The sequence below is a fragment of the Mya arenaria genome, chromosome 4 (genome assembly GCF_026914265.1).
Source record: "Mya arenaria isolate MELC-2E11 chromosome 4, ASM2691426v1".
NCBI lineage: Eukaryota > Metazoa > Mollusca > Bivalvia > Myida > Myidae > Mya > Mya arenaria.
In genome coordinates, this window is record NC_069125.1 from 51,928,761 (window position 1) to 52,144,933 (window position 216,173).

The 216,173-nt window shown below is 34.7% G+C and overlaps 13 protein-coding genes and 1 non-coding gene across 39 annotated transcripts; 5 read left to right on the forward strand and 9 right to left on the reverse strand.

Moving 5' to 3' along the window:
• Positions 1-21,162: 21,162 nt before the first annotated feature.
• Positions 21,163-21,837, reverse strand: LOC128230898 (uncharacterized). The gene has a single exon (XM_052943325.1). The coding sequence runs from the start codon at positions 21,835-21,837 to the stop codon at positions 21,163-21,165; it is 675 nt and encodes a 224-aa protein (XP_052799285.1).
• A 2,738-nt stretch (positions 21,838-24,575) lies between these two features.
• LOC128231956 (tRNA (cytosine(38)-C(5))-methyltransferase-like) lies at positions 24,576-39,501 on the reverse strand. Of its 2 annotated transcripts, none has more exons than XM_052945245.1 (9): positions 39,404-39,501; positions 35,707-35,816; positions 34,400-34,548; positions 29,742-29,853; positions 28,438-28,575; positions 27,667-28,154; positions 27,321-27,378; positions 25,698-25,854; positions 24,576-24,736 (listed from the first exon to the last, which is right to left on the reverse strand). In XM_052945245.1, exons 1-9 carry the CDS (start codon positions 39,477-39,479, stop codon positions 24,621-24,623), a joined length of 1,404 nt encoding a protein of 467 aa, XP_052801205.1. In that variant the 5' UTR covers positions 39,480-39,501; the 3' UTR covers positions 24,576-24,620. The 2 variants fall into 2 exon arrangements, with proteins under 2 accessions (XP_052801205.1, XP_052801204.1); XM_052945244.1 differs by having other exon boundaries at positions 27,667-28,160.
• A 71-nt stretch (positions 39,502-39,572) lies between these two features.
• Positions 39,573-39,644, forward strand: Trnae-cuc (transfer RNA glutamic acid (anticodon CUC)). Its single transcript has one exon. It is a non-coding gene; the product is annotated as a tRNA-Glu (tRNA).
• A 758-nt stretch (positions 39,645-40,402) lies between these two features.
• Positions 40,403-51,326, reverse strand: LOC128232144 (glucoside xylosyltransferase 2-like). The gene is made up of 9 exons (XM_052945538.1): positions 51,023-51,326; positions 50,254-50,373; positions 49,779-49,863; positions 49,458-49,620; positions 49,018-49,158; positions 48,513-48,705; positions 47,948-48,097; positions 47,395-47,567; positions 40,403-47,017 (listed from the first exon to the last, which is right to left on the reverse strand). The coding sequence occupies exons 2-9, from the start codon at positions 50,366-50,368 to the stop codon at positions 46,865-46,867; spliced, it is 1,173 nt and encodes a 390-aa protein (XP_052801498.1). The 5' UTR covers positions 50,369-50,373; positions 51,023-51,326; the 3' UTR covers positions 40,403-46,864.
• A 4,787-nt stretch (positions 51,327-56,113) lies between these two features.
• LOC128232266 (cytosolic non-specific dipeptidase-like) lies at positions 56,114-68,592 on the forward strand. 2 transcript variants are annotated; one of them, XM_052945735.1, is made up of 13 exons: positions 56,114-56,214; positions 61,178-61,301; positions 61,486-61,656; positions 62,793-62,948; positions 63,860-63,940; positions 64,221-64,294; positions 64,713-64,787; positions 65,085-65,229; positions 65,456-65,555; positions 65,922-66,093; positions 66,463-66,548; positions 67,534-67,700; positions 68,104-68,592. In XM_052945735.1, the coding sequence occupies exons 1-13, from the start codon at positions 56,198-56,200 to the stop codon at positions 68,146-68,148; spliced, it is 1,413 nt and encodes a 470-aa protein (XP_052801695.1). In that variant the 5' UTR covers positions 56,114-56,197; the 3' UTR covers positions 68,149-68,592. The 2 variants fall into 2 exon arrangements, with proteins under 2 accessions (XP_052801695.1, XP_052801693.1); XM_052945733.1 differs by lacking the exon at positions 66,463-66,548 and adding an exon at positions 66,882-66,970.
• Positions 68,593-68,798: 206 nt separating this feature from the next.
• Positions 68,799-82,870, reverse strand: LOC128231506 (sorting and assembly machinery component 50 homolog). Its single transcript, XM_052944429.1, has 14 exons — positions 82,727-82,870; positions 79,926-79,967; positions 79,591-79,692; positions 77,522-77,609; positions 75,377-75,483; positions 74,950-75,083; positions 74,143-74,230; positions 73,739-73,867; positions 73,286-73,357; positions 71,760-71,843; positions 71,082-71,223; positions 70,148-70,303; positions 69,668-69,809; positions 68,799-69,269 (listed from the first exon to the last, which is right to left on the reverse strand). Exons 1-14 carry the CDS (start codon positions 82,748-82,750, stop codon positions 69,224-69,226), a joined length of 1,356 nt encoding a protein of 451 aa, XP_052800389.1. The 5' UTR covers positions 82,751-82,870; the 3' UTR covers positions 68,799-69,223.
• On the forward strand, positions 82,830-84,123 carry LOC128231507 (anaphase-promoting complex subunit CDC26-like). Of its 2 annotated transcripts, none has more exons than XM_052944431.1 (2): positions 82,830-82,846; positions 83,882-84,123. In XM_052944431.1, exon 2 carries the CDS (start codon positions 83,899-83,901, stop codon positions 84,121-84,123), a length of 225 nt encoding a protein of 74 aa, XP_052800391.1. In that variant the 5' UTR covers positions 82,830-82,846; positions 83,882-83,898. The 2 variants fall into 2 exon arrangements, with proteins under 2 accessions (XP_052800391.1, XP_052800390.1); XM_052944430.1 differs by having other exon boundaries at positions 82,831-83,067.
• Positions 84,124-84,180: 57 nt separating this feature from the next.
• On the forward strand, positions 84,181-90,504 carry LOC128231504 (putative GTP-binding protein 6). The gene is made up of 11 exons (XM_052944427.1): positions 84,181-84,589; positions 84,955-85,050; positions 85,538-85,650; positions 85,952-86,136; positions 86,626-86,715; positions 86,911-86,974; positions 87,763-87,883; positions 88,202-88,410; positions 89,003-89,148; positions 89,539-89,688; positions 89,931-90,504. Exons 1-11 carry the CDS (start codon positions 84,181-84,183, stop codon positions 90,061-90,063), a joined length of 1,716 nt encoding a protein of 571 aa, XP_052800387.1. The 3' UTR covers positions 90,064-90,504.
• Positions 90,505-90,519: 15 nt separating this feature from the next.
• On the reverse strand, positions 90,520-94,635 carry LOC128231505 (uncharacterized). Its single transcript, XM_052944428.1, has 6 exons — positions 93,664-94,635; positions 92,845-92,947; positions 92,350-92,525; positions 91,863-92,018; positions 91,064-91,186; positions 90,520-90,658 (listed from the first exon to the last, which is right to left on the reverse strand). Exons 1-6 carry the CDS (start codon positions 94,353-94,355, stop codon positions 90,544-90,546), a joined length of 1,365 nt encoding a protein of 454 aa, XP_052800388.1. The 5' UTR covers positions 94,356-94,635; the 3' UTR covers positions 90,520-90,543.
• Positions 94,636-96,180: 1,545 nt separating this feature from the next.
• LOC128230271 (uncharacterized) lies at positions 96,181-100,457 on the reverse strand. The gene is made up of 6 exons (XM_052942395.1): positions 100,239-100,457; positions 99,687-99,875; positions 99,233-99,409; positions 98,219-98,439; positions 97,635-97,852; positions 96,181-97,338 (listed from the first exon to the last, which is right to left on the reverse strand). Exons 1-6 carry the CDS (start codon positions 100,350-100,352, stop codon positions 97,250-97,252), a joined length of 1,008 nt encoding a protein of 335 aa, XP_052798355.1. The 5' UTR covers positions 100,353-100,457; the 3' UTR covers positions 96,181-97,249.
• Positions 100,458-100,588: 131 nt separating this feature from the next.
• Positions 100,589-109,590, forward strand: LOC128232660 (3-ketoacyl-CoA thiolase, mitochondrial-like). The gene is made up of 11 exons (XM_052946350.1): positions 100,589-100,755; positions 102,160-102,335; positions 102,812-102,940; positions 103,549-103,665; positions 105,802-105,949; positions 106,226-106,285; positions 107,408-107,523; positions 107,849-107,951; positions 108,329-108,426; positions 108,808-108,962; positions 109,227-109,590. Exons 1-11 carry the CDS (start codon positions 100,740-100,742, stop codon positions 109,306-109,308), a joined length of 1,200 nt encoding a protein of 399 aa, XP_052802310.1. The 5' UTR covers positions 100,589-100,739; the 3' UTR covers positions 109,309-109,590.
• Positions 109,591-111,000: 1,410 nt separating this feature from the next.
• LOC128232658 (uncharacterized) lies at positions 111,001-116,520 on the reverse strand. The gene is made up of 9 exons (XM_052946349.1): positions 116,200-116,520; positions 115,002-115,144; positions 114,328-114,568; positions 113,921-114,029; positions 113,596-113,650; positions 112,807-112,957; positions 112,623-112,672; positions 112,134-112,314; positions 111,001-111,925 (listed from the first exon to the last, which is right to left on the reverse strand). Exons 1-9 carry the CDS (start codon positions 116,513-116,515, stop codon positions 111,423-111,425), a joined length of 1,749 nt encoding a protein of 582 aa, XP_052802309.1. The 5' UTR covers positions 116,516-116,520; the 3' UTR covers positions 111,001-111,422.
• Positions 116,521-118,964: 2,444 nt separating this feature from the next.
• Positions 118,965-120,185, reverse strand: LOC128230899 (acetylcholine receptor subunit alpha-type acr-16-like). The gene has a single exon (XM_052943326.1). It carries the CDS (start codon positions 120,183-120,185, stop codon positions 118,965-118,967), a length of 1,221 nt encoding a protein of 406 aa, XP_052799286.1.
• Positions 120,186-121,109: 924 nt separating this feature from the next.
• Positions 121,110-204,706, reverse strand: LOC128229851 (cytosolic carboxypeptidase 2-like). 23 transcript variants are annotated; one of them, XM_052941719.1, is made up of 40 exons: positions 204,657-204,706; positions 193,317-194,211; positions 188,656-188,710; positions 171,769-171,885; positions 162,142-162,212; positions 159,994-160,061; positions 159,647-159,729; positions 158,142-158,224; positions 156,705-156,841; positions 155,823-155,955; positions 155,263-155,381; positions 153,070-153,328; positions 152,570-152,680; positions 151,998-152,167; positions 151,553-151,712; positions 150,673-150,774; positions 150,197-150,322; positions 148,764-148,894; positions 148,197-148,263; positions 147,788-147,820; positions 146,664-146,768; positions 145,950-146,015; positions 145,706-145,723; positions 144,576-144,629; positions 143,166-143,306; positions 141,907-142,032; positions 137,620-137,689; positions 137,211-137,234; positions 136,202-136,345; positions 133,908-133,979; positions 131,145-131,314; positions 130,825-130,864; positions 130,477-130,617; positions 129,123-129,170; positions 128,295-128,369; positions 126,861-127,068; positions 126,536-126,641; positions 125,597-126,169; positions 124,834-124,882; positions 121,110-122,754 (listed from the first exon to the last, which is right to left on the reverse strand). In XM_052941719.1, the coding sequence occupies exons 2-40, from the start codon at positions 193,356-193,358 to the stop codon at positions 122,612-122,614; spliced, it is 4,440 nt and encodes a 1,479-aa protein (XP_052797679.1). In that variant the 5' UTR covers positions 193,359-194,211; positions 204,657-204,706; the 3' UTR covers positions 121,110-122,611. The 23 variants fall into 23 exon arrangements, with proteins under 23 accessions (XP_052797679.1, XP_052797672.1, XP_052797667.1 ...); XM_052941712.1 differs by lacking the exons at positions 136,202-136,345; positions 171,769-171,885; positions 188,656-188,710; positions 193,317-194,211; positions 204,657-204,706 and adding exons at positions 135,091-135,210; positions 166,195-167,201 and having other exon boundaries at positions 141,976-142,032; XM_052941707.1 differs by lacking the exons at positions 136,202-136,345; positions 171,769-171,885; positions 188,656-188,710; positions 193,317-194,211; positions 204,657-204,706 and adding exons at positions 135,091-135,210; positions 166,195-167,201.
• Between the last annotated feature and the right edge of the window lie 11,467 nt (positions 204,707-216,173).

A 216,173-nucleotide genomic window follows, 5' to 3' on the forward strand; every position in this document is an offset into this window, starting at 1 on the left:
TGCTGATTGACGTAATTGTTTTTGTCAGGAAATGTGGTAATGACTGCAGTAAATTTGTCAGAAAATTGGTAAATTCGCCTCTTTATGATTCTGAGTTGGAAGCATAAAGCTCATGGGTATTTTTGTCGCGTTAGAAAATATTATATTGCGTGCATACGACCCTCTGAAGGATTTGTTATCCTAAGGACAAGGGAATTTGCAACGGTTTCCAGCTTTTTAGAATGTCATTTAATGAAAATAGTTTTGATCTCTGCATTAAATCTATCCACGATTTATAGTAACCGAAGTGCAAAAAGTGTTGTATTTCACATTGTGTATGTTTTTTATTGGTAAATATGTTTTTTTAATAATTTAATTTTTAGTTTACAAATAATTGGACTGCTTTAATTGAGCTTATATCTAAGAGTTTGTCTCTACTTCTTTTGGTTATCTAGTAGGGATGCAAACGAATGGCAAAACTGATATTCGAATATTCGTTAATTTTTTCGATCAAATGTGCGAATATTCGATTACCTAAATACATATTTTAGACGATATAGTAAAGTATTCTATTCTTATCATTTACTAAAGTAATAACGGGGGCATTTTAACCCTACTTTATCGTAGCCAGTACGCGCGGCGGACTCTGACTTTCCATAAATGAGCCGGCTCGGAAAGTCCCAGTTTTTAAAAAAGAAAAAAAAAGATTATGAACGAACAAAATAAATCCAATGATTTCAACTTCGCTGCCTTCATATTTGTAAACAATGTGAATTTAGATGGATTGCTAGTCAAATGGCGTTATGCGCCAATGGAAGGTCTTTCCGTTGGACGAGTAGCCTCGTTCTGGGATTGACCTCTATATGCGATTTGAGCAAATTGCTCAGAAGACAACGCATTTGTGAGAAGGACGATTCCTTAAATCCTAGCCTAGTTTAAGCCTTCTATAAGTGACCACTCCCTTAAAAAAGAAAACTGTGTATTTGTACACATCTGCTAATTGATCTTAATCTAATTGCCTAATTGTCTTATCAGATCTCTGATCTGAGCATCCTGCTGTGCAGTTCGGGATGTTTTATTATAGAAATGGACCCTAAATGACCCTGAGCCAATAAACGAATACACAGGAAATTGGTCCCTACTGTGACACCAGTGCAATTAGCAGGAGATGCATAGCAGGGGATTATCTTGCCACACATTCCTTAAACTAGGCCTTTAAATGTACCGACAAATATTGAAGTTTTTAATGTCGCTTGTCTAATAGCCAAATATTGTAAAATTAGAACGGACTTTTTATAGTACCTGACAATATGTCCCTAAATGACATATGATGCGTGTTTAGAGTATTGTCATCACATTTACACCTCTGGTATTATGGGACAATTGCTGTAGAAATAAGACAAACAAACTTATACAAAACAACAGTTGTGGACAATATTATTATTATTCTATTTATTCACCAACACAAATCGAATATTCGAATACCAATTTTGACATTCGAATACCAAACGTTTGATCGAATATTCAAATATCCGTTTGCATCCTTACTTTCTAGTATTACATGTCAGTACTTTTTCAATGGTGAGTTTGTGCCCTTATTACCATTTAAAATTTAGATGTAAACTTCCTCATGAATATATAAAATGATAACCTAGCACTTGCTCTTATCAAAATGGTTTCTTTCTCAAGAGTACATTATCAATGGTGAGATATGCATGCATTACGAGCATGTTTGTGTACATTCTTTCCGTCAAAGATAAGTATAGACTTTTGTTATTAAGATTGGCTATTCTGATAAAAGACATGATGCCATAGTTTTCGGTTTTGGCTTTTTTGTGAAAATATTTGTTCCATTCTGACTTTAAAATATGTGAGTTTATATGTTAATTCACTTCTTTGATACGCTCATGACAAAAACAAATATAGCATTTAGTCACAGCACAATCAATGTAATGTTATTTGAAATTGCCTGATAAAGGACATGACGCGGAGGATTCGTGCTCGTGTCATTCGTCTAGATGAATTAATTTCTTTGTGGTTCTGTTTGATATTTGATTTTGATTTAGAGAATGGCTTTCAATATCAGCCCCTCGCGATTATTTACCGACAGGGACAGGGCAAAACATTTAAGTAATACATTCAAAAGACAATGAGAGCACATTTGTTTTTAAATTTTGAGCATTAAATGTCGAAGTATATTTTAAATCAATATTATTTGCTATCATAGTCGCATCCAAATTAAAGTTTTGTATATATTCTAAAATATGTACAATTGTTGAAAAATGATATTGCCATTGTATATGTTTTGATTGGTGTGTCATGTAGTACCCTTAGGGTTAAATGAATTCCGAAACCGATTTTAGTCTTAAAAGTAGAAATGTCCACCAAACTGTGCATGTGAATGAATTTTCTCAGATACAATGAAAACTACAAGGGCAAGGCCAATAACAAAACACTTAACGATTACCATGTTTAAGGACACAAGGTGGAATACCTATAGACATCAAACTAGAGACACAGAACATACAAACAACTCACACATACAACATACACAACAGCACGGATATACATCATATCCATTGAAACACATTTGTAATCAAATAGTTTAGAACAGTCAGTGAAACAGGAGCTCAGTGCGTGTTTGATCCAGTTTATAATTACTCAATCTCACACTCGCCCCATTATTTATTCATAATTGCAAACTTAAGCCTTATCGAATTTAATGGTCTTTATCCCCTGTAAAACTGCAGTATATAGGTGACATTATTTCAAAGACAAAAAGTTGACAGTTAAGGTCATAGTGCCTGAATTTTATACTCACAAAACAGTCTTTCTCATCGAAGAATTAAATAATTGCGTAGAAAATAAATGGTAGATTTGCGAATAGCACATGATGATTGCCATTCGGTGAGCAATTGAGTGTCTGATTATTCGATTCCCGAACAATTTACACGTCTGTTGATTTAAGTAGAAACAGATATGCCATAAGTGATAATTGCCTTTAGTAACAAGAAGCATGGTTGAATTATTTATGTTGTCATTTGTAACTCCTACTTAACACTCATTACTTACATGTTGAATGTCAATATGTTCTGCTAAATTCAACTATACTGCCCTACAACTATATTGCCCACCTTTTAGCCACTACCACGCAGCCTTAAATGATTTTATTGCTTGGAGCAATGTAACTGTTTATTGACATGTGCGTCATAAAGCACTTGATTGTTTTAATTGTGAATTCCCTTTATGCAAATGTAATTTGTACGTTTTGACTATTACACCTACCAGTTTCAAAACTTTCGAAAATTCGGGCGGATACAAATACGCAATTGAAATGGGGGGTTAAAATGAAGAATTGTAATTGATTCGTGATGGTTGTTTTCAGCCAATTCTTCAGCCGATATGCAGTGTTCTCAATGCCAATGCGTTAACTGTTTCCATCATGTTTTATAACAATTCCCAAACATAAATTATTACTTTTTTATTGAAGAACTTCTGTTTGAATATTGTAGCTTATTTTTGTTTAAGTTTATACATTCGCACACACATATGGTTAAAATAGTACTCGAGTAACTTACAAAAGTTTTTATAAAACATAATTCAATTCAGATGGTATGTTCATTTTCATAAAATACCGAATAAATCCGGATATTTCATTAAGTTCAAATTGAATAGTTTTACATTTCGATACTCACTGGGTCGTTACCCTAGCCAAAAATTTACATTTCTTAAAAATATTTCACCTGGATTTACTAATAACTACTGTCACAAACCTCTGTCATTTACATAACATGTTCATAATAATTTATTTCAGGGAAATGTTTGTTATTTAAGAAAGGGGTTGGAGGCGTATTTTTAATTTGAGTATCTAACATAACAACCCCTTGGCATTATTGACACTGGCAGATTCTCGGTTTTTCCCTAATTATGTTAATTGGACATGCATAGAGTAAAACGTGCGAAGTGAGAAGTAATTTTAGCTTTATTTCTGCAAAAGTAGCGGATACCCCCTTGCAATAACGGGTCTTCGTATAATGATATTGCAAGGAATAATGGCGGTATTGAAGCGTTTAAGCCATTAAGTATAACAGTCATAAGCGTTGAGTGTGGTAATGATGCTGTATTATTTTTAGTAAACATTAATATGATCGGAACAAGCCATACTTGAAAAACTATTTATGTTTAAGAATAGAATGTTAAGGAGATTTGTTACTTCATGGAAAATGAATGTTATTCTTAACATTTTTTTTAATATTTTTAAATTACAATATCCTTAACGTAACGCCGTTTCCTCTTGTTTAAATATTATGGCAAATTTCAAAAGCAATCAGAAAGCAACATTTTGAATTTTGAGATTTTAAAGTTTGAATACAACTATGCAAATGATAATGATATTCGCTATAAACGACAAAGTTATGAATGAATCAAAGCAGTCCATACAAGACGACATTGAAACAACAAGAAATATCGTCTTCTCTCCTTTTCCACTACATACACGATTTAAAACAATGTTCTCAGTTAAGACAAGATTCAAACATGTCCGTGATGTTGGGGCCTGCCACACATCTAAAACCCGTCCGCCAACATGAACGTACATACTGAATCGGTTTTGCGTCAAAGAAATGTATTATGTAATGCAACAAAACATTTATTTTCCTTACTTACGCTTAAAGAGTGAAGAAGCAGACGGGTTATATATTATATATGCGTCAAATCGTTCTGATATTTGTTTTGCTGTCCATATTTAGACAGTAAACACAATGTTTTACATAACAGCTTGAGAGTCTATGATTAATTGTCTTGGGACAGCCAGTATCAATATTTACTGTGATTGAATGGTTTCGAAATATTCCTATCCACGTTAATAAAGACAGCTTTTTTATCGCCGGTTTTTCCTTTTTTCATGCTTACTTTCTTTTCACAATTATTTGATTGATTCAATTTTATGGGGTTTAGGGGCATACAATGCAATCCGACGCCATGGATTTTGTTTCTGAAAATTTAAACTCTTTCAATCCACATGCGTAAATACGAGGAATATCCACCATATCCCCCCGATCTTGCGCCATTGGATTTCGCATATATTCCAAAGTTGAAGACATTTTTGGGAGGAACACGATTCAATGATAGAACTGAGATCAGCCATGCAATACAAACATTCAATCGCACATTAGACCGTGATTGGTTCATAAACGTATATGATAACTGGGTAAGACGCCACCATAAGTGTATCGCACATCAGTGCGAATTCTTTGAGAAGGCATAATATGTGACATTATTATGACGTCTACCGACACAATTATGACGTCGGCTTGAGCCGGTTATGTGTACATGGTATGATTAAATATTTTGTAGATTTTTTATTTATTGTTACTTTGTAGTGTTATTTCGTGTGTATTTGCACAAGATGACGAATAAAACGTCAGAGAACTTTGTCAACCATTGGTTTATTAGATTATTTCAAATACGGAATGTCTACGATTTAATGGGGTTTAATCAACTGCCATATTGCACTAATGTCTCTGGATTTTTGGCCGTTGATTGTCAAATATGAACCGAAATGACGCTGACTGCTCTCTCACTTGAGCATCCGTTATCTTATCTTTACCATGTTTAAGGGTATTATATCTCGAACAAGCTCGACCAACAGCCGGATCACATTGTTTTCTCTTAAGATATGATTTTTTTTAAAAATTAGGAAATTATTAAATTTTTACCAAATGTTAATACAATATTTGTATGCATCATATCTCAACTGAGTTCTGTAAACATACTAATCGTTATTCATGTGGTACAGCTTCAATTTCACATCTGTATTTGACAACATTCAAATTTCCGTATGCTATATTTACCAAACTTAATATATATTAAACAATCCAGCTTTTTATACATAGAGAGGATCTCAAATGAGTGTTTATTTTGTATCGAATTTATTAAACGGGTTCATTTAAAAGCGATGAAAACGGGACTCTGCTATATTAACCACTAACTAATAGTATCGGGTGAACTATGAAATGTGCACATAAAGGCTATGTTGCATGAACATGAAATGTAGTGTAGAATATCAAAAAAATGTATTGCACATTTATGTGGTTGATCCAGTGATTGAGTCAAACTCTACTGCTTGCTGTCAACGACACACTTATAAATGTAGCTATATGCCATGAATGTTTTATTCTATCGAATACCGCGTACCATTTTCATATTCCGTTTTCTGTCAGGTGAATTTATGGACACTGACCCGGTCAATCTGTAACGTAAATGTCATTGACACTTATGAAATATTATCTGGAATAATTTTATTCATCAGCACATAAAATTTAACAAACAAAATCGTTAAATTGAGAAAGCCCCCTGATAACGGATGCAGTTCTCTTTTTTGTTGACTAAATTTCGATGTGTTCTTGGTTGGAGAAGAAAATGAAAAGAAAAGAATTTATCCAAGCAACTATAAATACATAAACGTACCCGTGATCAAATTCGTGCAAATAATATATGGAATTGAATGTATGAACCGAATCATTGACGTTTATCCATGACAAGCAATCAGACGTATCCTATTTTTTAATAGAACATATTTTGTCGAAAAGGTCATGCGCTCTAAAGGCGATTAAATCAAGCTTTTGTGTGTGTTTTTTCATTAATGTTTTTATTTTTCTGGGAAACGTCTGAAAATTGTTCACATTTATAAAATCAAAATCAAAAGTTATACGTAACATGTTAACCATAGCGTTAAATAACGTCAAATTTAATTTAAATAAGCGGTATATTCGCAAATAAAATACACTAGCAAGCAATACGAACATTTATTATATGCCTATCAAATTCCTTTGCCATATCCAACGATGAAAATACAACACGCCGTATTGAAAAATCCGTATCATGATACTGTCGTTTTCTGATTCCGTATCATGCGAGTACCGTGACTGTGTAATCTCGGAACTAAAAATAGCGTGACAAACAAAACTGGTAAAACCTGTCAACTTTTAAATACATTAAATTATCTAACTTAACTCACGCTCCATAAGCATGTAAATATTCAGGAACATGGTTCTCATGTTCTTCAAAGAACCATGAGGATAAGCACGAAGCAGTGAACACTTCCAATCTATCTAGACAGCTACTTCAGTGAACTAGTTGTTTGCCATTTCAAAGTTCATAAATTGTTGCATTCATGATCCATGTTTATTATCATAAAATATAAGCAGCTCGCCAGTACAAAGAAGAAGGCGAATTCGCGTCATCGATAGAAATAGCGATTGACTCACGAACTTCCCTCAATTCTGCATATTATGATCGTCAAAAAATCCCACGAATGTTTACTCATTCGGAGTTCCTCAGCCATTTTTTTCAAAAACAACCTCGGATGTATGCAGGTACATCAGTTGAAGTAGTTCGTAAAATTTTGAATCATATCATAATTTAAATGTAGTGTTTTAGAGTTGTATTTATTGATCTATGTTTAAATTGATTGCCATTGAATTGTATTATTGCAAACATAATTAAGAATCCCAAGACAAATGTCACAAAGTTTAACTGCTAAATAAAATTACTACGCGATCTACTTGCAGCGGACTTAAACGTACCACTTTTTGAGTATGTAAACCGCCCATTGGTTTACATATTGGTTTATTGGGAAAACATATTCAGTAGACATAAGCCCATGAGTTCAGTATACAAATACAATGGTTAGTACATTCACATGGTTGGCGATGAGTCGTATGTACATGTAGTAAGATACAGCGAAAGAAGAGTAACTTGCAATACAATAAATGAATATTTCAGGCAAAACTCAATGTTTAAGTTTTAGGAAGGCACACACACACACACACACACACACACACACACACACATATATATATATATATATATATATATATATATGTTTATATATATATATATATATATATATATATATATATATATATATATATATATATATATATATATATATATATATATATATATATTACTAATTGTAAAAAAGTAAATTTCTTGCAGCAAATGCTTTATGACAAAATATTGCTATTTTTTTCAAAACAACACAACTTTCTGATTGTAATAAATCTTTGAACTTTATAACATTAGCGTTGGTACGGTAATATCTGTTTATTAGTGTTTGTCTTAGTTCTATGAAACATTCACATTCGAAAATAAAGTGAAATTCATCTTCTAAAGAGTTGCAAAATAAACAGACTCTTTCATTAACTGGAATAGGTGTAGGTTTGTTCCATCGACCTGTTTCTATACAAACACTATGTGACGAGACACGTAATTTAGTTAGTGAGATTCTATACTTTTCATTGCTAACAATATCTAAATATGGTTGAAATTTGAAATCAGCAAACAGTCTATACGTTAATGTATAGACTTTCTATATCTGCATACTATTCTTGCTCATATTTATCACTTATTCTTTGTTCAACATGATATAAAAACAAATTTACATTTCCTACGGTCTGGAATAACCAAGCATCGTTAAGTCCTAATCGTTGTTATATGTTTCTAACATGCTTTGCCCAAGATGGCTTATTTGGATATATATCTAGGTCATTTAACATCATATTATATACAAGTTTAGCATACTTAATATCTGATGTACATATAATCTTAGTCTAGTATCTAATAACATTGTACATAGTTCTATTTTTACATGGCATCTTGCCCAATTCACCATAAACAAAGACATTTTGCGTCTGCAATTTGACTCCAAGTAATTGCTTATAAAATCTAAGGTATAATCTCTCTGAGACTGGTGCATTTGATTTTCCCCAGATTTCACTACCATAACATATCACTGGGTCGATAAGTTTATCAAATAAATCTAATCTGTGACTTACAGAAATGTATGGGAAATTAACAAGATATGATTTCATCGTGTAAATTGCTTTCATGGCTTGACCGGCTATACTTTCAAAGGCCGTATTAAAAGATCCACCTGTGGTGAACACAATTCCCAAATAATTAAATTTATAAACAATTTCAATTTCTTCAGTGTTATAAGTAAACATAATGTTACCTAATCTCCGCCCTCCTTTTTTAAATATCATGATTTTAGTTTTACTGACATTTACTTTTAGCTTCCATCTATTACAATATTTTTCAAGTATGGATAGACCAGTTTGTTGTCCCTTTTCCGTTACAGAAAAAATACATATATCATCTGCATATAAAATGAGATATAGTTTTAACATACCAATATCAATGCCATCATGGCCTTTCATGGTTAAAGTTTTTTCTAAGTCATTTAGATACATAGCAAATAAAAATGGGGAAAGGCTTTCCCTTTGCCTTACACCTAAGTTGCAACTAAATTCATCACTAACCTTATTATTGCTTTTAACTCTTGATCTAACATTTATATACATATTTCTAACAATAACATAATTTTTTCCTCTCAATCCTAGTTTGATAAGCTTGTGAAAAAGTGTTTGTCTTTCAATATAGTCAAAGGCTTTTGTAAAAATACATCCGAGGTTGGCCGAGGAGCTCCGAATGATGTTTACTTTGTTAAAAATGGCCGCGTTACATCTACAGGAAATGACGACAAGTGTATACACGTTGAATAAGTACCGATTTTTTGTTGTCGTTTTTTGTGCTATGACATTTAATAATTGTTTTTGTAATAGCAATTTGTTAATTTTGCTAAAACATAAAATATTTTGATCTTTTTTTTGCTCAATAAAGTGAATTCTGTAACTTCTGACTTCGTTTCGCTGTAGTAGCCTCCCTTGACTTCCTAACACAAAACTACGTAACACATTCGAATTCATACGCGCATTTGACAGATGGCGGTAAATTTAAATCAAATATAAACCGAAAAATAGATAGGAATAATTAAATATGCAGGTATATAATATCTCGTTCGTTAAGTAAACATGTATCTGTCTCGACCTGCGGTCTCGACGGATACGTGTTTACACACCGAACTCGACGTGATACAGGTCACCAGAAAAGCGTCCTATCATAATATCCCCTATATATCAACAGTCGAAGAAGAATGTTGACAATGAAAATTAAACTGTTGCCAGGTAGCATATCGTGCCAACCGCGGTATTGACAAAGTATCAGGAACACCTGAAATAAATAAAAGCCGTAAAACATGAATAAATCTTGAAATATTAAAAACTTGAAAGTATATGAAATTAAATGGCAATGTATTAAAAAATTTAACCATTGTTTTTTTTTTCATCTCTTGGCGTCAATAGCATATGGTAAAATTCGGTTGAAATGCAAAATTACGAAGGCTAGTAGAGTTTCTAAAATTGAGTGAGTTTGAGATACACGTAGGGTTGATGAATAGATGCGTAATCGCCTTCTTTGAGTTCATAAACAAAACAGAGCATTTATTGACGAAAACTATTTAAAGTTTCTCGACATGATAAATATACTAGATATTTAAAAATATAAACTCATATGAACACATCAAAGTATTAAACATTCCATGTCACGTGTGAGAAATATGATGCAATTAAGTAAAATGGATTCAATACTGAGAAATTTGTATTTTTGTCATATAAAGAATGATTTAAAATAATTATCTTTACTTGCAATATTGAATATATTGATAAACATCTTCTCTTGCCTTATAATGGCTGCATTATGGCTTGTGTGTGTAATCGCCTGCGATGAATCAAAATGGCAATGCGGTAAATTACTGACTTCTTTCGTGTGTTTCGTATCGTTTAAATTTCCATGTGTTTTTATCATTAAAATTTCCAGGTATTCGGGTGAATATATAGCGATCCTCAAAACCCTCCCTTGATACAGGTACATAATCACTGCGTCTGAGCCAGTAGGAATAGATGAAAAGACAGTGAATAAGTTGTAGATTCTTGTTATACATCTTGCTTACATTTCTTTATAAAAACATGTTATACATCGATTGTTTAACTATTCACGGACATTCTAGACACTTTATCCATGCCGTCAGTTTTCTTTGTATGCTAAGGTCGACTTTTATTGAATCAATCAGCTTTTCTTTCCCAAATATATCGCGACTCAAAACTCATGGCGATGCGGACGAAATGCTTTTACGGGTCTAAGACAGAAAACTAATACAATACCAGTTAATAAAATGATGTCTTTATTAGCCTTTCAGACGGCTATTTCGATAACCATTCAATCACTGCTAAGACTGATAATGACAGGTCTATGACAACTAATCATAGTCTACCAAGTCTAAAGGCAAATGAGACAAATAAACATCAAAACAACCCAACGCATAAATAATCTAAACATCTATAATTGCCTTTTCCTACAGCAAATTATGAATTATTTATAAATACAACCACATAAGCATGTCTGTACATATGGTAGACACCCCCGTTGTTAGTTTTATAAGCCTTTTATATTATAAGAAATACTTTTTTCTAATATGTCTAAAACTCCCATGGCGTGTTCAAATCTAGTTATAAATAATGATGAAAGTCTCAAACTGACAATGCCAGAGAAATTCATCGGTCTTTTATCGCGGTCCGCTGGGAGGCACACTGTATTAGCTATTTCTCAAGGTGTAATGTATCAAAGTTGAAGATTGCGGACGACGTTCATGTCCTTATCCGTAAAATCACGCTCTCTCTTTCTCAACTAAAACTATCGCTCCCTTGAATGAAATAATCGCTTCGTTGAGAGAAACCTTCGCTCCCTTGACGAATTATTTTGATTAGGTGTCTTTCAGTTCAAGAAAGACTTTCATATAACAGCTAATCCAGTAATGGAAACGCATTCATTATAATGAGCGAAATTGATACAAAGCTTCCTTCTCAATTCAATCGTGATTATAACCATAAATATTTTGATGATGTATACATTCCTTTCAATGGGTTATAGTAAATCCGTATCGCGCGTTTGAATCTCATGAGCACATCTAAAACTATTTGTCATTTTTGTCAATTTAGATTTATTTTTGCTTGTATTTAGTATAATAAGACACATGCATAAACCTACCTTTGAATTAATGGTTTTAAGCAAAATACATATGGCTCAATATATTGTTGGATAAACAAGCATGCAACACCTCTAAACCGGATTTTTGGTTAAAGTCCAATTATGTTTTAGTAGTGCAAACTTATTTGTTTGAATGTATATCCAAATGACTTCTCTTAACCTTTTTGACAGTTTTGTAACGTAACCAAAAGATACTTTTTAGTATAAACTAAATTTAGCGCACCCAACGTCATTACTATCATTATTTTAGTCTACGATTTTGGAAGAAAAACAGTTATATTATTACATAGTATATAGTTGGTTTTAGCGGGGTGCGAACCGAATTAGGTAAAGTCAAGAAATAATACCTCTAGATAGTCAACACCTGATAGACAACCAGGACTTTCTTAAAGGCATGAGATATTTATTACATGTTAACCATACATTGATAACATCGCATAATAATGTCAAACAACCAAATACGCCACAACAAAGCTGTTTACGCTTATTTGAAAAGAGTAGTCTTCAATAACATTATTTGAGCGGCATTTGCTGAAGGGCTCCAGCTTTTGGTGTATAAGTTTTAACCTTCATAATGATTTGCCACACTTTATTTCCTCATACACTAGAAAAATGCATTTTACAAAATCAAGTACCAATCTGCAATTTTTCACTTAACAACATTGATAATTTTTCACTTGAAAATACTTGCATCACATTTATTTAAGAAACAAAGCTTAATTTCTGTATACGAAATTTCATTTGAAAATGTTCAGTATTTCTCTAGTTATTTCTCCAGTCTATTCCGGCAACTGCTCAGGTACTGTTTGCAAAGCGCTATGCTCCGCCCACTTATCTACCTCATTAGCATATAGTGTGTCAGTGATCCAGTTTGAAATTTCGTTTGAATCTCGTTGCTATTACCCAAACATTTCAGCATTATATGAAACTCTATCATAGTTATATACTCACAGTTTTATTTATAATTATTTAATTCTAAGTGGCACTGAGACTTTAAATCTTCGGAAAACATATTGTTAAAAAATAGATACAAAAAAGTATCCCACTTTCCTCCGAAAACATGTTTCATCAAATCGCTGTTTTTTGACGAATACTTCATTAAGGTATTATATGTTACCAGCATTTCGTAAGTTTGAAATTGCAATCAAATGCGATACGTGTTCAACATAAATGTACTGTATGGGAAAAGCGATGTTTGCTTCCGCCCACACCTGTTTTAAAATGAGAAACCATTCTATTTGCTAACAACTATATAGTAATTTCAGAGAAAAGACAATGTGATTTCGTTCTAATTTTGACAAATCAACGGCCATAACTCCAGAGGGATAGTGTGATCCGACTGTTGATGAGAAATTATCATGTTAGGGAGAAAGACAGGATCCATACATGTATCCTACGCTACAAAGGCGACTAAACATTATAAAGCAAAACAAAAAATACAACAATCTGGTGCATTGAAAATATATAACCCTTCTGCTACTCCATGTTTTCAGCATCAGTCAAGAAAATAAAGGATTGTGTGTTGCATTTCATGATATATTTCGTTGAGGGAAAAAATAGGGCTGTATGAACATCATGTTGGCCGACGGGTTTCGAAGTGTTTCTTGCTCAAACATAACGAAAATGTTTGTCTCAACTGAGAACATTATTTAAATGATGCATATAGTGGAAGAAGAAATTAGATAAATTTTTGGTTGTTTCAATGCCTTCTTTATTTTTGTATGTATCTATATTTTCTTGCAAACAGTATCGCATTATCCAAATAAAGTCATGAACCATGCGTACAAAAATGAGTCAAATTAATTATGTTCAACTTATTACTCAAGTACCATTTCTGCTCTATAATTAACTTTCAAAAGAACATTTAGAATTGATGTAAATTAACATATTACATAAGAGAATGTTGTTTTAAAAATAGTAAATAAATTATTATTTTGAAACATTTCATGCTGTTTTTTTGGAACATGAAGTTGAAATTGTGATTGACTTTTTCGACGTACAGGGGCATGGACACGATAAAAGCCTAGGTATATGAGTTTGCTCATTTCTATCCGTTTGTTCAAGAGTCACGTTGTACATACAAAAGAACGTACCGAATATCAAAATGAATAATTACTTTGGAACTGACGTTAAGAACAAACTCAGAACTATACGAGTTTCACATGCACACATACTATTTCCGTTTCATTTGGCTTACAGTTCACATATTTTCAATTCAGAGTATAATCCTTGTTCGTATATGTTATAATATTTAATCAGTTAAATGCTTATCGCTACCAGCCAAGCTGGCTGTGCCTTTGTTGTCCGACTGTTTCTACGACTATCTGAAGGTGCGTTCATAATATTTATTTTTTGAAATACTTAAGGTGATATAAACTATGAAATTTTGATAAATGGTTTAACTTGCATGGAGTGAGAAGATATATTAGAATTGTAAAATAGGTTATTGTCTTTTATTGACTGCCTAAGTAAACTAACATACTTTTGATATAAATTAAAAGTGAAAAAAAAAGATTTTAGGAGAGTGTATATGTTGCGAACCATTTCTTTTAATAGTATTGTAAAAACAAGAGCTGTCACAGTATGTGACGAATGCCCCCGAATGTGACATTGACCTATGAACAAGGTCAGTACATGAACAGTTGATCTTGCCTTTACGTGTCAAATACATATGGCAAGTTATTTTAAATTGCCTCTAAACATAAAAAATACCACCCATATTTGACAACCTACACTCTTATATCCTTATATTCAGCATTCCATTGTGAATAAACACTAAGTGTATCTTTCACCTTAGAGGTAGGGACATGGGTCTTGCACACGACATGTCGTCTTGGTATGTCGAACACATGTGGCAAGTTATTTTAAAATCTGTCCAAACAAGAAAAAGTTACAGCCCGGACACGACAACCTATACTCTATGTCCTTATATGCAGCATTCCATTGTGAATAAACACCTAAGTGTGACCTTGAACTAAGAGGTAGGGAAACGGGTCTTGCACGCGACACGTCGTGTTGGTATGTCAAACACATGTGGCAAGTCATTTAAAAAAAAAAAATTGTCCATACAAAGGAAAGTTATAGCCCGGACGGACGGACGGACGGACGGTGCAAGCCGAAATCGAAAAGCGTTCTCATAGTGTTATCAGAATATCAATTCCCATCTAAATTCAATATCACACAAGTTTATACTTTTCTTTGAGGTTAAGAATGTGCAGAAATGATCGTGAACGAACATCATTCACATCCTGCTGATCGCCTCCATTTTTATAGCAACCACCGGACAGTCGTCGGTGCCTTTATAAAGAGGAGGTGTATTATTGTTTGTTAAATATTTACCTTCAGGTGCTATTTTTGCATGTGAACAAATTATGATCCAATTGCTTTGACATATCTTTGTCCAACACAATGAATTACACGTACTCGTAATGCATGAATACCTCACCATTTGATAATAATTATTCAGGAAGATTCAATTTTTAATTTTCAAATATTTATGTGCAAGTCCACATATTAAACTCGAATGGTAATAAGGGAACAAACCCAGAATTTAAAATGTTCTGACATGTTATACTAGTTAAATGACATAAACAAAACAAAACAAAGTAGAGACAAAAAATAGTTACATAGAAATAGCACATTCAACGCAATGCTATTATTCTAAAAGTTTACAAAAGAAAACATATTTGCCAATCATTCGGAACACCTTAGCCATTTTCCATTGAAAACAACCTCGGATGTATGCCGATACATCAGTAGAAGTATACTGATTTATTGTTGTGTTTTAACGTGTAGTTTGTATGGATAAATTTAAATTGATTGCCAGTTAATTAAGTGTATATTAGCATAAATAATAAAAAGTAAAGTCATTAAGTTTAATTGCTTAACTGAAATAACTACGCGATCCTATTCCATCGTAGTTGAATATAAAGATTTCTGACATTGTAGACCGTGCATTTACATTCGAGGTTGTTTTCGATGTAAAATGGCCAAGGTGTTCCGAATTATTTGCCAATACAAATCAGTTCGACAACCATAATTTTACTACGTTTTCTACAATTCGTGTGGATATTTCATGAAGAGATTAAAACTATTTTCAATAAATGACGTTCTAAAAATCTAGAAACCTTTGCAATCCTTATGTCCTAAGGGCAATCCATCAGATGGTCGTATTTACGCATAATCATTATTTTATATTTTTTCTAATGCGATCAATTTACCCATGGGCTTTATGTTTCCAGAAAAGGAACTAAAAGCAGAGTATTTACCATTTTTTTAACAAATTTACTGCTAGCATTACCACATTGCCTGACAAATACAATTATTTCAATTAGCAAAATTATGTTTATTCACTTATGTTACATCAATTACTGTCTAGGCAGATTTAAATATACCAAAAATATAGCTATTTGGGAAAGAAAATGATGCTAACGTTCTAGCATTGCAATGATTTAAAATGATTTATAATGATTGCTAAACTCCGCTCAATTAACGCTTCTTGGGTGTTTATTTTATTTCAATCAGGAAACACAATCATGGTAAAAAACTGAAATAGGATGTACAGAACACTGTCTGTTCAGTATCGATCTACAGACCGCTTAATTGCTGCTAAAACTTTATTAAGGCATGGTGGTTGGGTACAAACATTTTTTAAATGCCTCTTATACCAAATATTGTGGTGCTCCGTAGGTTTTATCTTCCTTTTTGTTGTTTTAATTTATTGTCCTGATGAGGCTATTTCATTTATTTTGATAGATTCCTTTCTTTTAAGTTTATTAAAACAATAACTCACACAAAATTTCTCATTGTGTAATTAACATAAATGGAAAAATGTTGGCATTGTTTTCATGGCAATAACATTAGTATCTATGAACTCTGTATTGTCTATGCGTGAGAGTTGAACTTAGATATTGTTGTATTCACGATCCTACGTGATAGAGACGAAATACGTGCGTATTTTAATATACATGAGATGGGCTCAATTTACCGCTATTGTTTGGCAAATGATATATCGTGATGAATACAATTGTGGCAGATGTCAATGACCAGCAACATATTGTCGATTGACTGGGGTTAAGTTGTACATGAACGTTTATTGGCGATGGAGAAAAAAAAACGCACGCGTTTTGCAAATAATAGTCCTTAATAACAAGCGGACAAATTGGCGCTTGTCGATCTACTGTCCCAACTTCGTAACCGACTGTCCTTCATCTTTAAGTAACCATAGCTAGATGCTATACTTCAAACCACTGTTTCAAACACTGAATTCCTTGCAAACCTTTCTTCTTTGATATCAACACAAAACTGTTACGTAAAAGAAAAGTTTGACTTTAGGCTAAACAGTTTGATCATGATGAAAGCTTTCTATCAGATTTAGGGTCGCATTCCATTGTTTAGTTCAATTTTCTTTTTTATGCTTTAAAAAGGTTCAATTATAGAAGTATACTTTTAATATGCGTTATGGTTAAGTATACAGTCGAAAATATGAAATTTGAAAATTATAAATTTAATGCATTCCATCTAGGAGTTTGTGTATCGTATCAATCTTGTTGCAATATTTCTTCATTTTTTCTCTGAGAGTTAAAAATTGTACATAGGCATTGAATGCTGGGATGTAATAGAAGTGTCCTTGAATTTTCGATTACAACAATTGGTGATACAACATTGCGTTACAAAATGAAATTTGCATGTCTTGAACAATTGTAACGTCTACGTTCACAATTATAATTGAATATTAAGTTACGGCTGAACAATATCGATCTGAATAATAAAGGGACAATAGACTGTTTCAGAATAGAACGTGTTTTCTGTAGATGAGGAACACACTTTTGACGTTGTGACTGTTAAGTTGTAAAACTGCAATTATGAACTATGAAGCATGGACCGAACGTATTGGTAACTTATGGCCGATTTCATGCGCTTGCTGTGTATGTTATAATCTAAGGTGCATTAATGAATCGCAACAGTAATCACATTTACTAAAGTACTGGCAACAAAACACGATGTTATCCACATAGGCATAATGTGCCATGTTACATTTCAACTATATAAGAATGATTTGTTGAACGTATTAATAATATTGGTGATGTCGTCTTATTAGTTTTGGATTCTAAGAATTACGTTATCTGCCTGGCATAATATACGAGTACAGCTTACAGCTTGGACAAAGAGAGTTTTCTGAGTTCTGCAGAAATTACAATCATTTCACGAAGCATTAACTATCACCATTGAATCGTTGTTTAGAGGTCTTGCTCTTTCAAACTGGATAAATGTATTTAAGAGAACTGCGTTATCCAACGAACTTTCTCAGCGTATTTTACTCAGTCGTCTAAATGTCTGTTTTAATGACAACATGACGACGTCTAAACACACTATGACAATAACTTCGACACAAGAATATCTATCAACAATGTCCAATTAAAAAATAAAAAAAGTAGTTTTGCATGTACAATACCTTACAGGCAATAGCGAAGAAGATTGTAGAAAATGTACACATCTACATAATTGCCTAGCATCCGTCGTTTTGACAAAGTATCATGAACGCATGCATTTTCAAGAAAGGAAAAATGCAAGGCAACAAAACTAGATCCACGAGGTGCGAATCACCATCAATTTATTAAAGTATTGAATACTCAAGTATTCGGTTCATCTGTGTATGAAACCAATTGTTCAGTGCTCCAGTTTTGAGGTCTAAATGACTTCAATATTTATACATTCAACATTTACAAACTCTGGAATAATCCTTCTACAATGCTGATATGTACCCATTCAAGCATCGTAAAAAACGGCTACCATATATGAACAGAGATTGCGTCAATGACGGCATACATCAGACTCGCTTTACCGCAATACACTGACTTTTATCCAATCAGAATCATGGCTTTCGTAAGGCAAGTGTGTTCCGAAAATGTGAAGTTCATCCAAATACGAACGCAAGTGAAAGTATTTTGTTCATTGAAAGAATCGTACAAGAGTGTAAAATGTAGGATTTTAGTCAATATGACAAAGGTTTAAACACCCAGACAACGTATCCATGCCGGTAGTTTGCTTTGTATGCCAAACGAGACTTGCATTTAAACAGTCAGATATTTATTTATTTTCAAAACACTTCGTGACCATGGCACAACACCTGTCCGTGCAAAGGTAATATTTTCACGAGACGCAAAACTTATACATAACTGGTTTGTATAAGCGCTTCAGATGGCTATAATTTCGATAACCATCCAATCACAGTTGAGACCTTAGACAACTTAACATGCCCTTTCTCAAGCATGATTGTCAAACTAAAGTTTTACGTTGGATGAGAAAGAGAAATAAACATCAGAACAATCTAACGCTTAAATAATGTATTTTGTTCTTATGGCAAAGCTCGGGCATTCATAAATACATCATATAAGCATTTTTGTAATTAAGAAAGAGACTCCCGTTGTTAGATCAATGTGCTTATTATAGATCTAGTTATTTCTGCTATGACAAAAACGTCAATGACGTGTGCAAAGCTAGTTATAAAACATGATCAAAGTCTCAGGGCCAGAGAAGTTAATCAGTTCTTCACCGATGCCCGCTGGGAAGCACAATGTCTTATTTATTTCTCGAGGTATGAAGTTGATGATTGCGGACATCGTTCATGTTCTCGTCATCACGCACGATTCACCACTATGCTAACGCTAACAGTATCATAAATGCATTCGAAAAAAATGGCCTTAATGTTTTAGTGTACATGAACCTTAATCTACGTTATTCAATGTTGATGACGCAAGCATATCGAAAAGGCGTTATTCGTAAATCTCACACAGTAATGGATTGTGATGAACTGACGTGAGACATAGTATTTACAAGCTTCAAAGCTTCTTTCTCATTTATGTCGTGATTATTTTGCTGAGTTTTCTTTTTAATTGTATGACAAAAGCTGAAAGTAAAAAAAAATATTGTAAATAAACACGATTGAAAATATAATTGTTATTTGGTATCAAATATTATTAGAAATGGAAATAATAAATTGTTTTCACGAATATAAAGTTATTTAAAAGATGCACTTTTACTCCCAAATAAGATTTACCACAATTGATACACTTGTTTTAATATAGCCAAAAAGATTAATAAATGTCGAAAACAATGGTTCCTATGAATGATAATGAGTTCAAATTGAAAGAAATTTGCAGAAAACATGATATTTCTACCTTATAAGATGATTGTAAATCACAGTAAATCTTGTAGCATTCACCAATCATTTAATATTTTTGGGCTTTCACCTATTTAATACACCGTTACAATCTTGTTATCAGTAATAAATATTTTCCATATATGCCTTATTTTGTAAGAAGTTAAAGGTTGATCTCACAAAATTTATGTTTATTAAACATGTGTATGTATGTGTATGTATTCATTTTTAATAAGAGTGCCACTTTAGAGTTATTATTTCCTGTATTCAGAATATTCATGTACTTATCAAGCAAAAGTGCTAGTTTCGAAAAATACGATAAACAAGGTTTAAAACTGATATTTTTATAATGGTTGTATCATTTCACACAAACCCTCACGAAACCTGCTTTTACGTATATGTATATTTTCTCAAATAAGTATAATTCAATACCCAGTGTCTCTGCATCAGACCAGTCCTTGTAACAGCTCATTTAAATACAATTGTATGTTATATCACAACATTATACACGTGCAAATAATGCGCCTGGTGTGTGGCTCGAATCATTGACAGCCTGACGAGGGGCTCGAACCATTGACCGCCTGGAGTGGGGCTCGAACCATTGACCGCCTGGAGTGGGGCTCGAACCATTGACCGCCTGACGAGGGGCTCGAACCATTGACCGCCTGGAGTGGGGCTCGAACCATTGACCGCCTGGAATGGGGCTCCAAGCATTGACAGCTTGGTGTGGGCTCGAACCATTAAAAGCTTGGTGTGGGGCTGGAACCATTGACAGCTTAGTGTGTAGCTCGAACCATTGGCCGCCTTGTGTGTGGCTCGAACCATTGACCGCCTAGTGTGTGGCTCGAACCATTGACCGCCTGGAGTGGGGTTCGAACCATTGACCGCCTGGTGTGGGGCTCGAACTATTGACTGCCTGAAGTGGGGCTCGAACCATTGACAGCTTAGTGTGTGGCTCGAACCATTGATCGCCTTGTGTGTGGCTCGAACCATTGACTGCCTTGTGTGTGGCTCGAACCATTGACCGCCTTGTGTGTGGCTCGAATCATTGACCGCCTGGTGTGGGGCTCGAATCATTGACCGCCTGGAGTGGGGCTCCAACCATTAACAGCTTGGTGGGTTGATCGAACCATCGATCGCCTGGTGTGTAGCTCGAAACATTGACCGCCTGGAGTGGGGCTTAAACCATTGACCGCTTGGTGTGGGGATCGAACCATTGACCGCCTGGTGTGTGGCTCGAACCATTGACCGCCTGGAGAGGGGCTCGAACCATTGACCGCCTGGTGTGTGGCTCGAACCATTGACCGCCTGGAGTGAGGCTTAAACCATTGACCGCCTTGTGTGTGGCTCGAACCATTGACCGCCTGGAGTGGGGCTCGAACCATTGACCGCCTGGTGTGTGGCTCGAACCATTGACCGCCTGGAGTGGGGCTCGAACCATTGACAGCTTGGTGTGGGGCTCGAACCATTGACAGCTTGGTGTGTTGCTCGTACCATTGACCGCCTGGAGTGGGGCTCAAACCATTGACAGCTTGGTGTGGGCTCGAACCATTGACCGCCTGGTGTGTTGCTCGTACCATTGACCGCCTGGAGTGGGGCTCAAACCATTGACAGCTTGGTGTGGGGCTCGAACCATTGACCGCCTGGTGTGTTGCTCGTACCATTGACCGCCTGGAGTGGGGCTCAAACCATTGACAGCTTGGTGTGGGGCTCGAACCATTGACCGCCTGGTGTGTTGCTCGTACCATTGACCGCCTGGAGTGGGGCTCAAACCATTGACAGCTTGGTGTGGAGATCGAATCATTGACCGCCGGTTTATAAGGTATGTGCTTTAAGATATAAACAGACTTGCCAACTTGTTAATCGTATCGCACGTTAACATTTTCAGTATTAATCTGAATAATGACCCACATACATTAAGTCATATGTTTTTGTTTTAATCAATAATTGAAAGATATAAGTATAAGTTATTTATCCCTAGGAAAATAACTTGATTGACAGAAATGCCCATTTGCCTCAAAAATATTTACGGGATTCGAACTCGTATTACGAGTCTACGCATTAATGATAAACTTCACAAAGATAAATTGAAATGACAGAAGATGTACAAATCATTTAAGTCGAGCTATAACTATTAGTTTTCCTTTACTTGCGCAGGTGTTCTGTACCTCATTCTGTACAAGAACAATTCTTGGGGACTTGAATGTGATACAGATCGACAGGTAGAAGTTTGCTTTCGGTTTTGCTTTTTATAATATTCTGCATTTGCAGCCTATTTAAACAAAATGTGTATGTTTCAATAAAATCGTGAAAAAAAATAATTATACAAGATTGGTGTTGAATACATATATTTCTATTATTTGTTTTAATGTAGTTTTTTATGTGCTTGTTTTTCATAAGAATTGGATTGTACGTCGACTAAACATCGAATGAAATAATAAATATACAAGTAATTACTTGTTCCCATTTCTTCACCCATAAACGTAATTCTTCCCTGCACGTATACCATTTACCCTTCAGATCACAGGCTAGTCACAGGCTTTTGCACTTGCCAATGTGAACAAATTCATGTATGACGTCATATCCATTCAGACATTTACTTATGTTAGTGTTTGTATCTTTGTTGAATATTATATTTGAAATGTTGTATTTGTTCGTGTTTCAATTAATATATGCGACACATGTACAGTCAGTTCCAAACATTTTCACTTGTCGGTTTATTGAAATAAATGTAAGATGTGATAATTTACATCATTCAAAAAACACAGTTTTGGAGTATATTTATTGCTCTCTCCATTGAGGGAATTTCAAAACCCACGACCATCGAAGTAACAAGAAAGTGACGGTTTGACGCCAGTATATTATACCAAACGTGTCTTGTTTCATGTTAGCTCTTCTCTTCATGTTAGGGAAGGAAATAAACCTACATCTATACCTTTTGTTCTGAGGCCGTATTCAATAAGCATCTTAGTGTATATCTTTAACTTAGTGAGAAGTTCGTACTTTTTGACAACGATTATTTTAAAAACCGGCTACTTTTCATCAGATTTATTCATATGCATAAATTGTTGAGACCATTTCCTTGCTTATTTTCATATTTTTGGTGTACAAACATTGTTCGTTTTCTTAAAATTCAAATTAGAAAAATGGCAATTTTTCACTTAGTTGAAAATTATTACTTAGATGCTTATTGAATACGGACCCTGACCATACAATTAGTCATGAAATGCGTTGTAACGTAACATGCACTGATCAATTAACGTTTTCGCTATAAATGTAAGGCTTCTTACAATGAACATGTCATAAAATGTGTCATTTGCCGAAGTAACTCAAGAAAAGTTCGTCATCACATTGTTGTTGTTCAGGCTCATAGTAATGCAGCCCACGGGAATTATCATTTTACGTATTGACTGACATTCTCAAGACACGAATCATTTCTGACGTGCGCAAAAATCCTAGCAAAACAATTAGACGTCTGTCTTTGACAAATAAATAAATCTCTGGGAAAAAATATCACGAAAATTACTATTGAACGGTTTATTTTTTTTGTTTATAAAACTGGTTGCCCACGATTTTCACGTGACGCAATTCATCGCTGACCGTATATATGTATTCATTTATAAAAAATTCAACCACAGTAGAATATGTACTAGTAGATCAAGCCACCGAAACCACTTATCGCGCATATTTCCGAGAGGGTTTAATCAGTTGCTAAATTATTGATTTCTATTGTAGTTTGATGTTTTGTATCGATGCAATATGCTGTTATAATTCTATGCCAGTGTGCGTTTTATACGACTTCATTGTTAGAGTTAGCCAACGAGCTATCTTGATGCGAGCTAGTTCTGTTTGCTGTGTATGTATTTGTGTACGTGGAGTTTATATGATTGTGTCTCCAGTTAATAATCGTTTGAAACTTACGTTGGGCTTCTAAACAGGGCTTAATTTTTATACTGGGCCTTTCCCTGTAATTGCCATTATATGTTTCATTCATACACTCTACTATTTATTAAATTCCGACAAATTAATTCTATGATATAACTGTTCATTGCATTTTTTTTTTTTTTATAATTGAATTCGGTTGTTGCGATACAAAATCGCCGCTATACCCATAATGGTCGGTATTATTGGTTTGCTGTTTTAATACCATTTGACGCCGACCGCAATGATAAACTATTTTGTATGATTTAAATAAACTTGGTAGAGAACATAAAGATACTGAGTATCATCATGGAACATGTTCTAGTTAACTGTATCTAGGCAACCGCAGTTCTGCAGTGAATGAACTTCATTCAAAGGGTTTAAAAAGAACACTCATGAATCATTCCTTACAGGTTTTGTCCTGTTAGGTTGGACCATCGCAAAAGTCATCTTCAGTATTATCCGAATCATGATCGTTTTCACGAATTATCTTTATCAAATGTATACGGATCAGTTGATAAAATAACAAGAGGCGTATAATAACGTCTTCAAGGGGTAGAACTGAAATTCAGACAGATATATTTATTTTTATTTTCACTTTGCAAAAAAGTTAAGAAACGTTATCTCCAACGGTCAACAGGCGAAGCAGAACGGAGACGATGTGAACATTCAAGCTGTTTCCAAGCAACATATACAACTGCCGTGTTGACAAACTATCCGGAAAACCTGAAAAGAAATCAAATATATATTTACTCTTTCGAATTGACATATGTAAATGTGCTATAAGAAGTTCATTTAATCTTAGCCAATGAAATAACATCGTTTATAATTTTCTATTTTTAGTAACAAAACCCCTGTATGAGATCATATATAATCTTCTTATAGTTTGTAAACATGCGATTTCATTAGAAGAGTCTCATTCCCAACCTCATAAATATCGTGAACACGCGATTTCGCAGGTAAATTTCCAGACGGTATCAATGTAGTGAAAATATAAAGAAAACGGGTTGCCGACGATGGCGCTACCAGGCCGGTATGAAAATATAACGTTTGAAAGTTCCGACACTCTATCAATTCCGTCAGTATACATTGCATGTTAACCAAAACCCATAACTCATCAGAGCATCAAAAAAATACTTGCTTAAGAAAAGTCACCCCTTTTTCGTTTTAGAGTGTTATTTCAATAAATAACCGTTGGTGCCACCACTGACAGGCCTAAAACATTTAATCAAAGTTTAACTCAAGTATGTACGTGGAAACATGTCTTTACGTCAAATGTGGAAGCCAAAACAAATGACTCTTTAATACAGCACAAGGCAAGAAAATGATTGGTTGTTGCGTTTCGGGAAACATTGAGTTGACGGAAAGCGATACATTATGTACGTTCATATTGGCTGACGGTTCTATCGCTGAAATTTGAAAAACGGTATTCCAGTCGGGTATAAAAAATAAGAATAATGGCAACTTTGAGCACTGATTACAAGTAAAGCAACACTAAGAAATAGTAGATGTCCACGTATAAATCACCTTAGTATTTCTTTCAATTATGCTCAGCACAGTGCTTTTTTCACCTTTCTATAAAGGTTGTAGAGACCCACACTGTTAGTTCTATATATATTAGATTAGACTAAAGGTCTGCAAATGTCATTTATTATCAAAGGACCAGTTAAATTAATCATTATCTCACCGAGGTCCGCTGGGAAGCACAGGATATTAGCTATTTCTCGAGGTGTGAAGTATCTAAGGTGAAGACAGCGGACGACTTCAATGTCCTCATCCGTCCAATCATGTTTCTTCTCGGCTAAAACTATTGCTCCCTTGAGAACAGAAGCTCTTTCGATGCTCTGAAATTTAAAGATTAAGTGGCTTTAACTTCGAGTATGTCTTAACTAGTAAAAGCAACGCACCCATTATAATAAAAAATGACTTAGAAATCCTTGACAGAAGCTTAATCCCGAATGCATGGCATTAGAAGCCCTGCTTCACTTAGAATTTAAATAAAATCTTGTCTTGTACGTTTACTTTCACCTCGCCCAACAAAACATATAACCAAAACTAACAGTGTTTTGATATAAATTTATCTATAAAATAAAAACATTTTTTAGGATTCTTAAGTATGTTGCAACCTAAATATACTCCAAGGCAATACTATATTAAAGGCTGTGTGGACGTGTGTAAAAAGGTGGGCAATCAAGCTGAACACTCGTTAAGTAGGAGTAGCCCGTTCTACATGTAGCTAAATGGCATTAATACTGATGATATAACTGTTAGTTCTAAAGCATCAGATATGTTAATTTTACGAAAATAATATCAGTCACTCAATTTATCAATTAGTGTTACATTGTATTTGCAAATCTACCATTTAGTTTACATGCAAGTATTCCGTCTTCGAGGAGGAAGAGTATTATGTGGGTATAAAATGCAAGACCTCAGACCTCAACTGTCAACTATTTGTCTTAGATCTAATGCAACCTATCAAATGCATGTGTATGGAAACAAAAGGCCCAAAAGGGCCTATGCTCTACAGGCTGGGTTTGTGTGGTCAACATCACTGTTTTCGAAAAGAACCAACCTCTTGTGGATATCTGTATACTGTACAAGTTTCGTCGAGATACAATCAAAACTGAAGACTGTATCATGTTCGCAAGCATTTTTTACACAATAGCATTTATTTTATACTATCAAGGCCCATAATCTTATCATTTCAAGGCCCATAATCTAGACATGCATGACAGATCTAGCTGGTTTTCGAAAGGAACCGAGCTCTAATGGATATGTAGATACTGTACAAGTTTCATTGAGATACAATCAAAACTGAAGGCTGTATCGTGTCAACAAGGAATTGTTTACAGAAGCACTGATTTTTTATACTATCAAGGCCCATAATATAGGCATGCATGGGCGGATCTGGCTGTTTTTCGAAAGGAACCAAGCTCTAATGGATATGTAGATACTGTACAAGTTTCATCGAGATACAATCAAAACTGAAGGCTGTATCGTGTTAACAAGGAATTGTTTACAGACACACTGATTTTTTATACTATCAAGGCCCATAATCTAGGCATGCATGGGCGGATCTGGCTGTTTTTCGAAAGGAACCAAGCTCTAATGGATATGTAGATACTGTACAGGTTTCATCGAGATACAATCAAAACTGAAGGCTGTATCGAGTTAACAAGGAATTGTTTACAGACGCACGGATGCACGGACGCACATACTATGTACACATTACCATCGCATAAGCTCTTCTGGCCTTTGGCCAGTAGAGCTAAAAATGACCTAGAATAATCATATGTGCGAAATACCTTACCTTGACATGCTGGGTTGTCAGAACCACAGATCCTGCTCCCTCAACATAGTGGCCATACCTATTACGAAATGGTATTTTTATATCTTTACTAGGAAAGATTCAAACACGTTTTCATCTTTTCAATATTTTACTTGATACTGTTTTGTTGTAAATAGATGAAAGACAGAAAATGGTTAAAAAAATTCTGGAGGAGATAGATACCCTTCAAGACAGAAAGTATCAACAAAATACATCTGAAAAAATGTTTGACAATGAAATCGTTATATTCAGAGAGATTTCATAATTGAGATGTCTGAACTAATGCAAACAAATATTAAGCTGAGAAATACCACATAATTTCTTCTACCTTTTTGTAAAACAGTTTGTCTTCTTGGAACAAGGATTCACCAAATCCATGATAACAAATCTTTTCAAGTCTTTGTCGGGTACTTTATATTTTTCAAATTCTTCATCTGACATATTATCTTCTTTTAGAAAGCAGTGCAGTGGCAAGCATGGTTTGTGTGACAGTGGATCATTTTCGTTACTCTGTCTCATGTTTCTGCCATAGTTTTCTAAACAAATACAAGTCAAACCATTGCCGCTTTGTGTATCACAATTTAAGACAACTTCAGAAGTAAGTTCAACAGAATCACTACAACTCTTATTGTCCAATTTTATACGTTTGCAAGAACTTTCTCCGGATTCAGAAGTTTTGTTTTGTGAATCTATTCTTTCTTGTTTAAGAATTGCTCCACAGCAACAAGACTGAGTCAACGCTTCTGATGGCTCATCTAGGGCTTTTTGTCTGAATGTCATCCAATCGACGCAAACTTGGGGAAGAGATGTTTGAATCTGAATCTGAAATGTTTAACAACTAGTATTCTTGTTGCTCTTGTCATAATATGTCGTTCCTGAATTGTTTGCTAGTTTTCAAGTGCTTTATAAACAATATGAATGGGTATACAAATATCAACCAGCGAATATTTCTCATTGCATGTTTTCAGCAATAAGGTTCTGTCAAAGAATAGTTCTATTCTCTCAGACAGATATTGAATTATAGTGATTGGGCAAATAGAGACAGTTTTACCACCATGCATTAAAATCTATTTTTTTATTTCTAGTCTATACAACTTACGTTTGGAGAATCTCCGCAATTGTCCAGTGATGTTAGACAATTGTCAAAATGGAACGAAAGGGGTTGTTTCTTTGCAATCAGGAAATATCTCAGTCTGGAATTGGGAATACCAAACTGGAGGGGAGTCAGCAAATATTCCTACAAATGTGTTGAAAAAAACACTTTTACATTGAATTTCTACATTGAAAGGTTTCATTGAAAATGACAAGAGTTTGTGCTAAAAATAACGCTCATTAACAGGAATTGTGCTAGCAATAATGCTCATTTACAGGGGTTGTGCTAACAATAACGCTCATTAAGAGGGGTTGTGCTAACAATAATGCTCATTAAGAAGGGTTCTGCTAACAATAACACTAATTAACAGGAGCTGTGCTAACAATAACTATCTGTGCTAACAATAACTATCATTAACCGGGTTTGTGCTCACAATATCGCTCAGTTAACAGGGGTTGTGCTAACAATACTGCTCATTAAAAGGGGGTTGTGCTAGCAATAATGCTCTTTAACAGGGTCTGTGCTAACAATAACGCTTATTAACAGGGGTTGTGCTAACAATAATGCTCATTAACAGGGTTTGTGCTAACAATACCAGTCATTAACAGGGGTTGTGTTCGCAATAATGCTCATTAACAGGGTCTGTGCTAACAATAATGCTCATTAACAGAGTTTATGCTACCAATACCGCTCATTAACAGGGTTTGTGCTAACAATACGGCTCCTTAACAGAGTTTGTGCTACCGCTCAATAACAGGGGTTATGCTAACAATAACACTCATTTACAGGGTCTGTGCTACCAATAACGCTCATAAACAGGGTCTGTGCTACCAATAACGTTCATAAACAGGGTCTGTGCTACCAATAATGCTCATAAACAGGGTCTGTGCTACCAATAACGCTGATAAACAGGGTCTGTGCTACCAATAACGCTCATAAACAGGGTCTGTGCAATCCATAACGCTCATTAACAGGGGTTGTGCTAACAATCATGCTCATTAACAGGGATGGTGCTAGCAATAAGGATCATTAACAGGGTCTGTGCTAACAATAATACCCATTAACAGAGTTTGTGATAACAATATCGCTCATTTACACTTTTTGTGCTAACAATACCGTTCTTTAACAGGTTTTGTGCTAACAATACCGCTCATCAACAGGTGTTCGTGTGAACAATACTGCTCATTAACAAACTGCATTTATCAATTTGATACTACAGTGAAATATAAACATGTTATTTGTCTAAACACAAACACAGAAGCATATTGTCAATAAAAGCATTTCAGTCAAAACCGAAAGCACCTCCATACCCTGACATTGTAGCCACATCTGTTGAGAGTGTCCAACAATCGTTGTCGTGACTCAGATGCATCAAAGCCCTTCACATTCTCCACCAGTATGTAGGATGGCTTGTCTTCTATTCTGTGTGTGTGTAAGAATGATGTACTTATTTATTAAAACTGCAAGTTTCCTTGATAAATATAACTTCATTATTAATGTGTATTAGTTATACTTAAACCTTATGAATCATAACATTGGTAAAGCATTTTCTTCTAAAGTAATAAGGTAAAGGATTTAATTTAATTGAAAGTTAATTTAATTAAGAGTTTTACATATAGACATTGGCAAAAACTTTTTTGTACAGTTCAACGTATTTCGGAATAGAACAGGGATGTTTGTCAAACATTATGCAGCCCTCTGAGCACCATCTTGTCAGGATTATATAGACAATTGAATGAAATATGCATGGACCGAAATGACAGCTGATTTGTCATTGACATTGGATGCCTTTAAGGCAGTTTTAAGATTATGACCATTCAAAAAGTGAGTATAGTAGGTACAGTTTTTAATCATGTTCAGATGAAGATTGATATTTGCGGATAAACATGTATCCTCTTAGCAGCAGGGAATAAGTAAATATGGCGTAATTTTGATGACCAATATGAATTGTGACCTTGACCTTTGACCCCTTAAATCAAAAGGGGTCATCTACAGCCCAGGCCCAACCTCAAAGTCAAGTTTGAGGGCCATGGGTGCAGGAATTGATCAGTTTTAACTCGGACAACCTTTTCGCATTCAAGGTCACTGTGACCTTGACCATTGTACCGATGATTCCTTAAATCAATAGGGGTCATCTACTTGTCAGGCCCAGCCTCCATGTAATGTTTGATAAACACAGGTCCAGGCATTGTTGAGTTATCACTCAGAAATGCTTTGTCAACCTTTATGCGTTAAAGGTCACTGTGACCTTGACCTTTGACCCAATGACCCCTAAAATTAATAAGAGTCATCTACTGGTCAGACCCAACCTTCATGTCAAGTTTGATGACCAAAGATCCAGGAAAAGTTTGAGTTAAAGGTCACTGAGACTTTGATCTTTGACCAGATGACCCTTAAAATCAATAGCAGCAGGGAATAAGTAAATATGACGTAATTTTGATGACCAATATGAGTTGTGACCTTGACCTTTGACCGGACGACCCCTAAAATCATAAGGAGTCATCTACTGGTCAGGCCCAACCTCAGAGTCAAGTTTGAGGGCCATGGGTGCAGGCATTGTCGAGTTATCACTCAGACAACCTTAGCATTGAAGGTCATTGGGACAAAAATCGATAGGGGTCATTTAACTGGTCAGGTCAAGCCTCAATATCAAGTTTGATGACCATAGGTCCAAGCATTGTTGAGTTTTCACTCGGACAAGCTTTGACAACCTTTTCCTGTTGATGGTCACTGTGACCTTGACCTTTGACCCAATGAACCCAAAAATCAATAAGGGTCATCTACTGGTCAGGCCAAACCTTTGTGTCAAGTTTGATGACAATAGGCCCAGGAATTGTCGAGTTATTACTTGAACAAGCTCTGGTCTAATGACGGACTGACTGACGACCAACGAACCTATCCACCGACCGACGGACCGATACAAAGCAATATACCCCCTTTTCTTCGAAGGGGGCATAATTAAGATGATAAGGTACAAAGCATTTTATTTACCATTAATATAAAGTTCAACACATCTGTGTCTGCTTGCGCAAAAAACATCGAACTTGCTCTCATTATCCACAAAAAAAACACCTTTAGGGCAGGTCATTATCTGATGTACAATAGGAATGTTTTGCCCTGTTCCTGTCTATGAATTGCGAGGACCTGATATTGAAAGCTATTCACTGACTCACAACCAAATATCTACCTAACCCACAAAGGAATTAATTCATCCAGACGAATTTCACAAGCCAGAAACCTCAAAGTCATGTCCTTATTCAGACAATTTTGAATCTCTTGATATAAAAATGAATGTTATTCTTACAACACAACATGATTGTTTTTGTCATAAAAGTATCAATAAAGTGAATTAACATACAAATCTCATATTATAAAGCAAGGATAGAATCGGTAATTTCTCAACAAAAAAAGCCAAAATAAAGTACTTTGTCATCATGCAATATCAATGTTGTTTATTCATATAACGTGTTAAGTAAAGCTTGAAAATTAAAATAGCTGAACTCTTAAGATCATCCAATGTCTTGTTTGGTAACGTCATTTTTGAACAGCTGGGCAAATAAAGTATCTCACTTTGCTTCAATTTGTGATAGTTTATTGCATGCAAAGAAATATTACTATGGAAATATCCATACACAGTTTTACATCAAACATGCAAGAATGGGTTTTACAAACAAATTTGCGGGTCTCCTCAAAATTATCACATAAGGCCAAATAAAAAAATAGGTCTGTTTCAGGTTACCCGACCGACCCTATTTTTTCCCCGCCGACCCTAACCTATGTTTCCCTGAAAAGAATGTGATTTGGGTACGAAAAGCATTTGTTACGAAATGTATGTACGTAAAGTTGACAATATTAGAGTTGGATTTCTGAATGTATTTACCGTAATTCACCTTAGAGTTCGGACACCTTAAAATAATTAATTTTTCGTTCTCCGAATTCATAAAAAATAACCATTTTTACATTTTATCTACATGTATGGTAAACCTGCCTTTTTTCTTCATGTCTGCATTTTACCACTTATTAATTTATCCGTAGTTATCAATGGTTATTACGCCTATAAGTGTAACTCCTTCATCAAGTTAATTAAAATCCCATCCAACACCATTTTATACATGCATTGAAATGAATAAACACCTTTTATCGGCTTCAGATCAAACACTCACATTGTGTTACGTCACATAACTCTCAGTTATACCCACGAGGATCTCATGGAGAGCATGGATATTGCTATGCAGGATTAATGTTTCTGAGTGGTGTTTTCGATTGTAACTTAAGTATTGCATTTCTAACTTTAATTCATCACATTAAATAGTTACCTGTATCATTGAATGTGTTGATTTGTATTGTTCTATTGATGTTACAATGAGTATTACTGTACGATAATTGCTTCATAAAGTCTATATTAAAAGTGTGGTACAAGTTCCAAAGTTTATTGGCGGATCGTTTTACAAACATGTCATGTCTGTGTTTTCTTAATCTCTTGATTGCCCTTGTTGTTTCTTTAATCCTCCATTAAATATATCACACATCCTTTTCAACAGGCAATAAATCGTTTAGGATGGGTAGTAACTAACTAACTTATCACAGTGATGTATACGGTTAGGTAATCTAGCCAGGCATTGTAACGATAACGATCAATAATATTTGTCTGTGAGACTTAGCAACTGTAAAAGTTACAATCGATGTCCTTTGGGTGTCCGAAAATTAGGTACCTAAAATAAATTATTTTTGAAAATAATAATGGATGTCCGAATTTTTAGCTTGTCCGGACTCTAAGGTGAATTACGGATAGTTTGTGCTTGTGTGGCAAGTATATCTTAATTCTTGAACTATATTTTCTTGTCAGATACAAATGTGTCAGATACTGACTTTTGGATTGATATGTCAGACTTAAGTGTGCAATTTTGGCAATAAAATCTGCATGTTACTTGTTCTTCAAATCTGAACCCCCAGGTCCTCTTGACAGCATTGAGGTTTCCTTGGCTTATATGGTAAATTTGCTGTCCCACTCGTCATGTAATTATGTTACAGGGAGGTTAGCATTCTACAGAGGCTGATTGAAAGCAAAAGGGTGCATAAAGAAAATTAAAACCGTTCCTGGAAAGTCTTAAATAAAAGCAGAGTGTTGTACCATAACTTAGTTGAAATCCAACCATCATTGTCAAAGTATTTAACCAGACAAATAAAGAATGTTTCCTTTGAAGCATGGAACATGTTTAAAAACTACTGATAAACTTGAAAATTGATGACTTTTATTTTTGGTACTTTCTGAGTCAACAGTTACTGAAATCAATATATCAAAAAAAAAATAAAAAAAAAATAAAAAAAATATTCCGACCTACCTACCCTATTTTTTTTTGGCAGCGTTACCTGAAACGCACCTATTTTTTTATTTGGCCTTAACAAGAAACATGCAATGCAATGAAATAAGGTTTTCCATTATTGACAGAAGAACTTCAGCCTTTGTTGTGAGATTCAGTTTCAACCTTTCATCTATGTTTAGTGACAGTGACCTTGGCCCAAGGGGTACAAAAAGCAATCCCATAAAAAGGTCTCCATAAACTCTACATCCATTGTATCAAGTTTGGTCACAAAAAGGTATGTGACCTTTACCTTGGCCCTAGGGGCCCCAAAGTCAATACCTTGAAAGGTCACAATATGTCAACCCTAACTTAAATTATTCAGTATCAACTGTTTTTCTATTTTTAGCTACAGTGACCTTGACCCTTGGTGCCCAAAATGCAATCCCGCTGAAAGGTATCCATAAGCTCTTCCTAAAGACGCCACCTGCCCTAAAACAACAACGTATGTCATTCCAGAGAGAAGGATTATTGGTCCCAGGTCATTCTAATAACCAGGATTCACTTTGGAAAAACCTAGTTAAAAATAAAAACTTAAAAGTACACATTAGAATTATACAATAATATCACATTTGTAGATCTGAATTCCAAATAACAAAAGTTCATACTTTTCTATGAGGTGAAGAATGTGTAGGAATGATCGAGTACGAACATCGTTCACATCCTGCTGTTTGCCTACACGGGTGAATGGCTGGCAAGGCGGGCTCATTAGCACCATGTCCACTTTCATAGCTGACCACTGGGCAGACGTCAGTGCCTGTATAAAGAGTAGGGAGAATCTCTGTGCTATACATGTACATGTATTTCAATCTCAAAATGTCATGTTTGCTGGTGTAAAAATTATATTACAATTCTATTGGTAACTCTTTGTCCAAAACGACACAACATCAATTATGCATGCATACCTCATTGTTTGATAATAAATGTAGGAGAAAAGCACATTCCATAAGCAAGTGCTTCTTCATTTTTCAATGTATTTATGTAAAATTAAAATTAGGGCACAAACTCAGCTTTTAAAAAAATACGAAAATCTAGTTATATGACATCAACGCAAAAGAAGTGGAGACAAACACTAAGACATGAGCACACTCAAATCAATGCAGTTATCTGTCTTATTGTATAAAAAAATTGATTTGCCAATAAAAACATACACAGTGTGTACTACAATCATTATTTCACTATGGTTACTGCAAATCATGTACATGTATGTATTTTACGCAGAGATCAAAGGTATTTTCAATAAATGGGTGCATACAACTTTCTGATGGCTTAGTTGTCCTTATTGAACCGAGTTGCAGCAATTTCCAGGTTTCAACTCAGTGCCCTTAGGACAACTAAACACTCAGCACACAAGTTAAAATAAATGGATTATATATTATTTCCTTAATATGATAATAAATATAAACTCATGAGCTAAGAACTATTACTAAAATAAAAAAAGAGACAAATTTATCAATATTACAGTTATTACAACATTCCATGACAAAATGAATTATGTCAATTAACAAGATGTAATTTACATGTACTTTTTTTGATTCAGTCATTGTTGGAGCAGACTTAAACATACCAAACTTATAGATACTTGAGCACTGAAATGGTTTTGTTGAATAATTGTCACTATAGGAGGTTTTGAGCTATAAACAATAACAGCATGGCTTCATTTTTGCCCAACTAATTTCAAGTAACATAAGAGTTATGACAATGGTTTATTAACTGTTCATTAATATAACTAATAAGTTATATTTTTAATATTGAAAAAGAAAATTCAAATTTATGAAGCAATTACTTATCAATCGCTCATCAAATAGATTGCATAAAAATGGGGAAAAGGGATACAATTCAACACTGAATTCATAAAAAATCATGTTTATGCAATAAAGCTTATAACATGATAATTTCAATGATATACACTCACCTCAATAGAGCTACTGTTTATTTTTGTGTCGGGAAAATTGTGTTTATAAACTTCGTTCGCATTCGTGTTGACATCCATTGCCTGAATGACATGGAAATTCAGACCACTAGCTGAAAATGTACAAACAATAAAGAAGCAATGTAATAAGATTATATGCATCAAATAATCATTAATGAATCTTATATAACAGAGGAGAGAGACCAAACACACATGGGCCCAAACATAAGATTACTTTTAAATTTTTAAATCAATGTTAAAAATAATTATCACTGCCGATTGTATGGTGGATAAAACCCATACCACAACAGCTACTTTAAACATTAAACTTTGTTTCACACTTTGAACATTTCTATGAACATAAAACATTTTCAACTGTGCGTTTGAAATTATGTGTTCCTAGAATCTAACAACAGCTGTAATAGAAATGTTGAAAATGTGCCAGCTTTGGGTCTAGTCATTGTGCTTACATGCAAAACCGTAACTACAATTTTTAAGTCCAATAATTCCAACTGCCCCTGACATTGCCAATAAAAGGGACATGATCACAACAATCAGATGTTCTAATGGCAGCTGCTTGTTATCAGTCCAAACAACATGGTAGAACAAAAGAGACACATTAGGCTGACAACTTATTCACAAATGTATTGAAATGTGTCTTATATGCTGGCTGCAGATCAAACGGTACTCTTTGTGATGTCAGGGCACAAGCGGTATAGAGATTAAAGGCGTGTTGCAATGTATTGTTTTTAAAGCAGTGAAAGCGAATACCATATGATCCCAATTCACTCTACTTATGCACCAGTCAATTGTAACCACGGCCCCACCAGGTCTGGGGAATAGCGGGGACTTTTACTTTCGGTCCAGCCAAGCCTGGGTAAGATCCCCGTCCTGTGGGGACAAACTGCTGGTAAAATCCCCGCCAAAGGCCCCCTCACCCCAGGGACTCTAAGAAAGCCCCATTGCCAGCCATTTTGGGCGCAAAGACAAAACCACCCCATTTACCCAGCACTACAGGGCCACCAGAAAGGTAAAAACACGGCCCATTTCCCCAGCTTTTCCCAGTATCCCCCGGTTACGTGGTTCCAATTGACTGGTGCATTAGGCTGGTTAACAAACTGTGTTTACCACATTTGCATCTAGGGTGGTCAGGAAATGCCATGCAATCAGAAAAATAATAACCAACACTTGCTGTGTTTTAATTCAGTACAAATATGAATGAACCTTTGGGTGTATGAAAATAAATTTTAAAAATAAATGTATGTGTTCAAATAATTTGTGTCCAAACTTTAAGGCCTGGTCCGATTTAGGTTTCAAACTTTTATGAAGCCTTGATCCATACAGTGTGCATTGGTTTCATTTAAACCAACCAATTAAATCATATCTTTAAATTACAGTACACTCCACGCGGAACTACCACTTTCCTCGGTGACTCGGAGGCGTTTTTAATTTATCGCGGATTTCCGCCGAGTACGCAACCTTTTTCCTCGCTAAATTTCGCCGAGTTGCACCGAGTTAATCGTTTTCTATGGAGGGTTTTATTGCCGGTATCGCCGGTGATCGTATCGATTTATTGACCTAATCGCGGAACTCGGCGTTTTGTGCATATAGCTACTACAGTACATTGCTCTGTTATTAAATAATTATTTTTTTCAAAGTACCGTCAGTTTCTTTTTAAAAACAATTATTGTAAATTTCCATATCAATTTTCATCAGCATCGTCAAACAAATGTTGTTTTTCACATTATGTAATTAAAAGATATACCATAGCGTGTATTTGTGTTTGTTATTGTCATCTTTCTCTTACTATATTAAGGTGTTGAGAACTTAATTAGATTGGAGTATTATGAAGGTGTTGAGAACTTTGTAAGTGTGAATATTTTTCGGTCATTCTTTCTTAATTTGCATTTTACCACTTATTAATTTATCCGTAGTTATCAATGGTTCTAAACTTATTCATTACGCATATAAGTGTAAATCCTTCATCAAGTTAATTAAAATCCCATTAAACACCATTGTATACATGCATTGAAATGAATAACACATTCTATCGGCTTCAGATCAAACAGTCTCACTGTGTGACGTCACATAACTCACAGTTTTACCCACGAGGATCTCATGGAGAGCATGTATATTGTTATGCAGGATTAATGTGTCTGAGTGGTGTTTTCGAATGTAACTTAAGTATTGCATTTCCAACTTTATTTCATCACATTAATTAGTTACCTATAAATCATTGAATGTGTTGACTTTTATTGATGATTCAATAAGTATAACTGTACATAATTGCTTCTTACAGTCTACAAGTGTGGTACAGTTAAAGTTTATTGGCAGATCGTTTTACAAAAATGTCATGTCTTTGTTTTCTTAATCCCATGATTACCCTTGCTGTTTATTTAATTCTCCAATAAATATTTCACACTTCCTCTTTCTACATGCAATACATCGTTTAGGATGGTTATTTACTAATTAACTTGTCAACAGTTGCGTATACGGTTAGGTAGATAATCTTAGTCTGTTAAACTTGGTAAGTGTGAAAGTTATGATTGATGTCCTTTGGATGTCCGAAAATTAGGTACGCGAAATAAATTATTTTTATAAATAATTACTGGTGTAGCAAAAAATCTCAAATAAATTAAACAAAATTAGATATAGTGGGAGATTCTTATCGGCTTTCCTCCGAGTTTCGCGGTGTTTTTACCTCCGAGTAACGCGGCGATTGTAATTATATGGTCCACTGATCAGCCTCGGTGGGTGAACGAGTAAAAACGCCGAGGAAAGAGGATTATGATCAATTGGATGTCGTGTCCGCGATGACCAAAATCCGCCAAGGAAAACGGCAAGTGGTAGTTCCGCGTGGAGTGTACTGTACATTCTCAATAACTGCATGATGATGTTGACAATAGACTCTTTGAAGTGGTGAAACTTTCTGTTCAAAGCCACCACTTTGAAATAATTGGTCAGCATGAGTCTGTACTCAGTCTTTATGATAGGAGTATGTGGGGGGATTCAAAGATTGAATTTGACAGCAAAACAAGACCATAGGCAACAACAATGCCATTATGCACTAGTCAATTATAACCACGGCCCTGCCAGATCCGGGGGGTATTCCGGGGATAGCAGGGAAAATTTGCCATGTTTTAACCTTTTAGGTGGCCCCGCAGTGCCAGGTGAATGCAGTGGTTTTGTCTTTGCACCCAAAATAGCGGGGAATGGTCAGTAATTAACTAGGGTCACTGGGGTGCGGGGGCATTTTATCAGCAATTCTTCCCCGCAGGGCAGAGATTTTACCCGCGCTTGGCTGGACCAAAAGTCAAAGTCCCCGCTATTCCTCTGACCTTGGGAGGCCGTGGTTACAATTGACTAGTGCATTATCTGATATACCACCATCATAACTGCTAAAACTGGTAAAAGTGGCATTTTTCAACAAAACATGTGAACCCTGAAATTTAGGTTCCCTTTCCCAATACCAGAACAAACAATTTAAAGTAATGGACTGCTGCATGTGCACGATAAATACTCTTAGCCACGTTCTGTGTGTCAGATTATTGTTTTTGCATTAGTATCCGAAAAGACCTACCCGAAAATTATGCACCTTCAAATAATACAAAACAACAGATAATCGGTAAAATACTAAGGCATCATAAAAGAACCGATTTCATGGATAATGTATATGACATAATTGCATTGTGTCTATTACCTTTCAGGGCATAATGCATCCCACCAATTCCACTGTACAATTCTAAGACTCGTATGTCTTCCATGGGCGCAGCCATGTTTGTGGTTGAAGCAGGTGCTTTCAACGGTGGTTTGTCATTGGCTACAGTAGTGAAAGGTTATACCTGTAAACGGATCTTGAATTTATGAGTTCCCAAGTGGTCTAGTGGTTAGGATTCCGCGCTCTCACCGCGGCGGCCGGGGTTCGATTCCCCGCTTGGGAAGACTTTTTATTATTTTTTTTATCCTAGGTATAGCGCAATATACTCGAAATATAAACCTGAATGTATTATTTCATTTCCTCACGCGTTCATACATTAGCGGTAATAGCAAAAAAAAAAACATGCTCGAATTCAAGTAGAGTGACAAGTTAGTTGAACAGAAATTTTTGTTAGATCATATAAATTTGCAGGTCTTTGGCTAGGCTTGAATGTTTAATTTCCCTATCAATGTTTGTGTTTTTTATGCAGAGCATTTCTTGGTACATTTGTGTTGGGGGTTGTCTGAAGTTCAGTTCTAGCAAGGGTTGACAGCTAGCATTATGCAGGTTACCATGGTAACCAAGACCAAAGCCAAGAAGGATGCTGTTTTCCAGTTACAGTGGGACAAAAAGGCAACTACACCCACCACCTTTAATGCCAATAAACCAAACAGTATTGGTGTTAGAGATAAGACTGTTCCTGGCTCCACATTATTCAAGTCACTTGCATTATGTATGGCCATAAAATAAATGGTGTTACCAACTTTTCGAATTAATTCACCAACCTTGTTAAGTTTTTTAGTGTCAGCAACAATTTGGCTATCTCAAGCAAGCTTGAAATATCTTAAAATAACTGAACGTAATCTGCTGCAAGAGTGGTCCGTCCATATGTTCAATGGAAGCCATAACCAAAATAAAATTGTTTTGTTCTTGGATGAAGGTCCAATTTCGAGGGAATATTGGGAGAAGATTTGACGATACGATATCCATAATTAAAGCCAGTCCAATTGTGCTTTATTTATTGTTATTTAATGATTTTAAAGCATTTCCAATAACAATGGTAAAACCACCATTGTAGCAAATGATGGCATTATCCCATAAAGATCAATACAGTTGTAAAGCTTTAATTATTCACAAACAGGTACAAAATTAAAAATATCTCAAAAAGTGATAAAATTCACACAACAAAAATATTATAATACAAAACGCTAAAAAAAAACAAGCATTATTTGCAGACGATGCTACATTTTTCAATAATGGAAATGATAGGTCATATAAAAAACTTTTTCATTCTATTCAAGATGTTGGAATAATGTCTGGATTAAAAATAATTTACTCAAAAACAATAGACGTAGTTTAAATGGAAAAAAAAAATAGTAAAGGAAGCCATTTTATCTCGACCTCTTCATCTGCAAAAGCACTTGGAATCATCTTATGTCAAATAATAGTGATTCTTTTTCGACAAATAGTATTATACCAAAAGTACAGGAATTAACAATTTTTTAAACAATGGCAACCTTGCTTGGAAAAGTTTATGTAGTCAAAATATTGCCCTTCCTAAACTAATTTTTCCTTTCAATGTGTTGTCAAATGCTCATGATCAACTGATAAAAGAATTCACAAAATCTAATTTTGCCTTTTATAAGGGATAATAAACCTGACAATATCAAAAGAGATTAGTTATACCTCTCCCAGTGAAAATGGATGACTAGGTCTTCCGAATTGAAGAATATATATATAAAAGCTATTAAAACAAGCTGGATTAATTGATGATAGAAATCATGGAAAATGGAAAATATTTTTCAATAATATACTTAACAAGAAGGCTGGAAATATTATATTTCAATGTAAACTGTATGAAAAGGATATCAAACTTTTTTGTGCTCAAAACAGCTTTTTTCGAAACATCCCTACATCTTGGAACATGTTTAAAAAGAAACAAGCCCACACACACATAAGAAAAGTCATACTCTGGAACAACTCCAAATCAAAATGAAACCAGAGATTGCTTTTTTGAAAAAGCGCTTGTCTCCCCCATAGGGTGGTCATAGGTGAGAAATAATCAATGATGGACATAAAATTTGTACTTTTGGACTGGAGACGAACAAACATAGGGGTCATCTACTGGTCATGACCAACCTGCATACAAAGTATGAAGTTCTTGGGTCCAAGTATGAAGTTCCTGGGACTCCAAGCTTTCATTAGTTATTGAGCAGAAAGAAGTGTGACGTACAGACTGGTGACCAACAAATTGTTTTTTACCTGAAGGTCACTTTGACCTTGACCTACTGACCTCAAAATCAATAAGGGTCATCTAATAATCAAGACCAACTAGCAAACCAAGTATAAAGTTCCTGGGCCAAAGTGTTGTTAAGTAAATCAGCGGAAACCATTATTTTACCTCAAGGTCACATTAACCTTTGACCTACTGACCTGAAAATCAATAGGGGTCATCTACTAGTCATGATTAACTGGCATACCAGGTATGAAATTCCTGGGTGCAAGCGTTCTTTAGTTATTGAGGGGAAACCTTTTTTACTTCACAGCATTGCGACCTTGATCTTTGACCTACTGATCCAAAAATCAATAGGGGCCATGAACTAGTCATGACCAACTGGCATACCAAGTATTAAGTTCCTGGGTGCAAGCTTTCTTTAGTTATACAGCAGAAACCTTTTTTACCTCACAGCATTGCAACCTTGATCTTTGACCTACTGATCTCAAAATCAATAGGGGCCATCAACTAGTCATGACCATTTGGCAAACCAAGTATGAAGTTCCTTGGTGCAAGCGTTCTTTAGTTATTGAGCGGAAACCGTTTCTTCACCTCAAGGTCATGGTGACCCTGACCTTTGACCTACTGATCTCAAAATAAATAGGGGTCATCTACTAGTTATGAACAACTAGCATACCAAGTATGAAGTTCCTGGACCCAAAGAATCTTTAATTATTGAGCGGAAACCGTTTCTTCACCTCAAGGTCATGGTGACCTTGACCTTTGACCTACTGATCTCAAAATCAATAGGGGTCATCTACTGGTCATGAACAACTAGCATACCAAGTATGAAGTTCCTGGGTCTAAGCGTCCTATAGTTATTGAGCGGAAACACAGTGTGACGTAAATACCGACAGACTGACTGACTGACGGACAGGGCAAAAACAATATGTCAGACATAATTATGAAACAGTATATTATAAACAATGAATGGCACGAAAAAGGAATACTTTATCTCGAACATATCTTCGACTTTAGAAATAAGAAATTCATTCAATCACTTGCAATTCCTATATGAAATCACAAATGGTGACTATTTGAAGTATCTACAACTTATCAATAATATACCACAATACATGAAAAATGAACTAAAAATATCAGATATTACAATTCTGGCTGAATGTAACTCGATGTTAGAAAAAAAAGATTACACATTTTTTGTATAACAAACATATTTAAATTAATACTTTTAAAATAAAATATGGAAAAACTCTATAAATGAAACACTCAATTAGAATTAAATATATTAGGGATGCAAACGAATATTCGAATATTCGAATATTCGATCAAACGTTTGGTATTCGAATGTCAAAATCGGTATTCGAATATTCGATGTTTTTTTTTGTTGAATAATAATAATAATAAATATTTTGCCTACAACTATGTTGTTGTATTTAAGATTCCTTTGTCTTGTTCAAACAACGATTGGCCCATAATGCCAGAGGTGTGAATGTGATGACAATACACTAAACACGCGGCATGTATCATTTAGGGACATATCGTCGGGTACTATAAATAGTCCCCGTGTTTTTACAATAACTAGCTTAATGTAAAAACACGGGGAGTGACAGAAAACGCTTCTACCAATTAAGAAAATCTAAAATAGACTAGTTCCCAAGTTGGTTTAGTTTTTACGTAGTTTATATATTATAGGTCAATCCCAGAACGAGGCTGCTCGTCCTACGGAGACTCTCCATTGGCACATAACGCCATTTGACCAAAAATCCATCTAGGTTCACGTTGTTTACAAATATGAAGGCAGAGGAATATTAATAAAAAGTTTTTGTTAATTTTTCTCTGTTGATAAAGTATGACTTTTTGTCTTTCTGAAATGAAGAATTTCAGAGGCTCATTTGGTGTTATTCAGGGTCCGCCACGCGTAGTTATTACGACAAGGAAAAGCTAAAATGCCCCGACTATTACTTTAGAGAATATTATAAAAGTTTACTACAACTTTTAAAAGATGTATTTTGGTAATCGAATATTCGAATATTCGTTCGAAAGAATTACCGAATATTCGAATATCAATTTTGCCATTCGTTTGCATCCCTAAAATATATACATTGCCTTATATAGCAACAATCAACACATGTATACGAGCCTTTCAGTTACGAGCCTAATCAACAGAGTTTAACCCACAAATAAATATCTATTTAAATGCAAATTATCCAATTCTAGTTGATGCAACATGTATTCCAGTTATGAGGAAACAATAAACCACATGTTCTGGGAGTGATTTGTCATACAAGACCTGTAGAATAACTTGAAGCACTTTCTCCACTCAAAAAGTATTGAAATTGAATTAAATTTAAAAAAAAATTATAAGGAGTAAATGTTGTTGTATTAATTTTACAGTGATACTCCTAAAATACTGCATTTTCTGTTCAAAATACAGAGAAATAATTCCTAATTAATTCTGCAATTTTTAAAAAATACCTATATTAACAAATCAATATTGAAAGTGAAATAGCTATTATGAAAAATAAACTTAATGTACATTTACAAATGAGGGCTTTTCTATCATAACTATCAGATATTTAATACAATTTGAGAAAGCCAGTGTGTCTCTATAAATAATCTTTTTTTGCCAATATATTTGATATATATTACAGTTGTTCTCCATGTTTAGCTATATGAATTGTTTTGCATACGTTTGAATAAAAATAATAATAACATTATGTTATCTGCATAATACATTAAACAAGACATGATAAAACAGACCTTGAACAGGCATGCCATTCAACATTACTAATGGTATAAAAAACATTGCATGTCAAGGTGTAAGTTAAGAATGTTTACCTATTGCGTCTGAAGCCCTTTAAAGACCCACTCTCTGTTTTTGCTCAATGTATTTGATTACTTGTTGCATTAGGTCTCTTGAATGCTTTTTATTAGCCTGATATACTGTTTTCTAATTTTCATTTTTTATAATTATATTTATAAAATTAACTTCATGTTTAACTTCACACCTTGATGTGTCTTTCTATACTTTCAGTTTATTTATTTGATTACTTCTAAGCTACAGCTATACACTAGTGTACATTACAGAACCAGGGTAACTCGAGCCAGGGTTACATTCTGTCTGTGCTCTATGCTTCAAACAACCTAAAATGACTACAAAATTATCGAAGCACTAGCTGAATGTGCCTTGCCAGAGTGTGTGTATAAATAAGCTTAAACACTCACCCACAGCTAGTGGACCTTTAACAATGCTGGTAATTCAAGCATAGTGGATAAAAATTACCATGGAACTAAGACCCAACAACAAACAATATTATAACAAGAGGCCCAAAAGGGCCTATGCTCTACTGGCATGGCTCTTGTGGTCATTTTCAATCCAGAGCATGTACGTTTGAGTAAAAGGCAACAAATATATAGTTCACTTTTAGTGTTTGGGTTAGCTGAAAACGCTGCACATTCAACATCTGAGGACAGGAAGTGTTGTAAGCAGATTAGTTGCATGAACTATTTTGATATGTGCCAAGTAAAGGTAATCTGAGAGTAAAAAATATTTGCTTTCAAAACTGTACTCGTCATCAAAATTTCATTTCTGTAGCTTTAAAAATAAAGTCGGTCAAAGGTCAAAGTCAAGGACATCCGAGGACAACATTAATGCTTGTTTGCAAAACTGTTCACATGGTCAAAATTTCATTACTGTAGCCTTAAAAATTAATAAGTAAGTCAAAAGGGGTGGGGCCAACTTTTGCCCAAGGGGCATTATTTCAAATGTTTTCAATTGCATCATATGATGTTCACGGTTTGAAACAAGAAGATTTTGAAAATATTTCTTAAATAAGTCTCTATGAAAATTGTGACACCCAGGGCAGAGCCAGTTTTGACCCAATGGCATAATTTGAACAACCATGGTTGTGGACCACTAAATAAAGCCTTGTTCAAAATAGCAAGGATTTGCATAGTGGTTTCAGACAAAAAGGTTTTTAACATTTCCCAATTTAAGGGGTGGGGGGGTCCGTCCCTTACAAAGAAAAGAGAACTCTTCCCTGGGCCTCCGCCAATGTCGCCGAGGTCGTTTGCATTTGCCGCACTGGTCCCTTTCGGGACAATCTCCGTGGGGGGGCAGTAATGACCCCAGTGGCATAATTTGAACAAACCTTCACAAGCAATTGTGAATTTACATGTAAACTTGGCTAAAAATAGACTTCGCTCATGAAGACTTGGCTAAAAAAAGACTAAGCTTAAAATAGCATTTTTTATACTTTCAAGACCCATAATCCAGGCATGCATGGGCAGATCTGGCTGGTTTTCGAAAGGAACCGAGCTCTTATGGATATCTAAATACTGTACAAGTTTCATCGAGATACAATCAAAACTGAAGACTGTATCGTGTTCACAAGCTAGTGTTTACAAAATAGCATTTTTTTATACTATCAAGGGCCATAATCTAGGCATGCATGGGCGGATCTGGTTTTTGAAAGGAACCGAGCTCTAATGGATATCCAGATACTGTACAAGTTTCATCGAGATACAATCAAAAATGAAGACTGTATCATGTTCACAACCAATTGTTTACAGACGCACGGACGCATGAACGCACGGATGCACATACTACGTATACATTACCATCGCATAAGCTCTTCTGGCCTTTGGCCAGTAGAGCTAAAAATAAAAAAATAAAAATTTAACAATCCAAGTATTCAATTTCAATGAACAGACTGTTTTCATTTAGAGCATTTGTTACGCGTAAAAAAGCAAAATATCTATGAATTTTAAAAATCATAATATTAATGACTGCTTCTTGATATATGCAATACCTAATTAATATTTGTTGATAATAAAACATGATCAATAAAGAATTGTTTTTAGGATTTTCATCATCATCTTCAAAAAAATATAATAAAATATTAATAACTGATAAACATCTCTTAAAAAGTTGTTGTGCATACATGTAAAATAAATTAGTGGACATGTAACACAAATTATGCAAAAATGGAGCAATGCATTAAATGCAAATTTGTTTTCTTGCTAACATGATTGTCATCAGATATTTTATCAAAATGTATGAAATGTAAATGAAATGTTCACAACATAGTGATATTTGATGATACCAGCAGTAGTAAGTATGATATTTCTATAGATGTGGCGAATGTTTGAGAATCATAATATTGTAAAATATCACAGTGAAAATTTGGCTTGGAAATGTTGTTAGGTAATTGATTTTATCCACATTATCATGTCTTTTCTTGTTCCCTGGAGTCAAGATAATTCTCTATGCTGCGTGTGAAAAGGTTTGGCACTTTACCACAGCTTGACTGGGGAGCCGACTGAAGATTTCGCTTTAATGACTCTAACAACTCGTAGCGTAAACTTCCTCCTAAATAGTGCTGAAAAAAGGAAGAATAAAACTTATCATGATCAAATTACCAATTCCCTGAAAAGTCTTCATTTGGCAAAACTACAAAACCTAATGTACATATTCATAGTAAATCAAATTACCAATTCCCTAATGGGTCTTTATTTACCAAAACTTGACATTATGACTAGCAACTTTTAGCACTTTTTACTAGTTGGTAATGCTGGGTTTATCACATTGATGCATTTAAATTTTAACAACCCTTCACCAGTCAAACAGATTCAAAAGATGTTGTTATGTAATGTAAGTGAACCGTTGAAGACATTGCTTCTCTGACAAAATGTCTTATAAAGTAAGAATTTGATGAAGTTTTATTTGATGATGAGTTCAATTATATTATAGCCATACCTCTTTGAATGTTTTATACACAGCTTTAAAGGCTGGTTGTTTGTCTTCAAACCAGACCCTCCTGCACCCATGCAATATCACTGCTCCCAGCTTCTCCGCTGGCTTGCACACACTCATGTACATACAGTGGTCGGGCCGGTAGTTCAGTTCACAGGAAAACACATACAGCTGATCTGCAATACCAAATACAGTTTATAAATAAATTTGATACAGTTTATGTTCTTATGGATTTGATACAGTTTATTATTTATTTATTTTGTTCTTTTTGCTTTCTGACTGCACTCATTTAATGTTAGCAGTTAAAATTATGAATTCCTTAACAGGAAGGTATTTATTAAAGTTTATAACTTTATAAACCAAAATCTATAACTTTATAACCCAAAAACTAAAATAAAGCAATTGAAAAATACATTATCCAGAATAAGCAACCAAGTGGGTTTAATTACTAGTATATCAGGCCAAAACATTGTCTTAATTAATATTGTGCTTCAATCTGGTCAACTAACTGACCTAACTGACCAGTATGACAGGAAAATAAAATGACTTCAAATACCTGGATGGTAGTGGAAGTATATGTTGATGAGGTCCTGATCTCCCCAGGTGATCTTGAGGCGGTACTCCTTGTAGTAGTTCTGTACAGACTGGAGCCAAGTGGAGGCACGCAGCCGGGTAAGGTTCATCAGCATCACTCCACTGTTTACTCCTTTTGGCAAACCAAGACATTTACTGTTACATAGTGATAATGAAGTTTCACATGAATCTAGTAATGATACAGTTTTGTAGAGCATTACTTAACAACATTGAAGCAAGGGAGGAGGCATGCAGCTCGAAAAAGTTCATCAGCATCACTCAACTGTTCTTGCCTGTAGGAGATGGTACAACAGTTTGTTATGAATGTAATATGCAAGCATTAATATTATGCCAGACCTCATGAACTTTTTTCTATCACATTTGAATGATAATTAAAATAATTGAATCAACCTCTTTTCCGTCCATGTAATTACAATAACGTTTGTGTGTTGAGTGAAGACACCTGTAAACCTTGAAGGGTTTGATTGTGTTGTAAGCTGTTGTAAATATGTCTTTGTGCATATCCTGCAAGAAGTTCTCACACCTACCCACTTCCCCATAGAAGGGGTGCCTAGCAAATCTGTTGTACCAGCCGATGGCTTTGTCCTCATGTTCGATGGAGACTGCAGCCAGTTGGGTGGAGTTGAAACGTGAGAACAGGCTCCAGATCTGCTCCAGAGGGGAGAGAAACAGGATGTCCGTGTCCACGTACAACACTGAGTCAATGTCACGTAGCATGTCCTAAACAATACAGGGAGATAGGTTAAGTTAAAAGGAAAGCAGAGCAAAGAAATAATGTGAATGCACTTTAAAACAGCATGAATTTTAGTTGTGCATTAAAACTTTTCTTATGTGAGCAGTCAAACAACTTAATATACAACCTAGAAATACCAGAATTAACTCTTCAATGTGCTTTAATTAACATTATGTTAATAATAATCAGATATTCTTCATTGAAATAAACATAATATTTTTTAAAAGATAGTTCAGAAGAATTTTAAAAAACAAATCTTATCAAAATATGACCATATTTGAATATCTAAATTCACTGACAGGAATGAAGAGCCTTTGGCATGCACATGGTTTGAACAGTTTGCGCCAGTCCTCTGCCTTGACACCCTCTTGCTCCGGAAATGTTATGTTGTACAGTTGATAGTCAATCTTCTGACGGTATTTCTCTGGCCAGAAAGCGAGCTAAAATACATCACTTTTAATCAATGTTCTATTATATTCTGATTTGGTAATTTCATGCACATACCTTATGGTAATGTAAAATTGATATTTAAAGAGTCTGAGAGGGTCTGTTATTGTATGTAAAACAACATTGGGTGTAAAATCTCCCTAATTGAATTGTATTATTGAAAAGAAACACAGGTATGAAGTCGTCTCAAAAACATGCCATTCATTCTATTTGAATTTTTTAAAGAAAATTAATTATAAATTTATCTCAAAACATCTCACATAATTTCCTTTTACAGTCAATTTCTACAGACCTGTTCCTGAAAGTGTTTACGCAGGTGTGGCTCTGTAAAAATGTGGAACATGAGGGGTGTAACAGTGAACAGCACAGTTGACTTGAACATGACAAGGGTTTCCTCCGCTCTGTCACCACACACCACGACTGCTATGTGGATATGTCCTGCCCAGTCTGAGGCTCTGTACAAAGATATAGACAAACATTAGAATCATGGCTGTAAACAGCATAGATGAATGAAATTAAATTCTTCATTGACTGATAACTAAAATAAAATGTATATTTGAAAAACAAACTGATTGCTAAACACAATATAACATGCATTAACAACAACACATACTTATCAATTTCAGGTTTGTTTTCAGCCCGTTCATGGGTTTGGACATCCTTGGACTCCTGTGGCAGATGTGGGTTGCTTTCTTCTTCTACAAAGCAGTGAGCAACATTTTAAAGAACAATAAAACTTTCATTATCACAGTACATATTTTATCAGTATTACTAGTATATATAATAGCTGCTTATTTTTATAATGCTGTATATTTCACAGTTTCTAACTGAGCACAAAGTATTGTGTTTATCAATCACAAATAGTACTTAACACGGATCATATCTGTGACTATACCGTAATTTCCACTTATTACAGATTGTTATAAGTGGCAACTAAAATAAAAAAAATTACACAGATAATTATGAAATATCATTCAGTGTCTCAATTAAACCCACTGCATGAGGTCAACATTACAGTTCAGTATTAGAGGACTTCTGACCCTACAACCAAAATAAGAAATTCTTTTAAACGTCTAAATAAACCATACCAGTGTTCGAGGATTCAGGCTGGTCTATGGCATAGTACATGTAAACTGCCACAAGGACAATAACAGTCAGTCCCAGCTTGAACAACATCCTCCAGGACCGTACAACACAGCGCATCAATACTGAGACAGGATAGAAAAACATTCATGTTTACATGTCAATTGTATGTTTTTTGAAGTATTTTCAAAACTCTTCACTTAAAATTGGAGATACACAGAAAACAAGTATACATGTTTACCACCATTTTTTTTACTACATCTAAGGCCATTTCTCTCCCCTTATGTCTTCATCGAATGAAACTTAAATGTAGTTTTTGAAGGTACATAAAAAAATGTTGCAAATGCTGAACCAAGAACACAATTATCCACTTTATAGATGCACTTTCAAAAACAAACTTCCTTAAATTATTAGTTGAACAATCTAATGCACCTGAGTCAATTATAACCACGGCCCCCCCAGGTCCGGGGATTAGCGGGTACTTTGACTTTCGGTCCAGCCAACCCCGTTTAAATCCCCCGCGAAATGTCCCCACACCCCAGGGACCCTAGTTAAGGCCCATTCCCCGCTATATTTAAAGCGCAGACAAAACCACAGCAATCACCCGGCACTGCGAGGCCACCTGAAAGGTAAAAACACGGCCCATTCCCCCGGCTATATATCCCCGGTATACCCCCGGACATGGGGGGGGGGGGCGTGGTTACAATTGACTGGTGCATAATAATCTAATCCATAAGCAAGTGATAAACTAAGCAATACATAACACAATCTTACATGTCAAGGGAGTTGCGATTGGGGTACAGGGGGGCGACCCGGTACAGGGACAGCAGCGGCAGCCAAAATAATACTCAGGAACCAGCCACTGTGAATTTTAGTTGCAGCTCACCATCCCTACATGCACATGATAGTCTAAGAAGTTTGTAACCAGTGGCCTTTCATTATTGTCATAAAAACATGCATTAATGTTCATGAAATAGTTTGCCTTGAAAAACTGGTGCAAATCGGCTTATGTCAACAAAACATCGCTAAAACCCGATATCCGGTACCCGGTATCGCCCGGTACCCGGTATCCCTTCCCGACACCAGCTTGTCGATACCGGGATAGCATTCGGAACTCCTCGGCCATTTTTCTTCGAAAACAACCTCGGATGTAAATCAACGGTTCACAATGTCAGAAATATTTACATTTTACTACGCTGCAAGTAAATCGCATAGTAATTTCAATTTAATAGCTGTTAAACTTAATGATCTTACTCTTGGGAATCATAATATTTGTGCAATAATACTCTTTAATGACAATCAATTTAGACGTTAAAAACACTGCAGTGTATTAATACAATAATTTACAATTTTACGAACTGCTTTTAATTATGTACCGGCATACATCCGAGGTTCTTTTCGATGGAAATGACCGAGGAATTCCGAATGCCACGTTAGCATTCGGAACTCCTCGGCCATTTTTTTCAAAAACAACCTCGGATGTATGCCGGTACATCAGTTGAAGTAGTTCGTAAAATTTTGAATTATATCATTAATTAATTGTAGTGTTTTAGAGTTGTATTTATTGATCTAAGTTTAAATTGATTGCCATTGAATTGTATTATTGCAAACATAATTAAGAATCCCAAGAGTTAAGTCACAAAGTTTAACTGCTAAATAAAATTACTACGCGATCTACTTGCGGCGGACTTAAACGTACCACTTTTTGAGTATGTAAACCGTCCAAATACATCCGAGGTTGTTTTCGATAAAATGGCCGAGGAGCTCCGAATGGCCACGTTAGGTGTAGTCTCGATCATCTAGACGCCTGCATTTGATCCGGGTCAATACCGTTCAATACGATCAGAGCGGCTGAATGATTGAGACTACGTTAGGTGATACCGAAATATTAACAGATGATAAATCCCGGTATCACACAACCCGGTATTTAATGCTTATTGCCTATGGTTATCGGATAAAGATTGCTTGTTTTGTAGGCATATTTATATGAATTATTGTTCTGTAGTAGACCTCTACCTGGTTTGTTTAATTGTTCGAGTTATAAAGTTAGAATTGTTTTTGCGAAGTGCAAATTAATACAAACAACCAGTTTTAAGTGTTTTATATTTCATTTATCTTGTTATTACAGATAACATGCAGTAATTACACGAAATATAAATAGCAAAAATAAGAAACAATAACATATTATTGATATAATACTTTTTACAGCAGTACAGTGTGCATTTTCAATCAATATTATAATTTCAGCATACATGATATATAAGGTCACAAATAAATAATGACAAATATAATCGTGTAAAATATTGTAAATTTTGACTCTGCAAGACATGTAACCAGCCTGTTTTAGAACTACACACTTATTTTGTCTGTAACCTGCACACGTGTGTGTGTTTCGCGTACTTATATAAAGTTACCTTCAATTTTATGAGTTATGATAGAATTTGTAATGCTTCGCCGGGGGTTATTTGGCAAGCTGACTGACTTTAATAATGTGCTACAAAATATTAATCTACACAGTGCCGATAGTATTGAAAATAGTGTCCATGATTTTATATGTTTAATAACGGGGCGATACTATTTCCCGGTCCCGGTCTCATCCGGTCCCGGTCTCCTCCGGTCTCTGTTTTCAAAATGTTATTGTAACTATCGAGCGTTATCGAGGTGTGCATGACAGCGGAGGGTAATAGGATTACAAAAGATTACAGTTGATTAAAACATTAGATATTTGATGATAATTATTTCACCATTTATTTCATATTTTATATCCATAAACCAAATAATAAATTAAGGCAAAGATAAAAAACATTATATATATGCTCATGTACTAAAATTAATGTAATGAATAACAAACACATTGTGTGTTTTTTTCCTTATTTAATTCAGTTATAAGTATACTTTTGATAATAGTAATACAAATAGAAATGCATGAATACATGTAAATCAAATTTGTAAGTTAACTCAGTACTTCAGGAATTCTAACATTTTTGTTTTGTTTAACTATTGATTTTGTTACAGGAGATGCACTGCCACGACCAGTTCCTGCAATGGCTGCATGTTCTGTTTTGGCAAATAACTATCGACGAATTCTGGCATTTCACATAAATAGAATGTTTTTATTTTGAAAGTCTTAGGGATCGCGACTTTTCATTTCCTTTATGAAACGGATTTTTTTTTTATATTTTCTAGACAGCTGACTAAATGTTCCCTCATTTCACTTACAACGAGTTTGACATTAGTATTACACAGCCATTCTTAAAACAAAATTCTACAGCATTCGCAGAGACACAACAGGCATGTCCATTTGGTTGTTTTAAACAGGCGCGTAGGAAGGAAATTGACATTGGGGCCTCGGAAGGGGTGTGCTGAGGAGGGGTGTCCCCTCCCGTCGAGATTTTATTTCAGTTTTAAGCATTGAAGGACTCGATTTCCAGTGAGTTCAGGTTTTATTTTCGTGTTTTTATCTAAACCTTTTTTCGGTTAAAATAACATTGTTAGCAAAAGCGACATGTTAATTATTGTGCAATCATGAATTATTATAAACATCAGTTGGCAGTATTTATTTACCTTTAAATATTCATATTTGCACAGTCTCACAATGTATGTTAGATAACTAATTAGCACAGTTTACCTCTTCATAGTGAAGCCCCGAGTGACTTTGGAACCATTGCGAGTTGAATGCCCCGTATTCAGTTTTCTTAGTGCCAAAAGATCTCTTTTGAAAACTTTTAGGCAGATTTGGAACGTCCAATTTAAAGTCAAACTATGTGACGAGTTTGAAATAATACATATTGCCGGCTATGTAATGACAATTCTATTTTAACGATCATGACGACTTTAAATAAAGATGCTTGTATCTTGTAAGTTATATTTCATTTGTAAAGTAGCGTTCCGAATATTTCAGTAGTTTATTTATTATTATTATACTTGTTATATTTTGTCAAAGAACTCTTCATAACAGGTTTATGACAATACACAATAATGTCATACCATGATAGGTGTAAATGCATTATACAACGCGTGTCAGAGATTAGCGCATGTCCCTCGTTAAGGAAATGATACACGGATTAGCCAGTTTTATTAAACACGCACGGCTTCTGTTCGGTTCATACCTTAAAAACATGGTTGTTTATTATAAAGGCATTTTTTTAGAATAAATGATTGCTATGCAAAGGCTCTAATAAAGTTAAGAAATAATACGATAATAACATATAACCAAATCAAAAAATAATCAGCGTCAGATTTCTTAAACAGTTAGAGATTTATTGTTATTTACTTCAAGTTGACAAATAAAATATATTCTGCTAAAGTTGTGTAATAATGACGAACGTATTTGAATTTATTCAATTTGAACGAATAGCACAAAAATTATGAACGAAAAATGGAAACGTAATGTTTTTCTTACTTAAGAATGGCGCAACTTCAAATAAACACTCTTCATCTAGTAGCTTTAATGTCTTAGCACACGCATACTTACTATAATCGGATGTTATAACATTGGAACTATAAGCTCCAGAAAATGAGCTTGTGTACTTTTTCTCTATTCATTGATTTACTTGTTTACATGCTATGAACAATGTATAATGTCTTACGCATTAACATATCGTATCGTACCGACATGAGTCGGATATGCAAACATGGAAACCTTTTCAATTGTCATCATTAATTTTTACACTATTGCTTCAAAGAGAACCGTTCACACTCATAGCTGGACTGCTTAAACAATATATTGTTTGTTTGTTTTTAAACAGAAGAGGAAGAACAACTGATAAACCAACTTGACAAAACATAATTTAAAAGGTGCAATTCTAAGTTACTTCATAGTCTAGCCGTCCTCAATCCTTTATTTAAAAAAACAACATGAGCATTAATTTTTATTGCCATCGCATCTTTCTCTACACCTTTAACAAATTGCATAAATAGTTTAGTCCTATAACAAATTGCATAAATAAAGACATAATGTTTATATATTTTATTCTATTTTGTTACATATAAAAGCAAATAAGATTGTCAAATTAGTTTAACAAACATCGGCAACACAATCCGTTGCCTGGGGCCATAAGTTATGAACCGGAAATTATGAGACCGGATTTTACCAGGAGAGACCGGGAAATAGTATCGCCCTTGATAACGGTGCGGGGTGATACAGGAAGCCAGTGGATTTTGAAATCCACTCAAAACGTGAAATCCACTCGGAACTCAGTTATTTTAATTAATTTTTTTTTGTATACATATTGGAAAGTGCCTTATGAAGGGTTTATATTTCAAATTGTATTGAAATTGGTCAAAAAATAAAGAAGTTAGAGCAATTTTTCATTTTTTTTCCAAAAATAGATCGGAAATCGAGGTGAAATCCAGATTCCGATAAGTGAAATCCACTCATAACTCATTAATTTTATTAAATAATTTTCTGTTTTTGTATACTTATTAGAAAGTGCCTCACAAAGGGTTTATATTTCAAATTTTATTGAAATTGGTAAAAAAATGATTTCCGAAAAATTGCTCTAACTTCTTCATTTATTGATATATTTCAATAAAATTTGAAATATAAACCCTTTATTAGGCACTTTCCAAAATGTATACAAAAAATAAAAATTACTAATTAATATTTCTCGAAAACTGGATTTCATCTCGATTTCCGATCTATTTTCGAAAAATTGCTCTCACTTCTTCATTTCTTGATATATTTCAATAAAATTTGAAATATAAACCCTTTATGAGGCACTTTCTAATTAGTATACAAAAACAGAAAAATATTTATTAAAATTAATGAGTTTAACTGATGAGTACCACTTAATCGTTATCATCAAGGCGCATTATACTATAATGCGCCTTGATGATAACGATTAAGTGGTACATCACGTGAGAGGTGGATCACGTGAGAGGTGTATCACGTGAGAACGCGAGAGGTGTATCACGTGAGAGGTGTAAACACGAAGACGAAGACGAAACATGGAAGGCTTGTTCAAGTAAGATTTTCTTCAGAATTTCAGACTGACACAGTGTGTCCTTAAAGGCAAAGTAGAACAAATAGCACTTATTTTTTTAATAAATAAAAACCAATAAAAATTAACATAAAATCGAAAATCTTTAACATAACTGTCATTTAATTTTATACTATAACTTTCGGATATGTAACATGCCGGATAATGTTAGGCTCATATGTTATGGGAAGAGGCCAGAGCAAACTGCAACTTCTACCTGTGAAGCAATTTATTGAAGAAATCAGCCTTGAAATTTGTTATCAAGTGATGTTAAATGTGGTGTACAGATGATACATACGGCCCAGACTGGGGAAGCTGATATGGCCACGATCAGTGGCACTATCTGCACTGTGTAGTCTCTCAATCTGGGTGGTAACACCAATAAATCTGATAATTTAATCTTGAATGTATTGTCTACCAATCTGCCCAATATCGTCTAGGCCGTAAATGCACCGAGCCATATAAATTATACAATATACTGTAGCTAAAAAAACTTCACCGCAAGTTTTATTTGTTCTGACCAGCCTGTATGCTGAAGAGAAGCCTATTTTAAAAGTCTGCAAGAAGTTGGTACTTTTATGTAATGTTGTAGTTTTGATTATTCAAAATACTTGCAAATATTTATTGGGGATTATAAGTGGTAATTAAAATTATACTGTAAAGGGATATCCCACTGAAATTGTGTGTTTTTTCTATAGCTAATGAAAACACTGTATACAAGTTTTTTATTGTTAGATGAACAAATTCCATGATCATCATTGCAAACATGTCACAGAGGAAATTTCTGTAGTATAAACTGCATATGTCCTGAATGAGGACGGTTGTTTGGGGTATTCCGGATTTAATTAGTTCTGGATCAAGGCAATTGAAAAAATTCAAATATGAAAATTGTGATAAAAATTGTTTTAAACACTTCTTTGGTATTGAAATCTTTAAAGAATTCAAATATTTATTAACAAATTTTGACTTTCACAACCTATTTTTTAACGAAAGACAGTCTCACATGCGCATGCGCTCTTCAAAAAGTTGTGGAATATTTGAGCTTTTCTTTAAAGACAGCGAAGTTTTACCAGTAAGTATTGTTTTAATGCACAATAACTATTAATCATAATGTTCATTAATATGTCCTCTATGACCCAAAGAAAGCTAAAATTATATCGGTCGCCTGTGTTAATTGCCACATCTTATATGAAATTGATTGTTCATGTAGTTATAATGTAGTCACCTGCTATCAAATTGAGACTCCATGGGGGAATTAACAAACAGCTTTTTAATATGTGTGGTATTTTTGTATAGCAAGTTAAATATTTAAGCCTGTTATCATTTTAATATGTTGCATGATTATTTTGTCATTTCCAGGATAGATTTGTGAATTTTTGTTTATTTTTGATGGAAATTATCAGCTTAAAAATATTTTTATATTAAAATTATATATCTAAATATACATGTTACTTGAATTGTTAATTTCAGAAATAAGGAAACTAAAACAAGAAAGCCAAGCTGTTAAGAACACTTAATCAATTAAAAAGAAGTATAAAAGAGGAACCCCCAGAAAAGCCCTTTGATGTGGAAGATAAAATATTGCTATTGAAAAAGGAAATTAATATACATGTAAAACTTGAAAACAAATAGACAAATCCTGTTCTATGATATTAAATTTCAATGTCCTATTTAAAACATAAGACTAAGTGAATATATTTGAATATTGATCAATTAAATACTTTCTGTTTCAGGTAAGAACCAGCGAGCCAGTTCTGGGTCCTTCAGGCATAACTGATGGTAGTTTGTTCGAACTGTGTTATAAGGGATACCATAGCTACCATATCAAGCCACCAATTACAGATCCTACAACTAAACTTAGTGTTGACTACAAACACACATTGTATACAAAAATGCATGTCTTGTATGGCTGCCAGACCTTGAGACATTTATTACATGTAATTAAAAGTGTTTATTCCATGTTATTAAAGTATTCATGAAATGGTTATAGACCAACGTAGACAATTAAAATTATCGGGTATGGCAGGCCTCCAGATTGGCCATGTACCTAGAATATAAGCACTTTTACATATTAAGTGTCCTAGATGAACTTTGTCCCAAGCTTTCCTCTCTGGCCAGCACCTGATGGGAAAGGAAGGGGTGCCGCTGTCTGATGCTCATATTTCATCACATGTCCATCCTGTTCATTTGAATTGTCTATCTCCCTGTTACTCTCATCTTTGGAAAAAATGCAAGAAAGTTTAGCTATGAAAGTGTCATATGTTTAGGGAAAAAGGGTAATATCATGTTGCTTGATTTTATGATACAGTAAAACTTGGCTACGTTTTATATGGTATGTAATGTTTAAAGTGTGATTATTTGTTATTTGAATCATTTATAATTGTGATCTCAATGCATGTTTACATGTAAATTTAACTGTTGTGTTTGTTTGTTATTGAAATAAATGCTATCATGTATGTTTAGAATACAATCTTGTTAAATCATTGTCCAAAATGCATAGGATTATTAATTAACTGGAACAAATGTGTGCCTCAACTTGTATATTCAATGTGAAGTACATCATAGACTTCAAATTTAGTGTCTTGTAACTCTTTTACAAAGCTTGTTTATATATTGCTCAGAGAACACTAGTAATTTGATCCAAAACTGATCTAGGTGATCCGGAAATAACTGAATGTGTAAGTTAATTCAAGGGTGGAAATATCAATAACAGCCTCAACATTTTGTTACAACCTAGGAATAATTTGTCTTTTAGTTAATAGAAAAAATATTTTCAGAGAAATGATTTTGAACAAATTATACATAAAAATGGTACCCCAAACAATTGTAATAAAATAAATTTTGACAGAACAAGCCATAGGGCTTCAAATGTAAAGTCAAGCTAAGTATTTAAAGAATGTACAAACAAATAGGCCACTGAATTAGTGAATAGTAAAATGTGGCTACTATTAATTTCAATAAATAAGGTCGAAATTCAAAACCATTTTGTTTGTAGCTCACCTATGAATCAAGTGCTCTAAGGTGAGCTTTTCAGAATGGGGACTTTCCGTCATCAACATTTTCCTTCAAACAATTTCTCCTCCTAAACCACTAGGCCAATTGCATCCAAGCTTTACAGGAATGTTTCTTGGATGATCCTCTTGCAGATTCCTTAAAATATTATTTTTATATAATTAAGTTTCATGACATTGTACAACTCGGAAAAAAATGAAAATCTATTCAGAATCTGCTGGCGCAATTTTTCGATAATTAAATGAGAAGTTCCTAAGATCATTTGAGATGTTTTTTTATCAAATTTCTTCAAGCAATGTTGTTTCATTAAAAACTTTGCAGATGGGAGGCAGAGCTAGTTTTCACTAAATGATTATATTTTATGGAAATATTCAAAATAATTTCGCAGAAAAGTTTCTTAGGTAGCCCTTCATCAAATTTCTTCAAGCCATGGTGGTTCTTTTAAAACTCTACCAACAGGGGTCAGGGCTAGTTTTCACTATATGACTATATTTTGCATGATGCTGTTTTAGTAAGGAAGACAACTCCAGTTGAAAGAGTCAGTTGGTTTATCAGGCAAAATCTTCCTTCGAAAATCTTCCTTGAAACTGCATCAGCCAGACCTTTAATATTTGGAATGTAGTGTTATGTGGTGGTTCTTCATCTGAATTGTTCAAATAATGCCCTTGGGGTCAAAGCAGGTCTACCCCAGGGGGGTCTCAGGTTTTTTTATGTACTTTTATAGTAAAATCTTTGAAAATCTTCTCTGAAACTGCAAGGTGTAGACCCTATATATTTGGTATGTACCTTTACCAAGCAACTTCCTTAGCAAGCAATGATTTTTTTTGCAATCAATGACTTCCTTATCAACCACTTACTTACTAAGCACCCAATGATTTCCTAAGCAACCAAAGACTTCTCAGCAACCACTGGGAATTTGCTAATTTTAGACATAAAACTCACTCATTGAAATCATTGTTACAAATATGCATGACAAAATAAAGTCTACCATGCTGTATTTGTGAACATAATATATACTGCACGTGTTCATGTATCTCTACATTTCCGTCCAATTTTGTGTGAATTTTTAGCTCGATTATTCGAAGAATAGGTGGAATAGGGCAAGTTGGGATTTTCACTTATAAGTCCAATACCCTTCATTCAATTGACTTAATACTTCACACAGTTGTTCAGGGCCATCACATGATGAGGTTAGATAACTCCATATTATTCTTTACACAGATTATGGCCCATGATTGACTATGGAACTTAGGTTAAAGTTTTAGGGCAGGTTGGAATATTTATTAATAACTTCTATACCCTTTGTTCAAATGACTTAATACTTCACACAGTTGTTCAGGACCGTTACCCAATGAGGTTACCTAACTCTGTGTCCTTAATACAAGTTATGGCCCCTGATTGACTTAGGTTAAAGTTTTAGGCAAGTAAAAGTTTGGGATTTTAATAAAAAAACTTCTATACCGTTCATTCAATGCACTTAATAAAATTCAAAATTATTTACAACCGTCTTACTACAAGATACATAACTCCATTTTACCCTAAATACAAATTATGGCCCTTGATTTTTTTGATTTTTTGATTTTTTTTATTTCTTTGGAAAGACATATTTGTATATTCTTAACCACATTTTCATAATGGGAAATCAAGTTATTTGAATGACTTGCGTCATTGTTCGGGCCGGCTGGTGGGAGGGCAGCATCAAAGTCATCCTATGTATCAAATAATTTTAGTTAGGTTTGACATAAAGAGACCAAACTTGGTAATATTACATTGTTATTGTATTTACTTCTAAGTCAAAGCGGCGTAGTCGAGCACGCTGTCTTACGACGGCTCTTGTAATGCTTCCATTTAAAAAATAAGTAAACTTGTTACAGTGTCAGATATTTTCTGACATATTGCTCTTCACAATTTATTGTTTTACTGGTATATCTTACAGGCACATTGATCAGAATGAATCAAAGTATATACAGCGGCTGTCTGATGTGGTGGCAATCAAAAGTGTGTCCGCCTGGCCACAGACTCGCCCTGACGTGAGAGAGATGGTGGAATGGACTAAAACTGTAAGTCAGATGAGCCTTTTCTTCTGAACATGCCATATTCAGAGAATTTATCGTTCATATAATAATATCAATAATTACATATATAAGTGGAGAAATGAATATTTGGTTGCTTTAAATTCTTCGAGCAAATGCTTTAATGCATCATGCGAACCTCACCATTATTCGTTGTACTGTGCTTTGCTAGACAATGGAGAAGCTGGGCGCCACATGTGAGCTGGAGGAGATTGGGAACCAGACCCTACCTGACGGGAGTGAGCTGCCTCTTCCTCCTATCCTCCTGGGTTCCCTAGGCAACGATCCCAACAAGAAAACCCTCCTGGTATATGGACATCTAGATGTGCAGCCTGCCGAAAAGGTAGGGATTTGGGGATGATGTAAAAACACTTGCATTTAGTATTTTTTATGGAATGAAATACTTCTAATGATTGAATCCTAATCATTATAATTTCATTATTATGATACATTTCATCATTAACTAAAATGCATTAGAAAAGTAATTTTTGTGTCCCTGCAGGCAATATAGTAATCAGACCGTCTGTCCATTCCCTCAGTTTCCGATCAAAAACTGAAGAATGCTATGGCCCAGAGAACTTAAACTTGGTTGGCAGGTTGGTTATGACAAGCAAATGAATTCTGTTGATTTTGAAGTCGCTTGATCATGAACAGTCATGGTTGTGGTGACTTTGAGCTAAATAACCGTTTCCGATCAATAACTGAAGGTACTATGGTCAAGGGACCTCAATCTTAGTAGGCCAGTAGGTAATGACAAGCAGATGAACCCGATTGTTTTGAGGTCAGTGGGTCAAAGGTCAACGTCGAGGTGACCTCGAACTTAAAGTCAGTTTCTAATCAATAATTTAAGAACTCTGAAGCCCAGAGACCTCAAACTTCGTAGGCTTATTGGTATTGACCAACAGATGAACCCTATTGAATTTGAGGTCAGTGAGTTAAAGGTCAAGGTTGTGATGACTTTGAGTTAAAAATCTGTTTCCAATCAATTACTGAAGAGGGCATAGGAGACTTGAGACCTCAAACATGGTACACAGGTAAGACATGACCAGCAGATAAACTCTATTGATTCTCAGGTCAGTGGGTGAATGATGTTGTCGTGTTGACCTCAAGCCGAAAATCATTACCTGATCAATAACTGAGGAATAGGCCCAGAGATGTGTTGATATTCACTCCATTTCATAGTGACTTTCCATGTACACTCTTTGCTCTTTTAAAAGTAACAGATCAATATTTCCAAACTTCATGGGAAGTTAGGGTAGGTCATAGTAAAATATGTTAATAAGTCAAGTCTTTCTGTCTTCACAGGCCCAAATACTAATAGTTACCTGTCCAACGGGGCATTTGAAATGTTCCTGTAACAGATGTTGTTTTATTAGAAAAGCAAAATGCCATTGATATCATTTGGTGCTTATATAGATACATATGCATGTAGAACTAAAATATGTCTATGAAAAGCCTAGTAATTATGTCCTCTATCAGGAGGATGGTTGGGACACAGAGCCGTTTGTTCTCACAGAGAAGGATGGGAAACTGTATGGTCGCGGGTCGACAGATGACAAGGGGCCAGTATTGGGCTGGATCAACTGTATCGAAGCCATGCAGGAGCTTGGCATGCAGGTGCCCATCAACCTCAAGGTAACTGATTCAATATCCAGGGAGATTGAATGAAACACACATTTATTTCTTGATAGTGTGTATGTAACAAAAGCTTATAGCTGCTAGAATTTGAGTCTGTTTCCAGAGGTAGAAGTCAGTACTGCTGTCCAGACTCATCCTCGGCACCCCAGCGTATCTCGTAAAAATCTCGTACTCATAAATAATGAATAAGGTGAAATCCAGCCGCTTGATTGGTTGCATGAGACAAACCTCATGCATAAATGGCCGAGAAGTTCTGGATGTAATCTCGGTTCGAAATAATCCAATGAAATCACGGCTTACAAATTGTTTTAGGCAGGATATTGTTAAATATGCCGATAGCTCTTTACAAAGGAGATTCTTCCCTTTTTGTTATCGGCTACTTCATTGGTCGGAAAATGCTTATGAATATTCTCGTTTTACGAAGTTTCCCTGGCAAATTTGCGCAGGGTATCATATAGGTTATGATACGCTGGGGTGCTGAGGATGTCCAGATTGAGAGGCCATGAAAATGTTCCCCTGGTGTGTATCAAGATCACATCCTCCTGGATGAGAGGCAGACACCTAAACCACTCTAACCCTCTGTACAGTTGTCCATTTGAAAGTTGAGATCAACTCAATTGTAACATCAGCTGCAGAATTTATATTTTTTCAAATGATTTCAGATGCTATGATATTTCTTCTGTGAAAACCTACGTACATGTACATGTTTATTTACTTCCTGCTTATAAATGATACCAATAAGACCATGTTGCATCTTTATTGTTCATGTAATTGATATGATGCTAATGTATATTCATATAACGATAACTGTTTCATTATACTTTTTTGTGTATAAGCTTTATTCTAGATGATATTATCACTTTAAACAAAAAATGAGGTAACATACTAATGATATTTTTGTTTTCCAGTTTATCTTTGAGGGCATGGAGGAGTCCGGATCAGAGGGCCTGGATGAGCTGGTGTTTGCGAAGAAAGACACTTTCCTCAAGGTTTGTAGTCGGCTGGGAGTCATGTCTTCCTACTTTGATTGCATAATTATAATGAATTTACAAGTGGATTAACAGACAGTGCGTGTTATGTGCAAGCAAGCTGCATGTTGTTCGAGAGTCTTAAAGAACAACTGAGCTGTGTATTGTAAAGGGGTACTTTAATATGCAATTTTTACATATATAACCATTGTTACAGTAATTGTTTAATTACCATGTTATGGCAATCTATTTATTAAGGTTGTCGTTAATTTCAGTGATATGCTGGTTCTGTTTATTTCAGGATGTTGACTATGTTTGCATTTCTGACAACTATTGGCTGGGGAAAAAGAAACCGTGTATTACTTATGGACTCCGGTATATTGGAAGTTTGAGTTAGACTGTAAAATATGTGAAGGCAAACCTTTAGTTGCATTATGTATTTATGGTACAACTTATACATCAAAATCAACTGTATGTCTTGTTATGCATTAATTGCCATGAGCCATTTTAGTTTACCTTTTAAATTGAGCTTTTTTAAGAGCTTTATTTCATGTTATATATGTGCCAATCTAAGCTAAGTATTTAAACTGCTTTTTTTTCACATGAAACTGTTTAAATAACATCAGAAAAGAGATCATTTTTGATTACTTATCAATTCTGTGAACATTACCGTAATTGTTTAGAATTGCAGTTGATCTCTTTGAAAACATTCATTTATCTAATTAAATGCTTATGCTTGGTGTTCTATTTTTTGTAATGAATATTGTTATACCAATGATATTCGGCATTTCAGGGGTATCTGTTACTTCTTTTGTGAGGTTCAGTGTGCAGGAAAGGACCTCCACAGTGGAATATATGGCGGCACTGTGTAAGTCACAAATGCAACTAGGCCTTTATATTCACTGTGCTGATCATACATGTATATCTTAAAAAAGCCAATGATAATTGTAGGGCACCGGTATAATTTTTTAATACCTTTTTGTCATTATCCGATTCTAATAATAAAAAGCACATGTGTTCTTGACAGTTACCCATCATTTTCATTCTGCAGTTGCTTTGTGGAGACTAAAACTATTCATTTAATGCATCAAATATTAGGAAAAGAATGCTTGAAAAGCTAATGAAATAGCTTTATTTTTTTCTCAACTCTGTGTTTAATGTTTAGTCATGAAGCAATGGGTGACCTGATGCACATCATGAGCTCCCTGGTCGATGTTAACGGCAAGATCCTTGTGCCGGGAATGAGCGATGATGTTGCTCCAGTAACGGAAGAGGAAAACAAGTCATATGGGCCAATTGACTTTGACATGGTATGCTGCTTGTATGATTATTTTTGCGAATAATGTCAAGACAAAATAATGCTCATCTTATAATGTTGTTATAATATCAAGTATCATGTAGATATTAATCTGTGACTGATGTGTTACACCTGGTAAGTTCTCCGAAGATCAACATTTGGCCTCCCTCTGTCACATGGCATGTGGTGTATGGTATTTTAATCCTCAATCCTTGAGCCATATATGTATATCTCTACAGACAGAGTACCGTACAGACATTGGCGTGGACAAGCTGGTTCATGACAGGAAAGAACATGTGTTGATGGCCCGGTGGAGATATCCCTCACTCTCACTACATGGTATCATAATAATAAAATAAAAATATATTATTTCTTCATACTTCAATCATAATTACTTTTTTAATTTTTTGGCTCATATGTTTTTCTGAGAGGAAAAATGTTGAGAAATTGTGAAAGTCTGTGTCATTGTTATTGAGTGTTAGCTCTGCGCCACTCTTAATCATGATCACCTTGTTGATTAAATTCACATTTCATTATTTTCAAAAATATTATCTGTTTAATATTATAAACTTTTATTCCTTTGCTGTTTTGAGTTCACACTGCTTTCTCAATATGTTTTATTAAGTGTCCTAAAAATGCCCGAAATCTGCATGCTACATAATCATTACAATTGATTAGTAAAGCCCATTACCCTATGACTCCCAGGTATTGAGGGAGCGTTTAGTGGAGCAGGAGCTAAAACTGTGATACCGCGGAAGGTGATTGGAAAGTTTTCAATTCGGCTGGTGCCTGACATGACGCCAGACAGGGTGGAACAATTGGTACGCACGTACGTGGAACAACTGCACAAGGAGCGCGGCAGTCCTAACATCATGAGGTATGGTCAGGTATCATTATTGGTAGCACTATGCTGGGTTTGTTGCTTTCATTATAGCCATTGTGTAGACAAATTTATATGAGTAAAGTACCGTATATTACACTTTAAGTGAAGTTTATTTTAATAAAACTATGGAAACTACAGACAAAGCCTAGTTTTATTCTAACATACAATAAAGGCATAGACATAAAAATTATATGCAATTGGTATTATAAAAAGTAATACTAAAACCAAAGATGTGTCTCATAATTCTTTTGTCAACATGTTTTGCCTTTTTATAATATATATCTTGTATATTTCATGTTGTTTGAAACTGATTATTCTTAGTAATAAAGCCTAAAGCTTGATGTAGATGCATATTTAATCAAGGTTAACTATGGGCCATGGAGGCAAGCCATGGGTGAGTGATTTCAACCACCCAAACTATGTGGCGGGCAGGACAGCAATAAAAAAAGGTATCATCATATATTAAACTGGATGATTCTTTGTAGGCTTAGTAGCAATGTAAGAGAACAATGTCCAGTTTAGCTTTCCTAGGTCCAGAGTATGTACTATGTAGCCTTAGTGCATCAAAATTAATTGGACGAACAGAGGTAGAGAAAAAATATGCAACAGTGAACTTAATTTTACATGGAAGTTTCAGGTTTACTACAAATTTAGCTTAAGAAGGCATTGTTATGTATTGACTTAATAAAAGCCATTCTGGACACTGTATGCTCTTATGTGATATGTCAGCTGACAAAATGTGTTACATATGTGTGTGTGTGTGTGTGTGTGCTTGACTGTAGGGTGTTGCTGGAGGGGGGTGGAGGAAAACCCTGGGTCAGTGATGTCAACCACCCTAACTATGTCGCAGGCAGAAACGCTATTAAATCAGGTGCATAATCCGCTTTATTGGTTATATCTTAACATACAGCTTTAATTGGCAATCTGTTGAATATACATGTAATTTCAAATGAAAGATTGCAAAAATTTGTCCTAACACTTCTGATTTCAGTTGAAATAAAGAACAATAATACAAACTGCCATTACTTTATTTGTACTGTATCATCTATTTCACACATGAGTAATAAGCAAGCAGTTTCGAGTCAACTGATGTCAATATTAAATGGGGTCACCTGGCATAAAAAAACACATTATTTCCAATGATTGATGGAATGAGAAGTTTATTTGTATGTTAAGCCAAGAGTCAACAAAGCTTCAAGTAGGAGGGGAAGAGACACCCCTATCACCATAGGCAGCATATTTATATACAGATGACTTTCCATAACTTTTTGTTCAAATATCGTTTTTAATTAAATAAAATAAAATATTGACATTACACTGATTACATTATGAAGTTGAAATATCATTTGCTCAGAATATATTTTAAAACATTCAAGTCTGCAGTCACCACTTTTTCTTGCATATCAACCTGCACATGACAATGTCCTATTTCAGTATTTGGTGTTGAGCCCGACCTGACACGTGAGGGAGGCAGTATTCCGGTCACACTAACATTCCAGGAGGCCACAGGCAAGAACGTCATGCTCCTGCCAATGGGTGCGTCTGATGATGGCGCCCATTCACAGAATGAAAAGATCGACAAATACAACTACATCAATGGGGTAAAACCTTTCTTTACCATACCGTATCCTTTAGATTATAACATGTTCTTGTCTTTCGCCCAAAGGAAAATGTTTTAATTATAGTATTGTGTTCACTGCATAGGTTGTACAAGTAGCGAAAATAATGTAAACTTGGTGAAAATTGTCATTTTTCTTTCAAGAAAACTTGCAATGTTTGTACATCAAAACTATAAAAATAAGCAAGAAAATAATGAATGCATATTGGATTAATCTAATGAAAAGTCATTCAAAAATAGTTTTGTATTTTTCACTTCGGTGCCCCAGAACATTCACAAGGAAAACAATTTCAGTTCAGATGTATTTCATTGAACAGACCCAGTACTGATGCTGATGGTCCTTTAATGTCTGTGCCTACTTAACATATTCCTGATCCACATTTCAGATCAAACTGCTGGGGGCTTATATGGATGAGCTTGGGAAGATCTAGTGACCAGAGTGGTCTCATACAGGACACAGGACATGGACTCATACAGGACACAGCCGAAAGATATGACAGTGTAGGCTACATGATAATCAGAGTCCGAAATATTCATCAGAAGTGCTTTTTTCTTTGTGCCATTTTAAGAAACATTTCAATTTTTGAAGAATACAGTTGACTAACATTTTGTTGAAGAATTCTCCTTTTAACTATCCAGTATTTACATTGTGAGACATTGATTTCCAATCAGATTGGACCAATGTAACTCTGACAGTAGAAATTTTAATTTCCTACTCATTTTTAGCTCAGTAAACATATTCATTTACAAATATAGTATTCAAACCTTAAACTAATAGCATGTACTTGCCACAATGTACATGTTTTCATGTATGTAATAAATGGTTGACATTGTCTTCTTGTATTTATAAGCACATAAAGAAATATTTTTGCATACTTTAGTGTTGTTTTCCTTTCAATGATACAGCTTTCATAGGATTATGATTTTTTCGAGCTCTGACAAGCAGAGAAACATATCATTACGGATATCGTTCTCCAGTAAACATTATACAGGTTGGACTAGGATCATGGTCTGTCCAACTGACTGCTACCTCTCTTTATTTTCCAAGTACATACAGACTGACTATAGGCAAGTATTTCAATATTTTAATGAATTTATTTCTCTGCATCATTTATACAATTAATTATACATACAACAACCATTAAGGACTTTCAACAATTCTGTTTCCTTAATCCTGTATTCTATTTGTATTGAAATCTTCAACAACATCTCATGACAACCATGCAGAATACATGCAAATAATTCATAAAATGTTTAAAGATGTTTTTTCCTGACTATTTCTTCTTTATGAAGTGTAGTTTCAAAAGTCCATTTTAAACAAAGTTCAAAGATCTCAGTACATCACATGCATAATCATGATTAACTCTCAAAATTTAATTAAAAGTCTATTCATAGTTTTATTGCGTCATAAAAGCACCATCTTAACACTTAAACAGTGAAGTGAGTGAATTTGAAATCTGTTCATGATTTAAGGAGTCATTGGCTAAAACACGTCTAGTGATTTTATCACAGGAATCGGATTCCTATTCCCAGCTGTACACCCTTATTGGCACTGAAATTAGAACACACATAAGTTAGAACAGGTGTTCTTAAGTTCAGGAGTAATCCTGAAACCAGGATTGAGAGCTTGTAACTTTAGGCAACAGTTGTAAAGAAGTACCCAGTACCTTGAAATAGATATGGAAGACTTTTGGAAGAATTTTGTTAGGAGTTGAAGCCCTGTTACCTTGCTTTGGGCATGAATCTATCATACTTTAACAGACTCCTTTATATATTTCAGGTTATAATTCAGTCCAAAAAAGCTCTGTAAATGTATGTATCAAACTAATTGATAGATTTGCCCACGTCTAATCCTTACCACAGTCAGTCCACCTTGAAAATAAAAAGCATTGTATTTACACTATTCTTTAAATCCTAACTGATTATCACTTAAAAAAGGATAAGCTGTACCTGTCTCCTTTCTGTTGCCAGGCTGGTATCACATAGTTGAGTTCTACTCGTGCAATCCCACCCAGCCTCAACACAATACCAAAACCATAAGACATTCGTAGGGTATTTTTAAATGAGTCCAGGTTACCTCTGTTCAGTTGATCTGAAAATTGAAGAAGTAAGGAAAATTATCACACCATTAACATAGTGCAAAACTGTAAGACACTAACAACAAGTTTTATTCTGGACAAAAATGTTCTGTACCACATTTAAAATCTTATCCTTAAAATGTTTGCAATTACCGGTATTGGATAAGGAACATCTTGATGCCTCTCATGACAAAGAAGACATACACTGTTATTTTTAGTGGAAGTAAAACAAGAAAGTTAATCCTTATAATTTTATTAAGCTGTTTTTTCCAAAATGCTAGAATATCAATATTTCAATAAATCCAAGCTGTTTAAACAAAACTAATTTAAGACAGTTAACACCTTTAATTACCTATGGAGAGATTCTGTACATTTCCACATGTGCCAGTATTTACAAAGAAGTGTGAACGGAAGATATTCCCGAATCCTCCCTTGCCAGGTCTAAAGGGCAGGGGTGTGTAAAGGTGAAGGCCACTCATACAGTAGACATCACCTCCAAGGGCATTACCTGGAAACAAGATGATAACACAATTGTTCTTACTAAATGAATAGAACTGCATGTATTGGGGACTAGAATTGGATCTACAATTATGTTTATAGTAAAGGTCACTTTGACCTATTTACCCCAAATGTAATAGGGCTCATCTACTGACCATTACCAATGTGCAAACCAAGTTTGAAGATTCAGAATAAAGTATTTCAAAAGTAATTGAGCAGATACAAGTGTGACCAATGACATGGACAAGGTAACCCTTATGTGTCTTCAATGCTTTTGCAGGCGGCCTCAAAAATGTGTCAATCATGGAGCCAACTCTACTATTCAATTAAACTATAAACTCGATGTTCATTAACAAAAATGTTGTAGAGGAAATGACTAAGCTAGTTAAGTTTGCTATTTTCTCAGTGAAAAAAGGGGCATAACTCAACAATTTCAAAAGTCAAAGTTACGGGCCTTTTTTAACCATATCTGTATTATTTCAGGCAACATGTGTTCTTAATTTTATGTGAATATCTTGAAAAGATTTGAAAGCTTTTTAAGATGTGGCCATTTTTTTAGCATGACAAAGCTGCTTACGTCAAAGGCGATGACACCATTGCTATCCCAATACTTTGTGTATTTTATCTGATAAACAGACAAGCTGCAAACCCAACAAACAAAGGTGTAAATGAAATATAGTAAATTTTAATATGAATGCAGTCCTATTTTCATTCAGCAAAAATGCTGGCCAATTCTGAACAATTCATATCAACCAAATGCCTTGCGAGAACAAGAGTTGGAAGCTCACCATCACTGTGTGGTCCAACGCCATTTTTGTTAAATCCTCGTAATGTGAGTGGTCCACCCAGAAAGAATCTGTCATTTATCAGTATCTTCCCATTCTCCTCCAGGGAGCGAACGACCCCACCTGCCACCGTCAGCTGTAACACCTGTGTAAACAAACATCTAAAATGAAGTTATTGTATAGGATATATACATATTATTCAGCCTACATGTACAATTGCTGACAACTTTATACAGGACTTCACCTAATACTGCATGAATTTGCATGTGTTCTAAAATATGATGACATGCAAAAGCCATGTTACAAGAAAGTTAAAAGTAAAGTAAACATGAATAATAATGGTGTGCTCACATATTTAGATATAAACAAGTACAGCTGAAACAGTTGTCTCAAATCTTGTTAGAAATACACCAGCTCATATAAGTGTATCCGTTAAACATTCAGAGCAGTAACGATTTGAAAGTTAACAATTATGACGTTATCAACCTTGTTAACCTTAAAAAGTTCTATAAATCAATTGGTCCAATGTGTTTGCCTGTATATCATGACTTTAATGATATTACCACTATTACAGGTAAATTACAATATATTGGCCAATACATACACAAAGAGTGAAGTTTTTGAAAAGATGGCTTTATAGTTTCATTTATAGTAGAGTTATTACAAGCCTAAACAACTTACAGTGCTTAAAGGGAGTGCAGCGTTTCCTTGTATTTCAACATCATGTTTAAAGAATTTGTTGTTTCCTGCAAGCCCTGCATATTCCTGTTATAATATAATATAGTTTCATTCATTATGACTTGAAAAATATACAGTAGAAACTAGAGATTGCTTTTTTGAAAAAGCGCATGTCTCCCCCATTGTGTGGTCGTAGGTGAGAAATAATCAATGATGGACATGAAATTTGTACTTCCTCCCTACCAAGTTTGGTGAACCTAGGTCAAACCATTCTCAAGATATTGAGCGGAAATGTTTTTTACATTGGGGGTCGCCGCGACCTTGACCTTTGACCTAGTGACCCCAAAAACAATAGGGATCCTCTACACCTCACGACCAACCTCCCTACCAAGTTTGGTGAACCTAGGTCAAACCGTTCTCAAGATTTTGAGCAGAAATGTTTTTTATATTCGGGGTCGCCGCGACCTTGACCTTTGACCTAGTGACCCCAAAAACAATAGGGATCCTCTACACCTCACGACCAACCTCCCTACCAAGTTTGGTGAACCTAGGTCAAACCGTTCTCAAGATTTTGAGCAGAAATGTTTTTTATATTGGGGGTCGCCGCGACCTTGACCTTTGACCTAGTGACCCCAAAAACAATAGGGATCCTCTACACCTCACGACCAACCTCCCTACCAAGTTTGGTGATCCTAGGTCATGCGGTTTTCCAGTTATCGATCGGAAACGAACAAAGCATTCTCCTGATATTGCACGGAAATATTTTTTTACATTAGAGGTCACAGCGACGTTGACCTTTGACCTTGTGACCCCCCAAAATATAGGAGTTTTCTAAACATCATGATCAACCTCCCTACCAAGTTTGGTGAACCTAGGTCAAACCATTCTCAAGATATTGAGCGGAAATGTTTTTTACATTGGGGGTCGCCGCGACCTTGACCTTTGACCTAGTGACCCCAAAAACAATAGGGATCTTCTACACCTCATGACCAACCTCCCTACCAAGTTTGGTGAACCTAGGTCAAACCGTTCTCAAGATTTTGAGCAGAAATGTTTTTTATATTGGGGGTCGCCGCGACCTTGACCTTTGACCTAGTGACCCCAAAAACAATAGGGATCCTCTACACCTCACGACCAACCTCCCTACCAAGTTTGGTGATCCTAGGTCATGCGGTTTTCCAGTTATCGATCGGAAACGAAGTGTGACGTACGGACGGACTGACGGACTACCGGACTGATGGACAGGGCAAAAACAATATGTCTCCCCCAGAGAGGGGGAGACATAATAAACTTATGTCTACCATTTATTATACATGTACAATGCCTTTATTCAATATCTTATCGCAAAATATTTGCAATACTACCAGTGTTATGTTTCTTAAAATATTAAGTTTAACAGCATGTTTGCTATCTAAATAAAATCATAATGATAAACTAAAAAATCTGTACATGAAAAACATTCACAGGGAACCATTGTTTATCCAAAACACCAAACAAGGACAGAGATTTAATAGCTACAAACATGGCACCTGTATGATCTTCAGCAGGGTGCCTCGAGTTGGAAGGACTGTGTCATCGCGGTTATCTCGCTCAAATGTGTGCTGGAAATATGCATAGTCATGGTCATGAATTTTATAACCCTAGAGGATTTTTAACTGATATAATGTGAAAATATTGTCTTGGAATCCTGGTAAATTGTTAGTTCAAATATTGTCCAATACAGCCCATAAAATGTTTTTGTTTCTTATTTCAGGGTCAAGGTCGACTATACCCAGCTAAGGCTACAAACAACTATTCCAGTAAGCCATAGGCAGATGTTGGGCTCTGATTCATGTATCATGTATTCAAGTTTATGTAGAAGTTGGTGCACATACACAGAAATAACCCAGCAGTGCTAAAGCAAATTAAACCACACTTAAATACAATGCTATATTTGAATATTCCCCAATTGCATATTGATTGTATATCATGTTAGTACATACAATGATGCTTGACTTGAGGGAGTGTCCAGCCTGTTCCCGTACAGCAAAGGCTGATGTGTTTGAAAGGCACCGGAGGTCACGCCAGACGCCATCCCATCGCACGTTGTGCATGCCCAGCAAAGATGCAAACTGGAAGGGAAAGGTCATGTTGTATGTGCATTACCAAATCAAAACCTTAAAAAAAGCTAACTACACGTTTTCATTTTGGATGCTTGTTTGAAACCTGCAATGACAATGAAACAAAACTAAACATGCTTCCAAGTAATGATTATACCTGTCAGATCTTATTACTTTAGGAATCGGACAAAAAAAATTAAACAGGCCTGTATTAAATCTAGAAGTTCTTCACCATATGCCTGTTCTTAACTAAATTGGCATTGAGTAAAATGAAAACAATTATTTACTGAGAGGTCGAGACTAAGGCCACGGTCATTTTCACGGTAGCCGCTCCACGGATATTCTCCCTGCTCCTGGAACACTCGTGCTCCCATCCTGAATACAGATAGACAACAGTTACCAAAAATCTGTATAATATAAACAATAGGGCCGTGGAATGATCACAAATGCTTCTCTGGGTTTTCATGATATACATAGTCTTAGTTGAATTTCAACATCAATTAATGCATAGTTGAATTTCAACATCAATTAATGCATAACAAGTTCAGGAGCAAAACATACACATTATTGAAGCGTATCTGGACATAAAAAATATGCATTTCGTTTTCTTGAAGTAAATGTTTTTTTGAGAACAGGAATTATTGCCTGCTATGGGTGGAAAATATCTATTTTTAAGGAGGGCGGACAGGCTAAAAAATAACGCGCAGGAGCGAATACCAATGCTTATCTGTTTCGTTTTCAGGTAACTTGTTGCACTGTGGATGGGGTAGGTTTATCATGCAGGACGTAAGAATTCATAAAACATGAGAAAGTTCAACTATTCTTTATATGAATGTACAAACACACAGCCAATGAAACATGAACACTGCAAGCAGTTACTAACACTCATCAATTTCTCTCAGGCAATACAGAAAAGTTAAGCCAGTGTTACTTTAAAGTAATTGATTAAGTTATGGCCAACATTGAAGTTTTTGCACAATGCCAACATCCACAATGATGACACCAAGGCTATAAAGTTACCTCAAATAAAAAAACAACAACAACAAAAAAGAATAGGAGACAATGTATTGAATAAAAGTGTTTGAGGGACTTACATAACATCAGGATCACCGCTAACTGGCTTCATGAACTGAACACCAAAACCTCTTGAATGTTCTGTTCCATAAACGTAAGAGAACTTTATCTTTTCTGCACGTCCAAACACATTTGGGGAGTAAACATCAAAAACCTAAAATGTGAACATTAATTTACACTTGGTTTCAACAGTGACTGTGTGAATTGAAGAAACTTGGGATTTTCTTACATACTTCTTCATCTAAGCTTAATTGTTAAGTACGTTTAAACCTTGCTACATTTTAAAAATTCCATTTTAACCATTACAATCACAAATTATTTCTTCATTAATGTACAGCATGACACACTAATCAAACTTGAGCTAGAGAAAACCAAAATGGTACAAAAGTTCATTCCAAAGTGCACCAACATACAAGATTAACATTTTATAAAGTCAAGCCTACATACAACATTCATGTCATTCTGGCCGATCTGTGTGGACACCCCGCCTTTCAGGTTCTTCCTCTCCCGTGTTGTAAAGCGGACCTCATAACCGTCGGGACGGGCATTTTCTCCTGTAAGTTCACATGCATGACTTCATTCAGTTTTTATCATAGGGCCTTCATAATGACACAGATAAATTGAACAACATAAGGCTAACTCTTCTAATGTCTAAAGGCGTACAACAGGAACTTCAGTTCTGTGTTTAGTCTTACAATACAGTGAAGAAAACGATCATAATAACTATTTTACTAATGTTTAATGAAGAACAGTCACAGGAATGTGACAAATGCCCCCATAAGGCCTCGTTCAAACAATAGCCATTAGTTTTAAGGCCTATATGGACAGAAAACTTTTAGTATACAACATAATTATTTTCATGACAACCTTCCCATGAAGTTGGAAATAATGATTGCTAACATGATTAAAGAACGAGTATGAACACAATAACGCTAACTCACTGCAAGAAGGAGTGGATGTCAACTTGTGTCTCTTGTACTTTTAATGAGACTGCTTGGCATTATTGAATATGTACATATGTGAAAACTTTTTATAATGTTAGAAAAAAAATCCTGGTATCCATTATGCTAAAACTAGGCCCAGGTGTTCATCAGTTATTGATTTTAATCTTTGACCCACTAACCTCATAATTGTAATTGTAATCACCCGATAATTGATCTATTGGCCTATTGTTGTGCTTAACGAGTCAGGGTGGGTTCTTGTATACAAATTCACAGAACCAAAAAGCAAATTGTCTCCCTTAATCCTAGACATGAATTTACATGTACATGTAAACTTGGCTAAAAATAGAATTCACTCATGCAGACCTGGCTAAGAATAAGTCTCTATCAGAATTATATGCATCTCCAAAAAGAAAAAAGCTCATCGACTGGAAAATCTTCTTGATCGTCTGGAAAATATTGTGTGTCATAAATTGCAAATGTTTTAAATGTGATGAAAAAATAAATATCTTGTAACGCATGTTCTCAAAAGCGCGGGAAAACAGGTGCCCATATAGTTGTTTATTTCCTGTTTTGATGAAACCGAAAGTAGACTGCATATCCTCCTGGTTAGCACTTCATTTAAAGCCTGGGAAAATGCAGAAAAAAAAAACCATGTCGAGTAAAAAATACATCTTGGCAGTCAAAATAGGTACATTTTCCCGACGTTAAAAACGCCTAAAATAGCCCCAGATATGCTCTAGAATGCACCACAGACGTTCCCCATTTAAAAAAAAATGGGGGGGGGGGGGCATGCCCCCGACCCCCTTGTGTGCGCTGACATTACGACGAGTGTCCTGGAATCTACCCAAGAAATTATCACATGTATGGTTAATCTGCTGGTCATGAACAACCTGGCTACAAAGTTTGAGGTTCCTGGGCTCTAGCGTTCTTCCAATATAGATCAGAAACTGATTTCAGCTCAAGGTCACCATGACCTTTATCATTCACAGACAGACATAAAAATCACTAGGATTCATCTACTGGTCATAAACAATCTGCATACCAAGTTTGAGGTCACAAGTCATTGTGTGTATGTACAGATGGACAGATGGACAGACAGACGGTCTGATTACTATATGCCGCCCTTCAAGGGAATAACACTTACCAGGGTATCTGGGATTTGTTTGTCAACCAATGGACATAACTCTACAATAATACACTTGCAAGCAGACGATATGGGTCTTGCTACACATGCTTCTAATGTGTTCTGTCACTCAGATCAAATGTATACTAAATTTCAGAGCTATGGGACTTGCTACACATTTGTATATTGTCACTGGTACCATTTGTACTGAAGTTTCATGTGAATATACTTGAAATTTTTTAGTTATGACCAAAGTTTAAGTCATAGCAAGCAGATACCGACACAACAGCAATGAGATAACATGCCAAGCTTAAAATGTAATTGAAAGTCTTACTACAGAGAAAATGTATTGTTGCTCCTTTTCATTGCCAAGGGTGTGGACTTATTATGATAACCATTATCATTTCTCATCATGAAGCATTGATATTTTCTTTCATCAATACCTGTATCTGCATTTGTATTGTCTTATTTAAAGCAAAGCAATATTGAAATTAAAACAATTATGAACCATAAATAGAGTGTTACCTTTGTAAGTGTCAATGCTAAGTATGATTCGATCAAAGATGCCAAGCTGGTTAAGTTTTTCTCTGACTGCCACAGCATCTCTCACCATCTACAACATACTGGGGTATTAACAGAGCAGCTACTGAGTGTAACGCTTCCATTGAACATTTATACAACAAACAGTATCAGATTATACTTTAACAAGAGGCACATCAGTGCCTGTGCTCCACTGGCCAAAAGGTTCAAGCAAAGACCACCTAACGAACATTTTCGTCAAGTTTGATAGAAATACAATCATCAATTTTTGAGGAGAAGTTATTTAAAAAAAAAATTACTTTAATAGCTCTGGCTGCCATGTTGTGCAGTGGACCGAAATGATTTGGGCAATTTGAGTAAAGGAGCACCAAACAAACATTTCTGTCAAGTTTTATCGAAAAAAGGTCATCGGTTTCGACGACAAGTCGTATAAAGTTTTTTTTATTTTTTAGCTCTGGCAGCCATGGTGTGCAGTGGACTGGAACCATTTAACAAATTTTGGTTAATGACTACCCAAGTAACATTTCTGTCAAGTTTCATTGCAATACGATCATCGGTTTCTGAGGAGAAGTCGTTTAAAGGTTTTTCTATTTTTACCTCTGGGGGCCATCTTGTGCAGTGGACCGAAACCATTGAAGCAAATTTGATAAAGGACCATCCAAGGAACATTTCTATTAAGTTTCATCAAAATCTGATCATCGGTTTCTGAGAAGATGTTCTTTAAAGGTTTTTCTATTTTTTTGCCCTGGCAGCCATGTTGTGCAGCGGACCGGAACCATTTGAGCAATTTTGGTTAAGGACCACCCAAGGAACAATTCTGTCAAGTTTCATCAAAATCTGCCTATCCGTTTCAGAGGAGATGTCGTTTAAAGATTTTGCTATTTTTAGCTGTGGCGGCCATATTGTGCAATGGACCAGAACCATTTGAGCAATTTTAATAAAGGACCACCCAAGGAACATTACTGTCAAGTTTTATCAAAATCTGCCGAACCGTTTCAGAGGAGATGTCGTTTAAAGATTTTGCTATTTTTAGCTCTGGCGGCCATATTGTGCAATGGACCGGAACCATTTGAGCAATTTTGGTAAAGGACCACCAAAGGAACATTCCTGTGAAGTTTTGTCAAAATCCGCTTATCAGTTTCAGAGGAGATGTCGTTTAAAGTAAAAGTTTACGCACGCACGCACGCACGCACTCACGACGGACAATCTGTGACGACATAAGCTCCATGGCCTTCGGCCAGTGGAGCTAATAACAGATTGATCTCATACTTGTCTTCACAAATCCTTAAAGCATGCAATCATGATTTTGCTTCATTTTTAGAAAATGGTTGGAAAGAAAATTTCATAACAATAGCACTCGACATAAGTGTAAACTTAATTATAGCACAGTACATGTGTCACTATAAAGCCACCACCCCCTATCATACTCAGTCACTAAAACAAAGCTTCCATCCAGATTTTAAAACAGAAAGTCTGAACGAAAACTCTGAAAGTTTTTCACTCAAATGTAGAATTTCAGTCCTCCGAAATTTCACATCAGTGATCAACATAGATGTCAGGCCAACACTTAAGAAAGTACTCTTTTTTTATTTACTGAACAACTATGCTGCACCAGACTCAGTTTTAAGCACAGCAAATGTAAATCAATTACATGTTCTTGAAATTATATGAAACACATGTTTAAAGATAAGGAGAAAATATGGCAATGAAAGTGTACGGTTACATCTAAGGTTTTCAGGAATGAAGATTCAACACACTATGGGACTATATACATTGTATATTTATACTTCTAAAATTGCATGTTTGCTTTGATGCTATCAGCGGAATAATAATATTAGGAGGCGGCGCCAATATAGCTAGGTGTGCTGGACAGGTTGACATTTACATAACAATAAACATTACAGAAAGTAACAGACTGACTACTGATGTTTCTAAATTCTATACCCTGAGGTTTAAAAGATTTTAACTCACAAGTACTCAAGTTTTAGCAAATCAAAAGAGAATAATATGATTCCAAACTTCCCTTAAATTAAATGCATGCCCCTGTAACCTACCTCATAAAATCCATTAGATTCCAGTAGCGGCTTGATATGTTTCACCGCAAGGTCGTCTTTTGTCTTACTAAGTCCCTCTAAAACCACTTTCTGCACCCGAGCCTAAAACATTAAGACATGATTTTGTCTGTATCTAGTTAAAGGTCCTAGGATGCAATAATCTTGTTTAGTTCAGAATAAAGTATAGGAGTACATAATTCTGTATGACTGAGAATTTACACTTTAAAGTTGAATGTACAACCTTAACAGAATTTAAGAGTGCAATTGGAATTTAACAAAATATAATTATTTCTTTCATTCATCATTATAATCAAACAAGAAAACAGGCTACTTACTGGTACTGCAGCTACAGGATGCTGTGCATTTTCATCAGGCCCCTGCAAGATAACAGTACTATCCACAGTATGTGTCACAAACTTACACAGGTCAGAGGGTATGTGAGTTATCCAGGCAAGTTTGCTCAGTTGGCTAAGCACCTGATTTGCCAGCCGGGGGTACCAGGTTTTACCTCCTGATTGACGGCATATTTATCTGAGCCTGTGACATTTGGTGTCCAATGTTGTACATTTTCTAGGGCTTCCATGAGCCATCCTAGGTAATTACAAATCAATTTTCTTAAGTTGTGTTACCAATTATAATTTATTTGGAAAATATGATTAAATAAATATTTTGAGCATTTGAATGTCCAGTCTGTATTTTAAAATATACAATACTGTGATCCAAGCTACTATGATATATTTTCAAGTTTTGCTCAAAAGTAGCATTTAATCTAAAGTATTATGAAATACAAATTGTATGCTGTGTGGCTTAACCTAAATAAACATGAATCAATCATTGTGAATTGTATCACCCGAAAAATGAATAACATCATGTTAATCTACAAAGAGTCATCCTGTCAATTGCCATGAATTGCGAGGAGAAGGGCAGACATACATGTTCAAAAATAACAGCGTATGCTAGTCAATCCACATAATGCTGGCCTATGCAAATACAAGTAAGTTGTTACCACTGGTTTTACCCTGTTTTTGCTTCACCAGCATAAACTGGTTGGCACCCTTTCGCAATGAGTTTCACAATGTTTCCGTGAAGGAATACAAAATCAGTGCACTTCATGCAAAAAGGATCTTTACATGATAAGCCAGGAGCATAGCTAGGGCCAATTTCGGATTACGCAGATCAATTTATGGACAGCATCTTAACCCCTTCACCCTTGACCCCCCATCGTTTTTTTGTTTTTTTGGTACCTCTGTAAGCTTTAACTTAGTATACTGTGTATGAGCATGTAACGATATCCGACATATAATTATTACAAATGAAATTTTCAGAACCTAAAAAAATTAGAGCTGTCACAGAGACAGTGCGCTTGACTATTCAGTCGCTTTAAGTATTAGACATGTAATGTTTTGGTGCATGGATTACTGTAAAATTAGATTACGTGCAAATGTTTGTGTTTGATCATTGAGTTTTGTATATAGTCTTGATGCAATATATCAAGTAGTTGCTGTGATATAAACCTAATGTGTGCTAACAAGCAAAACCTTAACCAGAATTTCAAAGTTGAATAATAAAGGGCAATAATTTGTATTTATCAATTATGCAAGATAAATATTTTACTATGTTGCTAAGTTACTAATTGGATACGATAGTTGGGAACACATGTCAGGCGAGTAGGAGCTGGGGCCGCATGGGCAGCGGCTGCGGCCGTGGCCCCAATATTCTGGTTAGGAACAATAATGGGGCCACGAATATTTGATACCGATTTTCTTAAAATTTGTATTTTAAATAAAACTACGCGCATTTAGATTAATACCAGTCTGACACGATATTGAATATACAGGTCACATGTCATGATTACACCATGTAGCTAATTGGCGTGTGAATGGCGTGAAAATAGTTGGAGGATTATTAAAGACAGGTAAGTGGAAGAAAACGAGGCAATAAGACAAAAATTATTTGAATTGTTTTTGATGTTTCAAAAACTCTAGTTGATTGTAATAATTGTATTTACTGGTCAAACCAAAATCAGAATTGCCATTAAATAGCCAGCAATATGTAATATTTTTAACTCTTCACATTAAAGTGACATTTAAATGGACGTTCCAAATCAGCCTAACAAATTTAAATTTACAAAGAGATCTTTTACCACTCAAAAAGCTGAACACAGAGCATTCAACTCACAATGGTTTTAAAATCACTTGTGGCTTCACTATAAATAGGTTACAGGCCAATTGGCTAATTAACATACAATGCGAGGCTGCACGAGTATGATTAATTAACAGTAGATAAATACAGGTGGATTTATAATTACAATGCCAAAACATTATGCAACGCTTATGTTTTATATCTATCATCTATTTTAACCGAAAAAGATTTAGAATAAAACATGAAAACAAAACCTGAACTCACTGGAAATCGAGTCGTTCAAATTGCTTAAACTTTTTTTTTTAAATCTCGTCGACGGGACAACCCTCCAACACCCACCCCTTTCACCCGGCCCCAGTGTCAATTTGCTTCCTACACGCCTGATGTATTTGCTGGGACAAATCTGACAGGTTGTGTACATGTTAAAAATGGTATTCAAGACCCAGAATATATTTATTTGAAAATAACGACTCTAATGACAAGTAGAATCCAGTTTAGATCACTGTTGGGTATATATATTGAACAATTTTGTAATCATATTCAACACCGATGCATAATATAACTATATTTTCTTTCACCCAGTGTTAAATAGAGTTGTAGTGTTACAGGGATACATAAGAAATGTCAAAATAATAATCACTCATTAGGGATTGGAAGAATCCCGTATAACACGTCTATTATTTTAGACTATCATTATTGTAGCTTAGGCCTAAGGGAAAGACTGTATGCCAAACAGTGGTTTGAGCCCCGTAATTTTCAACCCAGTCGACACCAAAACCGTGTTCTATAAATCTAGATTGAATGGCAAGTTTTTGGAAGTACCTTAGACGACTGACACTACAGGGAGGTTAAATACTTTTTCTTGACGTCCGAAGATTTTGTCCGAACTATTCCACACTTCCAAGGTTACAACAAGTCATGGCTATTAGCAAATCGTACGTAACAACATATAGAAACTGTATTATCGAAGCTATGTTATTTTATGATTCATTACCTCCGCGTTGACGGCCCCAAACATTGTTTTAGGAGAGGAAAATATGATGTTGACTGCTGCCAGCCGGTGTGGAAAAAATTACATTGACACCGGATAAGGGAAACAACTTTTGTGGTGATGGTGGGTCATTTTAAAAAATCGTTTTTTTTTTAATTGGGATGTTTTTACAACAGAAACACGCTAAATAAACATACATAGCCCGTTGTATATCAAATCTATATAAACACTATCAGTCTAGTAGTGGATCCGTGTTCTTATGGTTAGATCTAAAGTTCTGTTTATACATGTAGTTTCAATCCTGGAATGGCTTCTAGTTCTGCATTCTGTATATGGAAACACAGGTACTTGACACAAACTTTTGTATATGTACTATATGGAAAGGTACGTTCGAGAGACTTTCAGCGAAGTGCAATGGGATAGAGAGAGATGGAGATAAGTCCAAGTGTAGGAACGCGGTTCTGAATCTGTCAGTTGTAGAAGCATATATATATATATACTATGCACAGGTGTCTGATGCGTTGTTTTGACCCCCTCTCTACTAGCCCCCTCTACAACCCACCATTTTCTTTCCAAATCTCTCAAAAATATCCAGATATTGTTTAAACATCATAATATGACATTACATCCAACTTCAGACAATTTCCCATCTGTGACAATGTATATTCTATGTCCCGTAGCCTGTGATGTGTTAGGGATGAGCTGTATCATCTGCTATTCGCCTTAACTATACAGACGTATCAACATTCAAAACACCACCAGTCTGAGAGTACCTAGTTCTTGTCACGAAGTAGTGCACAGAAATTAATATCTCAGACTCTCAATACAGAGGATCTTCATAACCTTTGATTGAAGTTTGGACTCGTTATAATTTTTTGTCTTTGTCTCTTTCTAAATTAGGGAAATAGCCATATCATTGAAATGGTCCTGTCCAGGGTTTTATTTTACATGTAAGTGATCCAGGCCGGAAGCATGTTAGCAACAGCAACACATAATATAATAAGTTTTACAGGTGATCAAGTCCGGAAACATGTTTCTATTTTTTATGCAGATACTTTATACAAACAACATTTTGTGAATAAACATACCAGTCATAGATGCTTTTATTAGATAGCTTCAGAAATAATTGTATGTATGTATATTTTCTGTTTCTTACAGAGACATTCTGCCAAATCATGTTGAGACGTAACCCAACCCGCATTGAGCTGAAGCTGACAGACATTGAAACTGAGTACGAAGTTGTGAAGAAGGAGCAGGAATCAGAGCGAAGCAAAAACCTTGGTGTTGCACCAAACCTCACTCCTCTCATCCTAAAGACTAAATCAGAACTCATTAACGAGAGAATTGGATATGACCCTAAACCTAAACCTCAGACATCTCATAGACCTATTGTGAATTGATAATTGGTTTTGTTCTTAAAATTGTAATTTGAACTTTTTGTGTGTGAAAGTCTTGAAATGAAAACCCTTACATGTGTATGGAGTATAGTTTTTAAGGGCTTTCCAATAAGACAAACCTCTGTGTGTTACAAGTTTCGTTTTAAAAAGTTGGTTTTAAACGAAAGAAAATTTTCATTGTTAAGTTCTGAGAGATACAACTCTGAGGACTCTGGCAACTGTTCTGCCTCATATCTAAAAAGTGTGAATTGCATCCAGTGTTTGTACAGTAGACAGAAACATTCACATAATACAACACTTGCACGAGTCTGTAATGATGTCATAGTTGAGAAAAGACGTGGATTATTGAGTAGTAAACAAAGTTTTCACAAGTCGTCAGAGAGTACTAGAAGGACTTATTGCTGTGATATTTATGTTGGTGATGAAGATGAAATTAATGGAATAGATGAAAACAACATAGCAGATGAAGGTAAATAAAAACTGTCTTGAGCTTGGGTAGTAAGCGCCAACAGAGGCACATTTCGAAATGGACATTAGTTGTGGTTTCTTGCTCAAGATTGAGTGTTTTTATGTCACTTTATATCAGAAGCTATAATACAAAATCAATTTGAAATAAGATAAAACAGAAATATAACCTCCTGTCTCCAGTTAGACTAAGACAACATATATGTTGTCAATGCCAACAAACGGTCTATTCTTATCAAAAAAGGTTATTTGCGACAATTTGAAGAAAAATCCCAACTTAACTACAAAATATCCCTAAAACCTGCGTATTATAATGCTTTCTTTCTGTTTGAATGTTCTTGAATCTTAAAAGCACTATTTTCTTTGCAGTGAACGTTGTGCTGAAAGATGAGACGTACGACCGCTGTATGAAGCAGTTTTGTGGCATCGGAGACATTGGCCACAAAGTGTTTGTACTAAATGTTGGTACGTTCAAAACCTTTCATCCTAAATTATTTAAATTGTTTAAATAAAAAGCAGTTTATAAATTGTGATTATCTTGAAAAAAAAACGTTTTAAAGGCAAGGCACTTTTTATCCTGGCTGAATTTTTTTAGTGGTATGATATCAAATTGGCAGAGTTTGTCCATCTGATTGCAGTCTTTACTATGTCATACTGAAATAATTAAACTTGATTCAGTGATGTTTTTTCTCTATATAACTTCATGAAGGGAATATAAATAAATTGTTATACTCAATATTGTGAGCCATTGCCACCATTTCAAAAAAATAATTAACTGCAAATGAACACATACTGTCAGTTGTTCATAACTTCTTACTGCTGAGTAATAAAAAGCAATTTTTAAAATACATATCGTTTACAATATAGATTTCAAACGATCCGAGTCAGATCATATCTCAGTATGACTGTGCACTTTCCTCATATTTCAAGTTATCTATTACTACATTGACAGCTAAGAAGGGAGGGGCACGGTATTGGGACTCAGATTTATCTCATGATGAGAGACAGCTGGCAGAGAACATTGCGCTGGTCGAGTCCATACCTGGATGGTCGGTTGTGGACAAGGTATGGGCGACGATGGGTGACAATTGCCTGGTAGACTCAAAATATCTGATTTACATAGAAGTTTAGAGGTATTGTTACACAAACATGTACATGTATTTAACAAGTTCTGTTGACGGTAATTCTTAGACAAACTATAACTGCCAAAGTATTTCACATGATACCCTATGGTAAAGAAATTCAGGACTACCTCAACAAAGTTGTAACTTTTAAGGAAAATAAAAAATTAAAAACTTTGCTATAAATATTTGACTTTTTTTCCAACATCATGACATTTAATTAATGTAATGTTCTTTCTGTTCAGGTGACAGTGAAGACCAACAGGCAGTTGACTGATCAAGACTTCCTGTTGCATCGTGAGTTCTATGGAGTTTTATCAAAGTTGAGAAGCAACCCCAGTGTAAGCGCTCTCTTCATCACCGTGAACGAACTCTCTGCTAAGCAGACAATAGAACTCCAGGGAAGACTAAACATGCCAATATTTAACAGGTAAATTGGTAATGAAATACTGTCATTTTGTCCTCTCCTTACATGTCCCTCTTTTAATCCTATTTTTTTTTACATTGACTCAATTAGTCTGGAAAAAACTTCTTATCCACAAACACAAATCAAAATGGTTGGCTTCTTAAGTACCACTGTCTTCATTACTTAGATAATCTCAGAGCAATAGAGGTCAATTAGTTCCCAACTGTTTATGTTTGTCATAAAAACAGTTCAAATAATAAGTACTGTTAGAGATAGTTGGTCTTGTGTTATCAGCCTGCCCCTCAAGCAATAGTTTGAAAGTCTAAGTCCCACTAGAGTCTCTTTGCTTCTGTACAAAGGAAATCACTTGATACATATTAGTTTATAGCTGTCTTTTCAATTGAGTTTTGATGAATTAGTACATTTTAAATGCAAAATATGAACATTTGTTGGGTGAAAATATCAGACAACATGATGTTCATGGCCCAGGATATGTATTTTATATTGTTTCAGACCATTTATAATCATCCAGGCCTGTAAGAGCCATGCCCTGACCAAGGAGGCAAGAGTCTGTGTGGCCCTGGCAGAACTCCCTCATATGCAGTACGTTTGGAGTCGATTGTTATTTAAAACAATTTAATAGTGTAATATATTTTTAGCTTAACTTAATACGCACACATATATTTGAACAAATTTGTGATGTGTTACAGTGTTTAATGAATAACTTGAGTCTGTAATAAGAAATATAAGTTATGAATGCCTGTATTATTACAACAAAATTATTATTACAACTTACAGATTCCAGTTTTCCATACAACAGGGACGTTTAGTCAACTACACAGCTGAGCAGTCGTTGTTAAGGGTAAGAAGAAATTATAAAACATGTATTACAATACAATATAATTATTTGCTTGAGAAAGAAAACATATATGCAATTATACTCTAAGTAAATTTATAATGCATAAGATATTATATTTGCCACATATCTTCAATTTGCTGTGTCTTCAACATTTTTGGAGTGGGGCTGGGGCCTGTCTGATTGGTAAAAAGGAACATTTTGACTGATATTATGAATTCCAAAAATGCTGTACAAAAGGAATGTGATTTGGCTTGTTTCTTTAAAAACACACCAGTTCTTCACCTTTATAATTTTGGAATACCAAAAATTGTTATTATAAGCTTTCTGTCAATGACTTAAGTTATCCACACCCATTTGGCTGTTTGTGGTGCGCCAAATGATCCAGAATGTCAATTTTAAAATACGCTTAGATAACTATTGACTACTTAAAATTATCAATATTATTAAAAATATAACAAGGTCTACTTAAAATTATCATGAAACCGTTTGGCTTATGAAATTGAGGATTGATTATAATGGCTTCTTTGATTATTACTTATACAATGTTTGATAATGTCATTTGCCTGATTTTTAATCCCTGGTCCACTTACTCTCGTGCAAGACCCGTGGTTAAATAACTTCTAGAAGCACATATTCAAGACCACTCCTCATTGTTACCAGTAAGGGTTTCTACCAAGAAAACAGAAGCAACATGATTTTTAAAGGGATCAACTCACTACATAAAACAAGTTAGCATGGAAAGAATTAATTCTTCTGTCTGCATTATACATTTGTAGTATTTGTGCTTGCAGCAAAGAGAGAGGAAGTTGAAGGCTATCCTGGCAGGTCTGAAGAGACAAAGAGAGAAAATGCGGTCCCAGAAGCAGAGACACAAGATCCCAACTGTTGCTGTCATAGGATACACTAACTCCGGTTGTTTGTTGAATTGATATCACTTCTGAATAGAAACGTAACCACTGTTTTAGGAAGTATAACTGTGCTATGATTCTCCTATTAAAATTTATGTTGCTTTATCCTAAGATGTCGAACAGAACCATTTAGAGATTCCGGTAGAACAGCAATACATAGAAATTTATAACTATTGAATTGATCAAAGGAACAGCATTCAACATTTTATTGTATAAATGCAGTCATACCTTTAGTGTGTAGAAATCTAACACTGAGCCATGGCCCTTTATCTTAAAAGGCAATTTTTACTTTTCATGGCAAAAACTTGAGATACTCTTGCAGGAAAGACAAGCCTGATTAAGGCATTGACGGGTGATACCACTCTGATGCCCGAGAACCGGCTGTTTGCAACCCTGGATGTGACGGTACACGCTGGCCAGCTCCCTAACCACCTCCTCGTGCTGTACACAGACACCATGGGCTTCATCTCTAACCTCCCGTATAGGCTCAGGCAGTCATTCTCTGCCACCCTGGAACACACATCCGATGCAGTAAGTTGACTTATCATTATTTCATGCAGGTTTGAAGATGCAGCAGGCCATGTAAATGCGATTATAGACAATGATGTTAATACGTTTATAAATATTAGAATATTACTTCATATTCGGTAGTTTGATATTAAATGATCCTTTGGTCAAAATGCCAATTAAAGAATAAACTGAAGGGGAAATGTAAAGGCATATATACAAGCTGATATATAGCTTAAATTAGCTGCTGTGTCTGCTTACAATTTCAATATTGATCTCATTATTCAGCACTTTTTTATTATCCCAGTTCAAGTTTTGTATTTCACAGGCTGCTGTGGTAGTTGTGTGTTACCCGATTGTGCAGGCCAAAGACAAGAGATACTTAACCAGTTGGCCATAGTCCTATCCCCCCGCAGTGGTCGAAATTAGCACAAGCCCGCAAGCCCTGCACTGGTTAAATGTTTTTTGGGCTTGCTCAAATTCTGAATTTTATATAGCAGGGCTTGTTCAAAAATTTGATGCCAAGCAATAGTATAATAATTTGAGCTTGTTGATCCAAAAGTCTAATTTCGATGACTGCCCCCGGCATTCTAACGCCTTGTTCTATATCTCACAGGCAGCTGTGGTACATGTGTGTGATGCGTGTAACCCAGATTGTGAGGGACAGAGACAGGAAGTACTACACCAGCTGGCCACAATACTTTCCCCTGAGCACTTTAAAAACATCATACAGGTCTACAACAAGGCTGACATGCTCCACAGGTGAGGGGTATGATGTTGCTCTGAAGGGCAGACTTAAGAAATCCATCATGTCTTCAATTGAACAACTTAAATAATTCATTGATGTTCAACACTTAAAAAAAGATAAGATTTAGTTTCCAGAAATAATAAAACATAAACATCGTTGTTTCTTAGAAAGAAAAAAATGTTTTTTATAGTTTGGTTATTGATGGCTTATGTTTATGACAATTTTCGAAAAACATGACGCATTAACATACAAGTGTACCAGTCCTACACCTTCCTCCAAAACATATCTTCAAGTTATGCCCCAAAATCAATGCCAAAATTCAGACTAGCATAGTATTAATCCTTCACAGATCTGGTAAATTGTCTTTAATACTGTAATGAAGCTTAATGATTTCTTTTAATAAGGCTTGACCGTGATCCAGACACTAAGTATGTGTCGGCAATGACGGGGGAGGGCCTGCAAGATCTACAACAGCAGATACAGGCACAGGTCATCTCCACTGCTGGCATACTCACCAAGAAAATCAGGCTACCTCTGAATGGGCCTCACCTTGCGTAAGGAAATTTTCATTATTTGCTTGATTTTTCTTTAATTTAAATATGTTCTGTCCATTTTCCCCCTAAATTGAGAACAGGTATTTACAAAATACAAATATAAAAGATATGTTTTTGACACATTGCGACCAATCTTGTTGATCGATCATTTACAGATTGTATATTTGACAGACTGGTAACACTCTTTACAGTCTCGCAAACGTTTAAATATGCCTAACAAGCAAAATCTGTCTTTATCCAAGGTGGTTGAAGAAAGAGGCGACTTTGGTATCTACAGAGTTAGACACAAGCCCTGAGAATCTGCTAGTACATGTCCACATCAGCCAGGCAAACTACAGCAGGTTCCTCGCCCAGTTTGGACCTCGCAGGCAATGAGTCTAGTGATGGTTTTCACCAGAAAGACATTCATCTACATTCATGTAGTTAAACTTAGTTCCATCCTCGCAGTCAACAAGCTTAGTGCTTTACACCAACAGACATAGTTTATAACATACTCGTCTGAGGATGGTGTTGTAACAATGACAATACATTACTTCCAGTTGATATAACCTGATGGAACAAAGTGAAAGAGATAAAGTTTTTAAATGTTAGTGGGGGGTTTCCCATATTGACATCAAGTTACAAGTGAGGCAATTAAACATGAGTTTTGTATTCATTTTCAAAATATTTCATAAGTGAAGATTTTAGTTTAAAAATGAAGTAATAAAGTCATTTAAATACATTGTATAGAAAAGAAACATTGTTTACCGGGTATTAAATAGAAAATTACAAGATATGTAATTGTGTATTTATTGAAGTATAAATGTTATAATTATACATGTACAGAAGTAGCTTTTGGATTTACAAAACTAAGTGTCACAGATTGAAGTCTGCATGCCTAAGTGTAAGGAGCCAGTGTGTGAGGTAGCGCTCCACCTCCTCCCTGTTGTCAGCTACACAATCATGTCCTGCATCTATCAAGCCAACATATCTGTAAGAAGCAATAAGGACTTGATAAGATTGACAATTTTTTGTTCATAAACAGTGATAAAAAACACATGAGATACATGTTGCTTAAAGGCAATACAAAACAATCATCACTTCACAATAAAAAGACAGGGATACTTCTTCGACATCTGCATTAACAGGCTTAGTAGTAATCTATTATTTTTGGGGATATTTTGTGGTTATTTTAAAAGTTCACTTCATTGAGATGCCTTGGACAAATCCTACTGGTAGGTTTCAAGGCCAAAGTCAAAACATACATGTAAACATTCGCTACATTGCAATTTAGTACTTCAGTTGATAAGAACAAGGAAATGGAGGTTATAAATCTATATTCATGTTTTTTTAAAAGGGCTGACCAAACAACAAGGAGACAAATCACTGAACTCACTTGTTGACTATGTCCCTGGCCTGCTGTATTGGAAGGCTCCCTGCCCTGATGGCCATCAGCTCCCGTCTCTCCTGGCTATCGTCCCGCCTGTATACCTGCAGGGTGTGGCCTGCAACTAGCTCACTGTAAAATAAAGGTGGAAAAATAAATATGTACTTCATACAATGGTGATATTCTAATAGATTGATCTATAATTAGTCTACTTCGCTAAAATGTAATAATTAAACCCCCACCATGGAGTGGTGTGGGCTATATAGGAATCACCTTGTCTGTCCTGGGACATTGGGACAAGTCTACCTTTCTACACTTCTCCATATGTTTTTTAAGTATTTACTTCAAACTTCATACACATATTGACAGTGTTTAGGAGAAGTGCCGTGCTAAATAAACATTTCTTTGTGTATGGTATTTTTAGAGTAATTGCCCTTTGATTATGTTTATCCTAAAAAATGTTTACTCCTCTCAACCCTTGTCCCTTGTCAGTCTTGAGCATATCTTGCAAAGTATTGACTTGAAACTTCATATACAGAAAGATTTCATTGAAGAGAAGTGTTGTGCAAATGAATAATACTTCTGGCTGCAGTATTTTTTAATTTATATTGGCCTTTGTTAATTTGCATACTTATTTTTGTCTGGAGCGTTTAAAACCAGGTTTATTCTTCATTCAAATGTATAGATAATAAAACATTGATAACTTAGAATTAAATAGTGAAAAATGTTATGGAAAGAGTTATTATAGATGTACTGGTTTGAGGTATTGCATTCTGTGTAATGAAGCAATGAAAATAATATTTGTTACCGAGCGTTCTGTAGGAGCCTGACAATAATGTAGAGCAGTTTACACATTTTTGGTGACAAGGGGCAGTTGTCTTTTTCATGTTCAGCACACCATGACAGTAGGAGTTTAGTCCCCTTACTGCCATGGGCATCCCGCAGATATTTATCAAGGCAGGCTCTGAATGAAGGATAGAAGCAAGTATTTAATTTTATGATCGGAATCACTACAATAGCAATGCTTGATAAGTGTACATAAATCAAATTATTTGATAGAAATTTGATAAACACAAAAGATGCTTTCATTTGACTTAGCAAATGCACAGCTAAAACACTTATTTTGACCATCTATGCTTCAGTTTGTGATCAAGTATTAGTAATATTACTGTTGAGCAATGAAATCAAATCTGGCCTAAAAAAGGAGATAACTCCATTACAAAGAAACTTACAAGTAATTGAACTGTACAAAGTCATATTGTATTAATACAGTAGTAAAACCCTCATATATTTACTTGTTAAGGAAGAGTTGTTTTCCATCTGCAAGCTGCCTCCACACAGGCAATGCTCGTATGAGAAAATGGTTGTCCAGGAATAGAGTCTCAACACATCTTGCATCCCCAGCCAGCAGCAGTTCACAATAGCGATGAACCTCATGTATTGTGTAGTCACATAGCTGTCCCTCACTGTTCTGCAGATAGAGTGATATAATATAATATCAAGACATATTTGCAGAAATATTTCGCATTCATTATTAGTAAAATGCAAGATTAATAATACACTGTAAGTAGTAAAGTTTTAAGCATGATATATTATACGTACACTGGCATTAGAAAGGAGAGTACTGGTAGCTATTTAGGACATATCATTTTTTGCTCAAGTTATGGGTGGTAAATGTTACTTAAAAGTGTTTTACATGTATTGTTAATTATGTTATGTTATAATGAATAGTACATTAATTTTATGAATTACATAAACTTTGGACATTTTTATGCCGATGTGTAGTTTACCTTGATTGTCTGTTTTGGTGGATGGAAACCAAGCATGTCAGAGGTTTTAGCTTGGTAAACTATAAACATGTCTGTGTCACTGTTTGCTGTCTGTAAATTGTACCTGTAATTAAGAAATTATCAAAGAAATTGTGATGCACCATGACTTTACAAAATTGTATACGAACAAGATGGTTAAAATAGGGCCCTAATTGCAAGATGATATTTGTTCTGATGAAAAGCATCCAGTCGGCACCATTATAGAGAACCTGCTCAGGCTGCTGACATCATGCATATATGGCCAACCCATACCCTATTGTACACAATGAGAGGTGCAAACATTAATAGTCACGTGATAGTCAAAAGGTCATGTGATGCATTGTCAGGCAGAAAATATGGCGATTTGTATTCTACGTTGAATTGTTGCTATGTGCCTTCAATCTTAGTAGATAAGGAATAAACTTAAGTTTGAATTCAAGTGACAACAGTCTTGGACAATTTTCTCCACTATTACTAAAATTCTTCCGTACTTTTTGTCTTGAACTTGCAACATTTTCTACCCTCTCTGGTTCTTATTTGGTTCTCAAATCGGCATGGGCTTTTAAAAGGACATTTACAGTACACTCAATTTACTGTTTTAATAGCAATTACTATCCAGAGTTATTGAACTTTTTTTTCAAAGAATTTACCGCTTTTATTATAATACATTAATTACTTTTTGAAGTTAATGAAACTTAATTTTTCAAACAACTATCTTTATGAATGGTAATGATTGTTATATGATTTATTTATGAACTGGATGTAATTATTAAATTATTTTTTAAATGCATCCTAAAATACCTTTGGCTGCCAAATGGGCAAGCAAGGATAACTCTGCCAAGTTCAACTTCCACCTTCGAAACAATCCTGTTCCATGTTTCTACAATTGACTCAGTTGTGTCCTCGTAAAATGGCTGAGGTGCTTGCTCCATTTTCTTATTTTCCTTCTTTGACTGTTTTTCAACAAGCTCTTCTCTGAAGTCTGATATAAGATGGCAAATCTTTTCTCCAGTTTGAGTATCTAATTCCTGCCAGTTTCGACATTTGTTTACAGACATAGTATGTTCACCATCACTACATATTAAGGCCTCAGTTAATTTTGATGTGAGACACTGCTCTCCAAAGTCTGTGAAATTGACATGCCACTTAACACTGAAGTAATGCCATGGGCTATTTCCACTTTCAGGACCGCTTTTAGTGGCATCCTTTTCGGATAAATCTGTACTAAATGTGCCATCTTTCTGTGGTGCTGGCGTGCTCGTCATTTCGGCAAATCCATGCCAACCATGATTGTTAATGACACTGTATATTATGTACACTTTGCTGCTTGAAAAAGCTTCTGCTAAAATGTCCACAGGGTGTGGTGGATTCTGCCTGTTTTTACATGCCCATTGCTGGTCGGTTATACACTTGATAAGGGCAGCAACATTATTCACTTTTGCCACAAAATATTTGGCTTTGTTTTCTTGGAATTCAGTTTTTATTTTATCCATATCTATGATGTTACTTTAATATTTGAGAATAAAACACTGACACAGTGTCTTGTAACTGTTACATCTCATAAATGACAAACATCTATCCTTAACTGCTTAAGTTAGTCACCTTATTTTCATACTTTGTATATGTATCCTTCAAGAAAATCACTTGTGCTTGCAGATCTTTTGTGTATGTAACATACACATCCAAAACAGCTGTTTCTTACTTACTAAGGAATGGAATGTGTTTTGCAACTGTGTTTACAGATGAGATTGAAATTGTTGTGAAATATTTGTAATGTACTTTCTTTTGAAGAGTATTATTCATAAGTAGCAGTGAACAGTCAATATACTGAATAGCAATGTTTCTCCAAACACAGTTGTCTCCCATATACTGCCAGTCTAATTGGATATCTGTCACTAAGCAAACGGATCCCTTAAAATCGCCCAAGTTTATTTTTTATTTCAATCTGGGACCAATAACAATACTACTGTACCGGTAGTCTAAAATACTACTCGCCCTTGTTTCAGTTAAAGTTTTCAAGAAAAGTTGGCATTTTCACTTATAACACCAATACCCTTCATTCAATTTACTTAATACTTCACATAGTTATTCAGGGCTATTACACAATTAGTTACATAGCTCAGTAGCATACTTCATACAAATATGGCCATTGATTGACATAGGAACTAAAGTTTAGGGCAAAAAGTGTCCGGTTAAAGGTTTGGGGCAAACTGGCATTTTCACTTATACCCTAACTTCAATAACATTCATTCAATTCATTTCATACTCCACATTTGGCACATTGTTTTTCTGGTTTAAGTTCTTATTGGGGTTTTCACTTATAAGGTGCGGGTATTCAATTGACTTCATACTTACACAATTGTTTACAGCCATCACACAACTTAAGGTTACATAAATATAAATTTTGCCCTTGACTGACTTACGAAATTTGTTTCAAGTGTTCTCAATCATTCATAATATTTAGTTTTGTATCTCATAAAATTACAATGCATCGCAATTACTGGGACAAATAACCTATTTCCAGGTACCAGTAATAGTCGCATGCACTGTCTGACAAATATCTGGATGTTGTTTATTCAAATAATATAATACTTCACACTGATAAATGTCTTTACAGACACATCTTACATCATTAATGCATTTATTTCTAAATCAAAGCGGAATATAGTCTAGTGTGTTCTGTCCTACGACAGCTCTTGTTGAAAGATGATGATAGATGCAAATATGAGGTCTGTCTAATAAGTTAGGTAGATCAGTGTAATGGACTATTTGACGATTAATTATGGCACATGATTAATTTACTTTTTAAATACTTCAGTATTTAGATATCAAAATAATGGTTGCATTATGACATTACCAATACATGTACATGACACATGGAGCTTGGTGAAAAAATTATTTTCCATTGACCTTTCATATCTGAGTGACCTTTACCTGAAATTTCCATGGCTAGAACATGCACTATTAACAACATCTAAATATCTAAAATGATTTAAGGTTTAAAGATATTTGAACTTCAAAGAGCATTTTAACAAAAAAGGATATTTTGACCACTAAGTTTGACACTGACCTTGAGCATCCGGTGACAGCTGAAACATGCGCTGAGAAAGGCCTAATCAAAGAATTAGAAAATATGTCTTTCATCCTTATTGGGCTGTTTTCGAAACAAAATTCCATTTCCAAATGACTTTCTTATTTGTTTATTTTTCACTTTTTGAATGAGATCATTTGTATCTCTATTAAATCTGCTTGAATACTATTTCTATACTCCTGACTTATATTTAACTGTCTACAAACTACATTGAACACCATGATAAGGAAAGTTATCACAGACAGATTTATTTCAAATTGCATGAAATACAATATTATAATAACAAGTGAAGTAAAAACTCCATACATGGTTTTTCTAAAACTGTAAAACATGAAGTAACAAATTCTACTGACACAGAACGAAGAAGATTGAATGAAGAAGATTAAAATCATAAACAAATGTTCACTTTGTGCTTAAAATATTACCAATGTCATTGCACAAACATGTTAATGATCAAGCCATGCCAAACAGTTGTTACGGTAGGTTGATCGTTATAAGGCAGGTATATCTAGGTTTTCAACTTTCAAAATAAAAACATTTCCCAAATCAAACTTAAACATGCAAAAAAAATGTTGTTTTCTGTTGCAATTTGTTTTTAACTGCCAGGTTACAGTAGGTTTTGAAATAGGAACCTGGAACTTCATAATATTAGAGTCATTTTGGTATGCCCTGGTCCCTTATTGTCAGATAGAGGCTTCATTATGGAGTAATAATATACATAAAAAAATTAACATGTATATTTATACTATATTTATAAAAATGAACTGTAAAACTTGATAGTTCTGTCTTGACATGATCTTAGATGGCAAATTATATCAGTCATAAAAATACATACTGTAAATATACAAAAGTTTACATTTATACAAAAGTTTACATTTAGTTTACTACTATTTCAATAAATTACAGTGAAATGTAAATGGTTTAAATCCAAATTAACATCATTATCCATTTGTATTAAAGTCTTAACAAACAACACTGCTATACAATGTTCATACCATGTGTAAAATACTGGTAGTCAAAATATGCAACAACAGAATCTTGCTTTTCGCCTTGAGAGCTTGAAGGTTACCAGTTACACACAACTGAGCTTGAAATGAGCATAATACCATAATGAATACTTAGTATACCGAATAATACTTCAAAGAAAATACCGGTACTTTAGTTTGTAGATAACACTGGTACTGGTATACATTATTCACTACAAAATTTAATATGTCCTTTTCTTTCAACACATTTATTTTGAAGACAGTTATCTTTAAGAACATTGCCTTTTAACAAGTTACGAGTCCACAATAATCAAACCATGATTGGTTTTTCACTTCCTATGTGCTGGTATTCAGTGTTGTACATTTTTGGGGCGGTCAGTGCAGACTTTGTGCCAGGGCCTGAAAAACAGTAAAAATGCTATTATACATCATCTGAAAAATTGTTTAAAAATGATATACTAAGTAGTTAAAAAGTTAAATTATTAGCAAAACCCACACTGTCAGACCAACTTTAGGTGGTTTGGTAATCTAAATAGTTGCACAACTACGGTCACATTCATGACATGAAACAAGACTGAATAATTACCATGTGTGTTTACATTCATCTTTGCATTAATTAAAATAGTAGAATCATACCTAACATGTAAAAGGTATGCATTTTATTTAGATACATGTCCTTGCACTTATCAGCATACCTGGTAGAGTAAATGGGGTGTCAACAGGGCAGTACATGGCCTCCTTCATCTTTACATCAGACGGTCTGGTGAAATTGTCCTGAACCTCAGACTTGAGACCACCATGGGGCACGGGAACCATGGCTTTGGGAGCGCGGGGCACCTTGGTGGCTGTTGGGAATACCATTGTGTCCCTCATTGGCAGACGTTCTCTTGGTACAGACGTCTTTGGCAATGGACTTAAATTATTGACCAATAGATCTTGAAACATTATAATTTGAATTCAAGGATACTGCTCTGTACATGGAATTAACAAAGATTAACCTGTCCTGCTTAAATTCAAATATTGATATTTATTGCCAATTGATTGATATAAAAATTGATATCTAAGTTATAATAAAGAATTATGTGTTTAAAAAAGCAGAACATTATGTACATAAAAATGTATTCTTGACAACCAAAAATAAAATAAAACAGTTAAACTAATCCATATATTGATGTCTATAAATAAATTATTGCATTGAACTGTACTATTATTGCACAAAAAACATTTAAAAAAAATCCTTACATATTGCAAAGAAAAGGTAATTAAGTAGTGCCCATACTTGTCTTTCAAGCCATGCCCCCAGGCTTTAGGGTAATCCTCACACTGCCAGTAAGTAGCTGCATCTTTCTTTGGGTACTTTTTTAGCTCAGCAGGTTTGAAGGATCTGTGGTCTTTCTGTGTGGTTGAAAGATAGGGGTCAAGCAGTGTGAGAACTCCTTGATCCCGCACATAGAATGGCTTTCCCTGAAGCTTTGGGTTCTGTGTGCTTCCCTGCCCATACTGCAATGCAGAATATAGCTTCTTATATTTATAGGTAAAATAAAATCTGAACAAAAGACAGTTTACAAAGATACACATTTAATTGGCAATATACAAAATCATATATGTAACTTAAATTTAAATCTGAATATAGAGTTGGCATATAAAAATGCTATGACAAGGGATTATTTGATGTTAAAGTATTGTCGGGTACTCTGCAGTACGAATGATTCATAAATTATCGCTTATATATATATATATATATATATAAATTATAAAAACGTATGTTACAGGACAAAATTAATTAAGTTTTCTATCTTATACATTTTGAACCTTTAATTATACCAGTAATATTGTATTCCAGACTTGCCAAAAGTTAATGTTTCTTTCATAGAAGAAAAAAAAAACATGTGTATATTGTCTTTGTTGAAAAATTAATGATTTATCAAAACGACCTCTCAGATTATTCCCCACAATAGATTATGGTTGTGTCCCCTCTTTCAATCAAAATCTATAGTCACTTCATTTTTCAAATGTCTTGCTATTCAATAGTATATATATATATATATATATATATATATATATATATATATATATATATATATATATATATATTAAAGTCTTTCAACATGCGTCTTTTATATTCACCAGTCGTAATACAATCATGCGCACTGGTATAATTGGTTAACATAAAGAAACAGTTCAAGGAACAGGTTTTAAACTGAAAAAAGGTCTGAAGCTTTCTATTTTATATGAAAAAATAGGTTGTATATTTTTCACTGATAAAGACAAACAAGTACATAATATAGTATACCTTGCTTGGTCCTTCAACATGATGATCATGTAAATTGTAAGTCTGAGGCAGTCCTAGCCCTGCTGTGTCATCAAAGTGGTATTTCTGGCGAACACCAGGCAGGCTGTTGAACTCTTCCCGTGTCTCTGATGTCTGGTTTCCCATGGTCAGGGGTCGCCTCCAGCCACCATTGGACAGCTGAAAGAAAAATCCAATACAAGCACCATTTATTATCACTGACTAAGAAAATTATCACCAAACATTCATCGTGTTTTATAAATTGTGCACAATATGTCATCTAATCTCTGCTACACAAATTATAGTAAAAATGCTTTTTCTACCTTATTTTTTTAATTAACTTATAAGTTTAATATTAACTCATCTCTGACAATATTAATATTTGTAATTATTATATAGGAATTAAAAAAAAAATATTGTTCTAGAAACAAAAATATGCACAGAAATACTCAAGCACCTTCTCTGCCAAATCCTTAACATAGTCGACCTTCCAATGGCCTGGTGCTTTCTTATGGACTGGATTGGCATATAAAAGTCCTGGGTATTTTCGGTCGTGAGCCTTGCCCGTAGTTGTTTCAAAATGTTTGTCTCTTGTGATCTGGTCTTGATGTGCGAGAGGTGGTGGCAGTGGTTCACCAATGCATTGCTTTAAGAAAGATGAGAAATGAAAAACAAACAACAAACACTGTCAAACTGCTCAAAAAAGCCCCTCGTTCAGCCGAGCTTTTCATATCAACAACATTTAAATGTTCATCATTGATTTACAAATGTATATACAATATGTATACAGTTTTAAAATTAGCTATTTCATATTAACACATTATAAATATATATGCATGTGAATTAAATTACTTCGGTAATAACCACTAACTTTACTTACTAATGATATATTTCTTGAAAAAAATAAGTATTGATAGCTGGAAAAAGACAGTAGCTATGATTCGGTTTAATTGTATTTTCATCATCGTCATGAATTCAAGTGTTTATTGAAAAAGAAAACAGCGTTTACGTGAAAGTGTGTGCTCGGAAAGTAATATCCTGGTCGATATTGATGTCCAACTCCTGTGGAAGTCTGATTCCAATCCTGCCGAGGCTGGTACTTCGTCTCTTTGAAGTCGGTCATTTTAACTTTTTTTTTATTTATGTTAAAGCTTTTTTTATTGTTTTAATCCTTCAAAACCTCATACTTGGCAATAATGACTCGGTATCCATGTAAACAATGCCGAGGTTTATGGGTAATGCGTCTTGGTTTTAGAGACGCTTGTCGAGTTTTGTACTTACAGTTGTTCGTACATTTATAATTATATTGTACCATTTGTTCGTACAATTTTTTTTTTAAATTTATTTCGTCGACAAAACAGTATTTTTTATTATGAAAGAAAGTACAAACAAATAAAAAGGATCACCATATTTGTTTTCACCTAAAACCAATGAACTTTTATTTCCGGATTTCATACTAAACTTTGCGTTGTGTGCCGATAGCGACGATTTCATTCGCTCTAGGTTGAAAATGGCGTTAGCAAGAAGTAAGATTCTTTTCGTTTTTTATTTGTAAAAATATCGACTTAGAAGATATAGATATTATTGACAATAATTGTTTTGTATATAAATAATTATTTTTTAAACATTGCATAATACACGAGCCTTCCTTTGTTTCTCTGCAACCATGAGCCGCCCTTATTTGAGAGGTCAAAAAATATAACGCTGTTATTTTCATCATTAAATACACCGGTACCTTTTACTGTTCACTCAAACTTTACAAATTAAAATTGATTTGTCCCAGAACTAAGAAGTGAAAGTGACTCTTAGAAATTTCACTAGTGGGTTCCTCAAAAAATCATTTATTTTTAATATAGGAAGAAAAAAGTGCAACATATCTGACTAGATTTTGTTAAATATTTGTGATGGGTGTACCATTAAACCTGCCTGCTGATACATAAAACCAGATAAATATTGTTAGGGAGGAAGTCAAAAAGTTACGCCACTACTTGACCATAATAGCTCTGTTCAAAGAGTTTTTGACAAGCATTTCCCACTACCAGTTAGCATAATATGTAACGGAGCACTGGATATATATTAGCTTAAGAACTTCAGCGAACACGTGATATATTACCTTTTTGGACGTGTTTAATGTGTTGTAAACATCAAAAAAATAAATATCAACATTAAAGTTATGGAAGCCAGAACTAGATATATATTTGTAACTTTTTATGTGGCGTTTATATTTTATTCCAAATCCATTTTTAGCCCTAAATAACTAAAATCACAATTAACTCAATTTTAATTGCCACTTAATAAACAGAAAACTATCCAAAGTTAAGTTATGGAATACAATTGAAAATAATTTAAGAACAGTGAACTAAAGTGAATTGATAATTTGCCATTTGAGTTCTCAGTGGAATGTTGTCCCCCATGAATGGGTGATAAATACACTTGAAATGTTAAAGAACTAAAGGTCTTTTTATAAAAAAGACTTGGGTATAAGAACCTTGTGTTTAATTTTCAGCCAAATATGGAGCTGAAAAAATGCCTCACATCTAATGCCAAAGGATACTTATACTTTTTCAGAATGTTAAAAGAAAAGTCCCCATTTCACTTTTTAAGAAAAACAATTGAACTGAAAAAATGAAATTAGAAGAATATTAAGAGTTATGTGAAATAATTAATGATTTGTTCGAGCAACAAACCTAGAAGTGAAGTTACCACAATATTTTGATTCTCTCTCTACAAATTTAATTTAATTATAGCAGTCTAGTTTATTTCTTGGAAGAATGGAAGCTCCCATTTTTTTTTGAAAATGATACATTTTCCCAATCCAGAAAGGTCAGACCCCTTTCCTAAATTGGTAAGAGAAACAGAGAGAGCTAAAGTTGGTATTAATGTGATTGTCCAAGTCACCTTTTTTATAAATGCATTTACGCCAATTTCAGATGTCTCGAAGGTTTTCATTGTGTCGGCCAAAAGGACAGCTTTTGGAACCTTTGGCGGGAAACTGAAAGATGTCAGTGCCAACAGGCTCCAAGAAGTGGCTGCCAAGGCTGCTCTTGATGCTAGCAAAGTCAACCCAGAACTTGTGGGCTCACTTGTATTTGGAAATGTTCTGCAGGTTTTAATAATTTCTTCACTTTCTTTGCTAGATATTGATTATTGAATTAGCTGAACATTTAAAAAAAAATCAAGAGTTCTGATATCAAGGATTAATCCTAAAATAAGTATTGAGAGTTTTTAACTCCAGGCTTGGGTAATGAATGGGTTTTTTCTCTGACATTTGCAAGAAAAACAGTATAAAGTACCTTGAAATGAGTATAAATAACTTTGGAAACAATTTCAAAAAGAGTCTAAGCCCTTTACCTTGCTTTAGGCATGAATCAATCGGGATTGACAATTATCACCTGAAACATGGAATTATTTAATTAGACATTAATTGTTATTTATGTGTCATGCACTCAGGCTCACACTATAAATATGAAACTGGCAAAATAATTCTTTGTCGAAGACATGACCAACTTATATATGTTCTGTTAGTTTTTGCATATCTGTAGGTATATCATGGTTGTATGTTCATTCTTTAACCTTTTCTAGACATGCACAGATGCCATATACTTTGCACGTCATGTTGGCTTGAAATGCGGAGTGCCAGTTGGTGTTCCTGCTCTCGCTGTGAACAGACTGTGTGGCTCAGGGTTCCAGGCAGTAATCAATGCATCTCAGGTATGCACAGAAAAGGATTTCAAAAACTTACATTTTCTTTTTATTTGCACTTGTTACTGAACAAACTCTTAATATCATTTTAAAGTGATAAACATAGTTTTAAAATCAGCTATACACTCACGTTCATGTGATGAAGAACCATTTCTGAATGATAACCAGTACTGATAATTAATAAAGCGTTGGGGAGGTAACAAATCTAGTTCCCTCTAATACATTGCTCACAACTGGTCACCACTACCACCACAACCACTAATTTCATGAATGTAAATATTTAAAATGATACATGTAGTTATATGTTATTTCAGCTTCAATAGTTTGTGCACAAGCTCCAATATAAATAAAAAGTGTATATCATGTCATCAGCTATTAAAGGAGAAATCATGCAAGAGTTGAGATGAAAAATGCATGTGACGTCTGGTTTAAGTTGATAATGTTTTACAGTCACATATTTTTGATATTTGAAATTCTACTATTAGTATAAATCTTAGTTATAGATGGAAATACTTGAAAGAAATACTTTCTGATGGCCTTTTCTTTTGTTCATATCAATATATTCTATGTATTTCTGACTTTTCACATTATCATTTATATCTGTGTGTGATAAATAGGAGATGGAGCTTGGAGAGAGCCAAATAGCCCTGGTTGGAGGCACAGAGAGCATGAGTCAGGCCCCATACGCTGTCCGCAACATCCGCTTTGGCACACGCCTTGGTATGGATCTTCAGGTAAATAGTTGTGGAGGGTAGAATGGAGGAGGGAATGGTGGGTACTAGTGTTTAAAAATCCGACTCAATTTGCCATCGATAATCGAATCGAATCGGACCAAGCATTTTGATTTACTATTGGACAATAATTGAAAGTTCATGATATAAGTAAGGAATACATTCTGTATACATAGTATCATCACGATCATTTAAATGGTTAAACCTGGAATCATTATGTGTGATGCTATAGTCATGCTTTTTGCAACAGTAAGTAAATTTCCAAAACCTTTTTCTATCTTTAATAACTTTTAATAACTAAAAGAACAAAACACGTACTTAATATTTGCACATCAGTTGCAAAATGATGCACACCGCATCAAGTAAGTTTATCTTTAATAGCATTTTATCCATGTAAAAGCATATTAAATATTTGTGAACCAGCTTAGCATTCAATAACCTGTTATATTCAACATTTTATTAGAATCTCTTAGGTAATTTCACAAAAAAAGTAAATTAGTAAATTACAAACGATACCATAAAAGGTATCAAAAATAGAATGCATCGAGCCGGGATCCCCGGTATTTGCAGGTAAGACCGGACCCACTATACCATAGAGACAGGTAATTATACCCCCCAAAACAAAGTTTGGGGGGGGGGTATACTGGAATCGGGTTGGGTTGTCCGTCTGTCCGTCTGTCTGTCTGTCTGTCTGTCCGTCTGTCCGTCCGGTTTTTTTTTGTCCGGGATTCATCTTTGTCGTTATTGAACAAATCTTTTTCAAACTTTCAGATATTAATGGCCATGATGTAAACTTGCGCCTCTGTGAAATTGGTACGGGTCACATGACCCTGACCAGAGTTATCTCCCCTTGATGTGTTAAAGTAGGCAAAATAAGCCCTGTCCGGGATTCATCTTTGTTATTATTCAACAAATCTTTATCAAACTTTCAGAAATTAATGGCCATGTTGTAAACTTTCGCCTCTGTGAATTTGGTACAGGTCACATGACCCTGACCAGAGTTATCTCCCCTTGATGTGTTAAAGTAGGCAAAATAAGCCCTGTCCGGGATTCATCTTTGTTATTATTCAACAAATCTTTATCAAACTTTCAGAAATTAATGGCCATGTTGTAAACTTTCGCCTCTGTGAATTTGGTACAGGTCACATGACCCTGACTGGAGTTATCTCCCCTTGATGTGTTAAAGTAGGCAAAATAAGCCCTGTCCGGGATTCATCTTTGTTATTATTCAACAAATCTTTATCAAACTTTCAGAAATTAATGGCCATGTTGTAAACTTTCTCCTCTGTGAATTTGGTACAGGTCACATGACCCTGACTGGAGTTATCTCCCCTTGATGTGTTAAAGTAGGCAAAATAAGCCCTGTCCGGGATTCATCTTTGTTATTATTCAACAAATCTTTATCAAACTTTCAGAAATTAATGGCCATGTTGTAAACTTTCTCCTCTGTGAATTTGGTACAGGTCACATGACCCTGACTGGAGTTATCTCCCCTTGTAGGCAAAATTAGCTTTGTCCGGCCTAACTCCAGGGCAAACAACCTAGACATGGAGGGGTGGGGGGTATTCGTTAGCCTATGGCTTACAGTTCTAGTTGAAGAAGGTTTTATGAAATGTATAAACAATTAAAGACAATTTTTAATTTTTTGAAAGTTTGTAAGTTTTTACATTCACCGCCTTTGTGTAAGAGAGTGACCTCCTTTGTTAAAATGAACTCGACGAGAATTTACCAGAAAAAAAAATGACATTTTCTCGACTTTTACTACAATTAAAAAAATACGTAGTTACTGGAAGTAACATTGATTTTTGACAACCACTATCGATTGTCTCCATCATAGCATTGTCAGTAACAATTTATCGATTGTACTCGATAATCGTTTCATCACTAGTGGGTACATGTCTTATGGCTGAATTTAGCTCTTACTTGATTATGAGTCTTTTTTTGTATATTGGATATTTTGAAAACTCATGTATCCCTGACTTAAAACTAGATGAACATGAACTTCAAAATGCTGTTAAATATATACTTCACTTCTTTGCTTACTTGTGTAAGCTATTTTAAACACTTGCCAAAAGTAGATTACGTGATAATCACAAACATAGGTAAATGTTATGTTTATGTTTATGTTTCTATGGGCAGCTTGAAGACCTTCTGTGGGCAGGCTTGACAGACTCCTACACCAAGATGCCAATGGCCATCACTGCGGAGAACCTTGCAGAGCAGTACAACATTTCTCGGGAGGATTGCGATGTATTTGCCCTGTCTTCACAGCAACGATGGGGGACAGGTGAGCTTTATTTTCACAGGTTTGATCTATAAAAGACAATAAAATAATGATTCCCCTAGCAGATTGTCTATTTGCAACTTAATTAATTCTTTTGTACGCAATAACATTTATATATGCTAGTATTTCAGCTCAATTTTGTTTTGAACCTTTAATACCAGTAGTTTTTCTTAAAACCACCAAAATCTGACAGAATTCATTTGCTGAAATTTTATTTATGTTGATATTATTATAGTATTTTAATTCTGTTAAAAACTATTGGTTTGTTTACTCTTATAGCAAATGCAGCTGGTGTTTTCAAAGCTGAAATTGCACCTATTGAGCTCAAAGGAAAGAAAGGTATATCTGGAAAATTATTGTGTATAAGCAGTATATTTGAACAACATTGTCTAGCATTTTCAGTAGCTATCCATTTTGTTCTAAAATCATTATTTGTTATTATTATTATTATTATCCCCCCCCCCCCACCCCCTCCAAGAAGAGGGGTATATTGCTTTGCACATGTTGGTCGGTCGTTCTGTCGGTAGACCAAAGCTTGTCCGAGTGATAACTGTAATTCCTGGACGTATGGTCATCAAACATGACATGAAGGTTTGGCCTGATCAGTAGATCACCCCTATTGATTATAGGGGTCATCGGGTGAAAGTTCAAGGTCACAGCGACCTTTAATGGTAAAAGGATATTAAAGCTTGTCTGCTTGAGAACTCAACAATGCATAGACCTATGGTCATCAAACTTGACAAGGAGGCTGGGCCTGACCTGTAGATGACCCCTATTGATTTTAGGGGTCATCGGGTCAATGGTCAAGGTCACAATGACCTTGAAAGCAGAAAGCTTGTCTGTATGATAACTTGACAATGCCTGCACCCATGGCCCTCAAACTTGAAATTAGGTTTTGGGTAAACAGTTGAGGACTCCTATGGATTTTGAGGTCATAGAGTCAAAGGTCATGGTCATAACTCATATTCATCATTAAAATTTTGTCATATTTACTTATCCCCTGCTGCTAAAAGGATACATTTGTATCTGCAAATATCAGTCATCATCTGAACATGATTAAAAACTGTACCTACTATACTCACACCTTGAATGGTCATAATCTTAAAACTGCCTCAAAGGCATCCAATGTCAATGACAAATCAGCTGTCATTTCAGTCCATGCATATTTGATTCAATTGTCAAAATAATCCTGACAACATGGCTCTCAGGGGGCATAATGTTTGACAAACATCTCTTGTTATTATTATTATTAGTAGTAGTAGTAGTAGTAGTAGTAGTATATTTGAATGATATTGTCTAGTATTAGTAAGTTAGGTGCTTATAAAAGGTTCAATTTGCACATTGCCTGCTCATCAAAATATTGACTGAATACATGGCTCAGGTCTCTTGTAGCTATTTTACCGAATTGACAGACAGACAAATTGTAGTTTTTGACATTGACATATTTGTTTTATTTTATAGGTCCAGAGTCGTTTGAAGTAGATGAACACCCTCGACCACAGACTACCATGGAGGGACTGAAAAAACTGCCCGCAATCTTCAAGAAGGGAGGAGTTGTCAATGCTGGAAATGCTTCTGTATGCTGTATTCAATTAGCTCATCATTTTATCTACAGGTGTTGTTTTCAATGATATTGTCATAGTCTTGGTGTTGTCCATGTTGAAGGCAGTGACAGAGTCATTCTTACTCTAAAACCTTCAGCCATTACCATGGATTTGGAATCACCATTGTTAAAATGTTTGTCCAGTTATGCCCTCTGTTGAACTGAGAAAATCTTATTACGAAAAAGGGTTTCTTTTTTGACATGTAGAAATAATGAGAGTAAAAAAATCGTTTAACATTTTAAATGCTTAAACCTTGGAAATAATCCCTTCCATGATAAACTTGCATTTCCATATTCAGGGTGTGTGTGATGGAGCTGCAGCTCTGGTTCTAGCCACAGAGGCAGCAGTGAAACAGCACAACCTCGCGCCTCTTGCTCGCCTTGTCTCCTATGGCATTGCAGGTACACAAATTTTGATGATGGATCAACATAATTGGCAGATATTACAAGGGAATTTGTGAAAAGAATGCTGTTGGTACATGTATAAATAAAACCTCAGCTATGAAGAATTAAAAACTCCAAGTCAACAAATTCAAAAGAAAAACAAAAATTGTTTTAATCTGTACCACCCTAATCAACAATGATAACAATATGTGATATTGATATGTTGATATTCACAAATGCATTGTATTATTCATGGGGTAAATGCCAGCATGTACTAAGCGATATAAAAATATAGATGGTTTTGGTACCCTCTGACATTAAGCCCACAAAAATTATACAACAGAAATTTCATTATTGTCCTTGATTTTAAAATAGTTGATTGCATGTGTCCACAGGTTGTGACCCTAAGATCATGGGTATTGGGCCAGTACCGGCCAGCAAGGCCGCACTGAAGGCTGCAGGCAAGGACCTCAAGGATATGGACATCTGTGAGGTAAGCAAGGCACTCATGTTACAAGCCTGTGCTTAATTCACTTTTGTTGTTAACTTTGTGGTATATGAAAAACATTCAAGGCCAAGATATAACAGTTTGTTGTCTGACTCGCTGATTACCTTTTTGAATTATGCCCCTTAATTAATGATGGAAGTCAATTAACTGCACGAGGTGATCTTGTTTTTGTCAAGTATAGCAATAAAAGTGATGTGTTACTTTCTGTGACAAAACCTTGTTTACATAATGTATTTCAGTCATTCAGCTTCTGACCAACCAGTTTGAACGGGTCTTGTAAAATTAATCTACTACATTTTCAACAAACAGAAAAGAAGTATTCAAATAGGTAAAAATTTGAATGGCAATAATTATTGTCTGTTGCAGGTGAATGAGGCATTTGCAGCACAATATCTGTCAGTAGAGAAAGAGCTAGGCCTGGACAGGGCCATTACCAACATGAATGGTGGGGCCATCGCTCTGGGTCACCCTCTGGCAGCATCAGGAGCCAGAATCACCGGACACCTCGCACATGAACTTCAGTAGGTTCAGATTTATTTACTATCTGGGTGGAGTAGGTTTTGTACAAAAAGAAATAGTTATTCTCCATTGATTACTGGAAGTTTTTTAAAACAAGGTCTCAATTCATGATTTATAACTTCTTTCCAAAATCTTGTTAAATATATTGTAAAAATTGCTATAGCTTCCCATCCAATCTTTAAAATTTTGCTTTTCTTGGCCAAGTTTTTTGGCACCTGAATAATGTTTGATGATTGTTGAAATAATGACCTTGCATTTTGTTTCAGTCGTCAGAACAAAAAGTTTGCCTTGGGATCAGCATGCATAGGAGGGGGACAGGGTATCACAGTTATTCTAGAGAAGTGTTGAGACTATTTTCTGAGACTATTGTAACAGTGCCATGACATTCATTTTGGTGCAGATGTTTCATTGTGGTGTAATATTATGGCTAAATGGACTGTGATATAGTTGTACTTGTTTTGTATATAACGGTACATGTTTGTTCGGGGTCTTTGCTCAACAAAATACCTCTTCTTAATTAAGGTAGAAAAGAATAATGTGGCCAGATAATCTAACCAAATGTTGTGTTCAAAAGTATTGGTCCATCATTGAACAATATAGTTTTATAGTAATAAACTCATTAACACACTTCTTATAGTCCATTGTTGATTAATGAGATATGGTTGCAAAGCTGGTTCATATATTGTTACTAACGGTACATATTAAGCTTTTGAAAGGTGTACATTTGTGGAGCTGGAATGAAGGAATGAAGTAAGACTTAATGCATGGTGATGCACAAGTGGATTAAAATGAGGAACATGAACCATGTAGAGTAAATGAATACTGGTTATTCGAAGCAGAGGGGTAAATTGCTTTGCACATGTCGGTCGGTCTGTTGGTAGACCAAAGCTTGTCTGAGTTATAACTCTACAATTCCTGGACATATGGTCATCATATTGATTTCAGGGGTCATCAGGTGAAAGTCACAGTGATCTTGAATGCTAAAAGGTTGTCCGAGTGATTACTCGACAAACCCTGCACCCATGGCCCTCAAACTTGACTTGGAGGTTTGGCCTGACCATTAGATGACCCCTATTGATTTTAGCCAAGGGTCATTGGGTCAAAGGTCAAGATAACAGTGACCTTTAATGGTAAAAGCTTGCTTGATTGAAAACTTAACAATGCCTAGACCTATGGTCATCAAACTTGACATGGAGGCTGGGCCTGACCAGTTGATGACCCCTATTTATTTAAGGGGTCAAAGTCACAGTGACCTTGAATGCTTAAAGGTTGTCAGAGTGATAACTCTACAATGCCTGCACCCATGGCCCTCAAACTTTACTTGGAATTGGGCATGACCAGTAGATGACTGCTTTTGATTTTAGGGGTCATCAGATGAAAGGTCAAGGTCACAGTGACCTTGAACACAATCTCAACAATTCCTGGACCTCAATCTTGACATGAAGGTTGGGGCTGACCAGTAGATGATTTAGGGGCCATCAGACCAAAGGTGTTAATGTTTGACAAACATGTCTTGTTTAGTTAGGTCATCATTCATGATTAATAATTGTAATAAATGTCAATTTGTTTTTTATGAAATACAAGATAAACCTGTGGTAACCTAAGGGAGCTGGTCTGCAGTTACAATTTGTCAACTTTCATACTTAAGAAATTCTAATCCGATCTTGACCAAAACTGGTTATATGTGTTATATATTTCTAATAAGATGGAGAAACAGCCAGAGTTGAGAGCCTCGAATTAACTAAAAAAATCCATATTGACTTAAAATTCGCTTTTAGCAAACTTGTATTGCATGTGATAACCAAACTTGTTTACAATCTGTTACCATGTAATATTTTGGAGGACATTAATAACAAACTCAATCACTCAACTCTCCCAAGTTATGACACATGAATTTCTGTTTTAACATCTTTTCAAAATTTAACAACAATTTTCCAGTCTCAAAGAGTTTAATAACCAGACAAATACTCCGAAGTCATGGCCCATAAATTGTCTATCCTTTGGAAAAATGCCATATTCATCACTGTGTATTTACTTAAAACCTCATAAGTTTGATAACCAACCATTTAATTGGTCTGGCTCTTAAATTGCCTTTGTTGTTTTTCCTTATCATGGTATGATTCTCTGCCAAGCTGCATTCTTCTTCATTATGATAAAAATGTGTTTTATAGATTCCAGAAATAAATTCATGCGACACTTTGAAACATGAGCAACATAAAAGTTAAGTTTAATATTTATTTTTCATGATTAATAAATACATGCAAGTAGCCAATATGTACAAACAAAAATTCAAGTCAGAAAATTACACTTGTGTAAGATCATGCATTTATTTCAGTTTCTGCAATTCGTTTAAACGCTTATTGTCTTAAGTAATTTACAAAACTTGGTTTGGCGTCCATAATTTAATATTACTTCGTTCCTTCTGATGTTAACCCCATCACTGGTAACTCACAACCACCTTTTTACCACAAGATTTTGGTTGTGTTTTCATCACTCTCAGAATATTCAGCAAGTACCTGAAACTCACTGCATTTACCATCACCACTGTCAGTGGCAAAATGCATGCAGTCCACTGACTGGTCCAAGTCAGACCCTGCTGGTAATTCTGAAAGCACGGTCTCCTCATGTTCAGATGAAGTTGCAACAACCTGTTGTTTGTCTATCTGTCCACATGACAGATCCAGTAGGTACTTCTGGGTCGTTACGTTCTGTGGGGAAAGAATATATGAACCATAATCTTCCCAGTTTGGTGTCCAGTTAACAAATGGTGAAGAACTAGAGCTATGATTTGTTCTTGTGTTTTCTTTCATTGTGAATCTTTGTGTTTCATCTACTGGTTCATCATCACCTGAGTCAATGTCTGAAGATTGTGACAGAATCTGGGATGGAATAGAGCAGCTATCAGAAGACAAGACTAGAGGGGACATTGAACAGCATCCTGACTCACCACTTGACAAACACAACTCTGAAACGGTAAAATAACAGTCAAAATCTGAAGACTTAAAAAAATATTAGGTATATTGATCTATGCAAAAAGAATTGCAAAGCACTGGAATAATTTATATGAAGACTTCATAAAAATCATTTGACCCAAATGCTGCATCTGGTACTTCAGACGAAGAACGACAAAATTTGGAAAACATGAACAATCAACATACAAAAATGAAAATTACCATTGTTCCAGTCAGTAGCACAGGTGGCTAGGATCGGGTCAGGCTCTCTGACAGGGGACGGTACATGGATTTCAGCCTGCGAGTTCACACAGGAGTCTGCTGGGCTCCACAACTCCATATTTAGGTCCCCCAGTCTTATTTCCTCGCAACCTTCATCAGCATACTGGTAAATTGGGTTCTCCTGACACATAAGGAAATTACGATATTTTTCTTTACTGAAATTAATTTGATATCAAATTTCCATGAAAATCAGTTGCTTAATGTTCAATCACTTTGAAATTATTCATTGTCTCTTGAAACACAAAAAAGGTACTCGAAAGCTGGAACCAATAACAATCCTATTCCCAGTCGAAAGGAAGCATTAAAATTGTGAAATAATTATTTAAAACAATCGACAAATCAATACAAAAAAGTAATGCCGTTAGGTAGTATTGCTTGATACCTTGTTGCATGGACACTACAGTTTATATTGATAAAGACAATGTTTACCTCTAGTTCCATAAGATCCCTGTATTCTATATAATCCCTATATTCAGATGCTGGAAAATAAAAGCCACATTTTTTTAAATACCAATTCAATAAAATGTAGTCAGCTAACTGTGTAACATACATACTATTAAACTGTATTACTGTATTATCTTTGTTCTAATAAAACCTCAGAAAATAAACTAACCAGAGTCTTCAAATGCAGTTTCTGGAAGATTCCATTCCCTTGGATTATGTTTCTTGTTGATGGCCCAGTAGCATCCTTTACTGCTGATGTAGCTGACATCAAAGCGGATTTTTCGGAACCACTTCTGGTAAAGAGCATGTCTAATGGAACTCTGTAATTAATATTTTAAGGTATTTTCATTTTGAAAAATAATAATTGCTCAAAATAAACTACTAAATATAAAACAAACCACACCTTTCATTAACCCCACTGAACTAAGTTTAAATGGTTTATAAGAATCATCACATAGTTGATATTCTAGTGTAAAAAAGTCAGTGAACAGATTTCATAGATTCAGATTTTTCTTTGATACAGATTCAATACAATACAGTAAACTGATATTCAAACATTTTAACTTGAAGTTAAAATTAATCTTGAGAGATAGCCCCTGAACCACCCGCACCACATTTAAGCATCTATAATGTTTGTCACATGGGAAAACATGTTCCAAGTCCTCTCATTCTTTGTCCCTTAATTTAAAACCTACTAACCAATGTTAGTCATATTTATAAAATATATTATGTAAAATCAAACTTATATGATGCTTTTATCTTCTGGCAATTTGGTTTAGCTATAATTTAATAACTGAGGTCCTCACAACTCTGAGAAATGACTAGTCTGAGCGTGAACTTGGAAGGTTATACATGTAATAATCATCAAAATGCAAAGCACTATATGTTCAGGTGTGATATGCACAATTACTTAATTCAGATTTAAAAAAAAAATGACATTAGATATTTTAATTCTTACCCTCCAACTGTTCACAGCAATTTTGTCCATGTATCTGAAGAAGGGATACTTGTTTCTGTAAAAAAAGAACAAAGAGTGACCGATGGATTTAATTGTACATATTTTTATAAAGTTGGAAAAAAAAATCTGATATTAACTTCTGAAGCTTTTTATAATTGAAAGTTAAAAGATAACGGATTTACAGTATGGACATTTTTTTTAAATTGCATTATTTCTTTTATATCTCTTGTACTTTCAAACTTGAGAGCACAACAGTATTTAAATATAAGCTTAATTCCTTTCTTGTAAAACAGTAATGAGACAATATTCTTGTACATGTACATACTGTAGAAATGTGTATATTTGCTGTACTTGCAACAGCCCATCTGGACTAGAGGTGACTGCCTGAGCCACAAGCTCCACAAGCTTTGTTGGAGGCTTTATAAGCCTGGTGCCTGAAAAAATATCTTTGTCTTACATATCTATTATATTGGACGATAAACTGTAATCTTAATTTTCTTTTTATCCTTTATCCTGAGTGAAATGTTTTAAGATTTAGAAGGCATAAAAGTCCTAAGTTGAAGTTTGAATCTCTACAAAAGTAAAACAGACCATTATTACTCAGACTACTCATAAACTCAAAATGCATTAATATATGCTATCTGCATTATATATATATATATCTTAAATACATTTTTATCAATAACACAATCAGTTATTTGCTGAAAATGCTTGTAATATGTATTCACAAACTTAGGGGTAGCATTTTTGTGTTATCAAAGACGTCATCGTGATTATGGAAGTAAACGTAGCAGTCTGTGTTTCCATAATTCCGCCTGCGCTTTTTCCTTGATGGTGAAAGACATGTCTGTTTCTGTGACTCCAGAGTTGGAAGAGGGAAAGGGTCATCTTTTGGCAGAACAAAGAATCTAGGATCAGGAACTGTGGTGATTGCAAACAAGTCAGCTTTAGTATGGATATCTTGCTCCTCTTCCTAAAAGGTCATATAAATTAGTATGAATAGTTTATTAGAGCATAAAGCATGAACATCAAGATATTGATTCAAATCAAGTTTTATGTTATCATTAAATATTTAATGGATCTGATGTTTGAACTGAATTATCCCTAGGCAAATTCAGCAAGCTGGACCATACACATATAAAGCTTAACGGTATTCCTATCCAATGATAAGATGTCCAGACGTCATGTGGCAATCTTGTAACTTGTACGGCAGATCTTTAGACACCCAGTCTTCTAGTTGTGAATTATATATTACCAGGGTGTCAAACTCCTTTTTAGTTGTGACATTGAATTAATCTTATTCACTCATGTGTGGTTCATTATTCCTGTTTCTCATCCTAGTTAAAAAAATGTTATGTCCTAAGACCCTCCTTACTCTAAAGCACTACATAAAATACCTGGCCTACCTTTGTCAAAAGATGTTCTTTTCTCAGTAGAATTTTTGCCCTAATGCTATTCTTTCTGCTAGTACATCTTAATTCAATTGCTTCCAATGCCTCTTCAATATAACGAGACTTTAAACTATTAGAAGTCACATTCGTCTTATTTTCTGGAATAAAATAAAGATAATTAATTGTATACTTGACTTTTGGTATCTGCGATCTGATATTTTGTCAGCAGTCTTTTTAGACTGGTTTGCAGATATTTAAGCAAAAATTTGCTCGTTCCAAGACAAAAAATAAAATGAAAAGTTGTCAAAACGTTCAATCTGTGAGAGTGCAGCTTTAATAGACTCAAAACATTTTTTTAAATCATGAATTATACTTCTTTTATTTAGGCCCTTCCACAGTGCAATACCTAGTTTGGAAAAAACAAAAAACAAATCAGTTTTGAGGTTCAATATTTAGCAAGAGTGATATATAAACCTGTTTCTGTAATTAAGAGATATTTTTAAGCAAATTTTATGAAAAAATGCTTTAATCAGATGTTCAATTAAAAAGCATTTACATTTTTTACAGAGATGTTTTTATACAAAATAGATATCTTTGTTTTGGTCAAAATATTCAAGACCAACAATGTTTTGAGGCTTTGTGGCAATTGCCGCTACTATTAAAAAGAATGGTATTTGCAATTATGAAACATAAAAATGAATTTAATCCACTATTTTGCATTATTTTCCTGAATATTTTTCTTACTTAAAAGTATTTCATCAAGAAACCACAAGACATTATGAATTGGGTAGTCTAGAGCACTTTAACCCAAAAAAATACACATTCATATTGTAAACAGATGTTTTTCTTTGAAAACATGCAAATGCATTTTTTATCCAAAATTCTGATACTCATCTTTCGTAAAACTTACTCAACTCCTTATTACCCCAAAACATGTTGCAAAGAATGTATGTTCAACTCCTGAAAAAGATTGTTCTTCAACTAAATAAAACATGAACTTCAGTTGAAACATTTTAATTGTTGACCTTCCCCACCCACTTTTGCACAGTGGAAGGCCATTGACTAAAACAATGGCAAACCAGGCAATTTAAAAAAACTGTCAATGAAATCTGCATATTTGTATATAATTATAAATATATATTACTTTAGTTTAAGACATAGGCGTATAATACTCCCCTTGGTCAATAGCCTTATCTTATTAACGTTAAGCTACCTGGCATTTTCGAGCTGACTTCTCTCCCTGTTTTGATTTGACGATGTTCAATCCCCATTGTTGCCCATTCATACAACCTTTTCCTGTACAACTTCTTTCTAAATATTCCATTTGCTTGACAATCTATGAAATGAAATGGCTTTCCTTGGCATTCTTTAGGACTTCGAATACTGCCACTTGGCACTGTACAGAGACGTTCACCATTGTCTGAAGGTTCTCCATAGTTCGTTTGGGCTGTTTTACTTTGAACAAATTTCGGCGGATTCGAACAAGAATAAAGAACACCAGAATTTGATTCTAGCAACTTGTTCATCATTTGACTTTTTGTTTTCATCGTCTGCACGTAGCGAAAATGCGCGTGCTAGTCTGCATCATACGAAACGCTTGATTTTAAAAGTTTAAAACGCGGGACCATTTAAAATTCTGGCCCCAACTGGCAACTATGCAAACTTGCAAGTGAAATGTCACAAATGTGGTAGTGTATTAGGCAATTGAATTAAGATGGCAAGATGAGAGTGGAAGCCCTGTATGTAATCAATTTCAAACAAGTTTGAGGCAAATTCACTTTATTTCGTAGGTACAATAACAGTTTAGATTACATTATGTTTCAATAAAAATAATAGCAACATTGTCAAAACATTATCTTACTCTTAGAAAAAATGTCTAGGTAGATACAATGCCTATGCAATTATCACTATAAACACGTACTGTAAATTAGAATAGCAATTTGATACTGTAAGTAGTTAATGTAGATGGGAGTCTGGTGTACCCACCCCACAATGAGTTGATGGGAATTAACTCCATTGCCATCTATTTAGGCATTTCGAGATTTTCTGACATTGTTAAACGGCAGTAATTCTATGAGGCATTTTCGGGATTTTCTAACATTGTTAAACTGTAGTATTTTATAGTTATATTATGCTAGATAGTTGGTAGGAGTGACCCCTTGGATACATCTGAAGAAAAAAATAAATATTTTAGGTTAATTGTCACTAAATTTTGTACAGGTCAAATGACACCAAAGCAGGAGTCCATTCCCATCAAATCACTTTGCCCGCCCCCAGCATACGCCTCCCCCTCACGACCCACCATCTACATCGCATTCGACATACATCAAAAGCTACGTAACAAATAGCTATAATGTATTTTGGCTGCTTACCCAAACTGCTCATTTTCGTGTTTCTAAGCACTGCGTTTGATCCCCTTACGTGCATTATCATGTGAATCTTTCACAAATACCGAAAGTAACGTGAACCAAAGAGATGTGTTTCAGCCAAGAAGTATGTAGTGTCGTACAGAATGAAATATTTTGACCAGCACAACCAAACAAATCAATGGAAATATTTGGAAGCTAATACCAAAACCGCTGTACATAGCGATATTACGTTGAGATTTTCGTTCAGCGAACTCTAAAATTGGCCTTTTAAAATATGAATTAAGATATTTAAGCATGTCATTAATAACATGATCCTCTAAAGCGGTATAAGGAAAATTAGCCTTTAAAGAAAACGTGTCAAGTCTATTTCAGTCATATGTTCAAAATACTTCAATACCAACGAGTAAACTTGAGGAAACGGGTTATAAAATGTTTGATTTTTTAGGGAAACAAGCATCTCAACTTTACCAAAATTGAAAACAGTCTATTAAATGCAAAAGAACCAGTGAAATAGCTATGTTCAGCCGTCTGATACATTTGTTAAAAAAAAACTTTCCAAATACTTCGATGGATTAACTCCTCGTCTTGAACCGTATGAATAAAACTTATAATTTCAATACTTGGCGCCCCTTTTCTAAAAGCATACATTGTGTCAAATAGTGTCCATTAAATTTTTCACGAAAATCATGAACAGCAGAGGGGGATATGGGCTCCATTATTTAAAAAGCAGATACGGAATACTATGCATAATGGTACAGTCAAACACACGCAAATGGTAAGAAACGGGAAGCAAAAAACTACAGGACGCAGACAGGTACGGCGTATATACTATGTTGAACATCGTTTTACTGCGGCTGGCAACTTAAATGCCAATCGCATGTACGGGTCTGCGGTGAACTACGTTCAACCAAGGATCAATACGCATAGACCAGTACGTTTCAGTACGGATACCTACGTTTTAGTACGTTAACCTACGGATGAATAAGTTTCAATAAAGTTGGACCAAAGTCACGTCACAACTTTAATGTATGTCCAAAAGGTGGAGAAACTTGCAATATGTGGATAAGTCTTAAATACGTTCTTATTAAGTGTTTGTATGACTGATACAAATTACTACGTTAAGGTACGGCACGTGACTAGTATATTAAACCGTACACATGGCCGTATGGAGGCATACATATACTGTTGACGCTTTAATCACTCTGTGGCAACCACTTTTTCAATAGAAAGTCTCCTTTTTGTCAGTACAGCGTTTGTAATCAATAAACACGCGTTAAATAACTCCTTCCGAATTAAGTATGTAAAATTGCATTTATTCAATTGAAAACCAAAGTGGCCAGAACGTATTTTATCAAGTCCTTCGTCCATTTGGTTAGTCGATTCTGTAAAATTTGTTTTGCTGATATATTAATTAAGGTTATACATGTACATCATTAATTTTGGTCTCAATATTTGAATATTTGTTTTGTAAATACCCCCTTCCTTAAATGCCCGCATTTGGTTATGTTCCAGAGTAAAAGACATTGTTATTTATGCGTGAAATAATTGGTGAATTGGTAAAAATGTTGATACATTTAATACACGAACTTCCTTTTACTCCAAAACTAGACTACTTGAAGAAATGTGCAAACAACACTGCCATTAGAGAAACATTCCACAATGCGAACACGATTACAAAGAATCTGTCAATGGCATGAGAAATGTCTGTTCCACTGACTGTTTGGTACACTGGAAACCCATCGCCGTGCCGTGTTTGTGTAGTTTCTGTATTTCTGCTTACAATACTAGTGGTACTTTCATCCGATTCACCGCTCGTGATTTTTACAACACCCTGACATCTTACGAAACCAATCAGAGCTTGGTTTACGTAAACTTTTCCACTTTTGAAATAAAAGTACAGCGAGAAGACAGTTTCTGCGATTGTAATGGCGCTGCCAAGAAGTTGCATGGCGACGTACATTCCCAAGACGGGCGCTTGGTCCGATGTCTCAGGCATGGTGCTGGAAAATATGGTCATGTAAACGGCCAGTGAGAGAAACAGGGACATAGTCATCGTCAAGCGTTCTCCGGACTCGCAAGGAAGGACAAAACATAACATGTTTAGCATAGCTATGCACAAGATTGGCACGACTGTGTTGAGAAAGGCAAACAACCACTTTCTGCGTAAGTGGAGGTTAATCCGCACTTTACACCAAACATCCTCCTCAAAAACCCCATTTATTTGCTCGACCGTTCCATTTACGAGTTCCCAGTCGGCACTGAGTATGTTTTTTTCTATGTGTGGCTCGGGAAACATCGATGTAAGGTTTAGTTTATCCATCCAATACGACCAGGAGTAGAACTCCAGCGAACAAGACTGCTCGTCAAATGGAAATCTAGTTAGGTCCATTTTACAAGGAACCTTCATTATTCCGTGTGGCCACATCGTTACTTTCCCAGTGTGATATATTATTACATTACCTTCCTTTCCTATTAAGTCATTGGATTCCCCGAGCGACAAATCCAACACAATGTCCGGCCTCCAAATGGCCACTGCCTCGACATTGATACTGGTCGCGTTGTCAAACTTTTCAGGGTCCCATTTAAGGAAAGCATCTTTCCACGTCAAAGTCAGATAATGTGAAATGGAAATTGTCTGCATTTTTTCATTAAGGTCGTCAATGAACCGAACGGTCATTCCAAGTTGAACATTAACAGGCACGGAGCTGTTTTCAGCCGGTATAACATTTTTATTGTAAGTTTTGAACAACTTGTCATGCAGGTCTTTTTCCATGAGCGAATTCACTCTTGAAACTAGAATAAGAATGCTTATAACCAGTTTGATTTCCATTGTATAACTTGTTGCAGTTCATACCACAAATGTCAAACACGTGTATAGACTCGAACTTGATGGTCGATTAGTAGACAAGAAATACTTAAACGAATAACTGCATGGTGTGAATAATTCAATTACACCTGCCATCACTGACCACCCCAAATGTTATAAGCCAGGAAACTCGACTTATTGATACAACTGCAATCCACATGATCACCTGCATGGAATTGTCCAGGCACATCATCCGATGTTAAATTGTGGATATATATCCTCTGTTTGTCTTTGTGAGCACTAAAGGCTATGGCTATGGGGGCTAAATGGACCTACTTTGTATTTGTAGAACAAATGGAATTGTGATTATACTAATGGAATGCTATTAATTAAATGGAGAACAAAAAAACCCTGATATTTCGAATTGTTATTCATTAATTTACAAAGAACAGTGATTTATTTCAAGTTCTCTTTATCAATCTGTCAATAGACTCCGATCAATGATAAGGCACATTCTAATTTATATGCTAATGGACGGTTTTACCAGGACTTAAAAGCTTCTATGGTTTCGCTGACTTTACCAATGCGGTGAGTGTCGATTCATCAATGTTTACGCTTCATCATCTTATGTGTTTCTTACCTGCCATATACAATGCGTGCTACCAAACAATACCACATCTGGTTCTTGAGTCTCCGCAACATATATTTTAATTGAACTTTTAAAGTGGTTAAAGTAGATGTTAACATGTCAAATGTATTTTAAGGGATGTTTACAGAATTAAATTTCTAGTGAGATTTTAGAAATGGCTTAAAGTTTAGCAGCAGCAGCAGCAGCTTCATTCATTCAGGAATTTTACGATATTTTGCAAGAGGTGACCATATCTTTGACATCATACCCCCTCTAATTAATATGGACACTTGGAAGGCTCCATAAAGAACGAAAGCAAAACAGCTTTAGAATTTATTTTAATTTTCATATTTAATATAGTTATGTTAAACATAAACAAACAACAAAATAATTATATTAAATATTATAATTGATGAACAAATTAAAATGGCATTCAAACTACATGTCCTTTAAATTAATCCCACAATAGAGTATTGTTAAAACCATTGAAACAACTCCAGTACTGTTGTTGAATATTTCATACTGCATCCAATTCATTAAGTATCCAAAGTAAAAGAATGTGAATGTTTGCAGCCTGGAGACCTCATACTATTTTGGTTTTATTGAATGACATATATGAATCATTTTTTTTGTATAAATTATAGCTAAAAATATATTTGAAACACAATATTTTTATTTATTGATTTTTTTTTTTGGGGGGGGGGCGGCTTTAAAGAATGCAAAATAGACCCATTTTTAATTTAAATAAAGACTAAAAATTTAACTGCACTATTTTTGTAATTAATTCATGATACCCTAATAATGGTACCCAAATTACATGGGGTCACCAGGTTTCAACATTTAAAGTTAGTACAGGTACCTATGACTGGATGTAATGACAAGCTTGTTTGTGCATTGAGCACCTTACCTTCTACCCTTCAACAGGAGCATGTCATTCCACTTATTGAGAACAATTTACAAAATACAAGCAAACTTGTAATGCTTGGGTCTGCTGACTTAACAGGCATGAACAATGTCCCAGACTTTTTGAAAGTATCTTGTTAAAAATGTATGTTAAAGGTTTTCTTTTTAAAAATTACATGACAGCTCTTCCTATATTCTTTCCTGCAGTCAGAAAAATAAAATAGATATTTACAGAATCTGAGCAGTACATGGAAAATGTTGAATGCCAATAACATTACTATGTAATGCTCAAAAGTGTGTAAGTGATCATCCATCTTCAGTTTCAGCTAGGACAAGATTTCTATGACATATTGTATAAAAAACAAATAAGTAACTTGGACGGAAACAGCATACATAATGTACGTTTACATGTAGGTAACAAAATAATGATATCACAGTTTTATACATTTAAAAAAACTAATACAACTACATACTGGATGATAAAAGAACAACCAAATAACATCACATGTTAAAAAAACATTTTATAAAAAATAACTATGAGCATCATTGAAATGCACTAGATCACTGGCAGCATACATTTTGTATTTTAATTGATTGATGAAAAACAGTTTCTGCATAAATGTATGACTGTCAGGGTTTCCCAGAGGTCAAAGAAAGTTTAAAAGAACTTTAAAGGTACTATCATTAATTTAAAAATGAGCTTAAATGGAATGAATTAAGACATATATCACAGATGTATTTAGCAGTTATCAACTGGAGTAGTTCATTAATTGTTTAAATACAACATAAAAACACCACACTGGCATGTTGGCTTCACTTCAATAGCTAAAATGTGTTATACCTAATGTTGAATTGTGAGAATGAGCCTCCAACTTTGAGAAAATGAAGCACTATCACATAATGTTAATGACGGCCAACTTTATTTCCTTTTTGAAGGCAGGTTGGCAGACTTGTTGAACGGCCCTCGTAACGTGCGGGTGAGAGGCAGAAACTGGTTCCCCGCGAAAGATCTGTCATCATGGTCGTGTGTTATCATTAGTGAGATTTTTGTTGGAATGGTTTCTGAAAATATGAAGGTATTAAAAGTTTACTGTTACTGTTTTAATTCTATATTTATTTATAATCTATTAAAAAATACATGGCAAACTACGCTGCACATACTATCATGTTATATTGATAAAACCATTATAATTAAATTGCTGCCTACATTTGCATATTTGATAAAGGTGTAAAAAAATAATACATTTGTTCCAGGTTTTGTTACCGAAACCTAAAAATTATATGCTAGAACAGCTTTAGCATTACTGGTTAAAAGCCATCAACACTTCATTTTCATGTTTTAAAAGAAACAAGAGGCCCAAGCGGGTCTATGCTCTACTGGCATGGCTCTTGTAGTCATTTTCAATCCAGAGCATGTACGTTTGAGGAATAGGCAACAAATATATAGTTCACTTTTTGTGTTTGGGTTAGCTGAAAACGCTGCACGTTCAACATCTGAGGACAGAAAGTGTTAAGCAGATTAGTTGCATGAACTATTTTAATATGTGCCAAGTAAAGGTAATCTGAGGGTAAAAAATATTTGCTTTCAAAACTGAACTCTGGTCAAGGACATCCAAGGACAACATTGATGCTCGTTTGCAAAACTGTATACATGGTCAAAATTTCATTGCTGTAGTTTTAAAAATTAAAAAATGTAAGTCAAAAGGGGTGGGGCCAGCTTTTGCCCAAGGGGCATAATTTCAAATGTTTTGCTAAATGGTCATCATATGATGCTCTACAATAAATATCAAAGGTATGGGCCTTATGGTTCGAAACAAGAAGATTTTAAAAATATTTCTTAAATAAGTCTCTAGGAAAATTGTGACACCCAGGGCAGTGCCAGTTTTGACCCAAGGGGCATAATTTGAACAACCATGGTAGTGGACCACTAAATAAAGCCTTGTTCAAAATAGCAAGGATTTGCATAGCTGTTTCAGATTGTTTACAGACGAACATATTTTTTCATACTTGGTTTTCGAAAGGAACCGAGCTCTAATGGATATCTAAATACTGTAGAAGTTTCATCAAGATACAATCAAAACTGAAGACTGTATCGTGTTCACAAGCATTTGTTTACACAATAGCATTTTTTTATACTATCAAGGGCCATAATCTATGCATGCATTGGCAGTCTGGCTGGTTTTCGAAAGGAACCCAGCTCTAATGGATATCTAGATACTGTACAAGTTTCATCGAGAAACAATCAAAACTGAAGACTGTATTGTGTTAACAAGCAATTGTTTACAGACGCACGGACGCACATACTACGTACACATTACCATCGCATAAGCTCTTCTGGCCTTTGGCCAGTAGAGCTAAAAAAAGAAATGAATGATAAAAAATATTTCTCAATGCAATAAAAAGTTTAGGGTAGGGAAAATAAATAGGGTAGGTCAGTAAACCTGAAACAAACATTTTTTGTATGCTTAAGAAAGTATCTTTTCTGTCCTGTCTTGTAAAACATTTGGAAATATTCAATTTAATAAAAAGTAAACTGTTTCAATGATGATTAAGTGATATCTTATTTATATAAGAACACATGTAACAAAAGCAGCAGAAAACATTAATGAGCAAAAACAACCTTTAACTCTGAAAGCGAAAATGTACCAAAAAGCGAAACTTTTATATAAAATCTGCATAAATTACTAGCTTGTTCACAAATCCAAAAATTTCAAAACATTAAGCAACCCCAATCAGTACTGAAAGCTATCCCATTTAGCTTTAAAAAGATATTCTACTAGAACTGCAATTAAGAGCCAACACTAATGGTCAGTGTGAAAGCACTGTCAAACGTCACGGCACATCACAGCAGTCATGTGACTCACAAGCCTCCACCATTCTTTATTTGCAACGACTGCAGCCCACCGAGCCCACTGAGACTGAGGCGACATGCACCGAGAGCCCGGCCACCGTTACTACCTAACTGCGGGTTATGCTGGACGGTTGGCCCAGGTGGCCGCGGGCTCGGTGCCGGAGAAGGGGCGAGAGGCTGTGAGGAGTTGGCGTTAGCTGGTGTGCACGTGGCTCCCTCTATTTTCAACATGTTCACAGCGGGCTGGTGACGCTTGTGAAAGGCTTTTGACTGAATGAAGTAGCGCTTACCTACAACCTGTCGACTGCTATTTTTAGCTGACTTTACCCTTTGTACATTCTGAAAGAGATAATCAATAATCAATAATGGAAATAACTAACAAATATTTTAGACCTTTAATGGACCTTTAATGGATAATTCAAGCCTAAAGCCTGTATAAAGCAATCAAATGAAACTACTAATAGTTCTTTTAATGGAATAGGCAAAAGAAAACAAAAGATAACTCAAATTACAACTTTTTAATCTCTCATGATAATTATCCCATAAATATATATCGGCTAATGATGAAAGGTAAACATAATAATCATAATGGCTTCTTTCATATTACTGACAATAGAACATTTCAGTCTATTAGCTCCGAATATGAAAATATAATAGGAATACAAAAAATCATCTGGTCAGAACCTTAATAGCCAAAGAATGTATATTTAGGATAAGAATGTAGTCAACCTATATACAAAAGAATGGCTATCTAGGAATACAAAATAATATTGAGAATGTCTATTTAGGAATACAAAATAATAATATAGAATGAATTTTTGCCAATACAAAATAATAGAGAACCATATTAATAATCAACATTTTAGATATTTTATCCTCTGTATTTGTTTACTTAGTTGATAATTTAATTTTTGTTAAAATCGTTAAATATTTCAAATGTTGAAGAATACAAATTACCTTGTCAAAATTATTTATTTGCAAACAGTTTTGTAATATTATTGAAGATGATGAATGAAAGCTACATTGTGTTTTGTGTAAGCAGCAGGTGATTACCTCATTTCTGTCCCTGTCATTCTTGTCAAGAGTGGTGCTAACACTGCGAGGCTCACTCTCCTCCCGACTACTGCTGCTACTTGCACTCCGAGGCACACCATTCACTCCCTGGCGTATCATCCTGGTCACCGGCTCATTCTGGTAAAACTGGGGCTGAGCCAGGTCAGTGGCTGAACTATAGCTGATGCCATTTTTCACTTGTTTTGGCTGTCCATAATCTGTCTCTAGTTTACCTCCCCTGAAACCGTCTTGTTTATGACCCTGAGAGTGGTTGGAGTCTGGGATATGGTAAGTATCGACCAGTTTACTATTAAGCATTGCTCCCTCATTTACAGCATTTCCATTCAAATTTGTCATGGATTTTGTAGCACCCTTAAGTACTGTTGGTTCTCTCCGTTCTGACTTTGGCACATCCTTTTTAATGGTCTCTTTCTTATCAGCCCTGACCCTGGGGTCTGGAGGTTTAGGGTTTTGGTCAGGTACTGGCCGGGGGTTGGCCTGACCTTGAGAAGTGTTGACAGCACTACCCTGTGGCTGCTGCTGTTGCTGCTGGTGGTGTAGCATCTCATCATACTGAAAAAAAGGCAAGCAAGCTGAAAGCTTTTTCAAGTAACTACAGCATTGTGATGGCTGATAATGTAATGATATACTTGTGACATCTACAATAGCAGCAAACAGTTATATGCTAAAATCAGTTTCTATAAAAATATGTGTATAAAAGTTGAGTAGAGCTTTGCACACTTGTACAGAAAAGCATAGGCAGTCAAGAAGAGTGAGAAATTGATTATTATTTATATGTTCAGAGATTACATAAATGGATTTAAATGTAATGAGTGCTTAATTTTAAATGAAATGAACAGTGTAAGAGAGACTGTGCATGCTAATCATTATGACTATTAAGTTACAACTGAAAACAAAGCTCACACAAGTGAAATGTACCTGTTCTTGTTTTTTGTCTATGTTACGTTGAAGGCGGGCAGTGATTTCACCAATGTCCTCATCTGTCTGTCTCAGCTCCTGTTTCAGCAATTTCTTGATGTAGTTCCTGGATAAGGAGAGAGTGAACATTATTATGCTGGAAAACAGAAGAAAGCATATACAGTTGCTTTTTGACCAAGTAACGAAGACTGACATGTAACTCCTTACGACACAATAAAATCTGGACTACTTTTGTATTTATTTGAGAAATTAATTTGAATCCTCTACTCTCTAGCATATTGAAAAGAAAAACCACAAATATTTTTCCACAAAGTTGGCTACCCACCCAGCAGTAGGGCTGAGGTTTGTGTTAGATGCGGCAGATGTAGCGAGAGACTGGCGTAGATCTTTGATGCTCTGTATTGCACTATTCATGTCTTCTCCTCCTGTGCGTGCGGATTTGACACGTGGTGGTCGGTGGAGATGGGGGTCCTGCACGTAGTCCGGCCCCTCTCTCGTTTCCAACTCCTCCTCTTCCTCTGAATCATGCATGCCTGGAATACAAACATTGGGGACAGTATAAAACTATCGTGTTTGCTCCACTTAACAATTTAGATGGGACATAAATATAAGATCTTTAAAAGGTCTATCAATCAAAGACTGAATTGAATATCACAGAAGTTTAAATGCTTTTCAAATGACAAAGTAGAAATTTGTTCGGCAAATCTGATTGGTGCTGACATGAGTGCATACACTAAACAAGTTTAAAATGAAATATGATTGAGAAAATAATCCAGATAATCAACAGGCAGTACAATAGCACATGCTATGTAGAAGAATTATGTCAACATCATTTTTTCAAGTTTCTGGTCTGAAAGTTGCTTTGTTAGAACTGAACTAACAAAGATCCTTTCTATTCATTGGGTTAAAGGTGCACTCTTACTCCAAAATAAGATTTACCACAATTAGGTAAATTGCTTTAATATGCTAAAAAGGATGAATAAATGTAGAAAACAATTCTTATGAAGGATATCAAGTTAAATTTGAAAGTTGCAGAAAACGTATTTCTACCTTATGAGACGGTATTAGATCTCACTAAATCTTTAGCATTCACCAATCATGTAATATTTTTGCATTTTCAGCTATTAAAAATATAGTAACAATCTTGTTATCAGTAATTAATATTTTCCATAAATGCATTATTTATTAAGTAGTTGAGATTTATCACTCAGAATTTATGTTTATTATACTAGTGTATGTATTGATTTTGAATAAGGGTGTCACTTTAAGTATTATATTATAAAGATTCTTTCACTTGTTTCACCCTATTTTTTTGTAAAAAAGTTAAAAACCTAACAATAAAGATGTGACAAAGTTTGTTGAAAGTATTATAGTAAACATTAGCTGAAGCCTCTGCCGATGGGATTACCGAACAGATTCACATTCAATCATAAGGTAAAAGCTCTGATAACCAAAATACAATAAGCCAACTTTCTATTCAGTAACAAAAATAGCCGCTAATTTTTCATGAAGTCCTTAATTGGTTTCATTCCTTAATTGGTTTCATTAAGTGAGTTATTTAGATGCTCACCGCATGAGCACCAGCTAGTATAAGGCATCAAATAGACATTTCACACTCGAAAAATAAGCATTTATTTTTAGTCTTCCAGACAATTAGTAAGCGCTCGGCTCTGCCTGGCTTGACGACTTTGTTGCTGAGAAAATAAAAATTAAACCCAAACTGTTCGTAGTAAACATGAGTAGTGCTGAAAGTTTGTACCCATACGACTCTTGCGTCCACTGTGCCTGTGTCCTTTATTCTGTCCCTCCCTCTTTCCTGCTTCATCCACAATATCTGAAACATAACAGCACTCATTTAGTCCTAGTGATCCAAAACCAAATATCTATTCACAATATTGAAGCCAAAACAGACACTTAAGTAGATATCATTTGAAAATTGAAAATATTTTTTTTCTCTGACATTTGTTTTATTTTATGTTCTTAAGTTAATAACTGAAATTAGACTAATATATTTTTTTGTAAACTTATGTCTTAAGGTTTAAATAACTATGAATGTATCACTTAAATGAAACAGTGGATAGGTATTGCAATGGTATACTTTAATAACAACCTCAAGTTATAAAAATGGAAGCCTGAAATATTAATGTGCCACACATTGATTAGATTCCTTTCACTTATATATCTTTTGAAGAGGATTGCCTAGGCTTCTACTCTTGCATAATATAATTATTAATTCCGTTAACATTAGATTAGTTTTTATTGTCAATAAAACTTCAACTTACAAAAAGCTAGGCAGTGTTATTTTATCTTTATTCCTTTCATATTAAACTTAATGATTAAGCTGCTCTATTCAACTTTTTGTGTACATGGCGACAAACAATATTTCACATGTTTTTTTTTATAAAGAAACAAAACACATCTCAGGAATTAAAAACAGTTGAAACTTCCTGATAAATCTGTATTCAATAAACAATGGTGCAAATAATAATGGAAAAATCTGTAAAAATGAATTCTGCTTATAAAAGCACAATAAAACACAATAAACAACGAGCCAGCGGCAACATTGACGACATCTTTACAAGGATACCTCTCTCAAAAAAGTCATCAGGCAGCCATTTATAGCACCAGTCCAGTACTGACAATGGAGTAAAACTGTAAGTGCATTATTTGACTCTTTCTTTTATAAGACAAACAAGCTTTGGAAACTTTAATTTAAAGTAACACAAGTCCTGCTATATATTTGTATAAACATATTTTAAAGTGCAAGTGCATACTACTAATCTACAAAAGTTCAACGCAAAAACCCATCAACTTTCCATCTCAATTTGCAAAACCTCCATTAAAGTTCAAATTAAAGAAATCAGGAATTCATCAAAGGATAGCAATAGAGCAAGTAAGCAAGAAAATATCCGCAGTACACAAAAAAATCCATAAAGGGAAACTCATTATTTTTGCCTCAAAACTCATGCTATGTTTACATTATTGTTAGTAATATGATTAGGAATATTACTGTTAATTTTAAATCCCCAAAAGGTGTTTATTTCCAGGAGGCAAAAATCATGACGAAACGACAATATGAAAATAATAGGGGCAGATAATTCTGTCACCAAGTACACTTGAATAAATCTGGAATTCTTCTAAATACCTTGCCAGTGTAGGTTTTGTAAATGTACTCGATACATATATTCTGTTGTTAAAAACAGTTAAAATATTAATTATGTATTCATAATATTATAATCACTAAACAAAAAACGCATGGACAAATACAGAACTTACATGTATATATAAATTGCTGTGAAGCAATTTTACATGATTATCTATTTTCTATGTATATTTTAAGTTTAAGCTTTTTGGAGTGAAACTAAATTGCTTAGAAAGATATGAACATGATACCATAGTAAAGTAACACACTTGGACTTCATAGATATATATATATATATTTAGAGGACTACAAGACTAATACAAGCATCAAACTAGCATAACATAACAACAGTTTGTGTCTCAGCCTCTCTACATCAGCTGTATATAGACTACCAACTAAAACACATGTTTTTAAAATTTGATATAAAAAACCCATAATTATCATAGAAGACAAATTTCAACCTATGTATGTGTCAGTTTTTAGACCCTCAGGTTTTGTACTCCAGGGTACAGGTTTATAGTGAACAAAATGATTAACCTATTTATACATTGATATTTTACCCAAAATTTGATAGTCTTACAGCAAAAAAGATGATTTTTTATTGTTTGAGACAGGATAATTATTATCAAGGAGCCTATGATCTGTGACAATACCAAGAAAAAGACCTCATGGTGTCTATTAAAGCATGCCTGTCTATTTGAACCAATATGGCACATAAGTTACACCTAACACTAGCAGTAAACCATTTCTGAGCTTCAGTTTACATTTTAAGAGGCCGACCCAACCACAATTTTCGCACCTTTTCCATTGAGTTCCTCCGAGCGTGTGAACTCCTCCTGTCGCTCAGCACTGTCGATGTTCATCTGGGAAATCTTAAATGTGTCATAGTTCACAAATGTTGCTGAAGGGATCTGGGCCTTCAACCGACTGGATAAACCACCTGTCCGCAAAAAATAAATGTTGATTTACTTATATAGGAATATAGCCTCCAGAAAACATTAAAATAAAGAAAACGTATACAATGTATCAAATATTATTTTTTATCTTAATAAATATCAACTTTGAATTTAATTTAGCAAGTGCTTAAATAACTATTTATTACGTAAATTATAGGAATATACTTGTGTTATAAGTGAACGTTTCATACCAAGTTTTTCATCACTGTGAGTCTTCGAGGCACTCTTCTCCTGCAAACAAGTTTCACATTTAATAAAATGTGTGAAAGATAACCACATAAAAGTAATGACATTTAAGAAAACCCTACATAGAAAAAAGCTTTTACATCTCAACCAATATAAGAAGTTTTAACTGATGATAATAGTCAATCCTGAAACACAACCCGGGTATGTTCGAGTATGAGGGGCTCATGCCCAAAGCATGGTAAAGGGGCTTTGACTCCTTTTGATTTATGACATTAAGCCTTAAATTTCTGCTTTCCCCTTTAGCCAGCTTCAACCCATTACATACTGGTCTGCGTTGCTGTTGAAGCATCTCCTGTCGTTTCCTGTCCTCAGAAACCTCAATCAGGTGTCTACTGTGTCGACGCTCTGTCTGGGCCGCTGACCCTGGGGTGGGACTGACCCCTCCCCCACCACCAATCCCGGCCTGCCCTCGTACCAGGTCTTCCAGCTGTAGGTCTGTGGGGGAGATGATGTTCATACAATGTCACGATATTCACCAAATGGTTTAAAGGGTGGTGGCTCAATTGTACAAAATGAAATTTGTGTTTTGGAATGAGTAAAAAATATTGTGATGGATTTCTTTCATACACTGTTAATTCCTTACATGATTTAAGAAATTACATAAATTGGGATCGATTATTAATGTAAGTAGTGTTTAACTTTATTGTATGATACACAGATAGAGTATTTCAGTACGTTTTCTTTCTAAGGTCAAACCCTAAATGAAACTATCGAATCAACTCCTATTACATGTTTAACAATCTTGAATACATTCTTGCCATACACAATATTATAATTTCTCATTCCAAAGCATCCAAAACAGAAATAGTATACATACGTACAACAGTACTAGTACAACAGTACTATAGTGAATACAGGAATGTAGAAGAGTCACACAAATTTTTTACTAAGTAGAGAGACACAAATATTAAACAGAGCAACTGAAAGGTAATGATAATCAAGAGCTTTAAATAATTATCATACTTTTTAAGTAATTTACAGAATGAACACCGAGGAAAGTGAACACAAACACAACTGTGGTTAGTACAAAGCATGTTATAAATGGAATATGGAGCGATGTATGTAAGACAATTAACATTCAAACTAAGCAAATAAAAACTGGCTTGTTACATTTATTAAGCATATGTTTTGTTTCCAAGGAAATTAATACATGTTACTTTTCAGTGACATTGTCAGCCCTTACCATATCCAGCTAAAAGAAATTAATCAGATTCAAAATAAGACTTATGCTTTAGTAATGACAAAAGAGGATGATGATTACATTACATTTTTTGTTTAATGCAAAAAAATAATAAACACTATAATAGGAACCAAAGCATCCGGAAGGGTATACCAAGATTCGTTCGCTTATCTCAGTCTACCAATGGACATAACTCACATATATACTTCAGGCAGAGTTATGGAACTTGCTACCTGGGTGGTTATTGTAAAAGTGAGCATGCAAACCATCAGTTGATATGTCTACACTAAAGCAGGTCTATTCTTCAAAATAAGTTCTTTGAAAAATTCACAAGCTAATCAGTTGACCAATGCAGATTTTCAAAAAAGTTAATATCAGTCAATTATGAGAAAAAAGGCTATGTAAAATGATGGACAAAATATAGATTTACAAGTACAACAGTAGAACAATTGTAAAACCCCTGACACCCTATATTTGCAAAGCAATAACGCAGTGAAAGCCATCAATGGTGATGCTATGGTGTGTGCTGAAGTAGATCCAAACTAGACGGCACAATGACAGCATACATGTATAGCTACCTCCCTAAAATGTATATATAAACTATACCATGCAGCATAGCTACCTCCCTAGATTGTATATATAAACTATACCATGCAGCAAATGTCATCTATTTAGAATCTCTAGCAAATATGAAACAAATAGGTTTATAATGTAAATGAATGAATCCCTGTTGAACCTAATTATGTTATATATATTGTTCTGTCTTAGTTTGTTGTTGTTTTACATGAAACAGCCTGTCTTCCAGGCATGTGTAAAAAATAAAAGAAAATGTAAAAAAAGAAAAAATGTGGCATAAAATGGTCACAAAGATACATGAAAGTAAAGAAAAATGTTATAAAAAAAACTTCCCCTTATTAAGAAATGGGTGCATTAAATCTTCCAAGACTATCTTCAAAGTACCTGTCCAGGAAATAGCTTGGGAATGTAGGCTCCCTAAGGTCGGGTATATTGCTTCAAAAATAAATATCACAATGATTAATATTTGTTAATGAAGGCATAAAAGTGAATTGAGAGATTAAAAAGAATTCTTCATCACTTAACGTATCAGACTGCAAAAACTAATTTAAATGCCGAAAAATAATTATAATAGTTTATTATAGACTTTTGTTTGGGATAAAGGGTAACATCAAGCAAGGCACTATATGAAAAAAAGCAACAATTGTTAAATGAAACTAGAACTATTTGAGACAGCCTTAAATTCTCTGTGTACCAGACTAATAATGGCTACTATGAAATGTGAACAACAACTTGAAAACAACTTGCATTGAATATATTAGCATGTACTACTTCTAAAGCATTTTACATCAATTTGTGAAATATGCAATTTTAACATTATTTATTTGCGAGAAAATTGCAAAAAATCACCAATGACACAGAGCGATGGTGTTCAAATAGTATTGTCAACCTGTAACTTGGTTCCAACACTTTTGAAAATAAAACTTGATCAGTTTTACAACTATTGGACCTGAGTTTAAGAAACAATGGCTTTTAAAGAACTTATAATTAAGTAGGTATACTGTTAATGTTGTAAGGCATACCATTTGAATGGGAACGCTGCTCAACATAAGAATGGAATATTTATATATTTCAGCACAATTGTATTGTCCCTAAATACTTAACAGCACTGTGAGAGCAATTCAAGTCAAGTGGTATGCCCTAACTGGTGAGCCTACGACCCAGAAGTTGACGGTGTACATGCATGTCTAACGATTATCTGGTACGCAGAGTCACAGAGGTAGCTATACAGGAGGACAGGACAAGCTGAAACTATCAGATACAAACTCTTACGTTGCAGCTTCGGGGGCGCCTTATGTTTCCGCAGATAATCTTTCCACACACGCACAAATGAGTTACCTACAACTGGTGGGGCAGAAAACACCAGAAACTTAGAACATGGCAAGGATGATGATTGGCTGTTAAGATTTAAAGATATGTCTATACATTTTCTGATAAAAAGCAAAAGAAGTTTCAAAAGTTACAAGCTCTTAATGACTTCAAACTGTCTTGTATAAAAGTTGTTTGATTAAAACAAGTCAGCTGAATATAGAAACAGTCTCTGAACAAAATAGAATGAAGCAAGTTAGCTGACATGCACTCGATATATAAATCATAAGCAACAGGGCTATAATGGATAAAGCCAATGTTGACAATGCTACACTTAAATATGTACCATGATATACGAAGCACAAGATTACAAAATATATTTACAAAATATACAATACACCAAGATGAATTTGAGCCTAGATGCAAATTTCTACTACCAAAACTAAAACCTGTAATACCACAGCAAATGCAACTCGGTGCTATAATTTCTAAAACATTTCCTGAAACCCTAGACATTGCAAACAATATGAAATGAAATGCAGATGCAGGGATCAACCAGTGGGCAAGGGCTTAAGGGTTCATTGTATAATATATTATGTGCCACATTCAACGTTACAATTGTCACAAACTCTGGAGACAGTTAGACCACAGTAATCATCAAAACAATGCAAACAATAATACTCCAGTCTGGACATTTTACTTGAGGAGAGTTACATTTTTTAAGGAGTCACACAATTACATGTTATTAAATCTGGATGGATGATCACACAAACCCTGAAGCTTCTCTGCTGGTTCTTTGCCATTTGTTGAAAATAGAATGGTATCATTACCCAAAACATGCCACTATTCCTATCCCAAATATACTTTGTAATGCTAAAAACACAAACACATTCCCCCCATCTGTCTGGTTCTACAGTATTTACAGTATCATGCATTACTATCCTCATGCATATCATGGCTATCTGCTTATATATACGTGAGGCACCCGACAATACCCGCGGCCTACAAGTGGACCTACACCAGTGAGCGACAGGAGCTTCAGTCTGCCAGGAGGAGGAAGAGGAAAGACCAATATCCAGCACATAGGTGCCAACCCTGGCCTCACACATGGGGCACGCACACACACCCCGCCCACGGACAACCCTACCTGAGGGCATCCCTAATATTTTGGCTATGATTTCATCCTGGTTCTTTTGGTTGAAGGGCCGAATGCTCTTCGGTTGGCCCTGGATTCCCTGCCTCAGCCAGTTGCCAGCTGATGAGTACTCTAACCAAAATAGACCAACACCAGTCAAACAAAGAGAAATATATTGTATCAAACTGATCTAAATGTACACCCAAGTACCTACACTAATTATCTCAATTGTTATATAGGTTTAAAATGTCTTGCTTCTTCACATTGGAACTCCCCTCTGAACCATGACTATATATATCTCAAACATAACAGAAAAATAAAAACAAATCCTGAATATCCCATAAAAACCCACTATAATAAATCCCTTAATTTTATATGAATGCACCTCTACATTTGTCACCTTGAAAGTACTTGCCTCCAATTTCATCTATAGGAAATGTAGGCAATCTTTGCTCAACTACACCTCCTGTTAATATACATATATGGTGCTGAAATCTGGGGTCAAATAGGTATGACAATACTTGAAAACATTATTTTTCTCTACATTCAAAATAAAATGAATGCATTTCACTAAGGTTTCTACTAAATCAAGCAAAACCCACAACCAAACTTCTACTTAGATGTAGCACCAAACCATGGAAACAGAAATGTGGTCAAACATGCAATCAGTTCACAAGTGCTTCTAAACCTGTGGAGTAATGTTTTTAAAAAAAGAAGATTGATTTGTTTATTCATGATGGGCCCAAATGCTGGTATTTGATTAGGTGTTTATGCAGCATGACAAGCTTTTTAACAAACAAATATCAGTTTAATGGAATTAATGTAATGGTTTCATTAAAACCCTGAATATACATACTTGTTAACCTTGAAAATAACATTATAACATTATACATTATAACACACTGTAATTAGGATCTGGTTTAAAAAAAGCAGTCTGCTGAGTTAGAAGACAAGTACTCTTATGAATAAGTGCCAAAATTGTGGTTTAAACTCTCTACCGAAGCACATACATTTTAGCAGAATGAGCCTTAATTTCAATGAGCCAGTAACCCTATCTTGCATGCTGTAGGTGACAGACGAGGCGGATGATACAACCTAACTGAGCACTTATAACATATGTTACCTCCAGTCATGTTCTGCAGCTGTTGTGCCATTAGCTGTGCGGCAAATGCCTGTTCATGGTGGGGACACAGCCCCTCCATGCTAAATCCCGACCCCTGGGGGGTTCGACCTGGTGCTGTCCCTGAATAGCGCAAATGTGCAGGTGCTGTAGTAAGAGAGAAAACACACACACATGCATCAAACCACACTGACGTGTACACATGCAGCTGTCCAAAGCCAGGCTTAATAGCACCAATTGTTACACATAGACAGCCAGGTAAGTCAGGCAAGTCCATGCCTTAAATTCTCATGCAAGTCTGGGCTCTGATGAGTTTATGGTTTTGTCAGTTTAAGCCTGTTAGGTTTTGATGGTTTTATTTGCATGTTTGCCACTTTGAGCCTAGGTTGTAACTTTCACCATATGGAGAATGACAATTATTACCAATATCACACTACCCATATCCCATGTTGATAGTTAGGTACTATTTTTCTATAAATTACTTCAAATTAATGTTAAATGCAAAGCTTTTAACAAGGACAATGTTAGACAAGAACTATTATACACTATTTTATTCAATAACTTATTTCTCCTATTGATGCATAATGCATTAAATGGTTTAAAACCATTAAAAGCATACAGTTTTGTTTTCTAACTGAAAAGACACGTTCTGATTTACAAAATGTTATACAAGCAAGCAAACATTGTTTGTCAGTTAACAAAATGTATACATTTATTGAATTTAACATTTAGTTTAAATGTCTTTAATATTTTCAAACCTTTTGCTAGCACTACTTTCACCGACTGATATCATCATCATATAACCCTTCAGCAACTTACTGTATTTAATAATTTTCTTTACTTGGTTATGGAAGCATTGCAGCTTTCACAAAACTACAATGTTTGCTGAAATAGATACAGTATTGTTCAGCCTTTCAGGGTTCAGATTGCTTCAGTTGCTTCTGTGTTACATGTAACTCTTTATTCCCAGACCCAAGAGGACAGAAATCTAGTACATAGCAAAACTAACTACCTTTTCCATGTAAGCGCCTTGCCACTAATGAAGAGAAAATATCCCTCTATTACTTCTTTAAAATGATTAAGAGACTCTCATCATAAGAAAGAGTAGAAAAGAAGTTCTGTAATGAAATTCTCTGTCATCCAAATGTATTTGGAAAAAAATATATTTGTATTAAATACCAACCAATGCCCATATCATAGAACATCCTGTTTATTGGTTCCCTTTCTAGAACAGTAAATGTCATAATGTGGGAATATCTTTATTAAACAACGTAATCCGTCATATGGTAATAAGGTTTAAGTAAATATTTATTGTTTTGCATGACCATTTCAAATGTTCAAAAGTATGTTAAATTGATACTGGCCGACTCTTTGCGCAAAGGCACATTTTGTTCTCATTCTAGGAGTTAGAACTTGCTTACTTGTTTCATGTTGTTTTTGCATGATGCCCTTACGGATGTACTCCGAGGTCAACTGCTCCAGGTAGTCATTCTGCAACAAGATACGCATAGTGATACAAACAGGCTTACGGAAAAAAGTCCCAGCCCTAGGGATACAGAGAGGCATATGAAAATAGTCCCAAGCTTAGGGATACAGATAAGCATATGAAAATAGTCCCCAGCAAAGGGATACAGACATATTTATGAAAAACGTACTAGAAAGGTGGAGAAATATTAAAACAGAGGACAAAATTTGGTTAACACAAATGTAGAAACTGTTGAAAGTTGAATATTTTCAATAAGAATAGAACATGAATTTCAGTCTGCTTAATTTCATTTTTTTAACAGATGCAACACTTTCATTGTAAATAAATGAACAAAGATGTAAACAGCTGAAGTTCTTTTAATTTATGATATGGTTCCTTCAAAACCATACCAAACTGAAAACATTAATAAAAAAAGGTTTAATATTTATTTACAACTAAGATCAAAACCAATTGATGCAAAACAACAGCTTAAAATTGTGAGACATAAATATATGTGAAAGAAATCTAGAACGCAGTGAATTGGATGCGTGGCCTGTCTGGAGCACCCATTATATTTCTTGTAACAGTCATCAGGACCAAAAATCAATATCGTATCATCTAATGACCATGGCCAATATGCATACCAAATTTGAAGACTTTTCACCACATTGTTCAAAAGTCATTGACCAGAAAAAATGTGACATCGATGACCACGCAGACAAACAAAGTAATACCTATGTCTGCCATGCTTTGCAGGCTAAACAAAAAAGCTACACTGCTAAAATTCTACTTATCACTTGTCTAACTTTATACAAGTTTGAATACAATACTAAGCTTGCATAAGGAAAGCAAAATCAATATAAAACTAAGCATTCTCCCCATCACCTTTACAGCCACGGCACTACAGTCTACATCAAGGCTTTTATTATGAGCTGGATCTTGGAATAAGGAATCTTAATGTCTTAGTGACAACATTTAACTTTTGTGTAATAGACACGTTAAAAGATTTCTTATAAAATTGGAAAATAATTAAATTCAATAAAAATGTTTCAAGTTAAAGCAGGTAGATGGCGCTACCTTGATGTCATTTTAGTTACAATAAAAATTCATTTTGTAATCAACTGATACAAAGATATCCCAATTGCCAGATGCAGCTCAAATTTGATGTACGGTACATATTGTTACAACATGAACTTGTTAGTAAGTTCTTGGAACTGTTAGATTCATGTTAAACACTCAAAACTATAATATACACTCAAAGACATCCCGAAGAACTACTAAATTTATACATAAAATGATAAATGCTTATTGCAGTGATTCGTTCTTTAAAATAAACATCCATCGTATGTTATAATCTAACTCTTTAACACAGAGTATGCATTGTTTTTTTATTATGAAGTTGGATTAAGAATAACATACCGGTATTCACATATTTTTTACCAATTTATGCCAGAAAAAAGTTGTGAAGATAATGGACATTGAATAGAAGCGACTTGTATCATCTTGTAGCTATCTTTACTGCAAACTTGAGCTGTCCTCTGTTAAAAGGTACAGCAAGCAAAGACAACAAAAACAATTTCAATCAAAAATAAAACTGTTAGTGCAAGCTGCACTTAGAATTATGCAAAAGCATCATTTCAACTCTACCATGGTAAACATGTCATGTTGCTACATTTTGTCGTAACACAAAACCTTTGCAGTTTCAAAAAAAAATTCAAGTATATTTCAATGTAATATTTTAAAGTAATGCTTTAATTAATTTTATAGTTGCATATCTTTTCTCTCTAAAAGACTGCTTAAATTGACATTTTAATAGAAAAAGATGTATTGGTAAAGCTAGAGCTTTGTCAGCAAAGTATGAACATGGCAAGCCCACCGCTGCTTTATAAAAATCAAAATCATGAAACAGCTCTGAGAAAGATCGTAAAGTTAATGTGTAAGTGTTTCCATGAATAAAAAAATCAACTTGTTTTATTGGAATGTTCTTTGACCTTAAATGTAATTGGTTAGGAAGTTTAAACCTTAACCTTTGACTTTAGCCTTTAAACAATCAACATGGGTCTTGCACATAATATGCCATATCATCATAATGAATATTTGCACCAAAACATTTTAAGCTCACCTAATGAATGACTTAGTTACGGTCTTGACAAGCCGAAGTAAATAGAATTTTGACCAATGACCCTTCAGTGTAACCTAGCCCTTTGACCTAGAGACATGGGTCTTGCACATGACATGCCATCTTCTAATGATGAAAAGGTCTTTTTTTCAAATCCCCCAATGCATGGCCAATTTACAGCCAAAAAAAAGCCAAAAAACATGAACTTGACAAATGACCCTTCAATGTGACCTTGTTCTTTGACCTACAGACATGAGTCTTGCATGTGACACTATGTCTTTTCATGGTGAACATTTGTGCCAACTTATTTTTAAATCCCCAAATGCATGGCCAGGTAACAGCTCGGACAAGCCAAAAAACATAATGCGAACAAGAGTGACACTCACAAAATACGCCCATCAATAATTTCTTGGATTCTAAGACAACTTACTGTCACATTGGCCCTTTGAGAAGCAAGCTTTTCAAGAAGCAAATGATTTGGCACAATATGGCATTAACAGTAGAAAAAAAAATATTTTAATTCGAGGGTTTCGAGTCAAAACTTGACTGATTTATTTTACCAACAAATATTTTCAGCAAGTTTGGTGAAGATCAGATGATAACTGTTCAAATTAGACAGTGGACAAAGCAAAAATGGCAAATTTTGACCAATTCAAGGGCCATAATCCTGAAGAGCCTGGCTGGTTATAGAACTTTGCCAAGAATATATACCAACAAACATTTATAGTAGCAAGTTTGGTGAAATTCGGATAAAAACTGTTCAAGTTTGAGAGTAGACAAAGCTAAAATGGCCCATTTTGATAAATTCAGGGGGCCATAACTCTGGAGTGCCTAAAGCGATTAGGCTGGTTATCGAACTTGACCTAGATATTTCACCAACAAACACTTTCATGAAGTTTGGTGGAAATTGGATGAGAAATGTTCAAGTTAGAGAGCGGACAAAGCTAAAATGGACAATTTTGACAAATTCAGGGGGCCATAACTCTGGAGTGCCTAAAGCGATTTGGCTGGTTATTGAACTTGACCGAGATATTTCACCAACAAACACTTTCATGACGTTTGGTGGAAATTGGATGAGAAATGATCAAGTTAGAGAGCGGACAAAGCTAAAATGGCCAATTTTGACAAATTCAGGGGGCCATAACTCTGGAGTGCCTAAAGCGATTTGGCTGGTTATCGAACTTGACCTAGATATTTCACCAACAAACACTTTCATGAAGTTTGGTGGAAATTGGATGAGAAATGTTCAAGTAAGAGAGAGCGGACAACATTGTGGAAACGCCCGCCCGCCCGCCCGCCATGGGTGTTCCCATAATACGGCCATCGTAAGATGGGCGTATAAAAAGTGACCTTAAATTATATACATGGGTTTTGCATGTTACACAACCTCTTTTTGTTGTTAACATTTGTGCCAAGCTATTTAAAACTCAGCCACGCAATTAATATGCCTAAATATTGGACAGAAATAACCACTTAATAAAGGAAGCATATTAACACCTTAATGTTGGTCATTCTGTGCACATACACTGAACTGCCATTGTGACAATTATGTTGAGCTCACCATATGTGGACTTGGTAAGATAAACAGTATTCGAACAAACAAATATTGTGAGCAGACTGACCAAAAGCCATTCATAAATGTAAGCAAAATAAAAATATTTGTATAAACCTCTAAAAAAAAATATTCTTCTAAAAGTAAAACCTATCAGCATATATCTATCAAGTTATGAGCAAAAAGAAAGATCTGCATAAACAATAGAAATAAAAAGATATACAAATATAAATCTGTGCATAAGAGACAGGACTGCCATATAGTGCACCTGCTATCAATTAAATACATATCTATCATTTAGAAACAAAATTCAAAAATGTTAAAAACCATACATAGTGTACAGAGGAAAAAAATCATGGGTATTCTAACAATACCTGGAACAAAAAAAATCTCACACATTCTACTCAAACAAAGCTATTTCTGGTTATGATTATTTATTAAAAATAAGTCACTCCGGACTACTGTGATTAAATAAACTTAAGTCACCCATCTAAGAGATAAACCTATGAGAGAGTATGGCAGGCCTGGTTATTACTGCAATGCTAGACAAAAGGTGCGACATCACACATTACCCTGGCAGTAGTTGACAGCGTGCTCATTTGAGGCTGTAACTCTGAATTACTACTACTGTTTAGGCTCACAGCGAGGGCCTGAGTGTCCTCGGCATCGCATTTTGCCGTCTCCAATAACTTGCGAGGCTGCAAACATTGAGCACAATCAACCTCCTGGTTACATTTATATACAGCGCAAGATAATACCAATGTTGTTTTTTACCATTCAAATGCGAAAAATGTATAGTACATTACTGGATTTTAAAACAACAAGTGTGTTTGCTATTTTTTTTTATACATATGACTTAATTCTAGACTAAGGAACATTAAGCATTATGCCCTATAAACTTCTCTAGCCTCTATATGTTACACATTCTAGCATCAAATGTTATATAATGTGTGTATAAAGATGATATAAAATTATTCAAATAACATTTGTAAATTAAATACAACAATTATCATTAAGAATCAATAAATGTTCATCAATCATTTTATTTAAAACCATTCCACAACAAAATATCACTAAATCAGGCACTGCAAAATTGTAATTTCTTTCCAAACTAAAAAAGGAATATATATTAAAACCTTTCAATTAAAAAGCATTGGTAATGTTGAAAGCATATCCTGTTAGACTCTTCTAAAATAAATGCTGCAGGGGGGTACTGTAACTTCTAGAATATGAAATCTTTGACAATAGTTTGGTAAAATACCGGCTTTTTGTTGAATCCAAGATTTACTTTGCTAACAAGCTGAAAATTACAAATATAAATAATTCACATCTTTGATAAAAATGTATAGGACAAATAAATGCAATTCTGGTGAAATCTGAAACAGGTTCCTTGATAAATTTGGTATTATTTTTTACTTAGCCTTTGCAAACAAAAATCATCATTCAGACCTGCACAGCAATATCTCAGAAATGAAAGTCACACAGGCATAGTGTATTATTCCTTGAAAAGCCCATCCAAAAAATAATTGTGAAATTCACAACAAATGCCAACAACTCCAACAGACATTGAGCAGTTCCAATTAAAAGTAGAATTGAAGAATAAACTTTACATAAAAAAACATGCAGTAAGATCATCTGAAAACAACAAATGATTAAGATATAGCAGTTACATTCGTAGAGTGTAACAATTAGTGATTAGTAAAGTCTAAACACATTATCACACAATATGAGAACAGAGCACAGTGAGTGAGTGTCGGCCAGCGCCACCTAGAGGTACAATTACACTGGTTATGTTGATTATGTGGTTAGTTGCGAGGGAGCACAGGTTTACCCGTTTCTGCTGGTGCTCAAGGTCGGGGTTATCTCGGGGCCCTTGGGCGCTACCCCGCCCCTCCCGAGCCTCCACCTGGGCTCGCTCATCCTGGGACTTGGGCCGTTTGGGTGAGCCCTGCATGTAGCGCACCTGGGCGTTCTGTGTGCAGAGAAGGTGGACAGGGGTGTACATGTGTGTGCCTATACATGTGTACATTGTAAAACCACTTCTAGAAAACCAGGTATTCTCTGTAATCACCTCTAGCAAAATGCCCAAGATATACCATATAACCACATAGCAAGGAATGTTCTAAATCATTATATACCATCCAATCACTATAGCCAATTATGTTCTAAACCATTATATACCATTCAAACACTATAGCCAGTTATGTTATAAACCATTAGAAACTATATGACAATTATAGCCAATAATGTTCTAAATCATTATTTACCATCCAACTACTATAAATCTAGGAACATTCTAAATCATTATGTACCATCCAACCACTATAGCCAGTTATGTTCCAAATCATTATATGCTTCTTCCCTGATTTTAGCAATAAACACAAATTTCAGAATAAAACATCTATTTTGATGTAACAAAAGACAAGATATAAACCTTCATAATGTTAAATCATTAAATATCAAGCTTTTCAGTGGTTTATTGAAAATAAAGGTAGATATTTTCACTGTGAATGACGTTTTAGGCTGATGTTTTTTGAGAATGGAGCAAACATGTGGCATGTTTTCCAAGTAACAGTCAACTTATGAACCTTTTTAATGAAATAAAATAGATGAAAATTGTTTGCAATATATTTGACCTCACACAGATCACCTTGTTAAATTTAACCAAAACCAAATATTTCACTAGTGACACTCATGAAATATATTTTTTTGTACTAACTGGGTGAAATATATTGCTCTCTTACACAGTTTGATGCCAATAATCATCCTTGATATCTTGACAAAGTCTAAATTTTGCAGATGAATTAAGTTATTTATTTTGTTTGTAAGTATTTTGTCCCTGAATTCCTCAAGGCTATAATTAAATTCTAACTGAAACATCAAACATACAAACTCCAGACCGTGGTTGAAATTAATGATTTCATAGTACCTTTATACTTACAGAGTAAAAAAAAGCATTACTTTAATTATATGGAAATATCAACATTACTTTGATTATAAAGAAATGTTTATCATAAAGTATGAATTATTGACATTCTCAGTACACAAATTACAAATAAAAAAGATCACATTATCATTCAACGTGTGACTTTCAACTTGAATCCCCTGCACATTCCAACACATTTTTTTCTGGAACATTTCCCCAATGTGCTTTAACATACACAACAACACAGACTGTAACCATGGTGATCTCAGAACAACATGGCTGACAACACAGTGACGAGACTCATGCATGAGTTACCTTGCTCATCGAATGACACAGTCTTTCTGGACCTTTCTCAAGCAACTGCAGCAACTTTACAAAACAGCAAACAGTTCTATTGAAAGCTTTGTATTTGTAACAATAATTTAACGAAACATACGGGACATTTTCATTTTCTTTACATGCAACAAATTTGTTATAAGTGAAATGAAATAATAACTATACACAAGAGTTATTAAACTACCATCTATCTATCTCTCTACCAGACTGTTGAAACCAAGAAATGAAAATATAATAATCAATTTTTAAACAAAACAAATAGGTTAGTAAAGTCATTTCTTGAATATAAGTAAAAGCACCATTTCAGATCAACTTTGTGAAAAAAATAATTTCTGCTGTCAGATCAAGAAAAACAATGATTGTGTGTGCACTGGAGAGTTTTTGTTCTGTATACAACACAGTTACACTGCACAGCACTTCATAGGTTAACATGCTGTCCAATCAGGGTCCACAATATGTGACTGGGCACTAGCTATGAAATGTCTACTATGCATATAAACTTAGTTCTGTGATTGGCTAATCTGCTTATCCAATCAGATCCAGCGAGGCCGCCAGCAAGTAAATTTGCATAATACGCAGACAGGGTTCTGTAAATAAAGCCCAAAGTTGATATGAAATATTTTGAAGGGTACTACATAAGTAAGGTAACATTAAGTCATGTGGATGTATAATACCTTACTGCAGTAACCTTATACACCAATGTAAGCATCTGTCATCAAATTTTTTGTGGTTCATACTTTTTTTGTATTTCCCGAATCTGGTGAACTTTAAATAGTGTCATCCCTAACAATGATAAGATGCTGACACTGGATTATGTGAAAGAAAGCAGACTGAATACCAAAACCAAAGGAGACAAGTTAAATATTAGCGAAGAAAGTCGAAAGTTAGTAAATGAGATTTTTATTGTCAGTTAAAGAACATAACAAAAAAGTAAATGCTATATAAGAAAACTTAAAACAAATCAGAAATATGTGAATCACACAAACGTGGCCATTAATTGATTGTCAAAAAATTATTTAAAGCCAACAGTGATTTGGAAAGAAAGCATTCAGGTATAACTCATTGCAACACAATCTATTATCAATTTCCAAACACATCATATAACATACGTCATTCTGTATTGTGGTCTGCAAAAACACTCAAATTTTAATCGATGGCTCCTTGACATAATTTTTAGGTACTTTGAATAACACACCATTTATCTCACAGTAAATAAATGACTTTACAATTAAAAGCTGTAACTTACTCTTAGAATTAAAATATAATTACACAGAGCTATATGTATTTTTGTAACAATTAAGGGTAGGGTGCAGTATTTTAAGGACAGGAAGTGGTGTGAAGACTGTGCCCTACCTTTTCTTGTTTAGCATGAGCAGTTTGGTGGCCACTGAGGGGTTTGCGTTGGCCAGAAGAGTCCTCCTGTTGTGTTAATAAGACATGGTTACATTTTAATACACAAACAAAACACCAACATTAACATGGTACAGAAAACATGCAGAAACACACAAGTACCAACAACATGCATGTTAAAATGATTTTTAGTACACTTTAGAAAATGTGTAAGAAACATGCAAACAATTACCTATATTATTATAGATTCTTTCAAGGTCAATTGAAATGTTTAATAACACGTTAATGTTTTTCAACATTGTTACTTAGGTTAAAATATCCTGAAATACTACAAAACAAAACGCCTAAACAACTACTATCATTGATTTATAATTCGATGTAAACAAACATAGCTTTAACAGTACACAAATGGGCTTGAATCTTCTCACTTGTTCCCCTGTCATACCAAATAGCTTTTAACTACACCACCAAATATCTCTTTTCAAATAATGCTAACATTTACACTGTAACACAGTCGAACCATATATCCCACAAACCACGCTCTTTTATGACCTAACCTTGTCCTACACATAGCCTGTAACAGTTAAGACCTTAATGCCACAAAGCATGCTCTTTTCAGGTATGAATCCATTGTAGAATAAGGCCGTACTTATAATGTGGCCAACAGCAAAGACAAAGGCTATATATATATGAACTGCTACCCTAGATCCGACCTACCAGGACCTGTTTCTCCTTGTCCCCCTTCTTGCCCACATCCTTGCCACTCTCCTTCACCTTGTCACGCTCCTTGCGAGTCTTCAGCTTCTTCTTCTTTTTAGGAACCTAGAATGTCAGTTATACATCATAATGTTGTGAATATCAAATACTCTGCTATCATGATTTATATTACTAATAAGACATATGGAGAAGATACATATACACAAGTGTTTGATATATGAAGTTGAAATATTTTCTTGGAAAAGCAATGAAACAAAGCAGAATCCAGAAATTGTGATATAAAGAATGAAAAGATTTCCTATATAAAATGGAAATCAACATCCTAAAGCATTACCATAAGTATATCATGTAACCTTTACAACCTGCTACAGATTAATAACCGGAGTATTTCCAAACACTGTCTTTACTGACTTACCGAAGACAATATCCATTAAGAGGAAGCAAGAGAATAGAAAGTAAAAAGTGAGCTTGAATGAAGAAACAACCACTATGATATATAGTATAATATAGGAGCATGTATAAAGAAAACAATATTGTTTTGTTTTCTCTCTACAAGAATATACCGGTACACATAGTAATACACATTGTGATTAACAATTTATCATTTTTAATAAAAAAAATGTAAGCTATTTCCATTTGATTTGCTACTATGATAAATACTATTGGAATAGTGATCAAAAGCTATGTCTGCAAATTTGCAGTTCACTTCAGTGGTTTATAACAAATTTATTGTGGCGTCATCAGATAAATGATATTTTTTTCTCTCTTTTTTTTAAGTATAGTGCCTCTCTGGCAGAATGTTGAAGCTGTTTTCAAATACATTTAAAATCATCCCTTATTCAATTCTAAACATGTTCATTAATTTATTTGGATCAAAATCAAATGGCTGCATCCTATTTTTTCATAACAACATTACTGCCTCCACAAAACCTCATAATGCTGATAACGTCACAATTTCAAATATTGTGCATGGCTGTAATACAAAGCAGACACATCGCATGCAGTTAAATGGCACAGCAAGTTACTGGACTGCAGTTTGTGAATTTATAAAAATGAGCTGATGTTTATACATATAAATGTAAGGCAAAGCAAGGCATTTGGATTATAAGACAGTCATATTGTACCAGACAGCCATCCATGGATGTTCCTTTATCTTCCTGTAAGTATCGTTTACATTGAAATATGACAATTACACATAAAACACCATCTACAACATTGATCACCCACACAGGTACAACATAAAAACAAAGTTTGATGTGTATCATTTGAAACTATACTAGCAAACATATTGTAAAGAAAAAAATAAATGTTTTTAACAATGTTGTTTGTGTACAAAAGCACATAAAAAACGACCCTTACCCTTACTCTAGACCTTTTTTCATCTGATCATTGTATTTACTCTTTTACATTTTCATTCTTTTACGAGCATCCCATCACCAAAAACATACAAAGCCTGCTAAGCATAGGCTGGACACACTAGCTGTTTGTTTTGACCCCCCTATAAGAAGCCCATACTGCATACAATGTACATACCCTTGTGGACTGGAACTGAAGATGCACTGGAGGACCATCAGATATTGAACTGTCAGAACCCCCATCACTGAAATATACATCACAACACAGCTGTAACAATATATTGCAGGCTGAAATGAAGGCAAATCTAATTGGTATAATTATATTAATATATATTAATTATATATGTAAGCAAGATAGACATTACAATACAACAAGACAATAGGTTTAAACCTTCTAAAATGTAGTAAAACCATAATCATTATCAATATTTTTGATTTTGAAAAATCCTGAATATATATGTAACAAAACTTAATATATTTTACAAGCCTGAGCTTACGCCAGACTTGCAGATTTGTGCTAATAATTCAACAATTCTTTTCACCACAGTTATGGGCCTTACAACAAATATGTGTAATGTCACTGGCAACATAATGGCATACCAAGTCTTGTGTGGATATCTATACAAGTGCTTTACATGACTCTTCCAATGCTGATGACACCAAGATTATGACAACACCTCAACGTTGTTATGTTCAAAACAATGAGCTAAAAATGACTTGTCCTTCATAATTTGACATTTCCTACCTGGACTCCAGTTCATATGAGGAGAGGTCATCATTGAGGTCAACATTCTCCACATGAACGCCACGCAATTCCAGCTTCTTGCGGATCTCTTGCTTCAGATTCTCCTCCAAATCATACAAAACATTCGCAGACTGAAATACATACAAAGTACACTTTAAGGAAATGGGAATTACGGGTACATCTTATGATTTAAATGAACTATTATTTCACAATGATGGTGATACAGCATGGATGTATAGAATTCTATACTTGTTAGTTTTGTCTTGTATTGTTTTAGAGTACTAAAACAAGTTTTACTATACGATATTTACATTGATCTGATTGTCTTCTAAATTTTCAATATCCATTTTCTAGGATTAACTCTATGTCAAACCACAATTAACTTCATCTACAAAATAAGCATAACTGTCTATTGCACACAAAACCTGTCTAAATTGACGAACGCTATAATGTTTTAATAACATAAATGAGAAACTGGAAGCATAAGTGGATAATTTATGAAAGCTGTAATTATGACCTTTTAAAATATATAGCAAAGTGGAACACAATTTCATCTGTTTCCACAGTCCGGAGTCTTTTTAGGGGAGTATAAAATATAAAGAGACTGATTAAATATTGAATAAATATGTATGTTAATTCCCTTGTTTAACGGACACGTACAGATCCCTAGCAGTAAAAAAAAATTCATTTAACATCTAGATTTGAATAACTTAAAGAGTCCTCACACTAAAAATTTGCCTGAATTTAGGCATTGAATACAAAACATCTACGAAAAAAAGAGAAAACTTGATTTAGAAACATAAAAAACATCTAAAATGAGACTGTGGAACATTCAAACCAAATTCTTGCAAGGGTGTAAAGAAATAAAGACTTATAATCAAAGTTTTTGAAGAAAAAATCTGTAAAATTCAGCACACAAAACTTTTGAAACAAATAAGATCACAAGATCTTTGATCATAGACATGTTCTAAATATTATGTGACTAGTGTCCAAGCACTTATGGCAAACAGATGTATTAGGGTGTGAGTGGTGGGGTATTGTTAACTGGAGTGCAGATCCTATAATTACCATTAGAGATAATGCTGATGAAAGCCTTCAGGTGAGCTCAAAATGAAGTATGAAATACAATAGCATGAGAGTGTGTATATTCACAATATGCTACAACAGAACAAAAATGATTGAAATATTCATCATAGAAAAAAATATGATGTTAAACACATCACTTATTTCAAGCGTTAGTCATATTTAAACCCAGTTTCAAATCAAACTTAACCAGCTTTTCTTTCAACAATCAAACATTACACCTCAACAATATGTTTATTGTTATTCAATGACATTTACTTATAGTGAGGTCACTCCTGAAACCATAGTTAAACCACCCAGTGAAGTAGCCCAGTGCTGAAAGGGAGAGTGATCCTGGAGATGGTACCCACCTTTGTATTATCTGGGTCGCAGTAGTCCAGCAGCGTGTCACAGAAATCATACCCCATTTCCTCAAAGTCACGAGTTGTGAAATGTAAACCTTTCTTTTTACCAAGGGTTGAACCACAGAATGTAGCCTATGAAATGGTAGAATCAACATCAGACATACAAATTAGATCATTATCTATCTCACTATTATTTGATTTAAAAAACTTTCAGATGTCACATTATATGTACTGTTCATTTCTGTTAGGGTGTCATTTCATTATTTATAATGTATGAAGATGCTAACAATTAATCAAGAGCAACATTTACAGTGTAGTTATATGGAACAAAACAATAAATTTGAGGATGGTAATCCTGGGAAAGCTGAAACTATTCAACTTATGAATGAAAATATTGGTCTTGATTCAGATGTCTACCATCTTTGTAGCATTTTAACACTGTATTTGTAAAACATCAAGCAAACTCTGTCCTTGCCATTTACCTCCATGGTGTAAGAGTTAAGGATGCCCATATTCCACATAACAATTCTCCCCGTTCCCTCCTTACTCTTCTGTACCTTGAACTTGCATGCATCAAAGGTGAACTGAAACACAAAGGCAAAATAATGAAGCATGGAAACAGGCATTCATGAAAGGAAGCATGATAAACAGAGACTCCTAAAAAAGGCATGATAAACAAAAACTCCTACAAAACATGACAGAGTCTCATCAAAGAAAGCATGATAAACAGAGACTCGTCAAAGGAAGCATGATCAACAGAGACTCATCAAAGGAAGCATTATGAACAAAGACTCGTCAAAGGGAGCATGATAAACAGAGACTCATCAAAGGAAGCATGATAAACAGAGACTCATCAAACGAAGCATGATGAACAGAGTCTCATCAAAGGAAGCATGATCAACAGAGACTCGTCAAAGGAAGCATGATAAACAGAGACTCATCAAAGGAAGCATTATGAACAAAGACTCGTCAAAGGAAGCATGATAAACAGAGACTCATCAAAGGAAGCATGATAAACAGAGACTCATCAAAGGAAGCACGATAAACAGAGACTCGTCAAAGGAAGCATGATAAACAGAGACTCATCAAAGGAAGCGTGATAAACAGAGACTCATCAAAGGAAGCATGATAAACAGAGACGCGTCAAAGGAAGCATGATAAATATCGTCTCATCAAAGGAAGCATGATAAACAGAGACTCATCAAGGGAAGCATGATAAACAGAGACTCGTCAAGGGAAGCATGATAAACAGAGACTCATCAAAGGAAGCATGATGAACTGAGACTCGTTAAAGGAAGCATGATGAACAGAGACTCGTCAAAGGAAGCATGAAAATCAGGTTTTAACATTATATAAGCCTACCTTATCAGGAGAGTTTTTGTCGAGCATACAGGGGAAGATGCGTTCCCGGAGGCGTTTCTCTGCATTGTGCCTGTTTTCACAGCCGTAGATGAACACATTTTGGCGGCGGCTGTGCCCATGTAGGTCACAGTAGGCCACAATTTCTCGCTCCTGTAACAACCTAAAGCAAAAATTCCTGTTTAATTTACTGGCTCAAGCTGTAGTGTTAACACATTTCATCTTTAAATAATACTTTTTTTTTAAGAATACTTGCAAATATGTTTTTGTTTCTACACAATCCTAACTGCAAGCAAAGTGTTCTAAGCAAAAACATTCAAGTCAATAAAATAATCACTCTACAATATGCATTAAAACTTTTTATTTATAAGTTTGCTTGTGTTACTAAAATTGTGCCTTAAGTTCCAACTCATTTCATGTTTTACATGCAAGGCTATAACAGACAGACCTTCGTATCATCTGCTTGGTGTGCCAGACAGTGGGGTAGGCATCTTTAAGCACCGTCTTGTAGTTGCGGTTGAGATCTCGGCCTGCCAGGGAGCACCGGTAGTTGCCCACTATCACACCATCAGGGTTCAACATGGGCACAATCTTGAAGATGAAAGTGTCTCGCAACAACTGTAAAAGAACAAATGTCATAAATACAAGTTTTATTACAAAATAATTATGTATTTGCAAACCAAGCCTCAACATTATAGGATTATTTTTTTGAAATTATCTAAAAAACTACTGGACTGTTTGTTTTCTTCACTATTTAAAGGCAAATGTGTACAAACATTCCATTTAGAACAAAAAATTAAACATAGACTAAGAAACAATCTCCATTCATAGTGATCTGGTTGCCGGCTCAAAAGGACAGTTCAAATGGCGATTGGACCTGCTCAAATTTGGAAAACTAAGTCAAAATTAAGCATTATAAGTAGAATCTGGTCTATATCAGACAGTTCAACCGAAACTTATTGAGAACCCTGCGTTAAACAAATAGTGCACTACCTGTTAATAGTTTAGATCCTACCATACCTTGCTGTCAGCGGAGTTGCCTGTGAGGTAGTCGAGGAATCCCTTCATCATCCAGCTAGAGTTGCTCTCACCCGGGTGGACACGCGCTGTCAGCACTACAGCCTTCTTGTGCTATTGTGAGCAAAGGCTTTTTAGCATACATTTAATTGGGTATATCAATATGGCATATATATATAACACTTATGAATAATATAAAATGGCTAACTATTTAATTTATTCAGCAATGATAAACACTGCTCATGTAATTTCAACTGAGGAACAAAGTTTTTGGAATTACTTTTTTTAAGTTTTAAACAAATGCTATAAACGAGAAACAACTGCAGAGATTAACTTCAGAGAACATCAAGAAGCTGAGTATGAATCTTAAGACCAATACAAAATTGTCACTTTCTATACAAACCAGATACACGATCCTTATATCCAAAAATGCACTTCCTACACACAAATGTACACACCAACACATCACCAAAAAATGACATTTCACCTTCAATCCCACTTACTTTCATATCCTCTGGATTAGCTGATGGCGAAGTAATTGTTAATAAATAGACTAGATTTCCAGCTAAAGTTCTACACAGCACTCGTTGTTTACAAATCTTAGATTTGATAGGGTCATTTTGCAAGTCTAACAAGTAATCCTGTAGGTCTGTGTATGTATATGGGAAACAGTGAGCAAGATACACGGTGTCGTTAGAATGGTTGAACTCCGTGGTCCATGTCAGGGAGTAGAAAGATTTGTCTCCCTTTGAAGTCTCGTACCTGAAAAGAAAAAAACACACTTAAATATTTGTTGTAAATTTATAAATCGCATTGTGTGGGCCTTAAATAAGAAAATATCTCTTAGATACAGCCGAAACTCGTTGGCTCAATATCTCATGGCTCGATATCCTCGTTGGCTCAAACCAGATTAAAAGGACCGATTTTTTTTTACTCTTGGTTCATATAAAATTCGATCGGATGGCTTGATATCTTGAGGGTCGATATTTTTCCATGCTCGAAGTCATTTTCGCGGTCCCAAGTAAGAATTTCACATTTTGTTTTGTTTGCTTGGGTCGATGTTATTTTCGCGGGTTCAGTTAAGAATCTCACACCTTAATTTGATTGCTTGGCTTCATTTAGCCATACATGTGATAACGTCCCGGACATGTTGACACTAATCCGTTAATTGGTACGTGTGTCGTCGAGGTCATCGTCAATCACCCGATAATTGATCTATCGGCCTATTGTTGTGCTTAACGAGTGGGGAAGGGTTCTTGTATACAAATTCATTGTTTTCATATGGATTTGTTTGGTCTTATGAATGATAGCTTTTAATTGATGAATTGATATTTTTCACACATTTTACCAACAAACGAGCATGAAGGTAAGTTCAAAGAAAGTGACAAAATGAGTAAAAAAAACAAAATTAAAACACGGAAAACATCCCATATTCCTTTCAAATTTCAAAGTCGATACGTCGTTATACTTTTAACAACTTATGCGTCCATAAGGAATTTTAGTGTTTTGACCTTTTTTCCGAACTATCGTGTGTATTTTTACGCCGAAATAAAACTGACGATATGGGGTTTACAGGTGGTTATATAGAGTGCTTTAATCACGTGACCATGGTAAGTCACGTGATCGCTTTATACAGCCGATTGTTGACACGTCTCTATCAAAATTATATGCATCTCCAAACGGAAAAAAGCTCATCGACTGGAAAATCTTCTTTATCGTCTGAAAAATATTGTGTGTCATAAATTGCAAACGTTTTAAATGTGATGAAAAAATAAATATTTTGTAACGCATGTTCTCAAAAGCGCGGGAAAACAGGTGCCCGTATAGTTGTTTATTTCCTGTTTTGATGAAACCGAAAGTAGACTGCATATCCTCCTGGTTAGCACTTCATTTAAAGCCTGGGAAAATATCTGGTGGTTTTATTTTTTTCAAGAAAATGCAGAAAAAAAAACAACCATGTCAAGTAAAAAATACGTCTTGGCAGTCAAAATAGGTACATTTTCCCGACGTTAAAAACGACTAAAATAGCCCCAGATATGCTATAGAATGCACCACAGACGTTCCCCATTTAAAAAAATTTCCGGGGGGGCATGCCCCCGGACCCCCCTAGTCTGCGTTGACATTACGATGGGTGTCCCGGAATCGACCCAAGAAATTATCACATGTATGATTTAGCACATGACGCTAATCGATTAAAATTGCTTGACTGGGATTATAAATATTATCAAATTTAAATGGTTTAGAGATTGAATAAACATGCCATCACTTAAAGTACTGTCTCTAATTGTTATCCATCTATAAATTTCTATGCATTTTGATATACCTTATATAAGGTATTATAAGTTATGTTTGTGTTACCCACTGTTTAAAATTGCTTGTTTGTTGTTTTCGCATAACTGTATTTTTATAATAAATAAAAAAAATCAAATGGTATTTTCTAAGTATCGAATAAGTCACGTTACGAACTTTACGATTGTAACTATGTCCAATAAATACTCTTCTCTTCTCTTGCGGAGATTGCGTAGCTAATAACAAACGAGGTAAACAATACTTTTTGTAATGAATAAAAAATAACATATATGGTTCGAAGTATTTTGGCCGGTCCCTAGAATATTGAGCCATGGAGTTTTTGACTGTACTTTGATACCATGGCTTTAAGTGTTACACACACTCTACCACAACTGGCATGAACCTACTTGGTATTGTTCTTGTAGTACTTAATGCCGACACCGTGTCTCCGCCAGCCAATCTTCTTCAGGGCATCCTTCTCACTGTACTGCACCGGCTTCATGCCATAGTTGTACAGGCTGTCAGGCTGCAAACAGATAGGTGGGAAATATAGTGACAACATCAGTTCAGTATTTGTAGTTATAGAGTTTGTAACACCTCTGTAATATTCTAACTTTGCTGCGAAGAGATCTGACATTAAACATGTTGAAGTCCATGTCTGAGGTACAAACTAGTATTGGTGTCTATCAGGAGCGGTCATGGATAAAGAACTCCTTCAGGTGAACTTCATTCAGAAGACTTTTTGGATGAGATGTAGACACCAATGTCACGGGACCATTTATCTTATTACTTTTATAAACTTTGCATTGCCTTTTTTGACAATTTGATTGCACATAAAAAATAAAAATGTGTTGTTTTCTTTCATATTCATTTCACACTATTCAGAAGGCCTGCATTACTGGCATATTAAATCATTGACTGATTTTCTAATATAACAGCATATTCATAATACATGTATCAAGAATACCTTCATGAAGTTGATGATGGTGAATCTGTATTGTTTGTTTGGTCGTGTGTTGGACACAGAGAAGTAGAACCACTGGGTGTGCTTGGATGTGTACAGGTCATAACGCAGCTGTAGCTCGTACTCAAACTCTGAACTGAAAACATACAATGGTATGTACTACATAGAGGGAGCAAGTGGAAACATACAGTGGTATGCAATACATAGAGGCAGCAAGTGGAAACATACAGTGGTATGCAATACATAGAGGCAGCAAGTGGAAACATACAATGGTATGTACTACATAGAGGGAGCAAGTGGAAACATACAGTGGTATGCAATACATAGAGGCAGCAAGTGGAAACATACAGTGGTATGCAATACATAGAGGCAGCAAGTGAACTTAATTATTTGATATCATTATGCTTAGTTTGATATAAATATGCTAGAATTATAACAATCATAGAAATTACAATCACAAACATGAATGTGAAGTTGAATCAAAAATAAATGTTTACATACTCATTTTGATAACACTTTTTCTGACTTTTTCTATATCATTTACAATGAGACATAATATGATATAAACTACAAAATACAGTTATCAACCAACTTCATTTTCTTGGCCTTCATTCCCTGAGTCTTTCTTATGTACATGAATAGCAGGGCTTATATAAGAAATGATGCAAGTCACAGTGACTATCCAATGCATATATTTATGATTTTTCCATTTGTCCACTGTATATGCAAGGCTTAAATAACTATTTACTGTCAGAACAATGAGTAGTGTCCGACACGTTTATTTAAAATAAAGACATTACTTATTGGAATCTGACAACAACCTAGCTTTAAATTAGCAACCAAAACAACCATGAGTTTCCAATATATTTGGGTATCTTAACTTACACTTGAACAGCCCTGGCAAGGTTTCCACTTTCAAAGCGGGATTCAAATATCAGTGTTGTATCGTCCTGGGACCGGTCTATACTGATGGCACACTGTTCTGGCCCTGCCTTGATACCACCAACACGGGAACGAACAAACTGAAACACATACACATTGATGAAATATTATGTCAACTTTGTTATGAAAAGCTGCAAAATATGCCAATTTTATGCCTTGAAACTTTCTCGGATTTTCAAAAAATGCATTTATCTTTTTCAAGCCAACATAATAAAGATGTAGCTTTGGAACTTTTTCTTTTAAATGCAATGAAACATAAACTGGTTCGAACAAGATTAAAAAATGAACACCCCAACAAGCAAGCACCAGGGCTATCACAAACCTTGATATTTTCTTATAAAAAAGGCAAGCTAAACACTACTAGAGCATGCTACAGCATACTTTTTTCATAATTATTTCAATCAGCTGGTGAGGCTCAAAACTGACAATCTATTTAGAAATAACTTCTTTAAATGTTTGTACAGACATCAGTATTTGAGTATCTATAAATATAAACATGAAATTATATTCCTTTCTAAAAGCTCCAAGTCCTAATGACAAGAGATGAAGAATGGTGATAAAAAATATCGAACATCTCCATAAACTGAACGCAGAATCATGTTTGTGGCCTACATGACTGCAATTTAAAACGGATTACAATAATAATGACCTCATAATTAGTACAAAGTCACTATTATCAAGACAAATATCTGAAAACATAGACTAATGTCATTATAAAAACATGCTCCCAACTAACATGATATCCGTGTCATCAAAGGCATTCCTCGTCTTTAACCCATTAACAATAGTACAGGGGCATGATTTGGAGCACAATGACTATTCAAATCATAGATATACGATATATATCAGAGGATATAATTCAATAAAGGTTGCCAACATTCTGGTCAAAACATTGTATTTATTTTTAAAATAAAAGCAAGTGAGGCAATATAAAATTCTTAAAAAAGTGAAAATCCATTTATTAAAATCTTTTTTAGTCTACTTTCTATATTTCTACAATTTTTTTTTGACTATGTTGCCTTGTGACAAACCTCATGTCGGCAGCTTAACTAAAATGCAAGCATCATAAAAGCAATGAAACCAAAAACAAAACATTGGCATATAGTTGTGTACTTGTTTACTTTACAATGCATTTGTTTTACAAATTTCAAATACAATTACAAATATATCCGAAAACAGCAGTACACAAAAAATCACATTTTGCAAACCTGCTCAGAGAAGAATGAAACATCCATTAAACTTATTAGTCACATTCTAAGCACAACAAAAATTCTGTCGCAATCAAGAGGTAGTATTTAGTATTCTAAAAGAATAGAACATCATACGATCACACATTAGGAAATCCTCTCTGAGAATCAAAAAAGCCTGAGGACAACTTACAAATGTGCTGCGAGGCTCGTACATATAGACAAGCCTTCCTCCCCGGTCCTCCCCTCGAACCATCGGCGTCTTCTCTGTACCAGCTGCAAACAAGACATTATGGTTACAATAAATACATGTATATACAACAGGGATGAAGTATACAAGTAAATTTTCAAAAATGTATGATCGATACATAAACAATCTATTTCTACATGTAATTTAACATAAACCTCTCATGAGAATTTTTTACTTATTCTTTTTTATAACCAAACAAAATCAACAAAACAACCATTTTTCTGCTGTTAAGATTACATAGACGACTTGGTGTATAACTGAACTAGCCGTCTTTTGTTTTCGATAAGAAAAGGCAAGTTTGGTTATAATCCCACAAATCCTTACGCTATGGAGCTAAGGATATAATACGGGATATACTACTTATCATATTTACAAAATAAAGCATTTGCAGCATAAACACATTAATTGCTTTGTTTTACATACATGCATAAACAGCTTTAAAATGGACATTATATCATCAGGAATGTCAACCAGTAGCTGACATGGATCAGACTGAAGAAGTTCCTCAAGAGGTTGTTAACAGATATACAACCTCCAGCCTGACAGCTTGATTAATTGCATAGGCCCAACACTTCAACTAGTCATTGAGATGACAGAGAAATTGCTTATATTGATTTTGTTGTAGAAAAAAATGAACATCCATCAGTATTGCAAGTATCAGACTGATCAGCAAATTAAAACACGGGCCTAGCAATTTTTAAGTAGGTGTACATGTTCTAAACATGCATAGAGAGAATAAGATTTTTTTATTCTTTCAAAAGTATTGCCTGATTTTGAGTCTTTTTGGCCACACACAGTTATTTTATCTAATATCAAGAAGTCATAGAAATAAAAAAAAGGGCCATGATGGCCCTGAATCTCTCACCTGATTGAAAGTTTTTAACCTTTGCAACACTAGACACTGTTACACACCAAATATTTTAGCTTTAGGCCTTACAGTTTCAGACAAGAAAATTCTATTCATTTTTCTCTATATCTTTATGTCACACAGGTGACCCTTGGGGCAGGCCAATTTTGAACCCAGGGGCATAATTTGAACAATCTTGGTAGAGGACCATTAAACAATGTTACACACCAAATATCTAAGCTATAGGCCCTACGGTTTTTGTCAAGAAGATTTTTTACGTTTTTCCTGTTTCCATTGCAACCAGAGTTCTGCACACCAGAAGATGCACGCAAGACGCCATATATAGACCAATCACAATAGCTCACCCTGAGCACTTTGTCCTCAGGTTAGCGAAAACATCAATTCACGCTCAATCTGATCATATTTCTTAAATCTATACATGAATGGTGGGGCAGAATTCAGGTGGGGCAATGGGGTTTGGCAAGTTAAATTAGTGGTGTAGCATTGCCACTCTCCGAAAAGGATGGGCAAGCCCACCAGGTTCTATGCTAGTGCTAATATATTTTTGAGAATCTCCAAATCACTTCATGCAGTGACTTACTTAGTTTGTAGAAGGGCTCGGGCTCTTGAGGAACATAGGGAATGTGCTTGATCTTCTTCTCTATCACTTGAATATCAGCAGGCCTAAAAACAAATGGTGAATTAATAAACTATAGAAGAGTGACCTTTCAATGCACCTAATTCAAAAGAGTTTATATTCCTTACGATGTCAGGGTAATGTATTTGCACCTACAAATGAAGTCATGTAAAACATTTTTAATAATGATAGCCAAAAAGCTTTTTCAAGTACCCATAAGTACAAGTTTGATTCCAATTATTTTATGATAACTATCACAAGAAAACATAAGGATTGAAAGATATAAGCAAAAAAAAACATAAAATACAAACCATCTTGCAGCTTGCTGAGGACCAAGCTCCTTGGGAAAGAGGTTGATTGGATCCTTGAGTTTAGGAACCTACAAGATAAGACTTAAAGTAAATGCATAGTGACATAGGGGAAACAAAATATATACCTCACTTACATTCATAGATTATAACCAGTTTGTCCAATATCATATGAATTATTCTGAATAAAGCATCTAGAAGAATGCAAGAACTTCGGAAAATGAAACTACATGTATCAAGAGAAACCCTGATGAAAAATGTAATGATTTATTCTACCTCAAATATGAAGATATTTAGCTGATATATCTATTATTATTATAGAGTCTGTTTCCTGGGTAGAAAGCAGTACTGGTTTCCATTTTAGAGACCATGTGAGAAGATGCATGTACCTAGTGGGTATCAAACCTACAAAAACCAGGTAAAGAGGTGAACACCAGGTACACCACTAGTAAACAAACTCACCCTGTTAGGCCTAGTGTAATGACAGGGCTTTTTCTGCCCAATTTGGGAAAAAGACCCTAGACATTTTGGATAATTTGTCGTGAAAATGCTGAAATTGGGAAATTTAACAGTTAAAAGAAAAAGCTGTGTAGTCTTCTGCGAACTAGGAAATGATTTTATATTAGTTTAATTTTCTTAAATAGAACCAAAATGGCTGAGATATCAATCCTTGGGTGTCTGTAAATATATTTTGCAATAAATCAATCATGACTGATAATATTTCATACAGATATCTGAATGTGATGAAAATCAATGATTTCCGAGTACAATTATCAAAAAAAATTTACATCACATAATTTATTAGGCTGTTGAAAATGAACCAGTTCATTTTAAAAGACTTTCTAAAAAAAAGAATGTTTTTTACTTTTGATTGGGATTTTTTTCTGAAGATTGGGAAAAAAATCTTATATTTTGCTTTGGGAATGGGTCCGAAAGTCGGACCCGTGGGTACTATATAAAAAGCCATACATGTGATAATTTCTTGGGTCGATTCAGGGACACCCATCGTAATGTCAACGCACACTAGGGGGGTCCGGGGGCATGCCCCCCAAGAATTTTTTTTAAATGGGGAACGTCTGTGGTGCATTCTATAGCATATCTGGGGCTATTTTAGTCGTTTTTAACGTCGGGAAAATGTACCTATTTTGACTGCCAAGACGTATTTTTTACTTGACATGGTTGTTTTTTTTTCTGCATTTTCTTGAAAAAATAAAACCACCAGATATTTTCCCAGGCTTTAAATGAAGTGCTAACCAGGAGGATATGCAGTCTACTTTCGGTTTCATCAAAACAGGAAATAAACAACTATACGGGCACCTGTTTTCCCGCGCTTTTGAGAACATGCGTTACAAAATATTTATTTTTTCATCACATTTAAAACGTTTGCAATTTATGACACACAATATTTTTCAGACGATAAAGAAGATTTTCCAGTCGATGAGCTTTTTTCCGTTTGGAGATGCATATAATTTTGATAGAGACGTGTCAACAATCGGCTGTATAAAGCGATCACGTGACTTACCATGGTCACGTGATTAAAGCACTCTATATAACCACCTGTAAACCCCATATCGTCAGTTTTATTTCGGCGTAAAATACACACGATAGTTCGGAAAAAAGGTCAAAACACTAAAATTCCTTATGGACGCATAAGTTGTTAAAAGTATAACGACGTATCGACTTTGAAATTTGAAAGGAATATGGGATGTTTTCCGTGTTTTAATTTTGTTTTTTTTACTCATTTTGTCACTTTCTTTGAACTTACCTTCATGCTCGTTTGTTGGTAAAATGTGTGAAAAATATCAATTCATCAATTAAAAGCTATCATTCATAAGACCAAACAAATCCATATGAAAACAATGAATTTGTATACAAGAACCCTCCCCCACTCGTTAAGCACAACATTATCGGGTGATTGACGATGACCTCGACGACACACGTACCAATTAACGGATTAGTGTCAACATGTCCTGTGTTTTACGACCAGTGTCCCGGACAGGCAAAATAGCTGACTTACATTGGTAAAATTAAGATAATCGATCGCTTTTTAAAAGCCCTGAATGACACAAACACCAAACTGCCGCAAGGCAAAAATGGAACACACTGGCATACGGTTTAAAGGTTTAAAGACAAAAACACAAATGCACCAACCATTCCCTTTCCTTCCTTCTCCACAAACACAAGCTGTGTGGTCCTCTGTATCTGGTCCCGCAATACATTGTCTGCAAGTGGAAAACAGTGTATGTAGTCTTTAGGTAGAAAACAAAGTTAAGAAATAAAGACAACATTGTCAGAAAAATGACACAACTTTGTAACGTTCGTAGCAGTAGGGCAATATCTGGAAATAAAAACACACTATTAGCAGATCAAAACTACATAGTCTGCAGAATGAAACTGCATTTTTAAATGGAAATCAAACTATTTACAGACTGAAACTACATAGTCTGAAGATAGAAAGTACATTGATTATATGAGCATCATAAATCAGAAAGCAAAACATATTGCAAAACACAATTTTCTGTATTACAATAGGACCATATTCAACTCCTCTTTCCTTACGATGAACAAGTATTAATAGGCATTGCCAAAATGACATCAGAAAGTATTGTGTGTTGCTAAAATGAAATTATGTATTTTAAAATGAGTATTCAAAGTGCCTTAAACCAGTAATGTATACATTAAAAGTATTATTAGTACTACATTTTGAACCAGTTCACCGTATTTGAATCTCATCGCTTTTTGCAGATTTGGCTGGGGTTTCGTGAAATCTGAATCTGTCAAAATCCACAGAAGTTGAATACAGCCTCATGAAGCAAATGCAGTAATAATAACACTATAAAATATTCTGCAGATGGCAACTGCATTGTTTATGGATGGAAATCAGCTAAAAATACATAGTCTAAAATCATACATATAAACAACAAAATAATAATCATTAATATAAAGCACAGTTATGTTTTACTAAAATTAAATACTAAACATAATATATAATAATGTCTCAGAACTGTTTCAGTTCTTTTGTTGCAGTGAATGATAATGACAAAATATAAGATTCCGAAAATGTTATGTAAGAAAATGCAGATAAATATCTAGTGGTTTAAGCAAAACATGAAAAAAATGCTGACGTATCAATTTTCAGCCCAAACTAGACCATGTGACAATTGTGTGTTTGGCAGTCTTCAAACATTAATTAATGCAGCCTTTTTGTAAATATTTGTAAGCAATTTGCCAATATTGGTCCTATACATATTGATTAGAATATATCATTTTTCAAATGGCCTAAAAGATTTAGTGGTAAATTGACAACATTAAACTTTCTGTACAATAATCTAAAACCCTCTTAATTCATTTGAACTGTGTGTGTTGGTTGAAACTCTGTGAACCTTTCATGTAACACATTCTAACTCAAAGACATTCTTTGTTAGAATAGCAGTTGCTTGAAATATAGATATATACTTTCCAAGGCACATCATAACTTCATTTCGTGCAAAATTCAAAGAATATTTTTGTCTATGAGTAATTTAAGAATTTTAATTATGATGTAAATTTTCAACTATATTATGTATTCTATCATAAATAATAGCAAAATTTCTCAAGCACATTTGAAAATTTTACATAAATGATTATTCAATATATTATGGATGTTATGGGGAAAGTAATATGCCAGTTAACAGGCAATTATCAGAGCTTCTTTACAAATCTCATCTGAAGCAATGAAAAGGAACAGAATGCTCAACAAAAGCCCTGCTCCATCAAACATGAGAATGATTTCTGCCTCTTTAAGACTATTGACCACAAATGGCAATTAACGCTGGTGTTCAATATAGCTCTTGTTAAAAGGTTAATAGCTCAACTAAAAGTCAATGTAAGTGAGTTCAGAGTATAATAACATGACAGGCTTAGCAACCAAGGTGTTTCTATTTTTGCTCCAGATATCAGGATACAGACATCAGAATAAGACTTTTGGATGAACAAGCCCAAATCCTTATACTAGAGCATGCCTTAAAGAAATCAACAAACCTTGCTATATTATAAAATAAAGAATATGAGCATTAAGCCCGTAAAACCTTAACCAGTGCTGGGCTTGGACCCAAGGCTTGTGTTAATTTTGACCTCTGTGAATTATTTCTTCCCAATAAATTCAGTATAAATGATGTGGGTTGTCAGAGCACTGCAAGCAGATTCCAACAATAATCTTGGTAAAGGGGCAATGAAGGGTAAAAGTTTCTATTACCAGTAACACCTCCAACAGTGCCGACAATGGCTCCATCTCTTTGACAATATCCTAATATTGTTTCCGATGAAAATTAGACAAACAAAAATGAGGTACATGTAGCTGACCTTGCAATTACCTTCCATTTCCTTCTACAAATAAGCAATGGCCTTTTCAAACAAGACTTGTACAAAAGGCTAACAACAGTTTCGAGTTTGATAAAAAACTGATATTTGCTCTTCGAAGAGAACCATACCAGTAGCTGCTACAGTTACATCAAGGACACACTTTAAAGCTTTGCAGGACTGTACAAAACAATGTACAAGTTGACTAAGGTGTTTGGCAGTTATCTTACTCAAATTGCAGTTTCTACAGACATCTTTTAATGTCATACAGGATACTTATAAACATACAAATCCATTGTCATTTTAAGACTTCTATTAATCAAATGAAGATGTTATGTGTATTGTTTGATCCTGGAAAAAGCTACCAGAATTTATAAGAGGAAACTAGATAGCTCTACTCTGACAACTAATATATGCTAATTGAAGCCCTCTTTTAACACAGGCAAGACATCAAACCATTCCTTTTCATCAAAGTTTCATGCAATACGAATTCAATCATGGGAATACATTATTAAATACACTTATCATTTAATAACTATTAAATTACATGCCTAAAGGACAATATTCACAAAATGTAAAATGAAGCATGTCTGATTGATCTCCACTATGACATGTCTTCATGAAGTCTGCACAATGGCACAAGGACCTCTTATGGAACCAGGGGATTGAGAAAAGAAAGCACAGACAAATGCTGCACCAGGCAATCCAAGCTCCAGGGAACCCCTCTCTATAGACGTGGCTGATAGCACTTAGATTACCTATCTGTATCAATTATGCACAATTTAATATCAATAAAAGCATGTTTTTTATTTGTCAAATTTATATCATCATGTTCAATAAAACTTCAATGAAAGGTCTTTTTCTTAATAGACTTCCACGTTTAAATCATTTTAACATATAAAAAAAAAGACCCAAGGTAGCATGACTTTAAGCATAACAAGAGCACCACACTTGTATGCCACAAATGTGCATATTGTCTCTAACAAGTGAACTATGTTCAATAAAACTTCAATTAAGGGTCTGTTTCTTAATAGAAATTCCATGTTTAAATCGTTTACCAAATATAAATATGAGGACCCAAGGGTATGAAGCATTAAGAAAATGAAGCTTAAACGTGACTTGTAAACATCAAGAAGAGTACCACAATTCTATGCCAATGCTTGTCAGTTTTTTTTATACAAACAGGGGCATGTGCATATTGACAACAAGTTTACTAACGTTCGCTAAGTTTCAATTGAATATGTTGAATGTTTTTTTTTGGTAATGGCCAAGTTTTTGCATGCTGACGCCGAGTCTTATACAGTACCTCAACCCATTTATTCCACAAGCTAAAAAACCTACATAATTGCAATTTTCATGGCTGATAAAATCTTGGCATAATAGTTTATAAAAAATTATATTTTTAAGAGCATGCAAAACAGGGAAGAACCAGGAGCTAACCATAGTACTCCATAGCCTTGAATCACATGTTTTTGTTTAACAGTACATGTGTACATTGTTCACATCTGTCAATGCTGAAATACAAGATATATTTTAAATATATTAGCCTTAGCTTGCTTGTAATTATATCGCTAGCTGTCTACAGACGAAAAGGTTAAATTAGGCAGTAAAATTTAATTACAAGTAAAACAATAGCAAAGAATATTGAATATATGAATTAACTAGTGTAGTAATTTGATATCATAATAGTCAGAGAAAATTGAAAATCACACGTAGGGAATAATTCGTAAAAAGATGTTTTTGTTGTATACAAAAATGCATGACTTATGTATTTTTTTTGACAATATTATAACAATTTTACAAAAATACACAAACTAGAATAATCATACCACAACAGAGCTAATTCCATGTTTAATATCACAATACCTGCATTTTTATAAAACTCTAAATCTTCCACTATGTCTTCGGGAATAAGCCTCCATGGTATCGTGAAGCAATCCTCCTCATTCTCGTCACAGGCATTGGGGTCCAGCCCCTGCTTTTCTCGGTGGAGTCTGCGGGCCTGGGTTCTCATGTATGACACTGCAGGGCCCGCAGACTTGGTAAGGCGCTGGCTGGGTGGGGGACCGGGAAGAGAATTGTCTCGTGTGTCCTCAGCACTACTGTCGTTCCCATCTTTAGGGTCATCGGCGTACACATACTCCTCCATATTGTCTGCAGTGTCGGCCACACCAGTAATGGCACTGAATCCAAACTGTGTGGCAGATTTCGTGATCGGGTACATTTTGTACACTTTATTCAAAATTTAACTTCCAACTGCTACTCTATTGCAAACAAAAATATGACTAGAAAACACTTCTGTAAATGCATGATCCTGATCACTCTTCCACTATGTTACAAATGTTCTTATATTTCAAAAACTCCTCTTAAACACGTTCAACATGTCTCATTCCTACCAATTTCCTAAGAGTCAAATGTATTAAAAATCTGTTTGAACCTCTTTTTCATTTTGCTAATGTAAATGTAAGCCCAGCTATTATTTGTTCCATTATCTTCCTTTTCTCCCTTTTCATACTCAATTTTACAACTCACAAAAAAGGTTGAAAACTTTCAACATTTCTATCCAGCAGAGATTAAATCCTCTTTCAGAGCCTGAATAAAATAACTAGTAATTATGCATGCGCCAAATTTGAAAACATATACTTTGTGTTAAAATTCTTCTTTAATTGATTTGGACATCAAATAGAGAATGCCACAGTGAATGCCAACAGTTTTATATTTTATCTTTCCTCCGGCTTATAGGTATATCAATAAATGTTTGAATGTGGTTTACTCACACTTTGTTTGATTATTTAAATATTCCCTGAATGTTTAACTATCACTTGGCTACTGTGGAGAGCTAAAAAATCCACACAATTTCTAATGACAATTAACAATATATTGACAGACCAAATCAACCCAGCACGACTGACAATTTGAGCCAAGCATTGAATTTTCTATTGGAAAATATGTGCCGATCATTTAGCCTAGCTTATCAAATATCTACCACTATATATACAATTGTCTATTGTTTCATACTATTCACAACCAAATACAATTTTTTTAACAAATAACAGTTCATTTTTGAAAATAAAATATTTGTAAAGACAAATTAGTTACGACTAGATTCAATGATGCCTTAAAATCCGGCAAATAGCACAAAAACAGTTGGTCTGCCAAATAATGCTGTTTGCTATCTTCTTATATCAATTATGATTGGAAAATTTGATTACCATTCTGAGACTCTTTAGTTACACCAAGAAGCTTATCAAAGCCAAAAATCAACAATAAAGAATGATAAGCAGAAATGTTATCACACCCTTTTCTATATGTCCGATTGTATTGACTTTGACAAGGCTATTATCCGATTCACATCTATAAATCATTCTTTGTAAGTTATCCTATTGCAGAACTTATCAAATTAAAGAAAATTTCAACATAATTTGACTTTTTCTATTCATTTTATAGCAATCCTAACGTAGAAAGATCCAAGATGAAGTAATATTTTTTACGAGTAATGATTTGTGCAGGTTTTGAATATGGATATCATTTATCAATATCAAAATAGTGAACCGAACAAAAATATAGTACCAAAATAAAACGGCTTAAACAAAAGAAATGTTCATTTTTAAGTGTGTTTTTTACAGACAATGATTTGTATAGATATCTTCAATATCCAAATTGTGATCAAAGAGAATGTAGTCCAAAAACAAAAGAAAAGTTCATTTAAAACATAATATTAACGGATAAGTATGACAGAGTCAAGGGAAACTTTGAAAGGCTGAGTAAGTAGCCCTACAGTGTTTGACTACCCTAAAGTGGCCCGAAATACCGTGAAAAGTCAACATTATTGCCACACCGTCTACCTTTAATTCTATTCAACTTGTATCTATTTCCTTTGACTCCTAATGTTTGTTTTCCTATTTTAGCCATTCCTATATTTGCTTGGGTAAATACAACTATTTGTAGGGAAATTTGAATTAAATAGTAATGTGATATAGCTTCTAACAGTGGTCAAGTAATGCAGCCCTAATTCTATTAGAGAAATATCAATTCGTTTAGTTTCTAGTTACAAACATTATGTAAGCGACTCTAGGATCTAATGTAATTCTGAATGTTAGACTGTATTTCTATATCAGACATTTCCATAAGATTACACCGATAAAAACTACTGCATGATCTCCCTCTTTATAATACTTACTTCCATTAAGAAACTATTGTTGTTATATAATAAAGATCAATTATGCCATACATTTAAATTGAATAACGAATGGTAGAAGCTGACAGTGATTCTACTGGAGATGGTTTTTCCATGAATTATTTATTGTACAGTAAGTTTTCCTCCGGGAGTTATAATTCATTCTATCAAAAGCTGATGCTGATCCTTTGATTCCTAGACTAATTCCTCATCAAATATATTGATTACAGTATAACTGTTCCATTACACCAATTGTGAAGATCATCCTCATCACAAATCACACATTTAATAGATATAATCTAACATGATCACATTTAGAACTTGATAATTCCTTCATTTGATTCAAAGTGTTTCTTTTTCCAAACAATGCTAAAAAAGGAGGTTTTTAGAATCGATAACCAAAAATCACATGACAATTTAACTTGTATCTAACACTTGTATCACTTATCCATATTTCATGATTCTTTCATATGATAAAAAAAGTTTTTAAAAATTTCACATTCGATAACACCAAAAAAGCTAGTTTTTCAGAAGCTTCAATCATTGTTCATATCCAATGGTTTGATGGTTAGAGTGTAAATGTCTGGTCTGGGAAATCACCGTGACAGTTGACATGATATCCGTCCATCTTGATCATTCTCCACCGTGTCTTCAGAAGCACCACACAAAGGCCTCTTCTTATCATACAGATCACAGGAGGGTATTATAAGTCTTCATACAGACATGTATGGAACAAAGTGCAGATCAATCCCTGTTTTGTTCTAACACTTCATGCCATATTTGTATTAGACTTAAATCCTATAATTTGGCTTCAAATCCATCAAAAGAGACATGCAAAATGCAGTTGATAAAGAGGTTTATCACTTTGACAATTTGTTATTGTTTGTCTGCCACAGATCTCTATAAGGGAACATAGCGCTGTCTGATGGGCAGGTATTCATAAAACATCTTGACTCATTTCCTCACTTATTAAGTAATTTCAGTAATTACTAAGTTAAGTATCTCACTAGACATTTGATACAATGACTTCATTAATATCTTAAATACTTTTTGTCATTGATTTAATTTAATAAATATACTTTAATTAAAAAAAAAAATGAAACTTTTGTTTTAATTTGATAATTTTTAGAAATTGACTTAAAGCTGCACTCTTACAGATTAACCGTTTTGACAACTTTTTTTTTTTTGACTTTGAATGCGCCAATTTGTGCGTAAATATCAGCAAACCAATGATATGAGACTGTTGACAAAATATCAGATTGCAGATTTTCATATTTAGGCTTGAAAATTAATGTATTATGGCTTAAACCGTCACTAACGGTTTAAGACAATTGCATAAAACATCAATTTATGAACTTAAATATGACAAACTGCGATCTGATGTTTTGTCAGTAGTCTTATATCACTTGTTTCCATGCATTTTAGCATAAATTGGCTCATTCCAGGACAAAAAATAAAAATGTTGTCAAAACGTTTAATCTGTGAGAGTGCAGCTTTAAGACATGACATAAGTTTTTTATGAATACAGCCCAGATATCTGGTTGTAAGTCTTGGTCCATTGTAGTCAGTTTATTTTACCAATTTCAGCACAAAGTTGCACATGTCTTTTTCTTAATGGCAGGGCTAAACAACATTTTCTGTTTATTTGTTTTCCTCCTCAAAAACAACTGCTTCACTTACAGCTATTACATATACTTATGTCAAGCAAAAATGAAGAGATCAGTTTAAATAATACAATATTTACTAAGATGAAAAACTTATTTTCAGTTCATAAAATGTATTCTTCGGTAAAAAAGTACTTTACTAATATTTTGGTTAAAACATAATACAATGTAAGTATTATCAAAAATAATACACTGACTTCTGAACATATGTAGTAGTTATATACCATCAATGTACATAACAAGTCAATTTCCAATAGCAGTAATGAAAACAAATAATTCAGTTCAATATACAACAATGGAAAAAAGTGGACTCTATCACATGGAACATTTAACAATGTCAACACATCACAATGAATAGCTATTACTACTTACAGAACTCTTTAATACTATTTGCTACTATTTACCATTGGGATACTCCAAGGGAGATAATTGAATAATGAACTGCAGAAGGTGAAAACATATTATGTCCCTTTGGAGTATTTTCAAAATATGTTAAACTTGAGGTTACAAGCAATACCAAATTGGAAATTATGATGTTCAATGTCTACAGCAATAACAATAATCAACCAAATATATCAGTTTTAACTGAAACTGTTTTTGCTGTGATAGATACTAAGCCAGTGCTCAATAAATGGCTATCTTTCTATTATATATTCATAGAATTAACACATTTTCAGCCAACTCTTAGCCTTTGTTGTGAATAATTTGTTGCAACATGCAACCTCAAACAAGCTGACATACACAGAGCTTAGACAGGCTCTCTTTCTTAATGCATTGCTGTTTAACACAACCACCATTTTGGTTCTAAATTATTCTTTTCAGCATTACAGCTTGTCCACTGGTAAGGGTAACCTTTTAGATTTATCACTGCACAGGGGGATATGGTCAGCCAGGGGTGAAGCCATTGTGCAGCCAATGGGCTAGGGCAACAATTAGACACGTTAATCATGATAAAACTATATCTAGGTTGTAAAATCAAGGTTAAACAAGTATTTCAGCTAAATAAAATAAAATACACATGTTATGCATAAGATTTTTTTTTAAATTGGGACCTACTGTTCTCAAAGCATAGGGTATAACTCAACATGTATCTCAGCCTGAGGATCCTGGCTAACTAAACCAATGTATACAATCACTATAATTGAATACATATATATATATAGTCCTGTGTTCCATTGCCTCATGTCAATATCTCTGTTTCTGTATGATGACAGTGACATAAACAACTCGAATAACGCACCCAGCCTACTGCAACTTCTCAACTTATAATTAAACTTCTTGAGACACCAAGTGTGGTGATAACTGGTTGTACGTGAGCGGAAACTGTAAATACAGTTTTCGGCAGTTCAAGGGTCATAACTCTGGAGTGACTGAGGCAACATGGCTGATTATCAAACCTGAATGAGATATTCTTCCTCTACACATTCTTTCCAAATTTGGTAATGATTGTATAAATGTTTTTTATGTAATTGATTGGATAGCATGCTGGACACAGCACACCCAGATAATGTTGGTTAAAGTATAATATGTCATGTATAAAAAAAACAATCATGCATACTGTTTTACCAACTTATACCTAAGGAGCTATCTGTAACTCACCTTTTTTATCATCTGAATCTTCCGAATCGCACTCAGAGCTCTCTGACTGGGACACAATGTAGTTTTTCTCCCACTCTGCGTATGTCTGGAATGTGCTCCGGTAACCCTGGTTACGCCCTGAAAAATACCACATACAGGTCAGAAAAAAAACACATTTCAATTGCATTATGCTCCATGTCAATAAAGGTTTTCATGTTTCAATGTTGTATTTATAGAAAATTACAGCACCAAGCGCGGGACTGCTGCATACCTCAAATGATTTCCAAGCATTGATAGGACTTTTTTTTGAAAAATTTAAAAGTCAGAAATTGATTATCAGTAAAAAAAAAGGAGGACATTTTTATAAACATGTTTCATTAACAGAAAGTGGCAATAGCATGTAAAACATTTGGGATATATAAAATTTTGATGACAATATCTCGTTAATTGTGGTAAAGTATTATATTAAAGGTTCTTTTGTCAAATTTGGTAATCAAATTACAAGAAACTGGCCAGTTACATTTTTTGATCCAATTTGGAATCAAAACAAAAAGTACAAATGCAACATTAGTGCACATTCTAAATCTGTCTTTTCAAAGCAATTACTCCTTTTTTACACAAAGAAAATGAAAATGTAAAAAGAAATATCTCTTGTTTCATGTATCAAACAATAACGATTAGGAACAACTAGAATTGTGTCCATAGGACATGGAGGCCCCAATATGCCACAAAAGCAAGGGCCATTATTTTCATCATTCTCCATGAATGTGCATCAAAATTATGAGTTCCACAAACTTAGTGGAAAGGGGTACAAAATCTTAGGTGCGCAACTTCATCACCTAAATAACATACCCCCAAAGTTGTTGGCTTTGGTGAAATAGTTTTGGAATTTTGAGCGACATAAATCCAGAAATACCTCTTTTTGCTAATTCAAGGGCCATTACTCTGGTTTTACTAAGTGCAGTGGGAAACAAAACCCCAGGTGCATAACTACTTCACCCCATTTTAAACATTCCCATAGGTTTAATGACTATAAGTTTTCATAAAACATCCATAATTCTATGTATGCATATTGCCTCACTTGTTAAACATACATATTTCAGTAGTAGAGGCATAAACATGCTTGTTTGAAAGGGGTGTGCCGTGATAGTATCCAAAAAAGATTTCGACCATTATATCCATTAAAATTTATTTGAAGGTTCTTATGAAAATTAATCCTTCATCTAGCTGCGTTAGACTTTTAATATTTCGTTATTTATTTCACCTACTTACTCCAATTCATCTCGGCCAAAAACCAACAAACTAAAACTTTAATTGACATGGCATTATGTATAAATTTAAAAATATGGATTTGAAGGACATTGCAGATGGCTTATGTGACATTAGCCAAACTTGCTTTATACAGTTCGTAATTATGTTCAAACTCAAATGGGTTAAAACATAACGTTACTGCTTCAAATCTGCTGTTGGATCTCGTCTTCCATTTATATAATCTTACTAACAATGCTGCATGAGCATGACAATAGGATTATCAAAGACATTAATCCATAGTTCAATCTAGATATGAACAGGATTACAAACCCACATTGACGGTGAATGACCCACAAACACTTTAACTACTCTACTGCAATGAGGATTTTATGATCACTTTTGCAGTAATTAGATGCCTCTGCAATTTGTGTCACTGATCCCAGTTTGAATTTTGAAAATAGAAAGGCCATTCTAATCGTGTCCTTATTTATTTATTTTTTAATTGTAGCCTCGGGTGACCCAGACACTATAATAAATGAATGAAACAATCCTTCTTATCTTAATGGTGTTCATGTTATATTACATAAGTGTACCATATAATGACAGCACCAGTCTCTTACCGCCTGCCCTCCTAGCATCCCGCATAGCAAGAGTATCCAAAAATCCAATCATCATAATGATTATTTTCACAATAATTAATTATTACAGCCTATTTCATAAATTAATGAATATTTTTTTAGAAGATCTATTTCCCAGGAGTTATTCACTATGCATTACTTTCAACTATTAGTCCTTCTGCCTCTGCACAAACTGAATGAAATTCTATTTTAAATTTCTATAAATTTGATCCAAGAACACTGCTGAGTGCAATTATTTAATTACAATGCAGGCTTGGCCATGTTGTAATACCTCTTTATCATGTCTATATAATCGCAACCAAAACACTTTCTGCAGATATTTGTTTAATGAATTAAAAGGGTATCATTAAACTGAATATTATAAATTGATTTGTGAACCTAGACAATTCAATTTCTATGCATGTCAACACCATTTTTCCAAGCTAGGGGGTAAATCTGCAATCGGAGAGGAAATATTAAATGGATTTCAATGGTTTACGTAGGCTTATTACTAAATAGCTGCTATTTATTTTCCCAAAGATTTGCAACTTCATTTGCATTTCTCATATATGTGGAATGAAGTCACATGAAAACTGAGGACTGAGTTTTTCTCTATATAAAGTATAAAGTTCCCATTTCATTTTTTTATTTTCTGTGGGCGATTACCTTTCAGTCCAAGATCCAGATACTGAGATTGATATTAACACAGGAAGAAGTAATGCATGCAGTAAGCATTAACTCTTGATCACTCAGCTGATGGTTAGTGTATAATTTGTACCAATCTATTTTAGCTTGGTAGTAATAATTGAGGCAAACTAACATTCCCATGGTAGGATTCAAACACACAATCTCTTGATTGAGAGGCAGACACCTATACCACAGGACCACTCAAACCAAAGGTTGTTGTTGGTAGTGAACGTTAAGCAAATGGTTGACAACTGATCATTTACATTTACCACCAAATAAGTTGCAGAGACCAAAAAGGCTTGCCAAGTGCTGGTTACCAATGGAGACTTATTTGAGACTTGTAGTCCTAGAACTCTTAACCAATGAAGACCTGAAGTCTAGAAGTGGTAACTACAGATGACTTATCTGAGACATGCAGTTTTAGAAGTGGTAAATACTGACAAATTATTTGAGACCTGCAGTCCTGGAACAGGTAGTTACTAGACTTAATGAAGACTTCCAGTCCTTTTACTGGTAACCACTGAAGACTTATCTGAGACCTGCATTCCTAGAACAGGTCGCCACTGAAGACTAATCTCAGACCTGCAGTCATAGAACAGGTAACCACTGAAGACTAATCTGATACCTGCAGTCATAGAACAGGTAACCACTGAAGACTATTCTGATACCTGCATTCCTAGAACAGGTAACCACTGAAGACTAATCTCAGACCTGCAGTCATAGAACAGGTAACCACTGAAGACTATTCTGAGAACTGCAGCCCTAGAACAGGCAACCACTGAAGACTATTCTGAGAACTGCAGTCCTAGAACAGGCAACCACTGAAGACTATTCTGAGACAAGCAGTCCTAGAACAAGTAAACACTGAAGACTAATCTGAGAACTGCAGTCATAGAACAGGCAACCACTGAAGACTAATCTGATACCTGCAGTCCTAGAACAGGTAACCACTGAAGACTATTCTGAGACCTGCAGCCCTAGAACAGGTAACCACTGAAGACTATTCTGAGACCTGCAGTCCAAGAACAGGCAACTACTGAAGACTATTCTGAGACCTGCAGTCCTAGAACAGGCAACCACTGAAGACTAATCTGAGACAAGCAGTCGTAGAACAGGCAACCACTGAAGACTAATCTGAGACCTGCAGTCCTATAACAGGTAACCACTGAAGACTATTCTGAGACCTGCAGCCCTAGAACAGGTAACCACTGAAGACTATTCTGAGACCTGCAGTCCAAGAACAGGCAACTACTGAAGACTATTCTGAGACCTGCAGTCCAAGAACAGGCAACCACTGAAGACTAATCTGAGACCTGCAGTCCAAGAACAGGCAACTACTGAAGACTATTCTGAGACCTGCAGTCCTAGAACAAGTAACCACTGAAGACTAATCTGAGACCTGCAGTCCTAGAACAGGCAACCACTGAAGACTATTCTGAGACAAGCAGTCGTAGAACAGGCAACCACTGAAGACTAATCTGAGACCTGCAGTCCTATAACAGGTAACCACTGAAGACTATTCTGAGACAAGCAGTCCTAGAACAAGTAACCACTGAAGACTAATCTGAGACAAGCAGTCGTAGAACAGGCAACCACTGAAGACTAATCTGAGACCTGCAGTCCTAGAACAGGCAACCACTGAAGACTACTCTGAGACCGGCAGTCCTAGAACAGACAACCTCCAAAGACTATTCTGAGACCTGCAGTCCAAGAACAGGTAACTACTAAAGACTATTCTGACACCTGTAGTCCTAGAACAGGTTACCACTGAAGACTAATCTGAGACATGCAGTCCTAGAACTGTCTTCCATCCACACCCACAGACAGCTGATAAAATGGACACATTCAGTATCCTCTGATGCAGCAATGTTATACATCCAGCAAACCAAAAAGCTCAAACAACCGCTTGCCATGAGGTGAAATTCATAACCTAATTTAGTAAGATCTATACTTCTTGCAATGGTTAAAATTTCATCACATCTGAGAACAATAAATTATTGAACATAGAATTTATGAGAAGAATAGGGGAATAGCGGGGACTTTGACTTTAAATCTGATGGTCAAATCCCCGCCAGATGCCCCCGCCCCAAGAGAGCCTAGGTAAGGCCCTTTCCCCGCTATATTTTGCACAAAGCCAAAACCACCGCATTCACCCGGCACTGCGTGGCAATTTGAAAGGTAAAAACGCGGCCCATTTCCCCGGCTATCCCCAGTATACCCCAGACCTGGGGGGTCGTGGTTACAAATGACTGGTGCATTACCTCAAATAATTAGCCTGTTCATGTTCATGTTTTGTCCAATGCTGGCACGTTAACAAACTGTTTATGTACATAAAGTTGATGCCACTTCCACTGTCAAATTAATAGGGTCTATAAAGAGAGGAATAATGCTGTTAAAATCATGATGTAACTAGAAGTGTTGTTTTGATCAAAAATTGATGTCCTCTCTTAAAATATTAACAAGGGGAGATAAGTGAGGGAAAAAAAAGAAAAAAACTTCAATGATAATAGATTAAAGTCAATATATTAAACTTCAATTCAATGAACATTAAAACAAGCTGGATATTTATTTACTCCTCTGTTTGACATCAGCACTTGACTGATTCTTTGATCAAATATTTAATCGATGATTTCCAAGCTGTATGTGCAAAAAATAAGTGAACGTAAAATAATAATTTATTGATCAAAAGTAAAATAATTATTGAAATGATATGCACTAAAATGGTTTATTTATAGTGATGTAAACATATATATTAATCAACAAAGATACAATACTGAGATTGTTTATTCAAAATCACACACCCTTACTGTACTTTCACAGTTTGCAAAAATGCTCAATTCACATTCAATGGCTTATTTATTATACATCCTTGATGTGGGTACATGTTTATTTATAACCCTTAATTTACCTATCAAGCGATCATTTACATAGGTAATTGAAATATTGTCCCATTGTAGCAAGTACCATAAACTGCGTGACGTAGATGGCAGAAAAGGCAAGATTGGCGCGAGGTGAGTTTGCAGTGTAGTTCAAGTGCAAGAGAACCCAAGTGTCGTTAATTAAACAGTTTCCTTAGTTGAAATTGAGTGAGGACAAAAAACAGGTCCGTAATGTGTGCCATGTTTATGACAAAATAGGCCCCATATAATGTTTTTGGGCGCTTGCATATTTTTGAACAATCAGAATGTTTGCTGGACTACCTAATGATTTCAGATCCAGAAGTCTGATGGACTACCTTGTATATATTTGCTTATATATAATGTTAGTGTCTAACCCTGAAATTTGTAACGTATATTATACAGGTATGAGAAGGGTCTTTCAAAAAGAAGAGTAATGACAACTACAATATCACCCAGAAAACATGAACACCTTTACAATACTAGAACTCCGCGAGTCGGATGTGTCGCCTGACGAATTATTTACTGTCGACATTATAGCTATTAGATTGGCATTTTATTCATTTATAGACAATGATGTTGCCATTTAACTTTCAAGTGTAGGTGGCATTTGATAGTTTACGAGATATGCCACGGACAAAACCTAAGCAAGAAAATTTACAAAGGGCAACAACTCTAAAAACATGGCAGCAAGAGTAACGGTTCTTGTGCACTGCACTTGCCCTCAATGAGATCTATCTAGCTATGAAGTTTCAAGTTGATACCTCTTATATTCTTCAAGATATGCACCGGACAAAACTAACGAAGGGCAATAACTCTAAAAATATGGCAGCAAGAGTTACGGTTCTTGTGCTCTGCACTTGCCCTCAATGAGATCTATCTAGCTATGAAGTTTCAAGTTGGTAACTCTTATATTCTTCAAGATATGCCCCGGACAAAACTTTAAGCATGAAAATTAACAAAGGGCAATAACTTTAAAACTAAGAAAGCAAGAGTTACTGTCATTGTGCACTGCACATGCCCTCCATGAGATCTATCTACATATGAAGTTTCAAGTTGATAACTCTTATATTCTACAAGATATGCCCCAGACAAAACTTTAAGCATGAAAAATAACAAAGGGCAATACCTCTAAAAATATGGAAGCAAGAGTAACAGTTCTTGTGCACTGCACTTGCCCGCAAATAGATGTTTCTACATATGAAATTTCAAGTTGATACCACTAATATTTTAGGAGATATACCCCGGACAAGCGAAAATGGGGCACGAACGCCGCCGCCACCGCCGCCGCCGCCACCGCCACTGACAAAAGTAACCCCTATATGTCGTCTTTTCAGGAGACACAAAAAGTAGAAAGAGAGATTTTACAAGGAACGGTTTTTGGTCAGCCCAATTGCAAGTTTGACTTGTATGGGTAGCCAATTATATGAGTACAATTGGTGTTCTGCAACCTATAATTATTGCAAAGTGCAAAACCTTATGTTGCCATTTATCTATGTTCCATGTTTCAATCAATACCTTCACATAAGTCTGAATTCCACTCTGGACAAAATTTGGTTGAAGAAAAAGAAGAATAAAAAATATTGACAAAAACACTCTCGAACTAGAGACATGACTAGAAAGGCAGATGTTATGACCATACAGTGAAAAGAAAAACATTGATTCAATGACAATGACAAACTTCTACTTGATCAGCTTTTTCACTGTGAATTGTCCTTACCTCTAGATTTCATTTGTCATACATATTTAACGACGAGTATAGCACATATAAAAAGTGAAAATTTAAATTGTATACATAACAACCTGTACAAATCTAAATCAAATTATACTGTATCTTTTGTAATCAACAGGAGAAAATATTCCATAGTCTGGACGTGGGGTAAATATGCTCCCATTGCTAGTTGGCACAAAAGTGCTTGTTGTCAAGTTAAGCCAATAAAAAACCAACTTACGTCTACTCTGCTGTTGAAAAGTCATGATATCAACATTTCTAAAGGAGAGATCAATCTCGTATGGATTTGCCGAATATGCCTGTGGCTGAGCGCAGGCCAGCTGCGGAAGCTTGGGGACCGTGTCCATACTCGGTGGACGTTCCGGCTCATTTTTGTCCGCAGAGTGAACCATGCTTGGCATAGTCAAAATGATAACTCCTTCAATCACTTCACCAGTTATGGGTCATGTCCTCACAGATACATAGATCTCAAGTTTTTTGGTGACATTTTGTCCTTTCCCCCATTCTTTTACTTCAAAATAATCTGAATATTGCATAATTATCTCAGCAAGGTGTACCAAAATAACACAATGTATAATATCAGCACCAATTTTTCCCATATATCCATATTGAATTGAAACAGCTTGTATAAAGTTAAACTTATTCCTATTTGTTCTAATCCCCTCGGTAATCAATCAGCACTCAATTCAGGATTTTAAATAACAAATACACTCAACTGTTGAAAAGATTAATCCATTCTGCCCAGTTCATATTTGTTAAAGGTTAATCTCAGTAAAGTCAAAGACTGGCTTAGATATATAACCATAACTATTCAAAATAAGTTAAAATTAAGAACTTAACATAATCCATAGCACTAAAGTAGTTTCTCTGGTACCAGGTTTTCGACTATTCAAAATAAGTTAAAATAAAGAACTTAACATAATCCAAAGCACTAAAGTAGTTTCTCTGGTACCAGGTCCTTCTGAAAATATCGGGCTGATAAAACTACTTGAAATAAATGTCAACTGCAGGAACGCTTTTGGCACACCATAAATGTGCGATGTAAATTACTTTAATCACTACCATTCATAGATAAAATGTAAAATATCTTTTACTTTTCTCTTTCACAAAAGGTTTCGCTATACTTTATTTATTTATTTAATCTCTGAAATTGTCCACTATTGTTGTCGCCAAGAGGTCTTTTATCTATTTCTGCAAACACAATTGAACACTGGCAGTAAAAGTCGTCATAAAATTCCCCATTTTCATTACGCAGGATAGTTCAACATAAATGCTTCTGAAATATAACCTTGATCATCTATAATTCATCAAACATTTCAAACAATATTTACAACACACATGGTAGTATGATTGAAAAACAACTCCAATGACCTTTTTTAAGCTATAAACCTGTGAGGTCAAGCAAATGTTACAACACGAATTTTAAATCCAACTTCAGCGTCAACACTGAGACGATTACAAATGTCAATATTCGGATATTAAATGACACATAAGACAATTTGTATTGATAGCTACACAAATAATCATCAGGAATTCTTCGCTAACTTCAAAAGTATTGTGTCCTTCACAAGTCTTTTCATAAACCACAAGATTTTCAGTGAACCGTCAGCATGGCCAAGACCTTATGAATGAATAATTCCATTAACAATTAGGCCATAACTTTGATGTTCTCCACAATAGCCAAAACTTTATTTTCAATTTCATTATCTCCAAAAGAAATTATCTGAAATGATACAATACTGCGGAAAAGAGCAAATATTTAAATAATGTTTATATTTTCAGAATGCTAAAGTCCGTTGAAGATCAGTATGTATTTGGTATCGGGGCAATGAGGCATGTAGTCTCAATTAGGAATGATCAGCCAATTTACACATATACATTACAAAGCTCTTTTGAATTGTCTTATCATGTTAAATGATACGATATAATGAACAACCCGGCCAGAAGTTTAAAATAAACCTATTTACAGTTTGTGAGCATACATTATTAAATGGCTGAGCAGTAAATTTTGTCCATTCCCACAGCTCTTGGGCAGTTATTCTTAATAAAAAAAATGCATATAAAATTAAAAATGGTAATTAAAAGCTTAATTCTTTTAGAATTTAATGAACTTACACAATGTTGTTAATTTGAGAAAGCAGTCATAAAGTGTACAGCATTGCTGTGGATTTCCTTCTTCACCGTTGCCAAGCACTTGCCTTGGTAATGGTCTTATGATATTGTCCCCATGTCCTTATCAAATGCTTACAATCCAAGGATTGGAAATTTAAATCTAAAACTGTGAAACTAAGAAAGGAAATATTTTTGGTGAATTAAAGTGACAAAGCAGCAGGAACCAGCCCTACATTATAATGACCCATAGCAAAATCAAGCATATAATTAAAATTGTAAAACATTCTTATAATGCCTAATAGAAGAGCAATAAACCCATTCAACTTCTTTGTTTGCGACATAATGATATCTGAAATGACATTGAAAATTGTCAGCTAATAATATAACTCAATGCATTAAACATAAGCACTATAAGACCTGGCATGGCATGCAGATGCAAAAACTGGTCTGTTATCAAGGGGCTCAACCGAAGCCAACACCAAAATCAACAAGGCTTGGACAAAGCTAGGACTATTTGTCATAAAAACCAGACAAGTTTGCTTGAAAAAGCCACCTGTTTTAATGTTGTTTTTGTTATTTCGTTTACTATGTTACTTCCATGCAAATTGACAAACTGCTTCAGGTAATTGAACAAAATTCAATGAGCTAAAATAATTGTCTGTTAATATGTTATATCCATTTCAAAAACATTAAGGCTTAGTAAACATTTGAAGTTGTGTGTCATTGAACATGGTACAGGCAGTTAGATAGTTTAAAGCTGACTTATAAACAGACTTAAAAGATGTTTTGAATATCGAGCAATCAATAAATATTTAACCATTTAAATACCATATGCAGTGTGCAATCTTATATATCTCATTAAAATGCAGATTATAACTTGATCAAAATTTGCGTTGACTGCAATTTTAGACTTTTGCCACTTAAAGGGTCATTCATTTGTTTGAATAATATCATTAAAAAAACATATTATTTTGTTAGTATTGGGGTTGTATGTATCATGTATGATAAACATATATGAATGAATTATTATTATTATGTCTAATAGCAATATTTATAGCTTATTGTTTAAATTTTGCACAAAACTACCAGTAAGCTTTAAATTACTACAACTTTGTAACTTAATATCTTTTAATATTTAGACATGAGAGCCAATAGGGCCCTATATCGCTCACCTGCTTAGGAGGTCTATTATTGCTAAGGAATGTAATGGTAAATAGGGAACCAAGACATTGTCAAGGTAGCGATTGTTCATTAATAACAAGAGCTGTCACAGAGACAGTGCGCTGGACTATTCCGCCACTTTTCAGTGTAAGGATTGAAAAGTTTTGGCGAAACATGCATGGATCACTGTTAGATTAAATTTCAATGCAATACATGATGTGCTGAGATATTAACATAAATGTATTTACATGGAACATTTTAACCAGATTTTTTTTAGTCTAATAATAAAGGGCCATTATTTGCAAAATACAGTTATCTAACTTGGTTATTCAATAAGTTGGGTGGTTGAATACCATTGTATGAAGTCTCAATGCAATACATCAAGTAATTGCTGAGATATTATCCTATGTGTGCTAACATGCAAGACCTTAACCAGAATTTAGTCGCATAATAAAGGGGCAAAAATTATAGTTATCTTACTTGATTAAAGAAGAAGGTTAAATGGTTGGGAACATGTGTGTAAAGTTTCAATGCAATACATGATGTATTTGCTGCGGTATTGACTTAAAAGTGGTAACAAGCAAAACCTTAACCAGAATTTCTATGTCTAAAAAAGGGGCCATTTTTTTTAATATAATGCAAACTAGAGTTATCTAACTTGGTTAATTAAGTAGGTTGGATGGTTGAGTACCTTTGTATAAAGTCTTAATGCAATACCTTAAGTATTTGATAAGATATTAACCTTTGTGTGCTTGCACATATAACCTTAACCAGAATATCTTAGTTGAATAATAAAGGGCAATTATTTACATTAAATGCAAACTAGAGTTATCTTACTTGGTTAATTAAGTAGGTTGGATTGTTGAGTACCATTGTATCAAGTCTCAATGCAATACCTCAAGTAGTTGCTGAGATAGTAACCTAAGTGTGCTTGCACACAAAACCTTAACCAGAATTTTTAAGTCGAATAATAAAGAGCAATTACTTGCATTAAATGCAAACAAGAGTTATATAACTTGGTTAATTAAGTAGGTTTGATGGTTGAGTACCATTGTATCAAGTGTCAATGCAAAACCTCAAGAAGTTGCTGAGATATTAACCTATATGTGCTTGCATGCAAAACCTTAACCAGAATTCCTAAGTCGAATAATAAAGGCCTATTATTTGCATTAAATGCAAACTAGAGTTATCTTACTTGGTTAATTAAGTAGGTTGGATGTTTGAGTGCCACTGTATAAAGTCTCAATGCAATACCTCAAGTAGTTGCTCAGATATAAACCTATGTGTGCTTGCATGCAAAACCTTAACCAGGATTTCTAAGTTGAATAATAAAGGGCAATTATTTGCATTAAATGCAAACAAGATTATCTTACTTGGTTAATTAAGTAGATTGGACGGTTGAGTACCATTGTATCAAGTATCAATGCAATACCTCAAGTAGTTGCTGAGATATTAACCTATGTGTGCTTGCACACAAAACCTTAACCAGAATTTCTAAGTCGAATAATAAAGGCCTATTATTTGCATTAAATGCAAATTAAAGTGTTCTAACTTGGTTAATTAAGTAGATTGGACAGTTGAGTACCATTGTATCAAGTATCAATGCAATACCTCAAGTAGTTGCTGAGATATTAACCTATGTGTGCTGGCACGCAAAACCTTAACCAGAATTTCTAAGTCGAATAATAAAGGCCTATTATTTGCATTAAATGTAAATTAAAGTGTTCTAACTTGGTTAATTACGTAGGTTGGAAGGTTAAGTACCACTGTATAAAGTCTCAATGCAATACTTCAAGTAGTTGCTGAGATATTAACCTATGTGTGCTTGCACGCAAAACCTTAACCAAGGTGTGACGCCGACGATTGGGTGAGTAGTATAGCTCTCCATATTCTTCGAATAGTCAAGCTAAAAAATGTGGTTGCTTATGAAGTTGATGGTTACTAAAAAGGTCCAGAGATGGTTGCTAAGGAAGCAAGCTGCTGCTGAAAGTCATAGATCACTTAGAAAACAGCTTTTTGCCAAGAAAGTTTGTGGTTGCTATGGAAGTCAAAAGTTGTTAAAGAAAGTGGTTGCTGGAAATGTGGTGATTTGAAGAAAAATGGTAAAGGACCACTTAACAAATCTGCAAAATAAATACCTCAGCTCTATTTTTAAATAAATTTATACATGTACAAGTGGTGTCTGTAAAATTTGTGGACAATTTTAATAAATAAAATGTTAACTTAGTAATCCACACATCTAAGTTAGATTTCATATATAGGAACGCATTTTATAGGAGTGTTAATTAATTTTATTTATTTAGAATTCAGTATTTTTAAGTAAAATTATGATGAATAGTTCATACGAGTATACCTTTCAAGAAAAAATATGTTTCAAGATACGTCCCAAACTCATTCAGCAATTAGTTGCAATTTGTTATATATTTTCTTAAATATTCAGTAGCTTTTTCAGAATTGCAAAATCATTCATTTCTGAAAATTTAAGAGCAAACACTTTGAAAGCATTTTGAAAAGACTTTAAAGTGATTTCTCGTTCAGAGACTATCAACTCAATGAAATGACAATCATTTGATCACAGCTAGTTTCCACTCGCTCATTGAGGTTGATGCCTGCCCCAAAGGTATCATGGTGTTTCAGCAAATTCCTATTTAAAGAATACATTTATTGAAATAAAATCATGGTATTTTGCAATCTGTTTAATAATGAACTGTATAGAATGGTCATATTTAAGAAATATTACACACCACTGAGGGTCATATGACATTAAAAGGACCGGCCAGTCAGCCCCGTAACTGTATATGGATCGAGCCATTGAAAATATTTTGAAATCAGTCACAAGCTTTCTGGGAGAGGATTTTCAACGTGTCCATATAACCCTATAGTGAAAATTAGCTCCGCCCCCTGGCAGCCTCGTTTTTTATGAACCACCATGGCTGAATGGAATTTGATTAGGTTAAGGATCACCAAAGAAACATTTCTGTTAAAATATTTTGAAATCGGGCCAACAGTTTCTGAGATTTTCATACTTAGAAGAAGATTTTAAATGTTCTGCATGGACCAAACATGGAACATTCCTGTATTAAAGCTTTGGTTAAAATTTACCCAGTGGTCTACAATATGATGCTTGAAAGAAATGGTAATGACTGACGGACAGGTGGACAGATGAACAGACAATGATCCATCACAATAGCTAAACAAAACACCTGACAGCTTCTTGACAATTGTAAACATGTTTGTTGAAAACTAATATTAATGTTAAATATTACATTAAACACTTTTTACCATGGATGCTAATGTGCTGCCCTTAATATGGTGCCATTTTGGCTTTCATTCTATGGCATATTAATCTTGCCAAACTATACTTAAATAAGATTCAAGGTCAACAAGGCAACTTACCGAAAATGACATAATTTCTACTGCATACATATTCTCGAAGAACATCTTTTGCATAATTACATCTAAGGGAAGCAAATCATGCCATCAGTTGTAAAAGCTCATAAAGTTGTTTCCCTTTACATCATGCTTGAACAACATATTTCTACAAAATGCATGAATGACAGAGAAAGAGGTTATGACTGACTGACCCAGGGGCTGTATTCCTTCATCATATTTGACTGATTTTAAATTCTGAGTATTCTATTTTGACTTCAAAATTGAAGTTCAAATTTACCAATATACCGGTAATTGAAGCAGGTAAGACATGGCTACAGATAAGGACAAGAATTATACTGGAACATCCCATAACAATACAAAGCTAAAACAGTCAAGGTAGCTTACTGAAAACTCATCAATAATCTAATGAGGAGCTGGGATCAAGGAGCTTGTTCAAAAACCAAGGATGGATAGGGATCAAGGGCCGTATTCAATAAATCAAGGATGGATAGGTATCAGGTGGCCGTATTCAATAAATCAAGGATGGATAGGAATCAAGGGCCGTATTAAATAAATCAAGGATGGATAGCTATCAGGTGACCGTATTCAATAATAGATGGATACGCATCAAGGGATTCAATGAACCAAGAAAAAACTGGAATAAGGGGCCATTTTGAAAAAGAAGAATTGGAATCAGGGTCCGTATTCAATAAACCAAGGATAGAGATCAGGGGCTGTATTCAATAAATGAAGGACTTACTTGGATCAGAGGCCGTATTCAATAAATCAAGGACTTACTCGGATCAGAGACTGTATTCAATAAATCAAGGACTTACTCGGATCAGAGGCAGTATTCAATAAATCAAGGACTTACTCGGATTAGAGGCCGTATTCAATAAAATCCAAGGAAGAACCGAAATCAGGCGCCGTTTTCAATAAACCAAGAATGAACTGGGAACAGGGGTCGTATTCAATAAACCAAGGACTAACTTGGATTGGGAACATATTTAATAAAAAAAAAGAATGGATAGGGATCAGAGGCGGTATTCAAAAATCCAAGGATGAACTGGGATCTAGGTCCGTATTCAATAAAGCAAGGAAGAACTTGGATCAGAGGCTATATACAAAAAAGCAAGGAAAAACTAGAACAGGGGCTGTATTCAATAAAGCAAGGAAGAACTAGAGCAGGGGTTGTATTCAATAAAGCAAGGAAGAACTTGGATCAGAGGCTGTATTCAATAAAGCAGGGAAGAACTTGAACAGGGGCTGTATTCAATAAAGCAAGGAAGAACTTGGATCAGAGGCTGTATTCAATAAAGCAGGGAAGAACTAGAGCAGGGGCTGTATTCAATAAAGCAAGGAAGAATTAGAACAGGGGCTGTATTCAATAAAGCAAGGAAGAACTTGGATCAGAGGCTGTATTCAATAAAGCAGGGAAGAACTAGAACAGGGGCTGTATTCAAAAAAGTAAGGAAGAACTTGGATCAGAGGCTGTATTCAATAAAGCAGGGAAGAACTTGAACAGGGGCTGTATTCAATAAAGCAGGGAAGAACTTGAACAGGGGCTGTATTCAATAAAGCAAGGAAGAACTTGGATCAGAGGCTGTATTCAATAAAGCAGGGAAGAACTTGAACAGGGGCTGTATTCAATAAAGCAAGGAAGAACTTGGATCAGAGGCTGTATTCAATAAAGCAGGGAAGAACTAGAATAGGGGCTGTATTCAATAAAGTAAGGAAGAACTTGGATCAGAGGCTGTATTCAATAAAGCAGGGAAGAACTAGAATAGGGGCTGTATTCAATAAAGTAAGGAAGAACTTGGATCAGAGGCTGTATTCAATAAAGCAGGGAAGAACTTGAATAGGGGCTGTATTCAATAAAGCAGGGAAGAACTTGAACAGGGGCTGTATTCAATAAAGCAAGGAAGAACTTGGATCAGAGGCTGTATTCAATAAAGCAAGGAAGAACTTGGATCAGAGGCTGTATTCAATAAAGCAAGGAAGAACTTGGATCAGGGGCAAAAAACCTCCTAGGTTGATCTTAATCTAAAGACAAATGTCTGAGCATTTTTATTGGGCTGTAAACCAACTTACCAATATACTTTATAGAATCATTGAGGCCAGGCTTAGGATGAGGATATGTTTTAAATTGAATAAGGCCTCTGAGGGGAGAATGATTGCATACAATTTTGAAATTGCCACCAGAAAAAAAAGTATTACTGCATATGTAGATTTGACAAAGTATGAAAGTATGCAAGCACTTAAAACAATATTTAATTTGCATTCTGGCATACATTCCAACCTGCTCAGTGATATTGCCAGGATACCAAGATACATGATTCATATAAGGTGAATTTGGTATAAAATCAATTCCTAAGATTACAAACAGAGTTTATCTTATTAAAGAGATTTACAGGGAATAAAAATGGGTCAGAAAGGACAGATAAATATTTCATAATCTGGTTGAAGTCTTATTTACAAAGGGTTTATTGACAACTAGACGAGATGCTTTTCAGCCGTAAAATTTGTCAGTAAGAGCATGTCAGTTCAGTTCAGTTCAGTTAGAAAAGCCATAATCCATTCATGTATTTTATCTACCAATGAAAAAATGTCTGGTCATGTACAGTGATGTACATATTTCCATCTCAGTATGTATATTTATGGTAAATACCATTATCCAAGGAATTAATGGAGACAATGTTATTTCACATGGTCAAGTTACTCTTCAAATGAAGAGCATTAATCATCCAACAACACAAAAGCCAAAAAGACACAGTTCCACAAGAGAACGTCTTCTATCATTAACCTTTTTCATGGTTAGACAAGGGTCATAACTCAACAGATTTTTAGGAGCTATCTTTATAAAACTAAACATGCATTGTCAAAGACATGAATAAGCTTCATGAGAATATCTTTAATGGTGTTTCCAAGTTATGATCAAAGTTTAAGTAGTTTCTCCATGACCAGGATATATGTAAGTCACAACAGCACAAATATGACAATTCCATACACGTCTTATAAAAAAGGGCTGAAAGTTGGGTACTTCCTGGTTGTTCAACTTTACCGGTACACTCACACATACCTGTGTAATATCCATAGTGCTGGAGATGTCTCCGCATAAAGCTGTCATATGGATTCTGAAAAACAACAAAGGTTTGTGTCATGGTAACAGACTTTTTTTCATAAACATAAAAAAAAGAAGAACATGAGCAATTTGGCCTAGTCTGTACAGTGCTCCCCTTGTAAGTAAGAGGTCCAGCATTTGAACCGCCCTGGCCCGATTTTCTTGAAACTTCTTAATCTTAACAGGCTTAAGTAGCATGAAAGAAATCACTGCATCTTTGGAAAATTGGCTTGCAAAACAGATAAACTTTGGATATCTTAAGATTGAAAATGAAGATAATATTATGCAAAATGCAACCATTTTTTTTTTCAATTCCAAAAATGTTACTTTTTTAAACTAACAGCCAGGACACGTTATTATAAGCTAGTGTTTCGTTTGGTCAGACTTATCATTTAGAAGACCAAAAATAAATGCCAACTTTCTAAGTATTATGTGCAAAATGCCGCGGAAATTCCAGTCAGTGCACAGGCATTAGGTTCTAAAAAACTCAATTAATAAAAACAATTAGTGACTAAGTGGACTTTGGCGGTTGCTTTCCTTACAAAATAGAAATTTTGTGATTTTTGTAATCTGCTGAAAGGATTTTTGTTTGTCAGAGCTCTAAATGATAACTGTTGGGCAATCCTATTGGTTGAGGCATTAGTCTGAACACTAAATATACTCTGTAGGCTTTAAAGCAGAACTACTAGTATTTTGGTAAAAAGACTTATTGACATTTCAACAAAGATAATGAAAAATAGGGCATTCTAAGCAAAACAACAACATGAATCTTATTCCATTTTGATGGGTATAAAATAGTTTACTTACTGTTGACATTTCCAATGGTACAAGATCAATTCCCGATTGTATACAAAAGAAGGTTCACTCAAGTATATTTCATGGTATACTATGCTAAGTATTCATGTATAATCAGGCCCCCACGTCTCTAACATTTTAGAGCTCACAAAACTGTACAAAGAGAAATTTTGACTCCTTCAAAAGCGTTCATATATTCCTTCAATGGCAATCCTTTATATCTGGTCTCCGCAAACAAATGAATTTAACTACTGTCAATAAGTTTTCTATTTAAAATCTACCTCTCTTTATTTGGTTATTCGGCTCAATGAAAGAACACATTTACTATTGGAAACATGATCATAATTTCATTTTCTATTTGAAGCAAAATAACGATTTGCTTTCAAAATCTTAGTATTAATTTCTTTTTTCACAGTATTTTAAATATTATTCCTTCATTCTTTATGTACAAATCTTTGTATATGAAAAAGACACAAAGAAAGGAAGTCTTAGCCCATACACTATGGACGATATGGATTATAAACACTATAACATAACCTATACCACTTGATTAAATCCCATTAACAGGCTTACTCTGAGATAAACGTTGGGATTATGAAGTAATAACATTTTCAAAATGAAAAAATAATTCAATATAAGGCATTGTAAAATCACCGACCACTGGGTCATGGAAATAAGACAGATTTACCTATTTCATATTGCAACATAACAGCAAAAGGTTCTCTCTCCTTCATCATTTAATTTCATTTAGACTTTTCTGCTCATCAAAATCATCATATCAGATTCATAATATTAAAGTTCAGATAATATTCAGGAGTTTACTGTATGAAAATATTAAGAAGGTTTTTCTACAGAAGCTCTATTTAAACAAGCTTATCACGGTTCAAACGTGGTGAATGTTAATTGATTAACCATGATCACACTTCATTCAGAAATGGTTCTGTCAATAGAGAATTTAATTTTCCAACCTACAGTTGAGTAAAAAGACAAAGAGAAATATTTAACATGTTTTAAATGGTTCAAATAACGGCTCCACAACTAAGCCGGTTTCTTTGTACTGTGCACTGCTTCCATTATTTCTATACAACGTTATGAATTTAATATTTACAATAATATCATTCTCCTATGGACTTTCCTTTTAACCAAATTGTGAAATCAATGTAAGGCTAAGTCATTAAAACATAATCATGCGTGTGCCAAATGATTTACTTATTTAAGTAACATTTTTTAGTAACATTGAAAAAGTATAATATATAATAAGAAAATGATTATAGGTAAAAAGAGATTATTTGAGCCGCATCGCGCGATTTTGGGCCTTCGGTCATATATTTGCTATTATAATGTTTTAAGATATTTGAACTGAATGATATTTCAGGAAGAAGTCTGAAATTTTCATGACGATATAACTTAAATTGTGTAAGATACGTGTTTACAAGTGAGACCATGTATTGCGCATTTTGAATATTAAATTTGACGTCATGCATATGACGTTGTTACGAAAGCACATTATTTAACTGACGTGCAAATTTAACGTATCAATATTACAACTAGCTTATATTTCTATTATTTTGTTAACACAGCATCTTAAAGGAACATAAATTAAGATAAAAATGATGAATCATTTTTGTATTTTTTAATACATTTGGTCGTTTTAAAAAGAGACTATTAATGCAGTCAAAATAAGTCGGGACCAAATCCATGGTTGCTATGGAAACATGAGTAAACAAATGGTTATAAATTGTCGAGAAAATGATGTACCAATGACAAACCTCTAAAAGAAAGAAGTTTGGAAGAAATTGATATACATAGAAAAAATAACTATTTTTGGCATTTTTTATTAATGATTATTTCATTTGTAATAATTATGTCCGAAGGCCCTAAATCGCGCAATGCGGCTCATTTTATAACAGTGTGTAATATGTGAACATAAACTTTATATTAGATTGATTACAATTCTATTATTTGCACTCATATAAAAGAAAACAGGGGTAAAATTGGAAACGTTGCATGTACCCTGTATTAAGTATTTGACCAATGATCTTTAAGTGACAATTTGACCTTGAAGCGCCATAACTAGCGCTCTGCACATTATCTCAATGTGGTTGAAAATGTGTGCCAAGACCTTTTACCCCTCTTAGTGTAACCCTTACCTTGAAAACCCTTAATGTGACATTGACCTTGAGGTAACATGCATGAACACAGATTATTTCCAAATCTCTCAAGCCATCCGTGTAGGAGTCAAAAATTGACATTATACCAAGTGTGACCATGACTGTTAAGTTAAATGGATGGATCATTGTCTCAATGTGGTGAACATTTGTGTTAACTCATATAAAATATTTGTATGGATAAGACATGTAAAGGAAGAGATATATATAAAAGAAACCGACCTGTGTATGCATGTATATACATTTCACATAAACGAATGCATGATATATTTTGTTCAAGAGTTTAGTGTAATCAGAATTATTGTTTGTAAAGAGCTTTATCTCTAGTTGTTTATTACAAACATTTATAAGAAAGCTGAGGGTATTTCAGTAGTTGATGTCAAACATTGCACTTGAACATTTTAACTTTTTGCCTTATCACCGTTTCAATTAATTGATAGGACTTGCAATTTCTAAAATTTATCTGTTCTTTTCAAACTTTAAAATTTACAGCAGGACTGAAATAAAGGACATTTTACTTCCTTTTAATATTAGCAGGCTTTGCGTTCCTAACCAGTAAAGAATACATCTGGTACAGAAGAATAATGTATTGCTATTATTTTTTTTTTATTTTCAGTTATGTATTGGTTCTCACTGTATAACAAGTCAGGAAAAACTTGTATTTGAATTTTGAGAAAATGCACTACCCCTTCCCAAATGCCATTTGACAGTGGCGCCAGTATTTTAGTTTGTTTTAGTATAAAATATAATATCCTCAATAGTTTTACTTGAATGTAAAAAACATTTGGTCAGTTACACACCAGCCAACATTGAGAGAATCTTAGATGTAAAACTATAATTTATTTGGTTTCATATATAATACATTTCTTCAAACAGGGCCAACATTTTCAGAGCAATAAAACTGAAAGGGGCACTTGAAGGGACTCATTTTCTTCCCTTTTTTTCACGTTAATGCAACGGAAAACACTTAACTTAGTTATTTTGCTCTTTAGTACCAAAATTGCAGAAAAAATACAATTATAATATAAAAAAACTGGTGGTAGTTGGGAGCAAACCCTACCAGTACAGACACGGTCAAGAAAAATTCAAAAACTGACACTAAAAAACCTCTCATCCACAAAGACTCATACATACACCGAGAGTTATTTTAACCTTTAAACCTTTTCTTGTATCGCATTATTAATGCTATTCAATATCGTGGACTTCAAAGACAATATCTGAACATATGTTAAAATTTGTTGAAGGGTTTCAGCCATCGGTATTTTAGTTTTAACATTCCTTATGATTTACCAAACTTTAGAGCATGAGCGAGTCCCTTATAAATACATAATCCAACATTACAACACTGTAATGAAGACATGCTAATATAATAAATGGTAGGACAACACTTTATAATCTGGAATGGCACCTTGATCTGTTAATTAGCCTGGCTGATTTTAAAGGATGAAAGCAGAACGGTTCTTAGTGAAATTAAATGAATAATAGGTAGAACCTCTTTGGTTTCTTCCCTCATGTGAGAACCTTCCACAGCCATGGTACATGTATGCAACAATTAGACAATCTTTTTTTGAATATCTTCTCTAATGATGTTTCTTACAACAATAAATTATGCTATGTTCATAATCTTAATTTGTTTCCACACAACTATCCACAAACCTCATATTCATACATGCACTCTGGTTTCTGGTCTTGGTCCATGCTGGCTTCCACTTTAAAATAGATTGCCCACTTCCCACTGTCTTGTTACGTAGGATGCTAACTACACAATCATCTGTCCTGTGAATATTGAAATTACTCAATTAACATAAAATTGTCCCAACACTAGCATTCAAATTCTTAACTTGTCCTATTGTGGCAGGCAATGTTGCATATAGGCCACTCACTTTTGACAGTCTAGTTGGCCACTCACTTTCTACAGTCCTGATGGCCCCGCACTTTGAACAGTCTAGTCGGCCACTCACTTTCCACAGCGTTGTTGACCACTCACTTACCAGTCTAGTCGGCCACTCACTTTCCACAGCGTTGTTGACCACTCACTTACCAGTCTTGTTGGCCACTCACTTTTTACAATCCTGATTGCCCCTCACTTTCAACAGTCTTGTTGGCCACTCACTTTCCAAAGCGTTGTTGGCCACTCACTTACCAGTCTTGTTGGACACTCACTTTCTACAGCTTTGTTGGCCACTCACTTTCCACAGTGTTGTTGGCCACTCACTTATCAGTCTTGTTGCCTACTCACTTTCTACAGCTTTGTTGGCCACTCACTTTCCAGTCTTGTTGGCCACTCACTTTTCACAGTCCTGTTGGCCACTCACTTTTCACAGTCCTGTTGGCTACTCACTTCTGGTTCATCTGTCCGGGATAACAGGTGTAGTATGAAACATAGTCCAAACACTAGCATTTGGATTCTTATCCCTTTTCTTAGATACAACAATGCATATCCAAGGTTGTTGTCCGTTTAATCAGATATGTCACTTTTGTAGGCAACTTGAATGAGGATCAGTATTCACTAATACCCACAGTTGACGACTTATCCCTCAATGCCAGGCCGCTTAAATTGTAGAAAAGTTAATATGAGCGATCAAATACACTAAAATAGATTTAATAAAAGAAACATTAAAAACGCAATGCTGAGTCTAATAATGTATTCACAGATATTTTCATTAGATCCAAACCAGTCTGATAACAACAAGGTCATCAACTCTAATTGAAATTCAGATCAATATTGGCATTATATAACCTTCTTTATAACATCTTGGCAAAATGTTTTGGTTTGTATCAATTAGTGCAGCTAGAATATTTATTTCAAGTGTCTACCCAGTACATGCTACAATAAAGTTCATAAAAATAATATGTGAATTCTTTATGTTGCAATTATCTATACAATTAAATGAACATAAATCTGATTAAAGAACAATCATATTGATTTGTTATAAAGGCAGCTGGTGTTAATCTTGCTACCCATTCTCCATAATTTATAATTTGCCAAATGTTAAGCAGATACTTAACAAAATGGAACAAATGTTCACATTGAAATGGAATTTTGTACTAGTTATCTTTATTTTTATTGTCCACAGGACAAACACTTCTAAAGCAATGATATGAATACCAAGATGGTTATAATGTAACAGTTACTGCACCCATTACCCAAGCGGAGAGCTTTGTGGCAGATGAATAAAAAATGGAATTATCTGAAAGGGGTAGTTTATGTATTCAACTCTTTCCTTCTGTTCTCTTTTGGGTTCATTGTGAAGTACTGGGTATTTACAGTGAAATACCTACCAAAAATTGAAATACCAACTCTGGCAAATCATCTGTTGTGAGTATCAAGGTATGACATACAGGATAATGACAAAATTATACCAGTAAAAGTAGGAGGCAGCTGGAAGCACTAGCTGGCAGTTGTTATTCGTTCCTTTCATATATGTTTTTCATGGCAGTTGTAAATGTTATTTAAAAAAAATTGCGTAATTTTGCATTAAATGTTCAAGAAGATGAAAATCAAGCATGTAAAATTTATGATTGATATCTTAAAAATAAGAAACAGTCATAAAATCCACAAAATCTTACATGGAGCATAGTCACGCGAGTTTGACAACCCATGTGTAATGATCAAATTACATGTGTGTTTATATTCCCAAAACAATTTTATCAGTATTGTATTAATTTGTGTGTGACTGTATCCAGGAGTGAGACAACTTGTACAAATTTTGATTGGTTTGGCGAGGTTCCTCACAGGAAAATAAATGTTGCAAAATAACCTCGAAGGCTTTGAATGAGAAAATAAGTGCTGCACCTTATACTTCAACAAGGTAATTGTAAGAATTAGTTAAAATCAGCCTTCATGTAGGAAATAATGAGTTACAAGAGTGCTTCTAAATAAGCGTAAATTAGGCTTTGTTGATTGCCTCCTTTGGCTCACCCAATATCACGGCTGCCAATCACGTGACCTTTGCTGTGATAAAGTAGAAAACCGAATTTATGCAAAGTCGACGAGCGCTGGTAAGTTTTCATGTTTTACATCGTTATTCAGTATATTGTGTCAACTTTTAACGGCCATGTTCTATGGCACATTTTTCTTGACATTTTGGTATAAATTTTCCTACAGTATTCCCAGTAGTTTGCTTAATTACTTTGCAGAAAGTTTTCAATCGAGAGCATGTGCCTCTGATTTATATGGTTAAATTGGCAAACCGATGTGTTTTTCATCCAATATGTCATTCCTAGGGCAGTTCATACAATGAAAATTCAAGTAGAATGTCTACATGATATTTAAAAATGTACAGAAACGGGTTTTTTTCCAGAACTGCCCAAAATATAATAAAATGATAATAATTAAAAAATGATAAAGTAGGCGAACAAAAATAAGTGGATAAAGTAGGCTTACTGTTTAAAAAAAATTTATTAACATAAATATATGAGACACCCGATTGTCTTTTTTCTGATGAAAAGTGTTGTTGCATATTCAACGCTTTATTACAGTTATGGAAGGTGAACAAAAGCTGTGTGCGGACTGCGGAAAAAGTTTCCAGAGCAAGTCAGGGCTGAGTCTCCATCGTAGACGACATCGAAACCACGCGACGTACCGATGTTGTGACAAATCTTTTTATACTGTCGCCGACTTCAAACGCCACAGGTTGACCTCTATTTTTAACTATATACAGCTAACGGTTCTGTCCACATTGTTATAAATGAGAGTTGCATAAAACTAGTGCGTGCGTACTTTGATTTATTTTTCTACTCTGCGTTTCTCATGTATATAAACATGCTGAAAGATGTATCATTCAGAGTCACGATAAAACGGCAATGGGAAATGCATTTTGTTTTCGGCTAAAGTAAATGGAAAATTGTCATACACTTTGTCTGTATAGTAATTTTATATATAATTGGCATTATAATTTCTTTAGCACTACTGTATTTTATTCTCATCTGCGTCATCGATTTTTCGAGTCTCAAAGTGGTTAAATCGAATCGTTCGTTTCACATTTCTCTTCTATCCTTATGCTGTCAATGTTAAATGTTCTATAGGCCCATGGCGTGAGAAAAGAGGTTGCCTGTGCGATGTGTGACTCTCGCTTCGTGACAGAGTGGGAGCTGAAAAAAACATTTGCGTACAACACATGGGAAGCGCCAGCTCAAGTGTGACGTTTGTGATCAAATGTTTCACGAAAGATGTCACCGTCAAGACCATTGTGACTCTCATGTTGGACACAAGAGCCATGTTTGGGAGTGTGGAAAGGCATACACGTTTGCCTTCGGGTTATCCAGGCACATGCGTAACTGTAAAGGATAACTTGTCAGTCTGTGTCTTTTAAGTGACATTATAGAATATAAGGAAGATATAAAGTGCCATAATCTTGTTTTGTTCTTAATTTTCAACTATGATCTCATTTTGCTTGAGGTACTTACGTTTAATAAAAAAAAAAATTGGGGTTGCAATGCAAATTATATTTTTCGATTAATGCAACGCGATAACTATTTTTCAAAAATTACTTGCATTGTTAATGTAAAAAATAAAAAATATCACATTTTGCATTTTTAATTTATTTCTGATTTTGGATATATTTAATATTAAGAATACTCAGCAAAAAGTATGGTATTACTCCTGCTACTATACACACTTTGTTCCTAATTTTGAATATACTTTTTATTTATAAGTGATTGTCACTGTGATATGTTACATTGATTCGTTAATCTTGTGATTCCTCTAATTATTCTGTGATAAAACATTATTTTAATATTAAAACAAATAAGCATTACTATGTTGTTTTTTTTCGTTTTATTTAAGTAAAATGACGCAGTGAAAGAAATAGTCGATGGCAAATGTAAAAGTAAGTAAAGCTAAAAAGTAATAATGATGTGCGGTTTCTTCAGGATTACTTAATGACTCTGTTATTTAGGAAAATACAAATGATACACATAATTAATTTGATTACATATATTTCATATTTTGTTAGAAACAGGTCAATATATTGAAAAGAGAACATACATGGTCATATATTAAATGAAGACATATAAAGAAAAATGCAAAACAATATATACAAATTTACAATGAAACACTATTATTGTTATCATTTAAGTATACATGATGAACTTTTTAATTTTCGAAAACAAAAATACAGCAGTGTTACTCTACTGGATACGTTATGTTGCACATGTTAATAATATACACAAATTTACAATGAAACACTATTATTGTTATCATTTAAGTAAACATGATGAACTTTTTAATTTTCGAAAACAAAAATACAGCAGTGTTACTCTACTGGATACGTTATGTTGCACATGTTAATTACAAACATAAAAGTTGTTTTTCAAATTGGAATTGTCTCGTAAGTCTTTTAGTCTAGGGAGTCGACAATTGTCAATTGCGAGTTTAATAATAGCCTTTTCTCCGAATTTCACTTGCTAATATTTAATTATAGATTATTAGAAAAACATTGGTTCTAAGGGTATTTGAAACAATCTATTCTTAACAAAAATCATGCATATATCTAAACTTATTTGTGTATTGTAATTTTATAAGAAATAATACGTAGACAGATATTCTTACAAAGATTCAAAACGATTGAAAAAACATTGACTTTATGACATAGAATAAAAAATTTAACGTAAAATGGTTAACAGCCTGTAAAACCGCAAATTAGACCGCCCAATGCAAAAACTGGAAAAAAACATTAGAACTATTGAATGAAATTAATGTTAAACAGTTAACCGAATATAACCATTGGAAAAATTCTTCGAGCAAGTTAATGTTCATGTTGTTACAGTTTTTTTAAAGATTCCAGTTCAATATTAATGCTGATTTAGGTCAACACTGAGGCTAGGATTAACACCAAACTAGTTGAAATTTCGGTTAATGGAACAAACAGAATATTATCGACGTTTTCAAGTTATTATGTGTTGTTTTCGTCTAGTCCTCTTATTTTAGTGGGCAACATTTTGGAATAATTGCATCTCCCCTTTTACCATCTCACGCCTTATGTCCCTTTCTTAACGGCATTCCTTTCTGTTGATACATGTTCACATATCCATCGCCCTGCAAGTCTGTTTCGTCCAGTCAATTCAAACTGATGATCTCTGTAAGAGATTGTTAGGTTTAATCAAAACCAAATAAAAAAATTAATGCGCCATTGATATTACACACTCATGTAAATTATATAATCGCGAAATGTTTTGTTACTTTGTAGGGAAAGAGACGGTTCATGTTTCAGGTATCTGTTTTTTTACAATTACTTTCATTATCTTATAAATTGAAACATATATGATAACTCTCAATTTAAAGAAATGTGAAGTCTGTATCACACCAATTCGATTCAAGATTTTCATTTTGAGTGTTTTCAACTGTTTTCACCCTCTGTGATTTTCCGTCACCTTCAACAAGGCTGCTTTCACTGCTTTGCATCGTTAATAAGCGAGAGATGCTTTAAACAGCGGGGATCTGAATGGCGTTTAATTTGTGTTTTGAATGACGATTTCAGCGAAAAGTCTTTTGCTTCCCCGTCTCTGTGAACCATTTTCTGGTTTCGGGATGGCTTTGCCGCTTCCTTTCTGCCATATTTATTTCCTCAAACAAGGTTTCTTCCTAGACATACTCTGCAACAGAAAATTGCACTGCTAAAAATAATATATTTATAATTGACATGGTTTGTATTTTATCAAGTAAATAGCGTTAGTGCTAACTATTACTGAAAAGATGATGAAGATGACGTAGATGTTCAAAACAAGTGTTTTATATTCATATACTGTAATGGATTTTTAAATCATGTAATGTTTACAAATAATTGAAGGCAATTTGATATTTCCATATTACTTATTCTTCAATTTAATAAATAGTATTTGTTCGCATATTCATTTTTAATGACTTATCTATTCATTTTATCAGAAACTATGAACAGAAGCTTTAAGGTAAGCCTACTTTATCCGCATATTTTTGTTCGCCTACTTCATCATTTTTTAATTATTATCTTTAAAAAAAATTATGGACATTTCTGAAAAAAAGAAACCGTTTTGTACACTTTTTGAATATCATTTCGACATTCTACTTGAATTTTCATTGTATGAACTGTCCTAGGATTGACATATTGGAGGAAAAACACATCGGTTCGCCAATTTTAACATATAAATCCGAGGCACATGCTCTCGATTGAAAACTTTCTGCAAAGTAATTAAGCAAACTACTGAGAATACTGTAGGAAAATTTATACCAAAATGTCAAGAAAAATGTGCCCTAGAACATGGCCGTTAAAAGTTGACACAATATACTGATTAACGATGAAAAACATGAAAACTTACCGGCGCTCGTCGACTTTGCATAAATTCGGTTTTCTACTTTATCACAACAAAGGTCACGTGATTGGCAGCCGTGAATATATGGTGCAAGCTTCATTCATCACAAATCTTAATAATAGACAATCATATGACCATGAACCCTCATTTCAGTTTGTGAAAGTATTATTTTTGTCAATACCGGTTTCATGAGAAAATCTTATATAGAGAATAATTGTTTGTTTCAGTGCAAGATTGTGATACATTTAATCAAATTCAAATGAGCTATGCCCCTCGTTGATTATTCAGTTAAGGAGTTCACATGGTCACGGACCTATAAACCATGGATTGGCAACTCTCCTCTGTGTTAATGCGATTAGCTCCAACTCACGCTAATGCAGCGCGATTTCATAATGAGATCTTATCGTGTGGTCATTTTCGAGACGTCCGACATCAGACGAATATATGCATGTAGGAAAACTTTAATTAAAACTAAATATAAATTTAATCAGGAACATATTAGGTCCTGATTAATACTTCGATAATTAGAGAAAATGCAATAACAACAATCTACAAACATATTACATGCGACATGTCAATCGGTGTTAATAATAATTATTAGCAGAGCTGGCGGAAATAACTGAAGAATGCCGTTAATCACCGATCAGAGATTCGGCGGAATTTTCCGATATTTGCCGAGCGCGCCCTAAGGATTGTGGGTAAATTATTATTTCTTATCGTTTCACCGATATCGGGCAGTTGCCAATCCATGGTTTATAGGTCCGTGACATGGTGAAATATATTGCGGTCTTACACTAAATCAAACATTTTTCTTTTTTATCTTTATATCTCTTATATTTGAAGACATATAATTGCATTTTATTAGACAAACATGACAAACCGAATGCACGTAACGTTATTTCAAAAATGACCTTGTTGATATTGAGTCCCAGCCCAGTGAGTGTTGATGTTAAATGTTTTGGCTAGCAGAGCGGGCTGAAATTTCAAAAAAGTAAAAAACATATTTTTATTGCACTGACACAAACCACAAGAGAGCATATAATAAATATAAATATATATCAAAAGAAGATAATTGTTTCAGTGTAAGATCCTAAAATATTTCACTGAGTGAGCACCAATAAATATATTTCACAAGTGGCAGCCATGAGTTTTCTCTTTTTGTGTTCACAAGGTGAAACATATTGCTATCTTACACTGAAACAAACAATTTTTCTTTTCGTGATATGCCTATATTTGGAATTTTAAAGTTATTTAATAACATTATTTTAAAAAACCGCGCCAGTTTGTATTTGCGCATAATGTCATTTTAGAAATGACAACGTTAAAATTGTGTCCCAGTCCAATGGGCCCTGAGGTTTTATTTGGGATTGAGAGTGGGCTTAAATTTCAAAACAGTGAAAAGACTGAAAACTATCAATTTAATTTCACTGTTCGAAACAGTGAAATATCAATTTTATTTCACCGATAAATCTCTTAAAACTATTGGAAAGCATATTATAATAATTATTAATATATACATATATATTAGGGATGGCAACGAGTAGTAAAATCAATACTTGAGTACTCGGACAATCGTTCGATCGAGTATTTGGGTACTCGATTACTCGGAAAAAATGATTATGTGTTCGCAAAGACAACATTGTGTATACATGTATCGTTAATGACATAAATTGAGCGTTGGTCGTATTATTGGTCATTTTCACCTTTAAAGTAAACTTTCATTACGTATTTTAACAAAAAATGATATAAAAAGAAAACAAATGTTGTTTCAGGCTTTTAATTTGTTTTATTCGTTTCATTTTATACAAGTTTGCACTGCAGAAATGAACAACAATTTGTATTACAATGAACGAAAATTAACAGCATACATAAAAATAGTCAACGAAATTCAATACGAAGTTCAGTTGTTCAGTTGTTTACTCTACAAATTATTATTTTTTGAATGATAGTTTTCCGTACTGTGTAATTCTTGTTTACCTCATCAATATTCATAATTCTTGATTTAAAATATCAACCAATCAATTGTGATAATCATTGCAAAAATAGTTAAAATACGCCCATTAAGAAATCAATTCTTGATACTCTTTCGCTCGTTAGCGTCCATTGTTTGGTGAAAGGTCTTTAATTGGTATACAATAGGATTGTGTAGGTGAATGTACCGCTATCAAAACTTCGCTAATTGACATCAGTGCTAATTTGAAATAGGGGTCCTTTGTTGACAGTTTGCAACTATCACAACAACTGTCAACTAATTGATTGAAGTCAATTGTGTACACAGCGGGCATTAGAGGGACCGTAAATTGACCTCTTGGCAACTAACCAGATCTGATATTTTGTCTGTAAATCGTGTATTTGGTGATTTTTATTGATTTTTTTATATTTTCGATCGAGTACTCGGGTACTCGTTGCCATCCCTAATATATATACAGTCAAACTTGAATTAAATGGCAACCTTTGGGAAAAGATCAAATTGGCTGCTTAATACGGGAAGGTGGTTACTTAATCCAGGTGGGAAATTGCTGCCGCTTGCTTTGCACTACTAGCATTTTCTTTTATTTTTATACACTCAATAGGGTTTCAGAGTAAAACGCTTGTGAACTGCCACCCATGATCAAAATTAAAAAGAACATCACAAACAATGCGTAGTAAATGTTCTTTCTTTAAAATAGAAATCCATGCTTTTTGAAAATTAAAATTGAAAAGAATACAAATTGTAACTTGTTTCATCGCTTTAATGTGACAATGCAAACTGAAATTCCATAATAACAGGTGTTTTCTGAATTGGTTTTTGATCATTAACTCTGTAAATGATAATGTTTATGCACCAGTCAATTGCTACCATGGCCCCCCCCCCATGGCCCCCCCCCCCGGTCCAGGGGTATACCAGGGATAGCCGGGTAAATAGAGGGTGTTTTTACCTCTCGGGTGGCCCCGCAGTGCTGGGTGAATGCAGTGGTTTTGTCTTCGCTTTAAATATAGCGGGGAATGGGCCTTTCCTGGGGTGCTGGGGCATTTGGCGGAGATTTTACCATCTGTTTGTCCCGTTTGATTTTAGCCGGGGTTGGCTGGACCGAAAGTCAAAGACCCAGCTATTCCCCGGACCTGGGGGGGGGGGGGGGGGGGGGGGCTGTGGTTACAATTGACTGGTGCATTATTAAAGTATCTATACAATTGTGTTAAATCTGATCAAAACATTCGCCAACATGTTATAAACGTGAGTCCTCAATGAGTAATCATGTGGAGTAAATATGTGATGTGATAGTAATTTTAACTGGATGACAGAAATTTGTGAGGCTGACGTATTTTTCATGTAATCTTCAGTATATATTTAAACTGTGTTTTGGAAACACTGGTGTTTTAAATAGACATGCTAGTTGATAATCTCAGAATTTATTAGTGGTGGAAGTGTCAGTAACATTGGATAAATGGCCATTTATGGCATTAACTAGTGTCTATATTGCTTCAGATAGATGAGAGATCTCGCCACATAAGATTAGTTGGCCGCTTAATGCACATACTAAATTATATAGTAAAAAAGTATGGGAGGAATTTGGAGTGGCTGGATAATAAAGGTGGCCATTTAAAACAGGGTGCCTTTAGTCTAAAATAATAGACGTGTTATACAGGATTCTTCCAATCCCTAACGTCTAAAATGGAATGTGCAAAAAACGGGGGTGTTTTAAAAATATTGAAATTGTTTTAAGTGAAGTATTTTATGGTTGAAATTGATCATAAAGAGTTATATTCATATTTTACCATGTAAGTGAAATGTTATTTTGCACTTAACAAGCATTTAATGCATTAAAACAAGTTGTTTACCTTTCCAATAAAACAAAAGTTGACTGACACAGAAAACAATTATGCGAAGGGGAACAATTCGATACAATCGTAATAACTCGGCCTCCTCCGACAAAGCTTCGAGATAGACCTCGTTGCACAATCGTAACAACTCGGCCATGGCCGAAATGTTCCGAGCGATTTCAAACTGTGCCCTAGAGCCTTGCAGGTGCCCTTCATGTATATATCGTTATGTTTTGACAGAATGAAATGAAGAAAAGCCGTCAAACTGATAACTGTAATATTTCTTGTTTTTATGATATTTTATAGACGCTATATGCTTTAACCCGGAATCCTGATCGGAACAACTACCCACTTTTGATGCCAAACAATTTGTACGTGAAAGATTTGCCATATCAAAAATCTAAAAAAATCTGTCAACGTACAATTATTTGGACTAAGGGTGCCTTATGACCAGGTTTGACTGTATATACATACAATAGAGAAAAAATATACCCAAACTCCAAACATGAGGCAAATTTGTCCATCCCCTCACCCCAAATTAGTTATAAAATATACCTGGAGAACATTCTTATAATACAAAAATAAAAAATATAGTTGATAAAATAGGGTTTTAAATGCAGGTATATACCTAAGTGTCAACAGAGCTAGCTTATAACAATGTTGTTGTTATTCACTAATATACAGTATTATGTACATGTACGCTCTCACAGTGTCAATTTAATGGCAATGGCAAAACTTTTAAAACTGTTGACTGCTCCTTAAGACGTATAATTTACTTCAATACGATTATGAATGGCCCTATTGACTCTAATAGTCGTATATGTTATTTTCAACAAGCAGAAGGTAACACTAATTCAGTTAAATGTGAAAAATCTTCGTCTCATGCAAAACAACGCTAGTAAATACCATTTAACTAACTTAAACCATAGCCGCGATAGCGGACGAATTTTGTGTTAAATTCCGGTATTCAGCAGCAAATATAAATTGAAAGTACGAAATGAAAGTATCGTACATTTTAATATTAATGTTGCATTAATAAAAGTCGAATCATGCAACATCGTTGACATTCATTATGCAAAATATATACTGGGTATTGCTTACTAATATTCGCATAATTTTATTACTTTTTGCATTACTTAAGTTTATTTTTTGACATGTATATTTCAGTTTTCGTGTACAGTCATTTCGAGGGAACCTGGTCAAATAGCCCCCAAGTCAAACCGTCCCCATTTTGGTCAAATAGCCCTAAACTTTTGGTCAAATAGCCCCCACTCAGAAAAAATGGTCAAAACGCCCCAATTTGGTCAAAACGCCCTCATTTTGGTCAAATAGCCCCCACTGTTTTTTTTATTTGAAATTATATTTGAAGGCAAGTTGTAATATTTTTAAGATATATTGCATTTACATAACTGCTAATCAAACATTTATAACCTGATTTCAAGACAAAACATTTTTTGACAATTAAAATGTTTTAAAATATAGTAAAAGAAATTTGCACACATTAAAGACTTATGAATAAGAGAAGATAGGGCGTCTTAATTATCCATGTGCAATAATCGTATAAATGTGAAGCGCATATGTTTGAAACATAAATATTATGCTCAAATAGTTAATAATTATGCACAATATGAATAATGTTTGCTATAAAGCCCCAATATGATATGAACTTCGTTCTCTTTTGGTCATAAATTTGTGAAATGAGTTAAAAAAATAAAATAAACAGAAAATACACTTGCTCGCATTTATTTATTAGTTTTACTTTGTGATGATGCAGTATAGTATACAACGACAGATTAGTTTATCTATTAGAGTATTGTCTACGGGTTGTATAAAGAAACAAGTTGAATTCGAAAATTATGCAATACATACACCATACAAATTTTAGATATGTGATTAAATTTAGAACAAGAAATAATAAATTGACAGAACTTTGAAATTTGAAGCTGGACTTATATGTTTGTCGAGTATAATAATAGAAAATGAGAATTTCATCGTCTATTAGTATGTAAGGAATTTTATGATAAACGCAGTATATAGTACATGTTAATGTATATTGTATTGTACAATGCAAATATTTTTTACCAAGCAGTATAAATGTGTATTTAAAAGATATGAAATAAATATATGTAAAGAATACAATGTGCAAATTATTTCAAAAATAAAAAAAGTTATAGCTCATTTAATTTTGATGCGTTTTCAATATTAAAAAAAAGAAAAACTATAAAAACCTGGCTTAGAAACATTAAAATGTAGAAATGATATATTATTTATAGGTAATATTTAAAAACGTTTGTTATTCTTACTTGGTTCAATTGTCAGATTAATGAATGTTGGTTGCACTTCATTTTGTAAAATTAAAGGTTTAAAAATACTTTAGAATAACATATATATGTATGAATACATACATATAAAAAAGTGGGGGCGTTTTTTTTTTGGGGGGGGGGGGCTTTTTGACCAATTTTAAAATGTGAGTGGGGGCTATTTGCCCAAAATGGGGGCTATTTGACTTGGGGATAATTGACTTGGGGGCTATTTAACTGGGAAGCATTTCAAGACCGACCAAGTCATTTCGTAACCTTTATTTGATTATGCGTTAAGCGTGATTTTTTTCCAGATAATTGCTAAGACAGTTCACCAGTTGCAATTTGTTGAGGGCATAGTTGAGAGTTGATGACACAAGTGCGATGACTCGTAAGATGGTTATTAATGACAATATTATATTTTTTTTGTGCAAGTTTTTATTGTTTACGTATTTGAATTTCATCAAGATGATATATTTCACATTATTTCAGTTAATATGATGGAATGTGTTTTTTGAGCAAGTTTTTATCATAGCTTATTTGGAAGGTTATGTTTTACACTTTTAAAAAGTTTTTTAATATACATAATTTAGACAGTTGTGGGTCTGTATACCTTTTTGGCTCACTAATAAGGATAAACTCTTGACTTTTTATGATTATCCGGTCTAGTTTAATAACATATATTTTTGCACCTTTAGGAACAAGAGGACATTGCTGAGGCTGAATCCACAGAAACTAAGGAGGAGAATGGCTCAAGTCAAAAAGCTGAAGAAAATGTGAACCAGAATGCCACAGAATCAACTGGTTGGTGTCTTTAATAACCGTTTAAAATAACATAACATTACTGATGGAGCTTGCTGACGACTATTGCCAAGTGCCCTGTGTTGTAAAACATTTAACTCAATTTGAAAGGAAAAGTTTTCTTTAGAAATATTTGACGTTTTGTTGCAGTGGTTTCGCTAGACACCGTCATCAAGGGCAGTAATGTCAGGTGCGTCCATGCTTCCCGGTTCATTATTTTGAGTGATAAACGTCCTCGATTCGGTGAGCGTTACCACTGTCTTCTCTATGTTTTAACGATAATTTTTAGAAACGACCTTGTGCACCGAATGAAGAGCAATTGCTTGTTTACGCATCAAAACTATTATATACCGTTCTCTTGCGTACAAACCACACCCGATGCTTTGTTTTGGACAAAACAGTATTGCTATTGTTTTCCGAATGCAGACAGCCAATTTTGGAGTTAAATCGGCTCATTTACGAAAATGCTTGCTGGTTCATTCTGTACATTTTTAGAACCTAGGTTCATCCCAAATCTGGAAGATCTATGACACACTGTATTTACCCGAATTACCAGTCGTTTTGTTTTAGTTTTTTCAAAAATATTAATTTTGTTAATTATTTAATTAAATAAGAGGGTGTACAGATATATAATTTATAGTGTCAAGGAATAAAAGATGAAACGAAAGAAGAGATCAAACCTGAATCTAAATAGACAAAAAACAAGACGTTTTAAGATAGTCCATATAAACGGCATAATAAATGAACTCTGCATACTTGATGATAAAATAAAAGTAGAGGTTCTTTATATATTAAAGGCACTATACACCAGCTTGGCACCACAAAAGTTTTTTTTTCTGTAAAGAAATTCAGGACAAGTATTTAAGGAAATGTTTTACTCTTTCATATCATTAATGTAGAAAAAGAAATAGAGTCGGAGACCGGGTTGGAACCGGTGTCGCCAAAATTGCAGTCCAGTGTGGTATCCACTGTGCTACGAAGGCTTACCCTAAACTGTTGGAATATTTGAGCTATATACCTAACTTGGTTATATCACGTGATGACATCGACAAGCGAATCACGCATTACGGGAATGAATTCCACTAGGAAGACATACCTAGTAATCTTTTTTAATTGAAAAAAATACGAAAAAAACTGCGAAAAATAAATTAATTTAAAACTATGTGGTACTTCGGTTAATAAGTTTCAATGCATTGTACAAACCGATACGAAGTTTATGTCAGGTTTCGACAATTTTCTCTCTTTTTCGCTATTTCATCATACGTTGTACAGCCCCTTTAAAAATTGCTAATGTAATAATGTAAGGTAAAATTGTGGATTATTTAAAACTACCTTTTTAGGAAATAGCAATGAAAACGAACTAAGAGTTTACCTTAAAAAGTGTGCTATATTTTTACTTTGTCAATCGAAATAAAAACGGAGACAACCTACAGGAAACTGTCAACAATTTAAGGTCTTAAAACTGTTTTATGTAAAGACATAACCGTGTCTCGACTAACTATATAACCTCCAAAAATAATGACAGTTCTACTTTAAGTAGAGAAACCTGTCAGAGTGTGTATACCCCGTGATAAATAATGTCATAAACGCTACGTCCGAAAACAAAATTTAGCTTCGTATGAAGACTTTAAACAAAGATAACTTTCCTATTTCTTCATCATTTTAAATCAAATATAGCGCAGTCTACGCCGCTAATGGAGCCCCACCTTCGGTCGTTTACCAGTGTTTGATTGAGAGTTTAGTTTCTTAAAACACTTTGACAAAACTTTTCACAATACGGCCGTCTGACGGAGCACTGTCAAAACATTATTTTGGAAACAAGTTTGTCGAAGTTTTTGATTAAACTAATCACCTTATCCGGTAAAACAACGAAGGCGAGACTCCTAAGGTGGCATAGACTGCCCTTTCTTTCATTTAAAATGGTGCAGTGATTGAAAAGTTATCTTCTATTTAAGTCTTCATTTTAAGCAAAAAGTTGCCTTCCGACGTAGCATATATGACGTCATTTATCACGAGGTATACACACACTGCCTGAACAAAATTACCCTTCTTAGACGTGCTTTAGAACATATACATGCATTTAAAAAAAAAATCTACGCCTTTTATTCGTTATTTTAATGTGCCATAGATCTTCCAGATTTGGGATGAACCTAGGTTCTAAAAATGTACAGAATGAACCAGCAAGCATTTTCGTAAATGAGCCGATTTAACTTCAAAATTGGCTGTCTGTATTCGGAAAACAATAGCAATACTGTTAATGACCAAAACAAAGCATCGGGTGTGGTTTGTACGCAAGAGAACGGTATTAAATAGTTGTTTTGAAGCAAAAAATGCATTGAGTGAATCGGGAAGCCTAGTAAGAACATGCATTGTTTTCACGAGATATTTTAATACAGACATTATTTTGATCTAAAACAAGCGTCTTCGTAAACGAGCAATTGCTCTTCATTCGGTGCACAAGATCGTTTCTAAAAAATATCGTTGAAACATATAGAAAACAGTGGTAACACTCACCGAATCGAGGACGTTTTCCACTCAAAACAATGAACCGGGAAGCATGGACGCACCTGACATTACTGCCCTTGGTCATTATGACCTGTAAGTGAACTCTTCTGATGCATTGGAAGATGTCGAAAATATTGTTAAATACCAGCAATATGTTGTATTGTTTTCTGAATTTCGGTCATTAGTCAGAAACATTTCGACATCTCTGAATCTCGTGTAGTCCTTAAAAGAACTAACATTAGTAAAGGCACATCATGTGACCCTATAAAGCGCCATCCATTACATTTCACTGAGTCAGGTGGCCATGTCATCCTAAATCTTATTAAAAAAAGTCACTGTTATTTTAAACGTAGGAGTGTTAGTCGTCGTTGTCGTATATTATTAGTTCGTTGTGATAAGCAAGCTCCGACCATTACATGCCCCAAATATACTGCACAGGATAGTAAATCGAGCAATGTACCATCAAATAACATTTAAACAGTTCTGATTTAATAAATTTCATTGTTTGTCACTTAAATGTTGTTTAAAACCATTTTGGGTACATACAATGAGATAAACAACACATCTGAAGATATTTAGTGTCTTTGATATACAAAAAAGAAATATTTTGTATATCAAAGACACTAAATATCTTCAGATGTGTTGTTTAGCTCATTGTATGTACCCAAAATGGTTTTAAACAACATTTTAGTGACAAACAATGATTCAGGTGTCTTTGGCAAGTACGTTTGGATTTTATAAAAGAACATCACTAATTTTCGGATGGAATATTCGGATGGGAAATACAACAGCATTCTGACAACTGTTGACCTCATGTACTTGACTATTGTCTCGATTTAACAGGGAAAGTATACTACGTAGTTATTTATTGTTTTTAACATGTAAATACATATGTTGACAAAAAGGATGTCTAGGCAACTCATTCTTTTGAAAAATTTATTTGATCCCTTTTTGTAATTCCAGCTTTTGCTGACACTTCGGTTCCTCGGCAAAGGAGATTTCTATTCCGAGGTTGGTGACCTGCACGGTGTTTCAAGGTCATCCATGAGTAGGCACCTCCATGAAGTTGTTGCGGCCATCAACAATAAGATGAAAAATATAAGGCAAGTCCACATTTAGTGGACATACAGGCTGTTGTCGATTCAAATATGAGGTTTGTATTTGTAAATGGATATTAAACATCATAAGACAAAAATGAGCGATGAGTTTAATCTTTTGTACATGGTCTAAAGATACTGATTGTACAATATGTTTTTTGGGACCATAAACCATACTATCCATTAAAAATGATATTATATATATAAAAAAAGGCATTTTTCAGACAATTGATATTTATTATGAGTGGTCGTATTACTGAAATGAAGGCATTGATCACAAAACTAGCATGGTTCTGTCAACACTGTCAATTTGTGAGAGTGCAGCTTTAATCTCTGCAAGCATGATTTTTAATTGAAGGACAACACAATGCTTACCCTTTAAATTATTTAATATCTCTACTTTATAATGTTACAATCACATACCGGTAGACATAAAGAAAATCAATATTTTTGGAGTTAAATTATTTTCATTGTTTTTAATACAACACAGTGAAAACCATTTGTTTTATTGTAGGTTCAATGATGTTGTGTCCAGATGGCCTGGATCTGCAAATGATGCAGGTATTTTTGATAACTGTGGTTTGAAGGTAAAACCTTCATATTTGTCACCCAGAATTTCTGTTTTAATAATGAGACTGAAAATGAAATATAAAGTTTAGAAGCGTTATATGGCACCATTGTAATGTGATGTTTATAAGCACTATTATTTGATTGATGTATTTTTTATTATTTTAAGAGACACCTAGAGCTGAACGATGTAGGGATGTTGTTGGGTGATAGCGGCTACCCATTACGCCACTACCTCATGACCCCAGTTCTGCGGCCACTAGGGAGACAACAAACAGCTTACAATGTTGCTCATGCAAGGGGGAGGGTCGTTGTGGAACTATTGAAGTCAAGGTTCAGGTAAATGATGGAATGAGCTAGATCATCAATATATGTATATTCCTATAAACAACCATCTGCTGAATATATTGTTTCATACAATGTGCAGATTTTTGACAAACTTGAAACTATTGGATATGAAGTAATAATTGACTTGCGTAAATTATTTGACCAAAGTGATTTAAGCAGCCACTTGCTGTACAAGCACCAAACAACAGCAGGGTGCTTCATCGGAACATTCTTATAAATCGATATTGAACTGTTAATTGGTTTATTTTTTATATGGGCAATTTAATTAATAAGAAGAGTTTAACTACTCAATATAGTGTCGGCACTATATATACACCAGTTTTTAGCTTGACTATACGAAGGATAGGGAGGGCTAGATACTACTCGCCCTGGTGTCGGCGTCCGGATAAAGTTTTAGGGCAAGTCGGGATTTTCACTTATAAGTCCAATACCCTTCATTGAAGTTGCCTTAGGGCAGGTTAAAGTTTAAGGGCTGGTTAAAGTTTTAGGGCAAGTTGGGATTTTGATAAAAACTTCTATACCCTTCATTCAATGGAGTTAATACTTCGCAGAATTATTGACGAACATCTTACAACAAGGAACGTAACTTCATTTTAGCCCTAAATACAAATTATTGCCCTTGAATGTTTTTTTTTCTTTTAAACTTTTCTTTTGATTTCTTTTGAAAGGCACATTGTTATATTCCTAAACACTTTCTTAAATGGAAAACAAGTTATTTAAATGACTTGCGTCATTGTTTGGGCAGGCTGGTGTTAGGGGAGCGTCAAAGTCGCCTTATGTATCGAATAATTCTAGCTAGGTTTGACATAAAGAGACCAAACTTGATATATAAAGAGTTTATGGAGACCTTTTATGTGAATGCGTTTGAGGCCCCTAGGATCAAGGTCAATGTTACTTTTAATAGAAAAAGGGTTGGTATTGAATAACTTAAGTAAGGGTCTTCATATTGGAACCAAATTTGGTATATAGGAAGAGTTTATAGAGACCTTTCCTGAGATTGTGTTTTTGGCCCCGAGAGTTATGGTCAAGGTCAAAATAGAAATATGGTTAGTACTGAATAACTTAAGTAAGAGTTTGCATAGTGTGACCAAACTTGGTATGTAGGAATAGTTTATGCAGAGCTTTCATGGATTGCCTTTTGGCTCCCTGAAAATAGATTACTGTTTCAGTTATGGTTGACATACTGTGACCAAACTTTATATCTAGGAAGAGTTTATGGAGGTCAGCCATGGGATTTTTTGGGGGGCCATTAGGATCAAGGTCACTGTTACAAAAAATAAAAGAAACAGTTGGAACTGAATATCTTTTGCCAATCATTAAAATCCTTGTTTTGTCACATTGCGATTCTTGTTTACTTATCAATTTGAAAACCCCCCAGAAAAGATCGTTAGATGAAGAGGAGGCCGACAATGAGGAATCAAGTCAAACAAAGAAGACGAAAACTGAGGAAGCCAAAGACGACACTGATCAAACGGAAGAAAATAAAGATTCTTAGGGACCTACTTTTATCATGTGATCATCATTAATTTTACCATTGTTTTAGTCTCAGTTTTTGAGAAATTGTTCATTATCCGTATTTAAATCACGTGCAGCCAAATTTTGGATGCTGGTTTTATTTAGTATATTTGTGGAATAAATGTCGTATGAAAGATATTACATTGTTCATTCTGCATCATTTACGATCAGTGATACTATTGACTGGTTGGTTGAGGAATTGTTAGTGTGGATGTTGTCGGACTATTAAGTCATGCTACGAAAATGTATTTATTCACCTTTACGGCGAAAATTGGGGGACCTTTCTGAAGAATTAACGCATTCCATTCCAGTTGATTGTTTTAGATAATGGTAGATTGACCAACAACTTCACGACAACACGGATTTCTTTATTTTTAGGAACTCGTTTCTCAAATTACAGAAACCAAATCTTTTTCCAATTGTGAAGTAGCCGAACTCGAGCCCCTTTTTATGCCCCCCTTCGTAGAAGAGTGGTATATTGCTTTGCACATGTCGGTCGGTCCGTCGGTAGACCAAAGCTTGTCCAAATGATTACTCAACAATTCCTAGACGTATGGTCTTCAAACTTGACATGAAAGTTGGGCCTGACCAGTAGATGACCCCTATTGATTTTAGGGCTCATCAGGTCAAGGTCACAGTGACCTTTAATGGTAAAATAATTTTAAAGTTTGTCTGAGTGATAACTCAACAATGCCTAGACCTATGGTCATCAGACTTGATATGGAAGATGGGACTGACCAGTAGATGACCCGTATTGTTTTTGGGGGTCATCACGTCAAAGGTCAAGGTCACAGTGACCTTGAATGGTAAAAGGTTGTCCGTGTGATAACTCGACTATGCCTGCACCCATGGCCCTCTAACTTGACTTGGTGGTTGAGCCTGACCAGTAGATGACCCCTATTGTTTTTGGGGGTCATCGCGCCAAAGGTCAAGGTCACTGTGACCTTTAATACTAAGGTTGTCCGGGTGGTTACTCGACAATGCCTGCACCCATGGCCCTCAAACTTAACTTGGAGGTTGGGTTTAACCAGTAGATGACCTCTATTGTTTTGGGGGGTCAGAGGTCAAAGTCACAGTGACCTTGAATGATAAAAGGTCCGAGTGATAATTCAACAATGCCTGCACCCATGGCCCTCGAACTTGACTTGAGGTTGGGCCTGACCAGTAGATGACCCCTATTGATTTTACGGGTCAAAGGTCAAGGTCACAATGATCTTGAAAACTAACTCGACAATTCCTGGACCTATGTTCATTAAACTTGACATGAAGGTTGTGCCTGGCCAGTAGATGACCCCTCTTGACTTTGGGGGTCATCGGGTCAAGTTCACAGTAACCTTTTACACAAAAAATGTTAACAAATCTCCCAGTGATATCTCAACAATGCCTGAACCTATGATCATCAAACTTGACTTGGAGGCTGGGCCTGGGCAGTAGATGAGCCTTATTGATTTTAGGAGTCATCGGGTCAAAGGTCCAAGTTCACAGTGACCTTGAATGCGAAAATGTTTCCGAGTGATAACACGACAATGCCTGCATCCAAGGCCCTCAAACTTGACTTGGAGTTGCGCCTGACCTGAAGATGAGCCCTTATGATTTTAGGGGTCATCGAGTCAAAGGTCAAGGTCACAGTGACATTGAACAAAAAAGCTTATCTGTGATTACTTGTCAATGCCTGCACCCATGGCCCTCAAACTTGACATTTAGGTTTTTGGTGACCAGCTGATCACAAATTCTAAATCGGTAAGTTAAGGATCTAGTTCACGCGTATGCGGTCAAGGGTCGAACATAAGTAAATATATGGCATTATGCAAAACGCGCACATGATGTATGGATTCAGCAGACTTGCCAGAGGAAGTCCGACATAATTAAAGGTACCGAAACGTTTCATTGAGAATCCAACCGTTGATACATGTAATAGGTACTAAACCGCTTCCAGGGCTATAAGAGAAAGGGCACAAACACTTGTTCTCGGATTCTTTATGAAATGGACTCCCGAGGTCGCACGACACTGGTAGAGAACCTAGCGCCTGGTCAACTTGAGACTTGTGGTAAATAATGGCCACTACCATGGCAGAACTTAGTCATACCTGTTGATATATTAAAATGAAACTAAACCCGATATGAATTGATAAGCATGCTTTACTCAGAATGTGCCAAACGGATGTCCAACAAGCGGAAATGCAAGAATATCTGTCCATCGAAAATGATTTGTTTGACCCACAAATATGGATCGATTGACCAGTAATGTTAAAGCCCGAACAAATCGAAACAAACCAGGGGACACTAGTGATCCGTTAGTGTGACCAGGCTCTACAGCAATACATCTGAAAAATCTAGGAGGTATTGTGAGATAAAATATTACCTTACTACTGCTTTACTGTCAACAATTAAATCACCATGGGTGAAGGCCAAACTATGTATTAGTGACACGAAACCACTAATGCCAGTAGCATAGTCAGTTAAACATCTCTACATTGTTTTCTGCAAGAAAATCTTCAAAACGCAATGAAAACACAAAATTGAAATTTATAGACATAATGCAGCAAATGAAAAACTAGGAGCACATAAAAAAACTAGGAACGGCTGGAGAGCCTGTGTGACTGACCGGACATGGACCCTTTGTGGCGACACGCCAGCTTCTCTTGGCTAAGTTTTTCGAAATTCCCCCAATGCATGAAACGTGATTATTGAAGAGGCAAACATACACAATTTAACTAATTTTTTTTTTTTCAATGGCTTTCAACCTTATTATTTGCGTATAAGAAAACAGTATTACAGTAGTAGTATCATTGTGCTTTATCTATATATACTCGAGTTCGAGGTTCTGACGTTAAATAAACCATTATGACACAACGACACATACGTCACGCCTGCACGTGGCATAGGACAAGTGCACGCTTAGACTTCAAGTTATCACGCAACGTTATCACTTGTATACGCTCAGACTTCAAGCCTCATGGCATCTCCGTTAATGACCAAGAATCGGGCACCATTATTTTCGTATAACAGAAGTTGCTCATTCCAATTGGCAACTTAATTGGTAATTCTGCAGCTGTGTTTGTGCTCGTGTCGAACTGCAGCACGCGCCTGGTCTCCTGAAAGTTTCCGTACTCACCCCCAAAAACAACCAGTTTGTCACCGAATGCCGCGACGGCAAAACCCTTCATTGACTATTTCATGCCTTGTTTTTTCATTAATTTTGTAAACATCTCCTTCATGTACTACAAACGCGATTTCGTTAACAACCGCAGCTGAAAATGTATTACACTTAGCAGATACCGGCATAGATA

Bases quoted from the DNA above. Each gene is read 5' to 3' on its own strand.
- LOC128230898 (XM_052943325.1), bottom strand. From the start codon at position 21,837: ATGGTACGAGCAACACACCAGGCGGTCAATGGTTCGAGCCCCACACCA.
- LOC128231956 (XM_052945244.1), bottom strand. From the start codon at position 39,479: ATGGCTGCGCCCATGGAAGACATACGAGTCTTAGAATTGTACAGTGGA. The intron at 34,549-35,706 runs GTGAGTGTATAT...CTCTTTATACAG, and splicing joins TAAACAGTAGCTCTATTGAG to GCACTGACGTCTGCCCAGTG. The intron at 25,855-27,320 runs GTAAGGTATTTC...TTTAAATTTCAG, and splicing joins TGACAACCCAGCATGTCAAG to AGCATCGAAAGAGCTTCTGT.
- LOC128232144 (XM_052945538.1), bottom strand. From the start codon at position 50,368: ATGCGCTGTGTTGTACGGTCCTGGAGGATGTTGTTCAAGCTGGGACTG. The intron at 49,621-49,778 runs GTATGTGTTGTT...ATCTTTGTACAG, and splicing joins AACAAACCTGAAATTGATAA to AGCCTCAGACTGGGCAGGAC. The intron at 47,018-47,394 runs GTATGGCTATAA...TCCTTTTTTCAG, and splicing joins TGTATAAAACATTCAAAGAG to CACTATTTAGGAGGAAGTTT.
- LOC128232266 (XM_052945733.1), top strand. The intron at 66,094-66,881 runs GTATGGTCAGGT...GCTTGACTGTAG, and splicing joins GGCAGTCCTAACATCATGAG to GGTGTTGCTGGAGGGGGGTG. The intron at 66,971-67,533 runs GTGCATAATCCG...GTCCTATTTCAG, and splicing joins CAGAAACGCTATTAAATCAG to TATTTGGTGTTGAGCCCGAC.
- LOC128231506 (XM_052944429.1), bottom strand. From the start codon at position 82,750: ATGTTTGGGGCCGTCAACGCGGAG. The intron at 79,693-79,925 runs GTAAGTAGCCTG...TTAATGTTTTAG, and splicing joins ATCCTGTAGCTGCAGTACCA to GCTCGGGTGCAGAAAGTGGT. The intron at 75,084-75,376 runs GTATGTAGGCTT...TTCACATTTTAG, and splicing joins GCCAGAATGACATGAATGTT to GTTTTTGATGTTTACTCCCC.
- LOC128231507 (XM_052944430.1), top strand. From the start codon at position 82,983: ATGGTTAGATCTAAAGTTCTGTTTATACATGTAGTTTCAATCCTGGAA. The intron at 83,068-83,881 runs GTACTTGACACA...TGTTTCTTACAG, and splicing joins TTCTGTATATGGAAACACAG to AGACATTCTGCCAAATCATG.
- LOC128231504 (XM_052944427.1), top strand. From the start codon at position 84,181: ATGAAAACCCTTACATGTGTATGGAGTATAGTTTTTAAGGGCTTTCCA. The intron at 86,137-86,625 runs GTAAATTGGTAA...ATATTGTTTCAG, and splicing joins AACATGCCAATATTTAACAG to ACCATTTATAATCATCCAGG. The intron at 88,411-89,002 runs GTAAGTTGACTT...TATATCTCACAG, and splicing joins TGGAACACACATCCGATGCA to GCAGCTGTGGTACATGTGTG.
- LOC128231505 (XM_052944428.1), bottom strand. From the start codon at position 94,355: ATGGATAAAATAAAAACTGAATTCCAAGAAAACAAAGCCAAATATTTT. The intron at 92,019-92,349 runs GTAAATATATGA...TCCTTCATTCAG, and splicing joins AAACAACTCTTCCTTAACAA to AGCCTGCCTTGATAAATATC. The intron at 91,187-91,862 runs GTAACAAATATT...TTTATTTTACAG, and splicing joins AGGCTCCTACAGAACGCTCG to TGAGCTAGTTGCAGGCCACA.
- LOC128230271 (XM_052942395.1), bottom strand. From the start codon at position 100,352: ATGACCGACTTCAAAGAGACGAAGTACCAGCCTCGGCAGGATTGGAAT. The intron at 99,876-100,238 runs GTAAACGCTGTT...TCTTTCTTAAAG, and splicing joins TTCCGAGCACACACTTTCAC to CAATGCATTGGTGAACCACT. The intron at 97,339-97,634 runs GTATGCTGATAA...ACTGTTTTTCAG, and splicing joins CACCCCATTTACTCTACCAG to GCCCTGGCACAAAGTCTGCA.
- LOC128232660 (XM_052946350.1), top strand. The intron at 103,666-105,801 runs GTAAATAGTTGT...TTCTATGGGCAG, and splicing joins GCCTTGGTATGGATCTTCAG to CTTGAAGACCTTCTGTGGGC. The intron at 105,950-106,225 runs GTGAGCTTTATT...TTACTCTTATAG, and splicing joins ACAGCAACGATGGGGGACAG to CAAATGCAGCTGGTGTTTTC.
- LOC128232658 (XM_052946349.1), bottom strand. From the start codon at position 116,515: ATGATGAACAAGTTGCTAGAATCAAATTCTGGTGTTCTTTATTCTTGT. The intron at 113,651-113,920 runs GTATGTACATGT...CTTTTTTTACAG, and splicing joins CAAATATACACATTTCTACA to AAACAAGTATCCCTTCTTCA. The intron at 112,673-112,806 runs GTTAGTTTATTT...TTTATTTTCCAG, and splicing joins AACTGCATTTGAAGACTCTG to CATCTGAATATAGGGATTAT.
- LOC128230899 (XM_052943326.1), bottom strand. From the start codon at position 120,185: ATGGAAATCAAACTGGTTATAAGCATTCTTATTCTAGTTTCAAGAGTG.
- LOC128229851 (XM_052941704.1), bottom strand. From the start codon at position 166,552: ATGTACCCGATCACGAAATCTGCCACACAGTTTGGATTCAGTGCCATT. The intron at 127,069-128,294 runs GTACAAACTTTC...TTTGTATTCCAG, and splicing joins TGGACGCAAGAGTCGTATGG to GCATGCATGATTCAGAGGAA. The intron at 122,755-124,833 runs GTAAGCGCTACT...TCATATTTTCAG, and splicing joins TAGCAGTCGACAGGTTGTAG to AAACCATTCCAACAAAAATC.